The 288,358-nt window shown below is 43.7% G+C and overlaps 2 protein-coding genes across 5 annotated transcripts in view; one reads left to right on the forward strand and one right to left on the reverse strand.

Annotated features, from left to right (window-relative positions):
• Positions 1-3,035: 3,035 nt before the first annotated feature.
• On the reverse strand, positions 3,036-167,301 carry ASXL3 (ASXL transcriptional regulator 3). Of its 2 annotated transcripts, XM_040432533.1 has the most exons (13): positions 167,103-167,301; positions 132,591-132,673; positions 132,327-132,329; positions 97,276-97,384; positions 96,723-96,831; positions 94,540-94,637; positions 76,095-76,212; positions 72,712-72,831; positions 41,679-41,842; positions 38,491-38,587; positions 37,774-37,879; positions 25,107-27,003; positions 3,036-9,724 (listed from the first exon to the last, which is right to left on the reverse strand). In XM_040432533.1, exons 1-13 carry the CDS (start codon positions 167,154-167,156, stop codon positions 6,173-6,175), a joined length of 6,510 nt encoding a protein of 2,169 aa, XP_040288467.1. In that variant the 5' UTR covers positions 167,157-167,301; the 3' UTR covers positions 3,036-6,172. The 2 variants fall into 2 exon arrangements, with proteins under 2 accessions (XP_040288467.1, XP_040288468.1); XM_040432534.1 differs by lacking the exon at positions 132,327-132,329.
• Positions 167,302-237,339: 70,038 nt separating this feature from the next.
• The window catches only part of CCDC178 (coiled-coil domain containing 178), a 461,614-nt gene continuing 410,595 nt past the window's right edge, over positions 237,340-288,358 (forward strand). For 2 of the 3 annotated variants that reach the window (XM_040433386.1, XM_040433388.1), the window contains exons 1-4: positions 241,228-241,338; positions 249,156-249,295; positions 263,794-263,828; positions 265,727-265,818. In XM_040433386.1, coding sequence (XP_040289320.1) covers positions 249,170-249,295; positions 263,794-263,828; positions 265,727-265,818 — 253 coding nt within the window. In that variant the 5' untranslated portion in view covers positions 241,228-241,338; positions 249,156-249,169. Of the gene's footprint in view, positions 237,409-241,227; positions 241,339-249,155; positions 249,296-263,793; positions 263,829-265,726; positions 265,819-288,358 lie in introns of those variants that run through there. The other variant, XM_040433387.1, reaches the window with a different exon arrangement.

The following is a 288,358-nucleotide window of genomic DNA, read 5'->3' on the forward strand; positions in this document are numbered from 1 at the left end:
TAGAGCCAAGTAGCAGTGGGAATTAAAGGCATGTAATCTGTGAGGTCCCCTAAACCAGGAAGAGGGGATATACCCACATGCGCAGTAAAGGGCTATATGGTCATGTTACTGCACGCAAGACTAATTTACAGGAGCATCTCTGTTACAGACACTACATTATTAGTAGCTCTTTTACATGGACTGACAGAGCAGACAATGCTCCACAATGAACATTTATAGGAACACTCATTCCCGATCATTGCACCCTCATTTGCTGCATCAGGGATGCATGGAGAGGATTGTTACTAGAATTGTTTGTATCCATACAGTTTCTTCATTTGTCAGTAGCATGGGCCAGTTTATAGTGGGGTTGTGTTGTCCGATACCCAGCACCCCCATGATCAGCTGTTCTCAGCTGACAGTCAGTATCAGAAATAACACCGTGGACCAAGAAGACATTGTGTAAGTAGTACCGGGTTTCTAAGGATAGGTTATCAATAACTAGAGCCCGGACAACTCCTTTAAGCAACTAATCATACTCCTTGTAAATGACTGCACATTTCTAAATCTTGGGAAACCCATCTCCGCAGCTGTATGTATGTATGCAGTGATTGGCTAACACATTCAAAAGTTCTGTAAGTCACCAAACTGGGAATTTAAACAAGGTTTGACAGGTGATGGTGTGGAATGGAAGCATGTGAGCATTGTTTTAATCATTTTGGGGGTTATTTGTAATGGATGGAAGACACATTTTATTTACATAGAACTGGACACCTTTAAAACCCTATCTCTTCTATAGCATTACACCGCATCATCATTTAGATGACAAAAGCATTATTAGATGTCAGACATTCTCCCTAATTGTTTTCTGAGTTATAAGTTTATTTCCAATTAAAACGTATTACTCCTAGTGCAGGGCCTGAGATGGTGGATCATGAGCGTTCCTTGAAAAAAAAAATCACTCCCACAATTGTATTGAAAGTAATCTTTTTACTCCCTTCTAGTCCTCAGCTGTCTCATATGACCAACACTTCGATCTCCAACTGATACAGCGTCTTATGTGTTTCACTATGTATTCCTGTGAGAGGTTCAATGTCAATCTCAAAGGAATGAATGAAAGGACTGACTTCCTGTCTATGTAGTAGATGCTGGGTGAGTTGGCTGAGGATCAGAAGGGAGTGGATACCTTACACTACAGCTACTGGTATAAGATTACTTTCACTACAATATACATTATGTACCTTTATAATTGGCCAGAGAATAAAAATTATTGTGAGTGCTTCATTAAATATTGTAATCCTATTGATGCCTCAACTATTGAAAAAAATGCCTCAACTATTTATTGACCCAAAATATGAAGCTACTTTACTTCGTAAATAGTCTTAGCATAAAGTAATTCAATATCTTACTGTCCTGTGGACAGCTCATATGTAAATGGTGGGTCTCCATGGTTACAAGCTACAAACAACTGTGTGCTGTTTTATCCTGCAGACATATGTTATGCCCTTCACTCTGCCTCCATGTCTTGCTTACCTACAGATGGAAAAACCTATAGGATACAACTACACACAGGGTTTGTTGAAGTCTGTAACCTTGTAGATGAAGATCTGCATAGAAGCTGTATACACGACGTATGAATGACATGATTGTTTAATGAAGACTATGAGCAGTGTGGGAATATATTCAGTAAAACTTGTAATTTATACATTTACCGTATTTTTCGCCCTATAAGACGCACCGGCCTATAAGACGCACCTAGGTTTTTGAGGAGGAAAATAAGAAAAAAAATATTTTGAACCAAAAGGTGTGCTTTTGGTGGGTTTTGAACTAATTGTGGTCTGTGGATGGCACTGTTATGGGGGATCTGTGGATGGCCCACTGTTATGGGGGATCTGTGGGTGACACTTATGGGGGATCTGTGGGTGACACTTATGGGGGATCTGTGGGTGACACTTATGGGGGATCTGTGGGTGACACTTATGGGGGATCTGTGGGTGACACTTATGGGGGATCTGTGGGTGACACTTATGGGGGATCTCTGGATGGCACTGTTATGAGGATCTGTGTATGACAGTTATGGGGGGGATCTGTGGATGACACATATATAGCATCTTATGCTATGTGTCATCCACAGATCCCCTCCATAAGTGTCCCTGTAGTGAATGACCCTCAATACACGCTGGGGGCCGGCATCTGCTTTTATAATGACAGCGGGGCCCGTGCAGTGACTGATTTCTACTACACGGGCCCCGCTCACTGTATGATCCTATGTCTAATAGTTACCGTAATTGTAATTGTATGTAATCAGGAGCGCTGTGTATTGCCGGTACTTACAACTAGAAGCGGTAGGTAGCAGAGAGGAGGGAGGAGGGAGGAGGCAGGCCGGGAGGACGGGCGCTGGCAGCGTGAGTCATACGTCATGCGTCCACGCCGCCTGCTTCATTCATAAAGTGGGCGGCGCAGCCGCATGACGTATGACTCAAGCTGCCAGCTTCCGTCCTCCCGGCCTGCCTCCTCCCTCCTCTCTGCTACCTACCGCTTCTAGTTGTAAGTACCGGCAATACACAGCGCTCCTGATTACATACAATTACGGTAACTATTAGACATAGGATCATACAGTGAGCGGGGCCCGTGTAGTAGAATACAGTCACTGCACGGGCCCCGCTGTCATTTTAAAAGCAGATGCCGGCCCCCAGTCCCGCCTCCCTCACAGCTGATACACCCGCCGCACGGCATCGCGGCGGGTGTATCATTGAAAACCCGACAAAATCGGCAGCATTCGCCGTATAAGACGCACTGCTATTTTCCCCCCACTTTTGGGGGGGAAAAAGTGCGTCTTATACGGCGAAAAATACGGTATATCTCTGCCTTTTCGAACTTCATTGTTCACAAGGTGTTATCAGTGACTGTACATATCTGTATATACAAACTGTATATTAATCACTGATAACACATTCCCCGTGAACAATGAAGTCAGAAAAAGCAGAGATATGAATATAAATAAATTTCAAGTTTTACTGAATATATTCCCACAACTATATATCAATCTGCTCAGCTCCTCCTTCTCTATAACATGCTGCCTGCAGATTGCACTGCATTTTGCAGTGACAAGTTCTCTTTAAAGGCTGTGGACACTTTTGGGAGCATATTTTAAATAGCATTTTACTGATTTTGGGCTAAAATCATTTTTTTCTATTGATCTTTATTAAAAATACAAGGCGTAAAAAAAATCTGTGTGTTTGCAAGCTGTCATAGTCTGTTTCTTTGAATCCTGTTATCTGACAGCTCATGTGTAGCTCTTATGTCTGATCTCCTGACCTCATAAACACTCATTAAAGCTCAATCCTGATCAAACTAATAAGAATATGGCTTAAATAGGTGTTTATGAGGTAATGAGATCAGAGCTACAAATGAGCCATTAGATGACAGGATTCTAAAAAAACACAAAGTGACAGCTTGCAAATAGATTGATTTTTAACCCTTATATCTCAGTAGGCTGAGCATTTTTAATAAAGATTAATAAAACAATTTTTGCCAAAAAAGAGTAAAATGATGCCCCAAAGTTATCCAAAGCCCTTAAGTATCACATTAAGACATGGACATATGACACATTTTTATTTATTTTTCTTTTATACTTTCATACCCTATTATCAATCTGGCATCTTTATAAAAATTGTCAATCATATGTAAGTATTAATATATGCTAGAATGAATCACATCCAGAAACATAACTGAAACACTCGTGGCCAACAGACAATCATTGGGAAATTTAACTAAACTTCAGATGTGTCCTCACTTAACTCAATATATTCCGAGATGTGTGGCGTGAGATGAAAGGAAAAAAAACAAATACAGCAATTCAAATGAATGCCATCGGGCGGTCATCTGTCACCATAGACTTTTATGTTAAATAAAATGTATATGTTTAACACGACCATATTTTTGGTCTGCACCTGATTGGATGCGGACCCATTCATTTTAATGTGGCACTCCGCGTGCTGTCCGCATCCGTATGTCCATTCTATGGCTCCGCAAAAAAGATAGAACATCCATTTTGCAGATAAGAATAGTTATTTGTATTTTTTCCTTATACGTGTTTTGTGGATTAAAAAAAAAAAACATACGGTTGTGTGAATGCAACCTAAGGTATACTGTATACTTTAATGGATGACTGTGATGGTTGCCTCAGATAACATATGTTGACAATGGACTCCCATGTAACGTTTATGCCTTTTTTTTAACTGGATGGTGCAAAATTGTATCCACTTTGTATTCTGAGAAACTGCAGTTGGTGCCACTTAGGCCTCATGCACATAAAAAAAAAAATTATGCATTTGATCCACATCTTTTGCAGACTGGATGCAATAAAATGCAGACAGCGAACCGTATGCTGTCCATGTGTCCTTCCTGCAAAAAGCTAGAACGTGGACTATTTTTGTCTGTTTTGCAGACAAGAATAGGCATTTTGAAAACGGAGCCTGCAGAAAATGCGGGATGCTCACAGCCGGTATTCTGAATGTAGAATACATACGGTTGTGTGCATGAGGCCCTAGTGTGCGCCCTCGTTCATGCATCAGTTGACCTACCATGTGCTTTAACTATACATAATAAACTTTGACTCTCCATACAAGAAACCCTTAAGTGGGGAGGGCCCCATAGAAACTGTGCCTAATTGGTATGGATACTGTCTCTAATTAGCCATCAATGCCAGTTATAGACATTATCCATGGCTCCTCCCCAACTTAGGGTTACAGTTTGGTCAGGGGGAAAGGTAAAGTCTAAGATGTTCAGTAAACCACACTCACAATATAAACTGAGCCATGCTTATTGTGGAGTAACACCCTGAAGTCTTAATAAAATTTAAGAAACGTAAAAGGCAGACATAACTTCTGAAATCATAAATAACGATATATCCTAACAAATAAAATTAACCAAATATCATCTCGTAATGTTTTTCAGAATGTAGCACGTTCCTGCAAGTTCTTAGGTTTATATATGAAAGCCACCTAGAATACTAGGAATACAGCATATGGTAACCGTTTTCAGGAGTGTGACATTAACGAAAAGAAATGGAAACTAGTATCCCTGGGAAAAGATTATTACATTACAAAAACCTCTAGTTGTCACCCTACAAGATGGTGCACAGTTGCTTGACTCACATGGAACTTGGTACCATTGCTTTCTTCAGAAACCATCCTCTTGGGTTTAATATATAACCAATAAGTAATTTGCCAATTTAGTAAGGGCCCATCTACATCGACATAATATCAGGACAATGCAAACACAAGTTTGCAATAACTAGCCTATGCAAATGACCAAAACGTTCAATTTTTGAGTGATTCGCTGTTTATGTGGCACATAGAGTCGTTTGTCCTGTGTAAACAGAAATGTGCTGCTGAGAAACAATGAACGTGTATGAATATGAATGATCGCAGTAACGATCATACATTGGGGGTTGCTGCCGACAAATGACACTTTACAGAGCGGACAATGTTCATTCCTGATCACTGCCCTGCGTATCACATATGTCAGCTCCATACAACCTAATAGACTATTGTCCTCACTCTGTTCACTGATGACTTCTATAGTAGCAATAGCATTGCTAGGTGACTGAAATGACATTTGCAATGCAGGCGAATATTAGTCACTATTTATTTGACAACTGTTGGTAGTGTCAACTGCTAATCCCCCATCCGCACTAAACAAACTCTCCCTGTGAAGTAGACAACAGCTGGCTTAATTTAAATCTTACCCTAGGATGCCTTACGTGGGAAAGGAAGGGGGGGGGGAATACTTGCTAAACAAGTACCACACAGACCCTTTCAATCAGGTTGATAACCATCCAATGATCACAGAAGAGCTAATGCAAATCAGAATGATCTCCAAATTCCAGAAGAAAAAAAAACTAAAAAACAGGTCAGGTGCTTTGCATCGAAAAACAGGGCAAAAGCTTCACCTCAGTAAAACAAATCTAAATAAATTAAAAGGGTGACAAGATGTTGAGATCTATTTCTTCAGCAGAAATCTGTCTCATCTACAGAGTTGTAGAATGAAATGTAACACTGACAACGTAATATTTTTTATAAAAAAATAAAATAAAAAGAAAGAAAATGAGAAAAGCACATGAAACGACGAAACGTTCCTGCTGAAGATGTGTAGGCTTTAAAGGGACACTGCGTCTTTGATTCCGTCTCTATCGAACAACTAAACACGCTACACATAATTTTGAAGGGCCTATGCAGTCATCATGACAAAAGGCTCCACAGCCTTTGCACACAATCATGGCTTTCAGCCTGCAAGAACACTTCAGTTCCAGTTCATCTGCACTGCTGCTGTCGGCATATTTCTGTGCAGGGATTGGAGCGTTCTGGCCGAGTCCCGAGGCAGGCTTAGAATTACTCCCTAAAATTCCAATGGATTTTTCTATAGCAGATGCTGCTCTTTTGAAGCTTGTGCTACCAAAGTGAATTGCTGGATAACTCCCACATTGTTGCTGCTGCTGCTGCTGTTGCGGCGGCAGCTGCTGTGTTTGTGTTTTCTGTGCAGCTAGCGGAGTAAAAGGCTTTTGTGGCTCGGAAAGTAAATAGGAAGAAAAATCTGCATTTTTCAAGGCGAATGTTTTTAACTGTTCTTTGACTTCACTCTGCTCGTAGGAAGCTTGTTTCATGGTCAGTTCACAGCTGTTGTTTAAACCGTCCTCAAAAGAGATGGGCTCAGTCTTTATATTGCTACAGATGCTCGTAGGCTGAGGCCAACTAAGTCTTTTAGTGGTTTCCATAGTAACTGCTGGCTGTTTTTGATCAGAAGGGACTTCTGAATTAGATAAGGAAGGATGCACTAAAAATTTATGTTGCAGAGTCTGTTGGGCATTGCTGAGGTCATCGCCTTCTTTAATATGAACATTTGGGGAGTACGCATTGCCCATTCGATGAGAAAGATTCGGAACATTTGTCTCAGCTAAAACCTTCTGCTCTGGGTGCCTATTGAAAGGATAAGCATTGTTAGCCGGCTGGACTTTTGCTGAGCCTGGTGACATATAGATTGCAGGACCTTGACCTCTCTGAGCCATGGGCATTTGGTAGTAGTGTTGCCTATGTGAGGTACTAGCTTCTGGGTGATAGCTGCCATTTTTATCAACATTAAATACATTTTGTTGGAAGCTACAGGAAGGCAGTGGCCTCTTTTGCTGCTTAATTTCTGGACTGTGTGTAACCCTGGCTTGAACCATATGCTTGTTCATCCACTCTTGCTTAAAATTTTGCCCTTGACCCAATGGGTTCATATTAGAACCCATCATGCAAGATGACAAATTTGTATCTGTGTCCATCGAAAGCTTTCCTGACTCACACTTGATCTGGGCATGTTCACCCATAGTCCTAGCCATCCTTTTCTTAGGATGGTTTTCACGTTTTCTCACTTGCAAAGGGTTTCCCAGTGGATAGATCTTGCCATCAGGGGTAGGGGAGCGTGAGGTGTTTTCAGACACCATTCTTTCTGATGCAATTTTATACACCGAGGTAGCCTGCAAAGGGAGTCGACTAATTTCTAACTTTGCACCTAGTCTGGGTTGAGGCAGAACTTTTTCTAAAGGTAAGTTGCCTTGAAGCAGCTGTGTAACTAAGGGATTGTTTGCTTCAACAGAGGAGAGTCGACAGCTAGCATTGCCTGCATTTGTAACCCTTTTTAAAGTGTCCGTAGTCAATGACAATGGTTCTTCTCTGGCAACACTGTGTGATGGTTTGGATGTTGGCAAACTTATATCTAAGTCACATCCTTGTTGTGTAGCGTTCTGGCCTGAAAATCCTTCGGAATCAATCCCAAAACATTTACCAGATTCGTTTCGTTCTGACTTGATCGGAATGGAGTTTGCCACAGGGCTACGGGCATTCATTTTTGACATGTGTGGGTAACTCCCAGGTTCACGTTTAATATTATCTACAATATTTTCATCAAAATACTCTGTGTGTTTAGACACACCCAAATGGTTAACAATGGTTTTGTCAGTGTTCATTTGTTCTTTGTCACTCCAACATATTCTGTTATTAGAAATATACTCAGAATTGGGAACATTATCTGGTCCACACTTGAATGAAGGTGTGCTATGTAGCTGCTCATTAAAATTTTGTTGGCAAGAAACGGAGTCACTTCGTTTTCCTTGTTGCAAGTAAGTTGCTTCCAAAAGCCCAGCGCAAGGTGTACTTTTGTGTCTGTCGTCTCTGTTTAACCGATTTACAATGTTTGAGTTGGACATGTGCTCCACACTCTCATTGAGAAGGTTTTCCTGTCTACTAATTACAGATACTTGAGGACATGTTATATTTTGAATAGAGGGTTCAGATTTTCCAAACCTATTCTGACAATCAGCATTTTCTGCATTTTCGCTATTGAAAGGGAAAGTGGAGTTTGGCGTTGTACAGTGATCAACAATCACTTTACATGGAATAGATCTATTTGTCTGTATTAAAGCAGTAGGCAGTGTTTTATTCTGCAGTCCTATTAAATTACTGGTACAGTTTTTATCTACATTATCAAGATGTATCTTTGCAAGTGAAGGATCAGTACTTATTGATGATCTTCTGGTGCTGGGGTACACTGGAACAGAAGACCTTCTGGAAGAATCTCCTTCGCTTTCCTCGTGGTTTGATATTCTCTGGACAGAAGGACACATGTCTACGGGATTATCTTCGCTACATGTGGGAGCAGCTAATTTATCAGGGTGCCTGGTGTTTGGACCATAGGAGGCAGTTAGTGAATTAACCAATGAATTGGAAAGATGAGAATTTGGCAGACTACACCCAATGGATGAGATTGGCACAGTGGTGTAAGGATTAACAATACTAGTTGTTACTGGCATTCGTTTGTCATCAACAGAGTCAGATGCAGTGGAGTTTACAACAGAGGCATGACTACTAGGGTCATCAGTGCATTTTGGTGCAACAGCTATAAAAGGAATGTCAGTCTCCTTATTGGGGTTTAGCATATTATAATTACAGACAGATGACGTAGGGTTTTCACTCTCAACAGACATCAGGACAGCAGATTTTTCAAGTGAATTCCTAAAGGTGGTATCAGCAGAGGAGCAGACAGACACTGAACTTATAGCTTTATTATATTGCATTGGCACGCTGCAATCTTCAATGGAGGTAGATGTAACAGTTTTGTCGCTGGAATGTGGCACGTGAATATTTTCAATAGAGCTGTGCACTGATGCATCAGAGTCAGTTTCTGATGATACTGAAGAGCTGAGGGATTTTTGTGATGGGGAAGTCAAGTCGCGATGGAGTGTGGACTTGCTGCTAGGAGATTTGCAGTTTGGATTCATAATGATAACACCAGTTGAACCTTCCAGTTTTGCATCAGACGTTGTTGGCACTTCTATTTCTGGAAGACCCTCTTTTGTTTTTCCATCTCTACTAATCTGTTGTGTGCTGACTCTCGCTTGGTGCTTAGCAAACATTTTTGCTTTTGTCTGCTCCTTGATATGGACCAACGTTCGAGGCTTACTGCTTTCTGAAGGACTACCAACTCCCCCAGAAACTATGCTGGCCGCCGCCGCTACAGCTGCGGCAGCAGCAGCTTCTCTTTGTGCTCTGGCTTGTTGGGCTCTCGCCTTAATGTCTGCAAGAGTTCTAGCTCCAGTGTTCCTTCCGCTACTAACAGATGTACTAGAAGATATCTTAGATTCAAGCTTGGGAGCAGGTTGGCTTTTGATGATGAATGGAGGTCCAATCTTTGATAGCTGGATCTAGAAAGAACATAATAATAAAGTGTTATTAAAACATAAAAAAGGCAACTACTGCATATACTTAAAAGACCAAACAGGCCATGCATTAATAACACCTAAATCACGGGTGTACAGTACACTGTGGTTGAGCACTACCTGCATCTATTATGGTAACCAAGGTACCAGCTCAAAAACTGCAAACAACCTACAAAGAAGAAACAAGCCCAAAACAGAACCCATAAAATATAATAAAGCTTTATTGTGTATAGAAATAACCCCCAGGCGAAGGTATGCCAAAACACGCGTTGGGATCGCGCCCACCATTGCAAATGGGTGAGTTTGAATATTGCTATTAGTTTTTTATACTCTGATCTGGAAACAATTATTACTATTTAATCCTAGCACTATTTGTAGGTATGTTGTTTACAGGGTACTATCCGAGTGGGTGTAGTCCAGGCCATACATTATAATACACACCTTTCCATATTCACCCCAATTTGAAAATGATGTAGTCTCTGGAGGATGCTTTTTCTGCCACCTGTCCTTGCATCATGGTGATTTTTAATAAAAACTTTTTTTTATGTTATTTGTATACACAATAAAGCTTTATTATATTTTAGGGGTACTGTTTTGGGCTCGTTTTTTCTTTGTAGGTTGTTTACTGCATATACTTGTATAAGTCTTTGATTGCCTTGATAGAAGTTGTCTTGATTATAGCTATCAGGATACATATACCTTACATAATTGGCTTACCATTTTCACAATCTTTAATTAGTAAAATTACAAATTAGTCTACATATAAACAAATGATCTACAAAGAAGGTTAATTGGGGATTGTCATACCAGGAAAGGTGCATGACACAATGCCATGGACCTAACTATCTGTCCATGACCCCAACCAGTGCTTTCCATTATGGAGTAACTGCCCTAACACAGGTGGGCTGCACAAAGATAACCCTATTCAGATCTCTAGGGAAAAAACTTTGATAACAGATAGGTCCCAACAACAGCTTATTCTACACTCAGAAAACATATGTAGGTTCGGCACAGCAGTTCTCGTCATGAGAGAAAGCGAGTTCATAGTAGTGACTGTAATATAATGACATTGACACAGAGCAGTGATTTATATATGTACTCATTAGGTCCCCTTCATATATACAGGGAGTGCAGAATTATTAGGCAAGTTGTATTTTTGAGGATTAATTTTATTATTGAACAACAACCATGTTCTCAATGAACCCAAAAAGCTCATTAATATCAAAGCTGAATATTTTTGGAAGTAGTTTTTAGTTTGTTTTTAGTTTTAGCTATTTTAGGGGGATATCTGTGTGTGCAGGTGACTATTACTGTGCATAATTATTAGGCAACTTAACAAAAAACAAATATATTTTGATTATTTATTTTTACCAGTGAAACCAATATAACATCTCAACATTCACAAATATACATTTCTGACATTCAAAAACAAAACAAAAACAAATCAGTGACGAATATAGCCACCTTTCTTTGCAAGGACACTCAAAAGCCTGCCATCCATGGATTCTGTCAGTATTTTGATCTGTTCACCATCAACATTGCGTGCAGCAGCAACCACAGCCTCCCAGACACTGTTCAGAGAGGTGTACTGTTTTCCCTCCTTGTAAATCTCACATTTGATGATGGACCACAGGTTCTCAATGGGGTTCAGATCAGGTGAACAAGGAGGCCATGTCATTAGATTTTCTTCTTTTATACCCTTTCTTGCCAGCCACGCTGTGGAGTACTTGGACGCGTGTGATGGAGCATTGTCCTGCATGAAAATCATGTTTTTCTTGAAGGAGGCAGACTTCTTCCTGTACCACTGCTTGAAGAAGGTGTCTTCCAGAAACTGGCAGTAGGACTGGGAGTTGAGCTTGACTCCATCCTCAACCCGAAAAGGCCCCACAAGCTCATCTTTGATGATACCAGCCCAAATCAGTACTCCACCCCCAGCTTGCTGGCGTCTGAGTCGGACTGGAGCTCTCTGCCCTTTACCAATCCAGCCACGGGCCCATCCATCTGGCCCATTAAGACTCACTCTAATTTCATCAGCCCATAAAACCTTAGAAAAATCAGTCTTGAGATATTTCTTGGCCCAGTCTTGACGTTTCAGCTTGTGTGTCTTGTTCAGTGGTGGTCGTCTTTCAGCCTTTCTTACCTTGGCCATGTCTCTGAGTATTGCACACCTTGTGCTTTTGGGCACTCCAGTGATGTTGCAGCTCTGAAATATGGCAAAACTGGTGGCAAGTGGCATCTTGGCAGCTGCACGCTTGACTTTTCTCAGTTCATGGGCAGTTATTTTGCGCCTTGGTTTTTCCACACGCTTCTTGCGACCCTGTTGACTATTTTGAATGAAACGCTTGATTGTTCGATGATCACGCTTCAGAAGCTTTGCAATTTTAAGAGTGCTGCATCCCTCTGCAAGATATCTCACTATTTTTGAATTTTCTGAGCCTGTCAAGTCCTTCTTTTGACCCATTTTGCCAAAGGAAAGGAAGTTGCCTAATAATTATGCACACCTAATATAGGGTGTTAATGTCATTAGACCACACCCCTTCTCATTACAGAGATGCACATCACCTAATATGCTTAATTGGTAGTAGGCTTTCGAGCCTATACAGCTTGGAGTAAGACAACATGCATAAAGAGGATGATGTGGTCAAAATACTAATTTGCCTAATAATTCTGCACGCAGTGTACTAGTTGTGTGCGGCCAGCTACTCTAGGCTGGACACAACCGATATATGTGCACGTGACTTCAGTGCATAGATCGGGCATCTATACAACGATAATGCCGGGCAGGAAAACGCTGCATGCAGTGTTTTTCAGTCCGGCACTGTTTGACATCAGGCATCATCAGTGATGTGCCAGATGAATATGAACAATCCCATAGAAAACTATGGGATCAGTTCTACCTTCAGTTCCCCTCGGGCATTTCCTACTTCACACCGGAGGGAAACTGAACCGGATCTCCAGATATATGTGGAACTGTCCTTATACTGCATGATTTGCGGGCCAATTACTGGGAACAAGTGCTCGTATGAATGCTCATTCCTGATAACTGGCCTGATAAATGAGCAATCACTCGTTTATTGTCTGATTTGCATTTTTCATCAAAATGAGAGATGTAGAAAGCAGAGATCACTTAATGGGGAAGCACAGCCTTAAGTGCCCTTAACGTCTTCAGGACACTGCCTAGTTTTGCAAATCTGACATGTATCACTTTGTGGTAATAACTTTGGAATGCTGTTACCTATCCAAGTGATTCTGAAATTTTTTATTTTTTTTTTCATGACACATTGTACTTCACGTTACTGGTAAATTTGAATTTATATATTTTACCATTATTTGTAAGAAAAAAAAAATCTAAAATTTACAGAAAACTCAATTTTCTACATTTGGATTTTGCTTTTAAGACGAGAGACTCATAGAATATAATTACAATCACCATATGCCTATTTTATGTTGGCATCATTTTGTAAATGTCATTTTATTTTCTTAGGATGTTAAAAGGTTTAGAAGTAATTTTTCTAATTTTCAAGAAAATTTCCAGAACCAACTTTTAAGGAGCAATTCAATTCTGGTAACTTTGAGGGGCTTACATAATAGAATCCATCCATCAATGATGTCATTTTAGAAATGACACCCCTCAAATTATTTAAAAAAAAAAAAAATCTAGAAACTAGGTTTTCTATAGGAATGGGGGTGAAAATGAAAATGTCATTGTTTTGCAGATCTAGTTTAACCCCTTCAAGCAACCAGCCAGTTTGGACCAAATGCCAGAGACCCATTTTTCAAATTTGACATGTCAGTTTATGTGGTAATAACTTTGGAATGCCTTTACTTATCCAAGCCATTCTCAAAATGTTTTTCCGTGACACATCATACTTTATGTTAGTGGTGAATTTTAGTTGATACATTTTATCTTTATGCATAAAAAAAGCCACAATTTGCAGAAAATTTGGATAATTAGCTATTTTCAAAATTAGAATTTCTCTGCTTTTAAGACGGATACTTCACAAAATAGTTATTGCTTTACATTCCCAATATGTCTACTTTATGTTGGTATTTTTTAAATGTCATTTTATTTTTTCAGGAAGTTAGAATGCTTAGAAGTTCAGAAGCAAATTCATTTTTTTTTCCAAACACCACTTTTTTTAAGCACCAGCTCAGGTCTGAAGTCACTTTGTGGGACTCACATAGTAGAAACCACCCATAAATGACTCAATTTTAGAAACTACACTCATTTAGGTGTTCCACATGAATTAAAGCAAATTGGAAGAGAAATTTAAAAATTTCATTTTTTTGTTCAGATTTTTAAATCCAATTTTCCTGTGACAGAGCAAGGGTTAACAGTCAAAGAAGCCTCAATATTTATTACCCTAATTCTGCAGTTTACAGAAACACCGCATATGTGGTTGTAACCTGCAGTATGGGTGCATGGCAGGGTGCGGAGGGAAAGGAGCACCATATGGTTAACGGAGGGCAGATTTTGCTGGTATTGTTTTCAGGTGCCATGTCAAAATTGAAGAGACCCTGAGGTACCCCTAGAAAGAAAACCCCAAAAAGTGACCCTATTTTGGAAACTACACTCCTCAAGGAATAAATCTAGGGGTGAAAATTTTGAAACACATGGCTGTAAAAATTAACTTTTATTTCCAATATAAAGTTGCTTTAGCCTCAAATTTTTCATTTTCACAAGGGGTAACAGGAAAAAATGCACCCCACAATTTGTTATGCATTTTTTCCAGACTACGGGAACACCAAGAGCGGCATCTGGTTTGTCTAACATGTAATTTGCTGAAATTAGTTTAGGGCCCATAACATTTTTATTTTTTCACCAATGTAGCTGTGTGAGGGCTTGTTTTTTGCAGGACGGCTGTAGTTTTTATTGGTATCCTTTTTGTTTACATTTTTTGTTTAAATCATTTTTTATACCATTTTTTGTGGAGGTGAAGTGGGCAAAAATGGCAATTCTGTCAGTGTTTTTTCTTTTTCTTTTTATGGGGTTCCTCTTGTGGTAAATATTGTATGATTATTTTATTCTGTGGGTTGATACGGTTATGGCGATACCAAATTTACACTGGCGATCAAAATTAGAGAACAATTTATGAACACTTGATTTTTTCAGAAATAACAATCTACATTGATCATCATTTGAAGGATTTTTTATAAGGGGTACACCATGCCATTAGAACAGTGTTTTCCAAAACTACCAAAGTATATCAACATAAAACCTTTATTTTTCAAAAAACCTGATGATCATAATTAGTGAACAGCAATGACTGTAGCACAGAGAAAGATTCTAACTAAATTTTCTGAAGGTTACAACAGTCACCAATCAGTAGGAAGTGTACAGGCCCTTACTTTGAATGACTTCAGCACATCTGTGGCTACAGGACATCACTAGTCTCTCACACTGCTCTGGTGTGATTTTGGTCCACTCTTCTTCCAAGTGTCTTCATCATTTCTGTGACTGTGATTTTCCAGAGGTTTTCTATTGGGTTTAGATCAGGACTTTGGGCTGGCCATTTCATTGTTTCAATGTTTTCAGTTTCAAGGAACTTCTTTACCCCTTTTGCTGTGTGACAGGGGGCATTGTCCTGCATGAAAATTGCTGGCTGATTAAGTGATGAACGCAAGGAAGGAACCATGTGTTGTCGAAGAAGGTTTTGATACACACTTGCATTCACTCTGCCATGTAGCTGTATGAGAGGTCCAACTCCTGCTGCAGAAAACATTCCCCAAACCATGACACTTCCTCCTCCGCTTTTCACTGACTTCTTTACACACTTTGGGTTCAGTCTTTCCCCTGTTTGTCGACGAACATAATGTTTCCCATCAGACCCAAATAAATTAAACTTGCTTTCATCACTAAAATGAACTCTGGACCACCTCTCCTCTGTCCACACAACATGTTCCTCAGCAAAGGTGAGTCTAGCCTTTTGATGCTTTCTGCTAATGAGAGGTTTGGTCACTGCAGAGTAGGCTTTCAGTCCAAATGCTCTTAAACGTCGAGACACTGAATGACGAGACAGATCCTTACCCTGTTAAGTGCTGAACTGGCGAGCAATTCCAGCAGCAGTGTTGAAATTACATGATTACCCATGGAGATTCTCTGCATTATCCTGTCCTCTCTTGCATTTGTCTTTCGAGGGCGAACAGCCTTCTTTAGGGACTTGAATGAGTTTGTGATGTTGTAAAGATGCAATATTCTAGAAATCACAGACTTGTAACGACCATCTTCTCTTGCTATGGCTGATAGGGTCACCCCTTTGGCCTTCATCTGGTCGACCTGCTGCCGGAGGGTTTCAGTCACTTTGGAACAACACACCATTTTGGCAAAGTCAGTGAAAACTGGAAAGTTAGGCTGCCAGTTATATAGGGATTGTCAGATCATTAAGGAAATTAGCACCAGTTGCCAGATTAACACCAATAACTTGCAGGTATCTGAAAGTGTTCTCTAATTTTGATCAGTGTTCTTTTTCAATTATCTCATTTACATTTTTATTCTGTGCTTTAGAATAAATACAATTTATGAAATAATAATCTTAAAATACTGCTATTTTACTCATGTTAGGATATATTCACATAGGACTACACTATGACCTTGACATTTCGGAAATTGTGTGTTCTCTAATTTTGATCGTCACTGTATATAGTTTTTTATGTTTTACTATGTTTTTTTATTTTTTCACCAATGTAGCTGTGTGGGGACTTGTTTTTTGCAAGACGAGCTGTAGTTTCTATCATTATGGGGTACATATGTCTTTTTGATCACTTGTTATTTTTTGTTTTCGTGGACATGAGGTGACAAAAACATCAATTTCGTCATTTTTTTTCTACATTATTTATTACGGTGTTCACCGCGCAGGATTAGTAATATGATACTTTGATAGATCATGTCGTTATGGACGCAGTGATACCAATTATGTGTAGTTTTGTATTTATTTCTTTTTTTCAATTACATAAATAAACGGATATGATAAAAGACAATTTTTATTTTATTTTCATTTACATTTTTATTTTTTACACTTTTAATTTATTTATCAAGACGCATTTGGATCTTGAAGATCCAGTGGGCCAGATCACTATACAGTGCAATGCAATAGTCATATGTTGCAATGCACTGTATAGTCAGTGCTACACTTACACTAAAGCTGATCAGACCCTCAGAGTCTGAACAGGATTAGACACATGGCAGCCCGGACACCTTTGTAAGGCGTCTGGTTGCGATGATAACCATCAGGCTAGTGCCATCGCAGCGGCGACGGCCCGATGGACCGCGGCATCTATGGGGTAAACTGTCGAGATCGGTGCCAGCAGCGATTTCGGCCGTTGCAGCAGAGTGTTAGCTGTAAGTTCCTGAGCCGCTGCCATCACAGCCGAGCAGGCGGAAGGGGGGAAATGGCAGCATCTTGAGGTACTGGGGGAGCACTTCAGGGGACACAGAAATAATCAGGGGCACCGCGGCACACAGTGGGTCTTACGCTATTTCAGGCTGCGATCTCCAGAGTGGAGATCACAGCCTGAAACCGGCATTTTTTACAGTGCTGCATTCTGATTGGTTAGTCTGCAGAGACTAACCAATCGTAGTGCTTGCCGGCAAGGGACCACTCTGATTGGTCCCTTGCCGGCTCTCGGGGAGAGCGGAGAGTCCGGGGCTGTGACACTTTGTAGTCTCACAGCCCCGGTAAGCAGTTTGGACGTCACTGCACGTCCAAATGCAGAAAGTCACTTGCAATTTGGACGTACAGTAACGTCCAAATGCGTGAAGGGGTTAATCTATTTTTCTTGTAACACAGCAAAGTTAACAGCAAAACAAACTTCAAGGGAACCTGTCACCGGGATTTTGTGTATAGAGCTGAGGACATGGGTTGCTAGGACAGGACTCATCTCAGGTTAATTTGCATATGTATCAAATAGTTTTTTTACACAATAAGAGCTATGGGGACTGGGTATTGCGGATGTGCTAGCGGCCATCTAACAACCCAGGTCCTCAGGTTTATACCCAAAATCCCGGTGACAGGTTCCCTTTAAGCATTTATACCCCACAGGTGTTTTGCAAAAGTTAATGCACAGCAGATGGTGCAAAATGAAAATTGCAATTTTTACAGAGATATGCAATTTCAGTGCTCAACATGTCGAGCCCAGCATTTGCCGGTGTAAAAAGTGACCCCTCTTATTATGCTGTACTTCCTGTTTTTTTTTAAACATCCTAAATTTGGCCCTAATCTTTTGCCTAGACATACAACAGGCTAAGGGTGAAAAGGGCACCATGTGCACTTGAGGCCCAATACTGTGATTTACGCAGCTTACCTCAAGGTATTTATTAGGGTGTGAGGTGAGCATTTTGATCCCAAGGGTGTTTTGCTATAATTACTACACAGCAGATAGTGTAAAGTGAAAATTGACATTTTTTCACAGATGTACCCATTATGTTGTGCTCATCGGGTGCCAGTGAAAAAAGTAAGCACCCTTATTATTATGCAGCGTTTCCTAGTTTTAGAAATACCCTATATATGGCCTTATTCTTTTGTTCTTTTGTACAAGAGCACCATGAGCACTTTAAAGGGGTTGTCCAAGTTATATATATTATATTTATTTCTATGGGACGGCTCGTTCCTATACACTTGTATAGGAGCGATCCGTACCACTGAAATGAATGGGACGGCTTGGGTGTAATTAGACCTGCTTACCGCTGCAGATGCAACGGCTAGAAGGTAAACAGTGAAGGGGAGGCAGCGCTGGCACGGTGCGCACCTTCTCTTCAAACAGCTGATCAGTGTGGGTGCCAGGTGTCGGACCCCAGCCGATCTGATATTGATGACCTATCCTGAGGATAGGTCATCAATAAATATAACTTGGACAACCCCTTTAAGGCCCAATGTGGTGATCTACACTGGCTTGTACTGACAACTATAGAGGATCAGGGGTATAATAAATATGGAACCCCAAGAAGTGACCCCATTTTGGAAAGTAGAACAATCAAGGTATTGATGAGTGTGTGGAGTGAGCATTTTGACACCCCATGTATTTTGCAGAAATTAATGCGCAGCAGACTAGGAAAAATGAAAATGGAAAATTTTTATACTCGCGCTACAGCCTTTAAATGGTCAGGCGGGTCCAAGTGGTTGCAAAAAATGCCATAAATGTGGATGTAAATGACATAACTGCTGTGTGGCCAAAGGGCAGGTCTAAGAAGGGAAGGAGCGTTATTTGGCTTTTGGAGCATGCATTTTGCTGGTATGGTTTTTGGGTGCTACATCACAGGGCCGATACAGTGGAAACCATCAATAAGTGACCCCATTATGAAAACTATATCCCTCAAATTATTTATCAAGGGGTGGAATAAGCATTTTGACCCCACAAGTATTTTGCAGAAATTGAGCAGGGGATGCTGTAAAATGAAAATTGCAATTTTTCCACAGATATGGCATTTCAGTGTCCAGTGTAGGTAAGTTGTGCCCAGTGCCACCTCAGAAATACTGGTGAGACGTTTATGGGACACTTCTCCATGTAAGGCCTCATGCACACGACCGTTGTGTGCATCCGTGGCCGTTGTGCCGTTTTTTTTCGCGGACCCATTGACTTTTAATGGGTCCGTGGAAAAATCGGAAAATGCACAGTTTTGCAGCCGCATCCGTGATCCGTGTTTCCTGTCCGTCAAAAAAATATGACCTGTCCTATTTTTTTGACGGACAACGGTTCACGGACCCATTTAAGTCAATGGGTCCGTGAAAGAACACGGATGCACACAAGATTGGCATCCGCGTCCGTGATCCGTGGCCGTAGGTTACTTTCATACAGACGGATCCGAAGATCCGTCTGTATGAAAGCTTTTTCAGAGCGCGAAAACTCAAATACGACAGTATATTCTAACACAGAGGCGTTCCCATAGTGATGGGGACGCTTCTAGTTAGAATATACTGAGAACTGTGTACATGACTGCCCCCTGCTGCCTGGCAGCACCCGATCTCTTACAGGGGGCTGTGATCCGCACAATTAACCCCTCAGGTGCTGCACCTGAAGGGGTTAATTGTGCATATCATAGCCCCTATAAGAGATCAGGGGCTGCCAGGCAGCAGACCCCCCTCCCTCCCCAGTTTTTATTTCATTGGTGGCCAGTGCGACCCCCCCGCCCCCCCTCCCTCCCTCTATTGTATTATTTTCATTGGTGGCCAGTGTGCGGCCCGGCCCCCCCTCTATTGTATTAATATCATTGGTGGCCAGTGTGCGGCCTTCCCCCCCCCCCCCCCCCCCCCCCGATCATTGGTGGCAGCGGAGAGTTCCGATCGGAGTCCCAGTTTAATAACTGGGGCTCTGATCGGTAACCATGCAGTAGCGTCCTGGTTGCCATGGTTACTTAGCAATATTAGAAGCATCATACTTACCTGCTGCGCTGTCTGTGACCGGCCGGAAGCTCCTCCTACTGGTAAGTGACAGATCATTAAGCAATGCGCCGCACAGACCTGTCACTTACCAGTAGGAGGAGCTCCCGGCCGGTCACAGACAGCGCAGCAGGTAAGTCGGGGGATCGGGGGGGGGGAGGGTGAGAGGGGAGGCCGCACACTGGCCACCAATGATATTAATACAATAGAGGGGAACCCGCACACTGGCCACCAATGATAATACAATAGAGGGAGGGAGGGGGGGTGCACACTGTGCCACCAATAAAAATGATACAATAGAGGGAGGGGGGGGGGCAGGGGGGGGTTACGTTTTAAGTTATTCCATATCCTCGATTGTTTAGTGTATTGCACAGGTTGGAGGAAATTTTGCAGCTGTATAATTTGCTAGCTTGTGTAAAATACAGAGTGTACCAACTCAGACACATTGTGCCCCTTTAGTGACCAAGCACATTTTGAAAAAATTGCATTCCAGGAGCTAGAACTTTTTTGTTTTTTCATAAATGTACTTGTAGGAGGTCTTATTTTTTGCAGGACAAGTTATAGTTTTTAATACACCATTTTAAGTACATGTAATGATTGATTAAAGCCAGCCGTTTAGCTAAAACCCCCTTTGTTTACGTCAGTAAAAACACGTATGGGTGGTCACTAAGGGGTTAAATACTTAGGAAGGTTCTACCGAGTACGGAAATGCCATAAATGTGTACATTAACTGCTGCTTGTTTACGCTGCAGGGTTCAAAAAGGAAAGACTACCTTTTGGCTTTTTCAGCACAGATTTTGATGGATTGGTTTATGGGTGCCATATTGCTTTTGCACAGCCTCTGGGGTAGAAGTACAGGTATTTTCTGACAACCATGTGTCTTATTTTTCTCTTGACATAGCTGTGTGAAGGCTTATTGTTTGTGGGATGTGTTTCCGTTATCATTGGTTCTATTTTGGGGTATAAATGACTTTCTAGTTACATTTTATTTTGCTTTTTGGGAAGCAGGATAAAAGGAAAATCAGCAATTCATCCATTACTTTTTGGATTTTGTTTTTATACTGTGTACTGTGGAGGAAAAATTACAAGTTAACTTTATTTTGCCACTTTACCACTTTTGCACAATAAAAGCATTTTTTGAAAAATACTTCGTGTCTCCATTTTCTGAGCGGTTTATTTTTTTTAGCAATGGTCTTGTGCGGGGGCTCACTTTTTGCAGGATGAGGTGATGTTTTGATTGCCACCATTTCAGGTACATATGAATTTTTGATCAATCGATATCATTCTTTTTGGCAGACGAGATGTCCCAAATAAATGGTTGTTCTAGCATAGTTTTTTTTTATTTTTTATGATGTTCACCTAACAGAGATCACATGACAATTTTATAGAGATGTTACGGATGTGGTGATACCTAATATGACTATTGCCAATCACAGACATTAGCCTTGGATGTCTGTTGTGTGAAAAAGCAGAAACTCGGCGGCTATAGCGCCTGCTCTGCGAGTTATCTTTAAAGAGACAACTTCCACTGTACATATACCACGCGCCGTCAACGGATTATAGAGGTTGTCCGTTGCCACTCCTGGGTCCCCAAAGGTTTCCACTTCCTGACCTGATCCTCAACAAAGGACATGGCGGGCTATGCCTGCTCTACCAACCACTGGCCACCTGACTCAGCCAGACCTGCATGTCATACCAAGAACAGGAAGTAGATACCACTGCGGGCCCGGTAAACGGGGAATCAGTGTGAGTATCCCTTTTTTAAAAAAAAAAATTTACACCATTTTGGGGCATTGATAAAGAATTCCCCTGCCTTCCCAGACAACACCTTTAAGCTTCAATCATAAGTGATTTAAACCTTAAAAGTACCAACAGACTCAAGTCTGAGTAACCATCCAAAAACATACATAATACAATCTCTACCCCCCCCATCTTCCCTTTTTTTAACTTCATGAGCCACAGTCATTTATGCAGGGATACGAGGTGAGGTTGGGTTTGTTCTTTTTCAGCGTGGTTACTCTAGATTTTAAACAAATTACTAAACGTAGCATGTCATTCAAAAATACATCCAAGGACATCAGAGGTGATCTTATGGCATCATGCATTCACTATTTATGAACCATTGTTCGTTTCTCTCCGAACTCAGAAGCTTTGTTTGACCTTGTCATTTCTATTCAATACACAAACATTCTGAAATGCTGAAAGGAATTATTGTGAAACACAAATGTGATTTTTCCTTAATGCATGGCATAATTAGCCAGCGAGATTCAGTTAATTGCTATTCAATAATCAAGAGGACAAATGCAATTCAACATTGTATTCATTTTTATAGGATTTATGATGCTGATGTCCTGGTGAAACTGTTAGGAGACACATATTGACCCTGAGCAACTGGTACTTATCCAGCTTTTAACATTAACAAATGATGCGCTTCATAAAAGCAAGAAAAACCGCAAAAGAACAAAAAAAGAAAATCCATGGATCTTTTTAAATGTCAAATAGAATGGCAATATGTAGATAATACATATCTTTAAACTATATTCTGTGTTCAGATATAATGGTTCAGTCTTCAAACCCTACTAAACTGCTGATGAGTGCCGATTGACTAGGAAACACGTCGATCGGCGCTAGTTTGCATCAGTCTATTACACAAACCAATGCAATGGGGGAAGAACAGGTCTATTACTCCGAGAGATGTGCTACCAATAATTCTTCCTCTTTCATTACGATGAAAGATGCTAATTAGCTCACAGACGAGTTTATCGGTGGTACGATTATATGGGCCAATTATCAAGTGTTCCTATGAATACTTGGCCTGAAAACCATTCAAGGGAACCAGTCATCAACGTTATGCTGCACATACTAACAGCAGAATAAAGTAGAGACAGGTAAGTAGATTTCAGCGGTCTGTCATTTATAAGTTAAAAGTAAGTGGTTGCTGAGAACCAACATCACAATCATTGCAGACTGGGCCTGGAAAAGAGTCCCGGCCACCTGAGAAGAGTCCTGGTCATTCATGAATTCCTGATCTCCCCGCCCACCTGCTGATGACTGACAGTCTTCTACCTAGTTTTCTCCCTTTCTCTCTAGGAGAGAACTGACAATCATCAGCAGATGGACAGTGAGTGCAGGAGATTATGGATAACCAGGACTCTTCTCAGGTAGATGTGACTCTTTTCAAGGCCTGGGCTGCAATGATTATGATGCTGGTTCTCGGCAACCACTGACTTTTAGCTGATGAGTGATACACCGCTGAAATCAGCATTTCTGTCACTATTTTATGCTGCCCTCAGTGAGGTCAGCATAAAGTTGATGACAGGTTCCCTTTCAGTCTAATAGGGCCTTTAGTGTTACACAATAAGCTTCTGATGGTAGATGATATTTAACTCTCTAACTACCCATGACTGATATATTTGTAAAGGATATATCCTTTATTAGCATCTCATGGGTACTAGCTAATGTCCTTACGAGATCACAGCGGGGGCTTGGATGACATACGGTATACAGCCAACCTTCTGCCACAGCTGTCAGGATTGGAGTAGTTTAACCCTGCACATGCTGTGGTCACATCTAAGATGTTCAAGAGAGGAGGAGCCTCCCTTTGTCTGGCCATCATTTCGTACCAAGGCAGTATGATGGCAGCTGTATGCTAGTATATTGCCGTCAGGCTATGATGTATTCCAAAGTAGTATACAAAAGATCAAACGATCCCACCTTCTAGTACTCTAAGGGCCAATTTTTCTCATTTCCCAATCCAAACAAAAAATCTGAAAATGAGTTAATATATCTATGGATCTTGGAATGCAGAGATACAAAAATTACCTTTTTCATTCCATAAAAAGTTTTTATTATTCAAAATTACAAAAAATAAAATAAAATACTATACATATTTGGTATCATTACAATTGTAAGGATAATGTAATTTAAAGGGGTTGTTCTGCCCTTTATATTAACCCCAGATATTTATGACCTATCCTGACAATAGGACAAACTCTTTAAATTACATTATCATTACAATGGTAAAGACATTATATTAGTATATTATATAATATTAGTATTAACGTGTCATTTTTACTGCATTGTAAACAGCAAAAAAAAACTTACTAAGAATAATGGTGGAATTGTATATATTTTTTTTTTTGCGTTCCTTCCAAAACATTTAATAACCGCTAAACAAATTACATGTATTCCAAAATAGTGTTATCGGAAAATACAATTCATCTTGCATAAGATAATCGCTGATTTAAAATACATAGCTATCTTCTACTAAGGAAAACTTTCTACAGCAGGGATCAGCACTCTAGCTGCTGCGAAACTACAATTCCCAGCATGCACACAAATGGATGTTCCTGTAACTTCCAAAGAAGTGAAAGGAGGACTCTGGGGGTTGTAGTTTGAGAACAGCTGAAATGCTGGAGGTTGCTGATCCCCAATCTACAGTATGTCCTAACAGTCACTACCACAGGACTGCCCTGGGGCCTTATGCTGGCCCCAGACTGCCATGTCAAAGCTGTCAGGCCAGGCTATCACAGTACAAAGCAGGAAAACAAAGAGTCCCCTCCCTTCTTTTATACTAGAAGCCAGAATCAGTATTGATTGTGGCAAGTAAGGTGGTACCGGCTGTTATAGATTTGTTTAATTCCTGCCTTTCTAGTAGGAGTCTGGTTGTCAGTCACAACTGGGCTTCCCCAGTGATTACTAGATCATTAGGACATACAATTGCATTCTATTTTGGCTAGAAGACTGAAATTAGGATGGTACATCCATTTATGTGAAGGCGTTAACCAGCAAGTGAACACAAACTTCTAGATAAAGAACACTTTCTTTAAAAGACAAGTCTAAAAACAGGTTTTACATTAATAAATTAAAATAACATATGTGTTCTCAAGTTATAGTGTGAGATTAATACTTTTATATAAAAGACTTTCTTACAGTTTTTCAATAATTTTCACAATAGCTGGAAACAACAATAAGCACTCAGTCGGCCATCTTACCTTGAGAGGTGGAACACGGGGTTCTTCTCTAGGTGGCTGTTCCCTTTCAGATTGACTTGAAACAGAAGATGTTCTACTATAGTGATCATCATCTATTCTGGGTCTCTTTTCTTTGTAATTACCAAAACTGTGCTGCTCTGCAGTTTTTCGCTTAGAAATTTCAGACTCTCGACAAACTGGCTCTGTTTGTTTATTATGGTCATATGACTTATAATGTGAACTGTCTGGCCGACTTTGGGAGTTTGCCTGTTGCTTGTGAGGTTTACTTCTGGTCGATTCATAATATCCAGATACTTCTAATGAGACTGCATATAGTTTGTCATGAGACTTTGAGTGAACAGACTCATTATTCCTGGAGTATGTTCCCTCAAATCCTTCTCTTGAAGGAGATAAATACTTTTTTTCAACAATACGATAATGGCTTGAATGGTTTTTAATTGTTATGGTGTCTGGTGGGGATAAATGGGGTGGCGATGCTACATTTGGTTTCTCATGGTCTCTTTCAGAATTACAGAGCTTCAGGTTGTCTTCAGACAGTGAAGTATCAGAGTTTGGAGTTGCAGAATTATATTTAATTGCTTCTGAGCTTTCATGCTCAGTGCCAACAGTATCTGCTTGGGAGGCCTCTGAGTAACCATCAGTCTCATCCTTTGAAGGTGACTGTGATGCATCAGATGTGGTCGGGGAGCTTTCTTGCTGTAGCAGTTCATTTGAAGCAGGACTATACCCAGAAGATGCATCAGAAGTAACAGGTGCATTTGGTGCATGTCCAGTTTCAGAGGTCAATGCTAAGGAGGACACCGACGATGTTTCTGATATTAAAGGTACATCTGACATTGGAGATGCTTCCGAAGTTAATGGCAAATTTGATGCCGGAGAAGCTTCAGGTGTCATTGGATGGTTAGAGGAAGGAGATGCTTCGGATATGACAGGTGAGTTGGAGAGAGGGGAAACATCTGAAACAACAGAGGTTGGTGGGCTTTCAGTTAAAGGTTTTTGTTGACTTTCAGCTTCCCCAGTTTCAAAGCTTGAAACTTCAGACAGAGAAGCTGCTTCAACAGATGCAGGTGTGTAAGGTTCCTCAGAAGCAGACTGCATATCACCTCCTGGTGAAGTCAGACTAGCACATGCTTCCTCTGGACTTTGAGAAGAAAATGATGTCTCAGAAATGCATGGCGTTTCAGAGAACTGAACATCTGGTTCACTGATGTGTTCCATTTGTACATGAGCCACTTCCTCTGTTGATAACAGGTCAGCGGCAGCTTTGGGAGCAACACACTCTGATTCATTTGTATTTTCAACTGAAGTGTTTTCTGGTTCAGCATCTTTAATGGGTGAAGTCTGAGAGGCCACAGGTGATGGAGACCTGCATTCATGTACATCACTCGAAACTTCCAACATGTCATCTTGATGGTCATCAGATTTTACTCCTTCTGTATTTGCATCCACGACAGGTAATAACTCATCCTCCATTACATCACAAGAGTCCACATTTTCTGGAGGCAACTCTTGTTCCTTGTCCTGTGCATTTTCACTGGTCGCTTCTTCAGATATCTCAATTGCAGCTTTATCATCATCTTCTTGGCATTCACAAATAGATGTTTCAACTTCTTCAGCAATTTCCTCATGAATTATTGATTCTTCAGATATCAGTATCTCTTCCAGTGCGGTTTCTCCAATGATGTCTTTGGATGGAACATGCTCCATGTTACACACCGTTTCCTCAATAACTTCAGTTTCTAACATCACTGGTGTTTCATTACTATTCGGAGTACTGTTTTCACACTGGATGGATGGACCTGGTAAGTTGAGAGAGGTTTCTAGAGAGCTGCTTTCATCTTCACTGCTGTTTTGGCCAGAAGTCAGTTGTAAAGATTCTTCCTTAGAAATTCCAGATCTGTGAAGAAAAAAGAGCAAGCATCTAATACAGACTGATGTTCTTTGTAAATCTGTTTAATATGAAAGGCAATTAGAAAACAGTTATAGAAGAACTTAAAAAAATAAAAATGTAGATTTTTTGCAATAGCAAAAAACCTATTGGAATTACCTATATTTGTGAATTGGTTACTAATACAATGTGGTCTAATTTTTATCAAAGTTACAATTATAGACAATCTAACAAAATTAAGAACACAGAAACAGTTGTATCGTTCATGTTTATACTGAGCAAAATCATCCACATTGCAGGGAGAAAAAGTATGTGAATCTGACTTATTCAAAGGCATACAAAGTCTGGTTACCGACAAATCTGGTTCTTCTCAAGAAATACTAGTTAGAAGACCTCCGAAGATCTGTTATAGAGAGGCACAAGGGTGGAAAAAAACTAGAAAAGCATTAATAAAAACCTGGGTGCGGATAAAACAATGGTTAGACAAATTATCTACAAATTGAGACAGTTCAGGACAGTTGCTATGGGGAATGATGACAAACTTGAGGGGAAAAAAAAAAGTACAGAAAAAGACCTACAAAAGATTCTACAAACTACAAAATGCAGTGTCCACTGACAGAAAAAACACTGAACAAGAATGGCGTTCAGCTGCTGCTATTAAAAAAAAATGTGGTCCAAATCACGTTTGCCCAAAACCATCTGGGTCTCCACACTGCACCTGGAAAAACGTTCTATTTATAGATGAGACAAACGTGAAACATTTTACCATAAATTTTTAAAGCTACGTCTATCAAAAAAAAATAAAAATAAAAATAAAAAAAAGAACATGAAACATCAACACCAAAACCTCATTGCAACTGTAGAGCATAGTGGAGGGAGCATCATGGGCTGCTTTGCTTCCTCAGGGCCTGCACGCCTTCAGTTACCTCAAGCCAAAGAGACGTTGGGCGATACAACAAGACAATGACCTAATGCACAAGTAAATCAACTAAAGAATTGTAACTTAGTCTTTCTCCCTGAACTCTGGATATGTAGTCATTGCGTTCAATAGAAGATATGTACAATACAGCTGTTATTAGAAAACAATCAGACCACATTTCATTAGTAATTAATCCGGAAATCCAGGTAATTCCAAATGGTTCACTTACTTTTTGTTGCAACTGTAAATAAAGTTATACAAAGTGCTGTGCATGATCCGTAAAAAGCTTTTGCTCTTCAAATGTAAACAATAGAACATGTTATTGAAACTGCCTAAAAGAACACACATCACAGCACAGCTTTCAGATTTCAAAACCAACCATGTTTCTTTTAGACTGTTTCATAAATCTACTCCGTGTTTCTATTAATTGACATTAAAGGGGTTTTCCGGGATTAAACTTTTATGTTCCATTAAACATGCCCTGGGCATGCTAACATACACTGCATATCCAATATGGTTCTTTTACCTATTCTGCTCTGTTTGCTCCAGTCATGTGACCTGAATAAAAGCAAAAAGTCAATTCTGAATGGTCAATCCTACTTTGAGCGCTGCAGGTTACGGGTGTGGTGGGTCCTGTTCACACCTAGTTCAACTCTTCACAATATTGAAACCGCGCTGCTCTCCAATAGCTCCACTCAGACCACTTCAGCATGTGCCGACATTCATCAATACGCCAATTGCCGTTTTCTTGCCACACATCTATTCGCCTCTCCTATATTCGTCAAGACCAGATAGGCAAAGATAGTGAAGCACCGCAATGAGTGCTAATCTCAAACCAGCTTTTATTATACTCACAAACTTGAGAGGAATACAGGCATATCAAACTATTTGACCGGTTTCCCGTCTATCACCCGACCCGGGTTTCACCTTCCCTTCGTCAGGGGTGCATATCCCACCCATCAAGGGCGTGTTTTTTTATATACAGGTTCGGCTCCTCCTTCCACCTACATTCTCTTAATTTGCTTATGCGTTAAAACAAATATTTAAAACCTAAAAATACATGATTCAGATGATAAATAACATACAAAAAATGCATCATTTTTACATCTAAAAGAATATTGTCAAACAAAATCTCATCCCCTCTTAACAATGACATCTCTTTCCATTTAATAATCACGTCCACGTATGGCCAATTAGAAATCACTACCATGATCCATTCATAAAACCCCAGCTGCCCCTCCCGTAGATACCTATTCACACCATCCACTCTATACCTACTATAAGAATTTGTGTTTTTATATATAATTCCCATTCTATACTCCTCTTCATAGAACATTATAATTTTACACACAGAAGACACACGGATATACAAACTAGCTCCTTCTCGGTAAAGAACGAGATGTTTCTTTTTATAGCAAACAGGGTTTCAAGTCTAATTCCACATTTAACCCTAAAGGTTGCAGGGTACCCAATTTGTAGATCCACTATCTCACGGCGATTGATCTTAGCGATTGGATCCTCCCCCCGCCATTTATTAGTCACTCGCTCGACTCCAACAAACTTTGACCCTGATGGGTTTTTATTATGTGCTTTTTTGAAGTGTGCCGAAACACATTGGGCCACATTTATCATTACACTTACAGATTACTCCACTTTTACATATGTCCAAAGTCACTTTTGGCTAAGTCAGATTTATTAATGGTCCTTTAATACTGTGATAAATGTGGTTTGACGGTAGCAGTTTATACTTCGGTAAGCGGCTTTACAAAAGTCACACGTCTTTCCGAAAAAGTTGCATGTTCTATTTAAAAGTCGCATAAGATAAGCGTAGTCCTCACTGGAGTGAAATTGCGCAATTTTTTGCGACTTTTTAAAATTGTCGCAATAGTAAATCTGTCTAGAGATTCATTTACATAAGAAAACATGCCAACTTTCAGAAAACTGGTGAGCATAGCGCAGAGCCAATAAAACTCGCAAATTATTGCGCAGTTTTAGCGATTGCGCAAAAATTTGTGACTTTTTTTACTCCATTATTTTGACGAGCTAATGATAAATCTGGCCCTGTGTGTTTCTAGTCCCTTTTTTATATTTCTGATATGTTCCTGTATGCGAGTTTTTAATTTTTTCACGGTTCGTCCTACATACTGGAGTCCGCATGGGCACTCCAGCATGTAAACGACCCCTATCATTTCGCAGGATAATTCACCTTCAATCCTAAATGTACCCCCATTGCTTCTAGATACCACTTCAGTTATATTGCGCATTCTATATTATTTCTGACAGTTTTTGCATGGCATACAAAAACTGCACCATGTGAACACATGTTTTTTGCCACCTTCTTTGTTTAAAAGCAGAAAGCTGTGTACAAGCCAATCTTTCAAGTTGGGTGCCTTTCTAAATATAAAATCTGGGTGGGCTGGGATCACTTCCCCCAGCACAGGATCATTTTTTAAGAACGACCAATTTTTCTTTATAGCATTTTTGATTGAACCCATGTTGCAATTGAATTGGGTAATAAAGGAGAATTTATGATCTTTCTCCTCTCTACTGTATCTTTCCTCTTCAACCCCTATTTCTTCCCTACATTTCTCTAGATTTTTCTTTCTATATCCTTTTTCCAAGAAGCGCTTCTGTATCATATTACTCTGTTCTCTATAGGTTTCTATCTCTGTACAGTTTTGGTAGATTCTATTAAACTGTCCCTTTGGGATATTTTCAATCCACGGACCATAATGGCAACTAGTAGTATCAATATATGCATTTACGTCCGTGGGTTTAAAGTAAGTCTTGGTCTTTAATACACTATCCTCCACAAATATAGTGAGATCCAAAAAATTTATGCTCACTGGGCTTATGGTGCTGGTAAAGTTTAAGTTCCAACAATTAGTGGTAATACGTCGCAAGAAGTTCTCCAGCCCCAATAATTCTCCCTCCCAAATACACACAGTTTACCCTTATCTTGTTTTACATTCAATATGGGGTAAATATATTCACTTTCCCACGCAGCCATGAACAAATTTGCGAAACTGGGGGGCGAATTTCGCCCCCATCGCCGTATCGGTTAACTGTAAATAAAAATTATTCATAAACCAGAAATAATTATGGCTTAAACAAAAATCAATACACTCAATTAAAAATTTACCCTGTGCTCCAGAAATGCTAGAATCACTTTTCAGTTGATCCTGCACTGTCATTAACCCTTTTTCCTTAGGGATTATCGTGTATAAGGACGTCACGTCTACTGTGGCTAAGTACATGTTCTCAGTGAATAATCCAAAACTCTTCAGAACTTTCAACACATCACCCGTGTCCCGCAGGTATGAGGCTGTGGTAATTACATATTTTTGTAAGTAATAATCTACATACTCTGTCAGCCTACTTGTTACTGAATTTATTCCCGAGACTATGGGTCTCCCCGGTGGGGCAATGAGGATTGTATGAATCTTAGTTGGTATAATACTGGTATGACTGGATATTTAATGCTCAGATATTCGTATTCTTTTCCATTTAATATACAGTGAGGAACAGTATTTGAACACCATGCGATTTTGCAAGTTCTCCCACTTAGAAATCATGGAGGGGTCTGAAATTCACATTGTAGGTGCATTCCCACTCAGAGACAGAATTAAAAAAAATAAAAAAAATAAGGAAATCACATTGTATGATTTTTAAAGAATTTATTTGTCTTGCACTGCTGAACATAAGTATTTGAACACCTGAAAAACAGCAAGAATTCTGGCTCTCAAAGACCTGTTACTGTGCATTTAAAAAGTCCACCTCAACTCCACTCATTAATCTAACTTAGTAGCACCTGTCTGAGTTCTTTAAAGACACCTGTCCACCCCACAGTCAGTCAGACGCCAACTACTACCATGGGCAAGACCAAAGAGCTGTCAAAAGACACCAGAGACAATATTGTGGACCTCCACAAGACTGGAAAGGGCTACGGGGCAATTGCCAAGCAGCTTGGTGAAAACAGATCAACTGTTGGAGCAATTGTTAGAAAATAGAAGAGGCTAAAGACAACTGTCAGTCTCCCTCGGACTGGGGCTCCATGCAAGATCTAACCTCGTGGGGTATCACTGATGATAAGAAAGGTTAAAAATCAGCCCATAACTACAAGGGAGGAGCTGGTCAATGACATGAAGAGAGCTGGGACCACAGTTTGAAAGGTCACTGTCGGTAGAACATTACGCCGTCATGGTTTCAAATCATGCATTGCACGGAAGGTTCCCCTGCTCAAGTCATCACATGTCCAGGCCCGTCTGAAATTTGCCAATGACCATCTGGATGATCCAGAGGAGGCATGGGAGAAAGTCATGAGGTCAGATGAGACCAAAGTAGAACTTTTTGGTCTAAACTTCACTCATCGTGTTTGGAGGAAAAAGAAGGATAAGTTGCATCCCAAGAACACCATCCCTACTGTGAAGCATGGGTGTGGTAACATCATGCTTTGGGGGTGCTTTTCTGCAAAGGGGACAGGACGACTGCACTGTATTAAGGAGAGGATGAATGGGGCCATTTATTGCGAGATTTTGAGCAACAACCTCCTTCCCTCAGTCAGAGCATTGAAGATGGGGGGTGGCCGGGTCATCCAACATGACAACGACCCGAAGCACACAGCCAGGATAACCAAAGAGTGGCTCCGTAAGAAGCATATCAAGGTTCTGGAGTGGCCTACCCAGTATCCAGACCTAAATCCAATAGAACATCTTTGGAGGGAGCGGAAACTCTGTGTTGCTCAGTGACAGCCCCGAAACCTGACAGATCTAGAGGAGATCTGTGTGGAGGAGTGGGCCAAAATCCCTGTTGCAGTGTGTGCAAACCTGGTCAAGAACTACAGGAAACGTTTGACCTCTGTAATTGCAAACAAAGGCTTCTGTACCAAATATTAACACAGATTTTCTCAGGTGTTCAAATACTTATGTTCAGCAGTGCAAGACAAATAGTCTTTAAAAATTATACAATGTGATTTCCCGAATTTCTTTCTTTAATTCTGTCTTTCAGAGTGGGAATGCACCTACAATCTGAATTTCAGACCCCTCCATGATTTCTAAGTGGGAGAACTTGCAAAATTGCAGGGTGTTCAAATACTTCTGTTCCTCACTGTACCTTTTATTATATCCTTTTTCTAAAAGGGCCTCTATTTCTCTCTTGAACTCCATAGTCAGGTCTTTTTTCAACACTTTATAGGTAGACTTGTCATCCAATAACCTCAGCATTTCTGCCTCGTATTTTTTTCTATCTAATACCACAACCCCATCCCCTTGTCAGCGGGTTTTATCCCTATCTCAGCTTTCGATTCCAAAGCTAACAGGGCTTGTTTCTTCTCATGCTTTAAATTATAATGTGTAGGTTCAGTGTTATTATTCTCTAATTCTTTCAATACCCTTCTTCTAAAAGCCTCTACACACTCATTCTCCTTAATAAGTGGACAAAACCTAGATTTTTCCCACAACCCAGAGTGAACTGCTGTCTCTCCCTATGTTCCATTATTTTCGTTTTTTGGTTTTAAAATGGCATATTTCGCTATATTTAATTTCCCTATATACTTGTGCACATCTAAAAAGGTCTCAAATTTGTTCATCGTTCTGAACAAATGGAACAAAGGGAGAGGACAGCAGTTCACTCTGGGTTGCGGGAAAAATCTAGGTTTTGTCCACTTATCAAGGAGACTGAGTGTGTAGAGGCTTTCAGAAGAGGGTTATTGAAAGAATTAGAGAATAATAACACTAAATAAATAACATTATAATTTAAAGTATGAGGAGAAACAAGCCCTGTTAGCTTTGGAATTGAAAGCTGAGATAGTGATAAAACCCGCTGACAAAGGGGTTGGGGTTGTGGTATTAGATAGAAAAAAATACGAGGCAGAAATGCTGAGGTTATTGGATGACAAGTCTACATATAAAGTGTTGAAAAAAAACCTGACTACAGAGTTCAAGAGAGAAATAGAGGCTCTTTTAGAAAAAGGATATAAAAAAGGAATATTAAATGGAAAAGAATACGAATATCTGAGGATTAAATATCCAGTCATACCGGTATTATACCAACTCCCTAAGATTCATAAAATACTCATTGCCCCACCGGGGAGACCCATAGTCTCGGGAATAAATTCAGTAACAAGTAGGCTGACAGAGTATGTAGATTATTACTGACAAAAATATGTAATTACCACAGCCTCATACCTGCAGGACACAGGTGATGTGTTGAAAGTTCTAAAGAGTTTTGGATTATTTACTGAGAACATGTACTTAGCCACAGTAGACGTCCTTATACAGATAATCCCTAAGGAAAAAGGGTTAATGGCAGTTCAGGATCAACTGAAAAGTGATTCTAGCATTTCTGGAGCACAGGGTAAATTTTGTGTATTGATTTGATTTTTGTTTAAGCCATAATTATTTCTGGTTTATGAATAATTTTTAGTTACAGTTAACCGATATGGCGATGGGGGCGAAATTCGCCCCTATTTTTGCAAATTTGTTCATGGCCGCATTCGGAAAGTAAATATATTGACCCCATATTGAATGTAAAACAAGATAAGGGTAAACTGTGTGTATTTGGGAGGGAGAATTATTGGGGCTGGAGAACTTCTTGCGAAGTATTAACACTAATTGCTGGAACTTAAACTTTACCAGCACCATAATCCCAGTGAGCATACATTTTTTGAATCTCACTATATTTGTGTAGGATAGTGCATTAAAAGACTTACTTTAAACCCACGGACGCAAATGCATATATTGATACTACTAGTTGCCATTATGGTCCGTGGATTGAAAATATCCCAAAGGGACAGTTTAATAGAATCTTCCAAAATTGTACAGAGATAGAAACCTATAGGGAACAGAGTAATATGATACAGAAGCGCTTCTTGGAAAAAGGATATAGAAAGAAAAATCTAGAGAAATGTAGGGAAGAAATACAGGTTGAAGAGAAATGATACAGTAGAGAGGAGAAAGATCATAAATTCTCCTTTATTACCCAATTCAATTGCAACATGGGTTCAATCAAAAATGCTATAAAGAAAAATTGGTCGTTCTTAAAAAATGATCCTGTGCTGGGAAAACCCAGCCCACCCAGATTTTATATTTAGAAAGGCACCCAACTTGAAAAATCGGCTTGTACACAGCTGTCTGCCTTTAAACAAAGAAGGTGGCAAAAAACATGTGTTCACATGGTGCGGTTTTTGTATGCCATGCAAAAACTGTCAGAAATAATATAGAATGCGCAATATAACTGAAGTGGTATCTAGAAGCAATGGGCGTACATTTAGGATTGAAGGTGAATTATCCTGCGAAATGTTAGGGGTCGTTTACATGCTGGATTGCCCATGAGGACGAACCCTGAGAAAATTAAAAACTCGCGTACAGGAACATATCAGAAATATAAAAAAGGGACTAGAAACATAGTGTTTTGGCACACTTCAAAAGAGCACATAATAAAAACCCATCAGGGTTAAAGTTTGTTGGAGTCGAGCGAGTGACTAATAAATGGCAGGGGGAGGATTCAATCGCTAAGATCAATCGCCATGAGATAGAGTGGATCTACAAATTGGGTACCCTGCAACCTTTAGGGTTAAATGTGGATTTAGACCTAAAACCCTGTTTGCTATAAAAAGAAACATCTTGATCTTTACCAAGAAGGAGCTAGTTTGTATATCCGTGTGTCTTCTGTGTGTAAAATTATAATGTTCTATGAAAGAGGAGTATAGAATGGGAATTATATATATAAAAAAAACACCAAATCTTATAGTAGGTATAGAGTGGATGGTGTAATAAGGTATCTACGGGAGGGGCAGCTGGGGTTTTATGAATGGATCATGGTGGTGATTTCTAATTGGCCATACGTGGACATGTGATTATTAAATGGAAAGAGATGTCATTGTTAAGAGGGGATGAGATTTTGTTTGACAATATTCTTTTAGATGCAAAAATGATGCATTTTTTTGTATGCTTTTTATCATCTGAATCATGTATTTTTAGGTTTAAAATAATTGTTTTAACGCATAAGCAAATTAAGAGAATGTTAGGTAGGTGGAAGGAGGAGCCGAACCTGTATATAAAAAACACGCCCTTGATGGGTGGGATATGCACCCCTGAAGAAGGGAAGGTGAAACCCGGGTCAGGTGATAGACGGGAAACCGGTCAAATTGTTTGATATGCCTGTATTCCTCTCAAGTTTGTGAGTATAATAAAAGCTGGTTTGAGATTAGCACTCATTGCGGTCCTTCACTATCTTTGCCTATCTGGTCTTGACCAATATAGGAGAGGCGAATAGATGTGTGGCAAGAAAACTGTAATTGGCGTATTGATGAATGTCGGCACATGCTGAAGTGGTCTGAGTGGAGCTATTGGAGAGCAGAGCGGTTTCAATATTGTGAACAGTCATGTGACCTGGTTTGTTGTCTTGCTGACATCACCTCGACAGGTGAACTGCCCTTTGATGTGATGTCAGCATTGAGTGGCAGAGTCAGGGAGGGGCTACCTCTGTTGTCCAACCCCCACCGATCCGATACAGATCACTTATCATAAAGATAGGTCATCAATATCTATATCCTGAGAAGCCCTTTAAGAAAACAACCTTGACACAGAACTAATATTTTTAGGGGGAATGAAGGTCTTCAAAATCTTACCAGACTTCTCTAACCAGCAAAAAATACATTCATTTTACAAGCAGCAGGGGGGGAGTGAGAGATGATATGAAATTCCACTCAAAGCTAAATTAAAAGCTTCACTAGATATGGAACAGTTTGTTAAATTAAATTAGATGGATTTTTAAGAAAGTTAAAATAATGTATAGAAATTAGGGTCTGGAGTATGTTTGAAGACATTTTGTTCATACGCTAGAGGTGGAGGGTTAGTCTATATAAAGAAACTGATGCACTGTCGGGTAAAATACAGTTTAACTGGCAAGCAGATTTGGGTAGAGAAATATGCCTCAATATTTTGAGCATGATTCTTAAGGTTTCACACAAAATAACACAATATTTTATTGTACATAGATTACACAACACACCTTATTTTCTGTACAGGATTGGATCTAGGGAGATGGGCAACTAAGCCAGTTCTACTTTACACCAGTTTGATAAATGACCCCATATGTTTTTGTTATTTGTTGGCAGGAGGGTTATATTAAAGAACTGGATTATAAAGGATGACCTAATGTGATCACTTGGAAATCCCTAGTAAATGAAATTCTGAAAAAAAGGGAAAATAAATGGGCTAGAAGAATTTGGAAGGTTTTATCTACAGTATATGCGAGGCATGATTGAAAAATGAGGAATAAAAAGATTCTTCTCCCAAACTTTTTTTTGGGCATTTCCTCTCCCCTGCTCCTTATAGTGCGGGGCGGGGGTTAGTGGGTGTTTTTACTCTTTTCATTGGGGGGAAGCTTGTGAAAATTGCTCATATGCGGTATAATTGTATTTATACATTGTTAAAATACTTACATTTTAATGCTCTATCCATACAGCATAGAAATGTATTGGCTCAGTGGAGCCAAAATTTGTTTCGCCCGAGGTACCAAAGTCCAGTTCCGATTGCTATTTTAAATTGTTTTTAAATACGCAGATATGCATACAAGTAGGAATTAACCAAAGTCTCGCACAACTTCAGGCGAGAAGAACTTTGGCTCCATGGAGCCTATACTTTTTAATGTTATACGATGCAGCATTAAAATCTAAGTATTTAAACAAATCAACTGATGGTCGATTTACTGAAGCCTAATTTCTACAATACAGAGAAGTAATAAAATTCTTATTTCTACACTCATTGCATCAATAAAGGTAGAAAGTTACAAGGAAGATCTGGGAACCTATCATAATGCTTTTTTTTATAAAGTTGGCTTAAAATTTTATTTCTTACTTTTCTCCATAAAACCTTTCAAAGAATCTCTCTTTCCAAACTTCTGTTTTCTTCTCCTTTTCAATTTCTTGTCTAATGCGCATTTGCATTTCTGGAGTGAACTCTCCTACGAAATAAATCAAAACGTTTTAACCCAACAACTTCCACAAGTAAAGGCATTGGTGGTTTTCTTCACAACACTAGCTTAATAGGTGGAAAGAACAAAGTGTTCTGTCATCCAAGATGGTCTCACCACTGTTCAGACTACCTGATGCACACTATGCATTTCATAGTCCAAGACACTTCCTGCTGCCCTCATACTAGAAGTGCTGGCCAATTTCAGGGTAGGACTCGTCAAGTAGAAAGTATCCTGGATGACCAAATACATAATGTCCAGATGATAGTCTGAGTAGTGGCGTGGACATCTTGGATGACAGAACAGGAGCTCGGGAATCTCTGCAGCTGAAAAGGTGGGCGCCAGATAATTGTTCTACTTGTGCCCCATTTAATGTGAATTCATTATCTTGAACTGGAGGGTCGCCTTAGAAGTGTCTGGATTTGATGCTACAATGCATTCTGTTTAACAGCTGGTTCTAGAAGTTCTAATCATATTGCCAATTCTGTAACATGAACTTCTGGACTGAAAGGTGATGGTAAAAACTAAAAATATCAACTGCATGCACAGCCATTTACCAAACACATAACAGTTTTAATGAAAACAATAAGACTTATATTTACCTTCTGATAATCGCTGTTTCCAGCCTTGAGCTGCATATGCAAAGAACTCATTATTCAGAGCAGAGTTACTAAGACGTAAAGCCCCATCACTTCCCATCTGGAAGGAGAATGGGAGAGGACTTATGAAAGCAATGTTCTTAATATGCGTAAAAGCAATTTTTTTCTGCATTAAATAGATATGTTCTGCACAATACTAGACTATGCACACAAAAAAGTACAAAAAGAGAACAAAAAATATTCCAAATATTATATTAGCCAGAAATAGGCTTTCTCTGGACAATAAAACTTTTGCTTTGGAGTTTGCAAGGAAACAATGGAATTAGCACCAGCGATGTTGGTTCCTGGGATAAAAACTAATGAAGAGTAGCAGGCGGCATAAACGGTAGAAATCCTAGATTTAGAAGGATCGCATGACACCTTGTGGTCACGTTGTTATGGTGCTTTATCTAGTCTTCATCAGGTGACAATACTTGTACCTTGGCAACAAATTGAGACCGTACAAGAACAAAGTAAATGTAAGAAAAAAATAAAGAGCAAAAATGCTAAAGAAAAAAATCAGAATACAGTACATAATATGCTGTCTCTTAACCTTGGAAACAAGTTATTGAAATACTCATTCCCTTATGGTAGTAGTCAGTGACTGTGGCATGAAAACCCTACTGTTATAAAGGTGCAGAACACAGTTACAGTATTAGCAGGCATGGCCATGTAACTGTACAGATACATTACTCTTAAAGGACTTCTGTCACCAGAATCATTGCAGTGAAATGGGCTGACCTGCTACATGTGCTCAGGTTAGCAGAAGCTAGCAGTCTTGGACCCATCCCCCATCTGTGGCTTTATTTCGGAGAATAATGAAATATATGCAAATGAGCCTCTTGGAGCAATGGGGGCATTGCCGTTACTCGTAGAGAATCTGCGCTCTCTGCACTTTGATTGACAGGACCAGGCAATGTAAACTTCACTTCTGGCCCTGACTTCTCCTAGTCTCGCGCTAGACACTGGTATAAGGAGCAGTACAAGAGAGAGACTCGCTAGCAGTTCTTCTCTGTACTGCGCCTGTGCAGAGTACTGAAGTGTACGGCAAAGGCGCGTGACTAGGAGAAGTCAGGGCCAGGTGTGATGACGTGTACACTGCCTGGCCCTGTGCAGGGGGAGTAGCAGCAGAGAGAACAGAGTCTTTAGGAGTAACGGCAACGCACCCATTGCTCCTCGAGGCTCATTTACATAGATAAAAAGTTTAGTTGTCTCAGAAATAAAGCCACAGATGAGGATGGGACCAAGACTGCTAGCTGCTGCTGACCTCCGCACGTGTCGCAGGTCAGCCTGTTCACTACAATGATAATGGTGTCAGAAGCCCTTTAATTGTTGAATCGTATCAAAATTGAATTAAAGGAATTTTCCGGGATTTTGATACTGATCACCTATCCTCAGGAAAGGCCATCAGTATCTGATCGGTGGGGAACAGACACCCAGGACCCCTGCCAATCAGCTGTTCGAGAAGGCACCAGCGCCCCTGTGAGCGCAGTGGCCATCATGGAACTTACAAGGCACAGAGCCATACATTGTATAGCGGCTGTGCTTGGTATGGTGCTCAAATTTATTTACAAATGGTCCTTAAGACCCATGGGTGCCCTATTCGTTTCATATGCCAATTATTAAAACTGAACATTTAATGTGTACATATTTGAAGTGTAAAAAAAAAAAAGAAAAATAAAGATAATTAAAACTAATCAGCTGTGTCACATGGTTTTTATGTATTTCCTTGTCTTTTGTATATATTTTTTCCAAGGTATTATATATCTCCAGCTTTTAACAGGGAGCTGGTAGCTGCGCGCTGACTACCCGTTCCCTAGTAGCTAGTCCTACACTATAGTGTCACTGTAGTTCTCATTAAGTTTCTTCAAAAGAATCCATCTGTACACACTGCTTAAAAACTGCTCAAACACTGCCACCAACATGTTTCACCAGATAAACTGGCGTCCTCAGGGGATTCGGGCATAGAAGTGAATGGGACTGAGCGTGATACTGAGTACAGGCGCTATACAATGTACGTTACTGTGCTTTGTAAACACAGAGAAGCCCGAAGCGCTCAGTGTCGGTGCCTTCTTGAATAGCTGATCGGAGGGGACCCCGGTGTCAGACCTCCACCGATCAGATGCCGATGACCTAATCTGAGGATGGGCCATCAGTATACAAATCCCAGAAAACCCTTTTTAACATTTCCTATGTATAACTGGTATAAAGCACACTGTAGAAGCAGTTCAGTAAAAAAGTAAACTTAAAGGGTTATCCGACCCCTGAAATTTCCCCTTCCCCCATATGCCCGGGTCCCTCACACAACATGTACGTACTTCTCAAGCATGCACGGCTGCCGCTGCATCTCCCCGTCGTGGGGATATAAACATCTGGCGTCGGGTTGGGGAGGGGTTAGCCAATAGCAGGCGGTGATGGGGACAAGCCTCCCTAGCGTCACCAGCGATGCTAGGGAGGCTCGTCCCCATCACTGCCTGCTATTGGCTGATCTATGCCAGCCAATTTATGTAAAAAACGTGAGTGTGCAAATAGTCTTGTCATGTGAAGCTCCCAGCGTTTACATCAAACAAATACATCGCCCTCCTTTTTCCTGACGGACACCAAATGAGTACAATATGCCCTTCTTCAGGCTGGTTTATGGTGGTAAATAGGAAAACACATTACGGCTGATGGGAGACATATGCTGTAAAGAAATGTGAACATAACCTGAACACAAAAAATACAAATTAAAATAAATTCGGTAAAAAGTGTCTGGTCATTAAAGTGGCATTCCAGGATATTGTTATTGATGGTCTATCCTCAGTATAGGCCACCAATATCTTATCGATGAAGGTCCGGACACTTGTTTCGGTGTAGCTCCAGCACCGAAAATACACAGCTCGGTCCACTGTGTATAATGGACAGAGCTGGTTACTGCAGTCCGGCTTCCATTCACTTCAAAGGGAGAAGCGCTGGACTAACCAGCTCTGTCCAAGACACATTGGACGGAGCAGTAGAGTTCCAGTGACGGAAATTTACTGAAACAGGAGATCGTTGAGAGCGCGAAGTGTCTGACTATATCTCGCTGATCAGGTATTGCTAGCCCAATAATAACAAATCCCTGAGGTACCCCTTTAGCAGCCATAATCCCTAGGGAGCTGTAACTTACTCACCTGTCTATCTACTTCTGGGAGTAAGAGCAGGAGGTACTGCTGAAAGTGCTGAGGTAAAGAAGCAAACGTATGCTTGTTTATTAAAGCCCTCAGGTTAGTGTTGACTAAAATTGATCCTGGAGTTTCTATGTCAATATCTTCTGCTTTGGTCCATTTCAAATGCCCTAAAAAAAAACAAAAAAATTAAGTCAGAAGGGATTGCGTTAATTACTGTTCTTTTATATCAGTTTTACATAAAGTGTACAAGTGGTATATGCAGACAGGCTCTTCTGAACGGAAACAGGCAGACAGGCTTTTAGATCTCAAAATGTAATTTTGCCAATCATGATATACATTTATCCAGTCTCTTCATCCACTGAAGCAGAACTGCCATTTAACATATGTGCATTTTATTTACCGTTGTAAAAAACATTTCCACAATAATGCATTTTTTAAATTAATATATAGTCGAAAGGAAAACCATGTATATTTTCTTCCTATATTCTTGCCTGTTGGTACATCACTGTCATAAATATATGCTAAAACTGAACTGCATCTCCATTTTTAAGGCTTTTTGCAGTATACAACCATATTATCCTTTTTTACGGTAAAATCTGCTCCCACGAGTCGTGCAACCAATCTGGAAAAGCAGCATTGCAGGGGAAAGCATGGCGGATGCTTGGGCCTCTGACAAGACCCAAGGTAAATTTCAAGCTATAGGTAATACAATTCAGTCAATAATCGCTGTGGGACCCTGATAGAAAGGAGACTAGTGGAAAATAGACAACAGGAAAGCATTTTCCGCAGACATATATAATCTGTAATACAAAAACTGTCCGCATCAAAGATACCCAAGGAGAGCATCAAAAGTAGGAATCTAGACCAGCATGCTCATGCTAGGCGTTACTGGAGCATTATAACTGCCTCATCTGGAATCTCATTAAATATCATCCACTGCATGCACAGATTTTTTTCTGAATTTCCTGCACAAGAATATCACACCTATTCTTAGTATAGACTATCAATATTAGATTGAGGGGAGACGGATTCTCAGCATCCTGGCCTATGAGCGGATAGAAGCGCCATTTCTCTCATGCTAGAGCTGTGGCCTCTGCATTGTTTAGATAACACCACCTACTTAGTAGTAAAAATCAGACATCAAATAATACATGACAATCTCTTTAAGGCAGCATTTACATCACCGTTATTTTTCCAGTCTTTTGATCCGTCAGAAGAATGGAAAAATAAGGGGGGAAAAACGGATCCTGTGGCATCTGTTTGAGCCAGTTCCATTCAAGATCCTATTTTTAGACTGAAAAAAGTCCTGTATGCAATCATTTTTTTCTGTCTAAAAAACGGATCTCAGAAATGTGCACAGGATCCGTTTTTTTTTTTGTTTTTTTTTTACAGGATGCGTTTTCTTCTATATTTTTCTGTTCTTCTGATGGATAAGAAGAAAGGAAAAGTAACAGTGATGTGAAATCTCACTAACAAAGCTAGACCCAGCGTTGCACCTCCCATGGATCCAGAAATCTTCACATTTATCGCTTCACTTGCTCAGCTAGAGTGCGTCTCCTTTCTCAGGAGAGGTGTCCTTTCTGCTGCTGCTCACTCCCTGTAAGGGTATAACCACAGTGCGCAGTCGTGGGGCGTTTGTGATGCAGTCAATAGGCCACTGCTGCCTCTTAGTTAACCACCGAAGACCACACCTTCATTACTGTGCGTCCATTAACAATGTAGACCGGCTATACAACTGCGCTGTATGCCCTGTCACATGATCTACCACAATTTATGGCTTGTGGAAGTTGATCAATGGAACTGAGCATGTGCGACCACCTTGGTAAGTGGACATGCACATTATTATATTGATTAAACACCAGAGACATTATTATAACGAATATCACAACTGGAGCATTTTTGTAACAGAATCCAAATGTTACTAGCCTTTTATTAACTATATTAAAATTTTATGGAGGCACAACCCCTTTAAATAAGACAAAGCTGCAATACCCAGCACCACTGCCACTATGATATTGGTAGACTGCCCCATGTATATACTGAAGAGGCCATAGTGCTCGCATGAGGGCTGAGGCCCCTTAAAACCTCTGATCAGTGGGGCTGGAAATCCTCTTTAAATACCGTCCCCCGATAATAAGCCCTAGCGCTATTTTGCAGGAGCACTCAACTAATGGCTCCTAAACTTCCATGAAACTGTGGGCGGGCAGCGCAGGCTTCAGTGAATTAGCCTTCAGTGAAGCCGCCAGTCCGCGCATACATTGCGGCACTAAGCAGCACCTGAAGGGTGGGCTGGCAACTTCACTAAATGCTAAATTATGCCGGCAGCCTGCGCTTCCCTTCACTTTTATATTGGCCGGGCTGGCGGCTTCTCTGTATATCCTGTACTGCCGCCAGCCCGCACGTTCTTACTTACATGAAGGAGGCAGCAGGAGGATCTCCTTCTCCTCTCTGCTGCCTGGAGGAGCTCCCTACATCTCTCCTGTGCCGTATATGGTCTCCCTGGTACTGTAGATTGTTGCCTAGGTCCCTTGGGTAAGGACAGCTCAGGGGAAATATAGGGTACCAGAATGAAAAATGTGTGGCAAATATGACTATAATCCCACTCATCCATAGGAATGCACCCATGTAACTGCAGTATATGGGTGCATTCCTGTTCTGTAATTGGCATGTGTCTATATAAAATATGTTCATGGAGCCAAAATAAGCCCTACCCCAATAATAAGCCCTAACCCTTTCTTATTTTTGGAGAAACACGGGTATTATTCTTTGAAATCCTGCAGCAAAAATGCCACCGATAAATCAACAGACCTTCTGGCAGCAGGACCCCCAAAACTGACGAGATGAAGCAGATAGGATATAAGCCTACACCATGTTTTTTTAAATTTTTTTTTTATGTACAATGATTTAAAGGGAATGTGCCATCAGAAAATGACCTATTGTTTAAAATCACGTTTTCATGTTTAACATATTCTTAAATAATTTTTGATGATGTTATGTTTATTTTCAACATCTATATTAAAACAAAAAACATAAATTCCTGCAGTTTTGGCACTGGCCACTAAGCCTAATAATAGGCGCCAATATGTACAGATCACTTTACTGCAGTTACCTGCCTATCTGTCATTCTAATCCTGCCTGTAATGATAAGGAGGTATCACCTCTGTGTATAGATAAGACAAGATCCACCATTCACAATGGGTGATTGTCAGTTAATCTAGTCTTCCCTTGTACAATGACCTCCGCACAGGTCACAGAGCATGCCTAGAAAACTTTCCCAAAAAAGTCAATAGGGTCAGCTCCATGGACCATGTGGCTGCCGTAAAGCAATTTCTTAATGCTTTGTAAAGACGGCAAGATAGCCGTCCCCATAATCATGCACAGGAAAAATAAAAATAAAATCTGTAATCAGAAAATAAAAAGACATTAGAAAAAAAGGAGATGTGTTACCATCTGGTTTTAACTGGCAAATACATTTTTGATGACACATTTCCTTTAAAAAGGAAATGGAAAATGATCAGGATAAAGTACAGATCAGACTTGAATGGTCTTAAATATTCTGGGCTTTTCATGGTTTGTTCCATATTGTAACATCAGAGACTTGATTCAGTGGTTTTACAGAAAACCTTCTTATCTGTCAAGTAAAAGTAGTCCAGGCAACCATAAACAGTACATCTGAAGAGGAAACGCTGATTGTAGCTCGCAAGCATATCATCAAGGGAACACTGTTTATTAACAAAAAATGTCAGCCTGTGGCTAAGATCAGCGTACCAAGCTGGAAATTAGTACGTCTTTTCATGATAAATTCACTCACACACAAAATAAGCGCCAAGATCCATTTATACTTCAGCAGATTGACTTCAACACATAGTAGGGTAACAGCAGGAAAAGCTTTAGTTTATTGTACGTATTCAAGAAGCTTTAAAGCTTAAAGTCTATGTTTGCCTTTAAATAACAAGTTTATATATACAGTACAGACCAAAAGTTTGGACACACCTTCTCATTCAAAGAGTTTTCTTTATTTTCATGACTATGAAGGCATCAAAACTATGAATTAACACATGTGGAATTATATACATAACAAACAAGTGTGAAACAACTGAAAATATGTCATATTCTAGGTTCTTCAAAGTAGTCACCTTTTGCTTTGATTACTGCTTTGCACACTCTTGGCATTCTCTTGATGAGCTTCAAGAGGTAGTCCCCTGAAATGGTCTTCCAACAGTCTTGAAGTAGTTCCCAGATATGCTTAGCACTTGTTGGCCCTTTTGCCTTCACTCTGCGGTCCAGCTCACCCCAAACCATCTCGATTGGGTTCAGGACCGGTGACTGTGGAGGCCAGGTCATCTGGCGCAGCACCCCATCACTCTCCTTCATGGTCAAATAGCCCTTACTTTCAAAGTTTTCCCAATTTTTCGGCTGACTGACTGACCTTAATTTCTTAAAGTAATGATGGCCACTCGTTTTTCTTTACTTAGCTGCTTTTTTCTTGCCATAATCCAAATTCTAACAGTCTATTCAGTAGGACTATCAGCTGTGTATCCACCTGACTTCTCCTCAACGCAACTGATGGTCCCAACCCCATTTATAAGGCAAGAAATCCCACTTATTAAACCTGACAGGGCACACCTGTGAAGTGAAAACCATTTCAGGGGACTACCTCTTGAAGCTCATCAAGATAATGCCAAGAGTGTGCAAAGCAGTAATCAAAGCAAAAGGTGGCTACTTTGAAGAACCTAGAATATGACATATATTCAGTTGTTTCACACTTGTTTGTTATGTATATAATTCCACGTGTTAATTCATAGTTTTGATGCCTTCAGTGTGAATCTACAAATTTCATAGTCATGAAAATAAAGAAAACTCTTTGAATGAGAAGGTGTGTCCAAACTTTTGGTCTGTACTGTAGATATAAAAAAATTAAAATAAATAAAAAGCTGAGGAACTACATTACAGTGCCAAACCTTCTACGGGTTCTAAATTACAGTCCGTATTATAGTCTTGAGCAGCAGTAGCAAGCTTCTCAACAAGCTAATTTCTAAGCGCTTATCCTATAAATCAGTGAGAAAATTGGCATATTATTGCACAGTGTCTGGGTAAAGGCTGCACTTCCCAGAATGCAAATAATTTAAGCAAGCAACATAATCAGGAGGGTTTCAGTTCTGAAGCCTACAGAATTGCGATTGCAGCTCTGTTCAAGGTACATGGCTGTTTTTTGGTAGCCATCGACACCAAAAAGTTGAGTGGATAGAGCCAAGTACTGCAGCCAGTTGCCATTCAAGAGAAAGAAAAGAGGGGGCGGGGCCAGCAGCCAAGATGGCGGAACGCAAGTGAGAGGAGCTCTGCGGTTGTGAACACAGACCTGGAAAAATCCTGGAAGATCCTTGACCATTTGAGCCGGACAGACACCCTGACTTAGCCCTGCAACAAATAGCCACCAGCGCCGTACGAACGGAGTACGCAGAGGAGGCACACCGGGAGCCATGTGCGGGTTCAAACGGAGGACCTGCAGCAAGCTCTGAAGCCCAGATCCTAGTGAGGCATAAGGGGACGAGAGTGGGAGACCAAAGGCGCTATACCCGAGGTGGAGGGAAGAGGATTCGGCCGGAGACATTACCAGCTAAAGTTTCCCGCCAGTCGGCCATCTTGCAGATACCTCCACTGCACCGGGAAAGGGGGCAGAAGCCTAGACAGAACCAGACTCCTGCAGCAGCACATGCAGTAACATCCCCGATCACTCAGCAGCCCAGATACAGCCTCTTGTATAAACAGCCAAAGAAAGCATGATCAAACTGCCCGATTTTACAATCAAATCACTGTTGTGCATACAAAGGTGACAGGCATCTCTGAAAAATATAAGTCTTGAGACTGCTACCCATATCACTGTATACAGGTCCTTCTCAAAAAATTAGCATATTGTGATAAAGTTCATTATTTTCTGTAATGTACTGATAAACATTAGACTTTCATATATTTTAGATTCATTACACACAACTGAAGTAGTTCAAGCCTTTTCTTGTTTTAATATTGATGATTTTGGCATACAGCTCATGAAAACCCAAAATTCCTATCTCAAAAATATAGCATATCATGAAAAGGTTCTCTAAACGAGCTATTAACCTAATCATCTGAATCAACTAATTAACTCTAAACACCTGCAAAAGATTCCTGAGGCTTTTAAAAACTCCCAGCCTGGTTCATTACTCAAAACCGCAATCATGGGTAAGACTGCCGACCTGACTGCTGTCCAGAAGGCCATCATTGACACCCTCAAGCAAGAGGGTAAGACACAGAAAGAAATTTCTGAACGAATAGGCTGTTCCCAGAGTGCTGTATCAAGGCACGTCTGTGGGAAGGAAAAAGTGTGGCAGAAAACGCTGCACAACGAGAAGAGGTGACCGATTCCAGACCTTGGGGGACCTGCGGAAGCAGTGGACTGAGTCTGGAGTAGAAACATCCAGAGCCACCGTGTACAGGCGTGTGCAGGAAATGGGCTACAGGTGCCGCATTCCCCAGGTCAAGCCATTTTTGAACCAGAAACAGCGACAGAAGAGCCTGACGTGGGCTACAGAGAAGCAGCACTGGACTGTTGCTCAGTGGTCCAAAGTACTTTTTTCGGATGAAAGCAAATTTTGCATGTCATTCGGAAATCAAGGTGCCAGAGTCTGGAGGAAGACTGGGGAGAGGGAAATGCCAAAATGCCTGAAGTCCAGTGTCAAGTACCCACAGTCAGTGATGGTCTGGGGTGCCATGTCAGCTGCTGGTGTTGGTCCAATGTTTTATCAAGGGCAGGGTCAATGCAGCTAGCTATCAGGAGATTTTGGAGCACTTCATGCTTCCATCTGCTGAAAAGCTTTATGGAGATGAAGATTTCATTTTTCCGCACGACCTGGCACCTGCTCACAGTGCCAAAACCACTGGTAAATGGTTTACTGATCATGGTATTTCTGTGCTCAATTGGCCTGCCAACTCTCCTGACCTGAACCCCATAGAGAATCTGTGGGATATTGGGAAGAGAAAGTTGAGAGACGCAAGACCCAACACTCTGGATGAGCTTAAGGCCGCTATCGAAGCATCCTGGGCCTCCATAACACCTCAGCAGTGCCACAGGCTGATTGCCTCCATGCCACGCCGCATTGAAGCAGTCATTTCTGCAAAAGGATTCCTGACCAAGTATTGAGTGCATAGCTGAACTTAATTATTTGAAGGTTGACTTTTTTTGTATTAAAAACACTTTTCTTTTATTGGTCGGATGAAATATGCAAATTTTTTTAGATAGGAATTTTGGGTTGTATGCCAAAATCATCAATATTAAAACAAGAAAAGGCTTGAAATACTTCAGTTGTGTGAAATAAATCTAAAATATATGAAAGTCTAATGTTTATCAGTACATTATAGAAAATAATGAACTTTATCACAATATGCTAATTTTTTGAGAAGGACCTGTATATACACAATACTCTATACCAATTTGAGCCCTGAATTCTGAACAGAACTGTCTACTATTTTGATATATCAATGGGGCCACAAAAAACAGTGCCACGCGAATTTGCCAGACAACCAGAAGATGGGGCCCGGTCGCCATTACCGCAACGGAATATGCACACTAGAGCATCCAAAATACCGACCCAAGTAACTTCCCAGGTGGAAGATCAGGAAGAACCCACTCTTAAACAAGTAACCACTCAGGTCTTGGAAGCTATCACCGCGTGTAAGAAAATTGTCCAAAGTCAAGATAGATCTGGGACTAATGCGCCAAGACCTGCATAACCTGCGAGAACGGTCTAACACACTGAAGAACGCATATCTCATATAGAGGATTCCACCGCTACTGTTCCAAGAGCCATCTCTGATCTTTATACCAAAACGGAGCAATGGAAGCAGAAAGAAGACGACCTAGAAAATAGGCTCCGTAGAAATAACATTAGAATCATCGGATTGCCTGAAAGAGCTGAAGGCCAGGCGCCGGATGAGTTTATAGAAAATTAGATGAAGGCATTTTTTCCAGATGCAAACTTCTCCTCAGCCTATGCGGTAGAACAGGTCCAGAGAGTACCAGCAAAACCTCCTCCACTGGGGACACGGACAGGATATTAGCTCTAGCTAGAAGGCGACAGGAAATTAAATATGACAATGCCAGAGTTTCCATCCTCATAGATTTTGATATGGAACTGCAGAAACAACGCTCCACCTTCATGGATGTCAAGAGACGCCTGAGAAAAGCTAACATCCCGTACTCTATGGGCTATCCTGCCAAACTCAGAGTGGTGGATGGCGACAGAGACAACATCAGTGGACTGGTTTTCTTTCACTGTGATATATGTTAATTGTAGTTTCTCCAAAATTCTTTTATTGCAATTTGCCTTATCCTCGCTAATAATATAGTGCCTTGTTATATACAGTGGGGCAAAAAAGTATTTAGTCAGCCACCAATTGTGCAAGTTCTCCCACTTAAAAAGATGAGAGAGGCCTGTAATTGTCATCATAGGTACAGTTCAAAGATTTCTGGCTCTCAAAGACCTGTAACTTCTTCTTTAAGAGGCTCCGCTGTCCTCCACTCTTTACCTGTATTAATGGCACCTGTTTGAACTTGTTATCAGTATAAAAGACACCTGTCCACAACTTCAAACAGTCACACTCCAAACTCCACTATGGCCAATACCAAAGAGCGGTCGAAGGACACCAGAAACAAAATTGTAGACCTGCACCAGGCTGGGAAGACTGAATCTGCAATAGGCAAGAAGCTTGGTGTGAAAAAATCAACTGTGGGAGCAATTATTAGAAAATGGAAGACATACAAGACCACTGATAATCTCCCTCGATCTGGGGCTCCACGCAAGATCTGACCCCGTGGGGTCAAAATGATCGGTCAAAATGAACGGTGAGCAAAAATCCCAGAACCACACGGGGGGACCTAGTGAATGACCTGCAGAGAGCTGGGACCAAAGTAACAAAGGCTACCATCAGTGACACACTACGCCGCCAGGGACTCAAATCCTGCAGTTACAGACGTGTCCCCCTGCTTAAGCCAGTACATGTCCGGGCCCGTCTGAAGTTTGCTAGAGAGCATTTGGATGATCCAGAAGAGGATTGGGAGAATGTCATATGGTCAGATGAAACCAAAGTAGAACTTTTTGGTAAAAACTCAACTTGAGTCGTGTTTGGAGGAGAAAGAATGCAGAGTTGCGTCCAAAGAACACCATACCTACTGTGAAGCATGAGGGTGGAAACATCATGCTTTGGGGCTGTTTTTCTGCAAAGCGACCAGGACGACTGATACGTGTAAAGGAAAGAATAAATGGGGCCATGTATTGTGAGATTTTGAGTGAAAACCTCCTTCCATCAGCAAGGGCACTAAAGATGAAACGTGGCTGGGTCTTTCAGCATGACAATGATCCCAAACACACTGCCCGGGCAACAAAGGATTGGCTTCGTAAGAAGCATTTCAAGGTCCTGCAGTGGCCAATCCAATCTTCGGATTTTTTTTTCTCATTATGTCTCTCATAGTTGAGTGTACCTATGATGAAGATTACAGGCCTCTCATCTTTTTAAGTGGGATTACTTGCACAATTGGTGGCTGACTAAATACTTTTTTGCCCTACTGTACATCCAACTAAGTAAAATGGACACATTAGTTCTGTGGCCGCAGCCCGCATGCCTCTACCAACTGACATCATAGGCGGGGGCATCCCGGATTTACTAGCCTACAGTTTGAAATAAGAAAATATTACAGACCTAACACTCAGACTAACATAACGTTAGGGAACACAAAGATTGTTTGCAATTCTAGTTTTACAATAATTATGTTCTATTCGTTACTTACAGTTACCTGTGTAGCAATGTTGCGTGCTAATTCATCCACTGCATTTGCCTTCACTTCTGATTACATATACCTGCCTCTGAATCCACGGCTGAGCTAAAAATACTATCATGGAATGTTAGGGGTTTGGGGACACCACTAAAGAGATCTATGGTGCTTGCTCTTATCAGACACTCTAATCCACAGATTTTGTGTCTTCAAGAAACGCATCTTATCACTAACACCTCTCGTGTATTAAAGAAACCTTGGGTTCAATGGGCTGTGCACTCATATCACACTTCTTCTTCACGAGGAGTATCCCTGTTAGTACACAGAAAATTGCACTGGGTGCTAAAAGACTTGGTCATTGATTCAGAAGGCAGATATGTCTTTGTCCATTCTCTAACTGACAATGTACAATATACATTAATAGGAATCTATAACCCACCCCCAGGCTGTATGTAGGTTCTACACGTGGGGTTCTCCCTAAATGAGGATTGGACCCTTGCTTCACTAGACGCTGCCAAGGCATTCGATTCAATAGAATGGGCCTATCTGATTAACTGCCTGAAAAGTTTTGGGTTTGGCCCACAATTTCTCAAATAAATTACTATACTATCAGCAGCCCGGTCAGTAGGCTACTGATAAATGGAGAGCTTTCCTCTTCATAGTGGTACGAGACAGGGCTGCACCCTGTCATAACTCTTATTTGCACTGGCAGTTGAGTCTCTGGCAATTAGGGTGAGTAACAGCAGTAATATAACCGGGGTGACCATGGGAGACAGAGAAGTCCGTATAGGACTATATGCAGATGACATGATGCTATATTTATCGTCACCTGACATTTCCCTTAAAGGTGCAGTGGCCTTAATAAATTAATTTGGGGAGTTTTCGGACAGGTTGGACAGGTCCCTCACATGTGGAAAGACTAAAGATGGTTGATATCTTCAAGTATCTAGGGGTAAATATTACTAAAAGATATTCCCAGGTCCTGTCTCTCAATATTTACCCCTTAAAGGACCATATATGGAACAAGCTACAAAACTGGAAAACATTAGCCATCTCGGTGGCAGGACATATTAATCTCATTAAAATGATTATACTTGGGCTTCCGGTTCCGGCGCCGACATGACTGGTCGCGTGTGAGTGAAGCTCCGTCCCTGCAGCACAGCGATTACACCCTCCCAGCCAAACTAACTGCCTATTGCTCGCCGGCAGTTGGGACAATCAACTTCCAAGTTTACCGGGCGGTTTATGGACCGTTACCTAATCTTCATGGGGAGTAAATCAAAGAAAAATCTGGCCAAACCAGAAAAGGCGCCAACTGAATCTAAAATGGCAACTCGCCAGAATAAACCTGCGGCTCCTACCTTGCCGATTGATTCACCTCAGCAGTCTTCGGCTCCCGCGGAGGATGAGGATCTTCCCTCTGTGGATTACAAACAGCTAGCGCTGGAAGTCGCGGCTCGGATATCGCCCGACCTACAAGAAGCGCTCTCTTCTCCAGTGTCACAGTCTCTTGCAGCGATACAGGCAGAGGTCACGCAGCATGGAGCCCGCCTGGAAGAGCTAGAGTCCAGGATGTCGGACATTGAATCTGATAATGAAATGCTCAAAAATCATCTAACCCAGTTGGTGTCTGAAAACACAAAGCTATGGAGCAAGGTTGATGATCTGGAAAATCGCTCCAGAAGGAGCAACCTCCGCTTGGTAGGCCTGTCTGAGAATATACCGGCACGGGAACTCATCGCCATCTGTGAGTCTGAATTACCTGAGGTGCTGGGTATAGGGGCCAAATGTAAAGTGGAAAGAGCTCATCGTGTGGGCCCGAGTGCACAACCTGACGACACCACTAGACCCCGAGGGTCACGCCAGAATCAAGCACGAGGAAACAGACCCCGCCAAGTTATAGTCAAGTATCTGGACTATGCGGATAAGTCCGCCATACTTCGGGCATTTAAACAACAAGGCGGTAGTGTGCAGCTACGAGGGCAACGTGTGCTTATCTTTGGGGACTTTTCTGCAGAGGTCACCAGGCGCAGAAGAGCCTTTGCCCCTCTTTGCTCCGCTTTATTTAAAGCTCAGATCCGCTTTTCTTTATTGTACCCGGCGCTGCTAAAGGTGCAACAGCCAGACGGGACTGTGGAAACCTTTGATTCACCAATAGAAGCAAGTCGCCATCTAAAGATCGCCTCGATGGAACGAATCCTATTACCAGCGATTACTTACCGAAGCAATACAGTCAGCGCACCGGCATCACCGGATTTGACGACACCGAGAGTTTCGAATGGTGCCTCGGGTCCAGCTGCTTGGAAATGGCGCGTCCCAGCAGCCATCCCGAAAGAAGCCGGATGAGGGACATATCGATATCACTAGGAGAAGTTGAGTAGTAATATCTCACATGTTCCTGCTATTGTCCGGAGTAGTTATTTTATTTCAGCTTGTTCATGTTCAACAGGCCTCCTGCATGGGACGTTCGGCCAGAACTCAATTTTCCGTCGCTAATGGCGATCATTGCTGCTTTATTTTTGTGGTTGTTAACATTAATGTGGCTACATGTTATCTATGTTAGGAGTCGCTGTGCGAGGGAGGAGGAGGGATGTGATTTATTACCGTTTTCTTATGATTTGTGCATACGTGACCAGAGTGTTGGGAAGAAGTGAAGCCTTTAACACTATGTGTAGGGGTGAAACCCCATGGTTCATGTCTATCACTAGACTATTAAGTTTTGTTATATGTTGGGGTGGGCTGGGTCTTGGGGCACGGGTTATCTCTCTTAACATTGCTTCTCAATGTCCCTTCTTGGGTTTATCCTCATGGCTGACACTTTAAAAAAAATAACTTGGAACGTAAAAGGTCTACGTTCTCCTCACAAACGTATGATGGTTTTGAAGCACTTGAAACGTCTGAAAGCAGACATAGCCCTACTCCAAGAGACCCATTTAGATCAGGGGGATTTCTTTAGGATGAAGCGACTCTGGGTAGGCGAGGTTTATGGGTCCCCGGCAGTAGGAAATAAAGCTGGTGTGCTCACGCTGTTAAAAAAAAGGGCTTCCGTACAATGTGGCGCAGCATTTTCATGACTCGCGGGGCAGGATTGCTCATATTCATCTCACTTCACACTTAGGAGATTTAAGCTTATACAATGTTTATGGCCCGAATGAGCGCGATGCTGGGTTCTTCAACTCCTTGGGGGCCCGTATTACGGGAGATCCCATTGAACTGAAGATTGTGGGAGGTGACCTAAATGCAGTGGTGAACCCAGAGGAAGACAGGCGGAGAAGTCGACCTAGGGGCCAGAGTCTAGATGCACGGGATTCTAGATTACCCTCGTTACTCCAAGACGCTCAATTGACTGACACATGGAGGGTTTTTAATCCTGAGGGCAGGGAATTCACACACTTGTCTAACGCGCATTATTCTTGGTCCCGTCTAGACTACTTACTAGAGAGTAAGGGCGGTCTCTCTCTTGTATCTGATCCCCGGATAGAGGAGATGATTATATCTGACCACTCTCCAGTCTCAATCCTGCTCAGAGATCGTATCCTTAGGGGCTCTGATTTTATCTGGAGGTTTCCCTCTAATCTGTTTACGGATGAGGACTTTAAGAATCGATTACGGGGGTGGTGGCTGGAATATTTCCAGGACAATAGGGATTCGGTAGGTCCTCAGAGTCTCTGGGACGCGGGTAAGGCGGTCCTACGTGGTAGGATTATGGCATTTGTGGGTAGTAAAAAGAAAAACATTAAAACCAAAATAACAGTTAAGTGACAAATTGAGGATAGCTTACACTAACTTTTTGAATAATCCACTCCCCAGTTTAAAGAACATTTGGCAGTCGGTTAAAGAGGAATATGAGCAATGGTTGCACAGATGGGAAATGATCTCTCAATCCAAATGGGAAGCCCGTCTGTATAGGCACGGTAATAAATCAGGGAAATTACTGGCAGGGGTAGCAAAAGGTCAACGACCCACTACTGTCATTCCCCCCCTCAGGAATAGTCTAGGACACTTGCAGACTCACCCTAAGGAAATAAACACAGTACTGAGAACCTTCTATGAGGATCTGTACAAGGCCCCAAACACCCCTCTTTAGGATAGTAGTCAGTGGCTGGGGAGAGTTTCTTTACCTAAAATTAGTGATGAAGAGAAAAGTGTTCTTAATGCCCCAATTTCCAAAGATGAAATTGAGCTTACTATCAAAAACCTATTCTTGGGGAAAGCTCCAGGCCCAGATGGGTTTTCTGGCGAGTTTTATCGTCTTATATCCCCGGAGATCTCATCTCTACTGGAACAAGTGTATACGAGTTACATGCGGGGGGAGGCGATTCCGAATCAAACTAATACGGCCCATATAAAATTTTTGCCAAAACCAGGGAAGGACCCTGCCTATCCATCATCATATCGTCCAATTTCCCTAATAAATGTGGACTTGAAGATAATCTCCAAAATTTTAGCGGACAGATTAGCAAAAATCTTACCAAGACTGATCTCTCCAGCACAGGTGGGGTTTGTACAGGGTAGGGCGGCAGTTACTAACGTTCGTAAGGTTCTCACGGTTCTGGACGAGGTCAAGCTTCGACCTGATCTCCATCCATCCCCAGCATTAGTAACAGTAGATGCTGAAAAAGCTTTTGATAACGTACACTGGGGATGGATGGAGCAGGTACTGGAGGTGATGGGATTTGACGGTGCTTTCCGTCAGTACATTAGGGCACTATACTCAGACCCATGGGCTAGGATCCATACCCCAGGCTTTTTGTCACAACCTTTTAGGTTGGGCAAAGGTACTAGACAGGGATGTCCTTTGTCCCCCCTTCTATTCAACCTAGCCTTAGAGCCCCTGTCCAGGAGACTAGCTGGAGATAGTAAGATTGAGGGAATTAGAGTAGGGAATAGGGAACTCAAACACGTTCTATTTGCTGACGACTTATTAGTCTTTCTAGAGAACCCATCCAGAGACCTACCCCATTTGTTTCAGTTACTTTCTGAATTTGGCGTTATGTCAGGATACCGAGTTAACGCGACTAAGTCAGAGATCCTATTTATTGGCCCAAATATTCCAAATGTTGGTGAGAAGCTGCTGGGAGTCCCCCTTCAGGTAGCCACTAAGTCAATTAGATATTTAGGTATCCAGATAGGAAGGAATCCGGGGTCGCTTTACTCTTTAAATTATCCACCTATTGTTCAAAAGATCAAGGGAGACTTGCAGAGGTGGATGCAATCCCCTCTGTCCCTGGGAGGGAGAATACAGTTAATAAAAATAATGTGCACTCCAAAGCTCCTATATCCGATGCAAACGATCCCCATTTTGATCAAACATAAGGATATATTGGAGTTAGAATCGGCATTCAGGGCTTTTATTTGGAGGGGACGCAAACCCTGCATAGCTTTTCCAAAACTCCACCTACCAAAAGGGTTGGGGGGAATGGCATTACCTGACCTAAGGTCATATAATTTGGCCAGCCTATTAAGGCATGGTATTGATTGGATCTTCGGCTCCAACTTCTATACCAACACACTGTTAGAGTCTCAACTAGCTAGACCGTGGTCCTTGGGGGCACTCCTTCACACTAAGTTCTCTGCTCTACCCCTTGTGGCCAAACGAAGCACTTTGTTGACAGACACTATAGCGGCCTGGAAGGGGGTGCGGAAAATTTTTAAGCTCCCATTCATGATTTCAAAATTTATGCCATTCTGGGGACATCCGGAATTCCCTGCAGGCATCGAAACAAAACATTTTGAATCATGGAGGCGAGATGGTGTGAGGAGGGTCCAGGACTTCTGGGATAGACAAACCAATACATATGTGTCCTTTACTGAACTACAGAATAGATTCCCACAAGTCAAGCCACAACACTTTCTGGCATATGCTCAGTTGATGAGCTTTCTCAGACCTAGAGTGAAAAACATGAGTGGGAGTTTTCTGTCAATGCCTTTGATCGTTTGTTGGGAGATGGATCCAAGAAAAGATCACTTTCAGATCTCTACCACGAGTTGTAGGATAGCAAGCAAAAGTGTTTGGCAGATAATGTATTCTCCCATTGGAAAAAAATATTCCCTTCACTGGATGCAGATACTCTTGTAATTCAAGGATGGAATATAGTCAATAAAGTGATAATCAACCAAGTTTGGAGAGAATCCCATTTCAGATTTATCCATAAGGCTATCTATGGGTTCCAATTTTCTTTACCCCTTCTATCCTCTGATAGATTGACTAGATGCCCTAAGTGTCATTTGGACAAATCTGATCTGAGTCATGGAGTGTGGTCCTGTCCAGCCTCTCAGAAATTTTTGAAGCTAGTTAGATCTCAGATTAAAGTGCATCTAAAAATCTCAGTTCCTTTGTCTCCTGATCTGATGCTTTTCCATGCCCAGGCGAATGGGATCAATGTGCAACCAGTTATTCACATCCTTCTACTGGCAGCCAAACGCTGTATTTTCAAGCATTGGCTCAAACCTTAACTGCCGTCAATGACGGAGGTTCTTAATCATGCTAAGCTTTGCCTGGATATGGAAAAAATTGAAGCGGAACAATTGGGAGGGGATTTATAAACACTTTTTTCAAGAGATGGGAGGCTTTTATAGGAGTGGTATATCCAGACAGGGACATGCGCACTTTAATGACTCCATTCATTCTGTCAGAATGGTACTTGAAGAAAAAGTTAAGCCAAACCTTGGGGAGACTTCAGGTTGATTGAAAGCAATGTTAGTACATTAGGGAAGCTGAGAGAGAGGGAGGGGGGAGGGGGTAAAATGTTTTCCTAGGTTGGGAGGAAGGGAGGGGGGAGGGTAGAGGAATCGAATTGTATTTGTATTGTACAACTGTCTTGCTGAAAATAATTTGGAAAACTTAATAAAAATTATATTTTAAAAAAAAATTATTATACTTCCCAAGGTGTTATACGCCCTCCAACATTCAGAGGTGCCTATACCTAAATTGATATTTAGGTAAATAGACTCCTTGACTAGAATTTTTATATGGGGAAGATCAGTGGCTAAACAAAGTTAGATTAAAACGGCCAAAAACAGAAGGTGGTATGGCTTTACCAGATTACTATATATATTATTTAGCAGGTCAGCTGAGGCTTATTAGAACCTGGCATACTGCGGAGGACCTACCCACTTCAGAGTACTTCTTAATGCACTTCCTGGACTGTTATCCATTATGGTCAGTCCTAGAGATGCCTCCTAAATTCCAGAAACCGCTGCTGCCGCTGCATAGGCTGGCACAAACTATCTGGAGAGAAGCGAAAAATACTGACCCAGTTCACGGGGGTTGTTTCAGATATATCTTTATGGGTAAATCAATCGCTGTCACAGGTACAAGTAGTCATGGGGGCATAAAGATGGCAGGCGGCAGAGATTAAAACTCTTGGGAGATATATACGATCAGGGAGTACTGATGACATATGAAACACTGTCTCAGAAGTATGATATTCCTCGTACTCACTTCTTTTCATACCTACAACTTAGGTCGGCCATACAGGTCATAATCACGAGCACCAATACCACGATCTCCAAATACCCACTAATAGTAGTTGTTAAAACCCAGGGTCCCAGAGGACTAGTGTCAGCAATTTATTCCAATTTAGTGCAAGCAAAGGTCAAGAACAGCCCTCTCAGGGTAATAGATAAATGGAAAAGAATGATACCCACACTCGCAGAAGAATCCATAACAGATTTATTGGAATCACATTTACAGGTATCGCCAGCAGTTAATAATAAAATAATACAACTGTACATTATTCAAACATATTTAACACCAACTAGGCTCTACAGAATGGGCAGAGCATCATCGACTGCATGCCCACGATGTGGGGAACTAGACGCAGACTTCTGGCACATGATATGGAGTTGCAGCCCAATAGCTACATTCTGGAGGGAGGCTTTTCTCTCCAATTTGTTGTTGGTTCAGATAGACTGCAGCCCTGCTGGGACTTATAATCGAAGACAACTGGGATCACTACATGACAATATTTTTGAGAGAGTCATTATTTATGGCACGTAAATGTGTTGCCCTGAGATGGTATGACCCCAATACACTGACCCTTATGCATGTGTAAATTACAAATAAATCTAATTATACCATATTTAGTGTTGGTGTTTAAACACTAACAAACCTCAAAAATTTTAAAAAGGTCTGGGGCCTATGGTGCAGCTCTCCGCACACGTTGAACTCAGCCTCGAGACTGCGACAGGCTTTGTCGGCAGCCCAAGGATTCTCGGATCGGTCGGTTTAGTGGAGTCACAGGAATGTTCTGTACAATCTTCTAACAAAAGATAGGGAATTTTACAGCAATGCAGTGGATGATTGAAATACATACACGAAATGGATCTTGTATTATGATACGCAACACGATTGTAAGATGTTGATGTTCTCTCTTATATGTCAATAAAAGAGTTTGAAAATAAAAAAGAGAATGAAAAGAACACCAATGAGTGCCATCTTCACACAGGGGGACTTGGGGACCTGAGATCGGTGGGGGTCCTCAGGATAGGTCATCAATATCTGATCAGTGGAGGTGCCGGCGGGGGGAACGTGCGTCTTATAGGGCGAAAAATACAGTACTCATTTTGGCCGTACCCTTTTAAAATCCAATATTAAATCATTAAACATACAATACATGTATCAAATGTTTTTTGACCGGCCCTACTGGGCTACTCCCAAATACATAAGTGATCTGAGGCAATAAAATCACTTTTAATAAATTAATCTCCGCCAATAATTGAAGGTTTGTGATTGGTAATTTATTTTTAAGAGACTAATAATCTCACTCTCAAAAATTATGTAAAGTTGTAATACTGGTAACAGGCTTGTACCAATGAAATGGAACATAGTATTTAATATACTGTAGATAGCCATATAAACGAATAAAGTATAGAAATAGACACATGTAAAATGGGTTTACTTTTATACATTTGCTGCTATTTGTAGAAGTATAAGGCTAGGGCTACATGACGACATGTGTCGACACATAGGGCACAACTACAGGTAAAACTCGAAAAATTTGAATATCTTGCAAAAGTCCATTTATTTCAGTAATGCAAATTAAAAGGTGAAACTAATATATGAGATAGACTCATTACATGCAAAGTGAGATATTTCAAGCCTTTATTTGTTATAATTTGGATGATTATGGCTTACAGATTATGAAACCCCAAAGTCTCAATTTTGAGGTACCCTTTGCTCAGGGGGTATGGATTAATTAGCTGACTAGAGTGTCACACTTTGAGCCTAGTATACTGAACCTTTTCACAAAAGGGAGTCTTTTACCTAATCTGAGCGTTTTAGACCGCTCAGATCAGGCTATAGACTCTTTGACCCTCAATACACTGTTACCTTTGTTTTCTGTCTCCCTCGTCCAGATATTGAAAAAAACAAACACTTTTCAAACGTATGCAAATTAGCTTCTGAAGGTGCCCAGGGGTGGCCCTCTGGCTCACCCTTCTGTCCTATTAGTACTTGCTCCTCTGCCTCCAGCCGGCGGACGTCAAGAGAAGAAGTCAGGCTGGGAACGGGCCTGCACCTGCGCACTGCTTTGCTCATTATGGGCAGAGGAACAGCTTTTCATATTGCGAATGTGTCGGCCAACTAAAGACAGAGACCTAATGGGCAGAGCAGTGCGCAGGTGCGGGCCAGTTCCCAGCCTGACTTCTTCTCTTGCCGCTCGTGACGTCCGCCGGCTGGAGACAGAGGAGGAGGTAATAATAGGACAGAAGGGCAGGCCAGAGGGCTGAAAGAGGTGTGTTTTTCTGGGCACATTGCCCAGTAACGCCGCCCCTGGGCACCTTCAGAAGCTCATTTGCATACGTTTAAAAAGTGTTTTTTTATTTTATATCTGGATGAGGGACACAGAAAACAAAGGTAACATTGTAATGAGGGTCAAAGAGTCTATAACCTGATCTGAGCAGTCTAAAACGCTCTGATTAGGTGAAAGACTCCCTTTAAAGGGTTTCTATGACTTCGTATGCCATAATTAGCTCTCAGACACTAGCGATCCGCTAGTGTCTGCTCTGGCCAACCATCCTAATATAAGAGCTTTTTGGGCAGCCGTTTTGCTAAAAAAATAACTTTTATAAATATGCTAATGAGCCTCTAGGTGCTATGTGGGCGTCATTAGCACCTAGAGGCTCCGTCTACCTTCATACACAGCCACCGCCCAGCGCGTCCCTCCAGCCCGCCCATCTCCTGATGAATGCGATCCTCCGTGTGACGCAACGGACGAATTCTCGCGCATGCGCCGTGCGCGGCTGTATTCGGCGCATGCGCAGAGAATGTCTGACACTTCCCTGCTCAGACATCTCCACTGCGCCTGTTCCTTGGAGCACTATGACGTCATCGGCGCAGGCGCAGTGGAGATATCTGAGCAGGGAAGCGGTCAGACATTCTCTGCGCATGCGCCGAATACAGCCGCGCACGGCGCATGCGCGAGAATTCGTCCGTTGCGTCACACGGAGGATCGCATTCATCAGGAGATGGGCGGGCTGGAGGGACGCGCTGGGCGGTGGCTGTGTATGAAGGTAGACGGAGCCTCTAGGTGCTAATGACGCCCACATAGCACCTAGAGGCTCATTAGCATATTTATAAAAGTTATTTTTTTTAGCAAAACGGCTGCCCAAAAAGCTCTTATATTAGGATGGTTGGCCAGAGCAGACACTAGCGGATCGCTAGTGTCTGAGAGCTAATTATGGCATATGAAGTGATAGAAACCCTTTAAGCTGCATTAATGCAATTCCTTTTAATTTGCATTACTGAAATAAATTTACTTTTGCACGATAATCAAATTTTTCGAGTTTCACCTGAACACTGCTACATGTGTCGCGCAACATTTTGGATGGGTTTTGTGCGACACCATAGACTATAATTATAAAAATTGTTGCGCGACATTACTGCCTATCATATCAATCAATAGCCTATCATTTTAAACAGAACCCCCAAGAAACAGATGACATTTTACAGTCCGTTTTAATTTTCTTTGAAGAACGGATATTTCAGATGTTCATTAAACTTCCAAGATCAGTAAATCATGTACGTTTTTAGGTCTTTTTTTTTTTGTGCCAGTGAACATAAAAGTATAATTTAAAATTTCCTAAATTTGGCATTAAAATGTAATTACATGAAAAGAACACAGATTTGCCTCTAAGAAAAATCCTTTTATGCTTTCCCATTGTACTTGTTCTCACTTTATATGCTGATTGATTTATTAGAAATTTAACCAATTTATGTCTATTCAGAAAAGCCTTTAAAATGAGTTAGCAACTGTCACTGCAATTTAGGACATCTCAAACTATGGGACTGCACCTGCTTTGTCTGTGGGATTGGTTAATAATCTTCCCCCGTGGCCAGTTATCCCTTATCCCCAGGATCAGATCGGTAGGGGTCCTACCAATGGGACTCCCACCAGAGGCGGCACTTCCATTACGCCACTTGGGCCGCCGCCTAAGGCCTCGCGCTGGTGGGGGCCTCGCTCTGGCTCCCACCCGCACCCGACACCGCCGCAACCGCAAGTACAATTTTATTGGCTTCCGCGGGTGGCCTGCTAAGCGGACTAATAAGAGCAGCCGCCGCCGCCCGGCCGCTCTGAGCCCCTCTCTGCCTCTTTAAGAGAGCAGTGGCTGCTGGGGCTCGGAGTGTGCTGCCGCACAGGCACGTCTTTTGACTGAATGCAACGCCAGCCCCGCCCTCAGAGCGCTGCGCAGCCACAGTGGAGAAGGAGCCAGGGCCCTGCCTCACCTCACCTCAGTGTCCGTGTCTGGCTGCCGCCGGCGCCCACAGACAGACAGTGGAGCCCGAAGAAGCCCAAGGTCAGGTCGATGTCTGTCCTGCTGGCTGCTGGGCCCATCCCCCCTTCCCGACGAAGCTGAGGCGAAACGCGCCTGACCTGACCTCTTTCACCCCCCCCCCATCATGTCTTGCGGTATACACTGATTTTATTACAACTATTTATCTGGCTCAGTTCACCCTCTACACTGTGTAGTCTGTACTATAAGCACCACATTATGTTCTGTTCGCCACCACAAAACAATCTGGAAGTGTCCCTCCATGTGGCATCATGTATGTGGGCAGACAGTGTAGTATCAAGTATGTGGGCAGTCTTTTTTTTTTTTTTACTTAAGCCCCTGCCCTTCAAGATGTCTGTGCATGTCCCTGCCCTGTACTATGTGCTGCAAGCATGCAGCTGCTTAACCCTGACAACACTGTGTATACCCTGTACTGTATCTGTATACTCACTGTGCATGTTAACCCTGTACTGTTAGTCACAGTACAGGGCTAATATGCACAGTGATGTCACAGTACAGCCAGGGTAAATCTTTATTATCGCTTGCATATCTTGTGTTTGTGGGGGCCTCACAAAGTCTAGAGCTGCCTCTGACTCCCACTGATCAAGAGAATAGGGGCCCCATATCCTGTGGAGCCCCTGTGAGACAGACGTAGCGGTCGGTCAGAAAAGCATGTCGCCACTCCATTATTTTCTAAAGGAGCACAAGTACAGCAGCACTCCCATAAGAATAAATGGAGTAGTGGCACACTGTGAATAGGGGATAACTTGTTATAACCAGGATATAGCCTGGTGAGGTGGCCTACCTCCAGTAATCTCAATATAACCAATTACAAAGATTTAGTAATTGCTTCCACACCAAGGCCTTCATATGTCTGGAAGTCCACAGCAAAAATTCACCTTTAAAATAATACACTGTTTTGAAGAAAAAAGTATACAAAACCTTTACCACCCATGTGAAAAAGTAATTGGTCCCCCAAACACAAATGACTGCTTGCGCCGCCTTTGGCAGTTACAACTGCAATAATATATTTGCAATAATAATTGCTGTGGAAGAATTTTGGACCACTTTTCTTTGAAGAATTGCTTTAATTTGGCTACGTTGGAGGATTTTCAAGCATAAACTGCCCAATTAAGATCTTGCCAGAGCAACTCAGTGGGATTCAAGCCAGGCACTCCAAAACTATAATGTGATTCTTCTGACCCATTCAGAGGGACTTACTTGCGTGTGCTTTGTGCTGCATAACCTGTGCCTGAGTTTTAGGTCACAAACTGAAGGTCAAATAATCTCCTTTAGGATTTTATGACTGCAGAACACATAGTTCCATCAATTATGACAAATGATTGTTGAAGTCCTGCAGAAGCAAAGCAGCCTACCATCATGGTGTCCTTATGGTTAAATGCGGCGTTAACATTACACCAGATGTAAGGAGACCCATGTCTTACAAAAAGTTCTATCTGTGACTCATCAGTATACACAAAATAACCCCCAAAGTCTTGGGAATTATCTAGGTATTTTTGGCAAATGCATGATGGATCTTTGTGTTCTTTTAGGATAGTGGTGGTTTTCCCCTTGGGACTCTTCCATGGATGCCATTTTTGCCCAGTGTCTTTCTTTATTGTGGAATCGTGTACATTGACCTTAACTGAGGCCTGCAGTTCTTTAGATGTTCGTTTGTTCTGTGGCCTCTTGGATGAGTTGTTGATGCACTCTTGGAAATTTTGATAAGCCGGCAACACCTGTGAACATTCCCCACTGTTCCAAGTATTTTTTTCCCCCTTTGTCAATAATGGCTCTCAATGTGGTTTGTTGCGCCCAGAGCCTTTCCATTGTTGTAGATATTATTTTGTTTGCTATCCGAATACCTTTACAGTGTTGCAGCACATGCCTTTCAAAAGAATTTTAGCCTGTTTCACATGATCAAACAAATTGTATTTAAAGAGGACCTGTCCGCACTTCTGACATGTCTGTTTTAGCAAATAATTGTATTCTCTTGCATTCTCTATTTACTTATATACAGTCAAGTCACATTGTGACCACTTCCTACTTCCGAGGAAGGCAGAAGGAAGTCACGTTTCGTGAGCTGGCTTGGTGGGTATATAAGGTGTGTGATACGCTGTCTGCACACATATCCCTCACAGCTATGGCTAAAAAAGGGGCGATTTATCAAAGCTGCAAAAAGGAATGATTACTGGTTTCAGGGAAATGGTGGCAGTATTTCTGAAACTGTGCAGTTAGTGAAATGCACAGTTTGTGAAAATCAAATTCACCAATTTTCCATCATCCAATTCAACCATCTACAAGACCTTCTACAGTATAGGACCACTTCCTTGGATAACTTTTCAAATTAGCCCCATCCGTCAGATGACATACTTGAGGTCCTTACTAGCCCTCTTGTTGCCAAAAATATTTCCTGAATCCAATATGCTTTCCTCAACTTTGAATCTATCAAAATGATAATACATGTCCTCACTACAGGTCCTTCTCAAAAATTTGCATATTGTGATAAAGTTCATTATTTTCTGTAATGTACTGATAAACATTAGACTTTCATATATTTTAGATTCATTACACACAACTGAAGTAGTTCAAGCCTTTTCTTGTTTTAATATTGATGATTTTGGCATACAGCTCATGAAAACCCAAAATTCCTATCTAAAAAAATTAGCATATCATGAAAAGGTTCTCGAAACGAGCTATTAACCTAATCATCTGAATCAACTAATTAACTCTAAACTAGGGTTGTTGCGGGTATCGAAATTTCGATACCCAATCGATACTTTTGTCCCGGTATCGATACGATACCGGGATTTCCGTTTTTTCGATACTGGGCTGCGCTTCTGCGCAGTCTAGTATCTCTGAACATGAGCGCGCTGCTATCGGCGCGCTCATGTTCTCTCAGCAGCACGGGGAGAAGGAAGCTGTCCTCCCTCCCCCTGTGCTGCTGCCGCTGCCACCAATGAGAAGAGAGGGGCGGAGGAGGGGCGGCAATGAGAAGAGAGGGGCGGAGGAGGGGCGGCAATGAGAAGAGAGGGGGTGGAGGAGGGGCGGCAATGAGAAGAGAGGGGCGGAGGAGGGGCGGGCGCACTGCGCCACCAATGATAGGATTACTATCGGAGCGATGGGAGGAGACATCAGCTTCACTAGTGGGCGTTCCTTCTTCCTGCGCTGCGATTGGACAGCGCTACAGCCAGGGAGAAGGAACGCCCACTAGTGAAGCTGATGTCTCCTCCCATCGCTCCGATAGTAATCAGCAGCATGTGGAGCAGGAGAGGAGACAGTAATGGGGCACTGCAGGCGAACGGAGCGGCGCCCAGGACTAAATGGTGAGTGCTGAGACATCGCTGGGCGCCGCTCTGTGTGGCCTGATAGTGAAAGTCAGTCTTTAACACAATACAGGAGGCGGGTGCCGGCAGCAGAATCGCATTGCCGGCACCCTGCCCCTGACAGGGAGCTGCGATCAGCGGCAGTTAACTGCCGCTGATCTGCTAGTACCCGCCTCCTGTATAAAGGGGTAAAATCATTGGTGGTGCAGTGTGCCCCCCCCCTCAATCCCCCCATCCCATTAAAATCATTGGTGGCACAGTGCGCCGGCCCCTCTCAGCCCTCCAGTATTAAAATCATTGGTGGCAGTGGCCACAGGGACCTCTCCACTCCCCCTCATTGGTGGTGCAGTGGCAGCTTCTGATCGGAGCCCCAGCTGTGTAAGCCTGGGGCTCCGATCGGTTACCATGGCAGCCAGGAAGCCCTGGTTGCCATGGTAACATCCCTGATGCTGTGTGCACAAAGCACAGAGCAGCAGGGACAGTGTGGAGTCCTATTCACCCTGATAGAGATCTATCAGGGTGAATAGGAAAAGGGATGAAAGATCCCAGGTTCTAGCCCCTAAGGGGGGAAATAGTTATTAAATAAAAAGTGAAAAAAAAAAAAACACTAAAATATGAAGTATAAATCACCCCCCTTTTCCCAATTTCACATATAAAATATATAAATAAACATATTACATCGCCACGTCAGAAAAGTCCAAACTATTAAAATATAAAAAAAAAATCTAGGTGGTGAATGCCGGAACAGAAAAAATAAAATAAAAACTGCGCGATTCGCCATTTTTAAAAATGAGGAATGCACGTGGCTTTTTTTGTTTATTTTTTTTCGCGTGGTATCGAATGGTATCGAGTATCGCAATACTTTTTCATGGTATCGAAACCGAATCAAAAATTTGGTATCGCAACAACTCTACTCTAAACACCTGCAAAAGATTCCTGAGGCTTTTAAAAACTCCCAGCCTGGTTCATTACTCAAAACCACAATCATGGGTAAGACTGCCGACCTGACTGCTGTCCAGAAGGCCATCATTGACACCCTCAAGCAAGAGGGTAAGACACAGAAAGAAATTTCTGAACGAATAGGCTGTTCCCAGAGTGCTCAGTGGGAAGTCTGTGGGAAGGAAAAAGTATGGCAGAAAACGCTGCACAACGAGAAGAGGAGACCGGACCCTGAGGAAGATTGTGGAGAAGGACCGGTTCCAGACCTTGGGGGACCTGCGGAAGCAGTGGACTGAGTCTGGAGGAAGACTGGGGAGAGGGAAAAGCCAAAATGCCTGAAGTCCAGTGTTAAGTACCCACAGTCAGTGATGGTCTGGGGTGCCATGTCAGCTGCTGGTGTTGGTCCACTGTGTTTTATCAAGGGCAGGGTCAATGCAGCTAGCTATCAGGAGATTTTGGAGCACTTCATGCTTCCATCTGCTGAAAAGCTTTATGGAAATGAAGATTTCATTTTTCAGCACGACCTGGCACCTGCTCACAGTGCCAAAACCACTGGTAAATGGTTTACTGACCATGGTATTACTGTGCGCAATTTACTGCCAACTCTCCTGACCTGAACCCCATAGAGAATCTGTGGGATATTGGGAAGAGAAAGTTGAGAGACGCAAGACCCAACACTCTGGATGAGCTTAAGGCCGCTATCGAAGCATCCTGGGCCTCCATAACACCTCAGCAGTGCCACAGGCTGATTGCCTCCATGCCACGCCGCATTGAACCAGTCATTTCTGCAAAAGGATTCCCGACCAAGTATTGAGTGCATAACTGAACTTAATTATTTGAAGGTTGACTTCTTTTGTATTAAAAACACTTTTCTTTTATTGGTCGGATGAAATATGCTATTTTTTGGAGATAGGAATTTTGGGTTTTCATGAGCTGTATGCCAAAATAATCAATATTAAAACAAGAAAAGGCTTGAACTACTTCAGTTGTGTGTAATGAATCTAAAATATATGAAAGTCTAATGTTTATCAGTACATTACAGAAAATAATGAACTTTATCACAATATGCTAATTTTTTGAGAAGGACCTGTATATCCACCATAGACTACATACAATAAGGTTCACAACCAATCCCCTCCACCGACTCTCTACCTTAACCACCCAATGCCTTTTGATATTTTTTATCCTCTGTGCAAGACTTTGTTCTCTGACCTTCTCTAGTTTGCTCCGTACATCATAAACTCAAAGATCTCCGAAGTTTATCCCGTCTACTCTGGAATTTTCTGCCACAACTTTGAAAATAACCTGAAAACGAGTTTACGGATATAATAGTGTAACCAGTAGAAACATACAAACTCCTGTTTCATCTGCACTGTTGTTCAAAATGCATTCAATAGTCCAGTCTGAAAATAGTTAGGGGTAGTAACAGAAGCAGTTTTAATAAACACTGAACAGATGACGTTTCACAGTTATAGTACGGTCACAGTTGGTAGAAACGTTGTGGATGAAATAAAATTTCTACGTTTATTAGATTTGCGTTAAAAGAAAGGGGAGGGTATATAAGGCCCTACCTCAATATATACAAAAACACAAAAAGTAAAATAAATATATTATTGGCGCTCTGAACTGCTATAGATGGCAGCCAAATCACCCCTCAGTACCTCTTTACGTATCTGAAGTGGGATTACTGGCTGTCCAGAATGATGCTCTACAGAGTGTATGTGGATAGTAATGCTATACACTCTGCGGTACGTTCAAGCTGGTATACCTTGATGAAACCGCTGTAGCGCAGTATATCATCAGGACATTACCAGCTGCTGCGAGTTCAGAGGTACTAGTAGCCAGACAATTTAAAGCTGCGAGGCAGGGATCTAATTACACTTTGTGGGTAACAAATTGCTGACCTCCCCACTAATAATGTGTAGTCCCTTCACTGCCCCTATTGTTAAACAGCTATATTGTCTTGGCTAAATTTACAAAGCGGCTGTCTACCCTATCCCCATCCAGAGGATTGCGCTGAACCTGTACCCAGTTTCTTGATCACGTCCATAGTGTCTCTCACATGGGACGGGAGAGCCAACACAAAGGGACGTAGGATTTTGTCTACGTATATGCTGATGCCTTGTGTGAGGCTCCCCACCCCACAGACAATGGGTCTCCCCTTCAGGGAGCTGATCTTAACAAGAACCACCTGGGACTATATTTCACGTCGGAAATCCATCAAAACCACATCACCTTCTTAGATCTCAACATTTTTAGGGATCTGGAAGGGAATATATGCACACATCTGTACCGGCCACAGCCACGAACAGCCTCCTACAATGGGATAGCTGCCATCCGGTGGCTTTGAAAAAAGGTATCCCCAAAAGGGCAGTACGTGAGACTGCGTAGAAACTGCCCTAGGCTGGCAAACTACCAGGTGGCAGCCAGGGATCTTCAGAGTAGGTTTACAAACAGGGGATATCCACGACAGGTCTTGATGAACACATACCAGCATTCACTTGCAGTAAATAGCAACACATTGTTGGTACCACAGACCAGAGGGGGTGACGACAATCAAGTCCGTATTATTGCCAAGTTTGATGAGGCACATATAAATGTATGTGATGTTCTCACCCGCTATTGGGGCATCCTTAAAATCGGACCCAGACGTGGGACACCTCGTGGGTGCCACCCCGACCATCACCTTTCGCCGTGGCCGCAATTTAAAGGGGTTCTACAGTTATTTTAAACTGATGATCTATCCTCTGCATCTGATCGGCGGGGTCCGACACCCGGGACCCCCACCAATCAACTGATTGAGAAGGCAGTGGCGCTGGCAGTAGCACCGCGGCCTTCTTGCTGTTTACCGCAGGCCCAGTGACGTCACAACTAGTATTACTGGCATGGGCTCGGCTAAGCTCCATTCAAGTGAACAGAGCTTGGCCCAGCCCAGGCCAGTGATACTAGTCGTGACGTCACTGGGCCTGCGGTAAACAGCGAGAAGGCCGCAGCGCTACTTCCAGTGCCGCTGCCTTCTCAAACAGCTGATTGGTGGGGGTCCCGGGTGTCGGGCCCTCGCCGATCAGATGCTGATGATCTATCCAGCGGATAGATCATCAGTTTAAAATAACTGTAGAACCCCTTTAAGAGATCGATTGGTGCACAGCTTTTTACAAACCCCTCAGCCGGCGACATGGCTCGATCGACAACCTAAGGGCACGTTTCGCTGTAGCGGCTGTGTGGCATGCGGAGCGACTGAGCGGGGGAACAGTTTCATCAGTACAGTGACACAAAAAAGATTTGCAATTTTGTCATTTATAAATTGCAGAACCAGAGGTGTCATCTATCTGGCAAAGTGTACGTGCGGCCTCCAATAAGTAGGCAAAACTATACCGGAGTTTCGGCGGAGGATTGGGGAACATCTCAATGACATCCGCAATGACGCCGATACCCCTATCGCACGTCACATATCCATCAGTCACTCCGGCAGAGTGGAGGCCATTAAGTTTCAAGGCATTGAGGCGATTAGAAGGACTCCTAGAGGGGGTGACTTTGATGCAAAACTGTTACAGAAGGAGGCAGAATGGACATCCTGAAGGTCTGAATGAATACATCTCATTGGAGTCCTTGTTTATTATCCTACAGACATGCATGTCCTATCATTTATATTAGCATGATACACGCATCTGTATCTGTGCATGTCCTCATGCCTCATATGGACTGTTTATTGCGGACACATCTCATGCCATTGTCGGATTACGTAATCAGGACTTTTAAATCAAAGTATAATAGTTAAGATGTGCATTACTTTGCTATAAGATTTATCCTTCTGCACCTTCCTTTTTCACTACCTGCCCTGCTGGTTCCTGCCATTCTTCACATAATCGCCGTTTGGACCCTGCAACTACACGGGAGTGTGTTGACACTCCAGAGAGGAGTGTGACACGCCCACCGCTCTCCCTTTCGCTGGCGGCTGCTGGATCCGCCCCTTAGGGGAAGGGTTTCCCCTATTTTATCGGCTGAGAGCGGCGGCTGTATGACGGCGACGCGAGCGCCGATGCCGTCGCCTCACCACACCAGGTGCACGGCATTCCAGGTGTCTGTCTTATACATTATATAACTCCTGAGGAGCCTTAAGGGCGAAACGGCGAGCATAGAACAGGGTACAGGTTCAGCGCAATCCTCTGGATGGGGATAGGGTAGACAGCCGCTTAGTAAATTTAGCCAAGACAATATAGCTGTTTAACAATAGGGGCAGTGAAGGGACTACACATTATTAGTGGGGAGGTCAGCAATTTGTTACCCACAAAGTGTAATTAGATCCCTGCCTCGCAGCTTTACATTGTCTGGCTACTAGTACCTCTGAACTCGCAGCAGCTGGTAATGTCCTGATGATATACCGCGCTACATCGGTTTCATCAAGGTATACCAGCTTGAACGTACCGCAGAGTGTATAGCATTACTGTCCACATACACTCTATAGAGCAGTGATGCTCAACCTGCGGCCCTCCAGCTGTTGCAAAACTACAACTCCCAGCATGCTCTAATAGCTGAATGCTGTCCATGCATGCTGGGAGTTGTAGTTTTGCAACAGCTGGAGGGCCACATGTTGAGCATCCCTGCTATAGAGCATCATTCTGGACAGCCAGTAATCCCACTTCAGATACGTAAAGAGGTACTGAGGGCTGATTTGGCTGCCATCTATAGCAGTTCAGAGCGCCAATAATATATTTATTTTCCATTTTGTGTGTTTCTATATATTGGAGGTAGGGCCTTATATACTCTCGCCTTTCTTTAAATGCAAATCTAATAAACGTAGAAATTTTATTTCATCCACAACGTTTCTGCCAACTGTGACCGTAGTAACAGAAGCCAAGTCAAAGAGTGGTGGATGCTTGAAACATATCAAAAATAAGAGTCTGAGATGAAACATTCATCTATCCAAAGATGAAAAGGAAATAATATAAGGGCAGACTAGATGGAGCATGTGGACTTTATCTGCCATGAAGCTTCTAATGAGGACCAACATCAGAGATGCAACCAGTGAGTTTTACTTATCGGAAAGGAATAAATCTGTTCTTATTGACAAATGTGTACACTCTCTATTCTGTCTTACCGATATTCTTTTCATCTTGCTATGCCCCGGTAGTCAAATAGCACACATTTACAAAAACACAAATACAAAAAAACATATAAAACTGTTACTTACCTAAACCTGATTTTTTTAACCGTTTTAAGTGCTGGCTTATTTGCTTGCCAGGGGGTGATTTTTGCCCTTGCTTAGTTTCCTTATCAGAACTGTCTGCTTCACCGTTTTTTGACTCAGACCCTTAAAACAGAAGGTAGAAAAACAAGAGTAAAGACACATTTTACATCTCAGTCACCTTAACCACACAAAAGCATCATCTCAGTACAACTTAATGTGGTCAGGAACATCGGTTTTATTCCTCTTTTTCTTTCCGCACACCACAGACAAGAGGAACAACACTATGTCAAATCAAATAGGAATGCTACAACAGATAGGGGAAAAAACATCCTGCTAATGATTAGTTTGAAGGGTAACCCCATAGACCACATCCTGATTTCCAGAATCATTATTAAGTCAGTAAGAGAACTCATATACAGGGGACTCCCTTCTATGACATCCATATGTCCGAAGAGAGCATATGAGACCGGAGAGGTCTTCAGCAGACATCCCCCTTTGGTAAAATAGACATGTTCAGGCCTCCAGCTTTACATCTGTATGGACATCTCTACAGTGATGATGTGTCAACACAGACAGGCGACCACTGCAACCAAGCACTGGCTTCAGCAGTGACGTGGTAATAATGAGGTCACCACAGGGGATAGTGATTGGATGCATTGGTCACGTATCAGTGTTGACATATCGCTGGAGCAGGAAGAACAGAAACTGTCAGGGGACCCAGGAAGTCGGTGCACTGGAGTGGTGGAAGCATTATAACATTCACATTTTTTTTTAGGTGGTAGGACAACCTTTTTTAAAGGGGTTGTCTCATCATAGACAATAGGGGCATGTCGCTAGGATATGCCCCCATTGTCTTATATAGAGAAAGGAGCCCCGAAAGTAAAGGAGGACGCACTGCGCATACGCAGCCGTCCACCATTCATTTTCTATGTGGCTGGCGTGGTTGGGCCCATAAAAGTGAATAGGAGCGGTGGCCGGTCATGCGCGGTGCGCTCCCATTCACTTCTATGGGGAGTTGGCTTGGTGGTGGCCGGACCGGAGTCCTCCAGCCACCACCTTGCGGGGCTCCGTCCGCGATATAGGTGCAATGGGGGCAAAGTCTATAAAACAAAAAAATATATTATGATAAATAATGCCTACAGCTATCTACCTGAACATTTCTATTTCACCAAAGATATTGGAATAAGCTGCTGCCATATACTTCTGAAACTGCATGTCTTCTGATGCAACAACAACAACAAAAAACATAATGTCCAGTCCTATTTTGCCTAGATGTGCTGTTGGGGGATGTCCTCATACACACTATTTTGATGGCCAGTTACTGCATAATCAGGGTCTCTGTCGATCTAATGTATAGGTTAAGATTAACAAGTTACAGAAGGAAAAAGTCCTACAATTCTGAACTTATCTAAAGGGACAGTAAAGGCCCAGCTACACAAGCGAAAATCGTCCAATTGTTCACAATCATTGGCCAGTGTCAACATGTCAAGTGATATGCTGGCCTGCCGCTGACTGCGTTGTAGTGTAATGGTAACTCTTCTGCCTGACAGAAGGTCTGGAGTTGAAATCCTGCTGAAGACCAGTTATACAATAGTCTATGTGCTGAAAGAGGGCCATCCCAACCCATATACAACACAGCTTCATTAGTAGTCCCTGCACTGAAGTGAATACTAATAGGCTGCCCACCCTGCTTGTATCTGTGATGTTTCAGCAGGAAGGGGAAGGAGAGGTAGAGACCCGATTCTACAGACATTCACTGTGCACTTGCGCTGGGATGTAAACATGGGATGCGAGTCACAGATTGCAATTATACTGAAGGAGTCAAAAAGCACTCAGAACGTCATCATCGGACAAATAGTGCAGTAAGTTTGAAAGTTGGTGGTGTTTTTTTTTTTGTGTGCAACTGGAAAATCCCTTTAATTGTCACTATTGGTTAAAATTTTCTTTACAATGCCGCAGTAGGCATGATACAAGGATAATTACAAATAAATGCGTACCGTTTAGGGTCCATTCACACGTCCGTAAGTGTTCTGCGGATCCGCAAAACACGGACACTGGCAATGTGCATTCCGCAATTTGCGGACCGCACATTGCCGGCACTCTAAAAGAAAATGCCTAATCTTGTCCGCAATTGCAGACAAGAATAGGACATGTTCTATTTTTTTGCAGAAACGGAAGCACGGATGCGGAAGTGCGGATCCGCAAATGCGGATGCGGACAGCACATTCTGGCCCCATTGAAAATGAATGGGTCTGCACCCGGTCCGCAAAATTGCGGAACGGATGCGGACCCATTTTGCGAACGTGCGAATGGACCCTTAAGAGTCCAGATAAAATACAAAGGAGATCCCAAAAATAGAACATTAATATTTGTTTATACTAGATTTCACAAATGTTATTAAAGAGACTGAACAGGCATTGGAAAAATCCTGTATGTGTATACACTGTAGAGACACAAATACTTACAATGTCTCTTTAAGAATGCCAAAACCTAAACTCAACCCCTCTGCTTCCTTTGACTTCAAGATGCTATCCAACATGATTATTCAAGACATGTTCAGATCCTATGCAAATAAAAAAAGGGATTGGAAAATTGTGGCTGTGTGTACACAATGTCCATTCAGTCTCTTTAATTCCGTGACATCTACATTGGATCCCTCTGCTTCCCTTTTTAACTCATAACTTCAAGATGTTATCCAACGTGATTCTCCAAGAACTGTCAAGATCCCCTAGTAATAAAGAGGACACAATGGGCATTCAAGAGGAACTACTGAGCGTTAATAATCTGCTAAACTGACACAGTAACACCCTGGCGAAGGGATATCTCCGGTAGTAATTCTCTGGCTAAAATCTAGGACTTCACCTTATGTGCTGTAATATTAATGTAATCTAACAGAATGCCATCTATTGCACAACATGTAAATCTAATAACGTAATAAAGAGCTGAAATACAATACAATATTGAAACTTCACTGACACTGATCTGTCTGTCTATCAAGCCTCCTTCTGTACTAATACTTTTATGAGGGATCTACAAGGCAAATGCCACAGGATAAGCGTGGGTAACGGAGCTACATTTGCAGGCATTTAGCGCCAGCATGTGGTCCCATATCACATTTCTTCAACCAGGCTGCAAGGATTGGTTTTCCGTATCTTTCTGCAGCAGCCAAACCATTTTGTTATGCGCAGTGAGTCCTAACGCCCGCTTGTGTATGTACATGCATGCATCTGTGCAAGCAGACGGCTCCGAAAGCAGGGTATATCGTCAGACTGTAGGCAGAGACCGTCTTCATGCAGCTCTCCCTTCATCGCACAGCCCTCCTGTACACAAAAGGCTCAGCGAATGGATTTTCCCTGACAAAAGGTGCAGCTTCTTTTCATCTTTACCTGAAGGTGAATCCGACTGCTCATCAGACACCTTAAGAGGCGTCAGGATGACACGAGGGACGGTCTTGTTTACCATCATAGAGACCCCATTTCTTCTCTTCTGCTGCTGCCTCAAAGCCTAAACAAAGGAAAAGAAGACAGGTTTACGGGGGATCATCAGGCGCGGAGACACCAGCACATCACATATAGTCACAGGCTGCTTTCCAGGTGCCAGCCTTTATGAAAAGATTAGCCTTTGGTAATCTGAAATTAAAAAAAACTTGGAACTTCGAGCAGAAATACGCTGAAGCTAACTGCATTTATCTCACTGCTCGTAACAACAAAGGAGCCGATCGTACTACCTCCCATTCACCACATCAGGCACATCGCACCGTCATTTTCAAGTCAAAGAGAAAGCGTTAAGTGTTTTAGCAGGCGGCAAATGTATGTGTGTACGTCTGTACATCTCTGGCAGGTGCATCTGCTTCCCTATCCTGCTCAGTCAATCAAGTTAAACAGAGAGTGTCATCAGTATGGGCAGCATGTGAGGACTACAGTATTGATGCACTCGCTCAGCCGTGTGGAGTGCTGCACAGAAATCACTGAACGCGGCACGAATCGCATTTCTGAGAAGAGGAGGAATCGCTCCGAGCATAGGAATACTCGCAGGGCTTCTGTCTGCCTGACTTTGGGAATTAACCTTCAAGCTGCCAACAGGAGGCGATTGGAAAACTCAGCAAACAGTTCGCTGAGATCCTGTCATTAACCGTATCTGTCAGACAGCCTCGTTCTTTGTGCGTTTCTAAGGATACGTTTGGAAAAGATTTCCCAATCCCTGGCATCTTTTCAAAGAAACAGTTAATAAGTCTTTCGCCTGCAACCCCCCCCCCTTTAAAAAAAAAAAAAAAGACGGATAAAACAATATCTGCACAATGCACACACAAAATGACAAGACAAGATTAGAAAGAAATATTCAGATTGCTCAAGGGGCCATTCAAGTGGATAACGTTATAAAAGTGTCAACAGATAGCTGCACATGTCATGCACAGTTCTGCGCACTAACTCCGCTACTCGCGGTTTTCAAAATGACCCAACTGTTGCCAATATCATCCATGGTCACAAGCCAAATTATTCACGCACTACAATGGCAGCGCTTTGTGCAATGCACATTCATTGTGCCTTCCTCTCTAATTCAATTTGGGCAAGGTGTATGGGACAATACCAGAGTCCCTTAGGGATAATCCAAGAAAACAATAATCATTACAATGAGCAATGAAAAAGAATGGGAGCAATGGAAGGAAACTGCCAACAAATGGCGAGCATGATGACGGCACATCACCTATGAATTTTCACTCTGCTCCATACTTATAATAGTTTACTATTTTGTTACACAGAGACACAGGATGTAAATTCCTTGCTGACTCAAAGGGTACCTGAGCTTTCAATAAAAAAAGTTTGCTGTGCTTCTTTGTACAATAATATTTGTGAAGGAACAGTTGTTTGGTTCTCCCTAAAGTTTTTTCAACCATATTATTCCTGTTTCAGCTGCACAGCTACATGCATTTCACTCAGAAGCAGGGGGCGTCTCCCTTCTTCCAGCTCTCTACTGGAGTGTGGGACAATAGTCACAGTATCATTGTAATCTATGATGCTGTGTACTCCCGTGCGCACGATCAATGCCGCTCCGGGACATATGGCCTGCTCATGGACCATATATCTCAGAGGGCATACGGTCGTGGGCAAGAGGCCTAAGTGTGTATACAGAGATAGCTGTCAGTGACTGATAACTGTACCCGGGGGAGGTGTTATCAGTGAATGATAGCATTCTCTGTGTAAGTGTGTATACAGAGATAGTTGTACACGGGGCAGTCTAATCTTCAGAAAGAGCAAAGATTTAAATGAATAAATTATATGTTTTGCTGATTCTTTTCTCACAAAACTACAGGTATATATCAATCTACTCAACACCTCATGCTTTGAAACATGCTGCCTGCAGATTGCACGGCATTTCATGCTGACAGGTCCTCTCTAGAGGTCTTTTATTCAAAGCAATAATGGTCTGAATGATCAGTTGAACGAATGATCAATCCCAATCATTGCTCATGTAAACCTGTCATGCACACAGTGTGTAGCTAACAATACATATCAATAAAAGTCAAATAGGGATGATCAGATGCTGGTGTAAAAGAACCCTTAGCCCATTGTACTAGTGCTCTGTGTGAAATCGCTGTTATCCCACTTCTTACATGTAACCATTATTTCAGTTTATTGTTAATAGAGTGAATGGATAGAGATTTTTTTGTACTAGAAAACAAGGTGTGAGAGTCTTCTTAGCCTAAAAAAGCATATTACAAAAATGAATATCTCCTGCCCCCATACTATATAAAAAAAACTAAAAATGACAGTTACACTTTTATTGTCATTATGGTTGACATTCTACTATCTCAGACTTCTCGAAATAAACTGTGAAATAAACGTATGACCCATGTTACAGAGAGCGATCTCACAGCCGACAGAAGGTTTTCCGATCCACCCTCTGATATCATCAGGTCTGCACGCCTGAACTTCTGGCTTTCACGCTGCAGGAAACGGGAGATGCAACAATTAAGAAATGTGAGCACATAATGTATGCTGACCTTTCTTTTTAATAATTGACCTAAATATCTTTATAATTACTACTGAGATACAATAATTGCAGCCATTGTTAATGGAATTACACCTTTTTATGTAATTATTGCAACTTATGGATGTGCTAATAAGTATGGTTAGTTTTAATGTATTTATGTAATTGGACATTATTGTATTAAAGATGTCAGTCTATAAGACATTTATATTTTATGGCTTTGTCACTACATTATTATTTAGCAGGGCTAACACTACTCAGCAGTTCATTTAGTTTTTGTAGATACACATGGTAAATCATCATGCTTAAATGCTAATTGTGATTAGTGAGACGGAATATTTATAGCCAGTAACAGAACGCTCTTCATGTGATTGTATCCAGCAATTTCTCCTGGACGCAAGTGAATATTGCAATACCATCTGCATCATCAATAGTTTACAGCAATTTTTACATTTCACAGTATGAAATCTCAGCAATCTCTGGGTGGAGAATAAAAGAATATCCTGGTTGACAACAGTGGTACTTTTACATATTGGATACCGTACATTCCTAACAGCTTGTACGCCAAATATAGATGGATCTTTGAGTCATACAGAGCAAAACATGAAAATATAGGAAATGTAGATAAAGGGGTGACTGCCTATGAAGAAAACCGAAAGGGTGAAAGATGAAAAAAATATATCACAGTATTTTTCTCTTTATAAGACACACTTTTCCCCCCAAAAAATGGAGGGAAATGGCAGTGCGTCTTATAAAGTGAATACTAGTAAGCGCTTCCACTATGGAAGCACTCACTAGTATGCAGTAAGTACGGGGGAAAAAAAGCGCTGCAAGGACATACTGTACTCATCCGTCCTGGACTTCTTCCAAAGGGCCGTGCTGCACTGTCCTGACCGTGTACAGGGGGTCTGATCTGATGTCCTGATATGGGAGTCTGATCTGATGTCCTGATATGGGGGTCTGATCCAATATCCTGATATGAGAGTCTGATGTGAGGTCCTAATATAGGGTCTAATGAAAACATTTTTTTTTCTTATTTTCCTTGCGGTGCGTCTTATAATGCAAAAAATACAGTATGTTCAATAACTGTATACTAAATAGAGCAAATCTCAATTTTAGATTAATTTGTCACCAGTGAACATTCTGAATCTGTAATATTACTAAATGTCCTGATAGACTAAACACATGGATTTTAAAGGGACTTTACATAGAATACTGTGACAGATAACCAATCTATAGTCAGCGTCAAAACAGTACCTACACTTTTAGATGACCTTTCAGAATAAGCATACATACACACACATAATAGCTCCAATTCTGACCATTATATGACTTGTATCTGGGACTAGCTGCAATGAGGTCTCCCATTCAGAGCACACAGAAGAAGAGGAGATTCTACTCCCTTATCACTAGCTTTCACATACGTAGGAGAAAAATAGTATGGAAGACATCATAGAGAATGTACTGAACAGAATAGATGTCAAAGGCCAGTCGTTTTAAAAGACCATAACCTGCCATTAAACACAATCACATATATTTACATTGCTGCAGCATGAGGTATATACTAAATTGATGTAAAATAGCCAGACTGTTGACATGAGAGGGTTAAAGGGGTTGTTGAGAGGTATTACTTTTTTAAAATAAAATTAAAAAAAGCCAAACTAACGTCTTTCAGACTTTCAGTGAACCATAGAAGTGTGCTGTCCATGTTCCCCATGGACAGCACAAATACCTATTGATTTTTAAATGTGTGTATTCAAACATCCGTGATTTACCACGGTCCGGGGGTCTAGGCATACACCACGGAAACGTGCCCCACTATTGTCCATGTTTACAGATCCATGACACTTATTATAGTCTATGGGTCCGTTAAAAAACAAACAAACACAGATGGCATCCATGTTTGACGATCATTCCTAGGAGACACTCATGAAATTAATTTTCCGCTGAGCAGTGTCCGTGGAATACAGATGTTACACGGAGGGTAAAAAACAGACATCTTCATGGATAAATCACTGACCATCTTGTCAATGATGTCATCACAGACGTGTGAATGAGCCTAACTCTCATCAATCTATCGATTTCCTGCCACTGCTGTTCCAATGCTCCTTGCTGCTCCCCAGTTCCTGTTCTGGCTTCAATATACTGGAGATGCCAGGAAAGCCCCCCTCAGCCAATCATTGGCCATAGCAGAGACCCGTATAAGCCAGTATTTAGCTGAGTGGGCCTTTCTTGGCATAGCAAGCCTGGAACAAAAACTGGAGAACAGTGGGGACCGGAGCAGCATTGGAAGTGTGAGTCATATAAAAATCTAAAAATTTATTAGAGAGGATATGGCAAATGGATTCATACAAATCGAGTTTGTTAATAAATCAGCCTGCGTGAGCAGCGAGTGGCTGGTTCCTCTTCTCCCTAGATTAATAGAGTCAGACATCTCATTTGGCCCTGTCAATCTTGCATCTGCGCCGCTGATCCTAGTAGAGGCTCTACTGCGGCCACCTGAGCAACGCAGATATCAACTGTGCATGCACCGCAACACTTCTAGGTAGACTTCTGGCCCTATCAATCAAGGGAGAGGTGGGAGATGCTTGAGCAGCAGGCTGATTAATGAACAAATTTGATTTGTAAAAACTGATTCGCTCAGTTTTTACAAATCAAATGGGCAAACCCCTTTAATTCTAAGACTGTGAAAGGAGGTAGAGGGTATGTTGCTCTGTAAAAGAAAAACTGAGCTCCAGGTCCGATAAAAACATATTATGAAATAGGCAAAGAGTTAAAAAAAAGAGCATAAAGCAGCAAAACTACTGATAATGTTAAAAATGTAAAAGGAATTTAGAGGCGCATAAGGGTACTTTCACACTAGCGTTTCCGGTATTGAGTTCCTTCACAGGAGCTCAATACCGGAAAAAAGACGCTTCCGTTTTATCCTAATGCATTCTGAAGCAATCCGTTCAGGATGCATCAGGATGTCTTCAGTTCAGTCCCTCTTACGGTATTTGGCCGGAGAAAATACAGCAGCATGCTGCAGTATTTTCTCCGGCCAAAGTTCCGGAACACTTGCTGGAATAAATGTATTAATGCCATATCCGGGACCAAGTGTTCCGGAAAAACGGATCTGGTTTCTAGGTCTGCGCATGCGCAGTCCTTTAAAAATGCGGAAAAAAAAGAATACCAGATCCGTTTTTCCGGGTGACACCGGAGAGACGGATCCCGTATTTCAATGCATTTGTCATCCGGAAACAAATGCTATCCGTTTGCATACGGAATCCTCTAACACAAGTGTGAAATTACCCTAACTTGTAGGCAAGACAATTGGGTCAAAATTCAATGTTTCGTTCAGCCCAAAACTAGATAGCAGAACGGCTAAGACTGCGTAAGCTTAAATACAAAATAATGATAAAGATGGGAACGTGCGAGCCATAATGATAACCGTTTCACACTGCTCTCATAGATACATGATGGGAATTGGTTTAATAGGAATCATAAATGGGAAAATTTGACGAGATTCATAGCAAGTGTAAACATTGAATAATTCACTGCTATGACATGTTCTGTACTCATTAGTGAAAGATAGACAGGGTTAATGAGGCAGAGGATTAAAGCGTTGTGAGCCAAGTGCCATCCACGCACAATGGGAGGGCCATTTAGAAAATAGGTTTTTACCCCAGATGTATGAATTGCAACATTGCTAAAGATATCATTTTACACTTTTTCGTCGCCTTAACCTCTCATTTTGTTACTACATTTTCCAAAATGTCAATTTCATGTACTGGAAAAAAAAAAAAAACCAGCATGTGAGATAATAACCTTTGAAATTTCACACAATACTGATCAAAGTCAAACAGCCACCGCAAAGCAATAAGAAACCAAGCACTCTGCCCCAGGAATAAAGGCCCAGACTGGCTTGGGAAATTCTTCTATGCTAAATAAATAATGGTAATCATAGCGCTCCATCCTTTAATATTAAATCAATGCAAAAAATGTACCACTGATAGTTTGCATTCATTTCACACCGTCATGTAATAAAGCTACAGATTCAATCATAATGCGGTTATTACTTACACAGCTTCATTCTAGTGCACATTTATATAAACCCTAAACCAATTACACTCGGAGCGGGATGGAAATTTACAGTGGAATCTTTTTCAAGGAATTTATCACGACTCATCAAAGCAATAGTCTGTTAAAAGCAAAAGTCCATTAGGAAGCCAGATGATGAAATGTTTCTCTAAAGAACACAAATATAGTACAGCAGATACAGTCTAGGTAAGTCCACATAACGATGGACGGCTCGTAATAGGGTTTACAGAAACAAACAAAAACAGGAGAAAAGAATAATACAACTGCTACAATTTTAACACGGGTTACATAAAAAAACGACCATTTGTTATTTATGATAAATGGTTCTTGACCTCTCGGATTATAGCAAAATATCTCTCTAGATGTCAGAGGTGATCTCTTTGGGAGCCATAGGTAAAAGCTGCGGCTCCAGCAGACTAGGCCCATGATGAAATATTACAGCGATTCGTAGTGGCCACTGCGGAGACAATAAGCAGTCACCTGCAATTTCCACTAGCAAACTCAGCTGTTGTCAACAGCTCTTATATAATATAAAACACACACACACTATAAGGCCTTGTTCACATTTCTGTTCCGTGAAAAAATCCATCCATGTTTTATCCTTAAAGATGTCCAAGAAGGATCCGTTTTAGGTCCGTTTGTTCATGTTTTGCCCTTCCTGTGTCATCCATATTCCACGGACACTGCTCAGCTGAAAATAAATTTCCAGAGCATCTCCTATCAGTGGTCGGTGACAAAGCGGACCAAACATGGATGCCACCCGTGGTGTGTGATTTTTCAAAGACCCATAGACGTCAATAGCTGAGTTTAATTCGCATCACACACCAAAAGTAATGCACGTCTCTGAACCCCTAGTCAGTAAAGAGCTACGTCTGGGTGAACATTAAAATCAATGGGTATGTGTGCGGTCTGTAGAAAATGCGGACAGCGCACGTCAGTGAATAATAGCCAAAGGTCCAGAGGTAAGAGTAAAAAAAATTGGGATTAGCTTGTTCTCCTAAGCGTAGACAGATCAATATAGCCAGACTAGCAAAAAAAAAAAAAAAAAATTATATATATATATATATATATATATATATATATATATATATAAGGGGTTTTCCGAGATTAGAGTAAAGCATTATTTTCCCCCCATAAATAGAACCATTGTTAAAAAAAACAAAAAAAACACTGCGGTAAGCCATCAACATGCAGGTCACAGGTTTATGTCGATCTAAATTTGTTCCAATACATAATGGAGATATAATGTATGTACCGTATATATATATGTAATTAGGCTACATGGAAATCCATATGTTAATGAGAAGGGCCACAAGGTCATGAAGGTGTTATTGAGTCAATCACAGCAGTAAAAAGGCAGCAGAGTTCTTATTTAGAAGAAACAGTAAAACAAGATAAAAAAAAAGTGAAAACAGCTAATAAAAAACAACTAAGATTTATTACAGGCAAACTCTCAGGGCTAGATGTTTCAGAGAGCAGCAGGTAGTATAAAATATACAGAAGGTGAACTTGTGAAGGTGTCAGGCTTGGCAAATGCATGATATAAAAGGCTGAACCACTGCAGTCAATAAAAAGACTGTTTGCCTAAAGAGCTGGATGCAAGGCAATGCCGTTAAGGATTGACTTAAAGGCTATGGACACCTTTAGGGGCAATTTATTTTAGCACTGCATTCTGCTAATTTTTGGTTACAATCATTTATTCAATTGTCCTTTATTAAAAATTTTCAACAGTTTTGCCTGTGCAACTTTCACTCTCAATGCATCTGCAGAATGCCGATCCAATCCGTCAAAGAACTGCTACAGAGACAGTTGGATCTGTAGCCGTTAAGAGAGTGGTCTAAAAAGTTAAGAGATTATTGCCACAAACAAGGAAGAGGATACAAAAAGATAGCAAAGATGAGACATTCCCGAAAGAAGTTATCATGGCGGTATGGTCCGAGTGGAGAAGATAAGGAAAGAGAACATCTCCATCAATCTATATCAGAGGAAACGTCACTGGATGTAACAGGTATGTAGTGCTGTATCCTCCTGTATGTTTGGTAGTGCACAATGTAATTTAAATGGTAATAGTCATCCATTATGGGTCCTAATGTGGTGTCTGTCAATATGACAGGAAGATTAGGGCTGGATGCTGCACAATTGTTTTTTACAAATCTGAAGGAACTGCTGAAAGAGGCTTAGAACAGAGCTTATGACAGTGGCATAAGAATAGTCTTTATTCACATTTGTCACTGCTCGCTTCCTTGGGTGTTTTTGGTTCAAACTTCTTGTCACTAGGGACTACTTTGCATGAAAAGGTTGAGAACCAATGGTGTAGAGGTCATGATGAATTCGATCAACTATCTGGAAATCCTGGGAGTAAAAGTCACACCTTCGATGAGGAAGCTGATGGTTGGGTATCAGTAGACCTTCCAAACAAGACAATGATCCCAAGCATACCTCAAAGGACACCCAGGCTTGGTTTTAGAAGACATCCTGGAAGATTCTGGATTGGCCATCACAGTTGCAGAATGCAAACCCAAAGATTAGTAAACTGGAGGCCACTGTCCATGGGGAATGGGCTAATATTCACAGGATGATCTATAGGTGGGACCTACATCTATGTGACTTTTATAACAAATCCTGTGTCGTGCACGGGCACTATTGTCATGGGGAAAATTTATCTGTAAACCAATATGGACAAAAATATGGGGTCTTCTGGAAGTTTTATATTGATGGCCTATCCTGAGGATAGGTCATCAGTATGAGATTGGCGGGGTTCCGACTCCCAGCACCCCACTGATCAGCTGTATGAAGAGACTGCTGCGTTCCGTGAGGGTTTAGGCCTCTTCCTAGGCTATGTGATGTCATGTTCATTGGTCACATGGCCTAGGCACAGCTCAGTATGTGATGTCATGTTCATTGGTAACATGGCCTAGGCACAGCTCAGTCTCATTCAAGAGAGTAGGTCTGAGCTGTGATACCAAGCACCCCTGCTATCCATTGGATGGCGCTGTGCTTGGGAAGCTCTGAGGAGGCCAGTGAACACTGCGGCTTTCTCAAATAGCTGATTGGCAGGGGTCCTGAGAGTCAGGCACCCACCGTTTTCATATTGCTGAACTATCTTAAGGATTGACCATCAATATGAAAATCCCAGAAATCCCCTTTAATCACTTAATTCAAGTGTTTCATTCAGGCCCATTGCCACAGGTGTATAAAATCCAGCCCCTAGCCATGTAGTCTGCTTTTACAAACATTTGTTAAAGAGTGGCTCAATCTAAAGAGCTCACTGAATTTGAGCATGGTACTGTTAATAAAATGCCACCATCAATTGATAACATTTCTTCCCTCCTAAACATTGTGAGGGGTATTATTGTAAAGTGAAACAAATTAGGAACCGCAGCAACTCAGATACAAAGCTGAGCAACCCTCAAAGTGCAAAGAGCTCCTAGGGAAGCAGCGCTATCCACTAATCACAGAAGTGAGCTCCAGCACAATACCATTATTGATAGGTAGCCCGTTAAGGAAGCAATTCTGCTGAATCTATATGATATATACTGTATTATATAACAGTAACATTAGGATATTAAAGTCAGCAGTCTGGTATTACAACAGGTATACTTGTAAAGGCTGTAGCAAATAAGACACAATAACAATGAAATAAATAATGCATTTTATTGCCAGAGCCAAGAAAAAGGCCCCAGAAAACCTAGATTAATAAAAATGATACCTATAAGATTGAAGACATTCCGCAAGGAGAGGACGAACTCCCTTCCAATGTGACAATGAGGAGACCGTTTACAATAATGCCAAGCGTATAATGAGGACTTCTCTTCTGAAAATCTGCTCTAATATTTAAAGACTTGAAAATGGCTTTGGCTTGTCATGTTTTGTGCTATTCCATATTCCAGTTCATATATTTGCTCCCAGTCAGTATTTCTCTGCACTTACATTAAATGAGCTGGAAGGTAAATAAAACCTAGATTATTCTGCACGGCAGGGGCACCTATACCGGACTTCAATTACAACATAAGGCATTCCAGAATTAAATAGGTCAAGCTAACAAACATTAAGCAGCAGAAGAAGCAAAAATTATAAAAAAAAAAGTTACAGTAAGCCACACTCTGCTTTTACAGAAAATAAACATATACAAAACACATGAGCAACGGCCATAAATGTGATGTCAAATAAAGAAGGGATTCCCATCCCCTGCTGAGTTGCAATTCAACAGTAACATGATGGGCCTGTGTGAACCATGGACTGGAGTGTGGACATGGCTAAAATAAAAATTATAGAATAAAACTAGAATAAAATGAGAAGTGGCAATGTCTAGGGGTCATGGCCAGAGGGGACGCAATACCAGGGATCTCAACTCTCCCGGAGGTTCAGGGAGTCTCCCGCTATTAGATAGCAGCTCCCTGACACCGCATGTGAGACAATATATCCCGGAAAGGTTCATCTCAGTCAGATAGCAGAGCAGAGAGATAAGAGAAGTGACAGGACAGAGTTTAGATTACAGGTTGAATTAACCTTTTAGGGTCAAATTGGCTTCTCAAGGAGATATATATGTGAAAGGCATCCCTTCTGTCTCATTCAGTAGCTATATAACTATTAAGAGAGATGCATTTTTTTGAAAATACATTTACACATTTAACCCTCCATTTTAATTATATTATTTACCCCAGTGTTAAATTCACACCCCTTGGATGCTTTAATCATATATATATAAATATGATAATTTGGGGCAGGGTAATGAGCCCAGACCTCCACACCATAGAGCAAAGTGTGCAGATACTTCATATGTTTGGAAAATGTAATAAAAAGTTTGTTAAAAGAAAAAGAAAGAAAACCTCCCTGAAATGAGTTTTTGCAGGTTGGGATGTCTGCAATACAAATAGCCAATCAGTGCACTTTAGACTAGCAATTAGTGGTGAGCGATTCAAAGTTGATAAATGGAAATCAATTCGAATTTCAGGAAAAATTTGATTTGTCATAAATCCGCTTTGTGGTAACTAATCAGATTTTTCCCAAAACGGCTGCTGCACATGTTACAAAGTGAAAGTAAGAAGACCAGGAACGAGGGATCACCCACAATGCCATGCAGACAGCCAATCAGCAGCTAGCCAGACCCTGTGATGTCACAGCCTCATTCTGGGCAGTCTTTGCCATTTCCCAGTGAATTGGGTGCAGGCAGAGACATTGCAGGCACTAGGGACAGTGATTAGAAAAGACTTTATTCACAAAATATTACTTCTGGACAGTTTAGGGACAGCACTGAGATAGTGTAGGGACATTATAGGGAGGCATTATCCACACTATAGGGACTGAGCAGGGACAATTGAACAGTGTACAGCCTGGCTAATAGGAGCTATTCTATTACACCTTGCCGCACTAATTGGGGTTAACTGTGATCTAATACTACAGATTTTAGGTTGGTCACCTTCTTTTATACATAAGAAATTCCATCAATCCTTGATTCTGTAATTGGGGAGAAATTGCGGCCTGATACTACTGAATTTAGGGTACTCATTGCTCTATTATACACAAATATATCTGTTAATCCCTAATTGTGTTATTGGGGTGAAATTGCGGCCTGATAATACTGATTTTAGGAAAAACAGGATCTGTAGAAATCTATGTGGAATCAGCTGACGACGGTTTAAAAGGAGTGCGCTCTCTCTATAGTACAATCTTGGGCCACTGTACAGTTCTTTACACTGGACGCTAACATCGACCTGTGAGGCTGAGTTTATACTTGAGTTATTTGGTCAGTTTTGGCCGCGTGACTGCCCAAATAAGTGAAGTGTGCAGTGATTCTAAGAGCGACGCCTGTCATCTGTGTGTCATACTGAATCACTACCACAGCAGACTCCCTATGCGTGTTACTGCAGGGCACAGTGTTCTACACGACCATAAAGGCTCTCTGCAGCCAGGAAATAGCCGTGTTTTTAACACAAATGAATTGGGATCAAATCAAATATTTTTGGAAAATGTTTTGGAAAATTCATACTAATAATGTTGTAGCTTAGTTTAGTAGTTGTTTTCATGCTGACAGATTGTATTTTACTACTTGCAGACCACTGGACACCTTAAAGGGGTTATCCAGTAATCAATATTGAGGACCTGCCCTGTGAGCACCGCGGCCTCTGCCTAGGCCATGTGACGTCACCCTACATCAGTCTCATGGCTTAGTTGCAGCTCACCCCCATTTAACCCCTTCTACCCCGGGGCCAGTTTTCGCCCTCCTGCCATTTTTTGCAAATCTGACACGTGTCACTTTATGTGGTAATAACTTTGGAACACTTATTTATCCAAGTCATTCAGAGATTGTTTTCTGGTGACACATTGTACTTCATGATAGTCATAAATTTGAGTCAATATATTTCACCTTTATTTATGAAAAAATCCCAAATTCACCCAAAAATTTTAAAAATTCTAAATTTTTTACTATTTAAATTTCTCTGCTTTTAAAACAGAAAGTGATACCTCATAAAATATTCATTACTTAGCATTCCTTTCACTTTTTTGGCAGATTTTCCATTTTAATTCATTTTTTTCCTTTAACACATCGAGGGTTAACAGCCAAACAAAACTACATATTTATTACCCTGATTCTGCGGTTTACAGAAACACCCCACATATGGTCGTAAACTGATGTAAAGGCAAGGGCAAGGCGCAGAAGAAATGGAGCGCCATATGGTTTTTGGAAAGCAGATTTTGCTGGACTGGTTTTTAGTTGCCATGTCCCATTTGAAGCCCCCTGATGCACCCTTACAGTAGAAACTCCCAAAAAGTGACCCATTTTGGAAATCAGGGGATAAGGTGCCAGTTTTATTGGTACTATTTTGGGGTACATATGATTTTTAATTGTTTTATATTATATTTTTTGTGAGGCAAGGTAACCAAAAAATAGCTGTTTTGGCACCGTATTTATTTTTTTACAACATTCATCTGACAGGGTAGATCATGTGCTATTTTTATAGAGCAGGTTGTTACGGACGCAATGATATCAAAGATGTCTACTTTAATTGTTTCAGTTTTACATAATAAAGCATTTTTGAAAAAAAAATTATGTTTTCGTGTCTCCATTTCCTGAACGCCTTTTTTTTTTTTTGGCCGATCGTCTTGTGCAGGGGCTCGTTTTTTGCAGGAAGAGTTGACATTTTTATTGGTACAATTTTTGGGTACATATGATTGTTTGATCATTCATTATTATACTTTATGGGGCAAGGTGACCAAAAAAAACCTGAGGGGTTAAGTCATGTGACATTTTTATAGAGCAGATCGTTACGGACGTGTCAATACCTAATATGTATAATTTTTCTTATTTATTTAAGTTTTACACAATAATAGCATTTTTTTCATTTATAATTGTATATTTATTAAAGAATATATAAATGACAATGCACATCTACAATAGATTCATGCACAATAGTACAAGCTAAAAGATGAAACATGTAAAGCATCCCATTCATATTGATTGAGCATGTATAATACTCAATAATATGCGATGATGGAAAATGAAAAACCGAGCAGTAATATAACAATAAAGTGAACTAAGAGAAACTGTGTCTATCTTTAATCAGTCCAAGATAGGACTACTGAGCAGCATATCCTAGAACCAATAAGACATCAAGTAGTAGTGAAGGTGTCTTAGAGACCCGAGAGCCCAGAACTTCTCAATAAGTAATGCTTCATCAAACTAATATCCAAAAGACAAGACAAATAAGAAGACAATGACACAATTGCGGGGGGGACACATCTTTCTCACAAGGTCGTTAAGGTTGCCTCGTGGCCCAGTAATTATCCCACAGGTCCCATATGGCGTTAAAAAGTACAATTTTGTCCTGAAACATGGCCGTGGAATATTCCACCGTTCAGACCTCTGTCATCCTAGCGTACAAATCAGAAACCCGTGGAGGTTCAGGGATTTTCCAAGATCGGGAGATTAAACAACGGGCTGCTGTTAGTATTAATAGTAATAACTTAAGTGAGTGTTTTTTTAACTTGAATGTGGACAACATTAAGCAGGAAGGACATAGGGTCAGGTCGGATTTCCAGTGCGAAAATATCACTCAGGAGGGTGCCTGCTCCAGTTCAATAGGGGCGTATTTTGGGGCAGTCCCAGAAAATATGAGGCAATGTACCCCATGCAACCCACACCTCCAGCAATCTCCCGGGACTACTGGGTTCATTCTATGGAGGAGGTCAGGAGTGTGGTACCAGTACATTAAAATTTTATATTGGTTCTCCTGGTGTAGTACCGACATAGAGGATTTCGCTGCCCTCATCCATATAAGGTGCCAAAGTGCGTCCGGTAAGGCCTTTCCTAGGTACTCCTCCCACCGTACCATGTAGGTGTGCCTTTGAACCCGATCAGAGAAGGGAGTCAGCAATATGGAGTAGATCTCAGAAATTAGACCCTTCGCATGTACCCCTTCCCTGCAAAGGTGTTCAAAGGGAGTCGGGAGGGAAACTGTGACCCCTGAAAAAATGGACTGTGCAAAGTGACTGGACTGGATATAAAAGTAATTGGAGGAAGAGGGGAGATCATATTTGGTCTTGAGGGTAGAAAACGGCAAGAGGTCCCTAGTAAAGGGGTCCACAATATCTGCAAACCGAAACACTCCCCGCTGAAACCATGGTCTCCTCGTGGATGTGGTAAGACTAGTAGGGAGCATAGGGTGATTAAAAAAGGAGGTCATAGCGGATTGGCTAGAAACCAGAGTGAACCTACCACTACACAGTTGCCATATGAGTCTAGTGCAAGCCATGGGCCCTAAGAGGTCCTTAACTGGTAGGGTCTTGTGAGAACCGGACCATAACATAGAGTTAGGATGTGTAGGAGCTAGCCAGAGTCTTTCTATCTGCATCCAGACAGAGTACGGGTGCAAGGAAGCCCAAGCCGTGACAGAACGTAGTTGGGCCGCCCAGTAATATTTGGACACATCTGGTACCCCCAGTCCACCCTGGCGCTTACTGGATAGAAGGACTGACCTTGGGATTCTATGACTTCTCCCCGCCCATATGAATTTAAGGAGGTGAGATTGAATGGATCTCAGATCCTTGAGGGGAACTACAATCTGTAAGGTCTCAAAAAGATACAGAAGCTTGGGCAAGATCGTCATTTTAGTCGCGGCAATACGTCCCATGAGAGAAAGTGGGAGAGCATGCCACTTGTCCAGGAGACCCCTGATTTCTGCATATATGCGTGGGAAGTTAGCTTTATAAAAGGTCCCCATATCGGGGCGTAAGGTCAACACTCAATATAATAATAGCATTTTTGTCCATAGCCTGAGAGCCATAACTTTTTTATTTTATGACAGATTGTCTTAGGTAGGAGCTAATTTTTTGCGGGATGAGGTGACAGTTTGATTGGTACTATTTTGGGGGGCATATGCCTTTTTGATCACTTGGTTTTGCACTTTATGTAATGTTAGGTGACAAAAAATTGCTTTTTTGGCACTGTTTTTATTTTTATCTTTTTACGGTGTTCACCTGAGGGGTTAGGTCATGTGATATTTTTATAGAGCTCGTTGTTCCGGATGCAGCGATACCTAATATGCATACTTTTTTTATTTTATTTCTAACACAATAATAGCATATTTAAAAAATAAATAAATTATGTTTTAATGTCTCCGTGTTCTGAGAGCTATAGTTTTTTTGTATTTTTTTAGCGATTTTCTTACGTTGGGGCTCATTTTTAGCGGGACGAGGTAACGGTTTATTGGTACCATTTTGTGGGAAATATGCCTTTTTGGTCGCTTGGTGTTGCACTTTTTGTGATGTAAGGTGACAAAAATTGCTTTTTTAACACAGTTTTTATTTATTTTTTTATATGGTGTTTATCGGACGGGGTGGATCATGTGATATATTTATAGAGCTGGTCGTTACGGGCACGGTCATACCTAATATGTGTGTTTTTTCCTTTTTTTTTCTATTTTTTCATTATAAAGTCACGGGAAAGGGGCGTTTTTTTCTTTCTTTTTTTTAAACATATTTTTTGCTTTCTTTTTTTGAAAACTTTATTTTATGTCCCACTCTGGTATACCAACTTTTGAGGGTCTGATCCCCTCTGCAATGCATTACAATACATCTGTAATACACAGTAATACACTAACAGGTTGCCTAAGAGAGCCAGCCTGGGGCTGGATCTCCTCTGCTTCCGTAGAAGGCAAGTCCCGATGCCATTCAAGGCATTGGGCAACCTGTGCATGGCATCGGGCTGCCTTGTCACCCATCGGGTCCTCACCACAGCAGCACTGGGACCCGATGGGCTCCCTCACCCGCCGCATGCACCTTCTATGCCGCGGTCAGCGTTGACCATGGCATAGAAGGAGTGAATCTACCAGCATCGGCTTTTACAGCGATGCCGGCGGATGCAGCAGGGGCCCGGCTATCAGGGACTGCCGGGCCCCTGCAGTGATCGGGCAAGCACCGCTTCGGTGCCCGCCCGATCACCATGACGTAATAGTACGTTAAAATGCGGCAAGTCCCTTGCTGCCATGACGTACTATTATGTCATATGTCGGGTAGGGGTTAAGTGAATAGTGCTGAGCTGCAATCACTGAAAATAATGCACTAACACAACAGATTCAAATATTATAGGGCTCAGTCTATATACGTATAATAGTTTTTTTACTTTTTCAGTGAATTTCTTTCTGTTTTTAGTCTATACTTGAAGAATTGGCACCTTCAAGTCTGAATTCGCTCCTATTTGTCCACCATGGGTGCAACATTTTTGTGCACTTTTGCCCCGCCTATCCCACAGGCGACTTTGATTAGGTGGTACATATAGGTGTGTGTGCTCCTCCTTTCATCGGTTGCTTGATGCACACAGAGGTAATCAAGAGCAGCACTATATGTGCAGGGTCTGCTCTGCTAAATGTAGATGCACAATGGCATAGGTAGGTTTAGAGTAGGACCTGCCTGATGGAGACCACCTTGGCGCTGGTAGACGGGTACAGATGTGTTTTGATCAAAATATATTGGCTGAGAGTCTCAGATTTTATCATATCAGAGCGAGGGCTTAGTCCATATGTAATGTTTGCATCTATGGTGTTAGTGTTGAGTAAATCAAGCTTCGGATCAAAGATCTGAAGTTGATTCATTCAAACACTTCAGTTTTAATGCGGTCTCCGCGTACAGCATTAAAATGTATTGCCTCCGTGTAGGCAAAATTTGTCTCACTGAAGTTGCGCAAGACTTTGGTGAATTAATTCGGTAATCACACCTGCGTCTTTAAAAAACATTTTAAAATAGCAATCCGAAGTCGGGTTTGGTACCGGCTGGTACATCTGTATCAAACCTGACTTCGGATTGCTATTTTAAAATATTTTTAAAGACGCAGATCTGATTGCCGAATTAACTCACCAAAGTCTCATGTGACTTCGGGAGAGACAAAGGATAGGTTATCATTATCCATTCCTGGATAACCGCTTTAAAGTGTAACTATCGTTTCAGGTAATTTTTCAGAATAAGTTGCATGTTGGTGTACATAGTAACCTACGGGGTCATTTATCAAACTGGTGTAAAGTAGAACTGGCTTAGTTGCCCATAGCAGCCAATCAGATTCCACCTTTCATTTTCCAAAGGAGCTGTAAAAAAATGAAAGGTGGAATCTGATTGGTTACGAAGGGCAACTAAGCCAGTTCTACTATACACCAGTCTCCTATGTACTTACTCTCAGGAGGCTATGGATTTCGACTGGAAACTTAAAAAATGTTCAACATGACATCTTTTGAAGTCGTGCCAACACAACTTTAGGGACTAAACTGAACCTACCTGCTTCAGTGCCTTTTTGGTGTGCTGCTGGAAGGAAGACACTAGCTTGCTCTGCATTCGGTTGGAAGACGCTTCTTCAGTCACTTGCTTCAGGCACACTGTGTACAAATAGATAAAGCAATTCTTGTTAAAAACACCATGTGCTAATAGACTGAGAAAACGATCAAGGTAAAAAAAAAAACAAAAAAAAAAAACGGCCACACAAAAATACTAAACGCAGCAATTTTTGTCCGTCCGAAAGCTGGCATATATGCCGTAAGGTGGCCGGATCCCCGTCTGATCCCATTACAGTGAAACTGGAACAGAGTGCCGGAGTTATACGCGCAGATGTGAACCCAGACAGACCACAAAGAACTCAGGTAGAGGCATTAAAACTTCTAAGGTAATCAGTGTTGGGCTCTCTTCTCATTTTCCTACACGGACCTCCAACGTATTCCGCTGCATAGGCCTACAGTGGCACAGCGACTCCCATTGTATAAAAAATAAAAATAAACTAATATACAAAATACTGCAAATTGCAAAACAATTTTTTGCACTGAGTTCCTTTGTATAGAAAAGAGTAGGAGACTCAAAAGAGTATTCTGACTCATACCGGCCCAAAGTATGTGAAAATGTATCTGGGGGCTTAAGGATATACACAGCGTGTGCACCAGGAGCTTTCCCAGTAAAGTTAAAATGAGAAGTGTACAGACCCTAACTTACACCGCTGTTCTCTGATGATTGGTCAAGGGTTTGACTCTTATTGAGTCAATGCAGCTGAAGGGAGGGGAGAGACCTGGAGCCATTAATGCAATGTAAGGATGAAATCAGTGGCACGTTTTTAGCAATATGGACAATTAGCAAGTGTGGATTGTCCCAGATTCATGGCAAACAATGCTACAAAATCCTCCACCCGTATGCACACTAACAGCTATGTGGGAGACATAGGGACAGCTCTCAGATTTCCCATCGCTGACAGACATATACCATTCAGTAATGCTTGTGAGATCTGTCACAGCATGGAGATAAGGCTACTTTCACAGCAGCGTTCGGTGCGGATCCGTCTTGTATCTGCACAGACGGATCCGCACCGATAATGCAAACGCTTGTTTTCGTTCATAACGGATCCGTTTGCATTATTCATTCCGTCTTGACTTACATTGAAAGTCAATGGGGGATGGATCCGTTTTCAATTGCACCATATTGTGTCAGTGAAAACGCAGCGTTTTAGTGTTCGTCTCAAAAGCGCAATGGAGACCAAACGCAGCCAAATTGATGCATTCTGAACGGATCCATTCAGAATGCATTGGGGCTAAACTGATCTGTTTTGGGCCGCTTGTGAGATCCCTGAAACGGATCTCACAAGTGGACCCAGAAACGTCAGTGTGAAAGTAGCCTAATTCAGGAGAGGATCAAGCTCTGCCTTATAAATATAAATGAAAAGTGCAGAAACTGGGAAGGAAGGCTTTTTTCCAGGGAGCAAATCTAAGGGGTTGTCTAGTTTTATTATATTGATGACCTATACTCAGGATAGGTCATCAATATCAGATCAGTGGGGGTCCGACTCCTGGCACCCCTGCCAATCAGTGGTTTGAAGAGAACGTATCGCTCACACAAACGCTGCCTTCTCTTCAATGATTATCTAGTCGCCATCAACCCTGCGGTGGACAGCAGGTGTAATTGCAACTCTGCCGTCCCCATGCACTTCAATGGGACGGATCCTTTCTATTCAAGCGAGTAGGACGGAGGCCTCCTATTGAAGTGAATGGGGACGGCAGAGCCGTCATTACACCTGATAGCTGCTGCAATGTCAACAGTGAACAGGTAAATAGAGAAGAGGACACAGCTCTCCCCCGATCTGATATTGATGTCCTATCCTGGGGAGAGGTCATCAATATAACAAAAGCGGACAACTCCTTTAACATAAAATTACAGTAATGAAAAAAAAATTAAAAAAATGAACAAATCTGGATATCAGTCATCGCTTAAGGTTTGAAGGCTGCAATATAAGCCAAGCATTCCAACAAGAATTGTCTGCGGTGGAAAGTATTGTGTGTAATGTACAAATATTTACCTACATATTACAGAAAATCAAATAGTAAATCAACAAAACTTGAATGGATACCAAGCTGTAGATGCAACAAGAAGACGAAACAAGAGGAAAGTAGATAAAAAAGAAGGTCAATAACTCCTTTGGGTTCTACCTTCATTTTCTTCTCCATTGCTGCTTGCCTCTCCCATTTCATTCCCATCTAACTCTGACTCGCAACCTATTTCCAGTGTTCCATCAGCCGGGCAAGTAGATTCTTCTTTCTGATGGAAACATAAATCATTATTAGCATATTACAGGTTCACTGCGTCTCATTCCCCAGATTAAACAGGCCTGGTGTGAATTGCTGTACAGTTTACATAGACGGTGCAGGCGGAATATCTATAATGGACTTGTGTAAAACCACGTTATATGAAGCTCCAAGAAGCAATACCTTCAACGGATCACAAAAGACACTAAACACAGGATAATATTTACAGCAAATGTATAATTCAAAGGTTTATTTCAATCTATCTACCCCGGCACTAGAATACATTTCTCTATAAAAGGTCTTTATTAATGGGCATTACATAAAAAGTCTGGCAACTGATCTCAAGAAGGAGAGTCTAGGAGGAAATCCCACTCCTACTCTGAAGCTTCACGCTCCGTTACAATCCATACAAGTCACAATTTAACTGAAATGCATAAAAATAAAAAAAAACACTTACTTTAAGAGCATAAAGTCCTGATTTCCCTGGGATTTTGAAGAAGGTCCCATCGCCCACACGGGTGTTAGTATGAAGCATGGCATTTAGACAAGCCAACGGAGAAGTACCACTACAATGTGAGATAACAATAACAAGACATCCATGAAAAGGAGTGTAAAAAAACGTGAGCCTGACCACATCTAACAATGCCTCCTCTCCCCTTGGCTTTTTTTTTTCTCTTCTTTTTTCTGTTCATGCTTCCCTTTAGAGAAATTCTTCCGAGCCTGAAAGCATCTACATTACAATAAAGGGTCCAACAATCCTAATCAAATGCATCTGCTCCATAAGCTTCAGGGGGAAACTGTGCAAAATAATTACGTTTTTCCATAAAATGAGAAGAAAAAAAAAAAAAGCTGAGGAGAGCGGAGTCCAACAATTTTAGTAAAAATGTTCCGTAAACAACACAGGAGAGCTGTGGCTTTGAAAGTGTTGCAGAGGAGGCTTCTGATGCACATGAATGATCAGATGGAAGAGAAGAAACTGCACGAATGAAAGGCAACAAAGGCATAGTGAAGAGAGGCCCCGGAAGAATCAAGTGGTTCTGTTTCTGGACTCATGGAGGTGGGAGTCAAAATTCGGTTGGTTTGTGGACTACAGTCTGCAGCCCACGGCAGGGTCTTATGTGATGGATGTGCAGGAACGCCAATTATATCAAGTGGAAGGATTTAGGAATGATAATGATCGCTTTATGTGTGAGCAGACACAGCAGAGCCCCATGAATGAAATCCAGTCAAAGGGTGCAATCACAATCAATCAAAGAGCTCAACCGTGCAAAGAAACCCCCCCCCGAGCATTATTCATTCCAGCAAGTGCTATGGACTACAGTTTGTCACACAACCAGGTATAGAATCATCATCCCATTAATCAAAGTAAACTTAAAAAAATGTAAGAATGAAATATCGTTGGATATAGGACCTTTTACATCGCTTTTCATTCCCAACCACCCTGCAAATGACTGCAGTAATAGAGAAAAAGAAACCTGATTCACTCGTTTGATGTTGATCCCACTTTTTCTATGATGACATGAAAATAATCTGTTGGGGACACATCCCCTTGTCTGACCGGGTGAAGGGCTACTGAGAAGAATGCAAACTGAGTGAGGCGTAAGGAAAGGAACAATCCCACGAATGGTCATTTGTGGAAACCCCTCACAGTTTCATAAAAATGAGCATAAGTGCCGTTCGACTTAGGCCTCATGCACACTAACGTATTTTGTTTCCATGTCCGTTCCGTTTTTACTGCGGATAGGATGCGGACCAATTCATTTCAATGGGTCCGCAAAAAATGCGGACAGCACAGCATGTGCTATCCGCATCCGTATGTCCGTTCGGTAGCCTCGCAAAAAAAAATTTGCGTTTTGCGGACAAGGATAGGCATGGTTACAATGGATCCGCAAAAAACAAACAAACGGATGGCATACAGATGTCAGCCATTTTTTTTGCGGATCCGCAAGTAGAAGACAAAATCCCAGTGACTCTCCTTTACCTTTCTCTATCCTTGAGCTAATATAGCCTTGAGATACAGGCCAATGACAGACCGGTTGCTACGGAGATCATAACTGACAGCAACATAAAAGGCAGTGTATCCCTAGCAACCATACTGTCAGCTGATCGGAATGGATCGGCACTACACAAAGAAGTGGAATATAAGCTAGGCACTATTCATGTCATTGCTGAACTTAGCTTGTTAACATTTTTTGAAAAAAATATAGCTAAAGAATCCCATTAGGTCTAACGTAAAATTGTATATTTTCTACCAATTTATCAGCATTACAATCTGATATTTCAGAAAGCGGAAAAAAATACTTTCGTACAGGTCTCATCAGAGTACTGTAGTTCTGTTAGGCCCCATTCACATGACAGTATCCATTTTGCCATCCATAATCTGCGTATTTGCAAAACACGGCGTGTGCATTCCGCATTTTGCGGATCAGCACGTCCTGCCCTTAGGTGGAAATACCTATCCTTGTCTGCAAAAAAGGACAAGAAAAGGACATGTTCTATTCATTTGTGGGGACACGGAACGGACATACGGATGTGGACAGCACTGCAGCATTGAAATGAATAGGTCTGTATCCGATCCGCAAAAATGAGGATCGGATGTGGAACAAAATACGGTCGTGTGAATGGAGCTTTACTGACATAATAAGATGCATATAAAAAATTTGAACAGGATATATTCTAAAAAAAAAAACCCAATAAAACACAAAATGTAATGAGGTTTTCCTAGACTTAAATACTGTTGACTTATCCTCTAGATAGGTAATCAGTATCTGATCGGTGGGCGTCCGATACCCGGGACCCCCACGATCAGCTGTTTCAGGAGGCAGCGGCGTTCACAGTAGTGCCACAGCTTTCTCTCAGCTTTCCCTAGGCCAAGTGATTGCAAGTTCCTTGGTTACATGGCCTCGGCGCAGCTCAGCCCCAATGAAGTGAATGGAGCGGAGCTGTGATAACAAGAACAGCAGGGAGAAAGCTGCGGCTCTCACAGGAGTGCCACTACCTTCTCAAACAGCTGATCAGCATGTGGTCCCAGGTGTCGGACCCCACCGATTACATATAGCAGTGATGCCCAACCTGCGGCCCTCCAGCTGTTGCAAAATTTCAGCTCCCAGCATGGCTGGACAGCCTACAGCTATCAGCTTATAGCAGGGTAGAGTGGGAGTTGTAGTGTTACAACAGTTGGAGGGCAACAGGTTGGGCATCACTGACATATAGCATTTTAAGAATCTCTGTCAGCATGATCAACCCTATTAAACCTGACATACTGCCTGATAGGTATAGTTTTAATCAGCATGATGAGCCCTTTCTTTTGTCTGGATGATAAATAGCTGCAGAGATGTTTGCGTTTTTTATTCATATGCAAATTAGCGGGTTTGAGCACAGGGCCGGACTGGCCTGCCGGGATAACGGGAAATTTCCCGGTAGGCCGGCAGGCCTGAGTGCCGCAAGGCCGCGGCCCTGGTGACAAGCGGGGGTGGCCGCGGTCGGCGGCAGGGCAGAGCAGGAGATGAGTGCCTCCATTGCGGAAGCGCTCATCTCCATAGTCTTCTGTATTGCCATCCTCAGGACGGCAATACAGATGCCTGTGCTGCGGCAGAGGAGGGAGAGGTGTGTCCCCTCCTGTTCCTCTGATAGGCTGCTGGCCTAGTGCTGGCAGCCTATCAGAGGCCCGCCTGAGCCGTATAGCGAGGGACACAGGCCAGAAGAGGCGGCCTGCATCGCATCACATCGCTGGAGGTAAGTATAAGTGTTTTCTTTTTTCTTTTTTTATATAGGTACAATACTGGGCTGGGCTGGCACATGATAAGGGGGGCTACTGGGCTGGCACATGATAAGGGGGGAATACTGGGCTGGCACATGATAAGGGGGGCTACTGGTCTGGGCTGGCACATGATAAGGGGGGGAATACTGGGCTGGCACATGATAAGGGGGGCTACTGGGCTGGCACGTGATAAGGGGGGACTACTGGGCTGGCACGTGATAAGGGGGGACTACTGGGCTGGCACGTGATAAGGGGGGACTACTGGGCTGGCACATGATAAGGGGGGACTACTGGGCTGGCACATGATAAGGGGGGACTACTGGGCTGGCACATGATAAGGGGGGCTACTGGGCTAGCACATGATAAGGGGGGCTACTGGGCTGGCACATGATAAGGGGGGCTACTGGGCTGGCACATGATAAGGGGGGCTACTGGGCTGGCACATGATAAGGGGGGCTACTGGGCTGGCACATGATAAGGGGGGACTACTGGGCTGGCACATGATAAGGGGGGACTACTGGGCTGGCACATGATAAGGGGGGACTACTGGGCTGGCACATGATAAGGGGTGACTACTGGGCTGGCACATGATAAGGGGGGACTACTGGGCTGGCACATGATAAGGAAAGACTACTGGGCTGGCACATGATAAGGGAAGACTACTGGGCTGGCACATGATAAGGGAAGACTACTGGGCTGGCACATGATAAGGGGGGCTACTGGCACATGATAAGGGGGGCTACTGGCACATGATAAGGGGGGCTACTGGCACATGATAAGGGGGGCTACTGGCACATGATAAGGGGGGCTACTGGCACATGATAAGGGGGGCTACTGGCACATGATAAGGGGGGCTACTGGCACATGATAAGGGGGGCTACTGGCACATGATAAGGGGGGCTACTGGCCCATGATAAGGGGGACTACTGGCACATAAGGGGGGCTACTGGCACATAAGGGGGGCTACTGGCACATAAGGGGGGGGCTACTGGCACATGAGAAGGGGGTGCTACTGGCACATGATATGGGGGGGCTACTGGCACATGATATGGGGGCACTCTGGCTACTGGCACATGATATGGGGGGTGTAACGGGGTGCCAGTAGATCCGTTACAGGGGGGCTACTGGAACATGAAATGGGGGGCTACTGGCACATGATATGGGGGGGCTCTGGCTACTGGCACATGATGGTGGGTGGGCTCATTACTGGCACATGATTGGGGGCATCTATGGGGGCACATCTTACTGGCAGATTATTGGGGGCACTATAGGGGCATCTACTGAGGCTAAAAAGAAGGGGTATTTTATATGGGGGCTCTGTATAGGGGCATTTTATACTGGGACACATTATGGTGGGTACTATGGGGAAGGGGGGGAGGAGCACTATGGGGGTCATCTACGGGGACACTGAGAAGGGGTATTTTATATTGGCACATTATGGGAACATTAGCTCAACTGGGGGCATTACAAGGGGGTTTGTTTTGCACATTATAAGGAGAATTATTTCTACTGGGGGGGCATTATGGTGGGCTTTATTACTCCCCCATGGTATGACCCCCTAGTAACAGCACCAGCCTCTCCCTGCTCTGCTATCCCTCTGCTCCTTAATCCTTATTATGAAATCTTTCTCATTAGGATAAAGCACAACATCAGCTCCGCCGAGCCCCCGGCCAAAGTGTGGAAGTAGTGTCTGAGATCACCAAGGGTCAAGTCAAGTAATTGTAAGTTTTTATGGGGGTTCTACAAAAAGAGCTATTGTGGGGCAAAGTTCATATTCGTGTTTACACACGTGTTTTAAAATGAATGCTTTCTCCTATTATAAACAAGTAAATAATGACGCAATGCTGTGGGGCTGGTATGCAACTTTTTGCAGGGCTGGTTTTTATCCCCACTCCGGCCCTGTTTGAGCACCACGGGGTGGGGCCTAATCCTTTGAGCACTGATTTGTAACACCTCCTGTGCTCTGCACACTCCCACATCCGTTTGATTCACAGGGCTAGACATCAGGCTAAGGGCAGAGCTGTGCCCTAGCATATAGATATCATATACACTATGTACTATAGCTTTTCCACTTTGAGATATACTCATAAAGCTAATATACATTTCTACTTTATTCACAGGCAGAATATATGATTATAAAGATACCAGTAATGTGACTTTGCTTCTAAGCATAGAAAAAACTTGTCAACTCTATGTGAAAACGCTATAGCTTAGTGATAAGTGTACAGTTTTGTATGTAGTGATACCTTTTTTTCCTTCAGATATTTTCTTTTCTTTCATATTTAACCCATAATAAAAGTGTATGGGGCACATTTATTAAGACCGGCCTTTTAGAAGCCGGTCTTAATAAACCTTCTACCTGGCAGAGAATGCGGCGGAGTTATCAAGAGGTTCTGGCCTCTACATAACTTCGGCGGATCCACCGCCGCTTCTAAATGTAAGCCAGCTTCCTAGCTGTCCTACATTTAGACCTTTTTCTACACCTGAAACATGAGTAGAAAATGGTAAATGACACAGGCCTGCAGATCCATCCCCTTGACCGCCCAAGCCACGGCCACTTTTTTTTGGACCTGGCGTGAGCAGCGAGAAGCTGTATTTCTGTTTAATAAATGAGCCCATATATATCCTTATTATATTGAGAATAATGTTTTTTTATGCTTAAAAAGCGAAAAACTGTACCTGTGAATAAACAAAGTTGCTTCATATCTGTTGGATGGTTTGGGTGGACCTGCGCACCTAGATTGTCATTAGGGTGACAAAAAGTTTTCTGATTGTCCTAACATAATATTCAATAACCTTTCTATACAGTTTTGTCAGATTCTGCTCATTTGCATGTCTTTCCCATATGGCCATGTTTATGCAAATCAGTTTACATGACAAACCTGTATAGAAAGGTTATTGAATATTATGTTAGGACAATCAGAAAACTTTTTGTCACCCTAATGATAATGATCTAGGTGCGCAGGTCCACCCAAGCCATCCAACAGTTATGAACCAACTTTGAGACTTACTGGCTCTCAGTCAGATGAGAGCTGGTTTTGAATGTCTTATAGTGCACAAGGCTGCCATTGCAAGGTATGCTGATTGTATCTGTCTCATGGATAGATTGTTGGCTTGCACATACCCTGCTTTTGGTATACAGACTTTGTGTGGTTGTCTATTGTATGTCATAGGTAATAGGAGTCCAAGATGCATCCAGATGTCCTCCCCATGCTGTTTCCAAACCATTTCAGTGGCGTTTCCATCAATTTCTAACCTTTTTCTGTAAACCAGACACCCTCTCCTCTTCAGAGCAGGGGGTGCCTGGTTTGATGCTTGGGTTCTCCCATTGATTTCCATTATACTCTGGTGCTCAGTAGAGCACCTGAGCATCCCGATGTGTTCGGCCAGAACACCCGAGCACTTTGGTGCTTGATCAACACTAGTAAAAACCTATAAAAACAGCACTTCCTTGCAGGCCCTTTAGATGTGTAATTCCATTTTTCCTGATGTCCATACAGGCAAACGTCTTATTATAGAAGGTTTAATTACAGGTTGCGCATTCTGTAAACGTGGTGGGGGTGAAGAGGGTCACAGAACCACTAGAGTCCACACGTTAGGATTAACCGTCAAACAGGATTAACATGAACACTTTCTTTGTTATCCAGTCACAATTAAGCTCTTCCGCTTTCATACCCATGTTGTGTTTGCTCCCCTGGGACAATATAACCCTATAAGCCTTGCTGTTTTCTTTCTTTACTAGGGCATATCTAATATGAAGAGCAGGTTATGTTATCAGGATTGGTGTGAGACATTTGGAATACATATCCATAGGCTTATCCTTTTTACCCCTACTCCTCATGCTACAATAATATTGAGAGAAGGAATCTGTACCAGCATACTGCTACCTCAAAGAGAAATGCATCGTCCAAAATTAACCTATTACTGAATCATGGTTTTAGGTTAAGCATATTTTTTATACATCTGGTTGAGATCAGCAGTTATCTCATTATTATCACAGGCACAATTACAATAACAGGCAGGACATTTATTGTAAAATTGTTATCACATAACACCATAAACACCAAATAATTGTCACAGCTCGCCTCCTCCTCATCCCTGCACAATGACCTCTGGACAGGTCACAGAGCAAGCCTAGAAGTTAATGGGGGAATTAATTATTTCCCCCATGCCAGTTTTCTGGCGTAAAAAGTTGCAAACCTTACGTTTGTGACTTTTTTTAAATGCCACTGTGTCTAAATTTAGGTGCAATTGACATTTCTACACTGTCCTATACCCGAGATAGTAAGTGGCGAGGGCACTTACTCCAGCACTCTACTCCAGCTCCGGTAGATTTTACTTTGGGCAACGGAACGCCAGAGGAGTTGTTTCATCATAAATTGGGCACATCCTCCGTCAGCGCAGGACATATCATACAGCGACGTAAAATGCAGGTCTATGATAAATCCCCCAATGACTGTTCAGAAGCCCAGTCTCCTTTGGGTCCAGTGGCTCCTGTAAAGCATCTCTGAATGCTATTAGCAAAGCAGTGTAGCAGCCCAGGCAAAAAGGCTGCCCTCGTAATCATGTATAGAAAGGAGAGCAGAAAAAATCTACAATCAAAAAATGAAATCAGATAAATAAAAAAAAGGAACATGTATATAAGTACATAGTTTTAATTAGTAAAAAAAATATAGTTGATAACATATGTATTTAATTCTAATAAACTGCACAAAAATGAAAAATAAAATGTAAATTGTATAGTATGCGAGTCAAAAATATGCCCCGAGGCCTGATTCCTCGATCCTTTTATCTATACAAATTCCACAAAGACTATAAGACTGTTTTGATGCAGAGATCTACATTATTGAGTGCACCATGGATAAATAACTAAAAGAAAACATTTTTTCTTTTGTTATTCTCAGTCCCCTGTCTGTCTAGGGCTATTCCCTGTTGCCAGTGGACATAACCATTCTATCGCACACAAGTACCCTGCAGGACTTACAAAGTTTTACCCAATTCATTGTATTACTTGGGTGTCTTGGTGTACTCTTTATGGACTTTCATAGTTATCTGTTGCTTCACCTTGCTAACGCCCAAACAGCATTACAAAGTTATTATATTTCACAAAGTGGCCCCATAAAAAAAATAAACGTGGTCCCATTTTGTAGGCAGGTCCAAAATGACAGAAGGCAGGGACACTATAAGTAGGTGGGGCTAGAAATACTGTAGTACAGCACAAAATACTGCCCCAGCAGGACCAAATACACAGTGCCACAGCATTCAACCCTATCACCATCCTGAGGAAGGCAATACAGTAGAATGTACAAAATACTAGCTGAAGGACCTGGCTTCGCACGGGTAGATTTAATCTATTTCATTTCATGTTTGTGTGTGTCGTTAAAAGATAACAATTCTATCCACTATAACCGTGACATCTACAGCACCCCGCCCCCAAAACAGTGACCTCCACAGCCCCCCAACCCTTAAAACTAACCCCCCCCCACAGTGCCCCATACCTTAAAAATTGGACCTCCACAGCAGCCCACCCCCTTAACTTTGACCTTTACAGCACCCTCCCCCTTTAACAGTGACTTTGACAGCATACCACCCCCCTGCCAGTGACCTGCACAGGGGCCCGGTCCCTTAACAGTGGCCTTTCCTGGATCGGGGGCGTGTCCTTTTGAACAGCTCACTTTAAGACAACAGGACTGTACTGTCTGAGTGTGAGTTGCAGGGAGTAAGTCACCCTCCCACCCACCCCTGCAGCTGACAGAAGTTGATTGTTACCTTCATTTTTTTAATCCCCGTCGGCTCAGGAGTGGGAGGGGCGTGGCCTAACCAGATCTGGGCGTGGCTTATCGGGACCTAGACGTTGATTTTTAACTTCATTTTTTCAAGCTCAGTCAGCTAAAGAGTGGGAGGGGGTGTGGCTTAGCTGGACCTGGGGCCGGGGTTTTAAATCTTTTGAGGGTGGACATATTGTGACAGGGGGCATGTCTAGGCCCCTTCCTGCAAGAGTGACGCCCCTCACTGGCTCATTTGCATACCAAATAAACTGGATTTCCAGAGGATAAAAACATCTATTGCTGGAACAAAGGCACATCTAGAAATAATGTACTAAGTGCTATTAGGCCATGGCTTTACTTCAATAGAGATTATCCTGGTGACAGATTTCCTTTGAAGCAGTGAAGATAAATGGCTGGGTTGTTATGGAAACCTTGAGTAAAACTGTTAAAAAAAAAAATTATAATTTTTTTTTTAACTCACCTTAATCCACTTGTGCGCGCAGCAGGCATCTCTTCTGTCTTCTTCTTTGAGGAATAGGACCTTTGATGACATCACTACGCTTATCACATGGTCTGTCACATGATCCATTACCATGGTGATGGATCATGTGACGGACGACCATGTGATGAGCGCAGGGACGTCATCAAAGGTCCTATTCCTCAAAGAAGAAGACAGAAGAGATGCCTGCTGCGCGCACAAGTGGATTAAGGTGAGTTAAATTATTATTTTTTATTTTTTTTAACCCCTCCAGCCCTATTGTACTAAGCATTCTGTATTAAGAATGCTATTATTTTCCCTTATAACCATGTTATAAGGGGAAATAATACAATCTACACAACCTTGAACCCAAATCTGAACTTCTGAAGAAGTTCGTGTCTGGGTACCACAGTCAGTTTTTTATCACGCGCTTGCAAAACGCATTGGACCCGCGCGATAAAAACTGAACGCAATCGCAGTCAAAACTGACTGCAATTGGGTACCTACTCGCGCAGGTTTGCAGCAACGCATCCGGACCTTATCCGGACACGCTCGTGTGAAAGAGGCCTTAAATGTAAGAAGTTTGGAACAACAAGCACTCTTCTTATAGCTGGTTGCCCCACTAAACTAAGTAATTGGGGTAGAAGGCCCTTGGTAAGAGAGGTGACCAAGAACCCAATGGTCATTCTGGCTGAGCTCCAAAGATCCTGTGTGCAGATTGGAGAAACTTTCAGAAGGTCAACCATTACTGCAGTGCTCCACCAATCTGGGCTTTATGGCAGAGTGGCCACAAATAAGCAGTGATGGTCAGTTCGCATTGTTCGCCAGCGAACACATGCGGGCTGCCATCTTGACTCACAAGTCCGGCGATGCACAGGTAAGCCCTTACCTGTGCCGGGAGCCGGTCTGAAATCAAATGCGGTCACTGGGAGCAGGCAGTTCTGAGAACAGCCCGATGAAGGCCCCCGCAGCTGTTCTCGGAACTGCCTGCTCCCGGTGACCGCATTTGATTTCAGACCAGCTCCCAGGGCTGGTCCTGTCCATCGCCGGACTTGTGAGTCAAAATAGCAGCCTGCATGTGTTTGCTGCCGAACAATGCGAACTGACCATCACTGCAAATAAGCCTCTCTTCAGTTAAAGACACATGAAAGCCCAACTGGAGTTTGCAAAATGAACCTAGGACTTTCAGACTTTGAGAATCAAGATTCTCTGATCTGATGAAACCAAGATAAAAACAAGATTTAACTTTTTGGCCTCAATTCTAAGCGTCATGTCTATAGGAACCAGACACTGCTCAACACCTGCCCAATACCATCCCTACAGTCAAGCATGGTGGTGGCAGCACCATCATTCTATGGGGATATTTTTCAGCAGGTGGGACAGGTAGACTGGTCAGGGTTAGCCCTTTTGCATGCGACCGTTGCGTGCATTGGAGACCGCAGTTTGCAGTCCCCAATACACGGGCACTATGCACTTTAATGGGTCCATGATCTGTCTGCACCGGGAAAAAATAGAACAAGTTCTATTTTTTTGCCATGCGGAGGCACAGAGAGAAACCCCACGGAAGCACTACACCATGCCTCCATTCTGCTGTTTACAGGCCATGGCAGGCAACGACCATGTGCATGAGGCCTTAAGAGAAAGCTGAATGGAACAAAGTACGGAGATGTTCTTAACGAAAACCTAAGACAGACTACTTGGGACCTCAAACTGGGCTGAAGGTTCACCTACCAACAGGATAATTACCACACAGCCAAGACAACACAGTGGCTTAGGGGCAAGTCTGTGAATGTAACTTCCCCTTCAGTGGCCAAGCCAGAGTCCTGACTTAAACCCAATCGAACATCTCTGGAGACCTGAAAATGGTTGTCCACCAATGTTCCCCATCCAACCTGACAGAACTTGGATGGATCTGCAGAGAAAAATAGCAGAAAATCCCCCAAATCTAGGTGTGCTAACCTTGTGGTATTAAATTGATCTTTCAATCTGTAAACTAACCATTTATTTCTTAAAGTTGCAAAATCTGCCTTAAAAACAGCATCTTTGACAAAAGTGGGGGCAATACCTCCGCTCAATCAGTGTCTGATGGAGTCTGTATGTCAATGAATGAGGCTGTACAGTTTTGTACTAAGGCTACTTTCAGACTGGTGTTAGACTTTTCCGACAGGCTGTTCCCCTGCTACCCCGTACTACTGTTTGCACACGTGTGCTGCCGGAAGTCCACCGGCGATCCGGCCGCAGCACAGCAAACATGCCGAAAGACGGCCAGACAAAAAACGCAGCATGCAGCAGTTTTTGTCCGGCCGCCTCTCGGCACGTTTGCTGTGCTGCGGCCGGATCTCCGGACAGTCCCCATTATAGTGAATGCACCTATACGGATGACCTATCCTCTGGACCCCCACCGATCAGAAGGCAGCGGCGCTCGCAGTAGTGCCGCGGCCTTCTCCAGCTTTTCCTATGCCATGTGACGACATGTTCATTGGTCACGTGGCCTAGGCGCAGCTCAGCGCCACAGAAGTGAATGAGGCTGGGCTGTGACAGCAGGCAAAGCCGCTATACAATGTACAGCACTGTGCTTGTGAGTACAGAGAACCGCGGTGCTCACAGGAGTGCTGATGCCTTCTCAAACAGCTGATAGGCAGGGGTCCCGGGTGTCGGACCACCACCAATCAGATACTGATGACCTATCCAGCGGATAGGCCACCAGTATTTAAGTCTCAGAAAACCCTATTAAGTAAATGTAGTAATAATTCAAACTATACTTGTTGGCATAACACTACTGTCATATAGAAGATACACATTAGGATATTTTACAGATTTAACTAATTTTTTACTAAATCAAAATTAAGGGTGTCCTCACTTCAGTTCAAAAAGCAAGGTTAATATATCCATTGTGCATTCAATTTCACAATCAGGTAAAAAGAGTATTATAATACTGTGATTATTCTCCAAGTCCTTTTACTTCCTAAAGATTTATTTGTAAGCGTGCTGTATTCCAAGCAATAGACATGTATGACCCACTGCTTAGAAACCAAAGCTAGCAGTTGGCACAGCTTGATCACCGCACTCCTATGATGAGACAACCCATTTGAAATTCACATATTATTTTCATTAATAAAACATTTAAAATATCTCAGACATGTCGATAAAAGAAGTGTCTAGGATTCATATCCCGTATAGGGACCTGGGCAGGCAGCAGGGGCAGCAAGATTTATTCCTACAGTAGTTATTTTTTGATTGTGTATAGCTGTAAATGCTTGTATTTTTTCAGCGGAAGTAGAGCTGCATGAATAAACGGTTAATAACCATCTGAAGTCAGGTGAACCGGTTAGCAAGATCATGCAGCCCTGACCGCCATGATTAAATGATAGTTCCCACAATGAGCTATGCTTAAAGAGGACCTTTCATGGGTCCAAACATTGTAAACTAACTATCAGGATATGGAGCGCGGCGCCTAGGGATCTCACTGCACTTACTATTATTCCTGGGCGCCGCTCCGTTCACCCACTGTGGCCCCCGATATGTTCTCCCGCTCTATATGCTAATTGCTAGCATCGGAGCAATGGGGAGGAGACTGCCCTTTTTCTCAATGGGCGCTCCTTCTCCCTGGCTGTAGCACTGTCCAATTGCAGCGCAGAGTGTTACAGCCAAGGAGAAGGTGAGTTTTTTTTTTTTCTCCCTGGCTGTGATGCTCTGCGCTTTGATTGGACAGCACTACAGCCAGGGAGAAGGAACGCCCATTGAGAAAAAGGGCAGTCTCCTCCCCATTGCTCCGATGCTAGCAATTAGCATATAGAGCGGGAGAATATACCGGGGGCCACAGCGGGTGAACGGAGCGGCGCCCAGGAATAATAGTAAGTTCACTGAGATCCCTGGGCGCCGCGCTACATATCTTGATAGTTTACAATGTTTAACTTTGGACCGATGAAAGGTCCTTTTTTTTTTTTTTTGAATCAGATCTTTTTTATTAAACATTTTACAGTGTAAATACACATTTTAACACATTGTAAACAAGGATGACATAGAGATATACTGTCCATAAGGCTAAAAACATAAAGGGTATCAGCCAATGTGTATTAATTAAGAACCCAACCGACCCCCCCCCTCCCTCCCTCCCTCCCTCCCTAACCTGCAAAGTACAAAGGCACATTTTAAACATTTCCATTCAGACGTCGAAACGACAGCCATAAATCCCATAGTTTTCCAAATTTCGCTGGGCATCCACGCTTCTGATATACCATCCGTTCATAACTCAGCATCGTGTCAACCGCGTTTAGGAATTCGCCTAGGATTGGCGGCGCTGTCTGTATCCAATGCAGAGCGATTAACTTTCTAGCAACATATAACATTCTACCTATAGCTAATTTATGTACCTGACCTGTGGCCAGTTCAGAGACATAGCCCAACACACACACTTTAGGATCAGAGGGTACTCGTACCTTGTAAACGTCCTGTATTGTCTGACGTACCAACTCCCAGTATCTCCCTAACCTCTCGCACGTCCACATCATATGCAACAAATCTGCAGAAACCACAGAGCATCTTGGACATTCATCCGTGGGTCTGAACCCTATACGGAACAAAAAAACCGGAGTTTTGTAGACTCTATGGACAATAAACAGCTGCGAGAGTTTACGTCCTTCACTCAGGGAAGAGAGAGGTATCGCCTCCAGTATGTCAGACCATTGGTCATCAGTTAATTTGCCAACATCTTTTTCCCATTTACTTTTAGCCACCAGTGGATGGGACATTAGAAACTTATCAAGCAATAGCTTATATATACAGGATATCATACCTCTCCTCGCCCCTCTAGACAAAATCTGGTGCAATGCAGCATCTCTCCCTGCCACCTCATTCGTACCTTTAAATGTGGCGTTGTATGCATGTCTCACCTGAAGGTACTTATAAAAGTGAGTTCTAGGCAGTTCATACTTCTCCTGAAATCTGGTAAATGACATGAACTTCCTTTCCTCCAAAAGGTGACTCACCCTCAGAATACCCTTTCTTTTCCATGCCCCAAACTCAGACAAGGAGAGGAATTCTGGCAGCACAGGGTTATCCCACAGTGGAGTGTATTCAGTATTGCCGAGAACCCCCCTCAGGAGCTTGACCTTATTCCATACAGACTGCATCAAGTGTCCCAAATCGCCCATCGGACCACTCTTTCCAGTCCCCCTAGTCTCAAGGATCAGCATTAGGTCATTAGAGGACAAACAATGTTTAAGCAACTGACACGACATCTCACTCGACTCCAGTTCCATCCACCCCTTGAAATGTTGGCATTGCGCAGCCAGGAAGTACACCCAGGGGTTTGGCACTGCAAGACCCCCTTCTGTTTTAGGATATTGTAACGTTTCAAGCTTAATTCTCGGTTGCCCCTTACGCCATATGAGCTCCCTGAAGATAGCATTAATTGGAACAAATTTGGACTTTGACAGCCAGACCGGGGAGTTATGTAGAACATAAAGTAGCTGGGGCATCAACACCATTTTAATGAGGTTAGCTCTTCCCGCCACTGACAGGTATAGTTTACACCATGCCTTAGTTTTATTACGAAATTTAATAACCAGCGGGTCAAAGTTAAGGCGCCCAAAGTCTCGGATTCTCGGGGATATATGGATACCCAAATACTTAAAGGTCGCTACACATGGAATACTTCTGTCTCGCACTGTCTGTGATTGCACTTGCCCGTCGAGCAGCATAATCGCCGACTTACTCCAGTTAATAGTCAGACCCGACAGGTCCCTGAAGCAATCAATGATTTTCATAGCCGCTTCCAAGGATGGACCAGTATCCCCCAGAAAAAGCAAAGTGTCATCTGCATACATCGCCACTTTATTATTAACTGTCCCGTATTGAAACCCCTCAATGTCCGTTGACTTACGAATCGCTGCAGCTAATGGCTCAATCGCAACTGCAAATAGCAGAGGCGACAACGGGCACCCCTGTCTAGTACCCCGGTCCAGACTGAACTTGGGGGACACCCCTCCATTCGCCCTGACACATGCTTTGGGTTTAGAGTATAACACCCGAACCCAGGATATATATTCATCTCCAAATCCCATATACTTCATAACTCTCCATAGGAATCGCCACTCAATGCTGTCAAAGGCCTTGGCCGCGTCCAAAGAAAGGATAGCTCTATCTCCAACATTGTCAGCTGGAAGTTGAATACTGGCAAACACTCTTCTGATATTAATTGACGTTGATTTCTGAGGCATGAAGCCAGTCTGGTCAGAGTGTATGACAGACAGAATCACTTTAGACAGACGCATGGCCAAGACCTTTGCAAGCAACTTAACATCAGTGGAGAGTAACGATATCGGTCTATATGAGTCAGGGAGAGAGTGATCCTTGTCCGGCTTAGGAATGACTACTATTACCGCCTCCTGCATAGACGGAGGAAGCTCCCCCCTTTCCCTGGAATAATTGAATACCTTCAGAAGTTCCGGGAGCAACACTTCCGCGAAGGACTTATATACTTCCGCCGGAAGCCCATCCAAACCTGGAGCCTTGTCATTAGCCATAGCAGCCAATGCCGCCCTCAATTCTTCTAGCTCAATCGGCTCCTCTAACCGCACACTGTCTTCCCTGGAGAGCTTAGGAAGATCTAATGTGGCCAAAAAGGCGTCAATCTCTTCATCCGAGCATGTCACCTTGGAAGCATACAGAGAGGAATAAAAATTATTCAGTATATTCAAAATGCTATCAGTATCGCGCCTGAGGACGCCACCAGCATCCAACAGGCCAGATATACATTGTGATCCTTGCTGCGCTTTTGCGATAACAGAGAGCATATGGCCTACACTCTCACCTTCAGTAAAAAATTGCTGCTTATAAAACAGTCGTTTCCTCCCTGCTACCTCCAAGAGGTGACACCTCAACTCCTCCTGCCTAGTCTTCAAGGTATTACTTGTTATGCTAGAAGGATTTAACACAAAAGCTTCCTCCGCTAGCTTCATATTATCATGTTTCTGCCGATCAAGCTCTCTAGATTTAGATTTAATCCGACTGACTGTTTTAATAAAGGATCCTCTAAGGAAGGCCTTCATCGCTTCCCAGACGACTAACGGCGACGCAGTCCCTTCGTTTATACAAAAATATTCCCTAAGGGATTGAAGCATATCGGACGGGTCACCCATCAGTTTTAACCAAAAGGCATTAAGTCGCCAATATCTAACCCCCGGCCTGGCTGTCACAGAGATATCAAGGGCGATGCTAAATAAGGAGTGGTCAGATAGGGTCCTAGAAAGATATTCTGAGTTCTGTACAAACGGGAACATATGAGCATTTACCAGACCCAGATCTATACGCGACAGGGAGCCAAATGTGGAGGAGCAACACGAGTATTTCCTGTCCAGGGGGTGGGTCTCTCTCCATACATCCATCAGACCTACTTCCCTCAGTATTCTTGCAAACGAGGTTTCACCCGTATTGCTACCGCTAGGTGTGATCTGGCATCTATCAAGCGAACTGTCAAGTACATTATTGAAATCTCCCACTATCAACATTGGAAGTTCAGAAAATTCTGCCATAAACTCTATGAGCCTCCTTAAAGGCACCGAGGAAAATGGTGGGGGTATATAGATTGTCGCCAACACCATTCTCATCCCTTGGACCACACAATGCATTCCTATAAACCTTCCCTCTTCATCCACACATTCCCTGAGACATTCAAATATGATATTCTTATGAACTAGGATACTAACCCCCCTGGAATGCGAGGAGAAGACGGAATGCACCGAATACCCCAGCCACGGCTTTTGCATGACATGTATAGATTGTTTGGTCATATGCGTCTCTTGCAAGCATATTATTGCCGGCTGATATCTAGATAAGTAACGGAACAGACCATGTCTCTTCGTAGCATCCGCCATTCCCCTCACATTCCAGCTAAGTATTCTCGTGACAGGTCCCATAAGAATGAATACATATATAAAAGTACATTTGATATTTACACCTCTCCACCTCCCAACAGCTGCGAGGAAAAATAATGTTAGTCACCAGACTGTAGACTCCCATCTCTTCTCTATTGCCCACGACAAAATATACAAGGACTGTACGTCTTAGCATTTTAGAATTGCCATCAATAGCACCTTTGACAGTATTAACCCCCGCTAAACCCTTCCCCCCTCCCTCCCCCCACCCAACCATCCCCCCCCAGGCAATAAACATATGTAGTATAAATAGATTCAGTAATGAACTCGGGGCCAACATTATGAACCTGGCCCAACAGCGCCTGAAGCAGCACAGCATCCAGCACGATACCGTACGCAGGCACATTAAGAATGTGGGGAGCAACCTCGGGCGTATGCTCTACCCACAAATTGTCTCCAGCAACCGGCTAAAGACAAAAGAAAATGTCCACAACGGTGGGTGGACAGTCCAGGGGACATCAAAGCTTCACTCAGGAGCAGGAATGTCCATCAGTCTCAGGTGTCTGTTGATGGAATCCTAAGGCGACGCTCATTTTGATCCAGCCACTTGACCGCAGAGTCCGAGTCTTCAAAGAATACAGCGGATCCAAACGCCACCACCCTGAGCCTGGCCGGGAACATCATGGAGTACTGTACTTGCAAATCTCTCAGCCTCCGTTTAATCTCCACAAAGCGAGCCCTCTTTTTTTGTACATCTGACGAATAGTCAGGGAACAGGGACACCTGAACCCCATTGATTTTTAAATCAGGATGCGACCTTGCGGCCCTCAGTATAGTGTCTCTGTCTCGATAATGCAGGATTTTAGCCAGTATTGGACGTGGCGGACGTCCTGGCGGCAAAGGCCTGGTGGGGACCCTATGCGCTCGTTCAACAGCATACAGTGCAGAGAGTCCTTTATCACGGAATTTTTCTGCAAGCCATTTCTCAATAAAATCAGTGGCCTCTGGGCCCTCAGACTTCTCAGGGATGCCCACCAGCCTAACATTATTGCGGCGAGAGCGGTTTTCAAGGTCGTCAGTTTTCGCATAGAGCGCCGCTATATCCTTTGACGCAGCCCTGCTCTCTCTCTGTAGGGTAATGGCCCCATCTTCCAGATCTGAGACCCTCCTCTCCACCTCTGAGGTGCGCTCAGCCACCTTATGCAGGTCATGCCGGATAATAGATATGTCCGCTTTTAGGCTTCCAATGTTAATGTTCATATTCTGGAGAGTGACGTTACAGCAGGCAATAGCTGCCATCACATCTTTCAAGGTGGGCTCAGGGGCATTAATCACTTGCAGGCTAGAACTCGCCCCCCCCTCATGCTGGACTGGGGAATGCTGGTCATCATTACAGGGGCCGTCTTGCTCCCTTACTTCTTCCTCCACTTGTGCCAGGGTGCCCTCTTCCTCTCCCCATACATGGCTGGGGGACTGGTGTGATTTATGAGCGAAGCGCTCTAGCCGCGCTGCCGCTCCCTGACTCACCGCCGCTCTCAGGTCAGGCCACTCTTCCTCCTCAGCGCCATCTTGGGATCTTGCCTCCCTGTCCTGCCGGCTCGGCGTTTTGCCTCTTTTCGCAGGCATATTGCTGCCACTTGTACCGGACCGCTTCCTGACTGTGTCCCCCGCTCCTTCAGAAGTTTTAGTATTATTTCGCCACCGTTTGCGGTGTTAAAGACAGGATAATCGCCGGAGCTAGTGCGGCGTGCGTCCTACTCCATGCGCCGCTAGGCTCCGCCCCTGAAAGGTCCTTTTTAAGTCTGTCAATTAAGCTGATCCTGGCATATAACACTGGTTGTCACCCAGCATATATTTTCTCTAAAACGTGTCAGTGCTGCAACTACATCATGCTGCTGCGTTTAGGGCAGCCAACATGTTCCCTTTAAATCTCTAGCAGAGCTGTATCCCTAATAAAACAAATCATAGAAAAGGGGAAAAAATATAACTTATCAACAACAGACCATACTCTACCAATTGATTGGAGGAAATTCAAGATTATTATTACCCTCTCCAGGAGTGCTCGACCAAGAAAGATCACGCCAAGAGCAAGGCATGAAATAGTCCACAAGGTGCAGGACTAATCAACAATGACCGTAACGTTTAGTCGCGGGGTCCACCAGATACTGAAAACAAAGGTTGCATACTTTTGCCACTCACAGACGTGTTAATGGATCATTTTCCTCGATAGATAAATGACCAAATCTAATATTTTTGACCAACTTATTTGATTTGGTTTTCTTTATCTACTTTTAAGACTTAAGAAAACATGATGTAGTTTAGGTCAAATTTATGTAGAAATAGACAATTCTGAAGGGTTCATAAACGTTCAAACACCAATGCTACGCATACAGTTTAGCTTTATTGCCGTGTTCAATCTTTATTAGCTGGTAAGGCCATCATTGTGTGGATCACATTAGTACAAAACCTTTTAAAAGGCATATCGCACAAAGGAAGACATTTGGGGAGTGTCAAATACAGTATACAGCATGAAAACTTAAAGGGGTTGTCTCACTTCAGCAAATAGCATTTGTTATGTAGATAAAGGTAAGCCACTTACTAATGTATTGTGATTGTCCATATTGCTTCCTTTGCTGGCTTGATTCATTTTCTCATCACATTATACACTGCTCGTTTCCATGGTTACGACCACTCTGCAATCCAGCAGCGGTGGCCGAGCTTGCACACTATGGGAATAAGCACCAGCCTACGTGAGCTCCCACAGTTCCGGCCACCAGAGAGGTGTGCAAGCATGACCACCACTGATGGATTGCAGGGTGGTCATAACTATGGAAACAAGCAGTGTATAATGTGATGGAAAAATTAATGAAGCCGGTAAAGGAGGCAATATGGACAATCACAATCCATTACTAAGTGTCTTGTATTAACTTTCTCTACATGATAAATGCCACTTGCTGAAGTGAGACAACCCCTTTAAGATAACAAAAAGCTACCCTTTAACACACTACCTCTTTAACAAAAATTACAAGATTGGATTAAATGACACTGAAAAGGCAAAAAGAGGAAAGAAACATGGTGCTAAAACCATCCAAACATCAAGCTCAAGATGTATTGTATTTATGGTCATTTGCTCAACTGTGTGCATGAAAGGTATTCTCACAATCTCATATGCCTACAGGTATCCAGATTATAGTAATAAAGACGTGCAGAACACTTACTTTCTGGAAAGACGCAATGCAAATGATCCGACAGGTGCATTAAAGAAAAAAAAAAAAAAAAAGAAAAAAAAATTAGTTGGGTTGTTTTTCAAATCTACTAACTGTAATCTAGTAAGAAAAGCATTCACACTAGGTTATTTTCATAGACAGTAGCTCGTTAGCAGAATGCATACTACAATGTGGACGCAGCACGGACAACCAATGGATCTCCCAGATGTAAGACGGCCTTCTTTTATATTGCTCATCGCTGATGTACAGTCAGGTCCATAAATATTGGGACGTCGACACAATTCTAACATTTTTGGCTCTATACTCCGCCACAATGGATTTAAAATAAAAAAAGAACAAGATGTGCTTTAACTGGACCGTCACCGATTGGATATCAAAGACCTTCTATTGGAAGTGACAATGAGATGCTAGGAAAGATTTTTTTATATGATTGCCATTCAAACAACTTTACACTGGCATCAGTTCCAGGGGTACCACACAAACATTTAGCACCTATTTACAGTTGTACGTGCCCCCCCAACTGATCACACCTCTACCAGCTATTCTGTGGATATACACAGCTGCTTTTTTCAGATCTGACTTGTCACATGTCCTACTCCACAATGATGAGGGGCAACACCCCGAAACAGCTGTCTGTGGATGGAGAACCGGCTTAGGTCTTCCCCTGTCATATCCTTAAGGCTTGTAAAAGAGCGGGATCTTGACATAGGGGCCACTTAATATGGTGGAACTGGTGATCTTTATAATGGGGACACCTCTTTGCTTGCTTTTCCTTCCTTTGAGGGATATCTGGCTTTCACTGTGTTGAAGACCCATAACTAGGATTTCACGGTTCTGTTGCATACCAGGGAGCTTTGCACTTTGGATTGCTGTGTGGAGACTCCTAAATGAGGCTCCACAGTGTTTTTTGGAACTGGTCTCCCCAAGATCAGCTATTGTTTTATTTGAGATGTCACTTTGTGTGGGAAGAACTTTTTAGTGATTCAGAGAAGGTTTTTCGATAAATTTCCTTTTTATTAGGATGTTTTCTAGGCACCATTATAGGTTGGCAGAGGCCGTGATGTATCAGGAGAAAAAAAAAAAAAAACAACATTTAGGAAGTACCGGTAATAGCCCTCAAGGAATTCATTAAGAGGCACAGTAAGAGTTTGGACCCCTTTTGTTTCACAAACATTTTAGCATTGAGCCGAGAAGATGAAAAGCTTTTATTTTATTTATTTATTTTATTTCCACAAGAGGTAATAACAGGAAGAAAAAAAAAAAAAAACACTCCAGAATTTGTGATTACATTTCCTCCAATTACAGAACTAAAGCCATATGTGGTTGTAAACTGTGGTTCGGGGACTCAAAAGGGTGGAAACCTTGTTTGGCTTTCGAAGGGCAAATTTTGCTTGAATGGTTTTCGGGCACCGTGCCACATTTGCAGACTCCCCGAGGTACCAGTACAGTGTAAATCCCTGAGAAGTGACCCTATTTTGGAAAAACCCCTCAAGGTGTTTAGCAAGGGGTGAACTGGGCATTTTGATCCCACAGGTGTTTTCCAGCAATTAATCCAATGCAGAACTACATGGCTTATGGTATTCATCTAGTAGGGATCTAATCTGCAGGAGTTTTGTTTGGCGTTTTACTGGTATTTCAATTTATACAATTTATAAAGCGGGGGTTATATGCAAGATGTACCAAATAAGTCAATAAATAATAATGGTTATATTTTTTGTTATTTATTTTTTTTAGGAGGGGGGGAGTTTGAGAAGAAAATTCTGCCATTTTTGTGTTCATCATGCAATACAACAATTTTACTTTATTCTGCAGGGCAATACCACATTTACAGTTTTATTTTACATGCTAAAAACACTTTTTTTTTAAATATCTTTTTACTTAAATTTGGAAACAAGAAAAAAATAACTAAAAAGGAGCGATATGCATCTACATAAGAATGTGGACACAGATTACATGACACAATTTTTGTTTCGCCATTCTCTAAGAGCCATAACATTTTTAGTTATTGTTAGACTGGTGGCCCGTGTCCGTCACTGTCCTGCTTTCCCGGGCAGGCGTGGTCATCTCTCTACTCACCCTGTGTGCATTGGGACTAGCGCTTAGTGAACTTCCGCTCAGCACTGCAAGGGTTAATCCTTCCCTCTTGTTCCCTGTCCACTAGAAACCACAGCCTTCTTATTTGCTGGGCTGTGGTTTCTAGTGTCTAGTAACCAGCGAAGGTATAATTAGCCGTGTAACGTACCTTGCCTGACTACTGATTCTGCTCCTTGCTGCCTGCCTTGTAATTGCTTGCTATCTGGATTACACACATACTGAGCCTGCCTCGACCTCGGAATTGCTATGTGCAATACGCGCCCTGATCTTGGACTGAGTTTAGACCGCCCCTTATGCCTGATCCCTTGGTGCATCGCACAGGTGTCTGACCCTCGTGGGTCAGCTGCAAAAGGTAGCAGCCTGTGTGGTTTCTTGCAGCGAAGTCCATATCCCCGTAGAGGGGTTAAAGGGATATGCCAGGACAACGCCCTTAGGTTCAGCCCAAAGTCAACCTAGTTAGCTGGCACAGTGGTTCCACACCCATTGTCCGTTGCAGTTTTACGATGGAGCTGTGTGAGGACTTATTGTTTGCAGGATGAGTTTTAGTTTACTTCAGACCATTTGATGACTCTTAATTCCGTTTTGTAGAAAGCAAATGGAAAAAAAAAAAATAGAAAATTTGGCTCTATCATTAAGGGTGGGTTCACATCAGCGTAATGGATTCCGTTATGGCTTTCCGTTATAACGGAATCCAAAAGACAGAAGTCAAAAAGGAAGCCTTTAAGAGGTATTCCGTTTTGATCCGTCATAATACAAGTCTATGCGAATCACAACGGATCCGACTGGTTCCCGTTATGCAAGACGGAAAACAAAGTCCTGTCGACAGGACTTTTTTTTGTCCGTTCAGCATAACGGAAACGAGACGGATCCGTTATGATTCCCCTAGACTTCTATTATGACGGAAAGCAAAACTGAAAGCCTTTTAAAGGCTTTCGTTTTGCATTCCGTCATAATACAAGTCTATGGGCAGCAGAACGGATCCGTCCTGGTTTCCGTTATGCAGGACTGGACACCTGCATAATGGAAACCAGGATGGATCCGTTCTGCTGCCCATAGACTTGTATTATGACGGATCAAAACGGAATGCCTCTTCAAGGCTTTCGTTTTTACTTCCGTCTTATGGATTCTGTTATTTTCCGTTATAACCATGTTATAACGGAAAGCCATAACGGAATCCATAATGCTGATGTGAAGCCACACTAATTGGTATTTTTTTCAAGGTGTTCACCCTGAAGGATAGACCATAAAAGGGATTGAATATAACAGGCAAAATATTTAAAGAGATTCTGTCAGCTAGTTTTACCACAGGGATCAGCAACCTCCGGCACTCCAGGTGTTCTGATACTACAACTCCCAGAAAACTCCATTTTCTTTTGTAGGAGTTATACGAACAGCTGAGCAAGTTTGTATGCTGGGAGTTGTAGTAAGTCAGGGAAGCCCAACCTGCGGCTCTCCAGCTGTTACAAAACTACAACTCCCAGTATGCCTGTACTGCCTACAGCTATTAGGGTATGCTGGGAGTTGTAGTTTTGTAACAGCTGGATGGCTGTAGGTTGAGCAGCCATGTGCTAAGTCAATAAGGAGCCCAAGGGGTCGATACCAGAGTTTCAGGATCCCAGCACCGCCTCGCATCCTCAAACTCCCCTCCCTGCTGGGCTTCTTCACAATGGCCCTGATCCATTCCCATCCTTAGGCTCAATTCAGATGTCCGTAGAATGGGTCCGCATCCATTCCGCAATCATGTGGAACGGGTGCGGACCCATTCATTCTCTATGGGGCCAGAAGAGATGCATCCGCAATTCCGGAGTGCGGCCCCGATCTTCCGGTCTGCAGCTTCGGAAAAAAATAGAGCATGTCCTATTCTTGTCCGCAATTGCAGACAAGGATGGCCATTTCTATGGGGGTGCCGGCCAGTCGTATTGCAGATCCACAATGCACTACGGACGTGTGAATGGAGCCTTACTGTAATTGGCCTCTCCCTCACCAGACTCTACCCTCTATCAGCAGCCAGGCTCATCTATCTGTCTTACCGCTACTCTGAGGCCTCCACCCTGTGTCAGTCATGATTGCCCATACAGTACAGGATTCAATTTAAACTGATAATTCTCACCCAGAAAGCCCTCCAGAGTGCTCCACCCCCCACATCTCTTCCCTCATTTCTGTCTGCCATCCAACCCGTGCTCTCCGTTCAGCTAATGACTTATGACTGACATCTACCATAATCTGAACCTCTCACTCCTATCTCCAAGACGTCTCTCGAGCTGCACCAGTTCTCTGGAATGCCCTACTCCAACCAATTAGGTTAAAGGGGTGGTCTCACTTTAGTAAGTGGTATTTATCATGTAGAGAAAGTTAATACAAGGCACTTACTAATGTATTGTTCTTATCAATTTTGCTTCCTTTGCTGGCTGGATTCATTTTTCCATCACATTATACACGGCTCATTTCCATGGTTACAGACCACCCTCAAATCCATCAGTGTGGCCCGTGCTTGCACACTATAGGAAAAAGCACCAGCCTATGTGAGCTGCCATAGTCCCGGCCACCAGAGAAGCCGGCATTTCTTCCTATAGTGTGCAAGCACGACCACCACTGATGGACTGCAGGGTGGTCTGTAACCATGGAAACGAGCAGTGAATAATGTGATAAAAAAAAAATGAATCCAGCCAGCAAAGGAAGCAATATGGACAATAATATATTAGTAAGTGGCTTGTATTAAAGGGGTTATCCAAGAGTATAAAGTGTCCCCCCATGTGCCGGGCCCCCCACATGGAATATACTTACCCCGCTCCCCGCCGCTGCTTCTCCCCGTACACGGATAAAAACATCCGGTGTCGGGGGGGTAGCAGCCAAAGGCAGACGGGGACGAGCCTCCCTAGCATCGCGGGTGACGCTAGGGAGGCTCGTCCCCGGCTTGTTTTAATTGTTGACCTGTTTGCTGCTATGTTATTTATGACTCTTTATGTACTTAAGGCTACTTTCACACCTGCGTTCAGGTGTCCGCTCGTGAGCTCCGTTTGAAGGGGCTCACGAGCGGTCCTGAACGCAGCCGTCCAGCCCTGATGCATTCTCAATGGAGGCGGATCCACTGAGAATGCATCCGCCTGCCAGCGCTCAGCCTCCGCTCCGCTCAGTGAGCGGACACCTGAACGCTGCTTGCAGCGTTCGGGTGTCCGCCTGGCCGTGCGGAGGCGAGCGGATCCGTCCAGACTTATAATGGAAGTCAATGGGGACGGATCCGCTTGAAGATGACACTATATGGCTCAATCTTCAAGTGGATCTGCCCCCATTGACTTTCAATGTAAAGTCTGAACGGATCCGACTGAACAATTTTCAGACTTAGAAAATTTTCTAAGTTATAATGCAGACGCATCCGTTCTGAAAGGATGCAAACGTCTGCATTATAGGAGCGGATCCGTCTGATGAAACATCAGACGGATCCGCTCCGAACGCTAGTGTGAAAGTAGCCTTAATCCCCTGATTGTAAAGCACTGTGGAATATGTTGGCACCATATAAATAAAGATTATTAAGTGTTCTTGCATAGCAAGACCACTTAATGTTATCTCACATATAGATTATTATTATTATTATAGCCAAATTTGCCACCCTAACTCCTCCCACAGTTTTTACACTACATAGACAAAAATTTACCAAAACGTGCAGATTGTTCCCGATCGGATTGCTATTACTTTGTGGAGCGATCCCACCCCTGGGGCCCCCGTGGCGGGCCCCGGAAGCCCCCTTTTTTTCCCATAGACTTTGACAGGGTAAATTTTCAAATCGCTCCCACTCGCCAGGCTTTGACGCTAAAGTCACCAAACTTGGGTCACTTAGTCATGGGATCAACCCGAAAATTTTTGGCACATTTCGGGGACCCTGAAAAGTGGGCGGGGCCACACAGAACCAATCAAAATCTCCCCATTGACTGTAATGAGACGTTCAAATTGCTACTCCTCCCACATTTTTAGGAGTACAAATTCCAAACTTTGCAGTCTTGGTTGGCACCCACCCGAGTACCTTGCTTGTGCTTTGTTAACCGATCCCACCCTCCGGGCCCCTGGGACGGGCCCCCAAAATCCACGTTTTTCCCATTGACTTTGACAGGGAAAATTTTCAAATCGCTCCCAGTCGCACAGATTTGAAACTAAAGTCACCAAACTTGGGTCACTTAGTCATGGGGTCAACGCGCAATTTGTTAGAACATTTCGGAGACCCTAAAATGTGGGCGGGGCCACACAGATCCAATCAAATTCTCCCCATTGACTATAATGAGATGTTCAAATTGCTACTCCTCCCACAGATTTAGGAGTATAAATACCGAACTTTGCACTCTTGGTCGGCACATACCCGAGTATCTTGCTTGTGCTTTGTTAACCGATCCCACCCTCCGGGCCCCTGGGGTGGGCCCCCGAAAACCTCTTTTTTTCTCCCATAGAGTTTTATTGGAAAAATGCAAACGTTTGTCACTCATACAGCTTCGGAGTTAAACTGACCAAACTTGGGTCACTTAGTCATGGGGTCAACCTCAAATTTTCTGTCACATTTTGGGGACATTAAAAAGTGAGCGGAGCTACAAACAACCAATCAGATTTTCCCTATTGACTTCAATGAGAAAATTTTTAATTGCTGCCATTTCAACAATGTTAATGGCAGGGTTGTTAAACTTAATATATTCGGTTAATAGGTGACTAGAATTCAAATGTTTAAAAGTGGGCGGAGTCTACAACGGCCAATCAAATTTCAGCCATATGTTTTAATGGGAAAATTTAAAACTGCCGCTGCTCTTAGAGAGTCAATGGCAAAGTCACTAAACTTGGAACAGTTGGTCAATGGGTGACTGAAATTCAAATTTGAAAAAGTGGGCGGAGCCTAAAATAGCCAATCAAATTACAGCCATTTAACTTAGACCACCAGGTGACCCCCCCCCCCCCCCCCGGACTACCAGGTGACTCATGGGTGCCCCCGCCCTAGCCCTTAGGTGCACCCACTCCGACCCTTAGGTGCAACCACCCCAACAATTAGGTGCACCCACCCCGACCCTTAGGTGCACCCACCCCGACTTTTAGGTGCAACCACCCCGACCCTTAGGTGCAACCACCCCAACAATTAGGTGCAACCACCCCGACTTTTAGGTGCAACCACCCCGACCCTTAGGTGCACCCACTCCGACCCTTAGGTGCAACCACCCCAACGATTAGGTTACCCAGTTACTCCGCCCACTCCAGTTGTAAGCTACTGGTGGAGGCAAGAACACTTCACACAATTTCCCCAGAAATTGTACCTTTTCTAGTTATTATTATTATTCGTAGCCAGCCAAGAGTCTTTCAGTTCTTATTTGAGGGATTTTCATCCATTGCTCCTTTGCAAAAGTCTTCCAACTCTGTGGGACTCTTGGGCCATCTTGCATGCACTGCTCTTCTGCGGTCTATCCACAGATTTTCAATGATGCCCAGATTAGGGGACTGTGAGGGCCATGTTCAGCTTGCACCTTTTGAAGTAATCTACTGTGCATTCTGAGTTGCGTTTAGGATAATAATCCATTTGTAGAAGCCTTACTCTTTTCAAGTTCAGCTTTTACAGTTGGTGTTCTGTTTGCTTCCAGAATTTGCTGGGATTTCATTAAATCTATTCTTCCCTCTACCTGTGAAATGTTCCCCGTGACAATGGCTGCAACACAACCCCAAAGCATGGTTGATCCATCCCCATGCTTAAAGCGGTTGTGTCACTTCAGCAAATAGCATTTATTATGTAGAGAAAGTTATTACAAGCACCAGCCTCTTTGGTGGCCAGCACCGTGGGAGCACACATAGGCCAGTGTTTTTTCCTATAGTGTGCAAGCACAGGCACCGCTGGATTGCACGGTGGTCTGTAACCATGGAAAGGAGCAGTGTATAATGTAATGGAAAAATGAATCCAGCCAGCAAGGGAAGCAATATGGATAATCACAATACATTAGTACGTGGTTTGTATTAAGTCTCTCTACATGATAAATCCCACTTGCTGGAGTGACACAACCACTTTAATGGCTGGAGAGCGGTTCTTTTCATTAAATTCTGTGCCCTTTTATCTCCAAACATACCTTTGCTAGCCAAAGAGTTTTATTTTAACCCAATCGCTCCACAGGACTTGTTTCCAAAATGCATCAGGCTTGTTTAGATGTTCTTTTGCAAACTTCTGAGACTGAGTTTTGTGGTTAGATTGCAGGAGAGCTTTTCTTCTGCTAAATCTTCCTGAATGTTTTTTACAGTCAAGCGAGGGTTCTGATTTGCCTTTCTCACAATCCCATGAGCAGCTGTCTGACATTTTTCTTGGTCTTCCAGGCCTTCTCTTGACCTCCACTGTTCCTGTTAACTGTCATTTCTTAATTACACTTCAAACTGAGGAAATGGCAAACTGAAAATGCTTTGCTATATTGTCCATAAGCAACACGGTAACAGAAAAAAAATGTTTATTTTGTGGTTATAGTACAGAAAAGCACAGCAAGCTACACTTTTCTATACAGCGTATATAAAAGAATGAACGGTGGATGCTATTTTGCCATTTCAGGCCCATAGGGTTCTTTGGACCCATCTGGCTACAGCCTCAGATGCTTTCAATGTGCATACACCAAATGAGATTTGGACATAGCCTTTCACTTACGGTCTGCATTATGACATTGTGTAAATATGTCTGCTAGTATTATCTAATTGCTATCAAATCGCTTATGTACAAACTGGTCTTCCCTCGCACATTCCCACAACAGTTCCAAGAATGCCTGGAACGATACAGTTACTAATTGAAGCCGAGAATATGTGTTTTTGCACCACCTTAGGGCATTAATAATTGACTTTCTATTTCTTGTATTAACTTTAGAATGCTGCACACACAATATAACCATTCTGCTGATTCAGATTTCACATCTAGGAATAACACCACTGTTCTCTAGTACTCTAAATACACTGCACAGCTCCGAGGATGAATTCCTGACAATGGGATTCGGATTGTTACTCTTCTTGACAATAAAACTAGCTAATTATAACGGTGCAGGTCCTGGAGTATTCTCACAACCGTAAGTCATAGCAGATCATGAGTTGTATTAAAATTTATAGATACAGAAAAGAAGTCCCTGCACAGCAGGAGTTTATAGCAGATGATCCATCATTATCAATATGCCACTAATTTTACTGACATTTACATTATCCCCCGTGGATCTCTGCTGCCGATTCTAGTAAACTAACTTGTAAACTCTTCAAAAACACATCTGTGGAGAAGTTAAAGGAAACGTGTCACCGAGTTTTTTTTTCTGCCAGTTAAATCCAGATACTGACACCCATCTTTTTTCCTAATCTGTTTTAATTTTCGTATTGTAGATTTTTTAAATTATATTTCCTTAACATGATTATGGGGGAGACCATCTTGCCTGAGGAAAGCATTTAAACCAGGCATCTCAAACTTGCGGCCTTCCAGCTGTTGCAAAACTACAACTCCCAGCATGCCCGGACAGCCTACAGGTATCAGCCTACAGCAGGGCATTGTGGGAGTTGTAGTTTTACAACAGCTGGAGGGCCGCGAGTTTGAGATGCCTGAAAACGATTGCTACACAGCAGCCACACGGCCATAGACACAGTGGGCTGAAGGGGGTGAATCCTGTGATGTCTGTACACAGAGGCGATGTAATGAGGCTGTAATGATAAGCGATATCTGCAGTAAAGTGATCTGGACAGGCCAAGAAGAGGCGCCTATTATCAGGATTAGTGGCCAATGCAAAAACTGCAGGATTTTATGGCGTTTGTTAAAAAATTTCTTTAACCCCTGAGTGACCACGCATACGTGTATTTACGGCGGACACTAAGGGGCCTTAGGCTGGGCACAGCTTTTTTCACGGGTCTCACATGAGAGCCGAGGCCCTGCTCTAACAGCCCGGACCTGCAGGAGTGCCGATCCGGGCTGTTTAACACTTTACATGCCGCAGGCAATGGCACCCGCCGCATGTAAAGTGCTGACAGAGGGAGCGGACTCCCTCTGTCTTCCATCGGCACCCCGCAAATGTGATCGCGGGGTGCCGATGTGTGTGAAGGCTGCCTGGGGTCTGATGTAGGCCCCAGACCAGCCTTCAGTAATTTCCAGCAGGCTGCGCCTCTCTGGCACAGCCTGCTGGTCAATGTAAGAATAGCATTGCCATTAAAATGCTATGCACTATAGGGATAATGCATTGCATTAATTTTCTCTACATAATAAATGCTATTTGCTGAAGAGGCAATACTCCTTTAAGGACAGCAATTTTTTTTGTTTTATGTTGTCACATTAGGAAAGTTATAACTGCCTTTTTTTCAACATAGCCATGTGAAGGACTGTTTTCTACCACCATTTTGGGGTACACATAATTACTGAGATACCGGACTGGCATTGCAGGTGCGCACGGCGTTATTGGTTGCTATGACGCCGTGCGCTTTGTGCAGCCGCAGTACAGTAATACACTCGTATGATCTATACGAGTGTATTACTGTACAGCACGGCGGCATGAAGCGCACGGCGTCATAGCAACCAATGACGCCGTGCGCACCTGCAATGCCAGTCCGGTATCTCACGGACCGTGTTCCATGGACGTCTGCATGAGGCTTTATGCAGTACACTGCAAAACTTCTGTACCTTCAGGGACTAATAGATGAACAAAGATAGCAGACCAGGGGGCTTAGCATTCATTAGGCTTTCAGTTCCCATGGCAACACATCTGCATCCCATGCCAGCATTGTGGGGGCACTTATGAGGGTGAAAGTCTCTCTTAGACTCTGTGATCAATACTGGTTAAAGGGGTTGTCCAAGTTATATTTATTGATGACCTATCCTCAGACTAAGGCTCCATTTACACATCCGCAAAGTGTTTTGCGTATTCACGGATACGAAAAACACGGACAGCTGCAATGTGCGTTCCGCATTTTGCGGACCGCACATTGCCGGCACTAATAGAATATGCCTGTTCTTGTCCGCAATTGCGGACAAGAATAGGACATGTTCTATTTTTTTGCGGAACGGAAGTTCGGGTCCGCAATTCCGTTCCACAAAATGCGGAACGAAATTGCGGACGTGTGAATGGAGCCCAAGTCATCAATATCAGATCGGCTGGGGTCCGACACCCGACACCCACGCCGATCAGCTGTTTTAAGAGAAGGCGCGCGCCGTGCCAGCGCTGCCTCCTCTTCATTGTTTACCTGCTCGCCGTTGCATCTGCAGCGGTGAGCAGGTGTAATTACACCCTAGCCGCCCCATTCATTTCAATGGTACGGATCGTTTCTATACACTTGTATAGAAGCGATCCGTACAATTGAAATGAATGGGACGGCTTGGGTGTAATTACCGCTGCAGATGCAACGGCGAGCAGGTAAACAATGAAGGGGAGGCAGCGCTGGCACGGCGAGCGCCTTCTCTTCAAACAGCTGATCAGCTGGGTGTCGGACCCCAGCCGATCTGATATTGATGACCTATCCTGAGGTCAAAAAATGTTATTCTCTGACCTGCGACCTGGTAGAAAAATACATGATGTAATCTGCAGTGAATATAAGCTTCTTACCAGTGTCTGTATTTGTGAGTTATCCCCTCCCTTCTGATCCTCAGCTGTGTCATGTGACCAGCAACCAGACTTTCCATATCACAACATCTTATGTGTGGACAGCAAGTCAGTTTCTCTATGTATTCCTATGGGAGCCTCAATGTCAGTCTCATAGGAATGAATGCTACGGTTTTATCTCCGGCCCAAAAACTGAAGACTTGCCTGAATGCCGGATCCGGAATTTTTTTCCATAGGAATGTATTAGTGCCAGATCCGGCATTCAAAATAGCGGAATGCCGGATCCGTCCTTGCGTGCAGACCGAAAAAAAAGGTGAAAAAAATAAATGCCGGATCCATTTTGCCGGATGACACCGGAAAGACAGATCTGGCATTTCAATGCATTTTTCTGACTGATCGGACATTTTTCAGACTGATCAGTCTTACAAATGCCATCAGTTGGCATACGTTTTGCCGGATCTGGCAGGCAGTTCCAGCGACGGAACTGCTTGCCGTCTCACTATGCCGCAAGTGTGAAAGTAGCCTAAGCACAATGGCCACATTTGCATCATTTAAAGCTTGTCAAGTAACAAAAAAGACCGATTAAAAAAGAAAACTGGGAGGGGGTGCTATGTGTACTATGGAATGAAAAGTTAATGTATTTTTCATGAATTACATCTACTGTTATGATCTGCTTTTTGCATTAAACATTTAATAGAAGACCTGTCGTTACTGTGGCGGTCATTGTATGCACAGAGTTTTATTTTTTTAACAGGCTCACTGGCCTAAAATGCAGTGCGCTCGGAAAGTCTTCAGACTCTACTTTTTTTTTTACATTTTGTTATGTGGCAGCCTTGAACTAAGAAAAATAAAATCTAGTTTTCCCCATCAATCTGCAATCAATACTCCATAATGAGAAACTAAAAACAGAATTTTAGAAATGCTTGCAAATTTATTAAAAAGGAAAAACTAAAAATTTCACATAGACAAGTACTCAGAACCTTAGCTATGACACTTGAAATTTAGTTCTGGGGGGCTCCCATTTCTCTTGATTATCTTTAAGATATTTCTACAACTTGTTTGGACTCCACCTGTGGTGCATTCATTGGACATGATTTGGAAAGTCACAGCCCTATCTATATAACGTCACACAGCTGGCAATGTGTATCAGAGCAAAAACCAAGCCATGAGCAGGACAGGACAGCCTGTAGAGATCCGAGACAGAATTGTGTGGAGGCACAGATCTGGAGAAGAGGGCAAAACATTTCTGCTGCATTGAAAACTCCCAGGAGCACAGTGACCTCCAAAATTCTTAAATGGGAGAAGTTTGGAATAACCAGGAATCTCCCTAGTGCTGGTCACCCCGCCAAACTAAGTAATCAGGAAGTAACCAAGAACCCAATGGTCATTCTGGCTGAGCTCCAAAAATTCTGTGTGAAGATGGGAGAAACTTCCCGAAGGTCAACCACTACAGCACTCCACCAATCTGGGCTTTATGGCAGAGTGGCCAGAAAGAAGCCTCTTCACAGAAAAAGACAAACAAAGCACCTTGTTTCTCAGGCTGTGAGAAACAAGATTCTCTGGTCTGATGAAACTAAGATTGAACTTTTTGGCCTCAATTCTAAGCCCCATGTTTGGAGGAGACCGGGCCCTGCCCAATACCATCCCTACAGTGAAGCATGGTGGTGGCAACATCATGCTATAGGAGTATTTTTCTGAAGCTGGCACAGGGAGATTGGTCAGGGTTGTTGGGAAAGCTAAATGGAGCAAAGAACAGAGACATTCTTCCTGAAAACCTGATCCAGTGTGCTCTGGTCCACAAACTGGGCCAAAGGTTTAGCTTCCAAAAAGACAATGACCCTAAGCACACAGCCAGGATAACACAGAATTGGCTTATGGACAACTCTGTGAATGTCCTTGAGTGTCCCAGCCAGAGCCCTGAATTGAACCGAATCAAACATCTCTGGAGAGACCTGAAAATGGCTGTCCATCGATGGTCCCCATCCAACCTGACAGAGCTTGAGAGGATCTGCAGAGAAGAAGGGCAGAAAGTTGTGGCATCATAACCAAGAAGACTGGAGGCTGTAATGGCTGCCAAGTATGCTTCAACTAAGTACTGACTAAAGGGTCTGAATACTTATGTCAGTGCAAGATTTTATTTTTATTTTTTCAATAAATTAGCAAAGATTTTGAACATTCCGCTTTCACTTTGTCATTATAGGGTACTGAATGCAGAATGATGAGGGGGGAAAAAATTTAAAATTTTTTATTTTATTTTAGCACAAGGCCGCAACATAACAAAAAAAAAAAAAAGTGAGAGTCTGAAGACTTTCCAAATACACTGGATGTTGACAAGGATGAAAGAGTGTCTACATATGAACAGTTAACAATTAAAACCTACAGTATATTTTATAAAGTGCCCCTTTGGAGTTTCCGAAGTCATCCTCATAAACCCCTAGAGGTACGGTGGCGTTGTTTAGTCATTCTCTTTGTCCAGCTACCATTAATAACGCACTATGCTAATTTCCTGCGAGCATGTAACATGAGCTGACAAGAACAAGCAACATCTGCAGTTGTACAAACATTCTTCTGATGTGCTGCACATCGTTAGAACAGCACAGCGTCCTGATGTCCATGGCAGCCGCCCAACTTTTCTCTTCTGATAAAATTCTGGAGTCACACAATATACGCTTAAAGGGAATCCGTTATCAGTTTCATGGTGTCCTAACTAAGGCAAACATAAACTAGTGGCAGAACCCGTTAGCAAAATGCTGGCTCACTTTCTTTAGTGGACCCAGCCGTTTTGCTAAAATCGAACAGCTTGACCGCATGCAGAGGAGTCCAGAATATTCATGAGCTCCTGGTTTGCTCCGCCCCCTGCTTATTCAGTTGGAAAAGGAGAACTGTCAGGGGGTGGAGAAAGCCAAGAGTTTGCGAATATCAGGACTCACTGGCATGCGCTGGAGCTGTTAGAACCAGCAACATGAAACTGCTGACAGATTCCCTTTAACCCAGCTAAGAGAAAATAACAATGCAGCGCTGACCTGGTTTCTTTTAACCCTTCTTTCTGGATGACTTCCAAGATCTGCTTTGCGGTCATCGGTGAATTGGGATGCTTTTCTAAAGCCTGGAAAGAAAGAAAGACTTTTTTTTTAAATATAAATTATACATTGTCATTTAGGTAAGATCTGTCAAGAGAACTGAAAATCTTACAGTAAGCAAAAAAAAAAAAAAAAAGTCTAACATTAAAGGGAACCTGTCACCAGTTTTATGGTGTCCTAACTAAGGGCAACATAAATAAGTGATTGATTCTCTTAGCACAATGCTGGGTCACTTTCTTTAATTGACCCAGTCAATCTGCCAACATCTTGTATTGAAAAGCTCCAGCTGATAATGATGAGTCCTGAATATTCCTGAGCTGCTGACTCTCCCTGCCTACCTGCTGCTGATTGACAGTTATTTTCCATATGAACCAGCAGCAGGTGGGCAGGGGAGTGGCTATAGCTCTGAATTAAATATACGCTGGACTCAATGACATCACGCTGGACTCCAATCAGCTCATTAGCATGTGGCATGCGGCATCTTTGTGTGTATATTATGAGGTAACCATCTGTCACACCAGTAAGTGAATACATCTAAGGTACTTTTTAGTAGTTAATGATTGCATATAATTAGTTAGATTATAATCAAATATCCACATGACAGGTTCCCTTTAAAGAGGTCTCCAGTCAGTTTCTACCCAAAGTACCAAACACTACACATTTTTGCCCCAAATACCTGCTTTTCATGTCAGCACTTTCCTTCCCCCTTTATCGGCCTCACTGCATCCTGGCAGGATGTTTACAAGCAGAACTTACTGTTTTCCTCAACTTCCTGCTGGGATTTCTAACCAATCCAAGCATGTGCTCTGTAATATTTCTTTGGGCTTTAACCACTTGCCACACTTTTCTCTTTGCAGTATCCATCCCCTCTATATGTTAGCTAGGCAGAGCAAGCCCTGTGAAACATTACAGAGCAAAACACAAAGCCATTTGCTGCAGCGACAAAGGGGGTTATCCCTCCTCCCATTGACCTTGGACACTACAAGGCGCTGCTTTTTTGTTTCTTTTTTATTATTATTTATACCGCCCTCACCTGGTCACACTTTAGATGGTATTTGATTATATTGTGCTTTCTTACATGTGATTTGTCTATATTATTATGTACATGCAAGTCTGTGCCTACTGGTTGTTATACCTGTGCCTTGTAGGGGTTCCTTATTGTTCCCTATTATCAAGGCAAATACTTCCTGAAATAGAGCAAAGTCTACTTTCACATTATTAATGTTTTGCGGATCCGTCATGGATCTGCAAAAACGCTTCCGTTACTATAATACAACCGAATGCATCCGTCATGAATGGATCCGGTTGTATTATGTCTTCTATAGCCATGACGGATCAGCCATGAACACCATTGAAAGTCAATAGGGGACAAATCCGTTTTCTATTGTGTCAGAGAAAACGGATCTGTCCCCTTTGACTTACATTGTGTGCCAGGACGGATCCGACTTGCTCTGCACCACAACGCGGACAGAAAAACGTTTTTTAAGCGTTATTCTATCCGATATGGGAGCGCAACCAAACGGAATGGAATGCATTTTGCTGCCGTTTTGTCCCCATTGACAATGAATGGGGACAAAACTGAAGCGTTTTCTTCCGCTATTGAGATCCTATGATGGAAAACGCTAATGTGAATGGGATTAAATAATCAATCTATGGTAACAAGGAGCGGGTGAGGAAGGCCAGTGTTACTTTACACTGTCTTACATACAGTACCCCCTAGGGTTCCCTAGCTGAAGGGTGCGCCTGTGTGAGTTATTAAATTATTATATGGTATTGTAGCTCATCTCCGTTGAAGCAAATGTGGAACACCATACAAAGCCCATGAACAGACCTCATACACAGTCCTAAGGCCCGTCTCTATAGTAGAAGTTTCAAACCTGCCTCACTTTGCCTTGTTACACCAGGAGCACAATGCATCTGCTTCTAACACTTCTGCAAGACAAGTATCAAACAGCCATCAACTTTGAGGAGAATGAAGAATGCATCTTGGGGTACAAAAAAGGTGAAGGCACTTCAAATTCCTCATCAGAAGTGCTTGGAGGGGTTTTATCATCTCAGATGATGATATCACTAGGATATGCCACCAATGTCAGCTAGGCGTGGATCCCACAGTTGGGAGCAGCACATATCTTCAGAACCGCCCCTTTAAGTGAAGGAGAGCGCACCACACGTGCTATGTGCTCTCCGTTTATTTCTATGGGAGTTCTAAAAAATAGGGAGTGAGTGCGATCGGCTAATTTTGGAAGTCTCAAATGTATGGGGAGTGCACCACGGAAGCGCGGCCACCGCTCCACTCAACTATCAGACCGCTGGAAATAGCCAAGACAGCATTTGGCTATTTTTGAAACTCCCATAGAAATGAATGGAGGGTGGCCGCGCATGCGTGGCTGTGCTCTGTTAACTTCGGGGGTCACATTCTGGAGATATAGAATACCTATCTGAAGTTGGTGGTATATCCTAGTGAAATGTCTACAATGACTGAGGTGAGGCAGCCCCTTTTAAGCTATTTCTTAGTAGTGACGGCAGTATTATTTCTCACTGCTGTGGTTTTTTACAGTTAGGCCTCATGCACACGACCGTTGTTGTGTTCCGTGTCCGTTGTTCCGTTTTCCGTTATTCCGTTGAAAACTCGGATAATGCACCGTTTGTCATCCGAGTCCGTGATCCGTGTTTGCAGTCAGTCAAAAAAATATGACCTGTCCTATTTTTTTCACGGACAACGGTTCGCGGACCCATTCAAGTCAATGGGTCCGTGAAAAAACACGGAGGCACACAAGATTGTCATCCGCGTCCCTGATCCGTGTCCGTTTTTTTCCTATCATTTGCAAGGCAAACTTGACTTAGATTTTTTTTTCACTTTTCATGTCTGGTGATCCTTAAAAAATCAAGGAAGACACACGGAAACAAAAACGGAAACGGATCACGGAACCCCGTTTTGCAGACCGTGAAAAAATACTGTCGTGTGCATGAGGCCTTAGGCCACTTTCACACTGACGTTTTGGTTTCCGTTTGGACCGCTCTCACAAGCGGTCCAAAACGGATCAGTTTTGCCCTAATGCATTCTGAATGGATAAGGATCCGCACAGAATACATCAGTTTGCCTCCGTTCCGTCTCCATTCTGCTTTGGAGGCGGACACCAAAACGCTGCTTGCAGCGTTTTGGTGTCCGTCTGACGAAACTGAGCCAAACGGATCCGTTCTGACACACAATGTAAGTCAATGGGGACGGATCAGTTTTCACTGACACAATCTGGCACAATAGAAAACGGATCCGTCCCCCATTGACTTTGGTGTTCAAGACGGATCCGTTTTAGCTATGTTACAGATAATACAAACGGATCCGCTCTGAACGGATGCAGACGGTTGTATTATCTGAACGGAAGCGTTTGTGCAGATCCATGACGGATCCGCACTAAACGCAAGTGTGAAAGTAGCCTAATATCCATCCAGATAATCAAAATACCTTTGAGCCTGATAACAGTACTTGTCTAGAAGATGGCAGCTTTATTGTCTGTTCTACCCTCCCAACTGTTACTGTTGGCTTACTTCAAATGCAACTACCATTATAGCTTAGAGAATTGTTATATAATCAAATGATCTTGGATTTCAGAAGTAAGAAATAGACAAAAAAAACAAAACAGACAAACACAGTGGTAACACGGGCCGCACGGTGGACCAGTGGTTAGCACTGGTGCCCTGCAGTTCATGGGTTCAAAACTGAATAAGGGCAACAAACGCATGGAGTTTGATATATCGATAGGGAATGGAGATAGCGAGTCTGTAAAGCGCTGTGGAATAGGTCAGCACGATAAGCAAAGGAAATAAATACCGGTATATGAAAATAGACGACCCAGACAAACTGCTAATTTGCTAATATGTACTTTTTGTCTGCATAGTAATTAAAGGCTATTGACACCTTTGAAGGCAATTTTTGTATTATTATTGCATTGCACTCATTTTGAGTTAAAAATCATTTATTCAATTGGTCTTTATTAAAAAATTTCAACCCCTTTTTCTGTACAGCGTTGAGATTCTCTAGTAGCTAGCTGACGGCTCATGCTAAGTCTTTTCTCTGAATACTAACAGCACATAAACACTCAATATGTCTCCTCATAGACTGTAAGCTCTTGAGAGCAGGACCTTCACTCCTAGTGTTTTTATTGTATATTAGACTGTAATTCTGAAATGTCTATTCTGATTTGTACACGAACCCTCTGAAGTGTAAAGCGCTGCACAATATGGTGGTTCTATAGAAATATTTATAGCTCAATTCTTACCAAACTGATAGGAATATGGCTTAAATAAGGGCTTATGAGCCGTCAGGGAGTTCAGAGATAGGGACTTAAAGGGGTTGTCCGGGTTCAGAGCTGAACCCGCACATACCCACAATTTCACCCAGGCAGCCCCCCAATATGAGCATCAGAGCATTTCATGCTCCGATGCTCTCCTTTGCCCTGCACCGAATCGTGCAGAGAAAAGGCATTTTATAGAATTCTGGTGATGTACCGGGGTCTCCAAAAGCCCTGGCCCTGCACAGGATCGCATGAAATGCTCCTGTGCTCATATCAGGGGGCTGCCTTGGGTATGGACGGGTTCAGCTCTGAACCAAAGTGAAAGTGAGATGCTCACAGCTAGGCTAAAACGTAACCCTTTATGACAAAAACGGCTGAAAACTTTTAATGAAGACCAATTGAGAAAAAAGATTTTTTGCCAAAATGAGCAAAACCGCAATCAATCATAAAAAAAATTGCCCCAAAAGGTGTTCATAGCCTTTAAAAGGTGAAACACTGACTGACTGCATGCAGTTCTGCCCCTCAGTACACAGCCAGCGACTGTCGGCATTAAATAATAAACCCTTACAGCGAGCGCCTCTCAGTCAGGAGGACATGAATCACTGATTGCAAGGAGCGCTATTATTTGTAGCGTTAAGCAGGAGAAATAACCCAATGGCTGTCATCTTTAGTGATAACAGATGATTGCACAACAAATTGAACAATGGGGAATCCTCAATTTCTCAAGCATTTTAAGATTCCGGCTTGTAATCATGGAAGAGGAACCTTCATTGTCTAGGCTACATTCACATTACATTAAGGCCCCTTTCACACGGGCGAGTATTCCGCGCGGATGCCATGCGTGAGGTGATCACATTGCACCCGCACTGAATACCGACCCATTCATTTCTATGGGGCTGTTCACATGAGCAGTGATTTTCACGCATCACTTGTGCGTTGCGTGAAAATCGCAGCATGCTCTATATTCTGCGTTTTTCGGCCCCATAGAAGTGAATGGGGTTGCGTGAAAATCGCAAGCATCCGCAAGCAAGTGCGGATGCGGTGCGATTTTCACGCACGGTTGCTAGGAGACGATCGGAATGGAGACCTGATCACCATGGTAAAAGATCATGTGATGGACCATGTGACGACCGGAGTGACGTCACCACAGGTCCTTTACCCAGGTCCTGAAGAAAGAATACAGAAGGAGATGCCGGGCTGCGCTATCAAGTGGACTAAGGTGAGATAAATTATTATAATTTTTTTTTTAACCCCTCCAGCGCTAGTTTACTATGCATTCTGTATTCAGAATGCTATTATTTTCCCTTATAACCATGTTATAAGGGGAAATAATACAATCTACAGAACACTGATCCCAAGCCCGAACTTCTGTGAAGAAGTTCGGGTTTGGGTACCAAACATGCGCGATTTTTCTCACGCGAGTGCAAAACGCATTACAATGTTTTGCACTCACGCGGAAAAATCGCGGGTGTTCCCATAACGCACCCGCACATTTTCCCGCAACGCCCGTGTGAAAGAGGCCTAAGAGCCTTCCTTCGAAGGGCCCCGGGCAAATACCTCCAAAAGATTGCTACAATGTATCCCACTGAATAGGGATAAACCCCATATGTGGAGCTTTCTGAAGTGTGTGTGTATATACACTCACCTAAAGAATTATTAGGAACACCTGTTCTATTTCTCATTAATGCAATTATCTTGTCAACCAATCACATGGCAGTTGCTTCAATGCATTTAGGGGTGTGGTCCTGGTCAAGACAATCTCCTGAACTCCAAACGGAATGTCAGAATGGGAAAGAAAGGTGATTTAAGCAATTTTGAGCGTGGCATGGTTGTTGGTGCCAGACGGGCCGGTCTGAGTATTTCACAATCTGCTCAGTTACTGGGATTTTCCCGCACAACCATTTCTAGGGTTTACAAAGAATGGTGTGAAAAGGGAAAAACATCCAGTATGCGGCAGTCCTGTGGGCAAAAATGCCTTGTGGATGCTAGAGGTCAGAGGAGAATGGGCCGACTGATTCAAGCTGATAGAAGAGCAACGTTGACTGAAATAACCACTCGTTACAACCGAAGTATGCAGCAAAGCATTTGTGAAGCCACAACACGCACAACCTTGAGGCGGATGGGCTACAACAGCAGAAGACCCCACCAGGTACCACTCATCTCCACTACAAATAGGAAAAAGAGGCTACAATTTGCACAAGCTCACCAAAATTGGACTGTTGAAGACTGGAAAAATGTTGCCTGGTCTGATGAGTCTCGATTTCTGTTGAGACATTCAAATGGTAGAGTCCGAATTTGGCATAAACAGAATGAGAACATGTATCCATCCTCTGATGGCTACTTCCAGCAGGATAATGCACCATGTCACAAAGCTCGAATCATTTCAAATTGGTTTCTTGAACATGACAAGGAGTTCACTGTACTAAAATGGCCCCCACAGTCACCAGATCTCAACCCAATAGAGCATCTTTGGGATGTGGGGGAACGGGAGCTTCATTTTGCAAGCAAGTTCAGTCAGTTTTGTCTGCAATTGCGTTCAGTTGTTCAGTTTCTTCTGCGAGTGCAATGCGTTTTGATGCGTTTTTCGCGCGCATGATAAAAAACTGAAGGTTTACAAACCACATCTCTTAGCAACCATCAGTGAAAAACGCATCCGCACCTGCACTTGCTTCCAGATGTGATGTGTTTTTCACTGAAGTCCCATTCACTTCCATGGGGTCCAGGGCTGCGTGAAAAAAGCAGAATATAGAACATGCTGCGTTTTCACGCAACGCAGAACTGATGCGTGGAAAAAAAAAACGCTCATGTACACAGACCCATTGATATGAATGGGTTGGGATTCAGTGCAGGTGCTATGCATTCACGTCACGCATTGCACCCGCGCGGAAAACTCGCTTGTGTGAAAGGGGCCTAGGGGTATGTTCTCACGTCACGGAATCGTCACAGATTTTAGTGGGGCAATTTACATGGTTAAAAAATAAATAAAAAATCAATGCAGATTTCAGGGTGTGCCTGGTCTGCGGGCAAAAGAAGAAGTATGGTGCTCTGCTGCTTCTGAAATGCCAAATATCTGGTGGACAGAATGAATGTACCCTAGCTTCCTACAGTGTGATTAGCGGGCACTACTACCAGTTCCTCTAGTGTCTTTTTATGTTCTCCTGATAACGCATCTTGCTATACTCTGGCATCACTGCTTTTTTATGTGTTTTTTTTTTAACAAACTGAGCTCAGCTATGGAGGTTGCAGCTATAGGGTCTGCTCCTCTTCTCTATCCCCCCACTCCTCGATTTAGTGCCTGTTTAGAGAAAGTCTAGCATCTGGATGAGGCTAAATCTTTTATCAATTTGAATTAAAGCGGTTTCTAAAGCGTTTATTCAGATAAAAAATACATATAGGGACTAAGAAATAATGATAAACGTACAGGTATTGACTGAACCTGCATCCAGCGTCAGGTAGGTGCGCCCTATGACCAGATCCTGTCCAACGTCAGGTCACAGCGCAGCACGGGCCAGAAGAAGAGCAGCGAGTCCTGGATCTGAAGAGTGGCTGCGTCATCTGGAGCAAACAACGTACTGGATTTTTCGCCACATAAGGTGCACGCACTCCCCCCCCACGTCTTATGGGGTGAATATTAATGAGCACTTCCTGGTGCTCTGCCGTCAGCTGTGCTATGCTCTGCGACCTCACACTTTGCGCATTGGGTCACAGCACAGCGCGTGGCAGGAAGGAGAAAAGAGCTGGATGCTAGAAGCTGCGGCCTCCGAACCAGGAGGGCAAGTTTATTTATTTTATTTGCTCTGCGGCATGAGGGTCCGATCTGAGGTCTGAATGGGGGTTCTTATTTATACTGGGGCTTATCTGAGGTCTAATTGGGGTCATTCACATTGGGGTCTGAGCCGAGGTCTGATTGACGGCCTTATTAACACTGGGAGTCTGATTGGGCTATGAGCTGAGGTCCGATTAGCATTGGGGGTCTGATCTGATGTCTAATGAAAACCTAGGTGTATCTTATGGGCAGGTGCGTCTTATAAGGAGAAATAAGGTAAGGATTATTTATTTTAAGGTCCGATCTGAGGTCTCACGGGGGTCTAATCTGAGGTCATGTTCTATTTTGTCAGATTTCACGGACTGACAGACCCCATACAAGTGAAAGGGGTTGTTTTAAAAAAAAAAAACTTTGTTATGAACATTTTTTTTTTTTTTACAATTGTGTGAATGTAGGCCAAAAGTATGCAAAACCTATGCAAGCTTACGTGTATCTCCATAAGGCAAGGACTCCACAGCAAAAATTGCAAAAAAAACCTAGCCATGTCGTGAACCCATAGTGAAACACTGAGGTCATGGGAAAGACTCAAAAGTCGATGTGATGCCCTAAATAACCGAAATGTAATAAATATATATGTTATGAATTAATTCATTTAAAGGGGTTGTCTCACTTCAGCAAATGGTATTTATCATGCAGATAAAGTTAATACAAGACACTTACTAATGTACTGTGATTGTCTATATTGTCTCCTTTCTCGGTTCGATTAATTTTTCCATCACTTTATACACTGCTCGTATGCAGGGGGTTACGCCAACCTGGCAATCCATCAACGATGGTCGCGCTTGCACACTATAGGAAAAAGCGCTGGCCTGTGTGCACTCCCACAGTCTTGGCCACCAGAGTGTGCAAACACGACCACCGCTGCTAGACTGCAGGGTGGTCGTAATTCCCTGGATACAAGCAGTGTATAATGTGATGGAAAAATGAATCCAGCCAGCAAAGGAAGCAATATGGACAATCACTATACATTAGTCACTGCCTTGTATTAACTTACTCTCTACATGATAAATGCCATTTGCTGAAGTGAGACAACCCCTTTATATGAATTTATATAATTTATCCTCCGTACCAAAGGCAGCTGTAGATAGATGAAATTACATTGGTAGAATCCGATTCTTTAGCAGGCTGAATATAAATCATTGATGCATATACAGATCATCATAATTCATATGGTATTCTATAGGGTAGATGTTGGCAGTAAGTACACAGAAGCGCAGGATGACTGTCAACAGTATACTCGGGGATTAACAATCCAGGACATACATGCCTAGACCACTGCTATCGCTCCTCTACAAATAGTTATCTCCAGTGACAGTGTCCCCAAGACATACAACTGAGCCTTCCAAAAAATACCCTGAACGCAGCGCTCCAGCCATTCCTTACTAATGTCGTCAATGGCAAATCCAGGTCACATTTATCACTGCTCTGAGAACTGCTCCCATTATTTTCAGGAAAATGTACATCTTCATTGTATCTACTGTTTGCTGCCTTTTTTCTAATGAACGGTAGACTATTTGCATTGCTAACGTTAGCCCTGAGCTACAGCTACTGCAAAAACGGGATCCAATCTGGTTTCTAGCATTAATGGTATGGCTTTCACATGGAGCCTTATCGGGAAAGGTTCTCTGCTCAGGGCTGGGCAGATAACCGGGAAAATAATAATAATTAACTAAACCGACCAGTCTGATTAAAGGGGTTTTCCGGGCTTTTAATATTGATGACCTATCCTCAGGACAGAGGATCAATTCAGATCTGCGGGGGTCCGACACCTGGCACCCCTACTGATGAGCTGTATGAAGGGAAGGCACACCCCGTGCATGCGTGCCATCTCTCTTCCTGCTCTCTGTCGACATAGCAGCGGCGAGCAGGAAGAGAGACAGGAGACGGCATGTGCATGCTGCACGCGTCGTGTCTTCATACAGTTGAACGGCGGGGGTGCCAGGTGTTGGACCCCTGCCGATGTCGGACCTATCCCGAGGATAGGTCATCAATGTTAAAAGCCTGGAAAACCCCTTTAACTGACGGCACTTTGCCTATGCCGGGTTTTTTTGGTTAATTTTTTTTGTTAAACATGGCATAGCCGCGGCGGCACATGTATGCGATCAGCGATACGGGGGCAGCACTGTATTGTTATATTGAAAATGAAGTGTTCAGTGATAGATATATAGCCATCAATGAACACAGTGGGCAATATAATGATTGCCAGTTCTAGTCAAGTTGATGTAAAAAAAAAAATATATATATATATATATATATATATATATATATATTAAAATTCAAGTAACCCCCCTTTCCCCAAAATAAAAAAACAACCCAAAAAAAAAATTAGAAAGTACAACTTGTCCCACAAAAAATAAGCCCTCATAAGGCTTTTTTTTTTTTAAAGCGTAGAACTCAAAATATGATGTCTTGCCAAGCCACGCCCCGAGTCACCCCCCCACCAAATAATTGTTCAATAATCAAAATCAAGGTTACGTGCTAAATTAATTGCGATTTTCATTTTTGTCAATTGCCCAGCCCTAAGGCCTCTTGCACACGGCCGTTGCCGTATTGCGGCCTGCATACCGCGGGTCTGCAATACATGGGCACAGGACCCATTCACTACGGAGTGCTTCCATGGTGTTCCTGTCCGTGCCCGTTCTAATTTTTTTACGGTGCGGAGGGATCACAGACACATTCAAGTTGAACGGGGCTCGATCCGTCCCGGCCGTCGCCCGTGCATTGGGGAGAGCAAATTGCATCCCCCAATGCATGGAACGGCTGTGTGCAAGAGGCCCAAGTCTGCTACACTATTCCATCTGGTCAAAAGAAAAAAAGAAAACCTTTCAGATCCCATTATACATCAGCCGGAATCATTACCAACAGATCAGTCATAGAGGAAGATCCATGTACGGCCCTGATCACACTATTTTCGTGGTTTACACTTTGACTCTTTTCTGACACCAAGACGTAAAAATACGTCATAAAATCCCTTTACTTGGTGCACCGTGCTGTACATCACAATGATTGCCATTTCAACTATAACTTATGCTTTATTGTGAGTAAAAACAGGAAAACCTATGCAGACTTGGTATTGTGGCCTACTACACCACAGATCAGAAACCTCTGGCACACCAACTTACGTGAAACTACAACTCCAAGCATGCAGACTCGCTGCTCTGCGCTTGGTAGGGAGTCTCACAACAGCTACAGTCTGCGGATCCCTCCTGTGCACCGTAAGAATAAAAACTATGACAGAATTGCTGCTATTGCTTTTCCAGCCTCCCAAAATTGGAATAAAAGGTGATCAAAAAGTTGTATGTACCTTAAAATGGTACTAATGAAAAGTACAACTAATCCTACAATTTTTTTTTTTTATAATATTTAAAAAACCGTCAGCTCTATCAACAACAAAAAACAGTTAAAGGGGTTATCCGGGTTCACAGCTGAACCCGGACGTGACCCCTTCTTCATCTATTCAGCCCCTATGAGTGGATCATCAGAGCATTTCATGCATCGTGCAGGGCAAGGGCTGTTTTGTACACTGACACACTGCTAGGCGGAGGTTTCTAACACTATGGGCAGTCTTTAGTGCTGCCCGAGCATGCCCATCACCGGATCTGAACAAAAAGCCCTTGCTCTGCTCCACTCATAGGGGCTGAATGGATGAAGAAGGGGTTATGTCGGGGTTCAGCTGTGAACCCGGGCAACACCTTTAAATAATATCAATTTAGCAATACCATAATAGTACTGACCCACAGAATAAGGCCTCTTTCACACGACTATATGTATTTTGCGGTCCGTTTTTCACGGATCCATTGTTCCGTTTTTTGTTTCCGCTGTGTTTCCGTTCCATATTTCCGCAAAAACCTCTCTGTATGGTTTCCGTATGTGATCCTTTTTTGCGTATCGCAAAGGGAAACAGGAAGTTTGCAATCATTAGTGTAATGTACTGTAATGTTTGTAAACAGTAATCCGCAAAAAACAGATAACATATGGATGTGTTCCGGATGCATTCCGTATTTTTTGCGGACCCATTAACTTGAATGGAGCAACGGAACGTTATTTGCGGACAATAATAGGACAAGTTCTATCTTTTAGCGGAACGGATATACGGAAAACGGAAACGGAATGCACACAGAGTAACTTCAGTTTTTTTTGCGGAACCATTGAAATGAATGGTTCCGCATACGGACCGCAAACGGAAACCACAAAAACAGAACGGAAACTGAAAGAAAATACGCATGGTTACAATTACATTTGTGTAAATGCAACAGTCTTCTTTACAAACGATGGAACATGCGATCGAAATTACGATTCTGAAAACCATAATCAGTGCGTCTAAAGGGTCACTGTTGAAATGTTCACTACACCAAGAAACAACTCGTTAGTTGCTCAATCGTACCAATCATCTACTGGTGCAAAGGTACCTTAGGTGTCTGATCGGTGGAGGTCTGATCACTGGGTCCCCAGCAGATCACAAGAACGGAGGCCCAAGTGAGTGGCACGGCAGAGCCACATACATGTCCGCCACTCCGTTCACCTCTATGGGACTGGACAAGACCTTGGCCAACTCTAGCAGCCCCATAGAGCTGAATGGAGCAGCAATGAGCCATTCAAATGGTGGAGAACAGGCCCCAGTACTCGAGAACGTTCTGACCCCAGTGATCAGACCCTTATATCCTATCCTGTGGAAAGGGATTACTTGTTTTCATGGGACAACTACTTTAAGGGGTAAAGGGATCTATGTGGAAAGGACTCATGAGTCTTTTACAGACATTCGTACTAAATAAGAGAGAGTTCACACTTCAGTTATTTGGTTAGTGATTTCCATCAGTTATCGTGAGACAAAGCCAGGAGTGAAGCCTAGACAGAGAGAAGGTATAATGGAAAGATTTGCACCTGTTCTGCGTTTTACACCTGGTTTTGGCTCACAATAAGGCCTCATTCACACATCGCTGATGGAAATCACTGACCGAACACTGGCTGCGTGAATGAGGCCTCAGGGTACAATGACACGACCGTATAAATGGGTCTGCATCCATCTTGCAGAACGGGTGCGGACCCATTCATTTCAATGGGGCCAAAAAAGATACAGACAGCATCCGTAGCTCTGTGGCCCCACAAAAATATAGAGAATGTCCTATAAACAATCAGAAGTGTCCTACTGAAGCGATCCCCAGCAATCAGTTGCAATCCGTAGGAGAATCTGGGAACAGGAATTCCGTTTTTCTTTGCAGCGCCACCATAGAGGAAATGGGGCATTACAAGGTACTCATTTAAAGCAGTGGGCAGTCTGCAGATTCCATGAATATTCCGGGTCATCCAAAAATTGGCTTATAGATGAGGGTTCTAAATGGGGAGGTCCATGTATTAGCAGTGCATTAAAGGGGGTTGGCCAAGAAAAATGAAAAAACGTGAAGCAGCAGTAAATATCATTCATAAGAGTATAATCCGGTCCTCCCTGCCAGTGTAGTTTTCCTGGCTGCAGTGGTGCCACCCAAAGTACTGCTGAAGCCAGCGTTGGCAGGGAGGACCAGAGGCCGATGCTGAACGTGGCAGGGGAGAGAAGGAATGAGTATTTTTTTAAATTATTATTTTATGACATTTACTGCTGCTTTTCGAGTTTCATTTACAGTATCTGAGATGACGCTTGATGATACTTTCTTAGACAGGTTCTTAACTTTAAGAAGATTCCAAGGAGGGGGCAGATCGCCTCGTCAGCATTGTCTTCTCAGAAATGAATTACAGCACGTTTTAGTTTCTGCTATTGCCCCAGGGCAGCAGATGCTACCTCCTGAATTAAGTATGCAACAAAAAGTGAGAAGACAAAATGTTACATTAATATTTACAGACAGGGAGCAAATTAACTCCACGTTTATGCAGATATTGGAGGAGTGGAGGCTCAAGGCAAAGACAAAAGCTCAACTACTGTAATGATTAATAAAGAGATAAAGACCTGCAAAAATGTCAGCAGAAAATGACCTACTGATTAAAATATGTTTTTATGTAAAACATATTTTTAGAATTTTTGGTGATGTTATTTTTTTGGGATCAAACCGTTTTTATTAGTTTTTGATTTTAAACATAGCATACATAGACAAAAACAAAAGTCCTTTCCTGCATTACGGAAACCTGATGGGTCCGTTGTGCGACCCATAATCTTCTATTATGACCAAGCAGAATGGGTTTCCGTGGCGCATGCCGTCATAGAATTCCATTATGGCCCGCGGTAACGGAATTGCCAGAAAACCTGAGCGCCAAACTTGAACTTCAAAACATGAAGATTCATTAGGCTTCTTTCTATCGGTATTCCAGAGGGGATATCCAGGCAGCTTCCCTACTGTACCCCAAGATATGCATGCACCTTCCCTCCGTATAATGCTCAGTATATCATAAAAAGTCATAACTACAATATCCATTTTACAGAGTGATCTTACACATAAGTACGTTACAGAAGAGCACACCAAGAAAGAGGCCATCAGCTATCTACCAGCTCCAGACCCCCATTCCCAGCTACCTCCTTCGATCCAGTCCAGGTGTATCCAGCCACGCACTCCAGATATTCTAAAAAAAATTGGCACATCCCCTCTTAGAATACACAAACTTCTCTAATCGAATCAGCAAATTTACTCTAGAGATTAGATCACCCTTAGGGATCATGCCCACGACCGTTACGGCGGGTCTGCAATACACAGGGCACCGGCCGTGTGCATTCTGCATCACGAATGCGGACCCATTCACTTGAATGGGTCCGCAAATCCGGAGATGCGGTGCAGAACGGGAGCACTACAGAGTGCTTCCGTGGGGTTCCGTTCCGCAAAAAAGTAGTGCAAGTGAATGGGTCCGCGATCTGCAGGCGGCTGCCCCACCGTCGTGCCCATACATTGCGGACCGCAATTTGCCCATGAGCTCTTAGTAGGTGGAACAGGGTTAATTCAGTAATATGCAGGTCCGAAGGATAGTGAACTGATCCCCCCCCAAATCACAGATAAGTCAGCAATATATCCAAGTAAAGATGGAGTAACAATGAAATATACTATTAATTAATGCAACACCACCCATCCAGAACCTACACATTCTGGGGCAATTCCACCTCATATGAATTAAGTCCGCCCGAGAAGCACCACATCTGGCACAACTACCTTCTGTGCGGTATCCCATCACATCTAACATTTTTGGTGTTTTATACACTCTATGCAATAAATATAGTTGTGCTACTTTCTGTGCTGAACTCACAGCTATATCTGGGAAGCTCCGCAATACCTCCACGGTCCACTGCTCCTCTAATAACTCAAGGATGTCCTTCCTCTGTTTATCCAGCAGGTGATGTTATTTATATATAAAAAAATATATAATCTGTAGTTTTTGATATGACCACTAAGCTAAATAATATTGAGACTGCTGTTCTGTAGAGATCACTTTTTTTTTTTTACAGTTATCTCATTATCTTTTCCCATAAAAGTCAGTGAGGTCCCTTCAGACCATTCCGTTTATGGCCCATGGTGGTCCCTGTAAAATAGATCTCCAAATGCTGCTAACAGTAGATGGCGCCCCCATAATCATGTACAGAAGATAAAATAAAAACATACCCCCACCGATCTAATAGTTATCCCCTATCATGTAGATAGGGGATGACTTAACATATACCCCTTTAATTTTAGGCTCTGTGCCCTCCCTTACCACGCACCTTTTCGCAAAGCGGAAGAGGGAGTGTTATAACGCCACTTGCTACAAAATTTATCGGAAGTGGCGTTTGTGAAGTGGCACAGGGAGATAAGCCTCGCTCTATGTTCTCTCAGTCGGACCTGCTACTAAGCTACACAATAGGACAGCTCAGTACTGAAATACTGACAATGTACACACAGAATCAAAAAGGCCATCAAAGTATCGAAATATAATCAATATTTCGAAGCATCGTGCAACCACACTCCCGACAGCTCATAAACCAGAATTTAAGATAAACTTGTAGCAAATTGTCAAGAATACGCATTTAAAGGGAGTGTATATGAGCTGTCAGGGAGGTAGAACAAGGGCTACAGATCGAGCAGTCACAGCAGCTCTCTGATGGCTTCACTGAGATGGAAAGCTGTAGAGAAGAAATTGTCCCCAAAGGTGTCTATAGCCTTGAAATTATTCAAATTGAAAATAAAAAGCATTGATGCGTTTGATAGACGTTGTAGCATTTTTTTGCAGTCTGAAACCATGAATGTATGAAAGAACATTTCCACATGCAATGCCAACCAACCCCTCCCCGTTGGGATTAGCCATGATCCTGACCCGGTGATGGATCCACCATCCATTTTTCCAGATGGTGACTGATGGGCAGAATTGTGTCGTAATGCAATCTGTCTGGGTTTCATCATTTTGGTTGCAAGAATAGCACTGAATAGAGAGAGCCCTGTCAATCAAGCCATGCTGGACGTGGAGAAGCTGGAGGGCACCTCCATACAGAGATAGTCCCCACGTACCCTGGGTGGTATCTAACAACGAGCAATTGTTTTAGCCAGCTGGTCACACGTCATCATCTGGAAAGAAGTGATAAATGATCCCTTATAGGAACGCTGTAAGAAAAGATCTGCACCAGATTCGTCTCCAAAGCATTTGACACTGTACCACATAAAAGGTTAGTATATAAAATGAGAATGCTCGGACTGGGAGAAAACATCTGTATGTGGGTAAGTAACTGGCTGAGGGATAGAAAACAGAGGGTGGTTATTAACGGTACACACTCAGATTGGGTCACTGTCACTAGTGGAGTACCTCAGGGGTCAGTATTGGGCCCTATTATCTTCAATATATTTATTAATGATCTTGTAGAAGGCTTGCATAGTAAAATATCAATTTTCGCAGATGACACTAAACTGTGTAAAGTAATTTACACTGAAGAGGACAGTATACTACTACAGAGGGATCTGGATAGATTGGAGGCTTGGGCAGATAAGTGGCAGATGAGGTTTAACACTGACAAATGTAAAGTTATGCACATGGGAAGGAATAATGCAAGTCACCCGTACATACTAAATGGTAAAACACTCGGTAACACTGACATGGAAAAGGATCTAGGAATTTTAATAAACAGCAAACTAAGCTGCAAAAACCAGTGTCAGGCAGCGGCTGCCAAGGCCAATAAGATAATGGGTTGCATCAAAAGGGGCATAGATGCCCGTGATGAGAACATAGTCCTACCACTTTACAAATCACTAGTCAGACCACACATGGAGTACTGTGTACAGTTCTGGGCTCCAGTGACCAAGGCAGACATAGCAGAGCTGGAGAGGGTCCAGAGGAGGGCAACTAAAGTAATAACTGGAATGGGGCAACTACAGTACCCTGAAAGATTATCAAAATTAGGGTTATTCACGTTAGAAAAAAGACGACTGAGGGGAGATCTAATTACTATGTATAAATATATCAGGGGTCAGTACAGAGATCTATCCCATCATCTATTTATCCCCAGGACTGTGACTGTGACGAGGGGACATCCTCTGCGTCTGGAGGAAAGGTTTGTACACAAACATAGAAGAGGATTCTTTACGGTAAGAGCAGTGAGACTATGGGACTCTCTGCCTGAGGAGGTGGTGATGGTGAGTACAATAAAGGAATTCAAGAGGGGCCTGGATGTGTTTCTGGAGTGTAATAATATTACAGGCTATACCTACTAGAGAGGGGTCGTTGATCCAGGGAGATATTCTGATTGCCTGATTGGAGTCGGGAAGGAATTTTTTTTTTCCCCTAAAGTGAGGAAAATTGGCTTCTACCTCACAGGTTTTTTTGCCTTCCTCTGAATCAACTTGCAGGATGACAGGCCGAACTGGATGGACAAATGTCTTTTTTCGGCCTTATGTACTATGTTACTATGTTACTATGTCATTCTCCTGGTGTCACTGTACATGAAGGGACAGTCTGAACCACTATAATGGTCAATATGGACTCACATGTGTTTGGTTGTATCTGCAAAATGACGATCATTTGTTAACCCATCAAGCTATTTATGTGTATGTGGATCTGTGGTGCTACAAATGCACCAGATGCGGACCTACAGACTCCCTTCGCTAAAGGGACACTTCCAGGAGCCTTATATAATACTAAAGGCACTTAAACTTGACTGCCAATCCTTACCTTCAGAGAGGATAGGGAAATGTTTATCTGCAATGTAATCCTTCTCAGAATAGTAGGTGTAGAATTACAGTATGCCAGCTCTATTGTTCTCTTAAAAGGGTTTTCCAAGAGTTTTTTTTATGATGATCTATCCTCTGGATAGGTAATCAGTATCTGATCGATTGTGTTCTGACACCTGGGACCCCTGCCGATCTGCTGTTTGAGAAGGCAGCGGCGCTCATGGTAGTGCCGCGGCCTTCTCCAGCTTTGCCTAGGCCATGTGACGTCACGTTCATCGGTCACTTGGCCTTGGCACAGCTCAGGGAATGGGACGGAGCTACAATACCAAGCACAGCCGGTATACAATGTAAGGCGCTGTGCTTGGTGAGCTGAGAGAAGGCTGCGGCTCAACTGTGATCATCAGTGCCTTCTCAAACAGCTGATCGGTTGCGGCTCCCAGGTGTCTGACCACCACCGTTCAGATCCAGAGGATAGGTCATCAGTAAAAAACTACTTTCAGAAAACCCTTTAATAGCCCTAAATAAAGACACCCACAGAAAAGCATTGCATTAAGGCCTCATGCACAAGACCGTTGTTTTGGTCCGCATCCGAGACGCAGTTTTTGCAGCTTGGATGTGGACCCATTCACTTCAATTGGGCTGCAAAAGACGTGGACAGCACTCCGTGTGCTGTCCGCATTCGTTGCTCCGTTCCGTGGTCCGCAAAAAAAATATAACCTGTCCTATTCTTGTCCATTTTGCGGACAAGAATAGGCAGTTAGAATAATGGCTGTCCGTGCCGTTCCAGAAATTGCGGAACGCACACGGACGCCATCCGTGTTTTGTGGATCCGCAATTTGCAGACCGCAAAACACACAACGGTCGTGTGCATGTAGCCTAACTAGCATAATGTGAGAAGCTGTGACCAAACACACTACTGGGTAAGCATAGGTCAGGCATGGCCAACCTGTGGCTCTCCAGCTGTTGTAAAACTACAATTCTCACCATGCCCTGCTGTAGGCTGATAGCTGTTGGCAGTCCGGGCATGCTGGGAGTTGTAGTTTTGCAACATCTGGAGAGCCTCAGGTTGGCCATCCCTGGCATAGGTGATGTGTGATGATCTAATTCACTCCTCACCCCCACACTCCCCCATGATCTGACTGATGGTCTGACAGAGTGTTAAGTGAGCCTCGCTGCCGTGCTAAAAGTCCAGACAGAGAAGTTAAAAAGCCAGAACACTTAGGCTGGTTTCACACGGGCGTTGCGGGAAAATGTGCGGGTGCGTTGCGGGAACATGCGCGATTTTTCCGCGCGAGTGCAAAACATTGTAATGCGTTTTGCACTCGCGTGAGAAAAATCACACATGTTTGGTACCCAAACCCGAACTTCTTCACAGAAGTTCGGGCTTGGGATCGGTGTTCTGTAGATTGTATTATTTCCCCTTATAACATGGTTATAAGGGAAAATAATAGCATTCTGAATACAGAATGCTAAGTAAAATAGGGCTGGAGGGGTTAAAAAAAAAAAAAAAAAAATGTAACTCACCTTAATCCACTTGTTCGCGCAGCCGGCATCTCTTCTGTCTTTAACTGTGAGCAATAGGACCTTTGATGATGTCGCTGCGTTCATCACATAGTCCATCACATGATCCATCACCATGATGATGGATTATGTGATGAGCGTAGTGACGTCATCAAAGGTCCTATTGCTCACAGTTAAAGACAGAAGAGATGCCGGCTGCGCGAACAAGTGGATTAAGGTGAGTTACATTTTTAGAATTTTTTTTTTAACCCCTCCAGCCCTATTTTACTTAGCATTCTGTATTCAGAATGCTATTATTTTCCCTTATAACCATGTTATAAGGGGAAATAATAATGATCGGGTCCTCATCCCGATCGTCACCTAGCAACCGTGCGTGAAAATCGCACCGCATCCGCACTTGCTTGCGGATGCTTGCGATTTTCACGCAACCCCATTCACTTCTATGGGGCTTGCGTTGCTTGAAAAACGCAGAATATAGAACATGCTGCGATTTTCACGCAACGCACAAGTTATGCGTGAAAATCACAGCTCGTGTGCACAGCCCCATAGAAATGAATGGGTCATGATTCAGTGCGGGTGCAATGCGTTCAACTCACGCATCGCATCCGCGCGGAATACTCGCCCGTGTGAAAGGGGCCTAACTTGTATACATGGACTTAAAAATATATATATATCCACAGAGTGACATAGAATAGTCATATATTTGCTGTAAGGGTCCATTCACACGTCCGTAAGTGTTTTGCGGATCCGCAAAACACGGACAGTGGCAATGTGCATTCCACATCGCTGGCACTATAATAGAAAATGCCTAATCTTGTCCGCAATTGCGGACAAGAATAGGACATGTTCTATTTTTTTGTGGAAACGGAAGCACAGATGCGGAAGAGCGGATCCGCAAATGCGGATGCGGACAGCACATTCCGGCCCCATTGAAAACGAATGGGTCTGCACCCGTTCCGCAAAATTTCGGGACGGATGCGGACCCATTTTGCGGACAGGTGAATGGACCCTTAAAATGTTTTTAAAATGTTGATGATACTGCAAAAGAATATCAAAATGTATAAAGGGGATTTTCTGGAAAAGCTGCCCTCAAATAAAGACACTCCACATTCTCCGTCCTATAATAATGTCTTACAGCGGGCCTAGACAAATCCTTCCCAGGTCCAGGAACCAGCAGTGACAGGGCATAAGGACAATATAGTCAGACATTTTCCCGGCATATGTCACTCAAAGGTCCATGCAGAGGGTTAAATTCATAAAAAAAACACAAAAAATAATCCACTAACACAATAGATGCAAACATTATATATGGACTAAGGCTACTTTCACACTTGCGGCAGAGTGATCCGGCAAGCAGTTCCGTCGCCGGAACTGCCTGCCGAATCCGGCAAAACGTATGCCAACTGATGGCATTTGTAAGACTGATCAGGATACTGATCAGTCTTAAAAATGCCTGATCAGTCAGAAAAATGCATTGAAATGTCGAATCCGTCTTTCCGGTGTCATCCGGCATGCGCAGACTGGAAGGACGGCATTCAGGCAAGTCTTCAGTTTTTTTGGCCGGAGATAAAACCGTAGCATGCTGCGGTTTTATCTTTTTCCTGATCAGTCAAAATGACTGAACTGAAGACATCCTGATGCATCCTGAACGGATTACTCTCCATTCAGAATGCATAGGGATATACCTAATCAGTTCTTTTCCGGCATTGAGCCCTTTTGATGGAACTCAGTGCCGGAAAAGAAAAACGCTAGTGTGAAAGTACCCTAAGCCCTCACTCTGATATGATAAAATCTGAGTCTCTGATCAAAACACATCTGTGCCTGTCTACCCGTGCCAAGGTGATCTAAGTCAGGGAGGTCCTACTCTAAATCTACTTATGCTGTTGGTAACCTTAGTGCATTTTATTTGTGATTTCACTTTTATAAATGTAGCCATGCACATCCGCATATTCATTTATCATATCGTGCAGGATCTGTTTTTGTGATTTTTGACAAGCAAGCAGTGGGCATATAAAACCAGAATTAGTAAAAATGGTAAGGCTGGGTGATTATGACCTAAAACACATCACGATGAATTGTACATTTACCTCGATTAAGACTAATGAGCAACAATTTTTTTAGTGATGCTATGTGTGGGGCAGGCAGTGGCGGGCCCCTCTCTTCTGCTTCCATCCTGGTGGGCGCTGGTTTCTCTGACATGCACGGCGGTATGCTGGAAAGTGCACATGCTGCGCATGCCAAGGGGGGCAGCAAGTCTTGGACAGACTGAGCAGTGGCCCCCCCCCCCCCCCCCCCCAAAGTATCATTGGCACTGCTCCTCTAAGGGTCCATTCACACGTCCGTAGTGTATTGCGGATCCCCCATAGAACTGCCTATTCTTGTCCGCAATTGCAGACAAGAATAGGACATGTTCTATTTTTTTCTGTCCGCTGTCCGCATCCATTCCTGCCACAATTTGCGGAACGGATGCGGACCCATTCTACGGATGTGTGAATAGATCCTTAGTCCGTCACCTCCGCAGCCTGTTTTTAACAGCCTGCATTGCACTGTAGCTCTTCTAATGTTGTTTCCAAATATACCTTTATTTCCTGATCCCTTTTCTTTTGGCCCCGAAAAACAGGTCTTTATAAGTATGCAAATGAGGATAAGAGAGCCTAAGGGGCCGTACTCATCAGCAAAGGAGCCCAGCCGCACCCATTAGAATGGGGCCGCCGCCGCTCCCCTCCTCTTCTCCACCTCCTACCCTCCTCGATGTCGCCATGTCTCATGCAGGCACGCATCTTCTTTAAGCATGCGCCACCTGTGACTACTGAACGGCACATGCGCCACATAAGTAAAGCCCTTTTATCCTCATTTGCACACCTATAAGAACCTGTTTTCTGGGGCCAGAAGAAGAGGGATTAGGACATGGAGGTATATTGGGAAATGACATTAGGGGAGCTACACAGTGTAATGCAAACTGTTAAAATGGGCCTCGGTTGTGACAGACTCCCTTCAAGGGGAACACAATCTGTTCCAGGAGAACAGGATTCACTCAAAGTGTGCTGGATGTACCACCGACAGTGGGAGGGCAATACAGAGCCATATGTGGGTGTGGTAGGAGTACCTCCACCAGTCTGGGAGTACCACCTGTCCTAGGAGGAAACACAGTGTATGTGTATGACCACATGCGCAGTAGTGATCCGGTGGTGGTCAAGAAACGCAAGGCCAATTAGGCAGAAGCTGCCTAAATGTAAGAGTTATTAATGGCTGAGCGGTATTCAAGGTGCTGCACGGCCATTAAGAATTTACCTATACAGTGCGGTCTTCATTAGTTAGGCTACTTTCACATCTGCGCTTTACCTTTCCGGTATTAAGATCCGTCATAGGATCTCAATAGCGGGTGAAAACACTTCATTGTCAATGGAGTGAACGGAGTCAGCAGAATGCATTCAGTTCCGTTTGGTATTGCATCCCCACCGCGGACAGAATAATGCTGCAAGCCGTTTTTTCTCTGTCCGCCATGTGGTCCGGGGCAAAACGGATCAGTCATGACTCACAATGTAAGTCAATTGTGGCGGATCTGTTTTATCGGACACAAAAGAAAACGGATCCGTCCCCCATTGACGTAGAGGCGGATACGTCTTGGCTATTTCAGAGATAATACAACCGGATCTGTTCATAACGGATGCTGACGGTTGTTTGATCAGTAACAGATCCAGCAAAAACGCTGGTGTCAAAGTAGCCTTAAGTACCAGGCAGCCGCAGTCTAATTGACCGTGCGGTTCTTGACCGCAGCTGGCCACAACCCGACCAGATCCCAACCGTGCAGTGTGGTCGTACCAGAACTCAGCTATGGATAATAGAATATAAATGAAATGTTCACAGCAGGATATTACAGGACTACTACCACCACCCTCCTGAGCTGCTTTCAGTGGGAATACCAGTCATTTAGCGATATTCAATTCATAAAGTGCATTACAAAAATGCGTTACGGTAATTCATTTTCTAACTAATAAACAAATATACTTTTTGCTGTAATCCTTTAAAAAAAAAAAAAAAACACACACACACAGTACTGCTATGTAGAGATGTATCTGTAGATACCTGTACATTATGAATGGGAAGAATACTAGAGAAAACCATATTTCATTTACAACAGGTGAGCCTGTGGCCTCGCATTGACTCCATAGAGCAGAGCAGGGACTCCTAAGGCCTCTTTCACACGAATTATACGGATTGGCTCTGGGTGCGTTCTGGGAAACTCGCACCATTTTGCAAGCAAGTTCAGTCAGTTTTGTCTGCGATTGCGTTCAGTTTTTTCCGCGCGGGTGCAATGCGTTTTGATGCGTTTTTCACGCGCACCATAAAAAACGGAAGGTTTACAAACAACGTCTCTTAGCAACCATCAGTGAAAAACGCATCGCACCCGCACTTGCCTCCGGATGCAATGCGTTTTCACTGAAGCCCCATTCACTTCTATGGGGCCAGGACTGTGTGAAAAACGTAGAATATAGAACATGCTGCGATTTTCACGCAACGCAGAACTGATGTGTGAAAAAAAAATGCTCATGTACACAGACCCATTGAAATGAATGGGTCAGAATTCAGTGCGGGTGCTATGCGTTCACGTCACGCATTGCACCCGCATGGAAAACTCACTTGTGTGAAAGGGGCCTTAGTGTGTGCAGAAAACCCGCAAGAAATCTGCACCAAATCCGCACTATATATTGTGTTTTTTGTAAGTTTGTCATGCGTTTTTTTTTGCTGCAGATTTTCTGCAGGTTTCACTTTAAGGCTACACTACAACATGTGGCGACCGACATTGGTGCGACATCAATGTTGTGTGACAATTTTTATAATGATAGTCTATGGTGTCGCACTGCAACATGCGACATGCTGCGAGTGCGAAACGACTAGCAAAAAAGATGGATTTTTCTGCGACTGTTGCGTCTCAGTATGTCGCAGTGCGACACCATCATTATAAAAATTGTCGCATAGCCCTAGCCAAAGGGCAAATGCACATGTTCAGGATTTATGTGCGGAGAATCGGCACTGAAATCTGCAGGTGTTCACAGGGAAATCCGTGCGGAAGATCCGCGTCAATTGGCTTGGTGAGGATTTTCTGCATGTGGATTTTACTCTCCCCATTGAAGTGAATGGAGAAAATCCGGTCAGGAAAAATAAAATAAATTGACATGCTGCACCGTAGGTCAGAATCTGCACGGAAAAAATCTGCATAGTGTACATGAGAATTTCAAATTCTCACAGAATACAATGTGCATGACCTACGGTGTGGATTTTCCGCATGCAATCCAGATCGTGTGCATTTAGCCTAAGGCCCCTTGATCACGGGCGACACAGATTTTGTCCGGATGCATTGTGGGAAACCCACGTGAGTGCGCATGCAATTTCAGTCAGTTTTGTCTGCGATTGCGTTGAGTGGTTCAGTTTTTTCTGCGCGAGTGCAAAGCGTTTTAATGCGTTTTGCACGCGCGTGATAAAAAAAAAAAACTGAATGTGGTACCTAGACCCGAACTTCTTCACTGAAGTTCGGGTTTGGGTTAGGTGTTCTGTAGATTTTATTATTTTCCATGATAACATGGTTATAATGGAAAATAATAGCATTCTTTAATACAGAATGCTAAGTATAATGTCAATTGAGGGTTAAAAAATAATAAAAAAATAACTCGCCTCATCCACCTGATCGCGCAGCCGGCATCGTCTTCTTTCTTCTTCTTGCAGGACCTGCGCTGACATCATCGCGCTGACATCAGCGCAAGATCCTTCTATCTTCATTCAGCAGGACCTGCGCTGACGTCATGTTATGTTTTTATTATTTTTTAACCCTCAAGGGACATTATACTTAGCATTATGTATTAAAGAATGCTATTATTTTCCATTATTTATAACCATGTTATAAGGGAAAATAATAAAGTGAATAGACCTCATCCCTATTTATTATCATCTCCCTAGCAAACATCCGTGAAAATCGCATTGCATTCGCACTTGCTTGTGGATGCTTGCAATTTTCACGCAGCCCCATTCACTTCTATGAGGCCTACGTTGCGTGAAAAATGCAGAATATAGAACATGCTGCGATTTTCATGCAACGCACAAGTGATGTGTGAAAATTACCGCTCATGTGCACAGCCCCATTGAAATCAATGGGTCCGGATTCAGTGCGCGGAAAACTCGCTTGTGTGAAAGGGGCTTAAGGATGGCTGCACACGAGGCCTCATGCACACAACAGTTTTTTTCACGGTCCGCAAAACGGGGTTCCGTTGTTCCGTTTTTTTTTTTCGTGTGTCTTCCTTGATTTTTGGAGGATCACCAGACATGAAAAGTGAAAAAAAAATCTAAGTCAAGAATGCCTTGAAAATTATAGGAAAAAAACGGACACGGATCACGGACGCGGATGACAATCTTGTGTGCCTCCGTGTTTTTTCACGGACCCATTGACTTGAATGCGGATGACAAACGGTGCATTTTCCGAGTTTTCAACGGACCCATTGAAAGTCAATGGGTCCGCAGAAAATCACGGAAATCAAAACAACGGACACGGAACCCAACAACGGTCGTGTGCATGAGGCCTTAGGCTAGTGTTGTCTGCACAGATTTCATGTAGAAAAACCGCAGTGGAAGGCTACATGCTCACAAACTTTGTTTGCTTCCGTGTTCGTTCTATTCTTTTTGCGGATAGTATGCGGACCCATTCATTTCAATGGGTCCGCAAAAAATGCGGACAGCACACCGTGTGCTATCTGCATCCGTATGTCCGTTCCGTAGCCGCGCAAAAAAATAAATAGAACATGTCCTATTCTTGTCCGTTTTAGGCATTGTTACAATGGATCAGCAAAAAATATATAAAAATGGATGGCATACGGATGGCGGACCGCAAAACACATACGGTCGTGTGCATGTAGCCTAATACAGTACACAATTAGACAAATCTCATGGACACTTCACGTTTTTTTCCTAGGAGCAGAAATTGACCTGCCGTTCAGATTTTGAAATCTGCAATGTGTCAGCTGTTGTATTTTTCTTGTGCAGATTTCACCCTTTTCAATGGAAGGGTGAGGTCTGCGGAAAATCTGCATCAAATCCACACCAAAAACACATAAAATCGCACCAAAAATGCAATAAATAGTGCAGTTATTTGGGCAGATTTCATGTGCAGCCACCTGAAGAGGGTGAAATCCGCACAAGAATGACGCAATAACAATTGGCATGCTGCAGATTTCAAAATCCACATCATATGTCAAGTTCCGCACCTAAGAAGAAAAAAAAAGCTAAGTATTGATGAGATTTGTATAATTTCATACACTTTGCTGGTACTGTATGACGCTGTAATTATCCCCACAAGAAGCCGCCCATAATCGGCATGGTGCGGAGGCACCCTTACTGCACAGAAGAGCACAGGTAACTGAACGGACATGAGTAGGGTGGGTAATAAGTCTCCATTTTTTGCGCTTATATTTCAATTGCCCAGCCTAGTCATCTACTGTACCATAATGCTGCCATCATACGCTGCTAATTACTCTCAGCCTTGAGGATAAATGCCATATACTGCCACTGTCTTGCCCGCATACTACTTACACTACAGTTGGGAGACTTGTCTATGAATTTTGGTGACATTACATGACAGCTGCCTGTCAGGCGAAACTGAGCCGTATGCCGTCAGTGACATCCGAGCTCCATGCATGCAGTAGTGGGTGTAACAACCAGCTGGTTAACCCTTTCCCTACCCAGGCCGTATCTCATACATCCTTGCAGGGTGGCGATTCACAATCTTGAACATCATTGCTAATGATGGCTGCATCTCAGGCTATGCAGCAACCTCAGCCTTAAAACAAGACTAGGATCATAAGGTAGAGCCCATAAAAAGAGGTCTCTGTGAAAGCTGCATATACCGTACCTGCAGCTTTTAATCCCAATCCAATTTCTAAGTGCTCTTTTGATCTATCGAAGCAAGCAATCTCAGTTGTAAGCTTTAAAACACGACCTGGCTGCTTGAATCTCTAGCTGGTACACAACCCCAGATATGGCAAGAGAAAGCAGCCACCCCCCCCCCCCCCCCCCCTTCAGCTGGCTGAGATGACGTGCCAGTGGTCAGAGACATGTCCCCAGGAAGAGGATAACATGGACTTCTGTGCATGTTTTCAACCCCCTTCACCCATCAAGCAGAGAGCATACTTGCAGATAACATGGACTTCTGTGCATGGTATCATCCTCCTTCACCCATCAAGCAGAGAGCATACTTGCAGATAACATGGACTTCTGTGCATGGTATCATCCTCCTTCACCCATCAAGCAGAGAGCATACTTGCTCTCTGAATGTCACATATGGGGACTTTTTTTTACCCCCCAGCAATGGAGTGCGAAGATGAGCGCTTGCTCATTTAATCACCCATCTGTGCCTAGACCATTGACACCATGATCCAGACATTAATAATAAATAAGTTGCTCCAAACATCAATAAAGTTTACAATTCATAAAGATATGTGCATGTCAATTGAGGCCTAACAAAGCTGCAGAGGGGACCTGCCGGCAGTACATATCCATTGAGTGAAGCTGGACCTAGATCTGGCCCACATGAAAACCACAGCACAGACCAGAGGCTTCTGCCATGAGATACGTGGAGGATTTTGTCGGAGACAAAATCCTCCATCTGAACTTACCCTAAAGAAGGACAGAGCTTAGTGGGGAGGGTCTGAGAGCTGCAGGAAAGGATTTTGATAGGTGATAATCCTATTGCTCACAGGAAGTCAGCCACACAGGAGAGAACGACCTCCTGTCTGGACAGGAAAGCAAAATCTGGACTGGGAGGTCACAATGGTGGTCGCATGACACAGCTGCCCATAATGAAAGGGTACAAAATGCATAAAGGGTCAGGCACACAACCGTATTTTGACTCCGCATCTGTTCTGCATTTTTTTGTGGATCACATATTTCACCAACTCATTTGATTTCACACCCGTGTGGCCGTTCCACAAAGTATAGAACGTGTCCTATTCTTGTCCGATTCGTGGACCAGAATCGAGTGCGATGGATGGACAAGTTCCAGTGAAGAGAGTGAGAAAATGACGACATGCACACAGACGGTATCTGTATTTTGTGGGTACGTGGTTTGCAGTGTGCAAAACCGATTATACATCATTACACGTCCAGAGAAAGGAAATTGCTGGAATCCTTCTTTAGGGTATGTTCAGACGTGGCAGACACGCCGCAGATGTTCTGCGCAGTGCATTACAGCACCAGCGAGGTTTATGAAAGTTTACTAAATCTCATTCATGTGCTGCAGGTAAAATGGACCATGTCAGTCCAGGCTGCGGATGTCCACAACGGATATTACCTTATAATGTGAAATCCGCAGCAAAATTCATGACAAGTTCAATTCTATGGACTAGTGCAGGGATGGCCATCCTGCGGCCCTCCAGCTGTTGCAAAACTACAACACCAGCATGCCCTACTAGCTGTAGTCTGTCCGAGCATGCTGGGAGTTGTAGTTTTGCAACAGCTGGAGGGCCGCAGGATGGACATCCCTGGACTAGTGCAATCTTCCATGTGCTATTCCATACAGATATATCTCTAAAAAGAACTCCATACCTGGTGATATACATTTTTTTAACATAACCTATAGGGAACGTATCACGGCATAGACGCTCCTGACGTGCGTGAACAGACACTAAAGCTGTTAACACCTCCACGGTGGTTTCTGCTATAAACTGAGGCCAAAATCTCTACCAAATCTGCTGTACAACAGACTGCGGCGGGGTCCAACAGACCTAATCGTCTTATAATGGGGTCCGTCGTGGTCCACTACTTAAATGGGAAAACAGCGCTGATTGCAGGGCGATGGATCATGTAATTGAGCACAGTGATGTCACTCCTGATTTAGGGGCCCGGTCGCAATTGCGACCGCTGCGACCCCTATAGCTACGCCACTGGCTCAGCGGCATGTGTCAATGGGCCCGTATAAAGGACCCTGAGTCTTTCTCCCCATTCACTACATGAAGGCAAGGCCGACCCTAGCATGGAAACGTAAAAGATCCAGAGAGACAGCTGCTGATCGAGCTTTTGGCTGACCGCTTTTTAATGTGTGGCCAGTGTTAGGCACCGTTCATATTTGTGTTGGACCCTCCATTACAGATTCCGTCATATTTGACAAAAAACAGACAAACAAAAACAACACTGCACAGCCCATGTAATGACAAACACTATGTCAGATCAGTGATTGTGAGCCAAAACCAGGACAGGGGGAGACCATCCTCTTCGGGCTCATGCACACGAATGTATTTTCTTTCCGTGTCCATTCCGTTTTTTTTGTGGACCATTCATTTCAATGGGTCTGCAAAAAAAAAAGGAAGGTACTCCGTGTGCATTCCATTTCCGTATGTCCGTTCCACAAAAGGATAGAACATATCCTATTACTGTCCGCATTACGGACAAGGATAGGACTGTTCTATTAGGGGCCAGCTGTTCCGTTCCGTTCCGCAAAATACGAAATGCACACGGACGTCATCTGTATTTTTTGCGAACCGCAGAATACATACAGTGCTGCCCATAATTATTCATACCCCTTGCAAATTTTGACTTAAATTTACTTTTATTCAACCAGCAAGTATTTTTTGACGGGAAATGACATAGGTGTCTCCCAAAAGATAATAAGACGATGTACAAAAGGCATTATTGTGGGAAAAAAAACATTTCTCAGCTTTTATTTACATTTCAGCAAAAAAATGTTCCGCACTGTGGAAAATCTCAGAGGACGTGGTCGGAAGCCAAAAGTGACACCTGTGCTGGGCAGGAGGATAGTTAGAGAGGTGAAAAAGAATCCAAGGATCACCACCAAGGCCATCCTGGTGAATCTGGGCTCTGCTGGTGGCAATGTCTCAAGGCAGACAATGGACAATGCAGACCAAGGAGGACGCCACTTCTCCAGATAAGGCACACAAAAGCTTGCTTGGCCTTTGCAAAAGCTCATCTGGACAAAGAAGAAGACTTCTGGTCTTCTGTGTTATGGTCAGATGAAACAAAAATTTAATTGTTTGGTCACAATGATGTTTCCTTCATTTGGCGTAAAAAAGGAGAAGCCTTCAACCCAAAGAACACCATCCCCACTGTCAAACATGGTGGTGGGAACCTAATGCTTTGGGGGTGTTTTTCGGCCAATGGACCAGGGAACCTAATCACAGTAAACGACACCATGAAAAAAGAGCAATACATGAGGATTCTCAATGACAACATCAGGCAGTCTGCAGAGAAACTTGGCCTTGGGCACCAGTGGACATTTCAGCATGACAATGACCCAAAACACACAGCAAAAGTGTTGAAGAAATGGTTAGCAGACAACAACATTAACGTTTTGGAGAGGCCCAGCCAGAGTCCAGACTTGAATCCAATTGAGAATCTGTGGAGGGACCTAAAGATCAGGGTGATGGCAAGAAGACCCTCCAACCTGAAAGATTTGGAGCTCATTGCGAAAGATGAATGGGCAAAAATACCTGTGGAGACATGCAAAAAGCTGGTCTGCAATTATAGGAAGCGTTTGATTGCTGTAATAGCCAATAAAGGCTTTTCTATTGATTATTGAGAAGGGTGTGAATAATTTTGGACTGGACACTTTTTGCTCAAATGTAAATAAAAGTTGAGAAATGTTTTTTTTCCCACAATAATGCCTCTTGTACATCGTCTTATCTTTTGGGAGACACCTATGTCATTTCCCGTCAAAAAATTACTTGCTGGTTAAATAAAAGTAACTTTAAGTCAAAATTTGCCAGGGGTATGAATAATTATGGGCAGCACTGTATGGTGGTGTGCATGAGGCCTTATAGCTTATGTCTGTAGCCTCCACTCCTGGTTTTGGCTCACAATCACTTATGGCCTAAGGCCTCATGCACACGGCCGTGTCCGCTTTGTGGATTCACAAAACACAGATCGCGGCTCTGTGCATGCCGACAATTTATTTTTTATTTTTTTACATCTAGAAATTTCCTATCCTTGTGTGTAAAATGGAAAAGAATATGACATGTTCTATCTTTTCTGTAGGGCCGGGGTATGAACATACAGATGCATACATTGAAATAAGTGGGTCTGCAACTGATCCGCAAAAAATGTGGATCGGATGCGAATCAAACATATGGTCATGTGCATGAGGCCTTAGGTTACTTTCACACTAGCGTTTCTCTTTTCCGGTATTGAGATCCAGCAGAGGATCTCAATACCGGAGGAAAACGCGTCCGTTTTGTCCCTATTCATTGTCAAGACTCAACGGAACAGAGCGCACCAGAACGCATTCCGTTCCAGTTGGTTGCGTTCCCAAACGCAAGCAGCATTTTTCTGTCCGGCATGGGATGTAAGTCAATGGGCCGGATATGTTTTCTCGGACACAATAGAAAATGGATCCGTCCCCCATTGACTTACAACAGTGTTCATGCAGGATCAGTCATTGCTATTTTAAAGATAATACGACCAGATCAATTCATAACGGATGCAGATGGTTGTATTATCAAAAACGGAAGCGTTTTTGCTGAACCCTACCGGATCAGACAAAAACGCAAGTGTGAAAGTAGCCTTAGACTGACATTTTATAATGCCTTTGAAGGTGCACAACAATGAAGTGACATGACAGTGTCAGGACCAGTCCTGTCTATAGGACCTGTCATAGGAGGGGGTCACCGGAACCAGTGTGGATCCAGTGTGAAAGACGACCCTTACTCAGGACCATCGTGTATTACTGGGCGCCACGTCACGCTACACCTAGAAGCACCTGGAAGTACACGGGAGAGGAGGATATCCCAGCTGGGCCATGCGCTGATCATGTATGAACACTGAGGTCCATGCTGGAGGTGACGCTTCGTACAAGGCAGGAGAGAATGGATCAGGACAGCGTGTCTCTGCACTGTACACATCTCCATACACTACTGTAGGATCACCCCCACATACGGCCATGTATTACGGTGCAATGTACACTGTATCTACGCACAAACCAGAGAATTATTAGAAATACAAGACGTTAGAGAATCTCTTGCCGACACGTCCATGATATGTATGTGTTCACGTACCGCATGATGATGTCTGACGTAACATGACAGCGCGGTGATCATGTATGAACACTGCACTTATTGACGACTGTGATGAACACTTTATACAAAGGCAGGGAAGTACGGCCTCAATACGTCGCCATTAGTACAGATATAACATGATTACCAGGCCTAGGATTAATGTGCCATCTACACTGAGCACACACATACAGTATACTACATACCTGCAGGACCCCTCCGTACAGTATACTACATACCTGCAGGACCCCTCCGTACAGTATACTACATACCTGTAGGACCCCTCCGTACTGTATACTACATACCTGTAGGACCCCTCCGTACTGTATACTACATACCTGTAGGACCCCTCCGTACTGTATACTGCATACCTGTAGGACCCCTCCGTACAGTATACTGCATACCTGTAGGACCCCTCCGTACAGTATACTGCATACCTGTAGGACCCCTACGTACTGTATACTGCATACCTGTAGGACCCCTCCGTACAGTATACTACATACCTGTAGGACCCCTCCGTACAGTATACTACATACCTGTAAGACCCCTCCGTACAGTATACTACATACCTGTAGGACCCCTCCGTACTGTATACTACATACCTGTAGGACCCCTCCGTACTGTATACTACATACCTGTAGGACCCCTCCGTACTGTATACTACATACCTGTAGGACCCCTCCGTACAGTATACTACATACCTGTAGGACCCCTCCGTACAGTATACTACATACCTGTAGGACCCCTCCGTACAGTATACTACATACCTGTAGGACCCCTCCGTACAGTATACTACATACCTGTAGGACCCCTCCGTACAGTATACTACATACCTGTAGGACCCCTCCGTACAGTATACTACATACCTGTAGGACCCCTCCGTACAGTATACTACATACCTGTAGGACCCCTCCGTACTGTATACTACATACCTGTAGGACCCCTCCGTACTGTATACTACATACCTGTAGGACCCCTCCGTACAGTATACTACATACCTGTAGGACCCCTCCGTACTGTATACTACATACCTGTAGGACCCCTCCGTACTGTATACTACATACCTGTAGGACCCCTCGTGTACAGTATACTACATACCTGTAGGACCCCTCGTGTACAGTATACTACCTACCTGTAGGACCCCTCCGTACAGTATACTACATACCTGTAGGACCCCTCCGTACAGTATACTACATACCTGTAGGACCCCTCCGTACTGTATACTACATACCTATAGGACCCCGCCATACTGTATACTACATACCTGTAGGACCCCTCTTGTACAGTATACTACATACCTGTAGGACCTCTCTTGTACAGTATACTACCTACCTGTAGGACCCCTCTGCTGCCATACCCCTCATACAGTATATTCCTGTGCAGGCGCAATCACTTGTTATAGATGGTGGAATTATCACACACACATTATACATGGCCCTGGGATATGACACATACATGTGCTCATACAGTGACATGGCCATGACTGCTCCCATCCACATCATTCTCCAGGCTGTCACCAGTGCCAGTGCTATGGCCAGCCCTGCTGCTGTGGGCTTCAGTATGAATGGATGGGGATGATGGGAGTGCAGTCTGTGCCCTGTAAACTCTCAGAACAACAAAGCCCCCGGTCCGGCAGGGCAGGCTGGGAGGAGGAGGGGACGGAGGGCACCTACCAGGCGGGCAGCCTCGGCCCAGGTGCGGTCCTTCTTCTTCCTCTTGTCTTTCATGTTGGCATCTCATTGATGGTTCTTATGACGTGGGGGATCCACGGGCACTGAGCGGGGGAGACAATGGCTTGGCGGCGGCACGGCTCAGCTGACAGCTCTGGGACGCTCCCGTTCCCCCTCACAACAATACACAGTGACGTCACGACGAATGGCGACCCGGTGCTCTCGCGAGGGATGCGGCTGCGGCGGCGGTGGCGGCCAAAGCTCGCGAGCTCTCCGTCCGCAGCGCAGCCTGGAATTCCAGTGAGTGGGGCCGGGGTTTCCCTGTGCAGGTCCCCGCCCCCTCCTGCTCCATCCAGCAGGCGGCCGCCTGACGTCCGCACACCGCCGAGGAGTCCATTTAAAGGGGGCTTCCACTTCTCTTATAAGAATCTGATATTTATCGGGGGATGTGGCTACTGGTACTTTATGAGGCTTCCTGGATATTCCCATATATTTGTGCCACCCTGGATAACCGCTGTACCACGTACAGTGGGCACGTTTATCAATTGGAAGCCATGGTCATTTTAAGGCTAGGCTCATATCACGTTTTTACCATCCGTTTAACCCCTTAAGGACACAGCCTTTTTACACCTTAGGACCAGGCCATTTTTTGAAAATCTGACCAGAGTCCCTTTAAATGCTGATAACTTTAAAACGCTTTGACTTATCCAGGCCATTCTGAGATTGTTTTTTCGTCACATATTGTACTTCATGACACTGGTAAAATGGAGTCAAAAAAATAATTTTTTTTGCATCAAAAAATACCTAATTTAACAAAAATTTGGAAAAATTTGCAAATTTCAAAGTTTCAGTTTCTCTACTTCTGTAATACATAGTAATACCCCCAAAAATTGTGATGACTTTACATTCCCCATATGTCTACTTCATGTTTGAATTGTTTTGGGAATGATATTTAATTTTTTGGGGATGTTACAAGGCTTAGAAGTTTAGAAGCAAATCTTGAAATTTTTCAGAAATTTACAAAAACTCAATTTTTAGGGACCAGTTCAGGTCTGAAGTCACTTTGCGAGGCTTACATTATAGAAACCACCCAAAAATGACCCCATCTAAGAAACTACACCCCTCAAGGTATTCAAAACTGATTTTGCATACGTTGTTAACCCTTTAGGTGTTGCACAAGAGTTATTGGCAAATGGGGAGGAAATTTGAGAATTTTATTTTTTTGTCTAATTTTTCATTTTAACCCATTTTTTCCACTAACAAACCAAGGGTTAACAGCCAAACAAGACTGTATCTTTATTGCCCTGACTCTGCCGTTTACAGAAACACCCAATATGTGGCCGTAAACTACTGTACGGGCACACAGCGGGGCGTAGAGTGAAAGGTGCGCCGTTTGGTTTTTGGAGGGCTGATTTTGCTGGACTGTTTTTTTGGCACCATGTCCCATTTGAAGCCCCCCTGATGCACCCCTAGATTATAAACTCCATAAAAGTGACCCCATCTAAGAAACTACACCCCTCAAGGTATTCAAAACTGATTTTACAAACTTTGTTAACCCTTTAGGTGTTGCACAAGATTTAATGGAAAATAGAGATACAATTTCAAAATTTCACATTTTTGGCAGATTTTCCATTTTAATATTTTTTTGCCAGTTACAAAGCAAGGGTTAACAGCCAAACAAAACTCATTATTTATGGCCCTAATTCTGTAGTTTACAGAAACACCCCATATGTGGTCATAAACCGCTGTACGGGCACACGGCAGGGTGCAGAAGGAAAGGAATGCCATACGGTTTTTGGAAGGCAGGTTTTGCTGGACAGTTTTTTTTTACACCATGTCCCATTTGAAGCCCCCCTGATGCACCCCTAGAGTATAAACTCCAAAAAAGTGACCCCATTTTAGAAACTACGGGATAGGTTGGCAGTTTTGTTGGTACTAGTTTAGGGTACATATGATTTTTGGTTTCTCTATATTACACTTTTTGTGCGGCAAGGTAACAAGAAATAGCTTTTTTGGCACCGTTTTTTTTTGTTATTTACAAAATTCATCTGACAGGTTAGATCATGTGGTAATTTTATAGAGCAGGTTGTCACGGACGCGGCGATACCTAATATGTATACAATTTTTTTTATTTATGTAAGTTTTACACAATGATTTCATTTTTAAAACTAAAAAAATGTTTTAGTGTCTCCATAGTCTAAGAGCCATAGTTTTTTCAGTTTTTGGGCGATTATCTTAAGTAGGGTCTCATTTTTTGCGGGATGAGATGACTGTTTGATTGGCATCTATTTTGGGGTGCATATGACTTTTTGATTGCTTGCTATTACACTTTTTGTGACGTAAGATGACAAAAAATGGCTTTTTTTACACCGTTTTTATTTTTATTTTTTTACGGTGGTCATCTGAGGGGTTATATCATGTGATATTTTTATAGAGCCGGGCGATACGGACGCGGCGATACCTAATATGTATACTTTTTTTTTATTTATGTAAGTTTTACACAATGATTTCATTTTTGAAACAAAAAAAATCATGTTTTAGTGTTTCCATAGTCTAAGAGCCATAGTTTTTTCAGTTTTTGGGCGATTATCTTGGGTAGGGTATGATTTTTGCGGGATGAGATGACGGTTTGATTGTTACAATTTTGGCGTACATGCGACTTTTTTGATCACTTTTATTACCTTTTTTGGGAAGTAAGGTGGGCAAAATTTCAATTTCATCATAGTTTTTTATTTTTTATTTTTATGGTGTTCACCGTTCGGGTAAAGTAACATGACCGTTTTATAGATCAGGTCGTTACGGACGCGGTGATACCAAACATGTGTAGGGAATTTTATTTTTTTCATTTTTTATCAGTGATAAATGTGTTTTTTGATTTTTACTTTTTTTTCACTTTTATTCACTTTTTTTTGGACCCAGACCCACTTGGTTCTTGAAGATCCAGTGGGTCTGATGTCTGTATAATACAGTACAGTACAATATATATTGTACTGCACTGTATTTTACACTTGTCTGAACAGATCTATGCCTTTTAGCACAGATCTGTTCAGCACCATGGACAGCAGGACGCCTGAGAGGCGTCCTGTTGCCATAGGAACCTTCCCCGTCTGCTCAGTACTGGCCAGAACTGCGCAGACGGGGAAGGGTAAGGAGGGGATCTGTCGGGGGGCTCTCTCCCTCCCCATCGGGGGGCTGCAAAGGCACAGCAGCCCCCCGATGGGAGAGGGAGGGAGCTCCCTGCGCTGTTAACCTTTTCCATACAGCGGTCCGTACGGACCGCTGTATGGAAAGGGTTAAACGGCTGACATCGCAGATGTCAGCCGTTTATACCAGGGTGCCAGCAATGTGCTGGCACCCTGGTATACCCACTAGAAACCAACGATTATACAAGGGGAGGCAGGCGGGGGATCGCGATCCCGCCTGCCGCACCGCCCGCCTCCCGCACCGCCCACAACCCTCCCCCTGCACCTCCCGCACCGCCCACACCGCCCGCAACCCTCCCCCTGCACCTCCCGCCACCACAAAATCATTCGGGGGTGCAGAGGGGGGGGGGTGAATAAAACGTTTTTTTAGACATATAAAGTTTCTGATGACCAGAAACTGCAGAAATCGCAGCAAACCGCAGGTCTGAATTGACCTGCGGTTTGCCGCGATCGCCGACATGGGGGGAGTCACGGGACCCCCCCGCGCATTTAGCCTAGGTGCCTGCTCAATGATTTGAGCAGGCACCGGTTTCCGATCACTGCCAGCCGCACGGCAGTGATCGAAAATACACAGGGCGTACATGTACGCCCTGTGTCCTTAAGTACCAGGGCACAAGGGCGTACCTGTACGCCCTATGTCCTTAAGAGGTTAACATATGCAAAAAACATGTACGTTAAATGGATGCTTCAGACTGATGCCATACAGTGGTATCCCTCCGCCATTGAGTTCCATTGAAAAAAGAAAAACACACGTTTTTTTTACCGAACTGCGGCAGGAAACAAGAACGTGGCGTGCTGTGTTTTTGTATTCTTTTTTTTTTTTCTAACGTATATGTCAAAATGGAGGTATAAAACGTGATGTGAACCCAGCCTAAGGCTACATTCACACGAACGTGGTGTTTTGCGGATCCACAAAACATGGATATCGGCCCATGTGCATTCCGCAATTTGTGTATCGCACATGCCACCGCTATCATAGAAAATGCCTATTCTTGTCTGCAACTGCGGACAAGAATAGGACATGTTCTATATTTTTTTTTTTTTGTGGGGCCGCGAAACAGAGAAATGCACAACCGCACAGATGGTGCCCGTGCGTTGGGGGCCGCAAATTGTGGTCCACAATGCACGGAACAGCTAGCACATGGCCAGATCCTGTGTATGAGGCCTCAGGATGTAAATCCTAGAAAATCCCTTTAGGGTACGGCCATGTGTAGCGGATTTTCTGCTGCAGATTTGTGTGAAGAAAATCCGCAGTGTCTGCAGGAGAAGGGAAGATTTTAGAAAAAGTCATTGACGTGGTGTGAAACTATTCTTCAACAATATCCGCACATACAGTCAGGTCCATAAATATTGGGACATCGACACAATTCTAACATTTATGGCTCTATACACCACCCCAATGGATTTGAAATGAAACTAACAAGATGTGCTTTAAAGAGGACCTTTCACTAGAATAAAACATCTAAACTAACTAATACAGACATGTAGAGCGGCTCCCAGGGATCTCCCTGCACTTACTGTTATACCTGGGCGCCGCTCCGTTCTCCCGTTATAGCCTCCGGTATCTTCATAGTTAGGCTCCACCCAGGGGAACCTGCCGGCGTCTCCTTCTCCCATGCTGTAGCGCTGGCCAATCGCAGCGCTCAGCTCATAGCCTCACAGCCTCTTTTTTTTCTATCAGGCTATGAGCTGAGCGCTGCGATTGGCCAGCGCTACAGCATGGGAGAATGAGACGCCGGCAGGTTCCCCTGGGTGGAGCCTAACTATGACTATACCGGAGGCTATACCGGGCGAACGGAGCGGCGCCCAGGTATAACAGTAAGTGCAGGGAGATCCCTGGGAGCCGCTCTCCATGTCTGTATAGTTAGTTTAGATGTTTTATTCTAGTGAAAGGTCCTCTTTAACTGCAGACTGTCAGCTTTAATTTGAGGGTATTTACATCCAAATCAGGTGAACGGTGTAGGAATTACAACAGTTTGCATATGTGCCTCCCACTTGTTAAAGGGAACCTGTCACCTGGATTTAGTGTATAGAGCTGAGGACATGGGTTGCTAGATGGCCACTAGCACATCCGCAATACCCAGTTCCCATAGCTCTGTGTGCTTTTATTGTGTATAAAAACAGATTTGATACATATGCAAATTAACCTGAGATGAGTCAGAGCTTGAAAATATGACTCTTCTCTGGTCACACAAGTAAGATATGACTCTTTTAGGTTAATTTGCATATGTATCAAATCGTTTTTTAACACAATAAAAAGCACACAGAGCTATGGGGACTGGGTATTGCAGATGTGCTAGTGGCCATGTAGCAACCCATGTCCTCAGCTCTATACCCAAAATCCCGGTGACAGGTTCCCTTTAAGGGACCAAAAGTAATGGGACAGAATAATAATCATAAATCAAACTCTGACTTTTTAATACTTGGTTGCAAATCCTTTGCAGTCAATTACAGCCTGAAGTCTGGAACGCATAGACATCACCAGACGCTGGGTTTCATCCCTGGTGATGCTCTGCCAGGCCTCTACTGCAACTGTCTTCAGTTCCTGCTTGTTCTTGGGGCATTTTCCCTTCAGATTTGTCTTCAGCAAGTGAAATGCATGCTCAATCGGATTCAGGTCAGGTGATTGACTTGGCCATTGCATAACATTCCACTTCTTTCCCTTAAAAAACTCTTTGGTTGCTTTTGCAGTATGCTTCGGGTCATTGTCTATCTGCACTGTGAAGCGCCGTCCAATGAGTTCTGAAGCATTTGGCTGAATATGAGCAGATAATATTGGCTGAATATGAGCAGATAATATTGCCCGAAACACTTCACAATTCATCCTGCTGCTTTTGTCAGCAGTCACATCATCAATAAATACAAGAGAACCAGTTCCATTGGCAGCCATACATGCCCACGCTATGACACTACCACCACCATGCTTCACTGATGAGGTGGTATGCTTAAGATCATGAGCAGTTCCTTTCCTTCTCCATACTCTTCTCTTCCCATCACTCTGGTACATGTTGATCTCGGTCTCATCTGTCCATAGGATGTTGTTCCAGAACTGTGAAGGATTTTAAAGATGTCGTTTGGCAAACTCTAATCTGGCCTTCCTGTTTTTGAGGCTCACCAATGGTTTACATCTTGTGGTGAACCCTCTGTATTCACTCTGGTTAACTCTTCTCTTGATTGTTGGCTTTGACACACATACACCTACCTCCTGGAGAGTGTTCTTGATCTGGCCAACTGTTCTGAAGGGTGTTTTCTTCACCAGGGAAATAATTCTTCGGTTATCCACCGCAGTTGTTTTCCGTGGTCTTCCGGGTCTTTTGGTGTTGCTGAGCTCACCGATGCGTTCCTTTTTTTTAAGAATGTTCCAAATAGTTGTTTTTGCCACACCTAATGTTTTTGCTATCTCTCTGATGGGTTGGTTTTGTTTTTTCAGCCTAATGATGGCTTGCTTCACTGATAGTGACAGCTCTTTGGATCTCATCTTGATAGTTGACAGCAACAGATTCCAAATGCAAATAGCACACTTGAAATGAACTCTAGACCTTTTATCTGCTCATTGTAATTTGGATAATGAGGGAATAACACACACCTGGCCATGGAACAGATGAGAAGCCAATTGTCCCATTACTTTTGGTTCCTTAACAAGTGGGAGGCACATATGCAAACTGTTGTAATTCCTACACCGTTCACCTGATTTGGATGTAAATACCCTCAAATTAAAGCTGACAGTCTGCAGTTAAAGCACATCTTGTTAGTTTCAAAAACTCACAGAAAAAAAGTGGCCTAAAGGGGTGGAAATGCTCCAAACCCAGACACTGTAACGTGTCTATAACCAGGGGAGCAATTCCTCCGCATGCGGTCCGCAGATAACGTCAATCCCCAGCAAAAAATGCGTACAATGGAGGATGTCAGGGCAGACCGCATGCACCACAAGGACATCTTACACAAAATGATACATTGTGCAGATGAAAAAATATCTACATACACAAATCACTGCAAAAAATGCACCAAAATGATACGCAACTGACAATACTAGCTAATTCCTCAAGCTGATGTTAAAAACCGAGAACTTTGCCAATATCTTCCAGTCAGGAACATATCGGAGCCCCTCATGCACCACGTCACGGTTGTCTTAGCAAGCATGGGGTCCTACCACTAAACTGCCCGTGGTGTGTGAACAGGGTCTGAACAGTGCTAGAAACCAACTCACAGCCAGGCTCTCACATGCCCCTATAGTGGTATCACCAATGCACTGTGAGGTAGGATAAAGCTGTGAGCCGCACCCACAACAGACCATGTGACACAGAAGCTGCCAGGTGCAAAAGAACGTTACCACCAAAATAAAGTGGCACATTCCATACACAAAGACAAAATCTCACTGAAAAAAGTGGCCTAAACGGGTGGAAATGCTCCAAACCCAGACACTGTAGCGTGTCTATAACACTGCGGCAGGTTGTGGTGTGTTGTTGTATCACTGGGTTCTTACCTGCCGATCCAGTTGCTGGTCACTGTCTTCTCCTCTCCTTGCTGCTAGGCCTGTAGAGACTCCTGTTCACAATTGTTGTGGACGAACAGGGTGTCTCAGTTCTGACTTTATTCCAGAGATATTCAGGGTCAGCTAGGGCCCAGGTTCCTGTGTATGAGCCCTCCTACCATCTGGGTCCGCTCATACGGATAGGAGTCAGGGCGAGGATTAGGAATGCTTTAGGAGGTGAGCAGCTCCCTTTACCTTGGTGTGCAGGCCTAGTTTCTCTTCCCGTTTACTTATGGTTCAGTGTGGAGTTCCCCTCCCACACTGAACCTTGACAGTATGTCAAACTAGGGGGCCCTCACACTGGACAGATAGAATTTCCAGGAAAGGAGCAAGGCTCCAGCACCAACCAAGGCTGGAACACAACTGACCCCAACTCACAGCAACAGGATAAGTAGAGCCATGAGACCACACCCAGAACACACCTTAACCCCGTAACCACTAGACTGGGGAGAGGCCAGGAAACAGGAGCATTGCACATACATGCAGAAACAACACTTGGCCCCAGGCAACTGCATGCACGGCAGACGTGTCACGGCAAACTACACCGAGACACAGCCGTGACACCTGCATATGCATGAGATATCGGGGCCAATCAATGTCTTTAGCAGTGGCAGCGGTCATGTATGCATACTTTACTGCCGAGGCCATTGATTTCCCGGCAGCAGTGATGTGCCTATAAATGGTACATCATGTGTCAGTCCAAATTGAGAAAGGAGCTCATCGCTAGAACAGAAGTTTTTTTATTTTTTTTACCCCTGCACCCTGTCTTCCATAGGAGAAGGGTATCGAGTCTTAGAGTACCCCTTTAACCCCTTCCTGAAACAGTCATTATTCACCTTCTTGGCCAAATTTTGCAAATCTTTCACGGTATGTGTTAATAACTTTGGAATGCTTTTACTTATCCAAGCCATTCTGAGAATGCTTTTATCGTCACACCGTATGTCATGTTAAAAGGTAATCATTATGTTTTACCTTTATTTATAAAAAAAAAAATTTAAGGAAAATTTGGAAAAATTAGCTATTTTCTTAATTTTAAATTTCTGTGCTTTTAAGACGGATAGTGATACCTCATAAAATAGTTATTACCTAACATTCCCCATATGTTTACTTTATGTTGGCATCATTTTGTAAATGTCATTTTATTTTTTTAGGACGTTAGAAGGTTTAGAAGCAATTTTTCTAATTTTCAAGAAAATTTCCAAAACCCACTTTTTAAAGGACCAATTCAGTTATGAAGTCACTTTGTGGGGCTTACATAGTAGAAACCACCCATAAATGTAGTTTTAGAAACTACACTCCTCAAATTATACAAAACTGATTTTAAAAACTTTGTTAAGCCTTCTCAAATTTCACAAGAATGAAAGGAAAATGGAGGTGAAATTTTTTTTTTAGATTTTCCATTTCAATCCATTTTTTTCTGTAAGGCAGCAAAGGTTAATAGCAAAACAAACCTCAATGTTTATTACTCTGGTTCTGCAGTTTACAGAAACACCCCAGATGTGGTCGTAAACTGCTGTATGGGCACACTAGGCAAAGAAAGGATGACGTAATATATGGTTTTTGGAGGGCAGATTTTTGCTGGAATGGTTTTTGGGCACCATGTTGCATTTGAAGAGACCCTGAGGTACCCCTACCATAGAAACCCCCAAAAAGTGACCATATTTTGGAAACTACATTCCCCAATTATGTTTTCAAGGGGTTTAGTGAGCACTTTGACCCAACAGGCGTTTCATAGAATTTAGAAACACTTGGTGGTGAACATGAAACATTAAATTTTTACAAGAAAATGACATTTTAGGCCCAAATTTTAAATTTTTAAGGGGTTACAGGAGAAAAGGGACATCATAATTTGTTACCCATTTCTTCCTGAATATGGCAACACCCCTATATGTGGTCGTAAACTGCTGTATGGGCACACTGCAGAGTCCAGCAGAGAAAGAGCACCATGTGCATTTAAAGCCTAGATTGGTGATTTATACAGCAGTGGCCAACAACTCCAGAGGCTCTGAGGTAAAATATAAAAAAGAAAGCCCCAAGAAGTGACCTCATTTTAGAAACCACGCCCCTCACAGTATGTAGTAAGTGGTGTAGTGAACATTTTGACACCACAGGTGTTTTGAAAAAATAAATTCAAAAGCAGATAAACAGCCTACATGTGGCCCTAATCTTTTGCCTGGACATACCATAAGGCTCAGGAGTAAAAGAGCACCATGCACATGTGAGGGCCAATGTGGTGATTTTCGCATCTCGTGCTGAGAACTGTAGAGGTGCTGGGGTGAAATAATAAATGGAACCCCCGAGAAGTGACCCCATATTGGAAACTACACCCAAAGATATTTATTCAGGAATGGAGTGAGATATTTTGAGGAAATGAATGTGCAGCAGACCATGCTATGTAAAATTTGCAATTCTTCCACAGATGTGACATTAAAGGGCTTCTGTCACCCCCCAACCCCCAATTTTCAGTTTTTGACTTATTATATTTGTTTATGTAAGCAGATTCCATATATGCCCCTCTTACCTCGGGCTGTGCAGTAATTACAGTAAAAAACGTACTTTTATTATATGTAAATTTCTTCACTACCAGCAAGTTGTTCGGACTTGCTGGTAGCTGCCGCATCCTCTGTTTGAAAAAACGCCCCCTCCTCCACTTGATTGACAGGGCCAGCGAGCGCTCTCCTCCTCTCGCTGGCCCTGCCTGCAGCCTCAAATCCCGCACCTGCGCCGTACCAGTCGTCATTCGGAGCAGGCGCTCTGAGAGAAGGACGGCCGCTCCTTCCTCAGTGCGCCTCTGCCGATGACGTCAGCCCTACACCCGGAAGAGAAGACCTCTCTTCCGGGTGTAGGGCTGATGTCATTGGCGCAGGTGCACTGAGGAAGGAGCGGCCAAGCGAGCGTCCTTCTCTCAGAGCGCCTGTGCCGAATGACGACCGGGTACGGCGCAGGTGCGGGATTTGAGGCTGCAGGCAGGGCCAGCGAGAGGAGGAGAGTGCTCGCTGGCCCTGTCAATCAAGTGGAGGAGGGGGCGTTTTTTCAAACCGAGGATGCGGCGGCTACCAGCAAGTCCGAACAACTTGCTGGTAGTGAAGAAATTTACATATAATAAAAGTATGTTTTTTACTGTAATTACTGCACAGCCCGAGGTAAGAGGGGCATATATGGAATCTGCTTACATTAACAAATAAAGTCAAAAACTGAAAATTGGGGGTTGGGGGGGGGGGACAGAAGCCCTTTAAAGTGACCATTATGCCGTGCCCAGCTTGTGCCATCAAAGACACAGAACACCCTTTAATTGTTAGGTCGGTTCTGCTCGGTATTGAAATGCCATAAATATGGACATAAACTGCTGTTTAGGCCCTCTGCAAGGTTCAGAAAGTATTCATTTATGGGCGCCATGTTGCTTTTAAACAGCCTATGGGGTACCAGTGCAGCCTTTCCCTGTCAACCATATATTTTTTTAATTTTCTCTTCACTGTGTGGGGGCCTATTTTTTTGCAGGATGAGTTGCCATCATCATTGGTTCTATTTTGGGGTACATACGACTATTTGATCACTTTTTATTTAGCTTTTTGAGAAACAGGATAAAGAAAAGCAGCAGCTCTGCAATTGCTTTTTGGGTTTTGTTATTGTGGCAAACATCATGCTGGAAAAATGACGTTATCTTTATTCTGCTGGTCAGTATGATTACAAAGATACCAATTTTAAGTATTTTTTTAATGTTTTAGCATTTAAACGCAAAGCATTCTTGAAAAAAAAATCCTGCTTTTGCGTTGGCATTTTCTGAGAGCTATATTTTTTAGTTTTTATGCTGATCGTCTTGTGTAGGTCGTCATTTTTTGCGGGATGAGTTGAAGTTTTCATTGGTACCATTTTGGTATATATAGTACTTTGTGATCTCTCGCTTTTACTCTGTAAAGCAATGTGACAAAAAAAAAATCAGTATTTTTTTTTTTTTTTTTTACAGCGTTCACTGGACATTATACATTATTTATAGAGCTGGTTGTTATGGACACGGCAATACCTAATATGTCTGTTTTAAAACATTTTTTATTGTACATGGCTAGATGAGGGGAAAGGGCACATTTTTATTTACTTGAAACTTTTAATTTTGATTTTTTTTTAAAAAAAACACATTTTTCCTTTATTTTTTATTTTGGGACTTCAACTTTTCATGGATTAATCCTGTTTAAATGCAGTACAATATATGGTGTATTACACTGACAGTGTGCCTATGAGATCCAGTCTGGGAGCCTCCTCCTTCTGCTAACACCATAGATATTGCAGTCAGGTGTGACCACGGCATCTAATGTGTTAATCCGCCGCATCGGATTTTCCAGTGATGCCAGTGGATACAGCAGGCACCTAGCTGTCAGCCAGGTCCCTGCACTAATGGGCACGCAGTATCTAATCACCTGCAGTGCAGCCCGAAAAAGTGAGTGAACCCTTGAATCCAATACCCTGTAGATCCCACTTTACAAGTGACCACCTCCACTAAACATTTCCTGTAGCTGCAAATAAGATCCATTCATTGTTAAAGGGAACCTGTCACCGGGCCGCTAGCACATCCGCAATACCCAGTCCCCATATCTCTGTGTGCTTTTATTGTGTAAAAAAAAAACGATTTGATACATATGCAAATTAACATAAAAGAGTCATATCTTGTGTGACCAGAGAAGAGTCATATTTTCAAGCTCTGACTCATCTCAGGTTAATTTGCATATATATCAAATCGGTTTTTATACACAATAAAAGTACACAGAGCTATGGGGACTGGGTATTGCGGATGTGCTAGCGGCCATCTAGCAGCCCATGTCCTCAGCTCTATACCCAAAATCCAGGTGACAGGTTCCCTTTAACCACCTCAGCCCCTATAGCTTAAACACCCTTAAAGACCAGGCCACTTTTTACACTTCTGCACTACACTACTTTCACCGTTTATTGCTCGGTCATGCAACTTACCACCCAAATGAATTTTACCTCCTTTTCTTCTCACTAATAGAGCTTTCATTTGGTGGTATTTCATTGCTGCTGACATTTTTACTTTTTTTGTTATTAATCGAAATTTAACGATTTTTTTGCAAAAAAAATGACATTTTTCACTTTCAGTTGTAAAATTTAGCAAAAAAAACGACATCCATATATAAATTTTGCTCTAAATTTATTGTTCTACATGTCTTTGATAAAAAAAAAATGTTTGGGTAAAAAAAAAATGGTTTGGGTAAAAGTTATAGCGTTTACAAACTATGGTACAAAAATGTGAATTTCCGCTTTTTGAAACAGCTCTGACTTTCTGAGCACCTGTCATGTTTCCTGAGGTTCTACAATGCCCAGACAGTACAAACACCCCACAAATGACCCCATTTTGGAAAGTAGACACCCTAAGGTATTCGCTGATGGGCTTAGTGAGTTCATAGAACTATTTATTTTTTGTCACAAGTTAGCGGAAAATGATTTTTTTTCTTTTTATTTTTTTTCTTACAAAGTCTCATATTCCACTAACTTGTGACAAAAAATAAAAACTTCTATGAACTCACTATGCCCATCAGCGAATACCTTTGGGTGTCTTCTTTCCAAAACGGGGTCACTTGTGGGGTAGTTCTACTGCCCTGGCATTCTAGGGGCCCAAATGTGTGGTAAGGAGTTTGAAAAAATGGCCGGTGAAATCCGAAAGGTGCTCTTTGGAATGTGGGCCCCTTTGCCCACCTAGGCTGCAAAAAAGTGTCACACATGTGGTATCTCCGTACTCAGGAGAAGTTGGGGAATGTGTTTTGGGGTGTCATTTTACATATACCCATGCTGGGTGAGAGAAATATCTTGGTCAAATGCCAACTTTGTATAAAAAAATGGGAAAAGTTGTCTTTTGTCAAGATATTTCTCTCACCCAGCATGGGTATATGTAAAATGACACCCCAAAACACATTGCCCAACTTCTCCTGAGTACGGAGATACCACATGTGTGACACTTTTTTGCAGCCTAGGTGGGCAAAGGGGCCCACATTCCAAAAAGCACCTTTCGGATTTCACCGGTCATTTTTTACACATTTTGATTTCAAACTTCTTACCACACATTTGGGCCCCTAGAATGCCAGGGCAGTATAACTACCCCACAAGTGACCCCATTTTGGAAAGAAGACACCCCAAGGTATTCCGTGAGGGGCATGGCGAGTTCCTAGAATTTTTTATTTTTTGTCACAAGTTAGCGGAAAATGATGATTTTTTATTTTTATTTATTTTTCTTACAAAGTCTCATATTCCACTAACTTGTGACAAAAAATAAAAACTTCCATGAACTCACTATGCCCATCAGCGAATACCTTGGGGTGTCTTCTTTCCAAAATGGGGTCACTTGTGGGGTAGTTATACTGCCCTGGCATTCTAGGGGCCCTAATGTGTGATAAGTAGGTAAATGACCTGTGAAATCCGAAAGGTGCTCTTTGGAATGTGGGCCCCTTTGCCCACCTAGGCTGCAAAAAAGTGTCACACATGTGGTATCGCCGTATTCAGGAGAAGTTGGGTAATGTGTTTTGGGGTGTCTTTTTACATATACCATTTTTTATACAAAGTTGGCATTTGACCAAGATATTTATCTCACCCAGCATGGGTATATGTAAAATGACACCCCAAGACACATTGCCCAACTTCTCCTGAGTACGGCGATACCAGATGTGTGACTCTTTTTTGCAGCCTAGATGCGCAAAGGGGCCCACATTCCTTTTATGAGGGCATTTTTAGACATTTGGATCCCAGACTTCTTCTCACGCTTTAGGGCCCCTAGAATGCCAGGGCAGTATAAATACCCCACATGTGACCCCATTTTGGAAAGAAGACACCCCAAGGTATTCAATGAGGGGCATGGCGAGTTCATAGAAATTTTTTGTTTTTGGCACAAGTTAGCGGAAATTGATTTTTTTTTTTCTCACAAAGTCTCCCTTTCCGCTAACTTGGGACAAAAATTTCAATCTTTCATGGACTCAATATGCCCCTCACGGAATACCTTGGGGTGTCTTCTTTCCGAAATGGGGTCACATGTGGGGTATTTATACTGCCCTGGCATTCTAGGGGCCCTAAAGCGTGAGAAGAAGTCTGGAATATAAATGTCTAAAAATGCCCTAATAAAAGGAATGTGGGCCCCTTTGCGCATCTAGGCTGCAAAAAAGTGTCACACATCTGGTATCGCCGTACTCAGGAGAAGTTGGGCAATGTGAGAAGTTGGGCAGTTCATGTGAGATTTTATTTTTTGACACAAGTTAGTGGAATATGAGACTTTGTAAGAAAAAAATAAATAATTTCCGCTAACTTGGGCCAAAAAAATGTCTGAATGGAGCCTTACAGGGGGGGATCAATGACAGGGGGGTGATCAGGGAGTCTATATGGGGTGATCACCCCCCTGTTATTGATCACCCCTCTATAAGGCTCCATTCAGATGTCCGTATGTGTTTTGCGGATCCGATCCATGTATCAGTGGATCCGTAAAAATCATACGGACATCTGAATGCAGCCTTACAGGGGGGTGATCAATGACAGGGGGGTGATCAATGACAGGGGGGTGATCAGGGAGTCTATATGGGGTGATCACTCCCCTGTAAGGCTCCATTCAGATGTCCGTACGTGTTTTGCGGATCCGATCCATGTATCAGTGGATCCGTAAAAATCATACGGACATCTGAATGCAGCCTTACAGGGGGGTGATCAATGACAGGGGGGTGATCAATGACAGGGGGGTGATCAGGGAGTCTATATGGGGTGATCACCCCCCTGTAAGGCTCCATTCAGACGTCCGTATGCGTTTTGCGGATCCGATCCATCTATCAGTGGATCCGTAAAAATCATACGGACATCTGAATAGAGCCTTACAGGGGGGTGATCAATGACAGGGGGGTGATCAGGGAGTCTATATGGGGTGATCAGGGGTGATCAAGTGTGAATAAGGGGTTAATAAGTGACAGGGGGGGTGTAGTGTAGTGGTGTTTGGTGCAACATATTACTGAGCTACCTGTGTCCTCTGGTGGTCGATCCAAACAAAGGGGACCACCAGAGGACCAGGTAGCAGGTATATTAGACGCTGTTATCAAAACAGCGTCTAATATACCTGTTAGGGGTTAAAAAAAAATCACATCTCCAGCCTGCCAGCGAACGATCGCCGCTGGCAGGCTGGAGATCCACTCGCTTACCTTCCGTTCCTGTGAGCGCGCGCGCCTGTGTGCGCGCGTTCACAGGAAATCTCGGCTCACGCGAGATGACGCGTATATGCGTGACTCTGCGCAGGGCTGCCACTTCCGGAACGCGAATCTGCGTTAGGCAGTCCGGAGGTGTTTAAGGAGGAATTTTGGACCACTTGTCCCTTATATTTCTGGAATTCCATGCGCACAGCCCTGTTCAGATCATGCCACAGTGTCTCAAACAGGTTAAAGGGTGTTCTGCAGAGAATTTAAAAAAAGTGCCATAACATTGCAAAAAAAATATGTTTTACTCTATGCCCGACTGGAAATAGCTGGAAAGGCTGCTCAGCCAATCACTGGCCTTAGCGGTGAACCGCCTCAGCCGCTGATTGGCCAAGTGGGCCTTTCATAATGTTTCAGGCTGGGACAAAAATGCAGAGCAGAATGGGAGATCAGTGGAGGGGAGTAAAGCTGCTTTGTTACTTGGTACACTTTCTGGCAGTTTTTTTTTTAAAACCCTCCCGAACACCCCTTTTAACTCTATTTAGATGCTGTGGCATGACCTGAAGAGGGCTGTGCATACAAGGTATATTTTTGGGTCCATGGTGTTTTTCAAAATGCAGCATGTTCTAGGTGTGTTTTTTTTCATATTGTAGGCAATTTCCCTTGGGAAATTGCCTTGAAAAACAGCAGAAAAAAATCCCACACTACACACGTCCGTGGAACACGGTCCGTGTGATACCGGCCTGGATTTCTTCTGAGTGCAGGAGCACACGGCGTCATTGGTTCCTATGACGCCGTGCGCTTCCTGCTGCCACCGCAGTACAGTAATACATTGGTATGATCAATACCAGTGTAGTACTGCACTGCGGCGGCAGCAGGAAGCGCACAGCGTCATAGGAACCAATGACGCCATGCGCTCCTGCACTCAGAAGGCCTCTTTCACATGGGCGTGTCCGGATTAGGTCCGGATGCGTCCCGGTGCATTGCGGCAAACCCGCGCGAGTAGGAACGCAATTGCAGTCAGTTTTGACTGCGATTGCGTTCCGAAGTTCAGTTTTTATCTGGCGGGTGCAATGTGTTTTGCACGCGCGTGATAAAAAACCGACTGTGGTACCCAGACCCGAACTTCTTCACAGAAGTTCAGGTTTGGGTTAGTTGTAGTGTAGATTGTAGTATTTCCCCTTATAACATGGTTATAAGGGAAAATAATAGAATTCTGAATACAGAATGCATAGTACAATAGGGCTGGAGGGGTTAAAAAAAAAAAAAATTGAACTCACCTTAATCCACTTGTTCGCGCAGCCGGCATCTCTTCTGTCTTCATCTGTGAGCAATAGGACCTTTGATGACGTCACTGCGTTCATCACATGGTCCATCACATGATCCATCACCATGGTGATGGATCATGTGATGAGAGTAGTGACGTCATCAAAGGTACTATTGCTCACAGCACAGATGAAGACAGAAGAGATGCCGGCTGCGCCAACAAGTGGATTAAGGTGAGTTAAATTATTATATTTTTTTTTTTAACCCCTCCAGCGCTGTTTTACTATGCATTCTGTATGAAGAATGCTATTATTTTCCCTTATAACCATGTTATAAGGGGAAATAATAATGATCGGGTCCCCATCCCGATCGTCACTTAGCAACCGTGCGTGAAAATCGCACCGCATCCGCACTTGCTTGCGGATGCTTGCGATTTTAACGCAACCCCATACATTTCTATGGGGCCTGCGTTACGTGAAAAACTCACAAAGAGGAGCATGCTGCGATTTTCACCGCTCGTGTGCACAGCCCCATAGAAATGAATGGGTCAGGATTCAGTGCGGGTGCAATGTGTTCAACTCAGGCATCGCATCTGCGCGGAATACTTGCCCGTGTGAAAGGGGGCGAAGAAATCCAGGCCGGTATCACATGGACCGTGTTCCACGGACGTGTGAATCCAGCCTTAGGCCTCTTTCACACAAGTGTATTAGAAATCCGTATATGTGACGCCTATTTTGTATAACGGAATCCGCTTTTAATGTAAATGAATAGGGTTACTCACATGGGCTTATATTTTCTGTCAGTATTTGAAATCCACAGCATGTCCCTAGTTTTGTGCATATTTGCTTTCTGATACTCCCATTATAGTCTATGGAAGTGCATAAAAATGCTGGAAGGAAGAAATACACATGTAAATCCAGATGAATTATTGAAGCAATACTCATGACAATATGGATGGTATACCACCCGGATCAATAATACAGATGGATTTCACTACGCTTGTGTTAAATAGGCCTAAAAATGTATGAACAAAAATAACACCCCAAAAAAATTGTTTTTTTACTAGCCAAAGAAAAAACACAATAATAATATGTGTGAGGGAACACTTAATTTGCCAAATTTATTAATGTCTAGTCTAAATAATGCCATTGGGCAGTCCACAATCCCACCACCAGTCAGTTTACAGTCCAGTGTAAATGCTTTCTGTATTTAATGTGCGATAACGTTGATTGATCAAATTCAGCGCTGCTACAACTGCTTTATATGCATGCGTCTTTGATGGGCATTCTGTTTGGTACTTGTACAAGGGGTGTTCAATAAGTTATCTACCCCAGCATGTTCTGTCCGTGTTAGAGAGCGGAGCTTGTCTGCGCAGGTTGAGATATGTCTGGACATGAAGCACACACAGTAGCAGTTTAGTCTGATGAAAGCACTGGAAGTGACAGGATGGCAAGTGCAGTACAGTGCGGGACTACAAAGAAAGTGAAGGATTTGGAGCTTCGTTCTGTGATTAAAGTCTTTATAAAGGAAGAAAATAAGTCTAAAGAAATCCATGAAAGGATGATTCCTGTACATGGTGATGGTGCACTTTCCCACTACCAAATAAAGTTTTGGGCCAAGCAGTTCAGGATGACCTGTCTTCTGAGGAAATGTAAAATTGAGGCCATGATTTTGGAATCATTAGGTCAGAGTCAGTGTTATAGCTCATGACTTAATCATTTCAGTGGGCACAGTTTCCAGTATCATTCATGATGTTTTGAAGATGTCAAAGGTCATTTCCCTGGGGGTGCCGTGAATGTTGACACCTGATCAAAAAAACTTGACGCCAGCAATTTAGCCAAGAGAATGTAGGCATGCTTAGAAAAAATCCAGGAGACTTCTATTCTTGAATTTTTATGGGTGATAAAACATGGGCCCATCACCATGATCCTGAGACCAAACAAGAGTCCATACAATGGAAACACAAGGGGACACCAACTCCAAAGAAATTGTGTGTGCAGCAGTCAGCTGGAAAGATCATGGCAACAGCTTTTTGGATACAAAAGGCGTTTTATTACTAGAATTTATGTCACACAAGACAACAATTACTGGAGACACCTATTCTTCAATGATGAAGGCATCACGTGCGGCAATCAGAGAAACGCTGTGGAACGTTGTCGGCGGGTGTGTTGCTGCTCCATGACAATGTGCTAGCTCATAAGTCTCGCAAATCACAAGCTGCTATCAGGGAATGCGGCTTTATAAAGCTTAACCATCCACCCTACAGTCCAGACCTGGCTCCCAGTGATTACTTTCTATTTCGGAAGCTGATGAATTTTCTGCGTGGGAAACGATTTCTTGATGATAATTCAGTCAAAGAGGCAGTAACAGGGTTTCTACAGTAGCAAGAAGTCTCCTATTCTGATGTCATCTGATTACTGGAGACAAAGTGGAATAAGTGTTGAGTTCAAGGAGGATTACATTAAAAAATAATAAGTTCAATTTTCTCCAAAAATTTTGTTTTCATAACTTATTGAACACCTCTCGTATTTAATCTATCCCAAGTAACAAAAATAAGCTGCACATATTTGAAGCAGACATAGCAGAGCTGGATTTTTCACCACAGAGGCTGCATTGTGATTCACAGAGTGATGGACAACACATCTACTGTCTTTATACTAAACTTGGCATCAAGTTTACACAGCCCACAGATCTCACCTCTGCCCTCGTCTATTGCCCGTTCTGTCACACAAGGTCATTCAGGAGGATATTGTAAAGGAATGTGGGGTGGAGGCACTGGATTGTAAGCTCTGTGGTTTAACTGCCTCTAGGGAAAGGAGGAGGTCCCAACACAAGACAGGACATTATCATGAACTATCGGGCACATGACTTCCAATTTCCTAACCTTACTGACTGTGCTCCCTTTCTTGCTGCCATGTTGCAACTGCCCACAGATTTCTTTAAGTTTACTGAGGATGAGCTCTGGGAAGCCTGTTGACACTGGATAGTGGCACCAAACGAGTTGTCACTTCATGTACAGGGGTTAAAAGATAAAGGGAATAATTAGATAACGTCTTTATGAGTAGCCCTAAGCCAAATCTCAAGTGCTTGGTAACATGGGAGCTATGCTTTCACAACAGTCTGATGGAGTGAAGAAGCATCCTTGTGGTTTATTCTCCAAACAAAAAAAGTCACCCAAGCTGAGAAAAACTACTCCATTGGCGATTGTGAATTCTTTGCAGTTAAGACCAACCTTGAAAGAATGGAGTCATCTTCAGCAGGGAGCTGTTTCCAGTAACCATCTATATTGATCACAAAAAAAACTTAATACCTTCAGTTAGCTTGTCTGTTGGATCCTCACAAAACATATTGGGCACTTTTCTAATTTTCATTTCATTGTCATCTACCATCCAGCTTGGGGGAAAAAAATTAAAAATATCACAGACCACTTTCCAGATCCTTTGTACACCTCCGAAGAGTAGCTTACCCACACCATTGAACCAGGGTGGATTCTGGCAATAATTAATACATCTCCTGATAAACCTCCAAAGGGACCATCATTAGGGTCTGAAAGACTTCACCAGGAAGTATTATCATAGGTGCACTCTTTGTTATGTTCCTATCTCATTTATATTGATGCCCCAAATGGAGACAAGATGTGATTGAATTCATTACCTCATGTATATAATGCTCCTAGTTCAAGTCCTCTTGCCTGGCACCTCTAAAATCTACAAGTTAAATTTGTCTCCAAATTCTGGATCTTTAATATCAATCAAGATAACAGACCAAATTGTTTTCCTTGGGCTGAATTTGTTTATAAATATTTAGGGGGTCATTTATCAAACTGGTGTAAAGTTGAACTGGCTTAGTTGCCGATAGCAACCAATCAGATTCCACCTTTCATTTTGGACAGCTCCTTTGGAAAATGAAAAGAGGAATCTAATTGGTTGCTATGGGCAACTAAGCCAGTGTCTATATACAGAGTTTTCTGATGAGGTAGCATCCAATGAAGTTTAAAGAGTCCACAAATGTAAGTCATTATTCATGGAGCTACTTGAAACACATTGTGACAGCAACTAACTTGTCATCAGAGAAAGGAAAAGTCCGGCCTAAGGTGATCTCACGCTCACCTAGGCCTTGGAGTCTTTTCGACCTCATGCGTGCACTGGACAATTGGAGCACAGATGTCCTTTCTGCCCACAGTAGAAATAAAGCCTCTGAACGAGTCAATTACCTCTTTCTCATTGAGACAAAGCCAATGACCCATGCCCCACAGGTACAGCAGAGGAGGTAATATTGAAAGTTGGGGTCAGATTATGGTCCCAGTGAGTGCATTTGTTTTCTAGAAAGCTCTCCTAGTAATGAAGATCCATTCCTGTGGGTAAGGAGATCAGGTTATGGAGGGCTGAAGGAAAATCTTGACCTGCTAATTTGTCCTCGATACGGCCTGACAATCCTTCCTAGAATGCTGCTACTAAAGCCTTGTTATCCCACACAAACACATCATCTTGATGGCCTACTGACCAGCCACAGGAACCCTCTGCTTCAGATGTTTTCAGGAAGGAGGTCAGGATAAACATGATCAGTTCTATTCACTCATAAAAGTAATATCCAGGTTAGGGCTTCTCCTTTGAGCAATGCAGCTATGCAGGCGACTTTAGTTCACTTAGACTGGAATTTCAGAAGAGACAATTCAAAGAGCATGGTACACTGATTGATAAACCTCCAGCAGGTGTTAGGATCCCCACTGTACCATTGAGACAAATAAAGGTAAGGCCTGAGAACCAAAATTGGTTGGCATATGCTATAGTCCAGGGATGCTCAACCTGTGGCCCTCCAGCTGTTGTAATACTACAACTCCCACCATGCCCTTCTGTAGGCTGATAGCTGTAGGCTGTCCAGGAATGATGGGAGTTGTAGTTTTGCAACAGCTGGAGGGCCGCAGGTTGAGCAAGCCTGCTATACAGGGAGTGCAGAATTATTAGGCAAGTTGTATTTTTGAGGATTCATTTTATTATTGAACGACCATGTTCTCAATGAACCCAAAAAACTCATTAATATCAAAGCTGAATATTTTTGGAAGTAGTTTTTAGTTTGTTTTTAGTTTTAGCTATTTTAGGGGGATATCTGTGTGTGCAGGTGACTATTACTGTGCATAATTATTAGGTAACTTAACAAAAAACAAATATATACCCATTTCAATTATTTATTTTTACCAGTGAAACCAATATAACATCTCAACAATCACAAATATACATTTCTGACATTCAAAAACAAAACAAAAACAAATCAGTGACCAATATAGCCACCTTTCTTTGCAAGGACACTCAAAAGCCTGCCATCCATGGATTCTGTCAGTGTTTTGATCTGTTCACCATCAACATTGCATGCAGCAGCAACCACAGCCTCCCAGACACTGTTCAGAGAGGTGTACTGTTTTCCCTCCTTGTAAATCTCACATTTGATGATGGACCACAGGTTCTCAATGGGGTTCAGATCAGGAGAACAAGGAGGCCATGTCATTAGATTTTCTTCTTTTATACCCTTTCTTGCCAGCCACGCTGTGGAGTACTTGGACGCGTGTGATGGAGCATTGTCCTGCATGAAAATCATGTTTTTCTTGAAGGATGCCGACTTCTTCCTGTACCACTGCTTGAAGAAGGTGTCTTCCAGAAACTGGCAGTAGGACTGGGAGTTGAGCTTGACTCCATCCTCAACCCGAAAAGGCCCCACAAGCTCATCTTTGATGATACCAGCCCAAACCAGTACTCCACCTCCACCTTGCTGGCGTCTGAGTCGGACTGGAGCTCTCTGCCCTTTACCAATCCAGCCACGGGCCCATCCATCTGGCCCATCAAGACTCACTCTCATTTCATCAGTCCATAAAACCTTAGAAAAATCAGTCTTGAGATATTTCTTGGCGCAGTCTTGACGTTTCAGCTTGTGTGTCTTGTTCAGTGGTGGTCGTCGTCTTTCAGCCTTTCTTACCTTGGCCATGTCTCTGAGTATTGCACACCTTGTGCTTTTGGGCACTCCAGTGATGTTGCAGCTCTGAAATATGGCCAAACTGGTGGCAAGTGGCATCTTGGCAGCTGCACGCTTGACTTTTCTCAGTTCATGGGCAGTTATTTTGCGCCTTGGATTTTCCACACGCTTCTTGCGACCCTGTTGACTATTTTGAATGAAACGCTTGATTGTTCGATGATCACGCTTCAGAAGCTTTGCAATTTTAAGAGTGCTGCATCCCTCTGCAAGATATCTCACTATTTTTGACTTTTCTGAGCCTGTCAAGTCCTTCTTTTGACCCATTTTGCCAAAGGAAAGGAAGTTGCCTAATAATTATGCACACCTAATATAGGGTGTTGATGTCATTAGACCACACCCCTTCTCATTACAGAGATGCACATCACCTAATATGCTTAATTGGTAGTAGGCTTTCGAGCCTATACAGCTTGGAGTAAGACAACATGCATAAAGAGGATGATGTGGTCAAAATACTCATTTGCTTAATAATTCTGCACGCAGTGTAGACCAATCAAATGTCTGAAGGGCTTGTAAAATCTCTTGCTGGCAGGAGTCGTGCACAGCCACTTTTTCAGCAAATTTATAAAATGTTGACAGGCAGGGAAGCAGATGCATTGTTAAAATCTATTATCTAGTGTTACTGTTATGATCAGGTATCAGAAAGTAGATTCCCTATGCTGTAAACCATCTGTTGCAGGCTAGACTGGGTTGCGTAGTCTGAGGAATCTTACTTCCTGCAAGAAGGAGCAGAATTTGCTGCAGAAGGACTCCCTGGTGCCCTGTGCCTGCAATTCTGTCCCCAGAACCAGGAACGGGCGTCAAGCTTCCTCACTCCTCCCTGTTGCTGTGCGCCATGCTAACAGGCACGGGCAGCGGATTTCTTAGCTGTGGTCTGCACTCGTGCCGCCGGCATTCCCCTCCTGGCTCTGAGCGGAGCTTACACTTCGGCTCAGAGTTTCTTGTATGCATATAGGTTGTGTCTGTCCTCCTTATGTGAGGCAGCACGCACATGCCCCCTATCTTTCCCAGCCTATGGCTGGTCTGCAGGATGTATTTAAAGGCGCCTCCTTCTACAGGAAAGCGCTTGAGCAACTTGGTCACTAGCTTGTCTAGCCCAATTGTGTGAAGGTATTTAGTGTGATTTTGCTTTACTGTGTACCGGTCCCTGCTTCTTGTTTAAATGGACTTTGCCTATTTGCCTGCCTCTTACCTAGGACTACGTTCACGGACTTTGCCTAATTGCTACCTGCCTTTACCTTGGCCTTTGTACCCTGACTACGCTTCCGTCTGATCATCCTCTGGCCCCCCAGTGCCCTCTGGGTGAACCGTACCACCTAGAGGTCAGTCTAGTGGGTCCACACACAGGTCCCGATTCCCTCATGTCCCAACCATCTTCAGAGGTAGTACCTGGTACGCCCCTCGAGAAAGTCTATCCTCACTATCAGTAGTATTGTAAAGAATGAAGGGTGTACTAAGGCCTCACTCTCTGAGGGAGTTGGTCACGTCGGCCAGCGGGTTTGCACCCGCTAACATAACAAATAGTTATGGTTTGGTGGTGGGAGCACTGATGAAGCAGTAGCATGGTCAAGAACAGAGCCAAGGGTCATCACCATAAGATCAGGCAGCATGAAACAGGGCAGAGGACAGACAAGAGATCAGGATCATAGCTGGAAGTAGAAGTACCAGACTGACAATCCGAGGGAGTGCAGGTCAGTAACAAAGCCAAGGTCAGGATCAATACTGTGGACAATAGTAACAGACAAGAGCCTGGAAATAATGAACCTCGAGCATCCAGCAATAGGCTGCCAGACCTGATGCCATCTTCGGGTGTTGGTTTCCTAAGCAGCCTCACACTACAGTAATTTTTATTTATTTATTAAAAAATGAAATACATATAAAATCAATCCAATTGACATGAGAGCCAATGGAATTTAGTTACAGAAGTTCCATATCAATGAACAAAGACATAAATGATATAGACATTTCCTTAATACGTTCTCCCTACCCACCCGTCCCCACTATCTCGGGAGCCACCTCACCCAGATGCAAACAGTTCTCCATTGGGCCAAAGCGACATCCACTCTCAGGCAGCCAAATCCATTTAGCCCATATCTGGTGCCAATGTTTTAGCTGTTGGTTTTCCCTAGCTTGGACCCTTTCATAATTCTTTATCTTGGTCATCAAACTCTTCTACTCCTTGAATTCAGGTTGATTTTCTGATCCCCATTTTCTAACAATAATATCTTTAGCATGCATTAGTCCTTTAAGCCATATTACTTCGTCCTTCTTGCTAATACCCGATTATCACAATACAGTTATTACAAAGTTGCAGGACCATGGATGAAACTAATGGCAGGAGCTTTGGCCACCTGCAAGAAAATGCTGCTTGTACCAGACCAGGTGAGTTACAGAATAATTCCACCAGCTCTGAGTTCTTGTCAGACGTACAGTGACGAGCAAAAGGGTAACAATGTTTTGAACTTTTGACTTTCAGGCTCCATCTCACCATCCACTACAGCTTTGAACTTTTATAGACAATCATCTTGGCTATCTCATAGATAAATTGGACTTGCAACTATTTAGCATATGATTAGTTAGGCAGATTCTCGTCATGTAACTGCATTGTTACTGTTTTGCTCCTGGTAGTGGAACAATCTTTTTCTTCTTATCTACTACAAATTACAACCTGTTCTCACATTCCCAAATAGCGCAGTGTGTTATTAGGTTGATTCCCAAGCGAAAGGTTACTTGTTCCTATCCAGGAACAGCCATAAAGATTTCCCAAGAAAACAAAACAGCATCATCCAACTCATCGATAGTGGTATCTCAGTCAAGAAAAATTGCCAAACTGCATCATGTGAGTGCCATGACAGTTGGAAGAATACGAAATGAAGTCCGTCCATCAATTCCAAATCCAAGAAGTGGACGTCAAGGCAAAATATCAGATTCAACAAGACAGGTCACAAGCTCTATCAGTTCTGGTGCAACAAACATGGCAGTGGAGATGGCTCGTATGCTTCATAATAGTGAGATCACAGACGTCCATGCAAGCACAGTGTGACGTGAATTACACAAGTCTGGAATGGTGGCCCGAAAAAAGGTGAAGAAGCCTCAACTTCAATATTGACATAAGAATCGGCAGCTCAAGTTTGCTAAAAGGTACAAACAGTGGAAAGTAGAAGATTGGAAATGGGTGATTTGGAGCAATGAGACGAAAGTCAATAGACTGGGATGTGATATGTGCAAATGGGTCTTGAAAGAAACAAGGGAAAAGAGGGCTAATGGAACGAGAAATTGAAGGAACTGTCAAGTTGGTTGTTTCATAGCCAAAGGTGTTGGATACATGAGCAGGATTGATGGTGGTCTCAATGATGAGCTATATGTGAGTATCCTACAAGACGAGTTACTTTATACACTCAAGTACTATGTTCCATCAGGACAACGACCCGAAGCAAATGTCGAGATTGGCGAAGAAATGGCTCAATGACAATTAAGTAGAGGTGCTGGATTGCCCCCACACAGTCCCCAGACCTCAACCCAATCGAACACTTGTGGGTAGAGTTGAAGAAAAAGCTGTATTTGTACCCAAGTGAGTTGACCAGTATGCCCCAACCTTGAGAACATGCAGAAGTAACCTGGGAAAATATTTCAGTCAAGACATGCTTGAATCTGATCAAGAGCATGCCCAGAAGGATTCAGGCAGTGTTGTAAGGTGGATTTACTAAATAATAAAAATTAAAATGTAGACTTTTAGGAGCAAAACAGTAACAATGCAGTTACATGACAAGAATCTGCATAACTAATCATATGCTAAATAGTTGCAAGTCCAATTTATGTATGAGATAGCCAAGATGATGGTCTATAAAATGATAGTAGTCTCATGTTCGAAGCTGTAGTGGATGGTTAGATATGGAGTCTGAAAGTCAAAAGTTCAAAACATTGTTTACTCTTTTGCTCGTCAGTGTATTTTACCCATAAATTTCTTTGAGTAAACTTTATAAGAAAGCAGCAGCACTCTAGAGATAGTCTATTGTAAATTTAAATTTTTTTCCCTAGACTTTTCTAATGAATGGTGGGGGCCCGACAGCCGAGACCCCTACCGATCAGCTATTTAAGAAGGCATCGGCGCATGCAGTAGCACCATGGCCCTCTCGGTTCATCGGTCACATGGCCTAGGCTCAGTTCAGCCCCATTGAAGTGAAAGGGGCTGAGCTGCGATGTCAAATGGCCAGTGCTGTGCCTGGTGACCAGAGAGAAGGCTGTGGCGCTACTGCGAGCCCCGGCGACTTCATAAACAGCTCATCAGCGGGGTTCCGGGTGTCAGGCCAGGTAATAAATACAGGTGAACTTTTACGGCCCTTCACCAGACATGGATTGCAGTAGCAAGAAATGGAAAAATGTGGGGGTAAAACACCTAGTGAAGCATTTCAGAAGCAGTGCGCCGCAGTTCACTAGGTGTTTTAACTTTCAATTTTTTTCATTTATTGCTGCTGCAATCCATGTTTGGTGAAGGACTGGAAATGTTCGCCTGTATCTATTTCTTCTGTAGATAAATAAATGCACATTTGAACTACATCAGAGTGTCAAGTTTTATTACGATATTGAATATGGCCTAGGATTCTATTTGTGCATCTGTCTAAGCAAGGAGTGGCTTATATTTACAAGTTTACTAACATATATCAGACCTCAGAAGCTGTAAAACATAGGGAAGGCATATATCCAATATGTGACAAATACCGTACTCCGACTTACGTTGGACGTTAAATACGTAGACGTAGAGCCAGCGAGATACGGTATGGTCACTGGTTACCAAGACGTGATGTTACGCCCTCTTGGGATTACGTAAGATCCGCTTGGTACAGTTTACACAGACACCTCCTGTCCACGCGGGCACAGAAAGGCAACAAGCTGAGAGAGCCTTTCCACTGCCCAAGTGAAACAGCGCTTTCTCAGCCCGAGTAGCCACCAGCTTCTTGTTTGATATAAGCCCGGTCCGCTAACGGGATTATATAGGGTGAGAAACCAACCCGCAGTAGTGTATAACTAGACCGAAACATGGACGTGGGGATTCGTGATCGAGATACAAGACAGCACAAGATTAAATTATATTATATATTTAATCGCCTTAAGGGCTCACTAGAATTAACACTATACACACAAAGAATATATACAGTAGGCTGAGGTTACAAATACAGATGGCGTGGTACAAACAGGGCTAAGCAGAACAAAAAAAGTCAGTTTACCAGGTATAGGAGTCCTTTGGGTTGTGATGAGTTCTTAGCTGTAGTCACATGGAAAGCAGTGATGTTAGCTGGTTGCAGGTCCCTCTAAACACATGGCACAATGTGACCTCCCTTCAGAGAAAGACCAGCCCGGTTGCTGGCACCAGCATTTTAACCTGTAGCCGGCCCCTCCACTGCCGGCCTCTGAGAGGGGTACACTCCCCCTCTGATGAGCTGGAAGCACATGAGCCACAAAACAGATTAGGGCTCATGGCTCCAGACCAGAATGTTGAAGGGAGGTGGTTCTGGGACCAATGGATCCGCCTGGGTTCCGGCTACCAGTATAGTCCAAGCATGGTACCGTTATTTGGTTTCTGTGGGGAGATATGTATATCTCCCCTCCCTGGCATCCCACCACCAGACTATGACCACGGGCCTGTTCATCGTGGCCACAGGGACATAAATATGCATCTGGTTTATATCTGTGATGGACGGGCGATTCATAATTCCTTATAAATCGCCGGTTCCATGATGTCTGATAATGTTCATTAAACTGGGGAATGGCCTAGACCAGAGGTTTTTCCTGTTCCAGTAGCTGGGTTCCTGGCTGGCTGAATGGAGGTGAGAAATTGTAAACAACGGTGGCCTGCTAGTTCTCTGCCAGTTGGTTGGGCTTTGAAGCAGGGCCCCCCTGTGGAGTTCACTACCTCTGCTATCTGACAGCTGGTGTGGGAACATGGCTGACATTGAGTAATCCATATTCCTCACACCTCCCCCTTTTAGTGGGAGCTAGGGGCAGCACATTTCTGTATTTCCACGTGCGCCCATCTGCACCCTCTCTGGTGGCGAATGGCAAAGTGGTACAGCTGGAGCGCAAGGCTCCCGTATACCCACCTCCCATTCGTTCCTGGCCAATGGAGTCACCCTGACTGAGCATGACTCCGAGGCCACAATTACTGGCCACAAAAACGGATGCGTGAAGTCAGCTGCCTGGGGTACCAGGAAGCTGGAAAGGGCGTCCTTCAGTGCCTGGAAGGCCATCTCGCAGTCGTTTGTCCAATCGACTGCGGAGGGCAGCTTCTTCCTGGTGTGGTCCATCAGGGGCCTCGTCAGGCTACTATACTGGGGCGCGAACCCCCTATAGTACCCGGTGGTGCCCAGGAAGGACATCATCTGGTTCTTGTCCCGGGAGGTGAGCCAGGATGCGCTGGCATCCACACTCCCGGGCTCCGGTTCCAAAGCTTCCGCACCTGCCCGGGGCCCCTCCTGGCGTAAGGGTCAAGCCTGCCTGGCAGATCTGCCCGAGAATCTGCGCCATATCCTCTCGGGGATCCTCCCATGTAGGACCGAAGACGGCAATGACCTCCAGGTATGCGGCCACGTACCCTTCAAGTCCCTTAAGCAGCTTGACTATCCGCTTAGAAGTGGCAGGGGCATACTCCATGCCCAACGGCATCTCGGTGGATGCCGTCCTTCCGGGCGTTTTGGTGAACATTTCCCGGAAGGAGCGGCATTCCGGGAGGGTACCTGCTTCCCGCCCATGATGCGCCTGCATCAGGTTCACGGTGAAGGCCTTCTGTCTTCCCTGGGCGTTGTCCAGGGTGACCATGTACATCCTGGCATTGAGCCGCTGGTGCTTGAGGTACGGGCCTCCCCAAGCCGCCTGAAGCTTGTCCTGAGGAACGGGACCCAGTATCCACGCTTGCTGACCCACCTGGTGGGTCCTCCAACAAGCCTTCTGATAGTACCCCTGCTTCTGGTCGGTCTGGGTCTGCCTCACACTGTCATGCACCAACTGCAACAAAGCCTGCGCCTTTTCCTGGAAGCGCATGACACACTCGATGACCGACACCCCAGGGGTGGCTACGTCTCGCGTCCAGGCCCCTGACTTAGAGTCCCCTGGGTATCTGGCCATCGTAATTTCATGCGCAACCCACAAAAACTCAGCCCTGAACGGATCAGGTACCACGAACTGTCGGTCTCTAGGCCACGCCTCCGGTGAGCTCTGCTGGACCGTTTCCCGCCACAACCGTCCTTGGTCGCTCTTTGGAGGTCTGAGTCCAAGGGAGGCCGTGCCACCTGCTCCATGAGAGTTTTCAAGCTGGCGCTAGCCCCCAACGCCACCTGAAACCCCCGGTGGGACGTAGTCAGAATAGACGAGACTGTCACGTCCCCTGTCAGTTCTACTACCTGCCGGTCCCTAGGCTCTCCTCCGGTGAGCCCTGCTAGACCGTGACCTGGTAGAGCCGTCCTTGGACCTAGACAACCGGGTCGAGGTCTGAGTCCATGGGAGGCTGTGCCGCCTGCTCCTTGAGAGCGTTTAGGCTATCGTCAGCCAGTGACGCCACCTAAAACCCCTGACCAGACGTGGCCAGAATAGACGAGACTACCACATCCTCTGTCAGGTCCTGGGGACCTGTCTCCTGGCCTCCATCTGACTCAGCAGCTACTTGGTCGAAAGGGGGAAAAGCCATCAGACCCCTGAGGGGCCCCAGCACTCCCACTGCGCGTGACAGCAGCTATGGCCGCTGCCACCGTTGGTAGTGCCTGCTTTCCCTTGGCTTCCGACCAAGTCGCCAGTCCAGACGGACTAGCCTGGCCCTCTAACATCCCGGTTGTGGAGGAACCCTGCACTGAGGCTTTACCTGGGAGCCCTACTTCTCCTGGGACAGCCCTGACCTCATTTGCATCCTCCTCCTCCGCAGCTGTCTGCCCCCTGCTAGTCCCCTCAGTAGCCACACCTGAGGACAACAGGTTCCAGCATGCTTGCTGGCCACACCCTGGGACCTCAGCACAGCTGGCGTGAATGACCCCCTCCCCACTGAGGGGAGAGGCACACATTACATCCCCCACCAACAGGTATGTTATGAACATTAACAGTATCAACAGGGGTGGACATGGCATCACATTCTGAGGGATCAGACCTCAGGGTGTCAGCGGCCACGTACTTAGACACAAGCCGCCCCAGGTCCGTCCCCAGCAAAACACTGGCAGGGATATTTGAGGATACCCCCACCTCCCTTACCCCCTCGACCGGCACCCCAGTCCAAATAGACCTTGGCGACTGGCAGCGCCCGTTTCTACTCCTTCAATCCCGGAGACAGTAAGGGATCTCCCGGGCAATAAATCATGGGGTGCCACCAGTTCAGGCCATACCAGAGTCATCGCAACACCGGTGTCTCACGGTGACTGGTTGAAAATTGTCAAGGGACCTACCACCACCCCCACACAACACAGTGGACGGTTTCCGGGTCGATGACTGGGACGGGTCCCTCGGGCGCTGGGGACACATGGCCTTGAAGTATCCTTGATGCTTACAGAGGTGGCAAAGTCGGTGTTCCCCCACCAACGTAGAAAGCGAAACAGGGACCAGCGCCCACTTGGGTCTAGGGGAAGGGGTAGCAGGTGCAGCGCGAGTCTTACCCCCTCTCCAGCCGACAGGTTTCCGGGCCTCTGAAGTCCTCACCGGCCGGGGCTGCTGTTGCGGAGGCCCCCTTTGGCTTCCGGTCACGGAGGTACTGCTGGAGGTCCTCTGGGCAATTCCACAAAAACTACTCTGTGGCAATAAGCTCCTTCAGCTGCTGGACGGTGGTGAGCTCCAATCCTGTGGTCCATTAATCAACTGTTCTCAGCAAGGCCCGCATGTGATCAACCCAGCTCTGGGTAGGACCCCGCTGCAAACTTCTGAGCTTTTTCCGGTATATCTCAGGGGTCAAGTTGTACTGCCAGACCAGAGCCTGCTTGATATCCTCATAGTTCAGGATGGTCTCGCTGGGCAGGAACCCGAAGATTTTAAGGGCTTTTCCCCTGAGACGTGGCGTTAGGAATCTGACCCACTGGTCCTCCAGCAGCTGGTACTGATGGCAGGCAGTCTCAAACGCCAACAAGAAAGTGTCCAAGTTCCCATCTTTGTCCAGCAGGGCGAAGTCCTCTGCCCCCAGTTTTGGAGTCCGGATCTCTGGAGACTCACATCAGGCTGGGGAGAGCTGCTGGAGTTGGAGCTGGAGCATTTGCAGCTGGTGCTCACGCTCGGCCTCTGCTTGGTCACGACGTTCTGCAGCCTCTGTTCGTTCACGATGTTCTGCAGCTGCCATGAGGATCTCATAGGCCGCCTGGTCTCCGGCAGCTTTTAGGAGAGCACCCGAGCCTGCCTGGCTGGGGGGATGGGCATGTGGAGCGCAGCCCACACCGGGCCTCACCGCCGGCAACTGGCTTCTTGGCTCCCTCTAGCCTTGAAGAAAGTTGCCTTCCACCTCCTCTTGGCCCATTATCTGGACTGCGTCCTCCCCGCCACCGCTCATAGCCTCGACCATCTCCTTCGCTTTGCTTCTTGTGACACTGGCCGTCATTGCCACAGATGATCCCTGACACAGACTACAACCGCACACACACACACACACCTTTTTGTATTTGCACTCATACTGTCTAGTGTTGAGCTGATCTTAAGACTCCAGCAGCAAAAGCTACTGCTGGTAGTCTTTAGTGTCTGGGAGTATGGGTCCCACACTCACACACACTAGGTATCTCAATCCCACCAATACATGACGAATATCGCACCTCACTACTGAGGCAGCACGGTGGCTCAGTGGTTAGCCTTGGTGCTTTGCAGTGCTGGGGTCCTAGGTTCGAATCCGACCAAGGACAACATCTGCATGGAGTTTGTATGTTCTCCCTGTGTTTGCGTGGGTTTCCTCCGGGTACTCCGGTTTCCTCCCACACTCCAAAGACATACTGATAGGGACCTTAGATTGTGAGCCCCATTGGGAAAACAGTTGTGGAATATAGTGGCGCTATATAAAATAAATAAATATGTATCTTGAATATGTAGAAATATCATGTGGGGGGAAAAAAAATGACTGGTAGATTACTACAAGGCTATGAGTTTCGAATTTGCCAATGCAGATTTTTGTGTGGCAAATTTACAACGTTGTACAGTACTAGAAAAGTGGATGAGGTTTTAAGAAATCTTATCCATATGCGAGTACAAAAAATGCTGTGCAATTTGACCTGTGGTATGGATTTGAAATCTGTCGCATGTCAATTGATGATCTGGTTTTCTTTGGCAGATTTCAACCTTTGTAATGAAGGGGGTGAAGTCTGCTGGCAACTCTGTGGCATAACCTGCACGTAGTACATGTGCTTTTGTCACGGTCACCACAAAAAAAATTCTGCAGACTTTTCCGTTACAATTTCCTGTACATGTGGAATACCATTATTTGTATCCTGACATTATGCCACCAACCCAAAGATGGTTTACTTAGGGTACTGCATGCTGCAGTTTTATCTCCGTCCAAAATTCCGGAACACTTGCCGGCATATTTTCCCATTGACATGCATTAATGCCGGATCCGGCCCCGAGTGTTCCGGCAAGACGCATCTGGCATTGCGGTCTGCGCATGCTCAGACCGCAAAAATATGTGAAAAAAAATAAATGCCGGATCTGTTTTTCCAGATGACACCGGAGAGACAGATCCGGCATTTCAATGCATTTGTCAGACAGATCAGGATCAGGATCCTGATCCGTCTGACAAATGCCATCAGTTTGCATACGTTTTGACGGATCCCGCAGGCAGTTCCAACGACGGAGCTGCCTGCCGGAATCCTCTGCCGCAAGTGTGAAAGTACCCTTATATGGAAAATGGGAAGTGGTTCTGATGACTGTGGTTCTATACTGGCTCCAGATATTCCTTACAGACTTATAAGGAAAACGCGACAATGAAGTGCATACTCTTTCCTCTGGATAGCCCTGCCAAATATCTTTCTGTTCCAAGAGATAAGAAATACACCACAGAATCACTTCTAAGAGAACAAACAGAACAGTGAAAATTCTGAACAGAAAACTTCTAGAGCTCGATCTGTCGACCTTAGGAAAGTGAGGCACAAATATGCCAATTAAATATTAACTCCCTCCAGACTTTTCTGCGTTAATCAGTCTGAGACTCTAATGTTAAACAGAACCTGTAACCTCCAAAATCTGTTTCAATGTAGGCATACCACCATGCAGGGTAGGTGCCTCAAAATATAATCACACATTTCTTAGAAAAATCCAGACCTCGAATTCTGAGAAATGCTGCATTATGCAAATATGGTTTTATGTGCACCATGGGCAGGGGTGCATTATTAAGAGCACTGTTGCTCCACCAGGAACATCGCCCAGCAGTTTCCCCTCTATTTTGATTGACAGTCTCAGATTTCAGAGCCGGTAGTGGTAATGCCGGGAAAGCCAGGTGCTACAAACAGTGGCCCAGATTTATTAGAGCCCTGTCCTTCTGTAGCAGTCAATTCAAATGAATTTAGGGTCTTCAGACTTTCACTTTTTTCAAATTTTGTCATGTTGCAGCCTTGTGCTAAAATAAAAAAATAAGTAAATTGTTTCCCCCTGCACTTAATATCCCATGAGAATGTAAAAACAGAGGGTCTTTGGATTCTGACTCTGTGCCGTCTGCCCTGGCCTGTCCTTGGATTTGCATGTCCTTTTTCTACCTGACCTCAGCTTGTTTAAGTCTGTGTGTTTTGCCTGTTCCTCTGGTGCTCTGCACTAGTGTCTCTGACCTCTGTAGGTCAGCTGTCAACTACACCAGGACTAATCCAAGAGGTAGTGGCCTGGTGGCTCCCCTGCAGCAAAGACCAGATCCGGTTATGGGGGTTAAAGCTTGAAAAACGGGATAACCAGGACAACGCCCTCAGGAATAGCCCAAAGTCAAACTGGTTAGTTGGTGGTTCAACAAACACTGTCCGTAACAGAAATCAGATATTTTAGAATTATTGTTAAGCCAGAAGCCAACAAAGATGTTCCTGATCGAATCAAGAAGGCAACATTGTCAAAACCCTTACGCTGGAACTACAGCTAGTAAATGGGATTATGTATATAAATAAAATAACTCTTATGCTATTGTGCAGTTTTCCAGTTGTCAGAATGCAAGTCTGCAATGACTGTTTTTTATAATCTGCCTAAAAAATTAAAAGGATTGTCCAACCCACAAGAAAAATTAGCATGGACTGGAAGCTGCTTCAAACAAAGAAAACACTCACTCACCACTTGAAAGTGGTGAACCTGATCCAGTGTCCATGTAAGAGACAGTACATAGGAAGAACAAAAAGACCTATAAAAACCAGATTGGCAGAACATATAGCCAACATAAGAAAGGGGTATGACAAACACTGTCTATCCAAACACTTTAGAGATGTACACAATAAAGATCCATCCAACTTGATCTTCATGGCACTGGAAAAGGTAGATAGGCACTGGCGAGGAGGCAATTACATCAAACAGATGCCCAAAATAGAGTCTAGACGTATATATGAGTTTGGATCGATGCTACCAATGGGTTTGAATGCAGAACTGGAGTTTTTCGGGTTCTTGTAGGCTGGGTGCCCCTGAATCGACTCACATGCCGCAGTCTGGCCGTTTATCGGCACTGCGTCATGGACTCGGGCGGGGGCCCCCAGTCTCATACAACTTGATCAAGATCCTGCTCAAATTTTCATTTACACATCAATAAAATCAACTTTGTTTTTAGTGGCAATCCCTATGACATATTGTCCCAACCCAAAATCTTTAAAATGTGATATGGGATCGAATGGACACACCACAAGACCCAAAGAAGAAATATTATAAATATTACAAGTGATAAAATGCTCCGCTATTGTCTTATCCTCATATTTTATCGTATTTATGCCTAAATTTTAACATTTTACTAAATATTTTAAAAAATTGAGATACAGTACAGACCAAAAGTTTGGACACACCTTCTCATTCAAAAACTTTTCTTTATTTTCATGACTATGAAAATTGTAGATTCACACTGAAGGCATCAAAACTATGAATTAACACATGTGGAATTATATACATAACAAACAAGTGTGAAACAATTGAAAATATGTAATATTCTAGGTTCTTCAAAGTAGCCACCTTTTGCTTTGATTACTGCTTTGCACACTCTTGGCATTCTCTTGATGAGCTTCAAGAGGTAGTCCCCTGAAATGGTTTTCACTTCACAGGTGTGCCCTGTCAGGTTTAATAAGTGGGATTTCTTGCCTTATAAATGGGGTTGGGACCATCAGTTGCGTTGAGGAGAAGTCAGGTGGATACACAGCTGATAGTCCTACTGAATAGACTGTTAGAATTTGTATTATGGCAAGAAAAAAGCAGCTAAGTAAAGAAAAACGAGTGACCATCATTACTTTAAGAAATGAAGGTCAGTCAGTCAGCCGAAAAATTGGGAAAACTTTGAAAGTAAGGGCTATTTGACCATGAAGGAGAGTGATGGGGTGCTGCGCCAGATGACCTGGCCTCCACAGTAACCGGACCTGAACCCAATCGAGATGGTTTGGGGTGAGCTGGACCGCAGAGTGAAGGCAAAAGGGCCAACAAGTGCTAAGCATCTCTGGGAACTCCTTCAAGACTGTTGGAAGACCATTTCAGGGGACTACCTCTTGAAGCTCATCAAGAGAATGCCAAGAGTGTGCAAAGCAGTAATCAAAGCAAAAGGTGGCTACTTTGAAGAATCTAGAATATGACATATTTTCAGTTGTTTCACACTTGTTTGTTATGTATATAATTCCACATGTGTTAATTCATAGTTTTGATGCCTTCATAGTCATGAAAATAAAGAAAACTCTTTGAATGAGGTGTGTCCAAACTTTTGGTCTGTACTGTATATGTATAGAATACACTTCAAGTATTAATCTACAATGAATAATATTGTTATATGAAATTGTAGACATCATATACCATATACACTCACCTAAAGAATTATTAGGAACACCATACTAATACGGTGTTGGACCCCCTTTTGCCTTCAGAACTGCCTTAATCCTACGTGGCATTGATTCAACAAGGTGCTGATAGCATTCTTTAGAAATGTTGGCCCATATTGATAGGATAGCATCTTGCAGTTGATGGAGATTTGAGGGATGCACATCAAGGGCACGAAGCTCCCGTTCCACCACATCCTAAAGATGCTCTTTTGGGTTGAGATCTGGTGACTGTGGGGGCCATTTTAGTACAGTGAACTCATTGTCATGTTCAAGAAACCAATTTGAAATGATTCGAGCTTTGTGACATGGTGCATTATCCTGCTGGAAGTAGCCATCAGAGGATGGATACATGTTCTCATTCTGTTTATGCCAAATTCGGACTCTACCATTTGAATGTCTCAACAGAAATCGAGACTCATCAGACCAGGCAACATTTTTCCAGTCTTCAACAGTCCAATTTTGGTGAGCACGTGCAAATTGTAGCCTCTTTTTCCTATTTGTAGTGGAGATGAGTGGTACCCGGTGGGGGTCTTCTGCTGTTGTAGCCCATCCGCCTCAAGGTTGTGCGTGTTGTGGCTTCACAAATGCTTTGCTGCATACCTTGGTTGTAACGAGTGGTTATTTCAGTCAACGTTGCTCTTCTATCAGCTTGAATCAGTCGGCCCATTCTCCTCTGAGCTCTAGCATCCACAAGGCATTTTTGCCCACAGGACTGACGCATACTGGATGTTTTTCCCTTTTCACACCATTCTTTGTAAACCCTAGAAATGGTTGTGCGTGAAAATCCCAGTAACTGAGCAGATTGTGAAATACTCAGACCGGACCGTCTGGCACCAACAACCATGCCACACTCAAAATTGCTTAAATCACCTTTCTTTCCCATTCTGACATTCAGTTTGGAGTTCAGGAGATTGTCTTGATCAGGACCACAACCCTAAATGCATTGAAGCAACTGCCATGTGATTGGTTGACTAGATAATTGCATTAATGAGAAATAGAACAGGTGTTCCTAATAATTCTTTAGGTGAGTGTATATGGATTTATGTTCAACTTTAAAATTGAATAACTTATATATGCAACCTGGAATACAAATTTTGTTCATACAAGATGTCTAGAAGGATGAAAGGAATACATAGTATAAAAAACGCATATGTACAAAAAAGACGCATAAAAAACGCATATGCAAAAAATGCATGAAAGTGTTCTCTAGGAGGGAAATCCAGTGATCCACATTTTGGTGCTATCTACGAAATAAAAGGCGGAGGCAAACAGGTGGTGCGGTACCACTGATGAAGGGAAAGAGAGTTTCCGAAACGCGTCTTGGCTGGATCGCACACCTGTAAGGAAGCACCTCCGCAGTTACAAGAATGGCCATGCTATAAAATCGGACTGAAGGATTGCGAAAACGATCGGAATTAAGATCATCAAATCGAAAATATATTCACCTTCCTACTGTGCCGCACGGTAATAACGTGGACTAAGTAAAACTGAAATCTCGTCCGAATTCCCGTGAGATCTCGGATAAGTTGGCTGGAGGAGGACGGAGCGAGACGCCGGCAGTGTCCTGCGCCGCTCGATCCTCGCTGAAACAAGTCGCCAACACTAAGGAAGGTAAGAAGACTCAACTTATGAATATAGTAGCCATAATTGATATGGGACTGAAGCAAGTGTAAGAGACATTTGACTACACTAGCGCATAAGACCGGCGCATATAACTCGTGAAGGACCAGTGCTACTGGAGATTTTTTATACAGCAAGATTCTTAACATACATCTTTTACCTATATGCGGATTAATACCCCCATGGGATTGTAATCACCATTGAGTACTCCGGTATAGTACAGCTAGCCAGATACCGCAAAGTATATTGTGCAAATAAGGAACTATTCCCACCAACGCACTTAATCTCAGTGGATTTACAGATTGTATGAAGTGTATTTTACTTCATTTTATTGTATATTGTTTTATTATATTTTTATTATACACGTGTTTATCTATAAATATTGCGATTTAATTAAATTTTATAAACCATATGAGTCCAAATGATGTGTGCTCGCCCATAATTTTAGCTTTCTTACAAATATCTACTACTAGAGGGTGGGTGTCCCTCCAATTTGGGTTAGCAGCACCTGCTCCATAATTTCGCCTTGAGTGAGCCCCCGCCCTGCAGTCTGGTGGGAGAAGCCACAATAAATAGGGAAGGTTAAATTACCACATAAGTAACACCTGAGGTAAGGGGTGTGGCCATTACCAGAAACAACACAGACACGAATTGATCCACAAGGAACCAGTTAAGATCAAACCATGTGTTGCCAGTCTCACTGATCTCCTGGCACGGGAACGTCCGTGACAGCTATATACACACGCACACACACACAACACCCTTCAGACCTAACAGAAGGACAAAAAAAGTCTTTAGATACTGTAACCCTGCCTTGTCTTACTAACAAAAGGAGAGAGATAAAAAGGAAAAAAAAAAATCACCAAATGGCGCCTATCCGCTAGTACAATATAGTAGATGCTAGAGTAAAATGTATCCCAAAAAAAGTTTGGATATATATATATATATATATATATATAAATATAATGTCTAAAAACTGATATATATAATAAATATAAGCCCCTTATAAGGAAATAGGGGCGGAACGCAACAATATTACGTCTAGTAAAATGGAGCCGCAAGGAGCAGCTAGTCTGTATTCAGTAACGTATATAAAAACATAAAGTAAAATGTGAAATACCACCGAAACTCACTTCACCAGGGAGGGGTGTAAAGGGATAAAGCTCAAGACACCCAATACAACCACCTCCCTCGCCTGGTTCGCTTGTAGAATGATAGGAAAATACGGTAGTCCACACCAGGGGTCTTCTGGTATAATCCATTTAATAGGTAAATAAATCAGGTGGGCTCAATGCGTTTCGGGGTTATATAAACCCCTTCCTCAGGAGCAGAGTAAGTGATAGGCTTACTAACAAAAGACAGGGATGTTAATTGCTCCTGTGACGTTATTAGAGGTAGAGGGTATAATCAAAACATTACCTTCAGGTAAAGCAACAGGACCTGATGGGTTGTCAGGATAATGTTTTTGCAGAAATAAAGTGGCCTAAATGGGAGGAAATGTTGAAAAACCAGAAACACTGTGGCGTGTTTATAACCGGAGGAGCAATTCCTCCGCATATGATCCGTTGCTAACGGCAATCCCCAGCAAAAATGCATACAATGGAGGATGTCGGCAGCAGACCACATGCACCACAAAGGCATCCTACACAAGATAGGATAATGTGTGGATGCAAATATAAAAATACATAAATCACTGCGAAAGGTGCACCACAATGATATGGAACTGACAATACTGGCTAATGCCTCAGGCTGATGTTAAAAACTGAGACTTTAGCCAATGTATTCCTGTCAGACTACCTACGGAGTGTGAACACGGTCTGAGAGGTGCCAAGATACAACTTACAGCCAAGCTCCCACATACCTCCATAGGGAGATCACTCAGGTAGTGGGAGAGATGATAAGCCTTATCTCTTCCACTACCTGAGTGATCTCACTATGGAGGTATGTGGGAGCTTGGCTGTAAGTTGTATCTTGGCACCTCTCAGACCGTGTTCACACTCCGTAGGTAGTCTAGTGGTAGGAACCCATGCCACGCTGAGATACCTTGACGGTGGTGAAAAAGGGCTCCGATGTGTTCCTGACAGGAACACATTGGCTAAAGTCTCAGTTCTTAACATCAGCCTGAGGGATTGGCCAGTATTGTCAGCTGCATATCTTTGTGGTGCACCTTTCGCAGTGATTTAGGAATTCTTTAACAGCTTTAGATGAGAACTTAGCCCCGTCTTGGTGGAATTGGCACCCAATTATGACCTCAGGATGTACGGCCTAAATTAATGTGTAAACCAAATCTGGTAAAAAAAAAACAAAAAAAACACACACACACACCACATATCCTGGGTCTTATAGGACCATTTCTTTGATTAACCAGGATTTTAAAATCTTTAGCCAACAGACAGGTAAATCTGCTACCTAGCCTCTTTGGGAACCACCAGGTTGGGTTTATAAAGTGGTGTTCATTGGTAACCTTAGAACCATCATGGCAGTTTATGATTCTATATGGGAAACAGCGGTCAAAGAACTGCCTGCACTGTTGGCCACTGAAGGCAAAAATGCCTTTAACAATGTAAATTGGGGGTGGCTGGGGATGGTGCTAAACCCCATTGGTATCCAGGGGACTTTTCAAACTGTATCGTCTGCACTGTATGTTCTGCCTTTAACGAGTGTATATAACCTTGGATTCCTTTCCGCTATGATACTTCTCCAGAAGGGCACTAGCCAGGCCATGGAATCAATAGATTCTCTAATGTAGACTTGGAAAGAGCCTTGGTAGCTCAGGAGAGATTGACAGCCCTCCTCCACACAGATTGGGGCAGTTCCGCCTCAGGTAAAATACTGTGTGCTTATACAAGATACTTTATTGGCCTGAGACATAGTGAGGAAGATCTACCAAGTGCCTATACAGTGGTCCCACAAGTTACAATATTATTTGGTACCAGGATGACCATTGTATGTTTAACCCATTGTAACTTGAGTCCATAACTCTATGCAAATCTAGTAACTGGTTCTAAAGCTCCAAATGTCATCCCAAGATAAGAGAGAGAAAAAATAAACAGATAAGGCTACTTTCACACTAGCGTCGGGGCTCCGTTTGAAGGGGCTCACAAGCGGCACCGAACGCAGCCGTCCAGCCCTAATGCATTCTGAGTGGACGCGGATCCGCTCAGAATGCATCAGTCTGCCAGCGTTCAGCCTCCGCTCCGCTCAGCAAGCAGACACCTGGCCGTGCGGAGGCAAACGGATCCGTCCAGACTTACAATGTAAGTCAATGGGGACGGATCCGTTTGAATTTGACACCATATGGCTCAATTTTCAAACAGATCCGTCCCCCATTGACTTTCAATGTAAAGTCTGGACGGATCCGTCTGAAGCTACTTTCACACTTAGAATTTTTTCTACAATATAATGCAGACGGATCCGTTCTGAACGGATCCCAAGTTGCATTATATGAGCGGATCCGTCTGGATCCGCTCTGAACGCAAGTGTGAAAGTAGCCTAAGACAGATAAAGCGAGTCTTTACATAAAACAGGAATAGATGTTGGAAGCTGTAAATCACTCTATGAGGACAAGGGCTTCCTTTAGGGTTCTGTATAGTACAAAGTGTCTCAGAAAAATAAAATGGAGCAGTCTTCATCTGGTGTCTCAATGAGCAGCTCATCCTGGCACAGAGAGAGGGCAGTATAGAACATATAGTACTGTACTGTAAAGAAGAACTACTAGACAACTAATACAGGTGTTTTACCAGAGAAATGGCCATGTCGATTGGTTGGATCTGATTCTGTGACATTGTATATTGAGTCTAGTTTCAACTTATGATAGCCATTGTATGTTGAAAATATTGTATCTTGAGAGACCACAGCATAGGTTTCTAGATTCATGCCTCTATGGCCTTTGCCAACGTTCATGCTGGGACGTAAGAACAATCCATTCCTAGAATGGAAGGAAAATGGCATTGATGTGCTAGGACATTGTTCCTAAACTCTAGTCCTCAGGGACCGCCTGTTGGTCATTATTTCAGAATATCCCACAGAATGAAAACCTGTGGCAAGTCCAGATGCTTTGACACTAATTATATCATCTGCTTAATACTACGGAGATCCTGAAAACATGACCAACAGGTGGGCCCTGGTGGGACACTGTGCTGGGGGATATCCTTCAATCATGTGGGGACAGATTCTTAACCAGGGAGGAGCTTAACAAATAACACTTTGGGGCGTGACAATATTTACAATATCTTCAGATCAAATCTTTGTGTAGTGAAAATACATAACTTGGTAGCTTCAGTTAAACCCAGTGAGATTTGCCACACTAATCAGAACTCAAGAAAGAATGGACATGATGTCAAAATTTCATTGGTAGCTTAGGGATTGCAAATATGATTCTTTGAAAGAAAAGGTGTTCCAGAAGTGGAGTAAGGAATTAGGAGATGGCAACTTACTCAAACATTTACTTCTAGGTTGGGAAAACAGGATGGCAGTGTACAACTTAGGCTACTTTCACACTAGCGTTGTTTTAATCCGGCGTTCAATTCAGACACCGGAACTGCCATCCGGATCCGGAAAAACGGATTACATTTGAATCCTGATCAGGATTTTGATCACAATGAAAAAATGCATTGGAAAAAACGGATCCGCCATTTATGGACTTTAACTTTTTTTTCACATTTTTCGGGTTTAACATGCAAAAGCCGGATCCGGTTTGACTGAACACACAGCGCCAGATCCGGCGTTAATGCAAGTCAATGGGAAAAAGACCGGATCTGGCGTTCAAAGTGTTCAGGATTTTTGGTCGGATGTAAAAATACAGCATGCTACGTTTTTCTGAAAAGCCTGATCAGTCAAAAAGACTGAACTGAAGACATCCTGATGCATCCTGAAGGACGGACTCTCCATTCAGAATGCATGGGGATAAAACTGATCAGTTCTTTTCCGGATTTGAGCCCCTAGGACAGAACTCAGCGCCGGAAAAGAAAAACGCTAGTGTGAAAGTACCCCAATTATGGAAGGAGATGCAATTCTGTATTATGCAGAGAGCAACCTATGCTTTCCACTTATCTTATAATAATGCTGCTAAACGGGACCTTCCAAACGCAAATCTGTTACATGTTTGGGGAAATGTCCAATGATACAAAAAGTGTTGAATGGTGTGGGGTCAAATATAGAGAAGGTTGGGGGAGTGAAAATACTGTTCACCTTGCAGAGTTGTGTTTTTCATTATGTACCCACATTCCATTGACTCACAAGTTGTAGGTAATAAAGGGGATATACTTGATGATTTTGGTAACTAAGAAATCCATACTCCATCACTGAATCTCTCAAAAACCAAAACTTTCCCCATCTACTAACCCACCTAAACTTGATATTTCACCTTCAGTCTTCGGTACTATATTAACTCCTGGGCAGCATGCCCGCTGTATGGGGGTCATGTTTGACTCGGATCTTTACTTCCCCATAACCAATCATCACTTGCACGCTCTTGGCGTCTGCACCTTAAGAATATCTCCAGAATCCGCCCTTTTCTTATGGTGGAAACGGCCAAAACTCTTGTTGTTGCCTTCATTCTTGTCTTGACTACTGCAGCTCATTTCTAATCGGTCTCCCTCTCACTAAACTCTCCCCCCTTCAGTCTGTCCTAAATGCTGCAGCCAGGCTCATCTATCTATCCAACCGCTACAATGATGCCACTAGCCTGTGCCAGTCACTTCACTAGTTGCCCATCCACCACAGAATACAGTTTAAACGTCTTACCCTCACCCACAAAGCTCTCCACAGCGCTGCACCTCAATACATCTCCTCCCTCATTTCCGTCTATCACCCTACTTGTGCTCTTCGTTCTGTTAGTGACCCAAGATTAAAATCCTCCATAATTCGTACATCTCACTCCAGTCTTCAAGACTATTTCTCGAGCTGCACCTACTCTCTGGAATATAACATGTGAGAGTGAATCTAGATTGCACATCCTCAATGTTATGCTTTTGATATGACAACTGTTTGTCAGCATAATAAAACATGGCTTCTCAGCACAATTTATAATAAATGTAACCCTATGCTATGCACTAAAAGGAGGCATTGGTATACAGTTTGATCAAAGAGCATAGGCCCACTTACTGCGACAAGGTAGCCTCTTCAAGTGGGGACCTACTCTAACTCCAGCAGGCGACGGGACCCAGTAACCACACATCGCCCCCACTGTGCGGCAAAGCCACCCTGGCCCCATTACTCTACCAGCACAGCACAAAAGCAGCAATGGCCACTGCTCAGCACCGCATAATGTGAACAGGTGCAAAAGCTAACCTGTTCACAGACTCTCAGGAACTCCAACTGAGAGGTGGTAGGAATTTATAGACCCTTTGCAGACTCCTGACGATTAAAAACACCTGGGCCAAATGGGGAGGAGTGCTGATCCAGAGAGGGGGGAAACAGAGAAAAGACTATACAAAGTATATAACGTGAGAGTGAATCTAGATCGCACATCCTCAATTCTATGCTTTTGAATTGACAACGGTTTGGCTACCTTGTCATGGTAAGTGGGCCTATGCTCTTTGATCAAACTGTATACCAATGCCTTGTTTTACTGCACAGCATAGGGTTATATTTATTATAAATTGTGCTGAGAAGCCACGTTTTATTATGCTGAAAAACAGTTGTCATATCAAAAGCATAGCATTGAGGATGTGCAATCTAGATTCACTCACATGTTACCTACCTCTCTGGAATGCTCTGCCCGGAATATCAGGTCAATTCCCAACTTCAAACATGCCTTAAAACACATCTTTTCAGGCAGGCTTATCATGCTTCCTAAACTGACTTTTCCCCCAGTAACCCCCCCCACCCCGCTCAACTCTTCAAACCTTAATTCGATCTTCTGACAGGTAGCACATGCAGATCGGCCTACACCACTTCTTTCAGTACAAAGATGGCTGGAACACTTCATATAACAATCAACTACCTTTTGTGTCACCCCCACTTCCTCATAAGTTGTAAGCTCTTGCGAGCAGGACCCTCACTCCTAGTGTTTCAGTTGTATATTAGCCAGTTATGTTGTGATGTCTTGTTTTACATGAACCCTCTGACTTGTAAAGCGCTGCAGAATATGGTGGTGCTTTGGAAATAAATATTATTGATTGGAAGTTTGGAACCACAACTTCCGACATTGGCAGAGGTACTATTAACACTCAAACCTCCACTATTTATAGATATGTTGGTTACAGAAAGATATAAGAAGAAAAACACGAAAAAAGATTTTTTTAGCAAATGGAGGAAGTTTATTAATTATTCGCTAATACACCAAGAAATACAGACATTGATGGAGCTTTTTAGATATGTGACATGGTATCACACAAAGTGTCAAAAGCACCCTGGGCAAATTGCAGTGGGAGGGAGTCCGATGGTCACCAGTATGGAAGGGAATTGAACAAAGTTTTATAAGTTTTCATTGTTTAATTTTTCAATATATAGTACTGTTTTCAGTTTGCGAAAAGGGGATAGATGAACGGTGCAAGACCTAAGAAGAAATGGACGTTAAATATGATCTGTCATGGACCTTTGACACCAACATCTTCATATGTTATGTACTTTGTAATGTCTGTATCACGGTCGGCGTGGCTATCACATACGTGACACAGAGGGAGGGAACGAGGAAGGCCCTGCCCAAGTGAGAGGGAAGATGGTGACCCCTGACTCACCTGGCGGCTGGCACCTGGCTGCCCTGACGTCCCTAGACGGGTTCCTCACCCGTACGCCGATCACGTGCCTAAAGCCCTGGCTTTCCCTGAGCTGAGCCCTAGGTAGTGAACAGGGCGATGGGAACACTAGTCCGCACCACTAACTCTAAGGGAAAACACCAAGGGGAGGACAGACAACACAGACTCAACATATATTCCCAGGTGGGCGACAACAGGAGACAACAATAAGCCCAACAGGGATCCGGAGGGTAGCACTCAGGAACGACAAGCAGGATTCACCACTCCAGTGGGTCAGTATAGATGTCCAGGCAGGAAGCTCTATAACTGGCAACTAGAGAAGTGTGAGGGGAGAATATAAGGAGGTAGGGAGTGGCAGACAAGAAACAGCTGAGGAGGAGAAGCTACGGATCCCTGAGAGAGACAAAAAGGATAGCAAGGCAAACACAGAAAACAATCACTAAAAAACAACGTGATCTTTAGATATAGAGCGCGCAGCCACCCGCTGCCACTTCCTGACCCCGGGTATAACGGAGTCAGACGTGGCTCTTGATACCCTCGTGACAGTCTGGTAACCTACCCAATAAAAAAGTAAAAAAATTAAAAATAATAATAATGAAGCATTTATGCTATTGTCCCACTCTTCTTCACACTGGTTTGGGGTTCCTTAAAAATGCAAAGATCTCCAAACTAAGGGGCATTTATTAAGACCGGCGTTTAGACCATTTTCTATGCCTATCGGTGATCCTTTAGGCTTCAGGATGTGCGAAAATTTAGAAAGTTTCATCAAAGTCACATGTCCATGCCAGGCAACTCCCTGGCGTGCTTTCTTTGACTGTGGTTAAACCACATTGCACTAGCACCAAATTTTATAAAACCGAGCACCACTTTATATATTTGGCGCAGCAATACAAACCAAAGACAAACTTAACCACTTCCCGCAACTGTAACGCCGAAAGGCGTCATTGCGGCGGCTCCCCCAGGCTACGCTAACGCCAATAGGCGTCATCTCGCGTGAGCCGAGATTTCCTGTGAACGCGCGCACACAGGCGCGCGCGCTCACAGGAACGGAAGGTAAGAGAGTTGATCTCCAGCCTGCCAGCGGCGATCGTTCGCTGGCAGGCTGGAGATGTGTTTTTTTTAACCCCTAACAGGTATATTAGACGCTGTTTTGATAACAGCGTCTAATATACCTGCTACCTGGTCCTCTGGTGGTCCCCTTTGTTTGGATCGACCACCAGAGGACACAGGTAGCTCAGTAAAGTAGCACCAAGCACCACTACAGTACACTACACCCCCCCCCCCGTCACTTATTAACCCCTTATTAGCCCCTGATCATCCCTGATCACCCCATATAGACTCCCTGATCACCCCCCTGTCATTGATCACCCCCCTGTCATTGATCACCCCCCTGTAAAGCTCCATTCAGACGTCCGCATGATTTTTACGGATCCACTGATAGATGGATCGGATCCGCAAAACGCATCCGGACGTCTGAATGAAGCCTTACAGGGGCATGATCAATGATTGTGGTGATCACCCCATATAGACTCCCTGATCACCCCCCTGTCATTGATTACACCCCTGTCATTGATCACACCCCTGTCATTGATCACCCCCCTGTAAAGCTCCATTCAGATGTCCGCATGATTTTTACGGATGCACTGATAGATGGATCGGATCCGCAAAACGCATCCGGACGTCTGAATGAAGCCTTACAGGGGCGTGATCAATGACTGTGGTGATCACCCCATATAGACTCCCTGATCACCCCCCTGTCATTGATTACCCTCCTGTCATTGATTACCCCCCTGTAAAGCTCCATTCAGACGTCCGCATGATTTTTACGGATCCACTGATAGATGGATCGGATCCGCAAAACGCATCCGGACGTCTGAATGAAGCCTTACAGGGGCATGATCAATGACTGTGGTGATCACCCCATATAGACTCCCTGATCACCCCCCTGTCAAGCTCCATTCAGATGTCCGCATGATTTTTACGGATGCACTGATAGATGGATCGGATCCGCAAAACGCATACGGACGTCTGAATGAAGCCTTACACGGGCGTGATCAATGACTGTGGTTATCACCCCATATAGACTCCCTGATCACCCCCCTGTCATTGATTACCCTCCTGTCATTGATTACCCCCCTGTAAAGCTCCATTCAGACGTCCGCATGATTTTTACGGATCCACTGATAGATGGATCGGATCCGCAAAACGCATCCGGACGTCTGAATGAAGCCTTACAGGGGCATGATCAATGACTGTGGTGATCACCCCATATAGACTCCCTGATCACCCCCCTGTCATTGATTACCCCCCTGTAAAGCTCCATTCAGATGTCCGCATGATTTTTACGGATGCACTGATAGATGGATCGGATCCGCAAAACGCATACGGACGTCTGAATGAAGCCTTACAGGGGCGTGATCAATGACTGTGGTTATCACCCCATATAGACTCCCTGATCACCCCCCTGTCATTGATCACCCCCCCTGTCATTGATCACCCCCCCTGTCATTGATCACCCCCCCTGTCATTGATCACCCCTCTGTAAGGCTCCATTCAGACATTTTTTTGGCCCAAGTTAGCGGAATTATTATTTTTTTTTCTTACAAAGTCTCATATTCCACTAACTTGTGTCAAAAAATAAAATCTCACATGAACTCACCATACCCCTCACGGAAACCAAATGCGTAAAAATTTTTAGACATTTATATTCCAGACTTCTTCTCACGCTTTAGGGCCCCTAGAATGCCAGGGCAGTATAAATACCCCACATGTGACCCCATTTCGGAAAGAAGACACCCCCAGGTATTCCGTGAGGGGCATATTGAGTCCATGAAAGATTGAAATTTTTGTCCCAAGAACGGGAGACTTTGTGAGAAAAAAATTAAAAATATCAATTTCCGCTAACTTGTGCCAAAAAAAAAAAATTTCTATGAACTCGCCATGCCCCTCATTGAATACCTTGGGGTGTCTTCTTTCCAAAATGGGGTCACATGTGGGGTATTTATACTGCCCTGGCATTCTAGGGGCCCCAAAGCGTGAGAAGAAGTCTGGTATCCAAATGTCTAAAAATGCCCTCCTAAAAGGAATTTGGGCACCTTTGCGCATCTAGGCTGCAATAAAGTGTCACACATCTGGTATCGCCGTACTCAGGAGAAGTTGGGGAATGTGTTTTGGGGTGTCGTTTTACATATACCCATGCTGGGTGAGAGAAATATCTTGGTCAAATGCCAACTTTGTATAAAAAAATGGGAAAAGTTGTCTTTTGCCAAGATATTTCTCTCACCCAGCAAGGGTATATGTAAAATGACACCCCAAAACACATTCCCCAACTTCTCCTGAATACGGCGATACCACATGTGTGACACTTTTTTGCAGCCTAGGTGGGCAAAGGGGCCCATATTCCAAAGAGCACCTTTAGGATTTCACAGGTCATTTACCTACTTACCACACATTAGGGCCCCTGGAAAATGCCAGGGCAGTATAACTACCCCACAAGTGACCCCATTTTGGAAAGAAGACACCCCAAGGTATTCCGTGAGGGGCATGGCAAGTTCCTAGAATCTTTTATTTTTTGTCACAAGTTAGTGGAAAATGCAGATTTTTTTTTTTTTTCATACAAAGTCTCATATTCCACTAACTTGTGACAAAAAATAAAAACTTCCATGAACTCACTATGCCCATCAGCGAATACCTTGGGGTCTCTTCTTTCCAAAATGGGGTCACTTGTGGGGTAGTTATACTGCCCTGGCATTCTAGGGGCCCAAATGTGTGGTAAGGAGTTTGAAATCAAATTCTGTAAAAAATGACGAGTGAAATCCGAAAGGTGCTCTTTGGAATATGGGCCCCTTTGCCCACCTAGGCTGCAAAAAAGTGTCACACATCTGGTATCCCCGTACTCAGGAGAAGGTGGGGAATGTGTTTTGGGGTGTCATTTTACATATACCCATGCTGGGTGAGAGAAATATCTTGGCAAAAGACAACTTTTCCCATTTTTTTATACAAAGTTGGCATTTGACCAAGATATTTATCTCACCCAGCATGGGTATATGTAAAAAGACACCCCAAAACACATTCCTCAACTTCTCCTGAATACAGAGATACCAGATGTGTGACACTTTTTTGCAGCCTAGGTGGGCAAAGGGGCCCATATTCCAAAGAGCACCTTTCGGATTTCACAGGTCATTTTTTACAGAATTTGATTTCAAACTCCTTACCACACATTTGGGCCCCTAGAATGCCAGGGCAGTATAACTACCCCACAAGTGACCCCATTTTGGAAAGAAGAGACCCCAAGGTATTTCGTGATGGGCATAGTGAGTTCATAGAAGTTTTTATTTTTTGTCACAAGTTAGTGGAATATGAGACTTTGTAGGAAAAAAAATAAAATAAAAAAAAATCATCATTTTCCGCTAACTTGTGACAAAAAATAAAAAGTTCTATGAACTCACTATGCCCATCAGCGAATACCTTAGGGTGTGTACTTTCCGAAATGGGGTCATTTGTGGGGTGTTTGTACTGTCTGGGCATTGTAGAACCTCAGGAAACATGACAGGTGCTCAGAAAGTCAGAGCTGCTTCAAAAAGCGGAAATTCACATTTTTGTACCATAGTTTGTAAACGCTATAACTTTTACCCAAACCATTTTTTTTTTACCCAAACATTTTTTTTTTATCAAAGACATGTAGAACTATAAATTTAGAGCAAAATTTCTATATGGATCTCGTTTTTTTTGCAAAATTTTACAACTGAAAGTGAAAAATGTCATTTTTTTGCAAAAAAATCGTTAAATTTCGATTAATAACAAAAAAAGTAAAAATGTCAGCAGCAATGAAATACCACCAAATGAAAGCTCTATTAGTGAGAAGAAAAGGAGGTAAAATTCATTTGGGTGGTAAGTTGCATGACCGAGCAATAAACGGTGAAAGTAGTGTAGTGCCGATTTGTAAAAAAGGGCCTGGTCTTTAGGGGGGTATAAACCTGTGGTCCTTAAGTGGTTAAAACCAACACCAAAAACACTACAAATGATAAATTCCCTCAATATTGTAGAATTGCCATTGATACGTGCCCACATTTAACGCTGACATTTTCTACGATAAACTGACCTTGTGTTGTGACCATTCCTATTACAGGATATCCTGTTCCTAAACTTTCCTTCATGGTGCAGTGATAGGGGCCTGAAGTAGTTGATGAGTTTTACTACAGTATTGCATTCACTTGTGAAATGAAGGAGCCAGACACTGAACATCAGGATTTACATCTCTAGACTGCTGGTTATAAGACTAGATATTACGCTGCTTGCAACAGATTGTATAAGATGTGTGGATTCGCTCTGGTAGGCAGGGTAAGCAGCCGCAGTACAGAGGCAAATTACCAGTTCTTAAATCAAACTTCAGTGTTTATTCACACACAAGGCAAGTTCACAAAACAAAACATCACTTTGCAGTCTTGGTGTTAATTGACAAATGGCAAGTTCATACAGCAAAAAAATTACCTTTTTTTGGTCTTGGTTCACATCCTGCTGGCAGTTCTGCCTCAAACAGTCCATAGCAGGCTTTAGGGGGCTTGCTTCCCCGACACACGGGTCTCATCCCTCCAACCCGGCACAAGCCTCAGATCCCAACACAGATGGATTGCTGCTGAGCCCAGCTGTCTTTTAAGGACAGCTAGGTGTCGCCAAAACCCGGACCGGCACTTGAAATCCAGTCCGGTGTTTGACCCCATCTGGCTGCAAATCAGCCCAGCAGCACACGCTGGGAGGAAAATACCTGTCTTCCCAAACCACACCCTTCACTGTCACATACCCCCCTTCCTTGTTCAACCCTGAGGGGGTGAACACTCGCCAGACAGTATACCCGGGACAGGGCATCTGCGTTTCCCTGAAACCGGCCTGCCCTGTGTTCTACTGAGAACTTAAAGTTCTGTAGGGATAAAAACCATCTGGTGACTCGGGCATTTCTCTCTTGAGAGGGGAATGGTTGGTCACCAGGCGGAACTTTCTCCCCAACAAATAGTAGCGCAGAGACTCGAGTACCCACTTGATAGCCAGGCACTCTCTCTCTCCACTATACTGTACCTGGTCTCAGCTGGGGTGAGCTTGCGGCTTAGGAAGACAACAGGATGCTCCTCCCCTTTGACTTCCTGAGACAGTACAGCACCGAGGCCTACTTCGGAGGCATCCGTCTGTACTACGAATTCCCTCTTGAAGTCGAGAGTCACCAGAACCGTCAGGGCCGACTTTAAAGTAGAGAAAGCCTCTTCCGCCCGATCATCCCAGCAAACCATCACTGACTTAGGTCCCTTCCAGAGCCATGTCAATGGTGCGGCCACTGTCGCAAAGTGGGGGACAAACCTCATGTAATAGTCCACCATTCCCAGGAACGACTTTACTTGCCTAGTAGTGGCAGGCCGGGGCCAATTCTGTATCGCCTCTATTTTGTTCAATTGGGTTTTGATGATTCCGCGCCCAATGACATACCCTAGGTATTTAGTCTCCTTTAACCCTATCGCACATTTCTTTGGGTTAGTGGTTAATCCAGCCTTCCAAAAGGAGTCCACTACAGCCTGCACTTTCGGCAGGTGACTCTCCCAGTCGGTACTATGAATGACAATATCGTCCAGATAAGCCGAGGCTTTCCTACATCATGGACGAAGCACAATGTCCATTAGTCATTGAAAAGTGGCGGGGGCGCCATGCAGACCAAAGGGTAACACCTTATATTGATATAGCCCCTCAAGTGTGATGAAGGCAGTTTTCTCTTTGGCAGCCTCCATTAGGGCACCTGCCAGTACATTTTCGTGAGGTCCAAAACAAAGAAATACTGTGCTTGTCCTAACCTCTAGATTAGCTCATCCACCCAGGGCATGGGATACGCATTGAATTTAGAAATCTCGTTCAGTCTACGAAAATAGTTACAAAACCGTAACGTCGCGTGCGGCTTGGGTATTAAGACTATAGGACTGGCCCACTCACTTTTAGACTCCTCGATGACGTCTAGCTACACTTCCTCCGAGATGGCTTGTCACCGAGCCTCGGGTACCTGGTATGGCTTTAACCGTACTTTTGCCTGAGGCTCAGTGACAATGTCATGCTGGATTGCGGAAATGCGTCCAGGGAGATCCGAGAACACATCCGTGTTCCGACTAACAAACTCCCTGGCCTCCTGAGCCTGTTTAGAAGAGAGGCTGTCAGCAATTTTTACTGTGGCAACCACTTCCCATGCATCAGACAGAGGGGCCGGAACCTCTTCCCCTAGAAAACCAGGCCGCGGGCTGTCTTCAGTACAGGTCTCCATATCTTTCCAAGGTTTTAGTAAATTAATATGATAAACCTACTCCGGCTGCCCTGGCTGGTTTACATCTCCAACTTTCTCTAGTACCTGGTAGGGCCCCTGCCACCTAGCTAGGAACTTACTGTCCACGGTCGGCACCAGAACCAAAACCCGATCACCCGGGTTAAAGATCCGGACCCGAGCCTGCCGATTATTCGACTGTGGGCTCGCTGAGCTGCCTCCATATGCTCCCTAACAAGCGGCAACACTGTCTCTATCCGTTCTTGCATCTGGGTAACGTATTCAATGACACTTTTATACGGAGTGGGTTGTTTTTCCCACGCCTCTTTGGCTATGTCCAACAGAACACGAGGATGTCTGCCATATAACAGTTCGAAGGGCGAGAACCCAGTAGAGGCCTGGGGCACCTCTCGCACTGCGAACATGAGATAGGGCAGAAGAAAGTCCCAGTCCCTCCCATCTTTAGCCACCACCCTTTTTAACATATTTTTAAAAGTTTGGTTAAACCTCTCTACCAGACCGTCAGTTTGCGGATGGTAAACGGACGTCCGTAGCCGTTTTATGTGCAGCAACTTACACAACAAGTTCATGAGGTTCCCTCATGACCTTGGACATAAAAGGGGTCCCCTGGTCGGTCAGAACCTCTTTAGGTAGTCCTACTCGGGAAAACATCTCCATTAACTCCTTAGCTATGAGTATGGCCGATGTATGTCGCAGTTGCAACGCCTCCAGGTACCGAGTGACATAGTCTAGGACAGTGGCACTCAGAGCCCTCTCTGTGGGCACCCACACCCTGGAAAAAGTCTATGGTGTACCAATATGCCTTAGACATTTCCTGACATTCATCAGCGCAGGGAGCGCTATGAACAGCACAGGCAGTGTGCTGAATGTAGGCAGCTATTATAGCTTAATGATAAAGTACATAGAAGATATACTATACTGGTATTCAGGTTAAATTGCTATGTTGGCGCTTTGCAATAAATACGTCCTTTTTGCGTTGACGTTTGGGCACTCTGTCTGTAAAAGGCTCGCCATCACTGGTCTAGGATGACCAAGATGTGTTGGTGCCCTCTAGCGGACTTCGGTACTGGGCCTATGAGATCCATAGCTATTTGCTCAAACGGAACCTCGATAATCGGGAGAGGTTCTAGGGGACTACGAAAATGTGGCTGGGGGCTAGTTATCTGGCAAGACCTACAAAACTCTTCCACCTCGCTAAACACACTGGGCCAGTAAAACCGCTGTAGTATACGGTCCTGCGTTTTCTGCAATCCCAGGTGACCCCCGAGAACGTGTTGGTGGGCTAGCTCTAATACGATTTTGCGAAATGCCTTGGGCACCACCAATTTTTCAACATGCTCACCCCGTAGTTGGTTTACCCGATACAGCATATTCTGATGAACCACAAAACAGGGAAACACCGACTTGGCCGCAGGTTGTTGGGGTTCACCATCGACTATTAATACATTCTCCCAGGCTCAGTATAGTGTTGCTTTCCGGTGTTGTGCTGTACCGAAATTATCCCCGGAGACATTAAGGTCTGCCTATTCAGGACCCGGCGGCAAGTCCTCCACGTCTCCGACTATCACACTCAGCAGGGTTTTCTCCCCCTCTTACACCGAAGTGGCGGTCACCCCTACCGCTGGCCATTCATCCTGGGGTTCCCAGGGTTCTGGCCTCCCGCCTGAGCAAGGCCACTCTGCTGGGGTTACCCCTGACTCATGGGTATCAGTAACTCTCATAGCAGGCTACAGGCCCGGGAAGTCTCTCCCTAGTATTAGTTCATAGTGTAGATTTGTGGCGATGGCTACCTCGTGAGTACACCTGCCGGCCACCGTGGTTAGAGACACCAAAGCGGTGGGGTAGTCTTAAGTCTCCATGGATGCACATCACCACGACTTTCCAGCCAGTATACTCAGCAGGCCGCACCAGGGTAGCTTTTACCAGGTACACCAGACTCCCTGAGTCCAGCAGAACCACCCCCAGAGTGTCTCCCACTTCCACCTGGCACAAGTGGTTATTGTCCAGAGTCTCTGTGGTACCTGTTGCACACAGCTTCCTGGCATGGGCTCAACCCGATGGGGACAGTCAGCTCTTACGTAGCCAGGCTCCTGACAACGCCAGCAGACTATCGGAGCCAGGTCCGCGGTGGCTACATCCCGGGTGAGTTTTATCGGCTCAAGTCTCCGGGTCTGGGGTGGAGATTTCCGGGGTTTGACTGTCCCCCTCCTGAAAAGAACCCTCCTTTAGATTCCTGGTAGCCTCATAGCATTCTACCAGGTCCACCATCTCAAGGGCGTTACCAGGAGACACCTGGCCGATCCAGTGCTGGAGAGTGTATGGCAAAGCCCAACAGAACAAATCAGCTAACAGATGGTCCAGCATAGCAGTGGGACTCAGCACGTCGGGCTGTAGCCATTTTTGCAAAAGGTGAAACAAGTTATAATACTGGGGTCTCGCAGACTCAGCCGGGTTAAACTCCCACTTATGCACCCGCTGGGCCCGGACCAACACATTCACCCCCCAGTCTTGCCAGAATCTCCCCCATGACCTTCTGGTAATCTGCCGCTTGCTCATCCGGTGAGTCGAAATATACCTGCTGGGGTTCGGATGTCAGGAACGGAGCTAAGACCTCAGCCAACTGTTCACGGGGTCGTTTCCCCCTCACGGCCACCTTCTTGAACACCGCCAGATAGGTTTCGACGTCATCCGAGGGGGTCATCTGTGGGATGCTCCTGCTGCCTATAAAGCCATCACATGTGGTAACAGCAGCTGGTTTGTTTCTTGCTGCTGCTTATTAGCCTCCTGCTGTTGCAAGTTAGCCTCCACAAGGGCCTTCATTATACCCGCATCCTCCACCATTTTGCCCGTATCCTCCACCAATTGTGGGGATTTGCTCTGGTAGGCAGGGTAAGCGGACGCAGTACATAGGCAAATTACCAGTTCTTAAATCAAACTTCAGTGTTTATTCACACACGAGGCAAGTTCACAAAACAAAATGTCACTTTGCAGTCTTGGTGTTAATTGACACACAACGGCAAGTTCATACAGCAAAAATCACCCTGTAGTTTTTTTGGTGTTGGTTCACACCTTGCTGGCAGTGCTGCCTCAAACAGTCCATAGCAGGCTTTAAGGGGCCTGCTCGCCCGACACACAGGTCTCAGCCCTCCAACCTGGCAGAAGCCTCAGATCCCAACAAAGATGGATTGCTGCTTAGCCCAGCTGTCTTTTAAGGACAGCTAGGTGTTGCCAAAACCCAGACTGGCACTTGAGATCCAATCCGGTGTTTGACCCCACCAGGCAGCAAATCAGCCCAGCAGCACACGCTGGAAGGAAAATACCTGTCTTCCCAAACCACACCCTTCACTGTGTCACAAAGATTAAAAGAATAACTTTTCTTCCACAGACAGCACCGCTTGTCTATACCCATTTCTTGTGTTACAGCTTAGAACCATTTACTGAGGGCCCAAACGTGCCCTCCATGTGGCTGTACCAATCTATCGTCATCTGGCAGGAAGTTATTTGTTTTTTTATGTCCCTTCTCCTGGTGATTTCCTGTGGCTCTTTGTAGAGGGGACAGGCTGGAGAGAGAAAAGAGGATGGACAGGACAGACTGTGGTAATGTGGGGCTGTGTTAATTGAAAATGCATACAAGAGCTGCTGCTCATCAGCCACATCTCCACTCTCCTCTTTATACTTCATGTCTCATCCCCAGAGATTCAGCTAAAGATCTACTGTATTCAGGATCATAATCCATGACAAGTAGATCAGAGAGCAGGATGAGGCAGCTCTCTATTGTGAAGTAACTTGTCCTCTTGTGAGATTAGGATAGGTTTTGTGTGTACTAATAGGATGGCAGTTATTTTATTTCTCCTAATGATTGCTCCGCAGACAAAATGAACCATTATAACTAATGACTAACTTTGACTGCATTGGAGGAATTAGAAGATTTTAATTGTTATAGTAAAAGTTAAAGTTTTACAACACTTTAGAAGGAGGTCCTAGTTGTTGTCTACAATACCCTCTACTCCCTGGGCTATTCACTGACATTCAAGCACTTTATTAGTCAATTACGTTTTGTTGTACTTTAATTTAGCATAAATGGCAGGTTTCTCTAATGCGCCGAACTTTGCAACATGGGGCGCTGACGCAAAGGGGGTGTTCTCTAAAAGTGACTATACACAACCTACCACAATTCCGAATATCAAAAACACATTCAAGGAGCTCACATCAGCCTACAAGGATCTTATTGTGGCCTGGTGTGAGAGCCAATCGCTGGAACATTATCTTAGAGAGAAGATTGTTTTCAAAGGTCTAAGGATTAATTTAACACTAGCAGAAAGGAATAGGAGCGCTCACCTAGTGAAAAAGTGGGAAGAGGAAGCGACAGCTAGCTCTCAGATTTATGCAATAACTGTTGGACGAAGAAAAATAATTACCAGACAATAAGTATACACGTGTTAATTGCCTGAGAGAACAAGCTCTTAAATTTAGAAAAGACAGCCAGTTCCAGAAAAAAGAGGAACAGTTAGAGTTCTCTGGAAAGATTCCAATACTCTATCAGAGATAGGAAACACCTACAGTTTGTACGTGATTCCGCTGAACTCAGGGAAAAATAGGGTTTACACCTTCCTAACTAAATCCCAACACAAAGAGCCTAACACAGACATCTCTTTGTCAGAAGCTGAGGGGTCTGATACTGAGGAAGGGGTAGAGGCAGAGTCAGATTCAATAAAACAACTCAAAATAAACCAAGTATCTTCTACAGTAACCAAGCAGAGGGATGTGCAAACAAACCAACATCCGCTACACTGCTGTCCTCTTCCTTCCCCTCTTTTTTTTTTTTATCACAACCTCCAACATCAATTCCCTACCATCTGAGAAACAAACCACAGGGGGGACAAGACAACTGAGAGGATCACATAGAACAAACCTCCAAATAGTCAACCTTTCATCATATACTCTGACAGAGATGGATATCAAACTACTAGAAAAGGGCCTCACGTTTGTACCCACAGTAAAATTCAATCCTTTTGAGTGGAATAAGGATATTGCATTATTCACTCGCAAATTGCAATGGTATAAACACTTCCGCCAAAAAGATACCAGAATCTGTAATGAACTTAATATTGAAATAGATGACCTACAAGCAACTAGGACCCTCTTTGAGCTTCTAACTGAAGGAGAAAGAGATAGATCCGAGGGACCATTCACCAATTTGAGACCCAAGGGTACTTTAATGCCACCACCACTTCATGAACCACATATAGCGATCTTCCAAAAGCTAGTCTCAAAGGAACTCGAACACCTATCATCCCTGAATGGAGGGCCAAGTAACCTCAGTAGGGAGGAATATATCTCTGAGGAAACATGAAAAGAATAATAACTTGGTCATTAAACCCTCCAAGGGTGGGAATGTGGTCATTTTAGATAGCTCCACATATAAAGAAATGTGTCTGACCATCCTCAGTGAAACTAGCTTGTATCGTAAACTGGATAAAAATTCAGGTCCCATCTCTGCAGCTGAACTAAAATAAATACTTTAGGGATTAACACAAACTCATGAATCAACATGAAGCCGACTTCCTTTTGCCCAATCACCCAACGACCGCCACCTTCTACTCCCTACCGAAAGTCCACAAAGGGCTCATGCCCCTTAAGGGATGACAAATAGTCTCTGGGGTAGGGAGCCTAGCACAAAATGTTGGTGTCTATATAAACAAAATCATTAGACCCTTTGATGGGGAGCCCATGTGCACTATCCTATGCAAATTTGCTCCTGGGCTGTGGGAGGCTAATGCCATCATCTGGTCCGATGATCTCAGCCATTGGCATGACAACATCATCCTATGGCTGAGATTCATCAACATTTTTATTCTATGGAAAGGAACTAAGGAATCCTTCCCTAAATTTGTGGAGACTATCAACATAAATGATCTAGGACTTAGATTTACTTCAACCTGTGACACTAATCACATCTCGTTCCTAGATGTACTGATAGAGAGAGGCCTGAATAATACTATTACAACCAAAGTATTCTGTAAAGCTACTGCCTCCAACAGCCTCCTCAGATGGGAGAGTGCTCATCCATACCCACTGAGGAGAGGAATACCGAAAGGTTAATACCTAAGGCTACATGCACACGACCGTATGTGTTTTGCGGTCTGCAAATTGTGGATCCGAAAAAAACCCTGGATGAAATACGTATGCCATTTTTTGCTGACCCATTGAAATGAATGGGTCCGCATCCTATCCGCAAAAAAAACGGAACGGACAAGGAAACAAACAACGTTCGTATGCATGTAGCCTAAGGTTGCGAAGAAACTGTTCCAATATGGGCGCCTTCAGACAGTAGGCCGATGATTTTCATAGTAGATTTCATGAGAGGGGCTATCCAGACAATGTTCTGAGGACAGCATTTGAACATGCATGGGACTCCAAAAGAGAGGCACTATTAACCCAAAAAAACAAGATAATCAATCTAGACCGCCCATACGCATCATCGGCATGTTTGATAGCACCCATGTGGAGGTGAGATGGATCATCACAAAATATTGGGGAATCTGGTGTGATGACCCAGATCTACAGGAAGTTATTGGCCCCTATCCAAAAAATTCGTAAGTAGACTTACAGGTAATTCTGTTTCCTTGAGTCCTCCATGACGGCTTAACATGGAGATTGACCCCTTGACCTCTGTAGGGGCAGGAACACAGAGAGTTTAAAAGGTAGTGCTTAATTAGGTATTAATACTGGACCAGGTCGCTGCTCTGCAGATTTTATCTAAGGAAACACCTCCTCTTTCTGCCCATGAGGAGGCCACCGCTCTTGTGGAATGAGCCCTTATCTCTGTGGGATTTTCATCTGGTAGCAGCAAGATATGGTGGACCTGATCCAGCGCCCAATGGAGGCTTTGGATACTTTCTTTCCTTTGTTTGGACCAGCAAACTGAATGAGAAGATTATCTTCTTTCCTGAATTCTTCTGTTGCTTTTAGGTACTGTAAGACGGTATCTCGAACATTCAGGAGTTGATATTGATCCTCAGATGTACTCGACACCCCTTTAGGGAATGATGGGAGGACAATTTCCTGGTCTCTATGAAAGTCAGAAACGACCTTCGGAAGGAAACCCGGATCCAACCTTAATACTATTTTGTCGGGAAACACAGAAAGATAGGGTTCTCGACAGGAGAGTCCCTGGATCTCTCCTAAACATCTAGCTGACGTTATGGCTATTAAGAAGGCAGCCTTGAGCGTCAGGTGTTTTAGAGAAATATCCTGTACTGGGGTAAATGGTGGTTTCATTAGTCCTTTCAGGACCCGGTCTAAGTCCCACTGAGGGGCCCTAGGTGTTATGGATGGTCTTAATCTCGAGGCAGCCCTTACGAATATTCTCACCCATCTATGGCTGGCCAGGTCTGTGCCATAGCATGCTCCTAGGGCCGAGATCTGTACTTTAAGTGTACTAGGTCTCAAGCCCAAATCCAGACCCTTTGAGAAAATCAAGAATATTTATGATGTTTGGGGGAGAATTTACCAGAGGGTTCTGACCCAGCCAGTTGCAGTATTTCCTCCAGATCTTAAGATATATCGCGGAGGTGCCTTTTTTCCTGCTGGATTTAAGAGTATTGATAACCTTTTCAGAAAGACCCCTACTTTTTAATACCTCGTGCTCAGGATCCATGCTGACAATTTGAATAGTCCTGGATTCTGATAGAGGATCGGACCCTGCGATAAAATGTCCTCTCGGAGGGGAATTCTCCATGGTTCCTCCAGCGCTAATTCCTTTAATATCGGGAACCAGTTTCTCTTTGTCCAGTATGGGACCACTAGGATCACTGTTACCGGGTCGGACCTTATCTTTTGTAGTACTCTGGGGATTAATGCCCATGGAGGGAAAGCATAGGCAAGATCCCAGGTCCATCTGATCGAGAATGCGTCCACCACCCAAGGGTCTTCCCTGGGGTTTAGGAAGCAAAAGTGCCCGACCTTCGCATTTTCTTTTGCTGCGAAGAGATCTAGGTTCCCCACCTTTTGGAGATCTGTCTGAACACTTCTGGATTTAGGGACCATTCCCCCGGATCTATGGTCCTTCTGCTGAGGAAGTCTGCTTGTATATTTTCTGTACCTTTTAGGTGAATAGCCGTGATGGAGCACACATTTTTTTCCGCCCAAAAGAATATTCTCCTCGCCAGTTCTTCTAGACTTTGAGATCTTGTGCCTCCCTGGTGTTTTAACTATGCTACCGCCGTCACATTGTCAGAGAGAATCTTAAGGCAATTTCCGAGTACTATCTTTTGGGATGACCTTAGCGTCTCCCAGATTGCCCTTAGTTCTCGGTAGTTTGAAGATCTTGCTTTTAGGTCTTCTGTCCATCTGCCCTGGTAGTTTGAGGAACCTACTCTCGCCCCCCATCCAGTGCTGCTTGCGTCTGTGAATACCTGAATCTCTGGATCTTTTATCCAACTTACACCTTTTGACAGGTTTGTCTTTTCTATCCACCAATTCAAATTCAAATCGGACCTTACATGAATGGGGATGGATATCTTTTTCTCTAAGGAGGACTGTTTCTTGTCCCAATTCTTCGAGATCCATGGCTGGATTATCCTGGTATGAGCCTGGGACCACAATACCGATGTTATGCAGGAGGTCATTGTTCCCAATAGACTCATGGCATTGTGTATGGAGCACTTGGTCTGGCCCTGAAAATTTTTTGTTTTTCCTATGAAGGATATTAATTTTTCCTGAGGAAGAGATGTCATCTGAGCTCTTGAATCTAAAAGTACTCCTAGGAATTTGATTTTGGTTGATGGGACCAGGCAAGATTTTTTATTATTTATTATCCAGCCCAACTCTGAAAACCGATGAATTAGGTAGTTGGTGAGACTGGACGCCTCTGACTTTGATTTTCCTAAAATTAGGAAATAGTCTAGATACAGATTTTTTTTTATTCCTTCTGATCTCAGAGGAGAGATCATTTCCACTACTAGCTTTGTGAAAACTCTCGGTGCTGAGGAAATTCCGAAGGGTAGAGCCGTGAACTGGAAGTGGTTTACAACTCCGGTGCTGTCTAACAGGGCAAACCTGAGATATTTTTGCGATTTTTCGTGTATCGGGACGTGATAGTAAGCGTCCTTTAAATCTATGGACGTCATGTAATCTCCTGCTTGGATTAGAGGAGTGATGGACGTTATAGATTCCATTTTGAACCTTCTGTAAACAATGGATGTATTTAATCCCTTCAGGTTTATGATGGTACGAAAGGAGCCATCTGGCTTCTGTACCAAAAATAGGTTGGAATAATAGCCCCTTCCTTCTTCTGAATAAAGGGACCTTTACTACCATGCCTGACTATCAACTGCACAACGCCCTGCCAAATCCTTTCCAGAACTTTTGAGCTGTGAGAGGTTATCCAAAACTTTTTTGGAGGGGTTTAGGAAAATTTTATCCGATAACCGTTTTCTAAAATATCCAAGGCCCAGGGGTTCTGGGTCGTGGTTTCCCAAAAGGGTAGAAAACTCCTCAACCTTCCTCCCACTCTGGCATCATTGCTTTTCAGGCTGTTTGTTTTGGGGATTAAGGAGGAAACCTCTGCCCTTTCCTCCTTTTTGGTAGCTCCACCTACCTGTTTTCCCTTTCCCCCTATAGGACCTGGATTGGGTGTTAAATGGACGAAAGGGCTTCTTTTTGTTTTCCTCAGGGAATCCCTTCTTTTTAATCGGCCGCTTTCTTGAGTATAGAATCCAGTACGAGACTGTTAGCGGTTTTTCTCAGGCAGGTTTATGATGGTATATGATGAGGCATCAGACCTCCAACCTGTAAATATTTCCCTGTGCAACAAATATCCGGTTTGCTTCTGATCAGGAGATAAATAACCAGCCCAGACTTAATATAGGTTGTTAAATATCTGAAATCTTTATTTCCCAGCACATACTTATAGGGCTTTTTGGGGGTGGACACATATTGTCTCTCAAGATCCAATTGGAACAATCCTGGTATTTCTTAGTAGGCCATGGGAAACATGTTTGTCAAGATACAGTTGAAACTTTGTTAAACAATACTGGTATCTGCTATATACAATACATGAAAAGGGTTATTTTACATTGAACAGGTTTACTCTACATGCTAATAAGTTAAATGACTTATCATAGGTTTCTGTCATTGTATGTGAGGTGAGATGTTAAATAGCCTTTTGTTAAGGGAGGCTGCTATTGTGTCCAGCAACTGGCAATGAGATGTGCTAATTTGGGGTACTGTATTCCACAAGAGATGAGTCTTGTATAATTTATGTCTAATCTGTGATGTATCAAAAGTAAGATTATGAAAAATCCCTTTCAGGGACCAAAAACATATTCTCCTGAAAAAGCAATAGAGCATAATTTAGACTTTGACGCTCTATCGCCTCCCCAAGATTTCATCCACAGGGCCCTCCTTGCGGAATTAGAAAGAGCAGCATCCTTTGCGGCAAACCTCACGGACTCGGCTGAGGCATCCGCCAAAAATGCTGTAGCTGATTTGAGGAGAGGAATGGAATTTAAAATTTCCTCTCTCTGGGTTTTGTTCTTAATATGGTTTTCAAGCTCGTTAAGCCAGAAGTACATGGATCTAGCTACGGAGGTTGCAGCTATGTTCTTTTTTTATACCGAACATGGATGCTTCCCAGGACTTTTTTAGGAGAGAATTTGCTTTTCTCTCCATCGGATCCTGTAACTGGCAGTCCTCAAAGGGAAGGGAGGTCTTCTTGACCACCTTTGCCACCTGGATGTCGATTTTCGGAATCTCGTAAAATATTTTTATGTCGGTTGGGTCAAAGAGTAATCTATTTTTGAATTCTCTGGGGACTCCCAGTCTCCTCTCAGGGTCCGTCCACTCATCCATGATCATATCCTTTATATTTTCGTTTACTGGAAACACTTTAGATTTCTTGGCTCTGAGCCCCCCAAACATTTCGTCTTGGACCGATCGAGGCTTTTGTACCTCCTCTATGCCCATAGTTGCTCTTACGGCGTCTAATAATTCCTCCATCTCTTCAGAAGAAAAAATATATTCTTTCCTGTCCTCCACTATCTCTCCCTCTGACAGTGCGTCTACGTTCTTTCTAGAGGTGGAAGAGTCTTCGTCCATGTCCTCTGATTCAGAGGAGGATGGTATGGACACTCGCGTTTTTTTCGCAGGCGGAGTTGGAGGGGCAGATCTGAGAGATGCTAGCAAGGATTTTATCTCGCTCTAAATCATTGATTTGACCTCCATAAGTATGGATGGTTGCTCCTCTTTAACAAGCTCATTAATACAGACTTGGGAGAGCTTCTTTTTATGATTTCCCGGTAATCTTTTGCCACAAGTAGCACATATAGGGATTTTGGCCTTAGTTATGGGCTCTTTAATTCCCTAAGAGGAGCAACCCAGTATCAGTAAGCTATTGCAAGAGGTACATAACAACATGATACATATTTTCTTTTCCCCACAGGGGGACTCACGATCTGAGCAGCCGAGGGGGTATCTGTAGAGTCTATCTGGTCTGCAGGGGTATCGGGAGCCGACATCTGGAGCAGGAGCCTTTACTGGGACGCTAGACCTTTCAAATCTCCCGCCTTGCAGCGATGGATGCGGCGTCTGACGTCATCTTTGTGCACGTGTGCCGGCTCATAGCTCCGCCCCTCAACCTCCTGCCGGCCGGAACGACGCTGTGGCTTCACACATGGGTCCGCGAGCAGCGCGTTCGACAGTGCGCTGTCAGCTTCCTACAGGATGGAAGGGGGACCCTGCGCTTTGGGGAGGGATTCAGGTCCCCGCAAGAGCAAGAACGAGATCCACTCCATATTCCTCCTCTGCCCAGCTTAGAACAAAGTCACCGGAGGGCAGAGGGAAAGGATAAGCGATCCCAAAAGGTACCAAAAAATAACAAACGCTGTGATCTTCACACCTCCGACAGGAGGTCTCACTGTGAGGTGCCCCCCGTAGGGAAAGGAAAAACTGAGGGTGAGAGTGAGTGGTGGCCTTTTAAAGGGACACTGACAGGCCTTCTGAGCATAATTAGCTCTTCATATGCCCCCCTAGGTCTTATAATAAGTTCCCAATTCATATAAGTATTATCCCTGTGCGCATTATAAAACGTTAAAAATAATCTTTATAATCACCTGTCCTTTCTGCCCAAGGGGCGTTCTTTGTGGCGCATTTGTGCCCAGCCGCGTCCCAACTGCCGGGTCCTTAGACACGCCCATCTCATTAGTATTCACTTGGCGCAATGTGATCCCAGCGAGCGAGGGTGCCGGGCGCATGCGCAGTATCTCCGAATGTCGGGGACTGGAAAATACCGCCCAGCGAAGTGAATACTAATGAGATGGGCGTGTCTAAGGATCCAGCAGTTGGGACGCGGCTGGGCACAAATGCGCCACAAAGAATGCCCCTTGGGCAGAAAGGACAGGTGATTATAAAGATTATTTTTAACGTTTTATAATGCGCACAGGGATAATACTTATATGAATTGGGAACTTATTATAAGACCTAGGGGGGCATATAAAGAGCTAATTATGCTCAGAAGGCCTGTCAGTGTCCCTTTAAACTCTCTGTGTTCCTGCCCCTACAGAGGTCAAGGGGTCAATCTCCATGTTAAGCCGTCATGGTGGATGAAATGGAAAATCACATATAAGAAGGGGGGTAGCCTTAGGGATAGACTAGTTAATAGCCATTTTAAACCTCCATCATAAACTGACAACTGGCTATCACGTCGCCCTAAAGGAATGTGTCACAGCCAGACAGTTGAGAAGCTCTGACAGGAGCCTTTCAGATCCTCCTCCTTGAATTTCTTTGTTTTGGGTTGGTTCCTCATCTCGTTGGTCTATCTCAGCTGTCATGCAGTTGGACTGATTGCTGCCCTTTAAGTTCCTCCCCAGAATGCAGTAGTGTGCGGCTTATACAACTTCCTGGAGTGTGTGTGCATGCTGTTCCTAGTTCCCAGTCCACAGTCGTCTGCAAGATAAGTTCTGTTTATGTATTTATGATTTTCTGTTTTCTGGATCCAGGTGAACCTGACTCCCTCCGTGTCTGTGTAGGGAGCCGGTGGTCGTGTCCCCTCACTATTGTAGGGTCTTCAGGTGTAAGATAGTCGAGGTACGTGGATATGCGCCCATCCACCTTTGGGGTGGTCGCATAGGCTGAGCAATAAGGGAGAGCGGCAGGTCTCATGCAGGGGTCTCCCTTTTGTTCCTTAGTTGTGGATCCAGTGAGTCATTGTTTATATTGTATTGTCTTGTTTCCTGTACACCATCCGTGACAGAATGTTTAGATGTGGAAACTGCGTCGCATGTGATCAAGTCCTAGTCACAAAAAGCTTCAGATCTGCCCACACAAACCAAATATTTGTAATGTGTGATTTCATTAACTGCCAGACAAGAGGAGTTGTCTATCTTGCCAAGTGTAGTTGTCCCCTTGACTACATTGGCAAGACAAAGAATTTAGAAGATGAATTAGGGACCACTACAATGTAACAAAAGAGATACATCCATAGCCAGACACGTAAACGAGATACATGATGGCAATCCGGCATGTATCCGCTTCATAGGGATTAAACACATACCCCAGAACCCACATGGCGGTGACTGGGATAATGTCATCCTAAGGGCGAAGTCACGATAGATTTTTAGGATGAAAAGTGTTACCCCATGTGGTCTCAAAGAAGTTCTCTCTTTCAAACCCTTAATATAACATATGCACTCTCTAGCTATAATAATGATTCCAAGCTCCTTAGAGTCTATTCTAGATGAACCCTAGAGCAGGGATCAGCAACCTTTGGCACTCCAGCTATTGTGAAACTACAATTCCCAGCATACTCCATTCATTTCTATGTGAGGTCTTAGAAGAGCAGAGCAAGTTTGCATGCTGGGAGTTGCAGTTTCACAACAGCTGGAGTGCCGGAGGTTGCCTATCCCTGCCTTAGAGGAACCTGGTTGGGGACCTCTTTTCACCCCTTCTTCCTCTCTGTCACTTTTTTTGATGTCATCTTCATACTATGCTTTCTTCTTCTTCTAACCTCCCTGATAACATTCAGAGTAATTGCCATATCTATTTATAAGTGTTTTAACCCCTTTGATGTACACCCAGGTGTCAATACATACACTTATGATGTGTGTCCTTATGCCTCCTTATACCTCATTGTCTGTCGCTATGTGCGATTATTTTGGTTATTCCTATATACCAAGCACCTAGCTCCATTAGGCACCATGACCCAATTTTTAATATATGGTTACTATGACAATTTACGGTGGCCATTTTATTTTGCTCAGTAGATCAAAATTATAAAGGACCTGCGATGCCTGCAGTGCCCTGGTCTATCACTAATGGCCCCGCCCTCTGGGATAAATAAATTAACTGAGAATCGGATATATGGCCAAGTCAAGGCATAATATAACTACTCGACCATACTCACAACGTCAATAAGATGAGATACTAAATATACCCCCAAACATATCAACAATACTGTGTCCGCACTATGGTAAAAGTTTGGTGACTTAGTTTTGCAGGACCTGCCAGGGAAGCGCTGCTGTCACCTAGGTAACAATCTCACCCCTCGTCACGCATTGACTGACATACGTATGATGCAAGGACTGGAGGGCGAGCAGATTAGCCGACCCCTCCCTCTGCTTCCTATTGGCTAACTGCGTTGCCGAGCCCCCTGACTGGGCGGTACTCTGTGCTTAAATAGATCACAATTTCACTCAAGAGTTTGCCACTCTGCTCCCTGAAGAGCCGGTTTTACCCGGCGAAATGCGTTAGAGGAATTAGGGCTTATACTCTGAGGGTTTTCTAAATAGGTCTGAAGTTCCAGCTGGCTGAGGGTCGCTCCTCTCAGGGCGGGTGCTCCGACTACAGCCAATTTGCTAGACTAGGGCGGGAAAGCACAAGTAGGCTAGCATACCAATAGCAATGCCTTTATGATGAACTACCACTAAAACTATATTGACCCCCGACCAGCTGATGTTATCCATAAGCCCTTGCTCTCCTCACATGAACTAGCAGGACCATTCAGAACGCAGCTAACTTCCCACAGTACCCAGAGCAGTGTGTATCCTCACATACAGCTAACCAGAGACAAGCGCTGCAATTACATCAAATCAGTAAGCATTTCTTTTAACCTCTTAATAGCCAGCTGTCCCTCATTCTCTTCCAGACTGACAGCTGCTTATATCTCTGGTTTGGTACCAGCTAGAAATATGGGCTTTGTATTGTCTGAAAGCTGACATTCCAAACTTTCAGACAATACCAGAATTACAAATCTGTTCAGTACAGGGAAAGATATCAATGATAAAATTCGGGATGCAGTGAATGAAGCTGAAAGTAAAAGCAGATTTTACCCAGAATTATTCCTGACTCTATTTCTAACAGTGATTTCTTCTCATTCTGGTCTTGTATGAAAGCCTGGACTGTCAGCTTTTAAACAAGACCATATTTCTAGCTGCTACCATTGAGAAGATATCACCATCGAAAGCAGCCCTCCCCCTCCACTTTCTGCCTCAGCCGAGCTCCAGGCTGTCAGGGCTGAGCTCCTCCTCCCAGAGCTCATCCCTCTCTTGTTATAATAATGAGAAGACGGACTGCACATGGCAACGCTGTGAGACGAGAGCTGCTGAATAGGAAAGTAGCGGGGGTTTGTGGGAGTTATTAGCAGGTAAAACTGAAAATGATCAAATTTCAAAAGCAGGGTGTACTATACCATTAGGGAATAAAAAATGAAACGGCAGTTACACTAAGAAGCACACGGTCTACACTCATCATTTTTTATTCTTCTCAAAACCTAAAGATATGCTATATAGAAGTATGCCAAAACAACGTTCTTTCCACTGACTGATCCTCCTCATGGCAGTCCGTATTCTCATCAAAAAGCTTATTTGACCACGGCATCTGAGCAGCTAAATGTCTGCAGTTGGCATTATTGCCGATCGTGGACATCAGCTGTGGGAGTCTGCTGGATGAAACTGCAGGCATCGGGTGGCTATGACGCTCGCTCTGTAGCAGGCCTGGATGTTGGGAAGGGGTTAATAGTTTTGGGATGAATGGTTTGAGAGACTGAGTAAAAAGGGAAATATACAAGACAATCCCATCTCCACGCTTTTTATTGGCACAGGCCAGCGGAAATACCCACCTACCAGGGCAGCCTGCAGGGCTGTAACTGTGGGCCCTACAGCAAGTCTGCTTCTGCTGACGTCATCACGACAGACCCCATTCCAGGTTCTGCTTTGGGCTCCATGGCTGCTATGACATATGCCAGTCAGCGGGCTCTTGTACACTCTCTGGAGCTGACCTCCAGCAACCTCTTCTGCATTATACCTGAATCACGCTGCAGCTATGACATCCATCATTCAGATGATTTCCCTTTAAATTCCCGCTTCTTTAGAGCCTGTGATCTGTGGCCGGAACCTCACAGCTGTCAGCCAATCACTTCTCGAAGTGCAGTGACGTCACACAATGTGGGCGGTGACAGGCGCAGTGTTTGAGCGGTTGCCATGGTGCTGTCCCCTCGCCTGTAACCTGTACCGTACGTGCGGCTGCCGTGCTACAGAGGTACGATCCGCACCAGCTGCTGCGATTACCGGCTTCTTCTTCCATCCTCCGTGCCATCTTCCCGCTGTTATACCTTATAGCTTGGTGAGATCTGCTGTGTCTAGCAGAGGGGCCGAGATCAGCGACCCCTGGCGGTGCAGGTGTCATTCTGATTACGTAGGACAGTGACGACGCCTGTGGCTGTCTACAGAACTGAGAGTAATCTGGCCCCTGGGCAATGATGATTAGGGGCCCCAGGGTTAATAACATGCATTGGGTCATGTATGTGTTTTTGTGTTGCACTTTTTGCAGGTTTAGGGGTGCGGGTGAACGCGCAGAAGATTTAGGGCTCTTTCACACCTGCGTTATTGTCTTCCGGCATAGAGTTCCGTCGTCGGGGCTCTATGCCGGAAGAATCCTGATCAGGATTATCCTAATGCATTCTGAATGGAGAGTAATCCGTTCAGGATGCATCAGGATGTCTTCAGTTCCGGTACGGAACGTTTGTTGGCCGGAGAAAATACCGCAGCATGCTGCGCTTTTTGCTCCGGCCAAAAATCCGGAACACTTGCCGCAAGGCCGGATCCGGAATTAATGCCCATTGGAAGGCATTGATCCGGATCCGGCCTTAAGCTAAACGTCGTTTCGGCGCATTGCCGGAGCCGACATTTAGCTTTTTCAGAGTGGTTACCATGGCTGCCGGGACGCTAAAGTCCTGACAGCCATGGTAAGTGTAGTGGGGAGCGGGGGAGCAGTGTACTCACCGTCCGTGCGGCTCCCCGGGCGCTCCAGAGTGACGTCAGGGCGCCCCAAGCGCATGGATCACGTGATCGCATGGATCACGTCATCCATGCGCATGGGGCGCTCTGACGTCATTCTGGAGCGCCCCGGGAGCCGCACGGACTGTAAGTATACCGCTCCCCCGCTCCCCGCTCCTACTATGGCAACCAGGACTTTAATAGCGTCCTGGGTGCCATAGTAACACTGAAAGCATTTGGAAGACGGTTCCGTCTTCAAATGCTTTCAGTACACTTGCGTTTTTCCGGATCCGGCAGGCACCTCCGGCAACGGAAGTGCATGCCGGATCCCAACAACGCAAGTGTGAAAGAGGCCTTACACTAATTTCTAATTGCGGTTTTGCCGCAGACCTCATCCTTCATCGAAAAGGGTGAAATCCGCATCTATAAAACGCAAACCTAATTGATGTGCTACGGATCTGGGAGTCCGCGCGGCAGGTCAATCTCTGCATAGAAAAAAATCGACAACTTGTACATTTGTGTAATCTCATACACTTTGCTGGTAGTGTATTACGCTGCAGTGTAGATTGCAGACAAACCGCACGTATTCCGCAACGTGTGCAGGGGGCCTTAGGCTAGGGCTACACATGGCGACATCAGTCAATTGTGTCACACTGCGACATACTTGGATGGATTTTTTTGCGACCGTCGTTTCGCAGTTGCGGCATGTTGCAGAGCAACACCATTGACTAACCTTATAAAAAATGTTGCGCAACTTTTGGTAGCCCTAGTCTTAGGGTGGCTTCACATGCAGCAGATTTTTTGCCGAAAATTTCTGAGACTGAAAATCGTTTCCAGTCATCTGCTTGGGGTTGTTGTGGCGGGAGGTACACGGATTTCTGCAAGCCCCAGTCAGGTGAACGGAACTGATTTTCAATCGCAGAAATCTTCTGCATCGAAATCTGCACCCTAAGGCCGCCTGCACACGGCGCGGGTGAACGCACGTAATATCCACATGATGATTTCTGCACCATATCCGCAACAAAATCCACATTTTCTATTTGCGGATTAGATGTGGTTTTGTTGCAGATCTCACTCTCATTGGATAAAGGTGAAATCTGCAGCTAACGTTCCATTCACAAGGCCGCAAAATGGACCCGGATACGTTCCGCAACGTTGCGGAACGGATACGGACCTATTCCTTTTCAATGGGGCCGGAAAAGATGCGGACAGCACACAGTCTGCTGTCCGCAACCGCACTTCCGTTCCGCATTCGCACTTCCGTTCTGCAAAAAATAGAACATATCCTATTCTTGTCGCAGACACTGACAAGAAAAGGCATTTCTATTAAAGTGCCGGCCATGTGCGGTCCGCAAAATGCAGAACGCACATGTCCAATGTCCGTGTTTTGCGGGTCCGCAAACTGCGGATCCGCAAAATACTTGCGGATGTGTGAATGGACCCTACAACCGCAAACATAATTGACATGCTGCAGAGTTGGAAATCTACACGGCAGGTCAGTTTCCACACGGAAAAAATCCTCAAAGTGTACAAGAGATTAGTGTAACCTCATACACTTTGCTGGTACTGTACTATGCTGCAGTTTGTCTGCGCAGGAGTCTGCGCGCATTCTGCAACGTGTGCGGGTGGCCTAAGTGTTTGGCTGATCTTGGCTGCATGACTGCTGTCATGCCCAAGGATTGCAGTAGGATCGCATTGTGGCGGTGCTAGCTTAGAAATGAATGGGGCCGCAGTGGAATTTGCACGCTTGCCGTGACCCCAGAATTGCAAAAACTCCAGCAGTTTGAGATTTTTTGCAGGTCACAGCGGCACCGTTCGTTTCTTTGCTAGCACCGCTACTCTGCGACCCTTGGGCGCGGCAGCTTTCATGCGAGCGAGATTGCTGTGTAGATGAACACTTATATGGTTAGGAACGGTCAGCGCTTTCAACCTCGCACGGAAAGGGAAGATCCACAATGTAGCAAAGAATTCAATTCATGTATCCTTTATTTCATCTTGGTAACAATGGACGCGTTTCGGCCCGTCCAACCTTTGTCAGCTCCGTGACAAAAAAATGAACGTGGTACCCAGACCCGAACTTCTTCACTGAAGTTCAGGTTTGGGTTCGGTGTTGTGTAGATGTTATTATTTTCCCTTATAACATGGTTAGTACAATAGGGCTGGAGGGGTTAAAAAATAAAAACAATTAACTCCCCACCTCCACTTGAGCGCGCAGCCGGCATCGTCTTCTTTCTTCTTCTTTCAGGACCTGCAAGGACCTTTGATGACGTAATCATGCTCAGGTCCTCAAAGAAGAAGAAAGAAGACGATGCCGGCTGCGCGCTCAAGTGGAGGAGGTGAGTTAATTGTTTTTATTTTTTAACCCCTCCATCCCTATTTTACTATGCATTCTATATTCAGAATTCTATTATTTTCCATTATAACAATGTTATAATGAAAAATAATACAGTGAATAGACTTTAATGGGGTCCGGGGTTGCTTTCATCCCTATCATCTCCTAGCAACCATGCGTGAAAATCGCACCGCATCCACACTTGCTTGCGGATGCTTGCGATTTTTACGCAGCCCCATTCATTTCTATGGGGCCTGCGTTGCGTGAAAAACGATTTTCACGCAACACACAAGTGATGCGTGAAAATCACCGCTCATCTGAACAGCCCCATTGAAGTGAATGGGTCCGGATTCAGTGCGAGTGCAATGCGTTCCCCTCACGCATTGCACTCGCGCGAAATTCTCGCCCGTGTGAAAGGGGTCTTAGGGTCTTTCGCACAGTCATGTGCTTTGAAATACAGTCCATGTGACGGCTGCACTTCTCAGACCGACTGCTGCTCATGTGAGCTGAACTCACCGCATCACGATCATACAGGTGCGATCACATGAGCCTCAGTCAGTCCAGGAAATGCACTCGTCACACAGATTGGGGGAGATTTATCAAAATTGGTATAAAGTAGAACTGGCTTAGTTGCCCATAGCAACCAATCAGATTCCACCTTTGATTTTTCTGAGATCCTCTCGAGAATGAAAGGTGGAATCTGATTGGTTGCTATGGACAACTAAGCCAGTTCTACTTTATAACAGTTTTGGCTGTGTGAAAGCAGACGTATACCTGCCATTTTACTTCCACTCTCCCACCCACGTGAGTTGGCAGCTCTACCACCCTGTGCCACCTGCTTCTCTTTACCGCCAATATAAGGTCAGGTGGAAGAACGCAAGTATTATCTGACACTTTAAAAATGCAGATTTGGTCTCAGTGGTTTTTTTAGGCCAAAAAAAACCCTGCTTGACTTGATCAGTGTTTTTCTATCATTTTTGAGCGTTTTTGCCAATTTAGCATGTTTAGCACCTGGTGTTATTTAATGGCATTTTTTTGAATGTTTAAATTTTTTTTACAGGAAAGTTGGTGCCCATAGAGTTGTATGGGGAAAAATATTGTTAGGAAAAATGCCAAAACCCAATGGAAGATATTTATCAAAACCGCTGCTAATGAAAGCCAGCTTCGTTGCCCATAGCAACCAGATTTCACCTTTCATTTTTCAGAGCTCCTTTGGAAAATGAAAGGATCAATCTGGCTAAGGGCTTGTTCACACGACCGTTTTTTGCGGTCCGCAATTTGTGGATCCGCAAAAAACGGATGCCGCCCGTGTGCCTTCCGCAATTTGCGGAATGGAACAGGAGGCCCATTATAGAAATGCCTATTCTTGTCCGCAAAACGGACAAGAATAAGACAGATAATTTTTTCTGGGGCCACGGAACAGAGCAACGGATGCGGACAGCACACAGAGTTTTGTGGACCCATTGAAATGAATGGTTCCGTATACGGACCGCATGCGGAACGCAGAAAACGGCCCGTATACGGAAAGCAAATTACTTCGTGTGAACAAACCCTAACTAATTGCTATGGGCAACTAAGCCAGTTTTCCTTAGCACCAGTTTTAATAAATCTCCTCCATTGTGTTTTTTGAAGCTGCAAAAAAAACAAAGCAAAAAACACTATGGGAGAAAAACACCAGGCAAGGAAGTAAAAAAAACACCAGACCCAGAGCATGCTGTGATTTGAAAGAAACCTCACTGACACAAAAAACACATCTCAAGGGTGAAAAAACACCAGTACAAAAAAAGCCTACATTAAATATTTTTCATAGATTTTGCCTAAAAAAAAAAAGCTGCAAAAAAAAATAAACCACCAAAAACTGCAAACCCCTCAAAACCACCCAATTGTAGTCCCCAATGCACGGAACGGCTGTGTGCATGAGGCCTTAAAAGGGTTAGGTTTGTATATGACACCAATGTCAGATAGGTGCAGGTCCCACCCCCAGAAAGCATGTGCCACCATTATGGAAGGTAAGAAAATAGCCTAGTGAATGTGCCCGGCTGTTTTTGGAAGACCCATAGCTGTGAATAGAGACCGTACGTCACATGCACGGACACCTCTGCTTTCCCCACTATGGGAATGGCAGAAATAGCCGAGCTGGCGGTCAGCTAATTTTGGAACTCCCATAGAGGGTGGCCGTGCATGCACAGCTGCTCGCTGTTCACCTCGGGGGTCCAGTTCTGGAGATGGGAGTGGTCTTCTCAGAGGTGGGACCTACACCTATCTGACATTGATGGCCTGTCCTATAAAGGTCCCAGATGGGCCAACATCTGGATCCACATGTCCACTCTGAAATGCAGGGGGTGAAATCCACCGTAGATCTGCAGCAATCAGCGGTCCACTGATCATCACGAGGGTCTGAATTCTGGCGCCTCAGCAGCTTCAACAATGAAGTGACCGCGACTGTACAGCTCCTCCTCATCCACTTGGTTTGGGTCAAGTTTCTATAATCTGCATTGATTATTAATATTATAGATATGCCATTACTGACTGCGATAGGATTCATCTGACTGGGGCTGTGGACACTGTCTTGATGCCAAAATGGTCACCCTACCCCTGCAGTGCTGTTATTACCTGTGTGCTGAGCTTAGGAAATACAGCGCAGAGGGGGAACAAAGACCGGCGTCAAAAGTTGCTCTTTGTAAATGACTCCCACTGTGGTTTAGAAAAAATTTTGATTTTTTTTTTTTGCTGCAGATTTGAAGCACATTTTTCTCAGACCTCACCCTTCCATTGAAAAGAGTTAAATCCACACAAGAAAAACACAACACTTATTATCACTTACTAAGGGCTCATTCACACGAACTGTGCTGCCCGTTGCCGTGTTGCGGACCATATTTGCGGATCCGCAATACACGGGCACCGTTCCGTGTGCATTCCATAGAAATACAGTAAAATCCTCATTGCTTTGGAGTCTTTGAGAATAGCAATCCAATGATTGCTTGTTATAAATTATAATGCCCTATGGGAACTATAAAAATTGTTTTTTATAAATTAAAAAAATTAAATATAAAAATTCTAATAACCCCCCTTTCCCAAAATGAAAAAAAATAAATAAACATAAAAAAAAAAATACACATCATAGGTTTCCCAATGTGCAAAAATGCCCTTACTACTAAAATATAAAAAATATAATCCCATACAGAAAACAGCAAAACGGGAAAGTCAAAATGGGCAATTTGTTGTTTTTTGGTACCTTCTCCTCCCACGAAAAAGTTAATAAAAAGTGATCAAAGAGTCATATACGCCCCAAATTGATATCACTGAAAAGTACAAATCGCTCCGCAAAAAATGTGTCTTCATAAAGATCAACACACATTAACACAAAATAGTTATAGGGGTCAGAATATAAAGACTAAAAGAAAGAAAATATTTTTTTCAAGGTTTTAATTTTTTTTACAGTATAAAAACACAATAAAAAATATACCTATGTGGTATTGCCGGATTCGTACTGACCCGGAGAATGAAAGTAACTGTCAATTTTATGATATAGGGAATACCGTTAAAAAAAGAACCCCCCAAAAAAACTGTTGCGGAATTGTGTTTATTTTTTTTCTAATTTCACCCCATTTATAATTTTTCCCACTTCCCACCACATTGTATGCAAACGTCAATAGTGCCATTAGAAAGGGCATCTTGTCCCGCAAAAAACAAGCCCTCATACAGCTATGTGAACGGAAAAATAAAAAAGTTATGGCTTTGGAAGGGCTGGGAGTAAAAATGAAAACTAAAAAAAAAAAGAAAATCGCCCGGTCATGAAAGGGTTAAAGAAGGTGCAATACCAGCCATAACCCTGATTAGGGAGACACTAACTAGCTGCCTAAAGCTTCTTGCACACGGACGTGTGCTGGCCGTGCCCGTGCTGGGGACCGCAATGCATGGACACTGACCGTGGGCCAGCTGCAGGCGGATCACGACCCCATTTACTTGAATGGGTTCCGCGATCCGTCCGTTCCACAAGAAGATAGGACAAGTTCTATCTTTTTGTGGAACGGAAGCACGGAACAGAACCCCACGAAAGCACTCTGTAGTGCTTCTGTTCCGTGGTTCCGTTCTGCACCGGATCTCCGGATTTGTGGACCCATTTGAGTGATATGGCCACGTGCAAGAGGCCTAACACTGTATATAATAATTGTGTGCCTCTTGGTTGAGGAGGAGGTCACCTGACCCATTCTATGACTGCCTTACAAAAATGGCGCATTTGGGAGGGTCAGGAGACTAAAGACACATTTACAGTGGTCTATGTCTGTAACAGTTCCTGTTTAGGCTTCTTTCACACGGGTGAGTTCCATCGGGATGAGATGTGTGTTGCAAATGTATAGCATCCGGACTGAAAGCTGACCCATTCACTTAGGCCTCCTGCACACGACCGTATGGTCTTTTCAGTGTTTTGCAGTCCATTTTTTACTGATCCGTTGTTCCGTTTTTTTTGGTTTCCATTGTGTTTTCGTTTCCGTTCCGTTTTTCCGTATGGCATATACAGTAATTACATGGAAGAAATTGGGCTGGGCATAACATTTTCAATACATTGTTCCGCAAAAACGGAACGGATACGGAAGACATACTGCAAAAAAGAGACGCGAGGCGGCACTGCCGCAAACCTCTTCAGGTGAGGGGTGGTATACTGTGGAAGCCAGTCCTGATTGAAGCAATATAATGCGGTGCTCTGCTGCTTAGATAGTGTAAAGTCCAAGCAAATATAAGGTAATCCAAAAGCTAAGAGACGACAGCGGCACTCACCAATTGCAGTAATGATGTACTTCTTTATTCGCACACACAAAGTAAGTTACACGGGCTGGGGCGGACAAACAGCGTTGAGTCACTGAGTGATCAGCTGGCGACGGCCGTTTCGCGCACTTGCGCTTCTTCTGGCCTCTGACCTCATCGCGCTTGCTCTACGCTCCTTTAAATGCGTCCATGTTGCCTAGGCGACTCAGGACGCTGAAGATATCCTCATCCCAAGCGGAGACGAGAGAGGTATGAACAAACTATTCCCTGACATTAGCAACGCACCTTATCTATGGCATAGGTCTATAGCTATAGAAAGACACTTAGATCGTTGCGATCATTTAGTCCTAAAGGACCCATCACGGCAGTACGACTGATCCACTCCGCCTCCTTCTGAAGGAGGAGGCAATGTCTATCTCCACCTAGGGCTGGAATTGGGATGTGCTCGAGAGCTGCAACTATCATGCCTACTCCGGACATGTTCTATCAATCTAGGGCAACCTTTTCCTGACTTGATTGAGTGGATGTGCTCCCTGAATCTCTCATACATAGAGCGAATAGTCTTCCCTATGTAAAAGGATCCACAGGTGCATAGAACCAGGTAGACCACATATTTGGTCTTACAGGTCAAAACCTGCCCTGGTAGATACATTGGCAGAAGGAACAGTCCTCCCATTTATGATTTTCAATAGGAAGACGTTCAGTAAGCCAATTGCTGGTTTTATTATCCCTAAGCCTACTTCTGACTAACTTGTCCTTAATTGTATGGCACTTATACGGAAGACATACCGAGTACATTCCGTATGTGTTCTGTTTTTTTTTTTGCGGACCCATTGACTTGAATGGAGCCACGGAACGTGATTTGCGGGCAAAAATAGGACATGTTCTATATTTCAACGGACGGAAATATGGAAACGGAATGCACACAGAGTACATTCAATTTTTTTTTTTTTGCGGAACCAGTCAAATGAATGGTTCCATATGCGGCCTGCAAAAAAACCGGAAAGGAGGCCTTATGGTCTGTACACAAGAGCATCGCTTATCACCGGTCATCTCTGCGTTCAGGAAAAATCGTAGCCTCTTCTATATTATAGGTTTTTCGCTTAACCCTGGCCCCATAGAAGTGTATGGGGATTTCTTGAAAAACAAAAGGCATTCGGATGCAAAAGGTTTTTCACTGATGGTTGTTAGGAGATTTTGAGTGTTGTTCTTCCGTTTTTCTTCATGCATGTAAAAAATGCATCAAAAACCGATTGCGTCCACATGAAAAAGCTAAAAAAACGAACCTAACCACAGACAAAACTGATTCAGCTTGTGTGCAAAACCATCAGTTTTCCCTGAACAGAACCCGACGCATCTCAAATTGCTGGTGTGAAATAAGCCTAGAATATGTCTAATAAACCAACATACTCTTCATCACCAAATGTCACTGTAGCTTTTCAGAAAATGAATCAGAAACAATTAAAAATGAGACGTCCAGAGTGGTCCCAGGAGCCTGAACATTCCAGATAAATTCTGTACAGCGGCCGGTGCCGCTCACGTCGGTGTGGCGGATTTTACTTAACCTCGGCTGGCAAATAGCATCGCTCTCACTAATCTGTCACAAAGTGGATCCTGAGGCATTGAATACGTATTATTGTATTACCATATGCTGATCCTTTACGCTCAGATTCTATTGAAATTCAGTTCACATAAATCCCGTTTCAAAGTGGCAGAGATTTTGCATGCATTCATGTGTTCATAACTTAATGGAACATCACAGCGGAGGAAATTGTACATCACGTTCTAACCACAAGTGCAGGCGTTTGATACGCTTGTAAGGGTCTCTGCTAAATTTTCTGTGTTGGCAGAAATTGGTCTGACCAGGAGGCCCGTGCACTCGTGAATTTCCCATATTTAGCACACCTTGATAAGCACATTCTCACCCTGTGAGCTCATTTTATTTAATAGGATTTTCATTGGAGTCATAATATGAACGGGAGTATCTTTTACACATAAGCTTATTTCCGAGTCGTAAAACTTCTCAGCTCTAACAATGCATCTGTAAACCTTTTAAAACAAATACACATTCTGTCTTTTTGCATAAAAACAATGCAGTCAATAGACAACTGACGGGGCGTCACGCGTTTGTGCTCTGCCACCTATTATCTTGGAATCATTTCTGTATAGACTGCTACCAATAACTGAGCGTCTGCTCCTTTATTATAAGCATCATAATGGTGATTATTATTATTAGTAACCATTTGTCTCGTTTGTATAACTGTTCTTCATGTAGAATAATCAGAAGTGCTTTTATTTTATTTTTGTTTTTGTATTACTAGGATATTATGGGGCACCTTTATTATTATTATTATTATTATTATTATTATTATGAGGCCTCTCCAAACCTTGGGGCATTCAGCTCCAGTTCTAAATGTAACACAACATCCTTGATGGGTTACATTTAGACAATTTTTTATTTATTTTTTATAATATATTTTTATTAAATCACCAAAAATATACTTTGTGTACAATCAATCAAAAGGTAATTGGCATAGGTGATACATTTTACATTAAAGAACAGGCTCATAACGTGAACTTTCCCAACTCACCTCTGAACCAAAGATGTCTATTAGGATCTCCCTACCATTCACCCATTTAGGTGTATGGATATGCAAATAAGTTATCATATGGTTAATATCTCGTACTTCTCATTAGTTCCCTACATTTAGTTTTCCTAACGTTCCTTTTAGAGCTTCCTTGGCTTACCATTCCGTGTATTTGAAGGTATTCATAAGAGATGTGATCTCTTCTTGTGTAGACAATTTTTTTATGCCTAAAACAGGTGTAGAAAATGGTAAATGATACGGGCCTCCTGGCCCCTTCCCCACTCACACCACGCCCACAATTTTAGAACTGGCATGAGCGGAGCGAAGTTCACAGATAGTGGCGCAACTAACCGTTGCACCGCCATCTGCACCTGAAATATGCCTAATTTAGGCGTATTTCAGCTTAGTAAATGACCTCCTATGTTTTCCGCTTATTTTTTTCCATCTACAACCTCTTCTCACAGTGGGAAACACATAAGGGGCCCATGTCCTACTCATTGATTGACCGCTATCTCTGTATGCATAGTTATAAAGAAGGCAGCCAGTCACTAAGTAGGATCGCCCACATGACTACTGAGCATAGAATGAGCAGAGTTATGCTGTATCAATCTATACAATCTACATCTCTTGACCGCAGCTCCGTCCCAGCACTAGGGGTTCCATCCCTGCTGCTTCCGGTTCCACTCACTGGCCTAAACAGTGACTTGTCCCCAAGCGGCACGTGACCGCAGAGGCTTAGTGCAGAGCTGCTGTCTAGAGGTGAGTGGCTTCCCATCAGAATTTATTGTTGGGTTGGGGTTGGACAACAAAAAATCTGCTGAGGATATAGTAAGATTTGCTGCAGTTTTCTTAAATCTTTGCAGATGGACAGGGTCACATGTGCCGCTACTGTCAATGATTGACCTCAGCAATGACCTACTGCTTGAGGACAGAGGACAGATCACCTAGGAGGACAGTTATTGACTACACACGTGACCCTGGCCATCCAGAGGTTTGCAGATGAGACCAGAAGACCCAAATTTTAAAAGGTAAAAAAAAGCTGGACAACCCCTTTAATGCCAGTATAATTAGAGTCTGAGGCTCTTTGGACACTACAACTTATAATCCACTCCATTTTTGTTTAGGAACTCATTTTTTTTTTACTAATTCAATAAAAAAAAATCCGAAGTGTACAAGTGTGTTACATTGGAGATAATTACGCAATAAGTGAAACAAAGAAAAAAAAAAACACCACTGCGACAAAAAATTTTCACATTTTTTTTCAAATACTTATCCTAAGGAAACCTGCGAGAAAAAATAAAAATAAATTGTAATTTTTTTTAGGTACAAATTCCAATATGGCTTCTTCAGATACCCTAAGACGACGGAGTTGTGAACTGGTAAACACGCCATTACCATGTGTTAACAAGGCCCTCAGCCACATTGACAAGCTTGAGGGGAAAATTCGAGAGTGGTTTCTGCAGGTTAGTAATAACAACTTGTTTCTGCACTGCATTTCATGGTAAAGAGAATCTGTCAGCAGTTTTGCATGACCAAAGCACTAGGTAGGGGCTAGATGGCAGAACAATGTTATCAAGAGTAATCTGAATATGAGGTTTTATTCTAGGTTCTGCTCCTGCAAGTTCAAGCACTGTTAGCAGTTTTGCAGTTCTGCTGACAGACTCCCTTTAAAAGGGAGTCTTTCACTCCGATTCACCGTATTAACCTAATAACAGACTTATGTCCACGGCATCCCCCCTTATTAAAACTGTGCTTACCGTATGTTGCTTGCTATCATCGTTGTGGAGAAAAACACTTTTAATCCGTATGCAAATTAGGCTGTGAAGGTGCCCAGGGGCGGCGTTACAACGGCCGGTGCCCAGGCCCCTGGGTCATTTTCATACGAATCCACTCCCCCTCCGCCGCGTCTGCCCGCCCTTGGTCTCTGCTCTAACCTCCCTCCTCCTGTCCGTAATCCCGCGCATGCGCCGATGACCGCGATATCAGCAGGTGCGCATTGAATGACCACAGTCTGGCCGGGGCATCACAGTTTACTGTGCGCATGCGCCGGCCCCGGCCTAACTTACGTTCTTGCCGTGATCACAGCATCATGGCAAGAAGGTAAGTTAGGCCCGGGCCAGTGCATGCGCCCAGTAAACTGTGATGCCCCGGCCAGACTGTGGTCATTCAATGCGCACCTGCCGATATCGCGGTCATCGGCGCATGCGCGGGATTACGGACGGGAGGAGGGAGGTTAGAGCAGAGACCAAGGGCGGGCAGACGCGGCGGAGGGGGAGTGGATTCGTATGAAAATGACCCAGGGGCCTGGGCACCGGCCGTTGTAACGCCGCCCCTGGGCACCTTCACAGCCTAATTTGCATACGGATTAAAAGTGTTTTTCTCCACAACGATGATAGCAAGCAACATACAGTACGGTAAGCACAGTTTTAATAGGGGGGATGCCGTGGACATAAGTCTGTTATTAGGTTAATACGGTGAATCGGCGTGAAAGACTCCCTTTAAGGCCGCTGAGTGTAGAGGGCTTCTTGTTACCTTTACCGTTTTGATAAATGATTACTTTTTTCCCTTCAGCATGTAACCTTTTGAAGTCTCCCATGATTACTGGCAAGTGTCTGTTTAGAAAAAAGCTGATGTGAAAATGTTTTAAAGTGGATGGCCACTTTTAGTTATTTTTTTTGGTAAGGGGGGTTGTGTCACAACCAGACAGCTGAGAAGCTCTGACAGGAGCCGTTCAGATCCTCCCCCTTGAGTTTCTTTGTTTTGGTTTCTGTTCCTCACCTCGTTAGGCTATCTCAGCTGTCATGCAGTCAGACTCATTACCTCCCTTTAAATTCTTCCCCATAAGGTAGTAGGGTGCGGCTGATACAACTTCCTGGAATGTGTGTGCATCCAGCTCCCAGCTCCCAGCTGATAAGTTCTGTTTATGTATTTATGATTTTCTGTTGTCTGGATTCAGGTGACCCTGACTCCCTCCGTGTCTGTGTAGGGAGCCGGTGGTCGTGTCCCCTCACTATTGTAGGGCCTTCAGGTTAAGATAGCCGAGGTACGTGGATATGCGCGCATTCACCTTTGGAGTGGTCGCATAGGCTGAGCAATAAGGGAGAGCGGCAGGTCGATTGCAGGGGTCTCCCTTTTTGTTCCTTAGTTGTGGATCCAGTGAGTCATCGTTTGTATTTGTATCATCTTGTTTCCTGTACACCATCCGTGACATTATCAGCCGCCAAAACCGTCTCAAGCATGGATCCGGTTACACTTTTGGCTGAACGCTTTCAGGGTCTTTCTTTGGAGGTAGCTGATCTCCGTAAGACTTTTTCTCAGTTTCAAGTGACCGGTTCAGCTTGCGTTCATGGAGTTTGTGCTGAGCCTAAGATCTCGCTCCCGGATACGTTCTCCGGGGGTAGTGAGAATTTTGTACGTTTTAGAGAGGCTTGCAAACTCCATTTTCGCCTTCTTCCCCATTCTTCCGGTGATGAAGAATGAAGGGTGGGCATCATTATATCGCTGCTCAGAGGTAATGCTCAGTCCTGGGCCTTTTCGCTGCCGGAGGGGGCACGGCCCCTCCGTTCAGTGGATGAATTCTTTTTAGCTCTGGGTCAGATATATGATGATCCGGATCGTATTGCTCTGGCTGAGTCTAGACTACGTCTGTTATGCCAGGGTAAACAATCCGCAGAGATATACTGCTCAGAATTTCGGAGATGGGCAGCAGATACGGGTTGGAATGATGCTGCACTCCGAAGTCAATTTTGCTATGGTCTTTCTGAGGGATTGAGAGATGCATTTGCCTTTCATGAAAGACCTACCTCCTTGAATTCTGCTATGTCTCAGGCTGTTCGTATTGACAGGCGTCTTAAAGAAAGAGGAGAGATTTCTCCTTCTTATCATGCTCAGTCCCGGGACAGTGCAGCGGTGTCATTCTGTGCACAGGGGTCTCAGTCGCTGTCAGCCCCTTCTGAGCAGGAGCCCATGCAGCTGGGGTTGATTGCCTCTGACAATAGAAGATTCAGCCCGCAGGGGAGGGTTTGCTTTTGTTGTGGAGGTATAAATCATCTGGCAAATGTTTGTCCCTCTAGGAGATTCAGGCAGTTTTCTGGGAGTAATAAAGAGACAAAAAGGAAGAAATCTTTTAAGAATATTCCGTCTGTTACTATTGGCAGGGTTGAGGCGGAAATTGAAGATTTTTCTTTTGCTTGTAGTTCCCGTTTTGTCCTGCCTGCTAGGGTGGCGCTAGAGAGCAAGAGCATTTTTTGTGAGATTTTTGTGGATAGTGGAGCAGCTGTCAACCTCATTGATAACCAATTTGCAATAACTCATGGTTTCCAGGTATGCACTTTGGGAAAAGATATTCCTGTTTTTTTTATTGATTCAGCTCCACTTTCTCAGAAATCATTAAAGGGCATAGTTCACAATATCCGTTTAATTGTGAATGATGCTCATGTTGAGGATGTGTCATGTTTCGTCCTTAGCGGTTTGCCTACTCCTCTAGTGTTGGGGCTACCCTGGCTCACTAAACATAACCCCACCATTGATTGGCAAGCGAGGCAAATAAATGGTTGGAGTAACTTTTGCAGAGAGAATTGCCTCATAACATCTATTTCTGAGGTTTCTATTAAAACTGTACCACCTTTCCTCTCTGAATTTTTGGATGTTTTCTCTGAGAGTGGAGTTCAGGGTTTACCTCCGCACAGGGAGTATGATTGCCCTATTGATCTCATCCCAGGTGCCAAGCTGCCTAAATCTCGTTTATACAATCTTTCCCAACCTGAGAGGGTCGCGATGCGTGCTTATATCTCTGAGAGTCTGAGAAAAGGACACATACGACCCTCGAAGTCACCTGTTGCCGCTGGTTTTTTCTTTGTTAAGAAAAAAGATGGTTCTTTAAGACCTTGTCTGGATTTCAGGGAGCTGAACAGTATCACTATTCGTGATCCTTATCCGCTTCCTCTGATCCCGGACCTGTTTAACCAGGTTGTTGGGGCTAAAGTCTTTTCCAAATTAGACCTAAGAGGGGCATACAACCTGGTCAGGGTCAGAGAAGGAGACGAATGGAAGACGGCTTTCAATACCCCTGAGGGCCATTTTGAGAATTTAGTTATGCCTTTTGGTTTGATGAATGCCCCAGCCGTTTTTCAGCATTTCGTCAACAGCATTTTTTATCATTTAATGGGAAAATTTGTATTAGTGTATTTGGATGACATTTTGATTTTTTCTCCTGATTTCAAGACTCATAAGGAACACTTATGTCAGGTCTTACTCATCCTGCGGGAGAATAAATTATACGCGAAACTGGAAAAATGTGTTTTTGCGGTTCCAGAGATCCAATTTCTGGGGTTTCTTGTCTCCGCTTCTGGTTTTCGCATGGACCCCGAGAAGGTTCGCGCTGTGCTTGAGTGGGAGCTTCCTGAGAATCAGAAGGCGCTGATGCGTTTTTTGGGCTTTGCTAATTATTACAGGAAATTTATTTTGAATTATTCCTCTGTTGTTAAACCACTTACGGATATGACCAGAAAGGGGGTAGATTTTTCTTCCTGGTCGGTAGAGGCGCGTAAGGCCTTTTCTAATATCAAGGAGAGTTTTGCTTCCGCTCCCATCCTAGTACAACCTGATGTTTCGTTACCCTTCATAGTTGAGGTTGATGCTTCTGAGGTAGGGGTGGGTGCGGTCTTGTCTCAGGGTTCCTCTCCTGCCAAATGGCAACCGTGTGCCTTTTTCTCAAAGAAGCTCTCCTCCGCAGAGAGAAATTATGATGTGGGAGATAGGGAATTGTTGGCCATCAAGTTGGCTTTTGAGGAATGGCGCCATTGGCTAGAGGGAGCCAGACACCCTATTACCGTGTTTACTGACCATAAAAATCTGGCCTACTTGGAGTCAGCCAAGCGTCTGAACCCGAGACAGGCCAGATGGTCTTTGTTCTTTTCAAGGTTTAATTTTGTTGTTACGTTCCGCCCTGGGGTTAAGAATGTGAAGGCAGATGCCCTGTCACGTTGTTTCCCGGGAGGTGGGAATTTTGAAGACCCGGGTCCCATTTTAGCTGAAGGTGTGGTGGTCTCTGCTCTTTTTCCTGAATTGGAGGCAGAGGTGCAGGCAGCCCAGTCAGAAGCTCCTGATCTTTGTCCTCCTGGGAGGTTGTTTGTGCCTCTCGCTTTGAGACACAAGATTTTTAAGGAACACCACGATACGGTCCTTGCTGGGCACCCGGGGACAAGAGCCACACTGGATCTCATTGCTCGGAGATTCTGGTGGCCTGCGCTTCGTAAGTCGGTTGAGGGTTTTGTGGCAGCTTGCGAGACTTGCGCTCGTGCCAAGGTCCCTCATTCACGGCCATCAGGTCCTCTCCTTCCTTTGCCCATTCCTTCCCGTCCTTGGACACATCTGTCCATGGACTTCATAACGGACTTGCCTCGTTCCTCGGGGAAGTCTGTGATTCTGGTGGTGGTGGACCGTTTTAGCAAAATGGTGCATTTTATCCCTTTTCCTGGTTTGCCCAATGCTAAGACGCTGGCGCAGGCATTTGTTGACCACATTGTCAAATTGCATGGGATTCCTTCAGACATAGTCTCTGATAGGGGCACGCAGTTTGTTTCCAGATTCTGGAAGGCTTTCTGTTCTCGCTTGGGGGTTCGCTTGTCATTCTCTTCTGCTTTCCATCCGCAGTCGAATGGCCAGACAGAGCGTGTCAATCAGAATCTGGAGACATATCTGCGCTGTTTTGTGGCGGAGAATCAGGAGGATTGGTGTTCTTTTTTGTCCCTTGCTGAGTTTGCTTTAAATAACCGTCGTCAGGAGTCCTCTGATAAGTCACCATTTTTTGGTGCATATGGGTTTCATCCGCAGTTTGGGACTTTCTCTGGAGAGGGCTCTTCTGGTTTGCCTGATGAGGACAGATTCTCCTCGTCTTTGTCATCTATTTGGCAAAAGATTCAGGATAATCTAAAGAACATGAGTGAGAGATATAAGCGTGTGGCGGATAAGAGACGTGTGCCTGGTCCGGACCTGAATGTTGATGATTTGGTGTGGCTGTCTACCAAGAATATCAAATTGAAGGTTCCCTCCTGGAAGTTGGGTCCTAGGTTTATTGGGCCTTACAAGATCCTCTCTGTCATCAATCCTGTTGCCTACCGTCTTGATCTTCCTCAGACTTGGAAGATCCATAATGTTTTTCATAAGTCCTTATTGAAACCTTATGTTCAACCTATTGTACCCTCGCCTTTGCCTCCTCCTCCGATTATTGTTGATGGAAATCTTGAATTTCAGGTCTCTAGGATTGTGGATTCTCGTCTTGTCCGCGGTTCCCTCCAGTACCTCGTTCATTGGGAGGGTTATGGTCCTGAGGAGAGGATGTGGGTCCCAGTGACGGACATTAAGGCCTCTCGCCTCATCAGGGCTTTCCATAGGTCCCATCCTGAGAAGGTGGGCCCTGAGTGTCCGGAGTCCACTCCTAGAGGGAGGGGTACTGTCACAACCAGACAGCTGAGAAGCTCTGACAGGAGCCGTTCAGATCCTCCCCCTTGAGTTTCTTTGTTTTGGTTTCTGTTCCTCACCTCGTTAGGCTATCTCAGCTGTCATGCAGTCAGACTCATTACCTCCCTTTAAATTCTTCCAGATAAGGTAGTAGGGTGCGGCTGATACAACTTCCTGGAATGTGTGTGCATGCTGTCCTCAGCTCCCAGCTCCCAGCTCCCAGTTCCCAGTCCACAGTCGTCTGCAGATAAGTTCTGTTTATGTATTTATGATTTTCTGTTGTCTGGATTCAGGTGACCCTGACTCCCTCCGTGTCTGTGTAGGGAGCCGGTGGTTGTGTCCCCTCACTATTGTAGGGCCTTCAGGTTAAGATAGCCGAGGTACGTGGATATGCGCCCATTCACCTTTGGAGTGGTCGCATAGGCTGAGCAATAAGGGAGAGCGGCAGGTCGATTGCAGGGGTCTCCCTTTTTGTTCCTTAGTTGTGGATCCAGTGAGTCATCGTTTGTATTTGTATCATCTTGTTTCCTGTACACCATCCGTGACAGGTTGCCTATAAAACGACTGAACCCCCATCTACTAACCCACCTAAACTTGATATTTCTATTTCAGTCTGCGGTACTATCATAATTCATGGACAGCATGCCTGCTGTATGGGGGTTATGTTTGACTCAGATCTTTCCTTTGTTTTCCATACCCAATCACTTGCACGCTCTTGTCGGCTGCACCTCAAGAATATCGCCAGAATCCCCCCTTTTCTTACGGTGGAAATGGCAAAAACTCTTGTTGTTGCCTTGATTCATTCTCGTCTTGACTACTGCAATGCATTACTAATCGAACTCACTCCCCCCTCCTCAGTCTGTACTAAATGCTGCAGCCAGGCTCATCTACGTATCCACCCGCTACACTGATGCCACTAGCCTGTGCCAGTCACTTAACTGGTTGCCCATCCACCACAGAATACAGTTCAAACTTCTCACCCTCACCCACAAAGCTCTCCACAGTGCCGCACCTCCATACATCTCCTCCCTCATTTCCGTCTACCACCCTACTCATGCTCTCCATATGCCAGTGATCTAAGATTAACATCCTCCATAATCCGTACCTCTCATTCCCGTCTTCAAGACTTTACTCGAGCTGCACTCGAGCTGGAATACTCTGCCCCGGAATACTAGGTCAATTCACAACTTCTCCACCTTCAAACGTGCCTTTAAAAAGACATCTTTTCAGGCAGGCTTATCAAGCTACCTAAACGGACTATTCCCCGAGTAAACCTCTCCCCCCCCCAACTCCTCTGGCCTGAACTCGATCCTCTAACAGTCCAAACCATAAGCAGATCTCCATTCAGTTCAATAATGTCTTGAATCCTACTTATCACAATCTACTACCTTATGTGTCACCCCGAATTCCTCATAGATTGTAAGCTCTTGCGAGCAGGGCCCTGACTCCTAGTGTCTCAGTTGTATATTAACCAGTTACTTTTGTTTTGTACATGAACCCTATAAATTTGTAAAGAGCTGGGGAATATAGTGGTGCTATATAAATAAATATTATTATTATTATTATTATTATTATTATTATAATAACTCCCAGCATGCCTGGAAAGCCTAAAGCTATTAGGGCATGTTGGGAGTTGTAGTTTTGCAACAGCTGATTGGCCGCAGGAGGAGCATCCCTGGTCAAGAGCATAATAAAGAAATAATCTGCATCAAACTCACTGACATCGTGTAGAAATAGGTTTCCGTATTCACTATGCATTAGGCTATGGCTGTAATGGTTGGATCTCCCATCACTGGTGGAGTTCCCCTTACCCTTACCTTCTTAATTTTTCTTAAACAGGGACAAGAGAGCACTGACAAGTAGTACATTAAATTATTGTTCCATCACAGGTCATACTAGGTCTGAATAATTGATATCTAACATACACTATTGTTCTTTTATGTGTAGGCATGTCGTAACATTAGAGATGGTCAGGGTAGAAAACGTACCACTTAGCTCTCTTCTAAAAGAATCTTCAATTACAGATGGAAGCCAGTCAGGAACATGACATCCTCTGGCGACAGCTTTTTTCTGTGAGCGGCCACGTATTAATGTAAAATAATTTCAGCTTCTGTATCTGATGCTCACAAGATCAGTTCTTCCAGCTGAATATAAATAGTGCTTTCTGATTTATCCAGGTAGCTCCAAATGATGTTCATCAATAATTACTGCCTCAAAGCTTCGTGAACCATTTCTGCAAACTAGTTCTTGTCGAGTACCAGTTGGAGGTGATGGTAAAAGTCAAGCAGGAAACTAGATGCTTTAGGAATAATGGTGTTGTAGATATTTAACCAAAATAAGAGACCCAGTATGCTAAACCATTTTTTTACACCATATTTTGATCATTCATGGGGCTTTATTTTAGTATTTTTTTTTCATTTTTATAAAAAAGGAAAAATGTTAGAAAAGAGGAGAAATTATCATTTTTTTAGCATTTTTTGTTTTTCTATATCTTTATTTTTTTTTATTATACTCTTTGTCCCCCCCCCCCCCCCCATAAGGTCATTCAAGACCCTTGGAGGACAACTAACTTTACATTATTTTTATAGCTGTTTTCTCTTGTATATTATTAGCCCCAATTACAGGGGAAATACAGCCCTCAGAGAAGTTGTACATCGCTGCTGCACAACCTCACTGCAGAGCTGATCAGGGTCTGATAAGACCCAGCAGCTTATGCAGAACCGCAACCCCTGGTGATCACATGAGCGCTGAGACCGGAGTAAGAAGGGGCTTTTCCGCTTCCTGATCTCTATGCGCTGTGTATAGAGCAATGGGGAAGGCTGGGATGAAGAAAACTATTCCTGCAAAGAAAAAGACACAAATGCAATAACACTCTGCAACCAGCATTCTGCCCTGCCTCTATGCTGGATGAGGCATTGGTGTACATTTTGGCCAAAGCGCATGCGGCTGTATTCGGCGCATGCGCAGTGAATGTCTGACCGCTTCCCTGCTCAGACATCTCCACTGCGCCTGTTCCTTGGAGCACTATGACGTCATTGGCGCAGGCGCAGTGGAGATGTCTGAGCGTCACACGGAGGATCGCATTCAGCAGGAGATGGGTGGGCTGGAGGGACGCGCTGGGCGGTGGCTGTGTATGAAGGTAGACGGAGCCTCTAGGTGCTAATGACGCCCACATAGCACCTAGAGGCTCATTAGCATATTTATAAAAGTTATTTTTTTAGCAAAACGGCTGCCCCAAAAGCTCTTATATTAGGATGGTTGGCCAGAGCAGACACTAGCGGATCGCTAGTGTCTGAGAGCTAATTATGTCATACGAAGTGATAGAAACCCTTTAAGGGTACATGCACACAGTCAGGATTCATGTGCGGAGAATCCGCACTGAAATCCGCAGGTGTTCGCAGGCAAATCTGAGCGGTCAATCCGCATCAATTGGTGCAGATTTGCATGTGGATTTGGTGCGGATTCGTTGCGGATTTTCCGCATGCAGATTTTACTAAGTGAATGAAGAAAATCCGGAGGTCAAAATCCACGTGGAAAAAATCCACATTGTGTGCATTGAGAATTTCAAATTCTTATAGAATACAATGTACATGACCTACGGTGCAGATTTTTTCGCAGGCAAATCTGCGCGGAAAATCCGCACGCAATCCTGATCGTGTGCATTTAGCCTAAAGGTGTACACAATTGACAGCAAATTAGTGCCACTGTTTTTATAATAAAACAACTATGCAATTTTACTACACTGCCTGCCCAAAAATAAAGTTGCCACCAATAAAAAAAGGTCACACCCCCTTTAGCTTTGATTAGGGCACGCATTCGCTGTTGCATTGTTTCGATAAGCTTCTGCAATGTCACAAGATTTATTTCCATCCAGTGTTGCATTCATTTTCCACCAAAATCTTGCATTGATGATGGTAGAGTCTGGCTGCTGTGCAAAGCCTTCTCCAGCACATCCCAAAGATTCTCAATGGGGTTAAGGTCTGAACACTGTGGTGGCCAATCCATGTGTGAAAATGATGTCTCATGCTCCCTGAACCACTCTTTCACAATTTGACACCATGAATCCTGGCATTGTCATCTTGGAATATGCCTGGGCCATCAGGGAAGAAAAAATCCATTGATGGAATAACCTGGTCATTCAGTATGTTCAGGTAGTCAGCTGACCTCATTCTTAGAGCACATACTGTTGCTGAACCTAGACCTGGCCAACTGCAGCAACCCCAGATCATAGCACTGCCCCCACAGGCTTGTACAGTAGGCACCAGGCATGATGGGTGCATCACTTCATCTGACTCTCTTCTTACCCTGATGCGCCCATCACTCTGGAACAGGGTAAATCTGGACTCCTCACTTCTTCCATTGCTCCAGAATCCAATCTTTATGCTCCCTAGCAAACGGAAGCCTTTTTTTCTGGTTTGCCTCACTGATTAGTGGTTTTCTTACGGTTACACAGCTGTTCAGTCCCAATCCCTTGAGTTCCCTTCGCATTGTGCGTGTGGAAATTCTCCTACTTTCACTATTAAACATAGCCCTGAGTTCTACTGTTGTTTTTCTTCGATTTGATTTCACCAAACGTTTAAGTGATCACCGATCACGATCATTCAGGATTTTTTTTCCCGCCGCATCTCTTCCTCGAATACGATGGGTCCCCACTATCCTTCCAGTTTTTAATAATGCGTTGGACAGTTCTTAACCCAATTTTAGCAGTTTCTGCAATCTCCTTAGATGTTTTCTCTGCTTGATGCATGCCAATGATTTGACCCTTCTCAAACAGACTAACATCTTTTCCACAACCACGAGATGTGTCTTCTGACATGGTTGTTTAAGAAATGAGAAGCATCTCATTGCACCAGTTGGGGTTAAATAACTTATTGCCAGCTGAAAGATAATCGCCCATGCAGTAATTATCCAATAGGAGGATCATAACTATTTGCTTAGTTAAATCCAGGTGGTGACTTTTTTTTTTGGACTGGCAGTGTATATACTTTCTGAATCCATTCTTTATGGTTTGCTAGATTTCAGTTTACAGATATTTAACTGGAACTTTATTTTCTTCCAGTGGATAGAAATCTTTCCTGGTCATGTGATGGAGTCACACAGGACATGGCTCTGATAAGGCTAGTGTCACATTTGTGGCAGGGAACTCTTTATTGGAAAAGCCTGCCTCTCTTGATCTGGCATTGCTGGATACTACCACCTTCCTGCTGGACTCCATTGACTATAATGGGTGGGGCAGAGATCCGGCCACTACCCAGCAAATATGTTGAGAAGCAGTGATTTTTGTCAGGCTAATTCCCGGCATTACTTGCCGGACCTTCCTGCTGGAACACACAGCCACCGGTGGGAAAGAAGCCATACTAAACTATGTTGAGCCATGCACCTGTTTGTCCCTCACATGACCAGGACAGATTTCTATCCACTGGAAGTAAACAATGAAAGCTTCTATTGAGTGACAGCAAGCACAGATCTTGACCACAAGGTAATGGTCTAGAAAATATTTTGTACAATCCTGTAGCTTTTCATTCTACAAGGAAAAACATTTATTTGCAGGAACCATTTGAAAAACCAAGAATTTGTTCTATCACTGTCCTGCAGACCAAAGCTTTATCTTGACATCTAGATTTGGGTATGGGGACTCCTGCTTAATAGGGTTGTCAGGATAAACTGAGGCAAATTAGCCAACTGATCGAAGCGATTCACAGTTTAGGGGCATCCGAGTGGGAGAGAGGGAGGAAAGATTGGGTCTCTAGGCTGACGACTGTGCTTTTTATGTCAGAGGTGGAGGACACTCCCTCGAGCCATTTCCTTAATTGATGCTTTTAGCCATTTTTCTGGATTACGGATTAACTGGCCCAAATCTGCCTTATTCCCTTTATATACTTCTGATTGGACCTGTCTTAGTGGAGAATTACCTGTAGTCTCCAGCTTTAAATATTTGGGCATAGTCATTACCACGGAAGCTGCATCCTTCCACACCCTTAATATTCAACCTCTTCTGGATTATAGCAGAGAGAAATTCTGGGTGTGGAGTGGCTTACCACTGTCAGTTTTGGGCCGTATTAACTTGAATAAGTTTATCATACTACCTAAATGCTTATATATCTTAGAGCATGCCCCTTATATAGTCACTAAGGCAATATTTCATCAGCTCAACTCGATAATGTCTCCATTAATTTGGGGATCTAACAGACCTAAATTATCTATAGCCAATCTAAGTCATCCCAAGGGGGAAGAGGGAGTGTCCTTACCTGATTTCCATTTATATTACTTGGCGGTTCAGCTGCGGCATCTGAGGACATGGCTGTCTCCTTATGAAAAGCTATCTATCTCTGAGGTACATTTAGGCACGTATTTGAATCTCAATTCCTTGTGGCCGGTGCTGGAGGGGCCGCGGCTGTTCCCACGAGTGCTTTTACCAATTCTCAAATTGGCCATACAGGTGTGGGAGGCATGTAAAGGGATTCCCGGATTTCAGGGAAGCCTGGCTGGGACTCCCCTGTGGGACAACCCCATGTTTCCCTCTTTGATCTCCCTTCCTGGGCGTCAATTCTGGAAGGAGCTTGGTGTTTGTACTTTAAGTGATGTATATATTGATAATGTGTTCATTACATTTGATGTCTTGTGCACTCACTGTGAATTACCTAGAAAGGCATTTTATAGATATCTGCAACTAAGGCACGCTCTGACCTCTCACTTTAGTGGCACTAAAATAGATATACAGTACAGACCAAAAGTTTGGACACACCTTCTCATTCAAAGAGTTTTCTTTATTTTCATGACTATGAAGGCATCAAAACTATGAATTAACACATGTGGAATTATATACATAACAAACAAGTGTGAAACAGCTGAAAATGTGTCATATTCTAGGTTCTTCAAAGTAGCCACCTTTTGCTTTGATTACTGCTTTGCACACTCTTGGCATTCTCCTGATGAGCTTCAAGAGGTAGTCCCCTGAAATGGTCTTCCAACAGTCTTGAAGGAGTTCCCAGAGATGCTTAGCACTTGTTGGCCCTTTTGCCTTCACTCTGCGGTCCAGCTCACCCCAAACCATCTCGATTGGGTTCAGGTCCGGTGACTGTGGAGGCCAGGTCATCTGGTGCAGCACCCCATCACTCTCCTTCATGGTCAAATAGCCCTTGCTTTCAAAGTTTTCCCAATTTTTCGGCTGACTGACTGACCTTCATTTCTTAAAGTAATGATGGCCACTCGTTTTTCTTTACTTAGCTGCTTTTTTCTTGCCATAATCCAAATTCTAACAGTCTATTCAGTAGGACTATCAGCTGTGTATACACCTGACTTCTCCTCAACACAACTGATGGTCCCAACCCCATTTATAAGGCAATAAATCCCACTTATTAAACCTGACAGGGCACACCTGTGAAGTGAAAACCATTTCAGGGGACTACCTCTTGAAGCTCATCAAGAGAATGCCAAGAGTGTGCAAAGCAGTAATCAAAGCAAAAGGTGGCTACTTTGAAGAACCTAGAATATGACATATTTTCAGTTGTTTCACACTTGTTTGTTATGTATATAATTCCACATGTGTTAATTCATAGTTTTGATGCCTTCAGTGTGAATCTACAATTTTCATAGTCATGAAAATAAAGAAAACTCTTTGAATGAGAAGGTGTGTCCAAACTTTTGGTCTGTACTGTATCTACCTATCAACTGATTGGGGTGTTTCGCTCCCAGGGTCCCTAAGGATTCATCTCTGCATTATATACTCATACAGTTATGTATTATACACCAAAGTTATCTAACTCCCTCACGATTATATACAATAGGTAGGTTATCACATTCCAGATGCCATAGATGCTCAGCAGATGAAGCAAACTTCTGGCATCTCATATGGGCATGTACATATATCCAGACGTTCTGGAAGGAAACTACAGACTTTCTTTATAACCTACTGAACCTCCCCGTTCCTATGGAACCTATGGTGTGCCTATTTGGTATCCTTGACCAGCCCACCTACCCTCATTACACTAGGATCATTCTAGGGGAAGTTCTATTATTGGCACAAAAAGCTATAGCGATTAGGTGGATGGGGAGATAGAAGTTAATCCGTAAACCAGTGGAGAGTATTAGTAAACACAATAATTCCATATGAATATATAGTCTTCAAAAATAGGGGATGCTCCTCCAAGTTCTTGGAGGCCGGGGGATCGTGGTGCTCCTCTACACAAACTCTGTATTCGACTAATGCATTGACTGATGCTCTCATTGCTGCATCCAAATAGACCTTTTCTCTCAGAATGACCTTTGTATGCTGCTCCTGTATGATCTGCCCTATGTATTATTATGGTGGAATATGTATGCATATGGTGTATGTATATGTCTTCAGGACTTTGGTCCTGCACTGCCTTTTGTATTGCTTCGTTCATTGTACTTGTTCAATAAAACAAATAAAAAATAAATAAAAATTGGCCAACTGAACTAATGAACTTATTAACCTGATAGAAGTAGAATTAATAAACATTCTTTCATTGTTTTTCAGCATGAAGACATGGCACAGAGTAATGGTGTTCAATGGTAAGAATCTGCCTATCTGATCCACTACTTTATATGTCAGTCACGTAGTGAATGACTAATTAAAGGGGCATGAAATCATAACTGAGAAGAATAAGCATAGCAAAGTCTGTTTGTCAGCGGTATAAAGCAGGGTGAGGGATCTCCTTAAAGAGACCAGCTGTGTGTGGAGTCTTTTTGGCAGTGTCCCATGGTATAGAGACTTATGTGCAATGCTCCATGGGAAAAAATATGCAAAGAGGTATCTCTCAAGATGGAGAACTATCTCGTTAGTGCCAGGAATTGGCAACCTTTGAGTCCAACTTTTTAACAAGCCTTTGAATGTGACAAGGGAAAATAGGCAAGCCAAATATCCATCCATAGACAGCTGTTTTGGGGTGCTTGCCCCTCATCAGTATGGAGTAGGATCTCAGACTTTTACTAATTGGAAGCCACGTCCAGAAGGTGGCGTTAGTAAGATGTTTCTCTTTCCTTACATATTTTTTTTCCCCATGGAGCACTGCCAAAAAGTCTCCATACACAGCTGGTCTCTTTAGGGAAAGCCAGTAGCCTGCCTAAGGGTCCATTCACACATTCGTAGCGTGTTTTGCGGATCCACGGATACGTGGATCCACAAAACTCGGACACCGGCAATGTGCGTTCCGCATTTTGCGGACCACACATCGCCGGCACTAATAAAATATGCCTATTCTTGTCCGCAATTGCGGACAGGAACAGGGCATGTTCTATTTTTTTGGGGAACGGAAATGCGGACCCGGAAGTGCCATAGAAATGAATGGGTCCGCAATTCCGTTCCGCAAAATGTGGAACGGAATTGCAGATGTGTGAATGGAGCCTAACTGTTTGAGGCATCGCACTCAGCCAGCCAGAATCCTGCTGTGTACTGATGAAGGGCAAGCAACCCGAAACAGCTGTCTACGGATGGATATTTGCCTTGACTATTTTCCCTAGTAATGGACCAAGGCTTTTTAAAACGTCGGACTTTGATTTATAGGGGACGCTTCCAGAAGGTGGCTCTAGCGAGATGGTTTTCTTTCCCTTCGAGATACCTCTTTGCATACAGTATAAGCTCTTGAAACAGACAAGTAGAAATCCGACAGAGAAAGAGTAAACAAAATACTGTATATTGCCTTCGAATTCTTTGGAGTATTCACCATGGAGAAAGGTGGAATGAGATCTAGGTGAAGGATCTTATTGCATACGGCTGCATCCGACCAGAGATTGTAGGTGGAGATAAATGCATGACTCCCTAGGACACACATAGCAGTAACACAAGCATGGGTGTACTATTGCAGAGTAGCGGGGGACACAACCATAGGAACCAGTCAGGAGAAAAATTCATTTTTTTAGAACAAGTTACAAAATAAAGCAATAATCTGATCAGTTTCTGACATGTCCATATGGGATGGAAAATGTAGTAAGGGCTTAAGAGTTCACTTGTGATCTCAAAATTTTCATTATCATCGTCTATTATTGCTGCTCAGACAGTATGGCAGTATTGGGCCTCATGCACACGACCGTTCTTCGGGTCCGCATCCGAGCCGCCGTTTTGGCGGCTCGGATGCGGACCCATTCACTTCAATGGGGCCGCAAAAGATGCGGACAGCACTCCGTGTGCTGTCCGCATCCGTTGCTCTGTTCTGTGGCCCCGGTAAAAAAAATAGAACATGTCCTATTCTTGTCCGTTTTGCGGACAAGAATAGGCATTTCTACAATGGGCCACAGGTTCCGTTCCGCAAATTGCGGAAGGCACACGGGCGACTTGCGTTTTTTGCATATTCGCGGTTTGCGGACCGCAAAAAACGGAACGGTCGTGTGCATGAGGCCTTAATAAAACTCCCTAAACTTTATATTTCCTTACATGTTGAGGACATTATTCCTATGAATGTGCATTGTTTTAGGTCCTCCTGTGGGAGCAGTGAAGACGCTGTCAGAGTTGCCCCAGTGGAGACACCAGCACTGCAGATCAGAGGAATCGGTATCTCTGACAAAGGTACAATGTTTTATGCTTCTGCTATTATCAAATTCAATCTTTCTAAAATTAGTTTTATTATTTTTTTAATAAACTTGTCATGTGATTCTCAATGGAGCAATTACAGCTTCAAATCCTAAAATCAAAAGATGATTATTACTTTCTAGTCTTTCTTTTTTTGGTCTTATTTTGTAACTTCATGAGACCATGTACTGTAGGTAAATGAAATATGGTACTGGTATTGCGATATGATATACGTACTGTTCATCCAGTAAGATTTTTAATGATTAAAAGGGTTGGGCTACTTTCACACCTGCGCTTTCCCTTCCTTCTATTGAGATCCGTCAAAGGGTCACAATAGCGGAGGAAAACAATTCCGTTTTGTCCCCATTCATTGAACTGAAGGGAACGGAGTGCACCAGAATGCATTCCGTTTTCATTGCGGAGCAAGACGGGTCCGTCATGACTCACAATATAAGGGTACTTTCACACTAGCATTAGAAGAATCCGGCAGCCAGTTCCGTTGCCGGAAGTGCCTGCCGGATCCGGAAATCCATATGCAAATGGTTATCCGGATGCGGATCCTTCTGACAAATGCATTGCAATACAGGATCCGTCTCTCCGGTGTCATCCGGAAAAATGGATCCGGTATTTATCTTTTTAACAGCTTTAAAGATCCGTTTTTCCAGAACACTTGGTACCGGATCCGGTATTAAAACATTTCAATGGAAATTAATGCTGGATCCGGCAATAAGGCAAGTGTTCCGGAATTTGGGCCGGAAAAAAATACCCCAGCATGCTGCGGTATTTACTCCAGCCAAATACCGTAAAAGGGACTGCACTGAAGACATCCTGATGCATCCTGAACGGATTGCTTTCCATTAAGAATGCATTGGGATAAAACTGATAAGTTTTTTTCCAGTATTGAGCCCCTAGGACGGAACTCAGTACCGGAAAACTTTAACGCTACTGTGAAAGTACCCTAAGTCAATGATAAAGGACCCGTTGTCTCTGACACAAACAAAAACGGATCCGCCCCCCATTGACTTACAGTGGTTTTATAGACAAATCCATCTTGGCTATTTTAGAGATAATACAACTGGATCTATTCATAATGGATGCAGACGGAATTGTTTTTGCTGATCCATGACGGATCCAGCAAAAACACAGATGTGAAAGTAGCCTTATGTAGCTGTGGAATAAATCGTCCAAGGAGGAAATGTGATGAAACTATAAAAGAAGCATTAATTGCCTGTTCATTCCCCAGCCATTCCAGTGCGGCTACTCCAGTACCTCTGGAAGGTATCTGTTTACTTGGCTGCAGCAGTGATGTGCCCATATAACCTTGTGACAGCTGCAGCCAGTCACTGACACATTACACCTACAGGAGCTTTTATCACATCCCTTTCTAAATTCGTAAGCATTGATATGAAGTTGCTCCCCCCTTGCAGATAAAACAGCTTTCACTCTTCTGGGATGGCTTTCTACAAGATTTTGGGATGTGTCTGTGGGAATGTTTGCCCATTCATCCAGAAGAACATTTGTGAGGTTAGACATTGATGGTAGATGAGAGGGTCTGGGTCACAATCTCTATTCTAGTTCATCTCAAAGGTGTTCAATGGGGTTGGGGTCAGAGCTCTGTGCGACTAGTCAAGGTCTTCCACACCAAACTCGCCCAACCATGCGTTTATGAGCCATGCTTTGTGCACTGGGGTAGCCATACTGCAACAGAGAAGGGTCATACTTCTCCCACAAAGTTAGAAGCATACAATTGTCCAAAATGTCTTGGTATGCTGAAGCATTAAAGGGGTATTCCATGACTAATGTAAAAAAAAAGGAAAATCAGACAACATACAGTACATGACAATCTCTTTCTAACAAAGCTAGAACCAGCCCTGTACCTCACATGGATCCAGAGATCTCCCCATTTATTACTCTGCTAGATTTATATCAATCTGGCAGCTCAAGGGGAGTGTCTTTTCTGGTGCAGCTCTGGAGGCGTGTCCATTCTGGTGCAGCTCTGGAGGCGTGTCCATTCTGGTGCAGCTCTGGAGGCGTGTCCATTCTGGTGCAGCTCTGGAGGCGTGTCCATTCTGCTGCAGCTCTGGAGGCGTGTCCATTCTGCTGCAGCTCTGGAGGCGTGTCCATTCTGCTGCAGCTCTGGAGGCGTGTCCATTCTGCTGCAGCTCTCTCCCTATCTGTCACGGTGTGGTTCACCGTGACAGTTTTGGCCGTGTAGGCTGGCTGCAGGCTCCCTTACGTACTGGCTGCAGGCCATCACCTGTGTATGCTGGCTGCTTGGGACTGTGTGTGTGCTGGCTGCGGTGTAGTGTGTGAACCGTGGCTTGTGTTTGTGGCTTCCTTGTCTGTATCTCTGTGGTTCCTGTCACCGATGCCATGCAGGCTGGCTGCATGCGCTTTGTGTACTGGATGTGGGTGTTCCCATGTATGCTGGTTTTGCGATGCATGCTGGCTGCGGCCTTGTGTGTGAACTGTGGCCTGTATCGTTTGTTCTATGGTTCTGGTACTCCTGGTTCTGATGGGGTGAACTTCCTCTGGTCTGTTCCTGGGTATGTCTTATGAGGTGCCCTCCTTAGGCAGCTATATCTATCTGTGAGCTGTGGGGCTTGTGGTCAGTTAGTCTATATCTTGTGTCTTGCTGGGTGTAGCACCTTGCTGCTGTCCCAGGGGGTTTTGCCATCTGCCCTTGTTTGTGGTGTCACCTGGTAATGCATTGATGTTATGTCTTTGTTCTTCTGTACCTGTCCTGTATGATGTTTGTTATCCTTGTCCATGCCTTGCCTGTTCTTCTGTACCTGTTCTCTGTCTGGATCCACTCTCTTCCTTGTGTAGCCTAGCAGTGCTCTACGGCATCTGATAGCCTGGCAGTGCTAAACTGCTTCTGATGTAGTCCGTTCCTTGTCTGTCCTGCAGTGCCTTACTGCTTCTGTTCCTGTGTTTGTCCTGCCTTCATGAGAGGGCTCCTGGGTTCTCTGGAGGGAGGATCTCTAGTCTGTGTGCAGCTATGCCTGAGACCGCCATGCTTCCTTTCCGTTTGGGGTCCAGGCATCTGCTTCTGTGCTGGTTCCCATTTGTCTTGTTGTCTAATCCATGTCCTGTGTTTGCTTGGGTTCCAGTTTTGTTGTCTGTTCTGCTGGGGGTTTTACCAGCCAGGTTCTTTGCAGGTAGGGGCCAAGTGTAGGGGGACCTTCCTGGAGGTGCGACCAGTGAGCACTCGGCCCAGTTCATCCCCACCACCAGGGGCTTTGTGAAGAACTCCGCTCTCTGGGTTTTGAATCTGGTCTGCCGGTGCACTTGGTTCTGTGGTAGTTCTACCACTATTGCCTAACCTGCATATCTTACTGTCATGTTCCTTTATTACATGTGTAATAAAGTATTCTGTTGGTCGCTGGTCTGGATCATGCCTGTGTCCTGTTTGCAAGACATCCCGGAGATCTGCCTTGGGCCTCCGACACGTGACACTATCACAACACAGGAGGCAGTTAAAGGATGAAACTAAGCATGTGCGGCCATCTCAGTGAGCTGGACAAAGAAATAAGAGAAACATAGTGTGCAATGAAAAAATGAAAATCAGATATTTAATAAAAATAACGGTACATAAAAATCATTTTCTAATGGAGCTAGAACCAGCCCTGTATCTCACATGGATCCAGAGATCAACCTCTTCATTGCTTCAATTGCTTTGTTGGATTTATATATATTATTTTAGGAGACATATGCTTTCTACTGCATTTCATGGGGCATGGCCTTTCTGCTGCAGCTTTCTCCCTATCACAGCTGGGGCGGTTGAGGGATGGAACTGAGCATGTGCGGCCACCTCAGCGAGGTTGACTGAGAAATTAGAAAAATAACAAACAGCAGGTGGCGCTATACAGATACATTTTATTGAGAAACTCAGTGACTCTCAGAGCTTGATTTGTCGCTCCATAGTCCAGTGACATCTGATGCTTTGCGTTGTGCTTGTTGATGTAAGACTTGTATGCATCTGCTCAGCCATTAAACCCCCAGTGTACTATTTTTGTGCTAATGTTAAAGGGATTGTCTCATCATCGACAATGGGGGCATATCGCTAAGATATGCCCCCATTGTCTTACCTATATCGAGAATGGAGCCCCGCAAGTGAAAGAGGGCTCACTGCGCATGCGCAGCCGCCCTCCATTCATTTTCTATGGGGCCGGCAAAAATAGCCGAGATGGCTCGGCTATTTCCATCAGCCCCATAGAAATAATTGGGAGTGGGGTCCGCGCATCCACTGTACACTCCCATTTACTTCTATGGGGAGCCGGCTTGGTGGTGGCCGGACCGGAGTCCTCCAGCCACCACCTTGCGGGGCTCCATTCTCGATATAGGTGCGGGTCCCAGCGGTGGGACTCGCACCTATAAGACAATGGATGCATATCCTACAGATATGCCCCCATTGTCTGTGATGAGACAACCCCTTTAGTGCCAGAGGAGGTTTGGAACTCTGCATTTAGTCAGCAGAGCATTGGCAACTTTTATGGTTCAATTTGTGTTTATTGAAACCAGAAGCATGAAGAAAATACAGTAAATCATAAGAGGTTTGTGTTTTTCACGCAGGTATTTTCCACGCAGGTAAAGATCAGTAAACATAGCATTGGCAACTTTTAAACGCTATGCACCTCAGCACTTCATGACCTCACTCTGTAACTTTACGTGGTCTCCACGTGGCTGAGTTGCGGTGGTTCCTAAACGCTTCCACTTTGCAACTATGCCACTCATGGTGGAATATCTAGGAAGGAAGACATTTCACAGACTGACTTGTGGTAGCACAGTACAGGACCATTCAGTGAGCTCTTTAGAATAATCCATTCTTACCCAAAAGTTTGTAAAGGCGGACCTCATGATTAAGAGGTATGCTCCCAATACTTTGGTTTATAAAGTATATGCCCTATTTGGAAACTTATATACAGTTGCAAGAAAAAGTATGCAAACCCTTTGGAATGATATGGATTTCTGCACAAATTGGTCATAAAATATGATCTGATCTTCATCTAAGTCACAACAATAGACAATCACAGTCTGCTTAAACTAATAACACACACAGAATTAAATGTTACCATGTTTTTATTGAACACACCATGTAAACATTCACAGTGCAGGTGGAAAAAGTATGTGAACCCCTAGACTAATGACATCTCCAAGATCTAATTGGAGTGAGGTGTCAGCCAACAGGAGTCTAATCAATGAGTTGAGATTGGAGGTGTTGGTTACAGCTGCCCTGCCCTATAAAAAACACACACTAGTTCTGGGTTTGCTTTTCACAAGAAGCATTGCCTGATATGAATGATGCCTTGCACAAAAGAGCTCTCAGAAGACCTACGATTAAGAATTGTTGACTTGCATAAAGCTGGAAAGGGTTATAAAAGTATCTCCAAAAACCTTGCTGTTCATCAGTCCACCGTAAGACAAATTGTCTATAAATGGAGAAAGTTCAGCACTGCTGCTACTCTCCCTAGGAGTGGCCGTTCTGTAAAGATAACTGCAGCAGCACAGCGCAAACTGCTCAATGAGGTGAAGAAGAATCCTAGAGTGTCAGCTAAAGACTTACAAAAGTCTCTGGCATATGCTAACATCCCTGTTAGCGAATCTACAATACATAAAACACTAAACAAGAATGGATTTCATGGGAGGATACCACAGAGGAAGCCACTGCTGTCCAAAAAAAACATTGCTGCATGTTTACAGTTTGCACAGGAGCACCTGGATGTTCCACAGCAGTACTGGTAAAATTTTCTGTGGACAGATGAAACCAAAGTTGAGTTGTTTGGAAGAAAAACACAACACTATGTGTGGAGAAAAAGAGGCACAGCACACCAACATCAAAACCTCATCCCAACTGTGAAGTATGGTGGTGGGGGCATCATGGTTTGGGGCTGGACGGATTGCTATCATCGAAGGAAAAATGAATTCCCAAGTTTATCAAGACATTTTGCAGGAGAACTTAAGGCCATCTGTCCACCAGCTGAAGCTCAACAGAAGGTGGGTGTTGCAACAGGACAACGACCCAAAGCATAGAAGTAAATCAACAACAGAATGGCTTAAACAGAAGAAAATATGCCTTCTGGAGTGGCCCAGTCAGAGTCCTGACCTCAACCCGATTGAGATGCTGTGGCATGACCTCAAGAAAGCGTTTCACACCAGACATCCCAATAATATTGCTGAACTGAAACAGTTCTGTAAAGAGGAATGGTCAAGAATTACTCCTGACCGTTGTGCACGTCTGATCTGCAACTACAGGAAACGTTTGGTTGAAGTTATTGCTGCCAAAGGAGGTTCAACCAGTTATTAAATGCAAGGGTTCACATACTTTTTCCACCTGCACTGTGAATGTTTACATGGTGTGTTTAATAAAAACATGGTAACATTTAATTCTTTGTGTGTTATTAGTTTAAGCAGACTGTGGTTGTCTATTGTTGTGACTTAGATGAAGATCAGATCACATTTTATGACCAATTTGTGCAGAAATCCATATCATTCCAAAGGGTTCACATACTTTTTCTTGCAACTGTAAGTGTTTTGTGCATGGCTATGTATATTGGAGAATGATATTTTGTGCTGTATTATAACACCTTTTGAATATATAATTCTTCAAAATGATGAGTATAAAGGCTGATTTTCCACGTGTCAAATCTCTTTTTATTATTCAAAGATATATTGCAGTACAAGCAATACATAGTACAAGAGAATCATTTACTCACAATGAACAGCACGATCACTTAGAGGTTAGAATATTATCCTTGACAGATTGTTCTAAAGTAAACAGGCTAGTTTTCAATTGACTACATTTGTATGTCAACCTCTATAGTGCTGGTGAGATATGCAACAATACATTTGAGAAACATATCAACAATTAGAGATGTAAAAAGTGATAGAGAAAGTAAGAAAGTGAGAGAAAAGGGAGGAGTTTGGGAAGGTAAGGCAAGGGGGGATTAAGGGTATGCGTTGCATTAGTTCTTCGTAAGGTACATTCACCGGTCTTGTGGAAAATAAAATGAAAATTCAGGATTGTGCAGAAGTTGGGATGCGTCCATGTATTTGGATTGCCTCCAGATTTTGAGGAACAATGTTCTGGTCATAGCTTCCCAATGGGCTAGCTCCTCTAGTTCGGAGTATTTGGTTGACCTCATTGGCCCAATCTTGTAGGGATGGGGGCCTTGGGTTCCGTCAAAATGTTGGGATTAATAATTTAGCTGCAGATAGTAATAATGTGGGTAGATTGTGTTTACGAGGTGTAAAGGAAGAGGTTGGGCACCACAAGAGAACCAATTGAGGAGTTAATGTGATCTTGCTGGAACACATTTAATTTATGCTGTTTTCAATCACTTCCCAAAAGTTTTTTATAATGGGGCAATGCCACGAAAGATGGGATAAGGTGCCTCTATCAGATCCGGGGTTTTGTACCAGCGCGTTAGTAATTTAAAGGAGTTCATTTGAAGCTTCAGACAGCGTGAAAAGCCATGTGATCTGGAGAGTATAAAATGTAATTCTGGATCAGAAAGGGTCATACTCAATTCTTTTTCCCATTTAGACACATAATGGGGCTTCAATTGAGAGTCTTTAGTTAAGAGCCAATTATATAGAAAAGAAAGCGAATGTTTCAATAAGTGCAATTCTAGCCATGTATCCTGACGTGTTGATGGCAGTTCCTTGTAAGCAATTTTACAGATGGAGTCAAAGTTATGTCGCTGCATAAAGTTGGAGGGGGGGGGGGGGTGAAGTTTGGTCTTTTGTAGTAAGATGTCTGATGTGGGAGCAGTATCTGTGTAGAATATAGCCCCTACTGTAATATTAGAAATTTGTTTCCAGAAATCTAAGGGGGTACTTGTATCTGGATTAACATATTTAAGTAGGAGGCTCAGAGGCATTACAGGCAATGGGGAGGAGATCAGAGCTGTTTGTTTATTGGGCTTTTGCCACACATCTGCAACGCCCCTGAGGAGAATATGAGGCTGGTAGTTAGCGGGTTTAGAGACGCCCCACCAGCAACAACGGTCTTCCATGGTGAAAAGATGGTTTTCAATGTTGGCATATAGATTAGATGGTCTGTTTAACGTGATTGTGATCCATCTGCTAAGCTGGTTCGCTTTATAATAGTTGAAGAGGTCTGGGAGCCCAAAGCCACCAAACTTTTGTTTGTGTTTCAAAAGTCTAAAAAGAAGTCTAGGGCACGCTTTGTTTCATAGGAATGAATTAAATATGGACTGTATTTTGGAGAAAAAGGAGACAGGGAGCCAAATAGGAAGTGTTTGTAGCAGGTAAAGCAATTTGGGTACAATATAAGCTTTAGGAAAGTTTTTCCTGCCTATCCATTAAATGAAAGGTAGGTGCAGTTTTTTAAGCTGTTCAGTTATGTCTTGCAGTGCTGGCAGATAGTTGGCTTTATACAAGGCAGCTGGGTCTCGTGTTCGGTTAAGGCCCAGATATTTAATGGAATCTGCTGGCCCACGTGTACTTAGATTGAAGCTCAAGTTGGCGAGTTTGATGTGATGGAAGCGTTATATTCAGATTTGCTGAAGTTGACTTTAAAATTTGACAGGTTTCCATATTGTCCCAGCAATGCTGAGATACATGGAATAGACTGTAGAGGGATTGTTGTCAATATCAGCTAATCATCCGCGAAGCTGCAGTGGTGTGTGTGAAAGATCCCACCCGATATCCTGTATCAGAGGGTTCTGTCTGAGTGTCTGAATTACTAGTACATACAGTGAAGGGGACCGTGGACATCCCTGTCTGGAACCATTTTTTATATGGAAGTTCAGAGAATAGATTCCGTTCACTTTTATTTTCGCCTTAGGTTTGTCGTATAATGTAAGTATGGCATTAATGAATATATCAGGGAATTGGAATCGTCGGAGTGTTGCAATCATATATGGCCAACTAATCCTATCAAACGCTTTCTCAGCGTCAGTGTTTAAAAGAAAAATGTTTTTTTTTTGTATGGACCTGGCATGTGATATTATACATATAACCCTAGCAGTATTGTCTTTCCCCTGTCTATTTTTAACGAACCCGGTTTGTTCGGCACCGATGATCCTGGGCAGTATGGGACTCACTCTATATGCTAAAGCTTTGGTCCACCATTTCAGGTCTGTGTTGAGAAGAGATATCAGCCTATAACTGCTGCAGAGAGTTGGATCTTTGCCTTCCTTAGGTCATATAGTTATATGAGCTTCTAGAGATTGTGGTGGCCAGGTATCCCCTCCCAACAGGGCATTACATACTTTGGTGAATCGCGGTAATAAAAAGGATTTAAAATTTTTATAATAGTTGATGGAAAAGCCATCTGGACCCGGTGATTTACCCCGATGGGATAGACTGCAGTATCTTACCCAGTTCTAAAGGTGTGAAGGGTTGCGTCAAGGTGCTTTTATCTGTCTCTGAGATGGTAGAAAGATTAGGTGAGTCCAGGAATTCATCAATAGCTCTCGGGGAGGGTGTCGACACTAGGGAAGTTGGGTCAGAATGTAGGTCATACAGTATAGAATAGCAATCTTGAAATGCCTGGGCAATTGATTATGAATCAGTAGATAGGGTTCCTTGTGGCGTGCGAATTTTAGTGATATTTGATTTTTCTTTTTGTTTTACCAGGGCAGACATAATCTTATTACATTTATCTCCGTGGGCATAGTATTTGAACTTGGACATGTGGAATAACTTAGCCGTACGGATATTAAGAATGTTTTTAATCTTAGTTCTTATTTCGGAGAGTTCCTGTTTAACGGCTTGGGCTCTAAACTTTTTATGGGAGTTTTCTAGGTTAGAAACCTGGGACATTAGTGAGTCAAGAAGGGCAGATCTTTGTTTTTTTTTAGCCGACTTCCAATGCATATCAATTCTCCCCGTAGGACGGCCTTATGTGCCTCCCAAATAATAGGTTGTGGTGTCTGTGGGATATCATTAGTCTCGAAATAGTTAGTGAGGCAATCCAGTATTGACTGGGATACTGCTGGTTCCTCTATTAAGGGCTCGTTCAGTCTCCAACACCAAGCCCCTTTTCGTAGGTCAGGAGAAGTGAAGGTAATTGATACGGAGGCATGATCAGAGAGCAGAATGTCCCCGATATCTGCTTTGCGAATATGGGGCATGTAGGTTTGTGAAAGGAAGATGCAGTCCAGTCTGTTATAGGTGTTATGGGCGTCTGAATAGAAGTTATAGTCGTTTGTGGTGGAGAATAGCAATCTCCAGACATCTACCAGGTGTATGTCTTGTAGGGTTCTGGTAAGGCGTTTTAAGAGACCGGTAGGACATATGAGAGGCACCAGTGGAGTCCAGGTTAGGGTTTACTGAGAGATTAAGGTCACCACCCACTATCTTCATGCCGTCTGCAAATTGCTAGAATTTTTGCAAGGTCTGCGTGAGCAGGGGCGGACTGAGAACCCTCAGGGCCCCCAGGCAAAATAAATCAAGGGCCCCCTTACAGGCCCCACCCATGTTCTGCTGCAAGCCCCACCCTTGTCCCGCCTCCAGCCACACCCTACACAATCTTTAATAAGATTTCAAAGTTAAAGCGACACAAAACGCACCCAGACCACTTCAGCTCATTGAAGTGGTCTGGGTACAGTGTCCCTTTTGCAAATCGAGCTGCAATGTTCTAGAGAAACTGCATTGTTTACGTTCCAGCAATAAGTCAGCCTCTAGTGGCTGGCAGCCACCTGAGGGCTTCCTGGATTAAAACAGACCTTTGGTCTGGTATCTGACGCTGGACGTCCTCTCACTCTGCATGATGACCTCCAGGGTCAGATTTTTCCCCATAGGGAAGCATTGATTCAATGCTTTCGTATGGGGTGATCTAATCTCAGCGTTCATTAGTGAGCCTCTGTTAGAAACAGTCCCCTCCACCTTGTACTTGTTCCACTGATCCGCTACTTGCGGGCTACGTGGGCATGAGTTCAATCACTTTGGCGCGTGATCCCGCGAGACCCGTGACTTACAGCGGCGGGTCTCGCGGGATCACGCGCTGCAGGACATGATTGCGCCCCGAAGTGACTGAACTCATTCCTGCACAGCCCACAAGTAGCGGAACAATTACAAGAGGGGTGGGGAATAGCCAAATTAAAAAATATTTTGAACCAAAAGGTGTTGTGGGGGCTCTGTGGATGGCACTGTTGTGGGGGCTCTGTGGATGGCACTGTTGTGGGGGCTCTGTGGATGGCACTGTTGTGGGGGCTCTGTGGATGGCACTGTTGTGGGGGGGGGATCTGTGGGTGACACATATATAGCACCTTATGCTATATATGTGTCATCCACAGATCCCCCCATAACAGTGTCCCTGTGAGTGAATGATCCCCAATACAGGGTCTGGGGGCCGGCATCTGGTGTTGTAATGGCAGCGGGGCCCGGTGTACTCACAAACTCAGTAGCAGGCCGGGCGGCAGCGCAACTCACTGACGTCACGCGCCTGCTCCTCCCACTTTATGAATGAAGCAGGCGGAGCCAGTGGCGTTGCTAGGGCTGGTGTCACCCGGTGCGGTAGAAAATGGTGTCACCCCCCCCCCTTTCCCCTAGCAGTCAGAGCCTGGTCTCGGGAGGGGCACTTCCAGATTATTTTCTGTCCACCACCACAAAACAATGATGCTTATAGAACAGACTACACAGTGTAGCGGTATACTGTATATTGTGGGGCACAGTGTAGAGGTATACTGTATATTGTGTGGCACAGTGTAGAGGTATACTGTATATTGTGGGGCACAGTGTAGCAGTATACTGTATATTGTGGGGCACAGTGTAGAGGTATACTGTATATTGTGGGGCACAGTGTAGAGGTATACTGTATATTGTGGGGCACAGTGTAGAGGTATACTGTATATTGTGTGGCACAGTGTAGCGGTATACTGTATATTGTGTGGCACAGTGTGGGCTATATGTGTATAACATAAACATATTTCATATGAAAACTTACAGTTACTTGGCTTGGCCCTTGGGGATCTCGGACACCACTAACAGTTTGGCCGGGGGCTCGGCGGAGCTGATGTTGTGTTTCATCCTAATGAGAAAGATTTCATAATAAGGATTTGGAGAAGGGGCAGAGAGATAGCAGAGCAGGGTGAGGTTGGTGCTGCTACTAGGGGGTCATACCATGGGGGAGTAATAAAGCCCACCATAATGCCCCCCCCAGTAGAAATAATTCTCCTTTTAATGTGACAGTGCAAAAAATACCCCCTTGTAATGCCCCCAGTTGAGCTAATGTCCCCATAGTGCCTCCATAATGTCCCAGTATAAAATACCCCTATATAGTGCCCCCAGTAAATTCCCCCATAGTGCTCCTCTCCCCCGTTCCTGCTAGTGCCCCCCATAATGTACCAGTATAAAATGCCCCATATATAGTGCCCCAGTAGATGCCCTCAGTGTCCGGCCTCTGATAGGCTGCCGGCCTAGTGTCCCCCATAATGCCCCCCAATAATGTGCCAGTAAGTGTCCCCATAGATGCCCCCCCATCATGTGCCAGTATCAAGTGCCTCTCTCCTCCCCCCACATGTCCCAGTATCATAGTGCCACCCCCCCCCCAATGTGCCAGTATCAAGTGCCTCTCTCCTTCCCACCCCCATGTGCCAGTATCAGGTATTCAACCCAACCCCCCTCCCCCCATGTGCTAGTATCAGGTGCCAACCCAACCCCCCATGTGCCAGTATCAGGTGCCAACCCAACCCCTCTCCCCCCATGTGCTAGTATCAGGTGCCAAACCCCCCCCCCATGTGCCAGTATCAGGTGCCTCTCTCGTTCCCCTCCCCATGTGCCAGTATCAGGTGCCAACCCCCCTCCCCCCCATGTGCCAGTATCAAGTGCCTCCCGCTCCCCCCATGGCAGTAACAGTCGGGTATTTAAAAAAAAAAAACACTCCATGTCAGCGATGCGATGCAGCCTCTTCCTGTGTCCCGCCCTGTATGTCCATATATGAATTCAGTGATTGTATTTCAGAAAAGTTTCTGCTGGGATTCGAACCCACGACCTTCTGTATCACAGGCAAAGCATCTAACCACACGACCATAAGATCTGCATAGACACTGACTGAAAAAATATGAGACTTCTACTGTTATAGCTGGCTAAGTGTACATCTATACACATGACTGTGCCCTAACACACCCAGCACTGCTATATCTCTATATGACAGCTGTCCCAGCACACTCAGCTCTACTATATCTCTATATATGACAGCTGCCCCAGCACACCCAGCTCTGCTACATCTAATACACATGACAGCTGCACCAGCACACTCAGCTCTACTATATCTCTATATATGACAGCTGCCCCAGCAAACCCAGCTCTGCTACATCTATACACATGACAGCTGCCCAAACACACCCAGCACTGCTATATCTCTATATGACAGCTGTCCCAGCACACTCAGCTCTGATATATCTCTATATATGATAGCTGCCCCAGCACACCCAGCCCTGCTACATCTAATACACATGACTGCTGCACCAGCACTAGCTCTACTATATCTCTACTATATCTCAACAGCTCTACTATATCTCTATATATGACAGCTGCCCCAGCAAACCCAGCTCTGCTACATCTATACACATGACAGCTGCCCAAACACACCCAACACTGCTATATCTCTATATGACAGCTGTCTCAGCACACTTAGCTCTGATATATCTCTATATATGATAGCTGCCCCAGCACACCCAGTTCTGCTACATCTAATACACATGACAGCTGCACCAGCACACTCAGCTCTACTGTATCTCTATATATGACAGCTGCCCCAGGAAACCCAGCTCTGCTACATCTATATACATGACAGCTGCCCAAACACACCCAGCACTGCTATATCTCTATATGACAGCTGTCCCAGCACACTCAGCTCTGCTATATCTCTATATATGACAGCTGCCCCCGCACACCCAGCTCTGCTACATCTATATATCTCTAAGTATTGCTATACAGTAGATATATAGAGATATAGCAGAGCTGAGTGTGCTGGGGCAGCTGTCATGTGTATAGATGTAGCAGAGCTGGGTGTGTTTGGGCAGCTGTCATGTGTATAGATGTAGCAGAGCTGGGTGTGTTTGGGCAGCTGTCATGTGTAAAGATGTAGCAGAGCTGGGTTTGCTGGGGCAGCTGTCATATATAGAGATATAGTAGAGCTGAGTGTGCTGGTGCAGCTGTCATGTGTATTATATGTAGCAGAGCTGGGTGTGCGTGGGAAGCTATCATATATAGAGATATAGCAAAGCTGAGTGTGCTGGGACAGCTGTCATATAGAGATATTGCTATATCTGGGTGCTGGGTGTGTTAGGGCAGCAGTCATGTGTATAACATTAACACATAATGTTCTTCTGCGGCGGGCCCATGTCCGAAGTCAGTCCGCCCCTGTGCGTGAGCCATTTTACTTAGTGTGTATTTGGAGCATAGAGGTTTGCAATAGAGTATACAGAGTTACCTATTTTCCCCGGATCCACAATTTCTGTGAGGAGCTGGAAACTCCCCTAGAGGGGACCATTTAGAGACGTGCCTGTGGGGAAGAGCAGGTAATTTAGCTGTCTTAGGCCGAATGCACACAGCCGTGTTCCGCGGCCAAGAGCAGTCCGTGGTATGCCGGGCTGGATTCCTGTTCAGAGCAGGAGCGCACTGTGTCATTGGTTGCTATGACGCCGTGCGCTTCATGCCGCCGCTGCACTACAGTAATACACTCGTATAGTTTATTACTGTAGTGCAGCAGCTGCATGAAGCGCATGGCGTCATAGCAGCCAATGACACCATGCGCTCCTGCTCTAAACAGGAATCCAGCCCGGCATACCACGGACCGCTCTCGGCCGTGGAACACAGCCGTGTGCATTCGGCCTTAAAGTGTGTTTCCTGTAACAGTGCAATAGACTCTTTATGGGCTCACAGATAATGGAGGATTTGGCTTCTTTTTTGTGGTATATTAAGTCCTTTAACATTAAAGGACATTACCTTAAATTCAGCCATAATAGGAAACAAGAGTAAGATGCCCAACATTCTGTAAGGACCAGTGCAAAGTAATTAAATGGGTAAGTCGGTACAGGGGAAAAGGAGAAGAAAAGGAAAGGGAGGGAAGTAGAATAAGAAAGAGCAGTAATACCAAGACATTGATGTCAATAGCAATATCAAAGATTTTCCACATAACATTTAAAATGAACAGACTATACACTGCCGCTTTGTCAGTTGTAGTAATGCTACTATGAAATTCCAGTTTGCAGTTCATCACTAGCAGCAACTGAGAAATCTTTAAAGGCTGTGTACACCTATTAGGGGGATTTTTTTTTAATTATTGCATTGTAGTTATTTTAAGCTAAAAATCATGTTTTCAATTGGTCTTTTTTTTAAATATGGAATCCTTTTTTCTGTACAGAGCTGAGATGCTCTACTAGCTGCCTGTGGACTTTTTGTCTTTTCAGTCATCTGTGCAGACAGGCTCCTTATCTCTGCTCTTATAAACACTCATTATAGCTCAGTTCTTATCTTACTAATAAGAATGTGGCATAAATAAGTGTTTATGACCTCTTAGTAGTTTAGAGATATGGTTTATTAGATGACCAAAGTGAAAGTACCAGTCACACAGTAAGAAAAACATCTAACCCTTTGTGACGGAATGGCTCAATATTTTTAATAAAGGCCAATTGAAAATATGATTTTTAGCCAAAAATGCGTAAAATGCAATTATAAACAACAATCGCCTCTGAAGGTGTACATAGCCTTTAAATGCCTGTGCAAGGAAACTCCGCAAACGTAGTTTTCCTCTAATTAACATTGACAAATCTAGTGTCTTGAAATGTGCATATCTGTTCAAAGGCTTGGTTCAGTCCTATTCCTATTAGGGTTGCACCGGGTATCGAATTATCGATACCCAATCAATACTTTTGTATCGATTCGATACCGGGATTTGCCATTTACCGATACTAGGCTGCACTACTGCGCAGCCTAGTATCAGAGAACATGGAGCACGCTGCTCTCAGCAAGCTCCATGTTCCCTCAGCAGCACAGGGGAGAAGGAGTCTCTCCCTCCCTCCCCCCTGTGCTGCTGCTGCCGCCACTAATGAGGAGAGTGAGGGGAGGAGGAGGGGTGGGGCTGTGGCCACTGTGCCACCAATGAAGATAATGAATCCATTAATACAGATACAGGAGGCGGGTGCCGGCTGCAGAATCACATAGCCGACACCCGACCTCTATGACAGGGAACTGCGATCAGCGGCAGTTAACCCCTCAGGTGCCGGCTATGTGTCTCTGCCGCTGACACCCGCATCCTGTATTCGTATATTAATGGTTTAAATACATTGGTGGCGCAGTGCGCCCCCCCAACCCCTCCAGTATTAAATCATTGGTGGCAGTGGCCATTGGTGGTGCAGTGGCAGTTGTAATCGGAGCCCCAGCAGTGTAATCTTGGGGCTCCGATCGGTTACTATGGCAGCCAGGACGCTACTGAAGCCCTGGCTGCCATAGTCAGCTCCCTTGCTGCTGTGTGCACAAAGCACAGGGCAGCAGGGACAGTGTGAAGTCCTACTCACCCTGATAGAGATCTATTAGGGTGAATAGGACAAGGGATCAAAAGATCCCAGGTTCTAGCCCCTAAGGGTGAAATAGTTATTAAATAAAAAGTTAAAAAACAAAACAAATATTAAGTATAAATCACCCCCTTTCCTAATTTTGCATATAAAATATATAAACAATAAATAAATAAACATATTGCATATCACCACGTCCAAAAACTCCAAACTATTAAAATATTTAAAAAATATCTCCTATGCAGTGAACGTCGTAACAGAAAAAAAAAAATTAAGACTGCGCGATTTGCCATTTTTTAGTCACCTAGTTCCCCCCAAAAAATAGGATAGGACTGTTCGATTATGGGCCGGACGTTCCATAAAATGCGGAATGCACGCTGCTTTTTTGATGTTTTATTATTTTCACGTGGTATCGAATGGAATCGAGTATCACAATACTTTTTTATGGTATCGAAATCGAATCAAAATTTTGGTATCGTTACAGCCCTAATTCCTATATCATACTGAATCAAGTAAATTGCTCAAATGTATCCATTTTTTGCCTCTATAGCTCTACCAGGCAATAATATTGCATAATATCTCCATATTATACTATTATAATTGTACATTCTTATAAGGAACTTAGCTACAAGAAAAGTGATAAACGCTTACAACAGTTATGCATGTCAGTCCAGGCATGACCACTAGAGGGCACTGGTAAACTTTCCCGGGATCAGCTGTTCACACCACATTGTAACCTTATAGGCAGCAGGTTAGATACAGTAAATATCAGAGAAAAATGTAGCTTCATTTGGAGACATTTTTGTGTAGTGTTAGGGAACAAAAATTTTATTGTATCTAATGTGATTTATGTTGATTTTCATCGACAATAAAAAAAAAGATTATTATTTGTATTGCTGCAACATAGTGTGCCATGATTAATGTAAAAAATGAAAATCAGATACTTTACAGTACATAAAAATCATTTTCTAATGAAGCTAGAACCAGCCTTGTATCTCACATGGATCCAGAGATCAACCTCTTCATTGCTTCAATTGCTTTGTTGGATTTATATATATTATTTTAGGAGACATGTGCTTTCTACTGCATGGGGGCATAGCCTTTCTGCTGCAGCTTTCTCCCTATCACAATTGGGGCTGTTGAGGGATGAAACTGAGCATGTGCGGCCACCTCAGCGAGGTGGACTGAGAAAAAGGAAAAAGAACTAAAGCAGATGATGCTATACAGATACATACATTTTTTTTTTTAAACTTTCAAGTTTTATTGATTTTTCAGCATAAGAAAATCAGACAGTAAATATGTCATTTGCATAAGCCAGAACAATGTTAAGATTTTCAAGTACAACTTTGACATTTATATTGTGATGTTACATAGTTAAGCCAACATAAGAATACCAGCTAATAAATGTCACTTGTATAATCCAGCAACTATCACTTAATATATGCTAAGCATATTGATGACATATACAACAGATTGTAACATAGTCAATCCAAGAACAAGACTAATAGATTGAATCCAGAACTTGTGATCCATTTCTAAGATATAATTTATTCTATACTTTAGTGTACCGCTATAAATGCTTACCCTACACCGTAATCCATCCACCGTCCTCCATCCACCGCTCTCTCCCGCCATGTATGTATACCACATTATCAGTCACTACAAAGCCACAGAGTGAATCTTAACTGCAAACGGGCAAGAGTTCCACAATTCCCATCTTTTGTGAGCCCTTAAGCGTTCAGAGTAAGATTCTGCATATATGTATTCATGTTGCATATACTGGTTAACTAGTGAGATCACATCCGGCACCTGAGGAGTAATGGGCAGCTTCCATGAGGTCGCAATAAGTTTCCTTGCAGCTGAGAGAATGCCCATCATAACCGGTCTATGGGAGTGAGGTAAATCTCCTATTCCGATGGATAGCACAGCTAATAGAGGGTCGAGGGGTATCTGGAAGCCCGCCACTGTCGAGATAAGGTCAAAAATCTTCCTCCAAAAAGGGAGAATAATAGGGCACGACCACCACATATGTGATAAGCTTCCCTTTTCCCCACAATTCCTCCAACAGTTTGAACTATATTCAGGATCCATGTGTGCTATACGGGCTGGAGTCAAGTACCATCTAAGTTGTATTTTCCTATTTTGTTCAATGTGATTAATACATTTGGCAGTAGCTATCGTCCAGTGGAAAGCATCCCTCCACCCCTCGACCGACCAAGAGCTCTCAAATTCTTCTTCCCATTTCACCATAAAGTTAAGCTTTGTTTCTAGAGTAGGGTCAAGTGCATGATATGCAGTAGCTAGGCCTTTCCCCTGACCTGTCATACTAGTAAAATATTTACCAAAAGGGGTAGTTTTATTCAATGAAATAATGGGAGGTCTCGTTCTGTGCAGCATATGCCTAACTTGTAGGTATTGATAGAAACAAGTGTTAGGTATACCATAATTTTGATGTAAGGTCTCAAATGTTTTCATAGTATCACCTTCATACAACTGATCCAAACTTGTGATACCCGCTTTCTCCCATTTATCTAAGGAGAGATCGGGGACCCCATATGTAAGCGCAACCAGTGGGATCTCAGATATCTTAGGTGTGAAAAGAAACCCTTTCTCTATATAATGGCACCAGGTCCAAACTGCCGCTTGCATAGTCAAGAGAGGGGGTGAAGATTTAGGCGCTTCCAGGGAAAGGGCGGCAAGAAAGCCTGGGAGAGAACCCAGTTTTGTGTAGGTGGATTCTAATTCATGCCATCTCTGTAGCGAGGAGGGCGCCCACCACTCTTTAGTCTGCTCAATGAGGTTCGCCTTGTAATAACGAATGAGGTCCGGGACTCCAAGGCCCCCTTCTCTCAGTTTTGGGTATAGGGCTCGTCGGTCCACTCTAGGTGTTTTGTTACCCCATATAAATTTTATAAGGTCCGACTGCAACAGTTTTAATATTTTTTGTGGAATGATAAGAGGAATACATCTAAGTTTATAGAGGATCTTAGGAAGAATCATCATTTTGACCGCATTAATTCTGGCCAGCCTTGACATAAACAGCTTAGAATACTCGGCATAATCTGTTAGTAATTCTTTTCTCAGGGAGTCGAGATTGCTTCTCACCAAATTTAGTATACGAGGTGTTAATAATATGCCTAGGTAAATTATGCCATCCTCTGCAGATACATATTTTTTTAAACTCAGTGGCTTTACTAAATGTTTAATTTACATGTGCAATTACAATATTAATAGATATTAAAGTAACCCTTTAACAAATCATAAAGGATGTACATTAACACACAATAAAGCAAGTTAGAATGGAACCTGCCAATAAGAGCTTTTACCCAGAAAGGGATGAATTGTAAGCTAAGATATATAGTGAACAGGGGGGAAAACTGACATGGTTTACAGATTCTATACAGCACTAACTTTTGGCTTTTTAGGGATTAAAGGGGTTGTCTCATCATAGACAATGGGGGCATATCGCTAGGATATGCCCCCATTGTCTTATAGGTGCGGGTCCCACCGCTGGGACCTGCACCTATATCAAGAACAGAGCCCTGCAAGGTGGTGGCTGGAGGACTCCGGTCTGGCCACCACCAAGCCGGCTCCCCATAGAAGTGAATGGGAGCGTACCGCCCATGTGTGGCCCCCGCTCCCATTCATTTCTATGGGGCCGATGGAAATAGCTGAGCCAGCGCTCGGCGGCTATTTTTGCTGGCCCCAAAGAAAATGAATGGAGGGCAGCTGCACACGCAGTGCGCCCTCCTTCAATTGAGCATAGCTCAAAATCAGTGGAAGATAAGGAAAGGGAGGTACTGTAGTTACACAAGTTACTCATATTTTATCCAGATTTCATTTTTGTGAACTTTCCAAAGTACCGTAGATTTTTCTTTTATCGATCTTATATTTTGCTTGTCACTGCAGCCCATTACTAGCAACTGCCAAAGGCTAGGACACCACAAGCAATTCCCAAGGCCTGAAAGCCCCTGGATTAGTGGCATTGTTACATGTTAATTTAAAGGGGTTCTACAGTTTTCAAACCAGCACCTGGATCTGAATACTTTTGTAATGGCATGTAATTAAAAATGTATTATAGTTACTGAGTTATTCAATGAAATCCATCTGTACAGCGCCACCTGCTGTTTGCTTTTTTTCTACGTTCTCTGTCTTGCTCACGTGCTCAGTTCCATCCTTCAAATGCCACTAGCTGCAGCAGAAAGGACATGCCCGCTTATAAAGTGCACGCTCCCTAAGCTAACATCTTGAAATAAATCTAGCAGAACATTTGGAGCAATGAACAGGGATATTTCTGGATCCATGTGAGGTACATGACTGGTTTTAGCTTTGTTAGAAACAGGTTGTCATGTACTAGATTATGTGCATTTTTAATTTTTTCAATTAATTATGGGATAACCCCTTTAAGTGAGGTCCTTTAATGCTAAATAATTGTTTGCTTGCTTCTGTATTCAGTATTGTAAAAACAAATCAGTTCGTTATTAGGGATTTTTTTAGTTTACAGAACACAATGGTCTAAGGGCTCTTTCACACTTGCGTTGTTCTGTTCCGGCATAGAGTTCCGTCGTCGGGGCTCTATGCCGGAAGAATCCTGATCAGGATTATCCCCATGCATTCTGAATGGAGAAAAATCCGTTCAGGATGCATCAGGATGTCTTCAGTTCCGGAACGGAACTTTTTTTGGCCGGAGAAAATACCGCAGCATGCTGCGCTTTTTGCTCCAGTCAAAAATCCTGAACACTTACCGCAAGGCCGGATCCGGAATTAATGCCCATTGAAAGGCATTAATCCGGATCCGGCCTTAAGCTAAACGTCGTTTCGGCGCATTACCGGATCCGACGTTTAGCTTTTTCTGAATGGTTACCATGGCTGCCAAGACACTAAAGTCCTGTTTGCCATGGTAAAGTGTAGTGGGGAGCGGGGGGAGCAGTATACTTACCGTCCGTGCGGCTCCCGGGGTGCTTCAGAGTGACGTCAGGGCGCCCCACGCGCATGGATCACGTGATCGCATGGATCACGTCGTCCATGTGCATGGGGCGCTCTGACGTCATTCTGGAGCGCCACGGGAGCCGCACGGACGGTAAGTATACTGCTCCCCCGCATCCGTCTTCAAATGCTTTCAGTTCACTTGCGTTGTTACGGATCCGGCGGGCACCTCCGGCAAATGGAGTGCACGACGGATCCGGACAACGCAAGTGTAAAAGAGGCCTTAGTAGAAAATAGCAGGCAAAAAGACAAATGCTATATGAATTTAAGGCTTTCAGTAAAGCTTCATGAAAATGAAATGAAAATGAAATGTGAAGACGAGATAAAGATTGCAGACACAGGTTTTATGTTCAAGTATTCACTTGAAGAAAAAACACTAATGCATTAGCTATTGAGGACCCGGCACAATTATCACTTTAAAGATGTTGTCGAGATGTCTGCTCCATTTGGTTTGTTTTATTAGGCATTGGGCTTCGTCTCCACCACTTTTCTCTGTTTCTTAGCATCTACAATTATTATAGTTTTTAAGTTTAAATAGTATAGTAACGCTACACACAGGTCCATTACATGCTGGGATATTGGAAACTGCAGTTGTTACCTGTATATATCATAAGATTATATAATCTATACAATATACATAAAGGGGAAAACAGCACTTCCTAGTAGCAGAATGGTGTTGCCGGCGTACTGGACTTTCTTTGATCCTGGGTCTCAGGTACTGAAGTTTTTTGGACGGAGAAAATACCGCAGCATGCTGCAGTTTTCTCTCCAGCCAAAAATACAGAACACTTGCCGGATGCCGGATCTGTCATCAATTTACATTGAAGTGTATTAGTGCCAGATCCGGCATTAAGTGTTCTGGCAAAACGGATCCGGATTTCCGGTCTGCACATGCGCAGACCTTTAAAAATGCAAAAAATTAAATCAATACCGGATCCGTTTTTCTGGATGACACCGGAGAGATGGATCCGGTATTTCAATGCATTTGTCAGACGGATCCGGATCCGTCTGACAAATGCCATCCGTTTGCGTCCGGATTACAAGAATAGGCATTTCTATTA

The sequence above is a fragment of the Bufo bufo genome, chromosome 5 (assembly GCF_905171765.1).
Source record: "Bufo bufo chromosome 5, aBufBuf1.1, whole genome shotgun sequence".
NCBI classification, from domain to species: Eukaryota; Metazoa; Chordata; class Amphibia; order Anura; family Bufonidae; genus Bufo; species Bufo bufo.

What these genes read in the sequence shown, in the direction of transcription:
- ASXL3 (XM_040432533.1), bottom strand. Translation starts at nt 167,156, where the DNA reads ATGAAAGACAAGAGGAAGAAGAAGGACCGCACCTGGGCCGAGGCTGCC. An exon ending in CAATGGAGAAGAAAATGAAG is followed by an intron (nt 94,638 to 96,722) that starts GTAGAACCCAAA and finishes ATTTGTACACAG; the next exon opens with TGTGCCTGAAGCAAGTGACT. An exon ending in CCCGTGTTCCACCTCTCAAG is followed by an intron (nt 9,725 to 25,106) that starts GTAAGATGGCCG and finishes TGTTCTTTCTAG; the next exon opens with ATCCAGCTATCAAAGATTGG.